Below are 247,026 nucleotides of genomic sequence, written 5' to 3' on the forward strand. Positions count from 1 at the left end.
TGTTTGGAGCAGTGGCTGCTACCTCCGTGCAGAGGTATATATGGACTAGAGATGGCAAGATACCACTTTTTAATGTCCGATACCGATATCATAAATTTGGATATCTGCCGATACCGATATGAATCCGATATGTTGATTACAAAATACGCTATAACTGTTTTTTTTATAAATATCTTGATGCAGTTTGTATAAGTTCATACTCAAGTTTAAAAAAAAAAAAAAAAAAAAAAAAAAAAAACAACAAGAGACTGAAGCTCTTCTGTTATACCTGTATGCAAAAAATACACTCCACCCAAAACATTTTATAGCAACACTGATCAATCTAATAAATTTAAACCTACACCATCTTCCCTATTCTGGTATTTTAAAGAGTACTTACCTACCTAACTAATAGGGTTGCCAACTCCCAGCAAAAATATTAGGGAACCACCCCCCGCCCTTAATCGATGTAATCAACTTTAATTTAATGCAAGTGTAAAACAAATGCACAGAAATCAATTATTTTTCTACAATAATTAAATAGATTCAACATCTTTCTTCAACAGAATTGTAGACTGCACAGATGGTACCTTCCCAAAGGAAAAAGTACTATAGCTTACTAGGGTGTATATTAGACTTATTAGTTACTATATACAATAATGGATTTCTATACATTTAATCAGATGACCACTTTTGTTGTAAGATTCAGATAATTATGTCATTTAAAAACTTTGAATAAATAACAAAGAAAAATATTTCTTTGTGCCCCCCCTTTCCCTGTTAATGCCCAACCTGGCCCCCGACAAAACTTTGCTAGACCCGCCCCTGCACAGTTACCAGCTGTCAGCTATGTAGAAAAGGATCCTGGTGTTATGAACTGTTTCTGAGAGACAAATAACTTCCCTTCAACTCATTCATGTCACCTAAAAGGTAAACCTGTTTCTCCATCACCTGTTCAGCTCTGATGATTCAGTAAGGACATCTCCTGGTTTCATCTTCATGTTTCCCTCTCACCACATATCCAAACGGATATCATGACCAGCAGCTTTTACAGCCTTGGCTCCAGCAAACCTCAGCTGATACTAGAAAGTAATATTAAATGCATTCTAACAACAGCTTATCACGCTTAAACGTGCTGCTGTTGTTTATCCACTGGTCTCCTCTTTCTAGCGCAAAGTGAGCGATAAACAAACAAGAAAGACAGGACTTGCGGCAGAAAAGCCAATCAGCTGATCATTGATCAGTTTCATGTTTGAAGTAATAACAGGAGAGGAAGGGGGAGTGAATGAGAGAAGTAGATGCAACTGCGCAGCAAAGACCGAATAACTCCAGCTTTGTGTCTAATTTTTAATTCTAGCTGAAGTACGGGACAAATCGCTTCCTTTTCACCTCAATATGGAACTCTGATGGCCAGTCCAGCTGTGGCTCAATATATCAGTTGTTAAGCTTAACGTGGAAATACTATGCAAACATTCAGGGATGAACTTACACACTTGCTTTACTTCTCTGGGTTAGTTTTCGCCGAGATGAAATGCCGCGGTTAGGAAGCATGTAGCGAGGCTCCAAATGCTCCAACAGACTGCTGACAGGTCTCGCAGACAAGAGCCGCTCTATCACGTGACACATACTGCGCCAATGCGCCGAGCTGGGTTACGCCAAGTAGTGCATTTTGTGAGGCGATTTTGTGATACTTCGGATCGGATTACATCTTTTATTTCTCTCCGATATCCGATCTAGTAATTTAGGTCAGTATCGGACCAATACCGATGCGTAATATCGGATCGGTCCATCTCTAATATGGACACGTTTATGGAGTCGTTTAGCTTGAATAGAATTGTCTTCCCATATGCTAATCGAGTCCAAAACATCAGTTTTTGTCCATTGACTTGCTCCGTCTCCAGTTTCCGCCCCCATGCTTTCTCGTTTGTCTTCTCCGGCGCTGATAATTGGCTTCTGTCTTGTGTTAGTGACGTAAAAGACGGATTTAATGCAACATGACCATTCAAATAGCAGTCGCTTTCTAAAACATCAGATATGTATCGGATTCAGTACCACTTACGAAAGTGACCTAGGTCAGATTTGAAAATATCGGATTTGTGCTGTTCAAACTGTCATACCATGATCGGATATGGGTCGCATAGGGTCAAAAAAGTCAGATTTGATGCACTTTCGCCTGCAGTGTGAACGTAGCCTAAGAGAAACTGTTTAACTTTAAACACAAAGATAATACGAAATGGTTATAATTGGTTCACAAAAATGGCCTAACTTAATATGAAAGCATGTTTTATTCAGTTTATGATTATTTATTAATGAGTGATAAATTCACTCTCAGAAATAAAGGTGTGTCAGGTGATTTCCAACCACTAGAGAGCTCCAAAACTAACTTACAGTCCTGAAAATTAAAGGAAATACTACTACAGACAACAGAAACTAAGTTCAGAACATTCAAGCACACCAACAAACACAAAACTGACAAAAACTGAACTTACCATTTCAAAGAGAAGGCGAACTAGTTTCTCAGACTCTCCTCTGTACTTAGAGGTCAGAGTTGATGAGGAAACATTGAAGAACGTGGTTCTACATTCGGTAGCGACTGCTTTAGCCAGAAGTGTTTTCCCCGTGCCAGGAGGTCCCACCATAAGCACACCCTAAAGAAGAAAATAACATCTACGTAACAGGACGCATGGGATACAAGTGATGACAAACTTGTGCTTGCATCACTACCTTCCAGGGTCGTCTAATTCCTTTAAAAAACGCTGGCATCCACATCGGCAACACAACTGCTTCTTTCAACAGTTTTTTTGCATCTTCCAAGTCTGCAATGTCATCCCTATAAAAACAGTTTAGACTGATGTCAGATGTAAAAAACTCTCAGGGAGGCTGGTGTTCATGCCAAGAAAGATAGATAAACCTCTACAAGACAAAAAGGCTATTAAGTGAAGCTAAAGCAGACATGCCAAAAATACAGTTTGTCTAATGGAGGAAAGCTCAAAGACTACAGCTTAGTCATTCAAGGCATCTGAAACATTCACCTACCATTTAATATTTGGATTTTGAGATATAATATCCCTCTCCAGAGCTTCCACGAGGTCTTTATCATATCCTGCCCCATCAAACCTCTTTGCTTCTTTCTCCTGGACATCTGATTTATTCTGAGAGGCAGACCATAAATAAGTGTTGTTGTTTTTTTGTTTTTTGTTTTTTTTACATATTTATTTATGCAAGTTTCAAAAAAATTTTTACACATTCATAACAGCGGGACAGAGGAACACAGACAATAAGGACAAAAAAAACAAAACAAACAAACAAAAAAAAAAAAATAACAAAACAAACACGGCCAGCACGTATTAGGAACAGCAGAGAAGAAAAAAGCAAATGGTATACATGTCAAACAACTCAGAATCCAGAGAGTCCAATCCACATTGAAGTTCAAGTCCAGAGATCGTTAGGAGGAGCCGTTTCATAACAGCTATGGGCAACAGCTCAGAATGATAACAGTTAAAACAACATGGTCAGGACCCAGGGCGTGGACTGTCCTTCTTAATGTGGTCTATAAAGGGCCCCCATATCTTCCTGAACTTCTCCATGGAAGCAGACGTAGAAAACCGAATTTCTTCCAGGTATAAACAGGAGACCATCTCCTTGAGCCACCTCTTGAAGCAGGGAGGGGAGGCAGATTTCCACTCACCCAGAATCAGACGTTTCGCAATCACCATACCAAACATAAGGGCCTGTTGCACAACAAAAGGAAGTGCCAAGGAGTTGCTGGAGCAGCCCAGGATCACCATAAGACAGTCAGGATACAGTTGCCTATTGTAAACAATGCTATAGAAACTAAAAATACTAGTCCAAAAGGCAGTAAGCTTAGAACAGGACCAAAAAAGATGGCCAAGAGTACCGTCCACAAGTTTACATCTATCATATTTGGGGGAACGTTAGGAAAAGTATTGTTCAATTTGGTTTTGGAATAGTGCAATCTATGGACTACCTTAAACTGAATTAACTGAAGCCGGGCATTAACAGAGCACAGTTTTATCCGGCTTAACACTTCAGCCCATAAATCGTCAGAGATAACCAAACCAGTGTCCCTTGTCCAAGCCTCTTTAATATGGCAAGAGGGAGTTGCCGAAGAAAAAAGGTTAACAAGCCGGGAGATTAAGTGTTTTGAGGTGGGAGGTTCGTTCATTATATTGTAAAAGACATGCTGTATGGGGATAGTATCTAAATTTGAGAATGCTTGCTTGACATAATTCCTAATTTGTAAGTACCGAAAAAAAAAGACTTGTAGGGAGATTGTACTTTGTCTGAAGTTGAGCAAAAGAGGCAAAATGATTGTCAATATAAAGACCTTTTATAGCAGTTAACCCTTTAACAGGCTATTGTTTGAAAGCAGCATCCATTGTACTAGGCTTAAAGCTAGGATTATGGCACATCGGGGCAAAGGTTGACAATTCCGGGAGGTTCAAGATTCTCTTAATTTGGTTCAATATTTTTAAGGAGTTGCAAAGATTAAAGTCATCACATGTACTATTAATAACCGATTTTGAAAATAAAATAGCTGGTAAGGATGCTCCAGTGTGCTTGATAGCGGTGCTAAGCTCCATTTCGAGCCATTTGGGGCTGGACCCGCATCCCAAAGCATCACCGACTATAGGCAGATTCCAAAAGACCCAGGCTCTGGCATTACAGGCCCAGTAATAATGTTTGAAAACTGGAAGGCCCAGACCACCCGCGTCCATGGGCTTTTGCAATTAATATTTTATTGTATTTTTTAGAACACTACAGTCCACTGTAGAGACAGATTACATCACATAGAAAAAAAGCATCAGCATATCAGCAGAACAGTAGAGAATACAAAACCAAAATGAGGGGGGATGAGCAAAGCAAGAAATAAACAAAAATAAATAAATAAATAAATAAGTAACGGAAAAAAAACCAAAAAAAAAAACCCCCCAAAACAAAAAGAAAGACAGCCACGTCTTCAAGAAACTTAAAGAAGTCCAGACGCTTTTCTTTTTTCTAAGCTCCTTAAACAACCACACACAAAAAATAAAATAATATAATCCCTGAGTGCGCTTCCTCAGAATTCCAGTGTCTGTCCCACTCTAAGTGCTAGTCTGATCCTTTTATTCTGGACAGATATGGATCCCACTTCAGATGGAAACTCTCCACTTTATTCAGAAGCCTGTATGAAAGTTGTTCTAGTGCAGCGAGTCTCCCTAGTTGAATATGCCATACAGAGACAGGTGGGGTGGAAGGGGCCTTCCACTGGGAGATAATGAGTTTATGCCCCAGCATCAATGCAGTCTGTACCCACTCAGCGGCCTTAGGCGGAGCATTTTTAAGGACTGATGGGTCCCCCAAAACAAATAGTCTTGGTGAAAAAGGAATATCCCATCGTATAGTTAATTTGATAAAGTCATGTATCTCAGTCCAAAAGATTTGGGTTTTAGGACACCTCCAAATCATATGGGTCAATGTGCCCACCCCAGTCTGACATCTCCAGCATTCAGGGGACCGTATGAGGTTCGCCCTATACAGTCTGTGTGGCAATCAGTAAATTCGGTGTAGTAATTTGAATTGGATTAGCCTCGTTCTAAGTTCCCTGGACACCTTTTTACTATTCTGCAAAATTGTAGTCCATTCCTGATCCGTAAAAACCACACCAAGGTCAGATTCCCAAGCTAACCGGAGGGCGGGAAGCCCTTTACTCGTGCCCTCAACAAGCATTGAGTAGTATTTAGAGACTTCACGACCTACCCCAAAGATTTTTTTGATGTAGCTGAGATATTCAATAGTAGGAGGTGGTGTGGAGGAGAAACCAAAGGTTTTGAGCAATAAGTGCCGGAGCTGCAAGTGCCTCCAGAACTGACTCTGTGGCAACTGAAACTGTGCTTTAAGGTCATTGAAGGACTTGAGAATTCTCCCCTGATACAGGTCTCCGAGAACAAGTATCCCTCTCTGGACCCACAATCTCCAGAAAAACCGAAATTTATTAATGCAGAGTTTGGGATTGAGCCATATGGAGGCCTCAGTATGAAGGTGGGAATTAAAATTTAACAGCAAGGCCACCTTCTTTCAGACCGTCTGTAGGAATGAAAGAATGGGGTGGGTTTGTATATCTGGTGGGAGCTTGGTGGTTAAAATGTGCATCGGAGGGAGTGGTGAGCACAAAGCACTCTCCAGACTAAACCATGGGGGGGCTCGTTCTGGAGGGAGAGCCCAGCGAACCATGTGTCTCAGGCTGAAAGCATAATGGTAAAACAGTAAATTTGGGACCCCCAGGCCACCCGACTCCACTGGTTGCTGTAGCTTTTTAAGCTTTATTCTAGGGCGCCTGTTATTCCATATGAATTGGTTACATAACCTGTCAAATTGCTGAAAATATTTTGATGGGATTTTTAGCGGGAGTGTTTGTAGTAGGTAATTAAATTTTGGAGCACAATTCATTTTGATGATGTTAACTTTACCCCAAAGGGTGAGAAACAAAGGGGACCATCTAATTATGTCAGTTCTGAACTTGTCCAATAGAGGTTCAAAATTAGCCTGAACTATGTTGTATAACAAACGGGGGAATGTAATGCCCAGGTATTTAATCCCAGTCTGAGGCCAGATGAAATCCCCTGGCTGGAACAGGGTTTTGGGGCAGAAGGCTGTCAGGGGGAGCGCTTCAGACTTTGACCAATTTACTCTATATCCTGATATATTAGAGAACCGGTTAATAATTCTTAAGAGAGCAGGTAGAGAGCGTTCTGGCTGCGATATTAGGACCAGGGCGCCATCAGCATATAGCATCAATTTGTGATTATCATTGTGGACCTGGATACCTGGAAAATCAGGGTCTCTACGTATTGTCGCTGCCAGAGGCTCTAAAGCTAGAGCAAAAAGCAGAGGACTCAGTGGGCAGCCCTGTCTTGTACCTCTGTGGAGGTCGAAGGACTGTGATATAATACGGTTCGTTAGTATTGATGCTCTTGGATTGTTGTAGAGAAGTTTGACCCACCTTATGAATTTTGGGCCAAAGCCAAATGCTTCCATTACAGAAAATAGAAAACGCCACTCTACCCTGTCAAATGCTTTCTCTGCATCTAGGGAGAGGGCTATAGCTGGAGAAAAGTCCCCCGTAGGGGATTTATTCTGGGTTGCCCACATAATATCAATTAGGCGTCTAACATTATCGGCAGAGCTGCGAGTCCGAATAAAACCAACTTGGTCGGGGTGTATTAAGTAAGTCATGACCTTATCTAATCTGGTTGCTAGCACCTTGGCTAAAATTTTGCAATCGCAATTGATCAAGCTTATTGGTCTGTAACTCTTACAGTCAAGTGGGTCTTTCGATTTTTTTTAAGACAAGGGAAATAAGTGCCTCTGACAGTGTTGGTGGCAGGCTGCCCTTATCCAGGGCCTCCTCAAACATTTGAAGGAGTAAAGGGGAGAGCTCCTCTGCAAAGTTCCTGTAAAATTCTGCTGTGAACCCATCCAACCCAGGGGCCTTGTCGATTGGAAGGTTTTTGATTACCTTTAAGATCTCTTCCTTTGAAATTGGGGCGTCCAGGGAGTCCACCTGTGTCTTAGAGAGAGCTGGGAGGTTGAGGGGGGAGAGAAAACTGTTAATTTCCTGAGAGTTTGCTTGTACTTCTGAGGAGTAGAGTTGCATATAGAAATCTCTAAAGGCTTCATTCACTTCAGAGGGTTTTGACACCAGAGTGCCATCCTGTGCTCTAATTGCTGCTATGATAGTCTGAGCTTCTTTTTGTTTAATATATCTTGCAAGCAGTTTGCCAGGTTTATCTCCATCTTCGAAGTATTTCTGCCTAGCCCAAAATAGAGAAAACTCCATTTTCTGAGTCAAAATTGAGTTGAACTCATATTTAAGTCTAATTAGGTGGGTCAGATTTGCTGAGCTCATGTCTGCCTTAAAAGCGGCTTCAGCTATGGCAATCTTCCTCTCCAGGTCTATCTGCTTGGTCAGAGCAGTTCTTTTCTTATGAGGCATGCTGGATTATGAACCCTCTAATAAAAGCTTTCAAAGCTTCCCATGCTACACCTGCACTAGGAGCTGTGGAGAGGTTAATTTCTATATAAGAATTGATCTGCTCACTTAAAGAGTGGAGAAAGTTGGGATCATGTAAAAGGCTTGAGTTTAGCCTCCACCTGGGAGGCTTGAGGGGGTTACCAAATGAGCTCAGATGCAAGAGCACCAAGGCGTGGTCAGAAACGTGTATACTACCAATAGAGCAAGACAATGCTGAGGGCATGATAGAATTTGACACAAGAAAATAATCTATTCTTGAGAGAGTGTTGTGGGGGGCAGAATAAAAGGTGTAGTCTCTTGTGGATGGGTTGAATACTCTCCATATGTCTACCAAACCCAAGGTCCTACACATTTTTTATAGCGACCGAAGCTGATCTAGAGTGTCACTGTGAGGGAGTGCTTCGATCCAGTATATCATCCATGACCAAATTGAAGTCCCCTGCTATCAGGATTGGGTAGTCGCCCATATCACTAATTTTGCATTCCAAGTTTCCAAAAAAGGTGGGGTCGTCAATGTTTGGTGCATAGATATTGCTTAAAATCATCCTATGGCCTTGAATCTCAGCCAAGAGTAGCAATGTCCGCCCATCTTCATCCTTTACCACCCGGGTGCATTTAAACTGTAACCGCTTATGAATTAAAATTGCGACACCCCTACTCTGACTGCTGCCACACGGAAAAAAAAAAAAAAAAAAAAATTACCTGATCCACCCAATCACGGCAAAGTTTATCTGACTCTTGGGGAGACAAGTGAGTCTCTTGAAGAAAGACAATGTCAGCTTTTTTTGATTTGATAAATGTCATGATTTTCTTTTTTTTTTGATTGGATGGTTAAGGCCCTTTACATTCCAGGTCATTAAAGTAAGGGCCCTTTGTTGCTTATTCGCCATCATGCAATATGTATCAGACATATAACAGTGGGGTAACTTATTATTAGAACCAGGAGTTCAGTGCTGAGTGGACAATATTTGGAAGGCTGGCTGTAAGAAAAGTGGGGGGGTTTGGAAGTAAATAAAAATAACAATCGATAAACATTCAAACAGATACTTCTGGGGCAACCGAGAACACTAGTTACCCTCAGGTGGGGTATAAGCCCCAAAAGGTAAAACATAAACTTTATGGTCCGTGACTCTAACCAGTCGAACAGTCATAAACAGGACCCGTCGCCAGCAGCAGCAGCAGCGTATTAAGTCGATGTAATATGAGGAAACCAGTCAATCCGGGACTTAGCTAACTGAACAAACCTCTATGCAGGTTGGTTAGAACTGTCCCCTGACAAACTGAAAAGGGCTTCATAACAACTGAATTACTAAAAGAGGAATTTAATAGTCTTAGTGAGCTTCTCTACCAAGCGGATTGGATCGTATTCTCAAAAGTAGCACAACCGAAAAAGTCAAATCAAACTGCGAAGCCCTATAATATTGAAACTGAACAGTTAGGAGGTGCAAAGTATATCGTGTATGGCATGTTAATTAACGCTAGGGCAAAAAGAGAAAAAACAAAAAAAACAAAAACAAAAGGAAAAGAAAAAGGGTAGTGTTTAAATCCAAGCCCTGATTGTAAATAACTCCCTTAAGGTAAAGACAGAATGTAGTCCTGGGCTTTTTTGGGATCGGTAAACTCACGTCTGCCCTCCGTCATTTTCAGCACCAGCACCGCTGGGTGCTGGTGTAGGGAGAACTTTATCTTCCTTTCGTGCAGCAGCAGTTTACAGGGATTGAATGCCGCTCGTTTGTCCGTGACAAGTTTGGAGAAGTCAGGGAAGATCATAATGCGGTGGCCGTTCCAGCTCAGCTGTCCCAGCCTCCGCGCAGCTTCCACGACCCGTTCCCTGTCCTGGAATCGCAGAAATCGGGCGATGATGACCCTCGGGGGATGACCGTCAGGTTTGCGTCTCACCAGGCTGCGGTGTGCGCGGTCAATCTCCAGCCCGCCCGGGAAGTCGACCTTCAGGAGTTGTGGGATCGTGTTGCGCACGAATGCTAGAGCGTCCGAACCCTCGCAGCCCTCTGGAAAGCCGGCAAAGCGCAGATCGTTTCTCCGTCCTCGGTTTTCGAGGTCGTCTAATTTCTGTCGTAGAGCGTTCACTTCGTCACTAGTAGCAGGAGGATTTTCCTTTAGCACGCTGCTAGCATCCTCAAGGAAATCCAGACGAGACTCAGTGTTGCTTATTCGAGTAGCCATATCCGCTAGCTTAGCCTCCACTGCCCTCGTAGCAGTTTGAATAGCATTCAGCTTGCTCTCTTGTGTCTCGGAGGTTTCCTTAAGTAGCACGTAAATACTTGCAATGTCTTTGGCCATTTGTTCAGTTGTAGCAGTCTGAATAGTATCCGACATTGGAGGTGAGAGCGGGTGCGCCTCGTTAGCTTTCGCCGACGTGTCCTTGCTAGCGCCTTCCTGCCGTCGAAGCTTAAGTTTTTGTTGGTGACTCGGCATTTCTGAGCTTTCACAGAGAGTCTTCAAGCTTCCCACTGTCCTGAGGTGATATTTTGTAAATGTTGTGTAGCGTAACGTTCAAAGTCTAATGCAAATTAGCTGCCACTGCGACGGAGCTTCCCCATTCAAGCTGCCATCTTGACCGCCTACGTCACCGGACTTCCCGTCCGTGGGCTTTTGCAAGTGAGACTTCGAGATGTGGGGGGGCTTGTAGGCCCAAACAAAAGGCATGATAATGGCATCCAATGCTTTGAAAAAGGAAGACCTGAGAAAAATAGGAACGTTCTGGAATAGGTACGTGAATTTAGGGAGCACAACCATTTTGATTATATTGATACGGCCAATCATTGAAAGTGGGAGAAGTTTCCATTTATCTATCATACACTTGAGCTCATCAGTTAGAACCAGACCATAAATAAGTTAATAAAAATAAAATAACTCTTCCCAGTTCCCTGAACGTAACCTTCGAACAAAAAAAACAAAAACTGGAATGACAGGCTAGGTTAGGTAGTGAGTAAACAGACCGCATGTGATAGTGTTTGATCAGCAATACTTTGTGACTTTTTGTTATGTGGTATTATAATAGAGAAGTATTATAATAGAGAAGGCTGTGACTGTGTGCTGCAACTTGAAACAGTCAACATATCGCTCACCTTATCATCCTTTGCTTTGCCAGCAGCCTCCTTTGGTTCCTTCTTTTCTTTGCCCTTGGAAGGTCTGCCTCTGTCGCCGTTGGCCCCTCGGGGCAGGTGCCTCTGCTGGGCCTTCACAGCCACGCTCAGGCGGTTGTTTGCAGGTTTGCTGTCTTTATAGGGGTTGGTAGGACGTCTGACAGGACAGGGAGAGTGTCTGTGAAGAAAACAGGGATAAGACTATCAACTGCAAGCCCTTAATGTCAAGAGGTGTTAAATCATTGAAACATTTACATTCTTTGTGATTCAGCTGTTGCCTTAGTGCTTAGAGCACAAGCCAGACAGAACAGTATGATTGATCGTTTTTCCCCCCTTGAATATTGTTCTAAGATTACTGATCTGACACCACTCTGATTAGACTATCAGCCAATAGCCAACTAAAGAGCTTAATATCATAATCGTTCATTTAAAGCTAGCAATACCAGACCAAACTGCCACAGTACACAGTCAAAAAGCCAAAGGACAAAACAGACTGAGACACTGTCCTGCATTTGAAGTTAATGCTACTTTTTTTTTCTCTAAACAAAAACAAACATTTATTTAACCAGGAAGTAAAACTCTTGAGATCAAGCATCTCTTGTGAGAGTGTCCTCAGTGATGATGATAATAAGCTAGCATGTTTTTTTTTTTGTTTTTTTTTAAATCATCATCATTTGCACTAGCAGCCCAAATTTTCCAGACTCTCAGTCCAATCTGCTTTTCGTTTTGCTTCCCAGCAACCTCTGGGAATGAAAAGTGAGACAAGCCCCTAAATGCCCAAAACAGTCCTATTAAACAGTCAACGTTAAAGTTTTTTGTTGGTTTTTTTTGCACAGACATGTTTACAGACTGTACAAAAACAGATTTGGTCTCTTTGCATAATTTTCCTCTTAAAAACTAAAATCTGTATGGTGGGTGAAATGGTTACAGGCAGCTGTAGCCAAATAAGATGAATAACACAGCGTCCTGTGTGGTATCTGCTATCAAAGAAGTTTGTGCTTCAGTTTTGCTGAGTGAAATTCCAGTATTTTATAAGACGGTACTGATGTGCAGATATCTGTGTTACAAACATACAGTCTGCTAATTAGCAGATAGCAGATAATTTCACCCACCCAGTTCAAGTGAGTTTTATTTATACTGTATACCATCAGTATAAATAAAACTATACAATATTGGAGAAAAAAAAAAAACAAAAAACAAGAATCTGTAAAGTTTCTCAGTCATCGTAATCCAAGGAGCTTGGAAAGAAGGAGTCTGGACTTCTCTAAGCTTCTCAACCGAGAAGCTGATGAGATGAGAGGTGAAACGTCTTCAAGAAACTTAAAGAAGTCCAGACGCTTTTCTTTTTTCTAAGCTCCTTAAACAACCACACAAAAAAAATAAAATAATATAAAATAAAATAAAATAAAAATGGTGGGGTAGAAGAACTTCCTTTTAACAGGAAGAGACCTCTGGCAGAACCAAGCTTAAGGTGGAGTAGCTATCTGCCACAATCTGTTTGTGGCAGATAGGTGCTCTCATCCCAAAACGGAAATTTCTGGCCTTGATAAAAATCAATAAATAAATATATACTATTATATATTTTGAACAACACTAATGTTGTTCAAAATAGATCATGTGGCCAAAAAATGTGTTACAAGCATACAAGCAACATAATTTAAATTATGTTGGGAAACTTAAAAAAATGAAAAGGTGAATTTTTCAAGAAGTGCATCTCTAACAGTTAAAAATACACAGTTTGAGGTTTACCAGCCATCTTTCTGGAGGGCAGAGCAGGAACAAATCAAGCTCACAGAGGTTCACTGATCTCAATCATATGACTACATCAGGACTATTGTTCTTGGCTTATTTAACAATTGCAGTTCAGAAAACTGCAGGATTAAACCAGAAGCACATATTAAGTGTTCACGAAGTATCGGAATTTGTAGCACATGAAATTTCCTAAGCAATGAATAAGCAGAAAATAATACATGTATATAAATAGCCAGTGTAGTACCTCTGTTCCACATGCAAAGGTCTCATTTCAAAATCATCGTGGTTACTGGGTTTAACAGGAGCCGTGTCCAACTGAAAGTTCCCCAGAGTTGACATTATGTCCTGAACTTGTTGATTCTCTTCGATGATTTCCTGCCACAGCTGAGAAACAACCACAGGTGCATACATAAGAAAAATTGGGATTGGCTCCTCATATGATCAGATAAAAGATCAGCACTACATTTACCTGCTGCCACCTCTGCTGGAAACTGCTGTCTCGCACCGTGTACACATATTTTTTGATTTGTTCAAGCAGCCCATGATAGAGAACACTGGCTGAGCTGTAGTTTCCCAGCAAGGCATATTCACGGGCCAGTTTCAGATTCTCACTAATTTCCCGTAGACTCATACCGCTGTGGAAACAGACAACAGGTTCACAAAAACTTATAAAGCTGACTGGTCAAAGTGGGCATGCTGCTGACAGTGAAAGAAGGAGCGTTGAATAACTACAGCGCAGACAGCGATTGAAATTTCAAAAATCTTACCAAAAAAAGAAAAGAAAAAAAAGCTTGCATTCATCTGGTGTAATCAGAACTTTTTCTCTGGAGTTTTTTGAGGAACTATGGTCCTTATGCCCCCCTTATGATGAGATGTCATCATAAGGGGGGCAAGCATGAGCAAGCACTTGGCGACAATGGGAGGTAAAAAGAAACCTCCTGTAGGCCCAAGCAGGGGCAGCATTCTATTGAAAGTAGTTGGGGGTGACGGATAAGGAAGCAAGACAAAAGACACAGTGTGAAAAGGAGCCAGAGATTAATTGAATGCAAACAACAGACAGTGAAAAGAGGCGATAGGTATTCTGTTTTGCTTCAACACAAAAACATGAAGCTACTGTAAAACTAACAAATTGTAAAGATCCACTGGTTTTAGTATTACTGCTTTCTTCTTTACTTTTTGACTTAAATTCTTTTTTTTTCTGGTTTGTTCTTTGTTCTTATACAGATTGAGGTTTGATTTACTCCCTGACAAATACTTTTTTCCCCCCAAAGGGCCAGAAATAACAAGACAGAGTGGAGTAATGTCACACAGACTTATTACCCGAACCACTGTTCATGCGGACTAAAGTGCTCATTTTGAGCTTGGAAAACATGACAGTGACCTTTTTGAAGTGGCAAGTCATAAGGTCTCTATTACGTACTAGAAACATTACAGTTGTTAAACAGATATTTTATATGCATTTGCATTTTTTACTATCCAGATTATCTGAACATAAATACCTAAACTGTAATAGCTGGCATAACCATCTTGGTGCTAGTTCCATTGTCAGATGGCCCGGGCAAAACACCTCTGTTGTATACAATCTATGAAAAATACCCAAGAACATATGTAGTGCCATCTGGACACTGCTTTATATAAGAGTGATACTATATATACGACACGTGCACAGTTTAAGACATGTTTTCACATTCAGCGAAACATACGTAGTTGACAAGTGTGACTAGCACCTCTCAGCTGAACTTGTTTCTCCACAGATTAGACGGAGCCTCGCCCAACTATGTTAAAGGCAAAATGCGACACTCAAGTCCACACGTACAAGATGCTACCGTTTCAAAGATGGGGAGAACAGCTCCTTTGTTCGTAGGAACTTAAATGTTAGGCAAGATAACTAAACTAGTTAACGCTAGTATACGTTTGTACGCGGTAGTGGTGACGTTAACGACAACCGACGCATCCTTAAGTTTGAATTTCAAGCCGGCTGGCTGGTTTCTCTCACTCTGGTTCAAACTGTAAACGCACCGTCTTCGCAAAACTTGATGAACACAGTAGTTGAAACGACACTGAAACAGTTTTTGACACAAACCTGGTGTATGTCGCATTTATGCTCAACTTTTCCTAAATGTGGCCGTGGTTCAGGGAAAGGCTGCTCACAGAATCCATCGGACTGGGAAAATAACTACACGATCTGGGGACATTTGTAGTCCAATTCATGACGGAAGTTTGTCACAGCGCACGTTGCGTGTGCAAACCAGCTAGGGGCGAAAAGTTTTGAACTTCCGTTTTCGACCTTCAAAATAAAAACGTCAAACGTTATATGGACGTAAAAGCACAAAAAAACAAAACGTAGAGCTTCCTAAAAGAAAACCAATAACTTCACTACGACTACTACTCGCAGTGAATTACTTGCCCTAATTCGGTCATCTTAAGTACGGCAAGGTTTGCATAGCTTTTTTTTTTTAAGTTCTTTCTGACGAAAGGCAGCCATCAGTTATCTAGAAGCATAAAACATTTCTGAATATTCCTGCTATATTTTTTAAGTTCACTTTTTAGAGGAGCATGGTGGTGCAGTGGTTGGCACTGTTGCCTCAGGGCAAGAAGGTCCTGGATTTGAATCTGCTAACCTGGAGCTTATCTGTGCAGATGTGAGTACCTGGGCTCTCTCTGTGCATTTCTCTTCTTCCCAAATGATTGTGATTCTAAATTATGAATATGAGTGTGTATAGTTGTATTTCTCTATGTGTTAACCTGGTGACAGACGTGCAACCTGTGCCCTGTTCTTGCCCAATAACACCTGGGTTGGACTCTTACCACCTTGAATTTCATACGCAGAAGAAAAATGGACGGACCTTTTAATAAAGATCTGCATATTTTTGGAGAGGATGTGTACTTACACTATGATAAACTGAACTTTCAGCATTTGTATTACTGATGAAAATGTTGACAGGGAAGATCCAAATACACGTTTGTAGTTAGTAAGAAAAAAGGCACTTTGACTACAACTGAAAAATGAATGAATATTCCTGAATATTACAAGACAAATGGGATCAGCTAAAAACAGCAGGGATCCAGCAAAGAAAAGAAAAATAGGTACACACATACTGAAAAAGAAATTACAATCAATTCACGATTTACAGATCAAAGTTGATCTATGAAGAAACAAAACACATCAATCACACGTAGTTTGTTTTTTATGTGGAGAACGTCATTCACCCTGACTGATTTGGTGGTGGCTCAGCCTCTGGGAAATTTGCACCATAGAGAGCTCAAGGAGCTCAGTGACACCCTAATCCAGATCTGCAAAGAGATCCCCAGGACACCATCCATTGTTACATTAGGAGCATGCTCCAACAACCTCATCCCCAGTGCCACTCATGGGGGAGAGCATGTCATAGTTTGAAACAGTTCTGCAGCATCCATCCTACCTCAGATCCGGGGTCTGTACAAGGAAGAAGGTTCAGCATATCCATGGCACCTTTCAAGCAGCTCATTTGACAAAACTATAATTTTAGAAACCAACATATTATCAGTGCATCTATATCATTGTCTCTATTTTGTCCTTCGACAAAAGGTTTGTATATTCCTGTTTTTTCTTCATGTTCAGCTCTGCTTATTCTCTTTGGACTTGCCCCCAGGCTCCTTATTTTTATTTTTTGGATTATGTGAAAGTGTCGGTAATTTCAGCAATTAAAGGCTCACTTTGAAGTCATCCTTGCGTTTGTGTGTCTGGATTAAACACTCACTCCAACATTAAATATGACACAAATACACATTTTTATTTTTGCTTCTATAATACCTTTTTCATGTTGATCAATATGAATAAAAAAGTAAAAACAAGAACTTGAAAAATAATTGGACCAAGAATAAAAAAAATTACATAATAATTCACTAAGGATTTTTTTTTCCTAGGAAAAAGTTGATTAAAACAAAAATAACTTTTTCAGCTTTACTGAAATACACAGAAGGTCGCTGTCGCTACATGATCCATGTCCATCTGAGGGCAGCATGTTGTTGTGGTGCAGGAGTAAGAGTACCTTGGTGTCCACATGAACAACAGGAAGACCGACACACAGGTTATCTGTTGTGGGACATGCAGTGATCATTTAAATTAGTAAGCCATTTTTAGTTCTGTTTGCTTTGCTAGATAATATTGCTTAAATTTGTTTTTTGGGTTTTTTTTAAACCAGCATTTTTTTTTTTTATACATTTATTTACTTTGATTGAGATTTGCTTGGTCATGTATTATTTGACTAATGTCATATAAGTTGTCTAGCATAATAACGTTGATGTATGACTGTTGAATACGATATAATCCATAACGAGATGAATAAAAGAGATATATTGCTGACTGGGGTAAACAACCATTTATTGAACATGTCAGTGTGGAAACACTGGGTTTTCTCCACACCCTTGCTGGGAAATCAGAAAGCTCGGCTTCATTCATGTGGCACAATGAGGGGGGAGAAAAATCAAAGTAAACTGGGCTTAAACTGAATCTGACATAGCTTAAAAAGATGAAAAAAAAGACAAGTTATCTTCATTGTCCATCTTTTTCTTCCCCTTCAAAACTAAAAATTAATGGAAATGTCTTTAAAGAATTCAAGGTGCCAAAGCTGCTTACACAGCAGCTAATGTTGTCCCACCCCTACACGGATCTTAGATTTGACTTACACCATGAAGGATGTGATAATGCCTGTAAAGGAAAGGCGGGACAATCAAACTTTTAAAAAAATCCATGAAAAAAAAAAAATATATATATATATATATATATATATATATATATATCTCTTCTCTGACAGCATTAAACCAGCGTAGGCAGCCAGATCCAGCTCCCCACATTCCCGTTTTGCAGACTTGTCCCACTCTGAGGACAAAATATTCTCTCAGCAGCACCACCATGTCCTCTGAACTCAGTCCGAGAGCTCCAAAACTTTAGAAAAAAAGAGCATTTTAGTCCGTCTCCATGGCACCACTGTGCGTCTCCTTGGACACCATGAGTCTCATCAGCTTCCCATGGAGCTTTTCAATCTTCTTCACATCCTGGGCCTGGTCTGTCTTGTATTGTAAACACTGTAAAGATGGAGAAGACACCAAATGAAAGCAGTTACAGCATGAAAACTACAGGTTTTTACTGTTTTATAGTAGTGATTAAGGAGTCACCTAAATGATAGGGTTACATTGTTGCCTTCTTTTTGGCGGTGCACACCTCTCACCCAAATTCTTTAAAAGGAGCCACAGGTGACTAAAGACATTATTACTTTTTATTTAAAGAGGCATTTGTAAATCAATAATTGCTTGGTGCAGAATTACATTATTTTGACATGTGCAAACAGCTCTACACTCAATGCCTTTTTTAAATAAATCTTACTACAATTATGTGACAAGAACACAATCAGCATCTTCTTATCTCATGGATGAAATCCAAACTTCACTTTCTTGGACTGTAACTGGTCACAGAAGTCCTTGTTATGCTTTGTAGCCTTGTGTAGCAGCACCACAGCAAGACCTGAGCAAGATCCACCATCAACAACAATATTCCCACACTTTGGAGCTGGGGTTGGGTTTATAACCATGAGATGTGAGCCTTAAGAGAGCTCAGCAACATCCAGGAACACCACACTACCACAACTAATTAAGCCAGCATCAAGTACCCAGGGAAGACCCACACGGACACAAGGAGAACATACAATCTCCACAGAGAATGAACCTACCCAGGATTCAAACCAGGGACCTTTTTGCTGTTAAGTTACAGTGAAAACAACCAATTCAGGTCCCTGGCTGGTCAACCAGTGCAGGCTTGTCTAGCCACTCTCAAGTCATTTGTTTCCACAGGCAATGTTTAAATATGACTCTCAAAACTTTATCTCAAAAAGATAAAAGCCTGAAATTTTCACTCGTTTTTCTTTACACAGAGCTGAAACAGGACCCGTAATTTGTGACTGAAATATCTAAAAACAAATGCCAGTATTGGCTAGTTGAAAATTATAAGCAGTCCTGTAAAGTACCATATCTGAGCAAACATTAATAATAATAAAAATAAATACATAAATAAAAATCTTCATATTGAGAAGTACTTATAACTGAGATAAGATAAGACGTTATTGATCCCATGACAGGGAAATTTTTGCCAGATCATTATTTTGTTAAATATATGCATATTCATTTTTCAAGACCCACATTGTAAGCAGCATTGTCAAGAAGCAGTCTCATATTTCAGATTATGCTATCCATCCATCAATCTATCTATGCGCGCACACACAAACTTTTGCAGTGTTCATTCATGCAGTCAGTATATCAACTGCCTGTGGCAGTTGTGGCATTAAGATTAGGGCTGGGTTATAGTTATACATCAGACTGCAAGTCACGTCATGTCGACATGGCAACTTGGCTTTGCAAGACTATTTATGTGAAATAACTTACTAAGCCATTTTTCGTAACTTTTAATTGCTTTGCTACATTTACTTTTCAAGATCAATTCTACCTACCACTTTGAGACTTATCGCGCTGAAGAAGTCTTATAATTAAGATTACATTTGAAACTCCTACAGGCAAGCAGGGATCAGGAAATCACAAGATAAAAAGTATTCTACATGTTTTATTTTGTATTATTGTGAAATACAGCTGGACACCACTCACAAGCTGTCGCTCACTGGCTTTTGCCAGGTGACATTTGTATTATTAGTGTGTGCTAAAATATGGCACTTTAAGTGCTTAATTGATGGGATTTTATATATAACCATTTAAGCCTTTTTACCCTGATTTTATAAGAATTTATGGATAAATTATTTTAAAACAAAATTAAATCTAAGAACTTTCTTAGCATTTTGACACTGGGATCTGCTCTAAGTATTAGGAAGGTTTGTGAATATAGGGCTAGATGTCAATATTATACACCTGTTTACCCTCCAACCTTCTAAAAATCATAGAAGTTAAGTGAAGAATTTGGGATATCTGGAATATAAAGCAGCCAGACCATTAGACATTGGGTATCACTGTCAAGTAAGGCGAATATTTCTACCATAAAATGAACACGGGAAAAGTACAAAGTACACAAAAATCTAGCACAACACAACACAGGAAGAAGAAAAACAGCTAAAAGGGTGTATCCCCCCCTCCCACTGCTCACAACTTTATTACACAGCAAAACGTAAAAGATTAGAGGGGCTTTATAAAAAAAATTAATAATAATTTTAAAAAAAACTCTCGCAGCTGCTAGCTTACTTAACGCTACACGTTACGATTTAGCCTCACACAAACTAGTGCCAGCAGACTCAGAAAACAAAGAAAAGCGTTTCTTGCTGCTCGTCCAAAAAACAAGTTTTTAGACGTTTCTCAAGATAACCTCTCATATTTCGCTGGCTGGTACAAACAATTCCACGTTTTTCCCTCGGTGTACTTACCACAGCATTGTCAGTCACTTTAATGGACAGGTTTCCGTCGCAGTGTCTGTATTTTAGAACCACTCTGACCTGAAAAAAAATAAAACATAACAAATATGTTGAGAATTTAACATGAAAAAATATCGAACCAACAGTCGGCACAGTCACGTCGCTAGCGTGCCATCTAGCTAACAGGCTATCCAGTATGGTACTTATCAAATAAAGCGTTATTACCTTCATTGGGTCTGTCAGATACAGTTTTTCTGCTGCACGGGCGAACTCCTCCCACGTCTGATAGTAAGGCATTGTTTCCACAAAGCTACGATACTAATAAAAGCAGAAAAAAAGGTTTGAATCGGATGTTCGCGTTTGCTAACTTCGGAACACCACATCAGCAGCAACGTGAGTACAACCAATCAGACAGAAGAGACCACGGCGCCGAACCCATATCCGATGTGCACATTCAAAATAAAAGCACAAGACTTGAACTTACTGAAAAATCACAAAGAAAGTTAAATGAATACCGCAAATCGAGCAGTGCTCCCACGAACTGAAACACTGACTTGAGAAAAATCCTAGACCGGATTAGACCTTTGATCTTTTAGGTCTAAAACTCTGATTGGGACCTGGCATTTCTATTTGTTTGTTTGTTTGTTTGTTTGTCTGAATAAATAAGGCCCTTCAAAAAAAAAAATATGTGCTGTGAACACAGGCCATAGAAAAGAAAAATCCAACGCTGAGGGAAATCAATGTCACTAATGGAGCAGAGAGAAAATAAAATAATGCAGGCTAATAGAAATCATCTAACTCTTGTGTCTTGGAGTGAGTTTAGTCAGAAAGATATGATTATATATTTAATAACAGCACTAGCATTTAAATATTACAAAGTTTTAAAACAGACCTCCCTGAAATTTCATGTAATACAATCAAATAAAATCAGCATACAATTAAATTTTTGAATATATAGATAAATAGATATTTAGAATTCAACAAAGCAAAAGTAAACAGTTACACAGAGTCATATAGAATTGTTTTTAATTTGTTTATTTATTTGTCTATTTATTTAAGACACTGTACACTTTATGGGATGTCATACACTAGTTCAGTAACGTAAATATTGCCTCTCGTTTTTCTGAGCAGTCGGAATGGTTTGTTTTCCTTTTGTTTGCTTTGTTTTGAAATTGTACACAGGCCCAGACCCGGAAATGTTATTGTACGGTAAAGCGTGGGAATGCCTTTATGTCGCCTCCAAGTGGTTGTGGTTAAAGACGACTAAAATAACAATATATATATATATCAAAATTAAAAATCATACAGCCCAAGTATTTAGAATATTGAACGGCGGGAGTAAAGTGCTTAAGTAATAATAATAAAAATAACAATAATATTAAGAAATGAAAAAAATTGAGGACATGTTATAACATGTAAATTTAAAGTAAAAAGTATTATATGTTGAAAATGAGAAATTATTATTATATTTGAAACATATGTGATCATTTTAACCCTCTACTGCATGACTTTTTAATTTTGGGGGAAAAAAATATTTCTCCCTATTTTGGGGGAGCTTTAGGGTCCCTAATAATATATCAATCATAAAATTTGACACCCTGCCCCCCCCCCCCCCCCCCCCCCCAAACAGATATTGGTTTGTTGCTTCAGGGCAACACTGTGCAACAAGGGTAGTAAAATGCCAAGTTATTCTATAATAAGTTGTATTAGTACAACAAGGATGAACAAATAAATAAACAACAAATAAACAATGTAAACATTTCACAAAACAATAAAACACCAAAATACATCCAACATTTGACCCTAACCCCATGCGCGCGCACGCACACACACACACACACACACACACACACACACACACACACACACACACACGTTGTGTTTCCATCACTTTTGGGGACATTACATTAACTTACATTAATTTCCTGGAGACTTATCCTGACTCTACCCATCACAAGTCCCTGCCTGAACCTTACCCTAACCCTGACTCAAGCCTTCACCCTAAAATTGAATGATTTATCTTGCAATTTGTCCCCATAAAGTAGGTGAGACCTCACAATGTGAGTGTGTAAACAAATTTGTGTCCCCACAACAATAAGTAATACATGACCACACACACTGACACCCACACAGCAATAGTGGTATGGCAGGGATCAGGCCCACACAATGTGCTTACACATGGCCCACATACCGCAAAGAATGACGGCCCTTTGGTGGCCCAGACCTGGTTTGCCAGTGGTGGCCCTCACATGGGCCAGCACAAGGCCAGTTTCAGACACCCTGGTCGTCCTGTGCTGGCCCATGTGTGGATTACCTCTGGCAAACCCGATCTGGGCCACCAAAGGGCCATTATTCATTGTGGTATGTGGGCCATCTGTAGGTGGTGTGCAGCCACGGGCCAGTTGTAGACACACTGCTGGCCCTGTGCTGGCCCAGAACAGTTTCAGCTCTGGCCCCAGATGTCAGCATAATGTGTACCTTAATCAAGCCATGCAATAACAACATGTTATGCAAAACAGTGCAAAAGTAACATGCCGAAACTCTGTTCAGACAGTGAATGGACTGATTTTTATATAGCGCTTTTCTACTCTCCCAGATTACTCAAAGTGCCGACTTGATACCAGATCCTGGCCAGACCTGCTTGCTATGTGGGCACTAAGACACACACAGACACAGTTACTTTACCAACTGACCCCTGACCCCTGAGCTCCTAAGTGTCCCTCAAACCTCATTCAGGGATCCACTCCTTTACTTCACTGTCACTCCCTGAAAGCTCACTGTCCTCACTTTCTGAGGACAGAAAGTGCACATTCCCTTGGTTTCCTTGCATGAAAGGTTTTTACATCCATGTCCTGTAATTATGAGTAGATTGTAAAGTAAAAAACATTGACTATGATCATATAAATGCACACAAACACATCTCTACACACATATGCAAATGCATTATATTGCCTGAAAAAAATTGGGCTAACTGCGCAGTGTTGCCTTGAGGCAACGAATGAAAATTAACAGTTTTACTGTATAAATAAATTTTAAAAAGTAGAACAAACAATCAAATATGCTTCTTAACATATTCATGCACATACAAGTATTTTTTAATATACATTTATTTCACTATAAACATGTAAAATAGTGATCTTTATCTTGCCTCCTAATGGAGATGTCTCTCATGTAGTGCAGCTTGCAGAAAGGGGTCTTGCCCCCCCCCCAAATGAAAGTCACACCACCTTCAACTCATCATTTTATTGGAAAGAGATGTGCCTGGTAGCATTATTTGAAAAAAAAAAAAAGTTTTTTTTTTTTGAAGGGCCAGTGTAAGGCATGAAAATGTGGTTTGTTGCCTCAGGGCAACGCTATGCAGTAGAGGGTTAAATGTGGCTGTTAAATTAAAAGAGAAAATCACAATCACAACACAAAGTTTTAAAGAAGTGAGCAATTTCATCCAGAGTGATACATATTAATTAAGAACACAAAGGACAGGAACGGGAAACCAGTACTAAAGTAACACTACTCCTTTTTATCAGTTAAATAGAGTTTCTAAATTATTTACACATGACTGCACTCTGTTTTGATTTAGACATTACACATAATAACACATAAAAAGAGGGTTACACCTTCATACTATTATCACGTAAATGTCAAGGAGTTGGGGTGTGAAGTGAACCCAACTGCAGGAAATAGAATCTCTGTGTCTTTGCAACTAATTTGTTAAGCTTTACTGGTTAAAAAAGCATAGCAGCAGTAAAAATATCTTGTAATTGAAGCAGAGCAAAAAAAACAAAAAACAAAAAAATAAATAAAAAACAAAACCAAAACTGAGGAAACTAAACGGATGCCCAGAGAAACAAACATGAAAAAAGAGACAACTGCACTGAGACAAAGACTGACAAGATGATAAAGTCAAAGTAGTAAATGGACCAAGAATTACAAAATAATGGTTTTCAAATTAACACTATAAAAAACAACCTTAACAGTCACTGTGAATCCTCTGAGGTTGAAGAAACCCCAACTCTTACCCAGGGCTATCACAGTATGTAATTTTTGTTTTTATGAAATTGTTCTCCCAAGTCTTCACAACCAAGGAGCAAAGAAAATAATAATTTTAACTGAAACACATCTAAATCTTCTCACTTTTTTCCTAAAAACTTAGGGTTCCATTTATGACTTGATGTCTTAGAGCAGGGGTGGGGAACTCCAGGTCTCAAGGGACCTCCTGGAGGTTTTAGATATCACCGTGTGTCAACAAACCTGATTTAAATGATTAGTTCATTATGAGGCCTTTGGAGAACTTCAAGACATGTTGAGGAGGTAATTTGGCCATTTAAATCAGCTGTGTTGGATCAAGGACACATGTAAAACCTGCAAGGCACCAGCCCTCGAAGCCTGGAGTTCCCCGCCCCTGTCTTAGAGCTCAGAGGATTAGGACTAATAAATGCCAATGCACCTAAGGTACTAGAAAAATAATTTAGTGAATTAAGTGTGAAGTGTAAAAAAGAAGTACAGTACCCAAATACAAAGAGTGTTTCTGCCATTCTGCCAGTGTTTTTTTTAACACTGGCAGAATGTTGGTAATGCTGTGGAGATCATTTCATGGTCTCCACACTAGATGGCAGACAGAGTTCACCGGCATATTAGTCTGGGATGAACTTTAGAGACCTAATGAGCGCAGAAGAAAACTGATGCAACAAAACTGAGTTCAGATCAGGCTGCTCGCATCAGGATTTGGATGGTGCCCTTTCCCCTTGAGCAGTTTGCAGTGAGAGTACGCTTCATTTGCCTCAGATCTAATGACATTTATTGCTTCATTGTGTTAGATGTCACAATAACAGAGCTGGTGAGGAGTAGGCGTTGTGCTGACGGCTCATTCATCATCGGTTGAGTCAGTCACAGCTCAGTCACTCGAGTGGATGACTTGTATTGATTCCGGATTTTAGGATGGATGGTGTTAGTGTTTCCACACGTACGCACCCATGGGGACTCCATCCTCAAAGAAGAACACAGCGACAGGACCCTTTATGAACAGACTGACAAAACACAGGCTTTTAGCATGAAGAACCTGCATCTCAGAGGCAACATTGCAAACTATAGCTGCCTCTAATGTTGTGGTAAAAGTCTGTTTGTCCTTTCCACTACATACAGTTTGATAATGATATTTCTAGGAAGCTGTTAGATGTCCTAGAAGAGGATAATAGAATGTGTAATCTGTTATGTTTTGGGATTTGCCACCTTCCACTTCCAGTCTACAACAACTACAGAGTCAGGTCTTTCCCTTCGGCTAGTTTAAAACCACAACGATACACAGGAGTGGTTTGTGCACTTCTACACTTGTGCACTTATACAATTCAGGGAGGAGGAGGATCTCCTTCAGCTACATAAAGAAATAGTCCTTTCAGTTTTGTGGACTAACTGATTCAGCCTCACTCTGATAAGCTTCTTTTAGCCCTTTTGTGTATAAGTGACTTACAGGACTTCCCTTGATGATGGACATGTGATGTGTCACACACACATATGGCTGAAATTCAAGCAACCAGTTAAAATAGAAACACACCCTGTGGCTGCAGATCTGTAATGGTGACAACAGGATGACGATTTTGTGTCTCGCTGACTTGCACATTAATAATCGGCAGGGATCAGCAGTCAGCGTTTTTACCACACCAGCATGAACTCCCAAATCAGTCCACTCACACATAAACACACACCCACAGTAGAGAGAGTGACCAGCAGTAAATCACACGGTTTGTGTCAGGCACCACCTGCAGCAGAACATCAGCTGTCCGTGTTTCTGACACCCGTTTGTCTTTGTGGGGAGGGCTACAAGTTGTTTTTGTGTGTGTGTGTACTTGAAAGTAAAATTCTCAAATATATTTTCTCAGTCAAAGACATTAATAAAAATTCCAATCAGAGTAAGGAGGGATTCTTTATGAGACGAAGCCTGTTAAAAGCTTGAGAACCACTGAATCACACTAAAGTCTGAATGTTTCCAGCTTTCCTTTTACAGTGTGTTTAGAAAGCATTTAGATACCCTTCAGTTTTTTCATTTTAATAAGTTACTCAATACCCCATAATGAAACAATGAAAACTACCAAAAATAATTTTTGTAAATGTAGTAAAATCAGAAAAAAAATCCTGAAATATCACATTTACATAGCCTTTGGCAAAAACACTTGTAATTTAGATCAGGTGCCTCACATTTCTCTTGATTATTGCTGAGATGTTTCTACACCTTGATTGATGCGATCTGGAAAGACACACAGCTCTCTATAGAAGGCTTCACAGCTATATATGAGTGGAAAAAACAAGCCCAACAAGCATCCTTCCAAGAGCTGGTCACCCTGCCGAAGTGAGCAGGAGAGGGGGAGGGGCTATAGTGAGAGAGATGACCAAGGACCTAATGATCACTTGGACTAAAGGACAGAAGAAGAACACCACATGGACAACCATCACTGGAGCTCTCCATAGATCTGGGCTTTATGATTAATATGCAATATAGGTCCAGCTGTGAAATAAATGTATTCAGTGAAATGTATAATACACAACCCTGAAATTTAGTGACGGAAACATATAAGTCCAGTACCCATATACAAGCCTCCCCTCAGTGCAAAACACATGAAAGCCTGCCCGGAGTTTAAACCACTCTTAGACTGTGATCAAACATGATTCTGTTGTTTGATGAAACCTTTTGGCCTCAGTTCTAAATATTATGTCTGGAGGAAACCAGGCAGAGCTTATGACCTACTCAATATCATCCCTACAGTGAAGCATGGTGGCATCACACTGTCTGGCTATTTTTCAGCAGAAGGGACTGGAGACTAATTAGGGTTTAGGGAAAGCTGAAAGTAGAAAAGTACAGAGACATCCTCAGTGAAAACCTGTTCCACAGCATTCAGAACCTTACAATTACTTGAAGGTTCACTTTCCAACATGACAATGACAACACAGGAGTGGCTTAGGGACAACTCTATGGATGTCCTAGAGTGGCCCAGTTACTGACCTGAACTCTATTGAACATCTCTGTAGAAACCTGACAATGCCGACATTCATCATCCAACCTGACTGTGGGGATTTAGAAGGATTTAGAGAGGAGAATGGCAAAATTTTTTTCCCTCAGTCCAGGTGTGCAAAGCATGCTGCATCCTAATCAAAAAGACCTGAGGGTGTAATTGCAGCCTAACATGCATCAACTTTGTCATCATGGCTAGATTAATGAGAAAAACTCAGTGAAGCAAGGTTTATTGTCACACAAATTTGACCAAAAAGTATGAATACAATGCAAGAGCTGGCTGGAGGGAATGGGTTCATGGCTCCATGGTAGTCATCTTTAAGAGAGCAAAAGTCACTTAATGCGCAGAACGAGAGTGCCACAGAGACTCTGTGTTTAGAAAAAAACTCAGAGTCATTACATGATGTATAAAGCAGCTGTGGGATGGGGGGGTGATTGCCAGGAAGTTTTTTTGGAAGCTTTTTAGTTTTTCCCCAGGAGAGAGCTGTTCTACCTCCACCCAAGAGTAAAGACTGATGAAGCAAAACACAACAAAACAAACAATAAGAAGAAAAAAAGTTGGGAAATAAATGTATAACGGTTGTTGCTTGCTTGCTTTCCTACTGTTTTCAGTTAGACTGACTAACATAATTACATAATTGAGACATACATGGTTCCTTAAAATTATCAAAGATATGAGTAAAATGTTGTGAATGTGTGTAAATCATAATGAAACCCATTTGAACTATTGTCTATAAGTCCAGAAGTGTGTAAATTAAAATAAAGAACAGGGGAGTATTATTAAAGACATAACCAACTCCTTACAGGAACCAGTCAACGCAGAAACACTGAAAAAGTTATCCACCTCAGTTGTCAAGGGCAACCTGCACGTGAGACGTCTGACAAGCTGCGTAAATTGCTGCATTCAGGTACAGTGCGAAATAACAAACTTATGCCGGGTCGCATGAAAAAAAAAGCAGCAAGCCGGGTGCTGTTGCCTGAGTTATGTTTCGAACTAAATTAGCCTTCTGTTGTGTTTTTCCAAAATATGCTTCATTTTATAAGAGGTACAATACATGAAGAAACCTGAACCAGTCCTAGATTGAAACCCATTAGAGATTTCCACGACAGCAAAGTTGGTGGTAGAACACATAACTTGCAAGTGAAGAAAGGTTATTAAAACGTTATTTTGGGGCAAACCTTTTAAACAGTTTTTATTACATACGTGCTGATGCTAGACAGGCCGATTTTATGTCCATGATGTGACCATTTAAATCAAAGTTCGTTTAGAAAAACTGCCCCAATAAGTGCCTGAAGGAGTTTCAAGATGGTTAGCGAAAGGCAATACTTTTTTGTAGACACACCTGGCGCTGGTAAAATTCATTCATTTGTTTGTTTGTTTGTTTGTTTTTATATTTGTGCATATTTATTCCCCCGAAACTTCAGAGTAGGAGCTTACAGCGGGTCCTTAAACGCAGCACATGTTGCGGCCAGCAGCCAGCGGCAGCAGACCGGTATCCGAGCGGCACAGCGCCGCATCACACAGAACTGAGTGCGTCAGAAACAGCCGAGAAACGCTGCGATTCTCCGCTTTAGTTCCCAGTGACTCAGTGCCAGCAGCGGAGCAGCTATGCTCTAGAACATGTAGGAGTCGACTGTTTCTTTTTAAGCCACCATTTTCTTTTTTATTTTCCTTTTTTGTACTTTTATCGGATAGCCCGCAAACTGTGAAACCTCTTGTCACGCCGTCGTCGGGAGTCCCCATTCATCTTAGGTCGCTTGTATCGTTGAACCGAGCGGCAAACTTTGGTGAAAACTACACAGCAACTCAGCCGTCGTCGTTATTCAAAGGACTCTGTGACATATTTGGCCTGACACCACTTTCACCATGAGGTAAGAAGCCCCTTTCTTCATTCTGAAATATTGTGAGAGGAGTGAGTGTAATTTTTTTTTTTTTTTTGGGGGGGGGGGGGGTGAGATGAAACAATGAAAACTACAAAATAACACCAACTTTGCTTCCATAACGGCTTGTATCGAGTAACCGGTACGTGCCTGCTTGCAGTGCCGTGTTCGCCTTATTAGAGAGTGTCTGTGGTCAGGTTTTATTAACGCCAGCAGGCGCGTTCAGCTGAATCTGAATTTGTGCTGCATTCGTGGACGTGCATGGGTTTGGAATGGCGCTCGCTTATTCCTCCTCCTGCTGCTGCTGCTGCTGCTACTCCCACTCTGCATGAGAGAGGATTATCATTCAGCGCTGCTGCTGATGGGGTAGCATTTATTTGATGCCACATCATGATTGTCACACACGCGCAGAGAAGCACACAGAGAATGGCTGGTAAACAAACGCGAGCTCCATAGACACCCAGTCTGAGCGAGTCTGGTGGCAAATGGCGAAGACATATGATAGCTGCTTAAACACAGAGTGCACTTGTGACATGTGTCATGAACTCAGAGGACACGGGTTTGACAGTGTTCGTGCAGCAGGTTGGATGTACCACCTGACAAAACCATCATAGCTTACGATGTGTGGCTGTTATGTAGCGTGGATGAAGCCTCTGTTTTCCATTAAAACATGATATCTTCTGAAGGGAAAGCCTGTTCTTGCAGATACTTTGAACGGCTGCTTATTCTATGGAGGTCTGTTTGTGTCCAAATTATTTTCAGATATCTATTGTGCAAATTTTATTTACATCCTTTCAATTTTACTTCACTTATGGCAAAACACTTTTTGACAAGCAGGTTGTGCTTGATGGTGTTTCTTTTGACACAAACATGTGTCAGTGCTTGTTTAATGTGGAGGTAAGACCCATCCCACACTGTGTTTGGTGGTGACATAGCAACGTGGGTTTTTGTGTAAGGAAAAAAAGGGGAATGTTGAATGATGTGCAACATGGAAACAGATGGTAAGAAATCTTTTAACCCCATAGAGAAAAAGTTGAATGAATTCTGTTAGTAATGCTGTGATGTGGTGATCACAGGAAGTCAGTGATATTCAGTGACAGCAAAATAATCGCTGACAAGTCTCAAGTTAAATGTTTCTCAACTCCAAGGTGAGCATCTGAAGTGACTAGAAATTACTATTACTTCTGATAGAATCAGACGAAAATGGACTCTAGTTTTGTCTCATTCATTTGGCAATAAAAACACTGCTTATGTTTGGAGAAGGGAGTAACTTGCAACCCAACAATACCATCCCCACAGTGAAACACGGTGGTGGGACTATTATGCTGTAGGGGCACTTCAGTGCATTTGGAACTGGGAGTCTCATCTAGAAGGAAATATGAATAAAGAAGGATATATGAAGATTTTAAAAGAGAACCTCAAGCAGTCAGGAGCAAAAGTGGGTCTACATTATCGCTTTAGTCAGACAAATGACCCAAAACATACGCCACTTCTTGTGAAGAACTACATCCAAAAGAGCAAAGTGAATGCTACTGACTTGAATTCCTTTGAAAAATCTGTAGGATGAACTGAAGACCACGGTCCATGCCTGAAGACCATCAAAGACCAATCGCTAAAGAAGAACAGGCTGAGATCTCCGTAAACGTGTGTGAGACTTGTTGAAAACTACAACAAACAACTGCAGGCTGTTATCCAGCAAAAATGATACACAATTGACCATTAGCATCAGAGGGCCTCAGAAAAAAATAACAATAAAAAATAATTAAAAGTAAAATAATGTAATGTAAGTCATCAAAACTGTGATGTTTGGCAAAGCTGTTAAGATTCCTTACAGTTTAACAGGTTAATAATTGTGTCATCATCCGTAGTGAGTGTACACATGAACAAAATTTCAGCCTCATGTAGAGCTGAGTGTGGGAGTGAAAATGAATGCTGTGTTACTTTACTCTCTCTGGGGGTCATGATGTGCAATGCATTTCTTGTGGCCTTATTTTCCAAGATTCAGTGTAACATTGTTGCACAAGCCTTGAGGTTCCTGAAATGCCTCCTGCATGAGCAGCCACACTGTAATGTTACCACCAAAGTGTCAAGGTCTAGCATTGGCCTTGTTTAGATACATCATGCATGAAAGCATGATGTATCTATGAAAGCTATGTATGTGTATGTATATATGTATGTGTGTATATAGATAGATAGATAGATAGATATTTTCTTCAGTTCATGTAGCGCTGCCATCTCCACAGGAATGTGTCCTGAAGAAGTGTCGGATTTACTTCTACTTCTATTTGACATGGCTAACATAGCACAGCAATGTTTGTCAGACATTTCCTGTTGCATGTTTCATTTGTGATGCTCACATTCATCCAGACAAAGCTCAGTGTCAAAACCGCTTCTGTGGACATTTGAGATCTTGATTTTACTTGGGGGGTGTGTGTGTGTGTGTGTGTGCGCGTGTGTGCAGGAGGCCTGCCTCCTTAAAGAAAGCCCTTAATTGAAGCCAGCTGTTGGAATCTCTCTGTAGGCCAAACTGTGGTTAACAATAGTTTTGGTTGTTTCAAAGAGCCGCATGTTGTGTCCGTGTCCCAGAATGGAAACCGCTAACTTCTCATGTCTCTCATTTTCCCATCCTCTTCCTCATATTTCTTAACAACTCCCTCATTAGTTGTTTTTAGCCTCTTATGAGCCCCTGAGCATGTGTTTTAAAGTACAAGGAGGAACGCTGAAAATGAACATCACCAAACTGCAGATAGCAACAGAGAGGAATAAAGGCTGATGTAATTTTTAACACAAGTTGTTTTCAGAGGCAGAAATCTTGTTTAGAAGGAATGTATTTGTGTGTCTGTATCATAGAACAGGTGTGTGGACGAGTGGCTGCTTGGAGCTGACTCATGCAGGACACTTGTGTTTGGATTTGTTGTTATTGTTTTCTTTTGTCCTTTCCTTCTCCCCCATGTGCCGCATGGCTGTGACCACATGAACACCCCAAAGTTATTATCCCATTGAGTATTCAATACATGCTCCTGGAGGTGAGTATTAGCAAGCCATTTTCAAAATTCCCCCCAGTTTGTTGGAATCATCACAACAAAGAAGGCAGTTTGATTATTTAACTCACAGCTGAGAGAAGGTGACTGGGTGAATGAGTTGAAAAAAATGAAGAGACTAATAGTCATGGAAGAGTTAAGGTAAAAAAAAAACCAAACCAGAGGCCAAGGAGACTTACTGAAAAAACCAAACTACTGACTGTTGATAAAGAAGTAAACACGGCCAAGTCTGGAAATGCAGTAGTGCCTTAAACCTGCATTCTTTCCAACAGCCATCCAGGGGCTGCTCTTGTGGGTGCAAAATGTAGTGAGATTGTGTAAAAGTATGAGTGTGCAGTGTTCTTCGTTTCATTCATCCTTTGCTTTTGATACCAAGGTTTAAAAATGGCTAAACTCAAGTCTTCAGAACATCAGTCCACAAACTGATTATATGGCTTTAGCAATCTTTTATGTAATGATAATAACTCAGACAAAATTAGCTTTTTTGTAATTTGCAGTTTAAAAAAAATGAAGAGGTTATGTGAGTGATTTGGTTTGTCTGTTTGTTAGTAGAATTTCTCAGAAAGGTAGGGAAATGTAATTCTAGTTTAACCATAGGTAAGGTTAGGCCCAGTTTACAAGTGATAAACTTCAGCTGAACGGATTTTGGATTTGGATTCAGGAATTATTTGAAGGATTCTTTACTGTTGCAAAATTGGGCATTTTATGTCAGAACTTAACACTAGGGATGGGTACCGGTGTTCTGACATAAACGGTAGTAACCAGACCGAAAAGCAGCGCACATTTCGGTGCTTTATTTCAGTGCTTTTTTTTTCCTGAGCCAATTCTAGCCAATCATTTTACGTTTCCGAGGATAGTAGGTGGGGCCAGGTACGTACGTTCTTTTAGAGCAGAGCTACAGATTAAAAATGCCCAAGGCGAAGCGGTCAAAAGTCTGGCTGTACTTCACAGCAAAAGATGCAAACTCAGCAGCCTGCAACAAGTGCTTTAAGGTGATACTGTGATACTGTCAAAGGAGGTAACACCTCAAATCTGATGAAACACCTGGCGACGCATAGCGGGTTTTTTTTTTTAAAGCCGAAAAATGCGCCGTGTTTGATAGCTTGCTGCGAGACCTCACACCGTGCACATCTACTGTGGGTGTGGTGCCTGTTATCGGACCCGGAGTTAGCAACATCCCCCAAAAACCCGAAGAGTAGAGTCCTGGCCCCTAGCCCTATCAGCGTAGCAGATATGATGACGGATGATGATGGCAGCAGCAGCCGTTCTCCTCTGCGTGAGTAGCTTCATGTTGTTCGTGTGTAATTAACGTTGAGTAGGCTAACCACATTATTACATTAATGCATGTAAGGTGAACTAGCAAACACTGTCGTAGTTACATGCGGCTGTCTTCTTGTTTGATGTCAGATACTCCCTTCACCCTGGCCAAAAAGGCTAAAATCACCAAAGGAAAAAGTGGAAAACAGTTAAACATGAGAGGTTTTTGGACAAAGTTTGTGTTTTTTCCATTGTTTAAGCACTGCTTCCAGCCAAGAGTGATACCATATATGCCCTATAGCTGCAGAAAAGGCTAACATTGTTTTCTTTTTACAAAAAAAACATCTGAACATGAGAGGTATTTGGACCAATTTTGTGTTCTCCATTCTTTAAGCACCGGTTTGAGCACCGTTTAAGCACCGGCACCGTTTCAAAAGTACCGGTTTGGCACCGGTATCGGATAAAACCTAAACGATACCCATCCCTACTTAACACATTGATATCAAACTGGGTAAAAAATAAACAAAAGGATTGAGAGATGGTATTGATGACATTAAAACGCCTATTGATTGTTTCACATCCATGTGTCTTGCTGGATCCAAGAACTTGGTGTATGACTTCTTAATGAGATGTATGTGTGAATACTGGAAGATGTTTAGCAATATGGCCTCGTCCTGACTCTTAAGCTCAAAGGTACCTGGTCAATGGTCATTCTTAAACCATTAGGAAGAGACTTTATATAATGCTTGTCAGCCTATTCTTCCGTGTTCTGTCAGGGCACACATGCCACTGATGCCAACTTATCTCTGGCTGTTTGATAAGCACTGTAAGGGCGATGGGGGGCTGTGAGGCGTCACGGTAATAGTTCTTGACAACTGCTGAAAGGCCACGTGCTTCTGAGGAACTACAGGTTCACGCCACAGATGAATGGCAGGAGCTGAGGTCAGACTCCATGCAGCTTGGAACATTTTAATGTAAGTGTTGCACCGGAGGAACTGTTTATGAAGGGGAAAAACACCCCCAGTCCCTCATGAGTTTAAGCTGGACCGCAGCCAGCTATGGTATCTAGTCCAAATGAGATATTAATGAGGTCATCCTAAGGCTAATTTGAAAGTGGAATAAATGGAATACACTTTACATTGACTTAAAAGACTGAAGACACAGTCGCTGATTCTGGTCTCTTCTTTGGGTTTATCGTATCTCAGAGAGTGACATAGAGTCAGGGATCCTTTCCTCGTCTTTACAGGTCAGATTAATAGATTTTCTGATAATAATATTACAAGAACTGTGATTTGATTACTGGGACACATAATGGCATCGCTCTCTGTTAATTTCAGTGTAGCAGTCTGCGTCCACAAATCCCAAGGATTCAGCCCCCCGTCTGTGCCCTATTGTAGAAACAAATGTACCCTCTAAAGGAAAGTGAGGAATTGGTAGCAAACTCTGGAGGCACATTTGGCCTTCTTCCCCTCTACTACAGAAGCTGATTGCACCTGGTTTTCAAAGTTGGAATTTTTCAAAGGCCTTGTCCAGACTGGAAGTACAATGTGCCAAAGACTTTTCAGCCTTTTTTTTTTTTTTTTTTTTTTAAATGAACTTTTTGAACAGGCCATTAACTTTATAAATCTTTGGGATTGCTGTTCCTGTATTATGGTTTCCATGTAAATGCAAAGACTGGTCCAAGTTTCCCTCCAGATGCAGAGCTGCTGATGTGACCTTGTGTTATTGTGATGCCTGAATTGTCATATAACCTTAAACATTTCCTATAAAATGTTAGAATTTATTATAAACAGACCAATCAGCTGGAAGAGTGTCAGCTGACTATAAAGCTAAATGCATAATGTTGTCTGTTTATTGATGGGGGTGAACTGAACTATAAAATGTGAAATGGGACAGGAGAATAAAGGTATTGTGCCAGAACAATTTCCTTTTGAAGTTTTTGGGGAAGATTTTGATCTCCTGGCGGCTTGCCATCATCTGTCTCTCATGCTTTCTCTCTCTGCGATTAATTTTTTCCCCCCTTCTCCTCTTTCTGCAGTCGCTGTCAGCCAGTCCATCCTTAATCTCACATTCTCATTTCCCTTCCAATCTGCTCCAAAAAGGCCCACTTTGCAGTCTTCTCTGAGCCAGGATTCCCCCCCCCCCCCCCCCAAGTTTCCATCCATTTGACGTTCCAGACAAGTTTCATCCCTCATGACTGAGGTCTTATGTTTCGGCCGTCTGCTGGATGGCTGTTTACTAAGGTAAAGTCAACCAGAGGAGCAAAGTAATCATACCGTGGATTTGTGGCTGACACAGGGCCAGCTCTCCCAGGATTATTGCTGATTCACTACAGTAGAAGATGTGACATGGAGCTCTTAGTATTAAGTCACCATAGGTAACATATTGCTTTACTTGGATGTATATTAGGGTATTTTTAAGGTCGCGACAGACAGAAAAGACCAATTTGTCTTTACCATAACCACGGCTCGGTGCTGCTTCTGAAAGTTAAGTGCCTTGCTCAAGGGTGTCTCAACAGTAATTTATAAAGAGAGCATTACTCATTCATTTTATTCATACTTTGTCCTTGCTGACCTCGTGATTCAAATCATTGGCCTCCTGCTTAGAAGCTCCCTTCTCTAATCTGTTAGCTACCACCAGCCATCACGTCCTTGGTGTTTTTCTTCTTGCTGAATGATACTTGTATTTAACTCTGTGCCTTTTCCCTGTCTTTTTCTGATGAGTCACTCCATGGACAGTCAGGATATTACAGACCAGACTGAGAAATGATCTCCTTTTTCTCTTCAGTGGTAGTTTGCTGCTTTCATGATTAGTATTTTCAGGGATATTTTGTTCCTTTGAGAAGGGGCAGTAGACAAATAAAGCACTTAAAATGCATTCCTACTGATAAACATTTTAGCAACAGAGACAAAAATAGCAGTCACATACTACCCACAGCTGAGCAGGTAAGAGATCTGGAAACAAAGGCTTCTGCAGGCAACTATTAATAATTCTTCAACAGGTCCACCTACAGAGACCTTGTGACTTCTCCTACCTTTAGATTAGAGCAGTGGTCGGGAACTCCAGGCCTCGAGGGCCAGTTTCCTGCAGATTTTAGATGTGTCCTTGATCCAACACAGCTGATTCAAATAACTAAATTACCTCCTCAACATGTCTTGAAGTTCTCTAGACGCTTCGTAATGAACTGATCATTTGATTCAGTCGTGTTGACCCGGGGTGATAAGTAAAACCTGCAGGACACGGCCCTTGAGTTCCCCACCCCCGGATTAGAGCCTAACCGATAAAGTTTATGTAAAGACTGAAGTGGCTATTTGGTGATTTATAAACCCGATGTTCTACTGCATCCATCTCTCTATAGCTTAAACTTGTTCATTTATTTATTTACTCATTTACAATGGTCTCAGGTCCAGCTGGTTGTTTATGATGTTCCAAATGTGTTTTGCCAACAGAGAAGTTTGAGTGCCCACCGGTTGATAAAACTTGCAACATAACACTTGTAACTTTGCTGAAATGTCTTTCTCCCATGTCCTATTTACTTTTTAACATTTTCTTTTGTCAGCAGTTATAAGTGACAATACTGATAGACTGGCATGTAGCTAATATCAGCTGATAATATACATCCTAAGGAAAGGGCAAAAACAGTGCTGCAAAGTAAGAGCATTTGAGTTGTAAGCGGATCAAAAAATGAGAGCTATATAAGAAAAAAAAATGTGGGACTTGGGTGGATTTTAAACTAACTGATACTTGATATTATGGGGGGTGGCAAAATTAAGATGCATAAAAATATTTTTAAAATTAAGGTTGCCACAATACACACAACAACATCAGTGAAATAAAAAGGAAGAAGTCTAGCTCCTATATTAATGTTAATGTTTTATTTGCTATAGCTGCTCGCTGCTAACTTATTGATAACTTTACACACGGCTATTGTGCCTAGCGGGTAATTGCTAATAGTTAAGCAGCTAATATTAACGTGTGGGCTGGCCAGATTAACATTTTTAACTGCTTAATACGTCACTGCTGTTGAAATGTGAAGCTTTTCTATGGTCTCTTGTTGCCAAGAAGCACTGAATTGGTTTTGGCATCCCATGGGGCCTCAACACTTTAGTATGATACCTGTCTGCTGCTTAACTGCTAATGTCTATAGAAAGAAATGTAATCTTTCAGTGCTTTCCTTTGTGTATTAGTTTGTGGTGCTAAACAAAAGTCGTATTGTTCCTAGGTACCTTCATCACAGGATCTCTCGAGGCCACTAGGTTGAAAACTATATTGGCTGGAAAAAATTGGTGAAATTGAGATTTATTAATGCTTTCCTGAAATATTATGCAAATGCTAAGTTTCTAGCTTTTGAGTGTGAAACACTGGAATTATCTGACATGTTTTTTTGGGGGTTTTTTTGTTTTGTTTTTTTTGTACAATGAATGATACCAGCTTAGTCATAATTAAACCCTGTTTTGACATTTACCAAGAAGCAGTGTTACCCAAAGATAAATGCCGTTTAACATTTAACTGTGAAATTAGTAATGATTTGGTATAAAATACTTTTCTTCTGGTTAAATATGGAACATTTTGCATCCAGAAACTGTATTTCTTTATCTTAAAGATAGCTTTTGTAGCCCCCCCCCCTTGTAATTTTTAAACAAAAATTTTGTGTGTGTTGAAATGTTCTTTTGCCTGGTAAAACATAGGTTTACATTGGCCGTTGTACATCTTTGGTACAGATTGGTGTTGAAAGTGTGGCCCAGCCCTTGCAGAACAGTTTACTGAACATTCAACACAGTACAAAGATGTTTTGGGCATGAAGTTATAGCAGTTGTTTCTTCACATTCACACATTGATTCCTGTTGTATCCTCTTTTTAAAGAAAAAATTTAATTATCTGATAAGAAAAACGTTTTCTTATCACATCTCTGTAATGCTCAGCCTCTTTGTCTCAACAAATGGCAAAGAGCAAACTCCAGCTCCATGTTAAACTGTGTGTGTGTGTGTGTGTGTGTGTGTGTGTGTGTGTGAGTGAGACAGACAAGTTGTGTGTTTACTTTACCATCCTGTGAAATTCGTGAGCTTCTGCCATGGACATCACTTACTGGGGATGGAGAGGTGGAAAGCTGTGAAGCCACTGTCAAGTCTGCACCAACGCAGAGTTGGATCTAAAAAAAAAAAAAAAAAGGGGACTGAGACTATCCCTCCTTGTACTGAATAAGTGTTCTAATGTGGGACAGATGGCTTTCAGAATGACGGTGACAAGTATTTGACAACATTCACCTGTTGTCAAACACATATATATATATAATATGTATACGCACGCACGCACGCGCGCGCACACACTTTTTTCCGCCTTGCTTGAATAGGACTACGTTCAGTTAATTAGCATCAGCAATTATTTCATTTCATCAGAAAGCTTAAGTTCCAGTTTCCATTTAGTTGAGCACTAAATGGTTATGGAGATGGGTGTGAAAGAAACCTTTAGCCAGATAATATACAAGCAGATCTAATAGCAACATTTAATTTAAAATAAAAGTACTGAGAAGATTTTTAAAATAGGAGTTTTGTGGCATACAGTTCAACCATACTTTTGGCATATGTTTCATCAGAGCATGTGAAGTCTTGACTGTGCAGGAGTGTTTGAGATGGTGTTAGTCAACAGTACGTGTCATTGCTCTGGCCAGCTGCATGCCCACGGTGTGCTCAACTGTGTGATTTGCCAGCAGGAGGCCACGCTAGCCTGATGATCCACGACAGCTCATGAATGTGCTTTTCTCCGCTCTGCACTGCCGACCTTTCACATGTCCTCTCACTCTCCTTATTCTGAGATTATACTTATGCCATTTCAGCTCTGCTGGTCGGCATGCAATGAGGAGTGACAGTGATGATGGTAGATGAGGTGAAGCAAATGTGACGCAGAAGCATTTTTGCCCCCGTTGGTTGCTAAGTTTCATTGCTTCACAGTGCAGGATCAGTTGGATGTTTCTGATCATTGTTTGGAGGATTAAAGGTCCTTTTGGACCTTGGAAATAAGTTATACAGGTTAAGCATAATTGTCACTGAGATGTGATGTGTTTATTCTTTAACTGTGTTGTTGCATCTGTTCAAATGATGTTAATATCAGTCCAGTGCTCTTGAAGGTCAGAGTTATGGTGAAAATGGAACAGGACAATTTAACTTAAAGTTAACGGCTGACCTGCTGCCTTTATTTGTAGGAACAGGTTTCCCAATAAGCTGTGCCAGTGAGCCAACATGGACTGTCTGAGGACCTTGTGATCTGCTGATTGAAATCCAACGATCAGTCAGACGTGTACATGTGGTTATAAGCAGCACTGAGGTATAATTTGTCCTGCAGCCAACCTAACGGCTACAACAAAATTAAGTGTTGAATGAGATCAAATTCTTATACAGGGAGTGCAGAATTATTAGGCAAATGAGTATTTTGTCCACATCGTCCTCTTCATGCATGTTGTCTTACTCCAAGCTGTATAGGCTCGAAAGCCTACTACCAATTAAAGCTGTATGCAGCGATATGAGGGCCCTCGCACCCCAGCACGTCGAGCCAAGCCCAACACCTACAACCAGCGCTTCCGATCTGATGTCACATTGAAGGAATTCATGCATTTAACCACCAGCTAACATTTCATGTCATTCAGTCATGATTATAGTCGTCCCACTAGGTGGCGCTCTAACCATTACTGACAAATGGCATAACAAACATTTCCGAGCTCGAGTCTCATCACGCCTGCGACCTTTGGGAGAGATTGGACATTGTGTTTTTGAGTGATAGCAGATTACTGCTTTTTGGCGAGTGATTGAAACTCCACGTGCCACCATGACCACCCCGTTTCCCTGAACGTAAAAAGCTTCGCAATTTAACATCACAAAGGTCTTTAGATTCCACACACTGGAGATTGGGTCAATATGATAAAATCCCTTGGAGGAGTTCGTCAAAGAACGGTGCCTGAAAAGAAGCGAAATTGTCGCCAAAATTACACATTAATTTCAAAATGGCTGACTTCCTGTAGGATTTGGGATATTGCTCCAAGAGACTTTTTTCTACATCTTGATATCTTCCATAAGCTTACCAGGTTTCAGACTCATACATAAAACACAGAGCAGGGGCTGTTGTTTTGAAATTTTGTAGGGGGCGCAGTGGAGCCATTTTGCGCTATTCAATGAAAATGGTAAAATAACAAGAAAGCGCTCATCACATTGGAGGTGTGCGCCAAATTTCAAGACATTTTAAACTTTCCAAGCCCCTCAAAAGCCACTTCATTGTTCATGGTGAACCGCGTGGCCACGAGGGTGCGCCGTTCAGTTTAAAGTCACAATTTCCTCACTGAAGCATCATGAGGGACTGATGGTGATATTCATCGCTTTTGAAGTGGCCACGATGAACCTGTGAAAATCAGTGCAACAAAATATAAGACATAACATTTCCTGTTGCCACTAGGTGGCGCTCTGCGTATTCCTGACAATGGGCACATCAATCTGTTCAGGGCGGGTCTGACATCATCCCTGTAAAGTCTGGTACTGATCAGACTGGATTTCATTGAGTTATACTAATTTGTTTCTGCATGGCGAGACATCAATGTTCGCCATGCTGCTGGGGTCACACCCTTTTGCGAAAAGTCACAGTTTTCACTGTAACCCAAGACCAACTCCCTAAGGCTTTCCTGGAGAAATTTGAGGCTGCAGATGTCACCCATAACAATACTGTACACCAAAGTGTAAAACATGACATTTCCTGTTCCCACTAGGCGGCGCTGTCCCTGGTATCAAATATGGCAGTTGAAATATGTTCAGGGATGGAGCCTTAACATATGTGTGCTCTTTGGTCCAGATCGGAAAATGTATGACAGAATGAGAGGCAATAAGATTTTCATGGCGAGTCATCGAAATTCGCCATGGCGCCACGGCCTCACAGTATCGCGAAAACTCAAAAGCTCCGCAATTTAACATGGCCCAGGTGTGTAGTTGAAACTGACCAAAGATGAAGCTTATACGACCAAATCCTAATGAGGAGTTCGAAAAAGTTCGAGGCATGGAAATGGCAAAATTAGAGCCAAAATGTCACCTTCACTTCCAAATGGCGGACTTCCTGTTGGGTTTAGGACATGGCCATAATAGACTTTTTTGTGCGTCTCCTAACGTTAGATATGGGTGCCAACTTTCATACATGTAGGTCATACCCATCTCGGGGGCTCGCGTTTTTCATTTTTGTAGGTGGCGCTACTGAGCCAATTTTCCCTGGACATGTCTACGGACATTAAAATACGTAAATTTTCACCAGACCTGACGCATGTGCAAAATTTCATGAGTTTTTGAGCATGTTTAGGCCCTCAAAAGGCCGATTCATTTGCCAGAAGAAGAAGAAGAAGGCCTTCGCACTCTCAGTGCTCGGGCCCTAATAATAATAAACGGAGCAGATACAATAGGGCCTTCGCACTCTCAGTGCTCGGGCCCTAATAATAATAAACGGAGCAGATACAATAGGGCCTTCGCACTCTCAGTGCTCGGGCCCTAATTAAGCATATTAGGTGATGTGCATCTCTGTAATGAGAAGGGGTGTGGTCTAATGACATCAACACCCTATATCAGGTGTGCATAATTATTAGGCAACTTCCTTTCCTTTGGCAAAATGGGTCAAAAGAAGGACTTGACAGGCTCAGACAAGTCAAAAATAGTGAGATATCTTGCAGAGGGATGCAGCAGTCTTAAAATTGCAAAGCTTCTGAAGCGTGATCATCAAACAATCAAGCGTTTCATTCAAAATAGTCAACAGGGTCGCAAGAAGCATGTGGAAAAACCAAGGCGCAAAATAACTGCCCATGAACTGAGAAAAGTCAAGCGTGCAGCTGCCAAGATGCCACTTGCCACCAGTTTGGCCATATTTCAGAGCTGCAACATCACTGGAGTGCCCAAAAGCACAAGGTGTGCAATACTCAGAGACATGGCCAAGGTAAGAAAGGCTGAAAGACGACCACCACTGAACAAGACACACAAGCTGAAACGTCAAGACTGGGCCAAGAAATATCTCAAGACTGATTTTTCTAAGGTTTTATGGACTGATGAAATGAGAGTGAGTCTTGATGGGCCAGATGGATGGGCCCGTGGCTGGATTGGTAAAGGGCAGAGAGCTCCAGTCCGACTCAGACGCCAGCAAGGTGGAGGTGGAGTACTGGTTTGGGCTGGTATCATCAAAGATGAGCTTGTGGGGCCTTTTCGGGTTGACAATGGAGTCAAGCTCAACTCCCAGTCCTACTGCCAGTTTCTGGAAGACGCCTTCTTCAAGCAGTGATACAGGAAGAAGTCTGCATCCTTCAAGAAAAACATGATTTTCATGCAGGACAATGCTCCATCACACGCGTCCAAGTACTCCACAGCGTGGCTGGCAAGAAAGGGTATAAAAGAAGAAAAACTAATGACATGGCCTCCTTGTTCACCTGATCTGAACCCCATTGAGAACCTGTGGTCCATCATCAAATGTGAGATTTACAAGGAGGGAAAACAGTACACCTCTCTGAACAGTGTCTGGGAGGCTGTGGTTGCTGCTGCACGCAATGTTGATGGTGAACAGATCAAAACACTGACAGAATCCATGGATGGCAGGCTTTTGAGTGTCCTTGCAAAGAAAGGTGGCTATATTGGTCGCTGATTTGTTTTTGTTTTGTTTTTGAATGTCAGAAATGTATATTTGTGAATGTGGAGATGTTATATTGGTTTCACTGGTAAAAATAAATAATTGAAATGTGTATATATTTGTTTTTTGTTAAGTTGCCTAATAATTATGCGCAGTAATAGTCACCTGCACACACAGATATCCCCCTAAAATAGCTAAAACTAAAAACTACTTCCAAAAACATTCAGCTTTGATATTAATGAGTTTTTTGGGTTTATTGAGAACATGGTTGTTGTTCAATAATAAAATTATTCCTCAAAAATACAACTTGCCTAATAATTCTGCACTCCCTGTATATCACTTTTCTACTCTCCCGGAGTACTCAAAGCGCTCTATACAACATACCACAATTACCCAATCACTCCAGTCTGCATGTCAAAGTGTCTTCCAATTCCCTTCAATTGATCTTATGTCTTTTCACATCTCACACATATTTAACCCTGTTGGTTAAGTTTTGTTGTCTTTGAAGTCTTTCTGTTTATCTCTCGTCCATCCATCCATTATGTTTCTTTCTTTCTTTCTTTCTTTCTTTCTTTCTTTTTTTTTGTTTTTTTTTTTTGTTTTTTTTTTTTTTTTTTTTTTTTATAAAATGTGGGTAGCTTTTTAATCAGATATGCACAGATCTCTACAAATCTCATTCTCTCCATTTGTGTTCTTAAGAGAAATAATTTTTCCACTGTTCTAGTTCTGGGATCTCATCCCAGTAGGAGATGCCATAAACACTTCTCCTAGGAGGCACACTAGTCAGATTCCCCAACCACCTTCGTGGGCTTCTTTTGCTGCAGAGGAACAGCACATCCAGTGAAATGAACAATGTTGCGTGATGTTTTTGAAATTAGTAATACAAAATTGTAAAGCTTTTGATTAGCAAGTAAGGATCAATCAGGTTGTAATTGGATAGCATTGCTTTATTTGTATGGAGTTTTTTTAGGAGCGTGCAGAGACTGTGAAGAAAATAAAGTTGTGTTAGCATGTTGAATTAGTCCAGGTTCAGAACTGACTTACTTATTGTAAAGAACCGAGTGAAACCCCTACTTGCAGGGCTGATACTGCACTATCCCTCCAGCACAACTGATGCTGTAAAGGAGCTGTGGACGTGGCTTGAGGCAGCAGGCTAGCTAGAAATCAATAATAAAACAGCAGTAGTGAATTTCCTTCTTCTCACATTTTCTCTCTGTGTAATTTGGCTGTCCTGACACCATGGAAATCCAGCAGAGTCAGACTGGAAAGAGATTAGAAATGAATGGATGGGTAAACTTGTAATTTTGTTCATTCTTCAGTAAGGAATAAACAAACCAAGGCACACATACTGATGATGGCTGAAGGGATTATTATTACTCCCCTGTGGTTGCTAACTCCTTGAACTCTCTGCTAGGACAGTGTATGGATTTATCATACACACATCTTTTGTGTGATGCTCTGGGGACCTCCTAATGCTCGTGCTTTGTGTGTGTGGAGGGCTGGGGTTCTCCTGGTGACTGTTTTGTGTAACCTGTCTGTGTGTTAATCCTTTTCCTACAGGCAGATTGACTATTTTCAGCAGATAATAGCATGACCTACATGCATAAAAGACCCCATACTCATTGTAGTTATGGTATTTCTTTATATTAAAGTATTAACTCCTCATCAGTCTGTCAGAATCTTTACGGAATTAAAGTTGCTGACAGAATGTTTGTCAGTAAGTCAACTTAAATACTACTCAATGAACTAAGAGCCTCCTCAGCTTCTTTTTAAAGCCAATTGCATACAGAAAAACAGGCCTGGCTTAGAGCTCAGAAAAGGCTCATCTATTGCTATTAATTTTGAGTACTGTTGAAGTTGTTGCTCAACAAAAGTAATGAATTACTTTACTTATTTACTCTTGTAGTTAGCACGACACTAATGGTCTCTTGGATTAGCACAGACTCGGCTTGAACATCACTGTGTGCCTGTAAACTGTGTGTGTATCATTACGTATAAAGATGTTAGCATGATGTTTTCATAGGTTTTTTGGAAAGGTTTGATGTGGCGGATCATTGCACAGTTTGACCTTACTGCTACTTTTTTTTTTTTTTTTTTTTTTTTTTTAATAGCAGTAATCAGCACTCTTAAAATTTGAAGCTCAGTCTAACTGTTGTCCTGTCTCCCACATAAAATGATGTCAAGCATGTGTTGTACATAAAAAGACTTGCTGCACACTGGAATATGCATCCCTTTAAAATTCACTGTTGGTCACATGCAGACACTCCAGGCTCCGGTTGCCTAGGTAACCCTCTAATGTATTTACTACTACTACTTGGCATGCAGCTACAATCAATGATATCGCACACTGACTGGTGGTTTCCTCAATCACTTTGGTGGCAGCGGTTATTTTACCCATCGTTTCATGGAGTCGTAGAATTCCTTTCACTTTATATCACAACTTTAATATTCTCTGTCACTGCAAATCACTTCCACTGTGGACAGCTTTTTCTATCCGCAAATCATGCAGATAATTGAAACATTGGAGTGCAATTAGTCACTAATAACAATCATTCCACTGGGATGATTGTTAGTAACTAATGCTTTATAGCACAGTTGGAGACAAATGTAATATCATGATAGTAGTGCTTTACTTTGTAATTTAGTGATGCACTGGTCCAAAATTTGGACTTGATGTGAGATAATCCCGACCAAAAAGCCTGACTGGTGACAGTGGACTGATTTGTTCAGTTAAACTAAATGTTATTTATATTGTGGAATCTTTCTTGATTGGTTGACATGAAGGGGAAAAAGAAGGGGAAAGAGAGACAGGACATCTCCTTATGCTCTCTCTATTGTTGAAGTACAAGTGGTGGATTGTTGCGAAACTATTTGGAATGCATTACATACTTTAGTTTTTATAAAGTTTAAGATTTTAACTAAAGTTTTAGCTCACTTGTAATTTTCTTATTGCACAAGTAATTATTAAAAGTAATATGTGTCAATACTTCTGTTTAATGTTTGTTGCCTATTATATTAGCTTTTTCAAAATATATAAACTCACATTCCCTTGGACGTGAGTCTTGGATTACTGCCCCCCCCCCCAGCCGGAATGGTTCTGTCATTAGAAGTGGTCGTCCAGGCAACACAAGAATACCGCCAAAATTGACGCTCTTTGTTTGGCCAGTTGTGGCCTCAATACATCTTGAATGAACAGAGAGGGGAAATAATAGTCACAGTTCCATGAAGATGGCGAGAAGGCAAAAGACAGGCGAGGGAGGAGCATAAGAACGTGACTTCTGAAACAGGTCATCCACATCTCAGCTAGGCCTCATTTGGCTTCCATAATGAAATAACCCCAGACAAACCTCTCCATCTTTGTTCCCCTGCACAATGCCTGTGCAGCGGGAGAGAATCATCTGACACATGAACTCCCAGCAGTCAGCTGTGTTCAACAGGCTGTACTGACACACACAGGGATAGTTTATCTGTCTACTGTGCTTCTAAGCGCTGCAATATTAGCCAGCATTATTACGTATTGCATATCTGAGCTCATGAGATGGACAGTGTTCTCCTTTTCTTGCTTTGAAGGTAATTGTTGCCATGACCTAATAGAGATTTATTTGATCTATTTGGCTAGACGTCTGTTGCACCTTCCAGAAAGTCTTAGTGCTACTTTTAAGGACACGTTCTTGGACATGGTCAGGGCTACACTTCTTAGAAAGCAAAGAGATACAAACAACATGTACAAAGGAACTTTTGGAGAGTAGTGGGGCTTTATTACATGTGTACAACACGCATGCATATTTCAAGTAAATAAATGTCCTCAAAGATGAGCATATTAAATGTTAGGCATTTGGGTTGCAGGTTGTTCCTCATGAATTCCTTTCTTTTGTTTTGAAAATCACTACAAAGATGACACAACCTGACTGATTTCATGTACCTCCTGCCACATGACCCACTAAATGTATTAGTGGCTTATGGTTGAACTGACTGGCTCAGGTATAAGTGCGTAACGTTGTATATGTACTTTAATTCACTTTGGGTCCTTTTTGTGTGGTTGTGGTGACAAGCTAATAAAGCTTCTGAATCAGTCTGGGCAATTAATTCAAAATGAATCAAAACCAACACTCAGAATCTCTAACTGACCTGATCTTGTTCATGTAGGTTATTTTATTATTTGTTTTAAAAGGCTGTTAACACTCCCTGAAGTTTGTACCGTTTCCCATTTAAACACAATGTACTGAGTGTATTGTCATTTTACTCTGCGCCTTCCACTCTGACATGGAAGCATCATGGAGGAAAAACATAACACTAAGCCGACTGTGGCTTTGGCAGATTTATGTGCCATCTGCTGGCAGATTGAACAAAGTCAATTTTCACTTATTATACTAATGTTATTAGGAATAACCATGGTCGTGTGCCTTATATTAAATGGAGTTTTTCGCTTGCAATCTTTAAAAGTCATTTTTCTGTCAAAGGGTGTTCATTCTTCCACCAATCAGCTGGTGTTGCTCTCAACGGAGACCCACGTGGTTATAGAGAACACTGTGTGCAGCACAGAGCAATCAACCTGCTGGGATCTTCAAATTCTCCTCCTTGTAGCAGCTACACCTCATCTCTTAAACGAAGCTCTTATTAAAATTGCAGAGGCCTCTGATGTAACTCATTTTCTGCTCGCTGACAGCTCAGTCACACAGCTGCTGTTTGAAAGCAGCCTGCTTATCACCTGTTGACATTTGAGAAGAGACACACAAAGAGTTGGGGTTGTACTTTAACTATTCTAATTACTTTGCATAGTTCAAGACCTTGAGGTTCTATTTTTTTTTTCTTTTTTGTATAGCTGCTTTTTGGGAGGAAGCTGGAACTGGTTATTTTCCTGCACGCTGGTCAGTGTGTCTGGGGCAATGGCTCGAGGATTTCAGACAATGATCTTCACAGTTGACATTAGTCAGATGATACCAGATTACTGCTTTCTCCACTGTTAGAAGTAAGAATTCAGCCACAGGGTTTGGTTGGAATGATTTGTTTTGCTGACTTGTGGCTGGATTTTATGCTCCAGTTTCCATGTTTTAATACGTTAATGTGGTTAATGCACGCATACGTGCATGCTCTTAGTATGAGTGTTTGTTGTTTCTACACACCTTGACTATTGGCCTATTATGTGACAAATCAGCAGGAGGCATGGCTAAGATGACAGTCAGGGGGGATTAGAGGCGTGACACTTGAACTAGACCTCAGTCTGTTTTACCACAGCCGTGTCAGGGGCTATCTGGCCTGCTCTTCTCTGCAAATCCTGACCTGTGCTGTATTTCAAGAAAAACTGTCATTTGATGTCCAACTATCGTGTGTTTTTTACAGTTTCACCCTCCAGTGAACGCAGTGGTCCCTGCATGTGTGTTTTTTTTTTTTGTTTTTTTTTGTTTTTTTTTGTTGTTGTTGTTTTTTTTTTGTTCTGGGTGACTGCGGGGACTTGTCCATGGACCGCCGATGCACCAACTACGCATGTTCCTCGGGCAGTGGACTTGAAGTGGACTGCAAAGTATTATAACAGGAACAGCTACTCTGCTGTCAACATCTGATACTTCTGTTGAGCTCAGAGTTAGCTACAGGGTGTTCAGTTTCAGGGGCACTTCAGTGGGCCCATCATTTCTTCTTTTGTAAGAATTCAGCATCAGCTGAAGGTTGATCTCACACAAGTTCTCCTCCAGCGGCACTGTACACACTAGTGTAGTGAGGTAAATCCAATTTAGATAAGATATGCTCAGCAGTTAAATAGCATTAACAAAGTACAGCTTGAATGACAGATTTCCTTTAACAGTACACTCTGCTAATTGCACATGTCAAAGTGGATTTATTAGCCAGACAGTACTGTTGAGACTGAAACTGTTTATTAATGTCAGGCGGTAGAGGATCTTAGTACAAAAAAAGACCTCTTAAGTGACATAACCAGCATTTTGAGAGTACAAATGTGTAAGACAGAGTGAAATACAAACAATGGAACGTAAATATGGGTGTTTACAGGCAAGGCAGTGATCTAGTGAAAGTACATTAGAGTAACATTCTGAGCTGCTGAGGGACCTTTTTCTTTTGCCTGGCATAGCCAATGGTATTTTTACATAGGCTCTTATCACATTTTCTGTGATAAGAGCATGTAGGAAATAAGATTATGATCCTGACACAGACGGCTATATGCTCGGCCTTACCTTCACTAACTGGAATCATTGAAGTGAACCTCTTCAGCATGTTTGTGCAGTTTGGAGTATTTTTATTGGAATTCTCTGACAAAATGGAGCTTGCTCTGTTTTTTTTTTTTTTTTTTTTTTCTTTCAGGGTTACTTGGCTTAAAACTGCACCCAAAGCAGTAAATGATCTGCTCTGGAATAATATTTGGTACAGGGTTGTAGATTCCCACTCTGCTTTTAGGTTAAATCTGATACTTTTTTTTGTTGTTGTTGTTGTTGCCATGGTTTTTACCCCTCTGCCATAAAAGGGTCATGGGTATTGTCGACACCCCATTGGGCGTGTGGACGTTGTAGACATGCAAGTTTGTGAATGCAACAACTCAAGAACATGGCGATGTAGGAGTTTGATCTTGATACCTTAGGTGCATCTATTATGAGGCTGGAGGGTTGCGCTGATGGCTGCCAGCATTTTTACATACATGTGGAAGACCTGCTGGAGCCCAACCTATAGTAATAGTGGAGCGCTGGAGTATCTCTAGAAGCAGACGGCTCCTCTATTGGTCACAAATTATTTTGGAGCATGTCGGGTTGTGTGTGTTGTTTTTTTTTTTAATTTCATTTATCCTTCCTAGCTGTTAAGGTACTGTTATGCTGGTTAACATTTAGAGTTAGCATTCTTGGTATTACCCAGTATGCCATTAGGTTCTGTATTTTTATAAAAATTGAAGTAATTAGTGCAACAATTGTCTGTTTCTGTGTCATGTTTGCCCTCTTAAATAGATGAGAAAAATACCAAAACAGCTGGAACTGCACAGAATCCTAGTTCCATGTATTGTTTTCCTCTTGTCTGTGATGACATTAACAGATAAATTGCTGCTCAGCTGCTGGTTAATGCTTTTTAAAACATCTCAAATGTTTACTTTTATTATTGGATTTTATACCCAAGGAACCAAATGACCTTAATTAGATGAATGCAGTGGAGTTTTTTTCAGCTTGTTTGCTGGGTCATGCCTGTGCAGATCACATTTCTGCTGCTGCTGTATTATCAGTGTAAGTACTATATCCACACATGTAACCTCAGGCAGCAGATGTCACTGGTAGTAAAAACTAGAAGAGGCTTATGTGGCAGCCTGTAATGCCCCAGCCGTTCTAATGCCCAATACCATACCCTGCCAGCCATCATGTGGTGTGTGTGTGTTTCTGACTCTGTGTGTATTAGGTGTGGAGGCTGGTTGCTGACCCAGTCCAGGCTAGATGCTCTGTTTCCTCTCGCACTCACTGTGGGCCCTTTCTGTGTGTGAAAGTCTGCCAACTGTTAAAACATGTTGCCTTTGTGTGTGGACAACAGCACACGCAAAAAGCTGAAGCACTCGGAGACATCGGGGGATACTGTATGGTGGGATGCTGTGATTGTGGGCGAAGAAAGCTGAGCGTCTTGATAGAAATGTGTGTGAGATGAGTAAAAACAGGTGGCTGCTCTGTTTGTCCATCTGCACCCTCTTCCATAGCAGCTGTCTGTCCTTTCCCCTCACCCACTCTGTGTGTGCATGTGATTTCTACTAGGGTCAGGGGTAGAGCTGGGCGATAAAACGATAACGATATGTATTGTGAAATAACTTTTTCTCGATAGAAAAATTAAACTATTGCGATAGGCCTCATCTCTCTTGTCCTCTTAAAAAAAAAAAAAAAAAAGGAACAGCCAATCCAAATTAAGTAGCGCAGAGCCGAACCAATCACAGCCGCAGCGTCACGTCACGTGACTTGTTACGTACAGCACAAGTGCCAAGGCGCACATGTGTATTTGTTTTTGCAGCCGTGCAGCCCGGGTAATGAAGGAAATGAGTTTGCCGACTAGAGAAAAATCAACCGAGAGCGTGAGCGAAGGTTACCGAAGAAAAAACAGGTGATGGTTCCAATGCCGAAGAGCTTGTCGAACGGAAGGGCCACAGAAGTTCCGTAGTGTGAAGGTATTTCGGCTATTTCAAGTCTGACAAAAAACAGAGTAGCGCGCACTGTAAATTGTGCCGAAAGCAAGTCTGGAAATACAATAAACCGGTGCATGCTCAATCTCTGACTGAAAGCGCTAATTCGTCATTCGGCTTTTGTCAGACTAAAGTAACTGTTAAAACTGTTTGAAAAGCTAAGCTATACAACAAGGAGAGATTGAGAATTTCCTTTTAGTTCTCAGTTTATTTGATATTGACAAAAGTTAGTCAATTTTGTCTGTTCTTCTGTAAAACGACCTAAGATTTATTTTTAGAATTAATATTTTGTTTCTAAGTGTGTCTGTGAAGGTTCTCAGTCATCCAGGTCATCGTAGTCAAAGGAATTTGCAAAGAAAAGCGTCTGGACTTCTTTGAGTTGCTTGAAGACGTTTCACCTCTCATCCGAGAAGCTTCTTCAGTTCTAAGGTCAAATGGCCGAGAGTCCCAGATTTAAACCCAGTGGGAGTATCCCCCCAAAGAGGGACAAAGGACCCCCTGGTGATCCTCTAATCACATGAGCCAAGGTGTGAAAGCGGGTGTGGTACCTAATCAGCCAGGGTTTTGGGTGAGCTCATTGTGAAACCTGGCCCCACCTTGTCATGTGAATTCCTGAGGTCAGATGGCCCAGGATGTGAGTGGGCGTTAAGGCGTCTGGGGAGGGAACTCAAAACTGGATTATAGATGGCAGACAGTTGGTGTCGTAAACCACCGCCTCTGTTCAAAGATGGTCGCTCACAGTGGACATAGATGGCTTCTTTCACTCCTCTTTCAAAGCATCTGTCCTCTCTGTCCAAAATGTGAACATTGGCATCCTCGAAAGAGTGACCTTTGTCCTTAAGATGCAGATGGACTGCTGAGTCTTGTCCTGTGGAGGTGGCTCTTCTATGTTGTGCCATGCGCTTGTGAAGTGGCTGTTTGGTCTCTCCAATGTAGAGGTCTGGGCATTCCTCGCTGCACTGTACAGCATACACCACGTTGTTAAGTCTGTGTTTTGGAGTTTTGTCTTTCAGGTGAACCAGTTTCTGTCTGAGTGTGTTGCTGGGTCTGAAGTACACTGGGATGTCGTGCTTGGAGAAAACTCTCCTGAGTTTCTCTGATACACCGGCTACATAGGGGATGACAACGTTGTTGCGTCTGTCTTTCTTATCCTCCCTCGCTGGTGTCTGATCTTCTTTTCTGTGCCTCTTAGCTGACTTTATGAACGCCCATTTAGGATAACCACATGTTTTGAGTGCTTCCTTTACGTGTGTGTGTTCCTTCTTTTTTCCCCTCAGGCTTAGAGGGAACAAGTTCTAAGTGGAATTGACAATTTAGTAGTCTGTTTTGTTTGTTCTATTTTGAAACTTAAACGCTTTAGCGGCTGCCTTTTGTGTAGTTTGCAATATTTGCCTTTATTTATCTGAAACTGAAGTCTCATGTTCCTTAAGTACATCTACCCTGTTGAACTTATTATGGGAAATAAATATTTTAATTAAAACAAGCTGCTAATTATTTCACATTTTACTTGTGAGCAACGGCACATTTAAATCTTACAAATATAGTTATTTGGCTTATATCGTGATATATATCGTTATCGCCTGAAATGAAAAAAACATATCGTGATATAAGATTTTTTCATATCGCCCAGCTCTAGTCAGGGGTCACAAACTACAGTCTGTACAAGTCAGCCAGTCTTCACTAACACTAATAAATATACTTTCTTTGTTTGCGAGGCTGCTGGTATGAAGTGATGTGGTTTTGTGTTTTAGTGTATATGTGGGCATTTTGATATTGAGAACATATTTGAAGTAGAGCTGCTATGTAGGATTGTAGGGTTTTCATCTTGGTATGTTAGTCAGTTGAAATCAAAAGCTCTAGAGAAATGCTAGTCTGAAGAAGATGATCTTCTGTGTGAAGTTAGACAGGGTAACAGAGTTCAAAGCCCAAAAGATATGGGGAACAAGTCCTGGAAAGAATCGGGTCCGACAGAAGTGTGATTTCTCATAAACACAAAGTGCAGTCAAATGGGTTAAAGATTATGTTGAATCCCCGTTAATATGATTGAAAAAGGGCCCCAGATTTGGACAAATTTAAAGTGAGTGTCAGCCAGGCGAAAACGAACTTCTTCAACATGCAATCACCTCACATGGCCAAACTCTAAACAAGGGATGGTGATTTCCAGGCTCTAAGAAGAAGTCTTTTACCCACAATCATGCCAAACTTTAAGGCTTTCTGAAGAAGATGTCGAAGTGCCAGTGAGGTTAGGGAGCAGCCTATCACTGCAAGTATACTATCTGGCTTTAATGGGATTTAAGTCATAAATCTGGTTATAGATATCTATATAGATATCTATAGATATAACCAGATTTAGATAGGAGTTTCTGGGAAGAGATCTGAGTGTAGGGCAGGATCAAAAAAGGTGGCCAAGGGTTCCTTCCAGTTCTTTGCATTTATCACACAATGATATCACACAAAGTTAAAACACACGCTCATAAAAAGGAAAATATAGATATAGATATCATTCTCAAAAGGTCAACTCCCCTCCATCTCTGTTCATGTAGAAATGACAGAAGTAAGATAATGTGAAAAGATTTTATTATTCAAATATGCTTTGCTTGTGATTGTGTAAACTCTGAATGACGATTCACTCTGATAAACATGAAGCCTTGCCTATGCTTATCAAATGCCTGTGAAGACAAGTTCCTGTGTAAAGAGGAACGGAAAATGCCACTTAAGCAGACGTTTAGTATAGTACGGACAGAATGTTTAGTAAGATATGCATTTGTCAGTTAAGCAATCTATATTCTGAGAACAGGCGGAGACTGCCTCCGTCTGCTGTGTAACCTACATGCCTATATAACCTGCAATAAAGAAGAGTACTGTGTGACTCTCTCTCGAGACGTTCACCCATGTACATGTGATTGATTATATTGTCTCACTGTGTCTCTGTTTTACTTTGGCAGCCTTCTATTTGGGAAAATTTCCCCCGACAGATAACTTTGTCAACTTCCATTTCATCCAATAAAGGTACAGTGTAATTCAACTTGTAGTTGAGAAGGTGATAGATCACATCCCGTGTTACTGGAATACTCAATATTCATTAATCACAATACTCTTGTATTCTGAGTGATGTGGTCTAATAACATTGTATTGTGTATTCCCACCTAACATTTCTGAAAGTGTGTGTTTCTGAGAAATTAATTAAACTGAAAAATGGAACATAGAATATAAAATGGAGTTTCTGGTAAACTGTAGAATGTCAATGAAGGGTTTAGTTTACGAATAATTTTTAAATTTTTTTTTTAATGTCATCTCACTAATGCAGTTTTTTTTTTTTTCAAGAGTAAAGCTGTATTTCTTGTTTAAAAAACACATTTACTCTTTAAATAAATCTGTTTACATGTTTGTGAATGTCCTTAAACTTCCACAAAGTCAGTCTGATAATCTGTGTGTGCATATGAGAGAGAGGGAGAGAGAGAGGGGACCTAAAGCAGTGTCTGTCCTACATCCTACACTGTTGAGCCAAGTCTGCTCTTATCAGCTCAAGATAAAGAGACGCTTCATTCTGACCGCTCATCTTAGCCAGCCTTTTCTCTCTTTTCTCCTTCCATCTTTTCCCTTTGGAAGCTTGCTTTCCCTCCCTTATCCTCTTGATTTTTATCATTTCATTTCATGTTTTTTCTGTTTGTTTTTGTTCAAATGTGAAGGACTTCTGAGTAACTCAGTTTTTTGGGTGTACAGATTCACACAATTTCTATGTTTCTGGTGTTACGGGGGCACAGAGTGATGCAAAGCTTCCATCTAGCTTTCTGTTTGATGCTCTTTGTGGTTTAAGTCTGCTACGTCTGCTTTTTACATGGTGAAAATCATCATTATCAGAATTCTTAAATCTGACAAATGTTTTTCTTTCCTACTGTTATTTCTTTCTCAATGTAACTGTTGGAGCGCATGTTAGAGTGGAATGTGTGTAGGTTTTTTGGGGGCTACAATTTTACAGAGATCCCTTAAACTGTCATGGCCCAGCCTTCTTGTAATATGGCAGTTAGACATGGTATTTACTTCCACAGCTGTCTTTATAAGCATTGCAGTCCACCTTTTCTAAAAGTTATAACTTGTTAGCTAGGTGGAATTAGGGCTGCTCAGTTAATCGAATTTTAATCTAGATTACGATCTGGGCTTTCAACGATCATTAAAAATGACTGAGCCGATTATTAGCACCTCCCTCGTGCTTTACTCTCGCGCTGCTCCGTGTGGCAAATCGAGCGCACCTCTCTGCGTTCCGAACACGCGTCACAACAATTAAGAGGACCCGAGGGAAGCTCGGAAAGCTAAGCAGAAGTTATTTGGAGAGGAGAGGATAATGGCTGCTGAAGAAAGAATGCCGTTGGTTGAAAAGAGAGGTAAAACAACTTCAGTGGTGTGGAAACCAATGTTCCCTCTAAGCTGCACACGTGCGCAATTGCGCACTGCTGGCACGGTCTCTGCGCACAGAAAATCTGCGTTGCGCACAAAAAAAAATAAACTGAATTGAAATTAAAATGAAAACTTTAACACTGCAAAACAGAATTGTTAGTCAGTAAGTGACTGGCTGCTCCTGTATGGGATTAGAACGATGCCACCTTATCCTATAGTCCAGCCAATAATGCGATTCACATTCGTATATACGCAGCCAATCAACGTCGTTGACAGGCTATGACAGCGTCCTTATGTGCCGACACCAGTGTTTTAGCTAGCAAAGCGGCGTGGCTGATGTGCAGTGAAGCCACATTAATGACAACGTGTACAACCATTGGAGATGTGAGCAGGACAGACGGAACAATTGACGGAAAAAGTGTGGACTTTATACCAGTTTTTAAATTGTGTTGATAGGCCACGTAAAACCAGAGTTATGATAAAAATATATGCAATGTTTGATTTTCTTCCTGAATACTATCGTTATTTATGTTTACTGCGGAAGAGACGGTAAAAACGGCGTTTTATAAGGGACACGCTCGAAAGCACTCTCCGCCTGTGAGCAAAACCAAAACCAAACCCCCCCACCCCACCCTTTCCTATTGGTCGAAAAAAGTACCGTGTCGACCAATCAAAAAATGATATGGCAACGTGGCATCTGGTTGTTAAGAAACGGGGGGAAGTTTTAGGAGTGACGGCGGTGTTCTGAGATGTGAGAGATTTGAGACGTTTAGCAAATCTTGTGTAGTTAGTGTGTAGTGTAGTCAATAGTTTTGTTGGTGTGTCAGAACAATGAGGCGACTGCTGAATGTTACAGGTGTTACAGGAGTGATACATCCAGTGGCGTGTCTAGAAAATTTTTGTTGGGGGGGCCAGGTGGGGGCAGAGATTTGGAGAAGGGTGGCAGATGTAATTGGCAGATAATGTTAAAAATCTACCATCCGTTAACCATAATTCAATAACCCTATAAACCTAATAACCGAATGCGCTTTTAACTCTTATTAGAATGAGATTTTAACCACTACAGTGCAAAGTTTTTAGATACTGTGTTGATAAAGTACAAGAGATACAATCAGTGCTTTGTCAGTGTTTATTCAGCATTCAAGGACAGCAATATTTGCATAGTATTTTTACTGACATATAGTGCACATATGTTTTGGGCAAACACATTTTTGAATATTAAAATACGAACATTTTTAACATACAATTGGCAAATTAGCCAGTGCCAATGCAAAACTTTATCTGCCTATTTAAAAAAAAAGAAAAAAAAAAAGACAATCTTCTCACAAACTGGTGTTTGACTTTGAAACAGGAAAAAAGAAGCTCTCTGCTTCTGGTTGTATTTTAGCCTTCTTAAGGAAGAAATTCTCAATATTTTGAGATCTTTTCTATTCTTTTATCTTTACTGGTTGGCCCTGAAGTAATAAAGCAAAACTTATGTCACAAACAACAACTTTCCTGATGACTAGAAGTCAGGGTTGTCAAATTCTGGCCCTCATGGGCCCCTATCCTGCATGTTTTAGATGTTACCTATACCAACATAGCCAATTCAAATCAAATAATCCCCAAACACCTAGTTGTGCACAAGTCTGTAAATGATTCTTTAAATCAGCTGTGTTTAAGTATGGAAACATCTGAAACTGGGAGGACAGGAGCCTTGAGAACCAGAACTGCACATCCCTCCATTGAACATGGCACAGCCATTTCATGGGGTGATTTACACTCTATTCATAACATGGAGCTGGCAGATAGGATAAGTAATGAGAGAAATTAGCTAGACCGCACAGTGTAGTGTAAGTGCTGCCTTTTGGTCAACTTTGGTAATATTGATGTATAAAGAACAACACTGGCTGATGATGAAATACAGTCAGCTGGCATGATGACACTGCCAGTATTAACCTGCAACCAAATCTGCAGCTCCATACAGCAATGTTATGACTTAGATTATATCTTATAACTCATAACTCTTATGCTAGCTCCCCCCAGTAGCCTACTGTCTGAAATATTCGACGGTTGCAATAATTCTTTAAGTGTTATTTTTTCCTTGGTATTGTAATTTCACCGAAGTTTACTAAACTCAACAAACTTAATATTACTTACTGGGACATTTATTCTCTCCTCATTTTCTTTCACCGAAAAATTGTTTTCTGCAGTGCCGTCTTTCGTGCTTCGCTCTCCTTCCTTTGCTAACGTGATGCTCATAGCGCAGAAGCCGATGCTGCATTCACTTACACTCGAATCCCTGAGCTTCACTGTGAAAACATAATCGTACATTTGATATTTGATTGAATTTTACTGTTTTAGCTTCGGGGTGGCACCTGGGGTGGCCAGTCTGGTTGAGGGGGTGGCCTGTGCCCCCCAGGCCACCCCCGCTGGACACGCCACAGGATACATCTCCTGTTGTCAGGCCTGCAGGTATCAGGCTGTTGTTCTCCTTTATCTCATAGTGGACAGAAATTATTTTTTGGAGTGGCACAAATAATTTGTGTGGCATCAGATTTGATGCAGAACAGCTGATTGTTCTGTAAATAGTTTGAAATGTTTATTTAAAAACGCCTTGGCTGCATTAAAAAAAAAAAAATAGCTGCAAAAAACTTTGTTTTCCAAACTGAGTTACTTTTTTGAAGTAGTAACTATATAATTAATTGCCCAGCATTGGTCATTATATACTGTATTTGGCAGACAGAGTTACAGGACTCTCTCCCAGACCACAGACTCATACTCATAATACAAGTCAGAGCTTTATGGGGAAAAAAAGAAAGAAAGTTGTGTTTTCAAAATTGGAGTTCAAGTTATTTTTACTTCCAATAGTGTTAACATACTACACAGGTCATGAACAAGATTTTTTAAATTTTCATTGTAAGTGGGCTAAAGCAGTTAATTAAAAGTAGTCTGACATAAATGTAAATGCTGTATTTGATTATTTTAATAAACCATGTAACTTGGATGGATTAGATGCTGGCGTGACCACAGTGCACACGTCTGATGTCGCTCACAGTGGTCCAAGGGATCGCTCAGGGAGTTTGTGTGTTCGCTCAGACACATGAAAAATTAGAGGGAAGATTGGTGGAAACATTATGGGTTCGCGGAGTCAGACGTGGATCAAATATTGTGCAGTATTTTGAAGTTCACTAAACATAGATGTTTACATTTTTCATTTGTTTTTTAATATTGCAAACATTTGCACTGTAATCAGTATTTGCACACTGTCAAAAAATAATATAAAATAATCTTTAAAGCCGTTATTCAATACATTGTTATTGTTAAATAAATATGGTCAAATAATCGAGATCTCAATTTCAGTGAAAATAATCGTGATTATCATTTTTGCCATAATCGAGCAGCCTTAGGTGGAATTGTTATCATGTTTCTTTAAAAGCCTGTTTTAGGGTTACACCTTGGTTTTAGGATTAGGTCTGTTTGGCAGTGATGCTTGTTGGTGGTTTATGGGAACTCTAGGGCTGTTCGATGTAACGATATATATCGGATGACGATATAAAAACGTCTATCGTTTCATTTTACGCTATCGTTTGTTTCGTGGTGTCGCAAAATAAACTGTTTATGGCAATATTTTTTCATTATTTTGATGGTCACTGTAGTGGCTATATTAATTTCCTAAAGTTCTCTCTTTCTCTTATATTTAATATAACCACACTACAGACGGACAAGCGCTTGTTTTTATGCGTTGTCGTTAGCAACAACGACGGAAAAACCATCTCGTGTCCGCTTGTTTATTTTCCACATAAACCTTTCACAATAAAGCTCAAGATCCTGTTGAGACTTTTCAAAATAAACTGAATCACATGAAAGATGCAGAGTATTTACGGATGAGAAGCAAAAAAGAGCCATCAGGTGCTAAAAAATAAACCTTAGACTCAAACGTTAGAACAGGCTTTTCCCCGCAGCACGCTGTGTAATAAATACTCACAAAGAAAACGGCGGCCGTTACAACCTATGTCTAAAAATGTATCGTTTCATGCATCAGTTAAAACACTCGACTCCAGGTACGCGATGCCCAGCTGGAAACACTTCACGCAAGTAGAGCTGCCCGACATTCACAGAATTTACAGAAAATGTTACATTTTTGTGATTTATATCGTTATCGGATGATAGATGTCTTAATATTGGGATATGAGATTTTGGTCATATCGCACAGCCCTACTATAGCTGTCTACCTTCAGCGTTTTGCTTTTGTGTTTTTGGTTTTGCACTTCATCCACTCTGAGTGAACTCTCTTCACATTTCTGGCCCACTTGAAAAACAATCAGCGTTTGATCGAGTTTGGGGTGAGTGAAAGCTTCTCTCCGTTCGCTCTCTAAAAACAAGTCCATAAGCAGACGGACACAGAACTGTCTGTGCAGCTCCATAAATCATGCTTTAGATGTGATGGTTACATTTCAGGTCAAAACCTTGGGGAATGCATATGTGTATTTATGCCCCTCCCCCTGCACGCACTGAACTAACACAGCAACTTTTAACCAAAATCTGAGAACTACCTGGCACCAGGGTCCCCTGCAATCCAGCCACCAAGTTTGAAGTGAATCAGATGAATGGTGAAGAACAGACAGTGACGTACATCCAGGGTTTTCAGATGAGTAACGTGCACACACTCTGAGCACCAACAGGAGGAAGCATTATCAGTGCTTTAGCAGATCTTTGACAAATAAACAGTTTCCAGCTTGTAAAACACATCAGCTGTTCTGTCTATCACTTCTTTCCCTCTCTAATTCTTATTTTCCTCTTCATTTCTGTGTTGTTCCTCTACCATGTCTTCTTGCTCTTGATCACTTTTCTCAGTTTTCTCTTCATTTCTCACGCCCACACTAACAGATGGGTTGCAGCCATTGTTTCACATGGCAAACTTGGCCAATTTTTCAGGGCTTTGACAGCAGTTACAGTGCGCTCAAATCTGTGAGTGTAGCTGAAAGAAGTTTGCAACTTCCTCGGCCTGGTGTTGGGAGTTATCACAGTGCAGTTCCAACAAACATACAGTCTGCATTGGAGAATTGGGCCTCTCTGGCATTGAGTGAAATCGCTGCAGAGTAAAGAGCACACACTCAGAGACATACGCTTACCAGCGCTGTCTGAATATTAACATGGTTGTCTCACGGTCTTGTCTTTGCATACATTTTGAAAATGATAAACCCAACTGTACAGTTTTCACTGTTCGCATAGAGAAAGCAGCGAGTCTGGGTCCAGTAGAACCAGTGTGCTGAAAGCTGTGGTGGGGAGGACTGACTATAACAAGTGTAGTCACAGACCTGTGTCATATGCTGGTTTTAAAATGAGGAGTTCACAGGAGGCTGCGAGACTTCCATAAATATTTTCACTAACTGAGAAAATGCAGAGCAAAGGGGAAAGTCAGGTGAGAGGAGGGGAGCTGGCAGCTTCATAAGAGCTTGTTTCTTTTGCTGACGTATTGGCAGCGCTCCTGTTGTCTTTGTCAAATTCCTTGCTGAGAGTAAAAAACCTCCTGTGCAAACAGCCGGTCGTATGCTCAAAGGCACTCTTATCTGCTTTTTGCAAAGACTTCCAAGCATAAGCTGTGAAGTTTGAATATTAATCACTTTAATGAAGCACTATAACACCGTGCGATGTACAGATCGAGCCTTTTACTCGGGGCAAGGGTTTGTGCAAAAAATAGTGTCTGCCACTACTGCCGCTGTAATATGTAATGGTGCACGGCAGAGATTACCAATTTGTTTTCACTGTTTGCCGTTACCTAACACAGAGGATTCGGCCTATAAAAGGGCTTTTATTTTGTCCACCAAGTACTTATGTAACCTTCTATTCACTCTAATCCCATCCTGTAAAAAAGCAAACAAAAAAAACAGCTTCTATACGTTTTCTCTCATCATTCATTTAACATGAGAAGGTGGCATTCTGTAAAAAGTGATGTTTAAACTAAATGATTTAATATATTGACTTTCTTTTCCATCTTGCACTGATGTTACCACAGGCTGAGACTTGGCCATCATGTCTTCCTTTGTACAGCCACACACACTGAAAAATACTATGATATCTTTACTTCACTCAGTTTGTCAGATTTGGTGGGGTTCTGGTTTTCAGTTTTGGTTCAGCTTGTTGTTTGTAACTTCACCTGGGGAATACTCTGTGTAGGGGTGAGTGGTAGAAACGGTAGAAACAATATGAATTTGGCCAATGGTAGAGATTTTGACTCTACCACAATAGCGCATGTTGATGGTGTCATCTGCGCCTGTTTTGGTCGAAAGCATCGCAGTGGCTGCAAGCAATATCATCTGCAAATTGTGCCGGGCGACAGTAATAGCGAAGAGATGAAGTATGTTTTGGAATATGAGGAAAGCCAAAAACTGCACTTCCTCCATTTCCGTACCATTGATTCATTAATGAAGAGGGAGCTGAGTGTAAAAGCGAAGCTCTCAATTTACCGGTCGATCTACGTCCCGACCCTCACCTATGGCCACGAGCTGTGGGTAGTGACCGAAAGAACGAGATCGCGGATACAAGCGGCAGAAATGAGCTTCCTCCGAAGGGTGGCTGGCCTCTCCCTTAGAGATAGGGTGAGAAGTTCGGCCATCCGGGAGGGGCTCAGAGTAGAGCCGCTGCTCCTCCACATCGAAAGGAGCCAGCTGAGGTGGTTCGGGCATCTGACAAGGATGCCCCCTGGGCGCCTCCTGGGTGAGGTGTTCCGGGCATGTCCCACCGGGAGGAGGCCCCGGGGCAGACCCAGGATGCGCTGGAGAGATTATATCTCTCGGCTGGCCTGGGAACGCCTTGGTGTTCCCCCGGATGAGCTGGAGGAGGTGGCTGGGGAGAGGGAGGTCTGGGCTTCTCTGCTTAGGCTGCTGCCCCCGCGACCCGACCTTGGATAAAGCGGATGAGGATGGATGGATGATTCATTAATGTTGAGTTCTCTCGCAGCTGCTCTTTTCCCATGTTGTTGCAGTATATTAATGACTAACCTCGTATTGTGGATGGATTATCTCAGTTGTTCTCCTGACTGAAGTTTAGTCCGTTTACAGCATCCTGCCATGTGATTGCATTTGACCCTAACCATCGGGAACCCTCCTGTTAACTTTTATCGAGTGGAAAAAAAGTTAGCATTCATCCTCCAGCGTCACTGTTTATGTTGCACGATCTGATATCGTCGTGTTGGTATTGTTCCCAGATCATCAACTAAATGTTGTTCCAGGATCAACGTTGCAAGTGACCAATGAGAATGTTGTGACGTCATACTTTTGCGACTTCGGGAAAAACTGCCGTAAAACAAAAAAATGTAGTTAAGCTGCGAGAAACCGCCTCTGTCCGCCGATCAACGGACCCTGACCCTAATTCTAACCCTAACCCTAACCCTTTAATAAACGGTAAGCAGAATTGATATTGTCCTTGCAACATTGGAATTTCATAAATGCACGAATGGCTTGGCGCGCAAAAGAATAACGTCACAACAATGTGATTGGTCACTTGCAATGTTGAACCTGGAACAACATTTTCATGATGATCTGGGAACAACACCAACATGACGATATCAAATCATCCGTTTATGTTATGCTAACATAGCTGTGTTGCTAGCGATCACGTAACACATCATTCTATACCAGCTAGTCCAACTTCATTCACCCTAAAAAAGTCAGTGCTGTTTAGTTTTCTGTCTTCATTTATGTTGAAAGTGATAGCAGAGCTGTACATTTTAATTTTTTCAGAAATCTCTCAGTCAGAACATGCTATATCATGTTTAGGTGGAAACTAGCCAGCTAACTTCCTGCTAACTCCATTAAATTTACTAAATTCTGTTTTCATGGATGCCTGGATGTTAAACTTAATTGTTATACCTGGTAAAGCAGCAGTGCAGATCATTTTATTAAAGATGAAAGAATTTAGACAGTTTTTAACTCTCAGTGATGCCACAGTGTTCGTTTGACTTTGGGACCTGAAGCGGACTGAGTTTAGGACCCAGATTACTCCGCGAGGCTCCTGACTGTGGTAGCCATAATGCTCCAACAATCCATCAAGCGGTGCAGCTTTGTAGCATTTTTGGACAGGTTTTTGAGTGCTGTGTACAACATAAAATCGGTTAGAGGTCAGTAAAGACAACCAGAATTCATACATAAGGTGCACCGCATTATAAGGCGCACTGTCGATTTTATTTTTTTTTGGGGGGGGGGGGGGAGAAATTAAAGGATTTTAAGTGCATCTTATAGTGCGGAAAATGCGGTATAGAGAAGAAAAAAATATATATTGTGATATATATCGTTACTGCAAATGCTTCAAATTATACCAAAATATGGATTTTAGTTCATAACGCCCAGCCCTAACTCTATTGTTTCTGGCTCTGATGTAGCTGCTGGAGCTGATAGTGATTCCACCCGACATATCATAGTGTTGTTGTTGTCGTCGGGTTTTTTGTTTGTTCTTTTTTTTAAATTTCTCTTATAGCATCTTCTTTTTCTTATTTTCTTTTTCTTTTTTCCTGATTTCCAGAGCTGATAAGCAATTTCATCAGCTCTGAAAACCTGCCCAGAGAGAAGTGTGGCGTTGAGCTAGGCTGCAGAAATGGTTTAATTTAAAGAATTATTTCTATGGAATTATGGCTATTTCCCTGAGGGCTTTTCACAGCAGCCAAGCACCTTGTTAATAAAACCAAGAACACATCGACCCCCTGTTAAAAGTGGACAATCTAATTCTTTTGAACTGTTGCATTAATTAATAATCGCTGTTGCTGGAGTGTTTTTTTTTTTGTTTTTAAGTTGCAAAGTGAGGATGAAATTAAAGCCAACTCTAATAAAAGGGCGAACACAATAATTAATGGAAGCCTGCATTGCAGTCTTAAACACTGCTAGCAGCTAAAAGCATTAATGTGTAAGTGGTGACACAGCTTCTCTTCCTCTCTGGAGGATGGATTCCTCTTTGCCTCTCCACCATCAATCAGCTTATTAAAAACCTCTCTGCTTTCCATATCAGTCTCTCCATCTTTGTCCCTATATTTTCAGCACTGGATCCAAAGTTCTGGACTCTGATCAGCATTGGTTCTTTCATAACATGTAGTTGGTGACCTGTGAAGGCCCTGATTGGGATGGATCTTTATGCAGTCCTTTTCACATCAGTAGAGCTTTAACAGTTCTGCTTTGTCTCGTAATCCTCAGGAAATTATAAGTAATGATGTGACTACATTGGTACCCATTTTTTGTGGATCTTCAGAAGGAATGGGGAAATTCAACCAATGAGGATACTTTGGAGATGTACTAAGAATGATGGTAGAATGGTAAGTAGTTGGACAGTACATTATGACTACTACTTTGTCTTCTTCAGGGCATCAAATAACCTAAAGAACCCACAACAACGCAAGCATGAATAAGATGGGGTTTCCCCACAGATTCTGTTTATTGTGGAGACTGAAGTCACTGTAGGCTTGGCTTGTTGGCGCTAGGGCTGGGTATCGTCACTGATTTCTAGAATCGATTCAATTCCGATTCACAAGGTCCCGAATCGATTCGATCCACGATTCGATTTGATTCGATTCAATTCGATTTAAACCTGGGAAATTTTGACAGTCAGAAATATTATAATTCAGATCAGTACATTTACATATTTTTGTATCAATAAAAAGGAACCTTTATCAAAGGTGTGAGCGTCACAGCAGATGCCTTTGTGTCAAAGTAGCTGAAGATGAAACACAGGAAAAACATGAATGTGAATATTCCTGGCCTGAGATTTTATAAAAATATTCTGCAGTACATCAAAAACAAAAGAAAACCATTAATCAACATATGAACGTTACCTCTGACGTTACAGCGGTTTTATTAGAGACACGGCTGAGCGTTTTGCATTTTGCATAATTTTAAAAAGTTTAAATTTGTTCAGTATTGAACGGCAGAAATTAGGTTTATGTGAAGCGTAGTTTGGATCTTCTTTTGCTGCTGGTTCGGTCAATATTGTTTGGAGAGAGATCAAACTAACAGCTTTAGAATCGGCGCAAAAAGGGCGTGAACACAAAGAGCGGACCCGCCGACAGATCAGAATCAGCGAGCTGTCGGCTTTCAGCCCCGACCGTGTCCGTGCCGTCAGGTGAGAAAGGCGACGTCTCACTGATCCGCGCTGTGTGTTTACGTCCTTGTGCAGAATCCGTGTTCCTGCTCTCACTTACTGTCTTAGCTGTTTGGTGGTTGTTGAAATTTTGTGAGATTTCACCTGAGATTCTGGCATTTCTGGCAAAATAAATTTATATTAAAAAATCGATTCAGGATTTTAATGAATCGATTTTATGTTATCCAAGCCAGAATCGATTTTAATCGATAAATCAATTATAAAAACCCACCCCTAGTTGACACATGAACCAGTTTTTGCTGCCTAAAGTGGCCTGCCAGTTTAGAAGGACCGCAGCCACCAGCTGCAGTTAGAAAAGGTGGACTTTGAGTTTATTTGAGTATACTGGGTACAAGATCCTTGAGAAGCAGCTGAATGATATCAAGAATCGCCACAACAGCAACGTGATGGAGCCAGACGCTAGTGAAAGAACTTGACAGAAGGATGATGAGCAGTAACTGAACTTTCAAAGTAAGGGCATGAAATGAAAAGATTAAAGTTGGTGTGGGGGGGATGAAAAACTAAAGAGAAACAGTCTACCACTTTGCTCCAAACTACTATATCGATAACTGTGAGGTCAAATTTAGCAGAGACATCAGCAATAGATTGTATATGTAAAAACATACATGGCCTCTGAGAATACACCTACAGCTGGACATGAAGGCTTGAGGTTGTTACATTAATCCTCTATTACAGCAATCCTCTATTGCTGTAATGTTTTCAAGAAGTGGGTCTGACCCAGAAGCTGTGACAAAGCTAGCATGGCCTATAAGCATACCATGCTTTGTCTGTTGTACTATAAGTGAAACTGTAATTAACTAAATGAGCACCATGCTGTATTAAACAAGATGTGAAACTTGCAGTAGAGTTTGTTGACATTGAGCTTATAAACCAAGATTGGTTTGGTTATTTTTCTCCTCCACTTTCATACAGCTGGACTCGACCTCTGCCACCAGCAGACTAGCCCCATTGTTGACCAATAGAAAGAATACAGGTTTGAAGAAAATGGGGCTTTTTTTTTTTTCCTTTTATGTTCAGTTTTAGTGCTCACAACATTTTGTTGTTAGAATCTGACCATCGAGTTGCTGCAAACCCATCAAAGATATCTCCACTTCCATGTTTAGGAGCTTACAATTGTATGTTTAGACTTTCTGTTTCTCATTATCCTACATGTCTGCAGATGCCATCTGCCTGTCACGGGCTTGTAATGGCAGCAGGCTGTGTAACAAAACGCAGACGGCACGCACACTGGCACAGCAAGGAAACGCTCCATGAAAGTCCTAAATACACCAGTAGGGCTCACAAACAGACTCCTGTGCAAGTGGAGTTCCACAGGCTCGCCACAAACTGGAGGCTGAGTTTGAACAAAACCTTTTTCTCTGCTTTTTAACTGGCGAAGAAGAAAGCTTTGAACACTGAACACTTATTTAGGTAAAGGATGCTTGAGGGGAGATTTCAGTGTGTGTGTGAGACTGTGGGTGCATCCCTGCAGTACATCCCCCTCCTTCGGTGAAGCTGAAACTCAGGCTGTGGTGTATCTACTTTTTGAGCAATGTCACATAAGTGACTGTTCTTACTGTGTGGTGTTGAATTTGCTCTGAGAGGATAAAAAAGGTAATTCCTGAATGCAAATAAGATAAAGACAGAGTGCTTCTGTGCAGCCTGTCATGTGCATACTGCCCTCAGCTGATGAATTCAGCACCCGTGAGCCACGGGGTGGCTGAGGTAAAACAGGTTGACTACTGGAAGGTTGCTGGTTTGATACCCTACCTGCTCCAGTCTGCATGCTGACATTGTGTTAACATTTTTCCTTTTCTCGGCTCTAGAAAATAATAAAGGCTCGTTTTATCTTGAAGTTTATTTGTGAGTGCAGCCTGAGATGACTTTGTTTTAGACTCTGAGCATGACTGAGAAGAGGAAGATGGTGCGTGTAATATGCAAATAATGTTCTTTTTAGAAGCACTAATGCAGTTCGATTAGTAAAACTGCTTAATGTCATCAGCACAACAAGATTTAAGCATGCAGTTAATTTACCTTTTACTGTAGGTGAACAATTTACTCCCTCCAACTATTTTCTTGTTCTCCACCAGCTCCTGAGGGAGATATCTTGCTCCGTAGCTGCTAAGAGCTTCACTGTGTTCGGTAGCCTGCTTCCTAACTATGCTGGGTTGGCAGAATCCAGTGGTCTGTTTAAAATGTCTTATGAAACAGTTTGCTGCGAAAGAGTTGAAACCCGCACAAAGAGCTGAAAGAGGCTAAAATGCACATTTTTGCATTCACTTTTTTTTTTTGATTCATTGTTAAATACACAAATCGAAACAGCTTAAAATTAATATTAGGAATGGATTTGGTAATTTCTTTTTTCTCGTTTTCTCGCGATCGTGGCTCAAGAGTTGGGAATTCGCCTTGTAATCGGAAGGTTGCCGGTTCGAGCCCCGGCTCGGACAGTCTCGGTCGTTGTGTCCTTGGGCAAGACATTTCACCCGTTGCCTACTGGTGGTGGTCAGAGGGCCCGGTGGCGCCAGTGTCCGGCAGCCTCGCCTCTGTCAGTGCGCCCCAGGGTGGCTGTGGCTACAACGTAGCTTGCCATCACCAGTGTGTGAATGTGTGCGTGAATGGGTGAATGACTGGATATGTAAAGCGCTTTGGGGTCCTTAGGGACCAGTAAAGGCGCTATATAAATACAGGCCATTTACCATTTTTACCATTTTTTGTCTTAAATTTTACTGCCTAAAACCTTGGTGAGCAAAACATTAACTTATTAACTGACTGTATATTAATGCAATTACAACATTACCACTTTTCCTCTGGTTAAAATCTGTAGCTTGATGGTTGTGAGTGAACAAAGCACACATGCTCAAAAAAGCAGTAAAGGATGATCATAGAAGGCTGAGGAAACGAAGGCAGGCTTTCTGCACCTTTCTTACTTTTTGCCACACTAACGCAGCCTTTTCCTTTGTCTCTACACCATTTCTTTCATTCAGTGTTGTTGTGTCAACAGCTGTGGACCCGTTGGGTCAGACTCAGGTTTCTGCAGCTCTGTCTGCAAGGATCCGCTTTGGGTCATAAAGTTTGTGCCAAACCCTCTAAGTAATATGATTTAGCTTTTCTTTCATGTTTAGCTTCCAGATGGAATCGGAGTCCTTTCACATCATGGAAAAATTAATTATTGCCCCTGTTGTGGAGAGGAAATGTTTGTCTCTTACCATTAGTCTTTTACCCACTCTGTGTTCTTTTGTGTCCACATGTAACCACACTTGCAGTTTGATAGATTCATAGTGCTTACAGTAGCAACAGAGTGTTGCTACCAAACACAGCAAACATTTGCTGCTTTGCCAATTCAGCAGTGTGATGCTGTGATGATCAAGAGTTTTGCTTTTTCATGTACACACTCACCCACATGCCCACATGCATGCTTACACTTTGGTTGTCAGTGTGCTCACACCTTATTATCCTGAATTGGGTGTAATAACTACTGTCGGGGTGTGTGTGTGTGTGTGTGTGTGTGTGTGTGTGTGTGTGTGTGTGTGTGTGTGTGTGTGTGAGAGAGAGAGAGATGTACTTCATAGTAGTTGTAGCAATTATATCTATACCAAAAGTTAAACGGTGACAAATGTTTAATAACCAGATTTTTTTTTTTTTAAACTAGCTCGACCAATCAGCATTAACAAAGTTTAATAATGCTGTTGCTTTCTTATTGCTTTTACAAGCCTTAGTTTCCAACAAGCTAACCCAGCTAAACTGAACAGTTGTTTAGCTTCTTTAGTTCTTGAGTATTGCACAAATTTCAACAGTGTCCAGTCGATCATGTCAAGTTTTACCCTTATTCGAAATGTGTTGATGCATGCTTAATCATCCAGGTAAGGAAATCCCAAAATTTCTACCGCTACATCCAAATGAAGGAAATCAACTTTTTTGGACTTATTCGAAAGGGTGACTGCAAAATTTGTCTGTGATTCTTAGCTACCTCATTTTGTGCTCATTTTGTGAAACCACAAACACTGAACAAAGCCAAAACACAAGTAGCATTGATTTGAAAAAATGTCGCAATGTCTAGGCAGTTAGTCCTAGCCTTTCTGTGTTTACAATGTATCCATCTGCTACTAGCTGAAAATTTGTTGGGGGCCACCGATGTACTCACAAAACAGTTCATGTAGTTGTATTTAATGATGTGAAGGCACTCGTGCACAAAAAGTGTGGAAATATGCAATTTTGAGATGTATCATTACTTTTCAGTTTGGATGACTGAACATCTTATCCTCATCCTGTCTGTAAGACTGAACCCAGGCATGCTCATTTCTGCTAATTGTAGCTGTATCCTTATTCTTTGATCACTACCCAAGCTTAGCTTTCTGTTCAGCGCAACAGACTGCTACGTCATTCACAGCAGATGCTGCACCGATCCATCTGTCAATCTCTTGCTCTACTCTCCCCTCTTTGTTGATCAAGACCCCGAGATACTTACTGCCTTAAGTAGAGGAGTTTAACTCCTTCTCAACCTGGAACTATGTTCTTAAAAGCTAAAAACAAAATGACTTTCAAAGGGCAGCCACTGTAATCAATGGTCTTGTGGCTGGGGAACAGTAAAAATTAATTAGCCAGCTGCTGATGGTTTGGACTGGTGATGATGGTACCATCAAACACAGTTGGTGCCTATTTTCAACAAAAGCAATAAAGATGCTATTGTAGTTAAAATGTAGCCACAGCAAAGAGGGGTCCCATTACAGAGTTGTAGAGCTCAGGTGAAGTGAAAGAAACCTTTTCTTTAGCATTCACAACAACAGTTTACATTATTGTAACCATGATTAAAACGTTTACTAGTAAAAAGCCTGGTCTTTGTCTGCTCACATCACCACCATTTGATACAATACAGCTTGGTTTGCTGCAATCCTCACTGTTGCTATAGGCTGATAGCAGGACTCCTTGGGGTGTACTCAACCAGATGTATTTCAAAGTAAAATGTACAAAGGGCTAGTAAAACTGATTCACTGGCATAAGTGGGCAGTGAGACACTTGATTGCCCCATGCTGTCCCTCTGGCTGTATAGGTACCAAATTGCCTTAGCAACAGGCCTGATACCCAATTCTAAAGCACCCCCACCACCTACCTACCTACCTCTGACCAGTGTAACCATTTGAGCTATATTTAATTGAGGTTTGCTTGTGTTTAAGATGATGACCAAAGCATTGCGTGCTATTGATTGTTAAAAATAGCCAGTATTTATAAAAAATTAGTCAAAGGGATATAACACTTCAATTATATACACTTGCATTTAGATAAACATAAGTGGAAATGAAAGGTGTCTCTTATAAACGCAGCTTTAAATGGAAACCGCTGTAATTTCTCCTACACAACCTTGTACTCACACACTCAGACGCTGACCGGTTGCTTAGTTGGCTCTAATCCTCTAGTTCATCGGCCCTTTCCTCTCCAAGGGAATGAAAAGTACATCACCATAGAGACCACATCAATGGCCCATTAGCATGAGAGGTGAAGAGAGGAGAGCGAGAGAGTTTAGACTGGGAAAAGAGATACCGAAGAAGAAATGGAGGAGAGTGTGTTTAAAAGAGAGGACGGGAAAATGTGGCAGTGGGAAACTTTAAAAGAAATGATACATTGGCTCTTTATCTGTTCAGTCAAGGAGGTTTATTGCTATGGATAATTCTGCTTTCCTAACTATGTCTGCTCTTTCTTTGCTTTAACTGTTTTTTTTTAATATTCAAAACTTACTGGCAGTTTGGATCTCTACTCATAAAATGTACTTATAAGTAAACTTCATTTGGAGTACCTTTGCATCTGATTGCCAAAACACTATTAAAGGTACCTGTGTTTTGTTTTGTTTGTTTGTTTTGTTTTCTTTAAACGTTTTGACTAGACATGAATTAGTCTTATAATATAGCTACATCCATTTCATGTGTCACCACTCTAAAGTGATACTTTATCACAGCAGTTTATATTATAACTGCCTGGGAAATATTTTTCAAGGTTTTTACAATGAACAGCCCAGGCATTGTATACAAACCTCAAAGTTTGTTTCGACTGAACATGTATGCAATTTTTATGCACTTGAGACCCTTATGTCTTGAGATGAGCGAGGCATCTTTACACACACATTGGTTTGGATCGAGTTGCTGCTACTGACGCTGGAACTGTTGAAACTGTGGCCGGTGAGTGTGCTTTTTATAAAACTAGTATTAGACAAAACACATTTATAGATACAAACTGAAAGTATCACACTTCTAACGCACATTAGCTTACTATTTTTACATGTTAATTCATGTTAGATTGTAGGACTGCAAACTGCTGTAGTTTTACAGTTGACTTTTTGGCAGATTGCATTTGACATATTGCTAATTAGTTTGAAGCCAAATCTCAGTAAAAGCAGTCACAGTTGGGACTGAGTCTGCAGAATACAAAAGTGTAATGTTTTTACAGGTAGTCTGTACCTCCTGCGCCCAGAAATAACATTACAGATGACTTGCAACATCATACGGGCCAAACAATGGACCAGTGGATCCTGAGACTACTGCTCTAGAAAACAATAGGGAAAGCTGTTAACGATACTGATGATTAAAGATTTAAACATGAGAATTTCATAACATGACACTCTTTCTTTTGGAGGCCAAACTACTACATTTTATTTTAGGATTTTGTGTATCAGTTGACAAAAGCAGCACTGGCAGTGATTAAGAAGGATTATTTCTTTTAAACTTTTGTTCAACTACATCACAATGAAAAGATATGCTATTTCTATTTGGGTTGTGTGAGATCGACCCCCACCCACCCCTCCTCTCAGATGAGTATTCTGCAGACAGCTCAAGCTATTTAACAGCTGTCATAAAGTACTGTATCAGGGGGTCACAGCAGCAAATATAACTGACTTGCAAGAGCGTGGAAGAGACACTGGATTTAATTGATTTTTGAAGTGTGTGTGTTCTCCATAAGTTTTCTGACCTACATATCCCCATTAGGATCATGGCCATCAGTCACTGATAGACTTATCTCACTCATCCTTGTTTGTCTTCCTAAGGTTAGTATATCCACTATACGTTGATGATAAACAGAATGTTACTGGAGACAAACACAAAGGCTCACAGCTCCTGCATGCTCCCTCTCCCTATTACGTCCATGCTATGTACTTGTGATTCACTTAAATTTGCTCTGTGCTCTATATTAGATGCCATTTGCCAGAACAGATTGTAACAATTCAATACACCGTATTTGTCGGACCATAAGGCACACTGGATTATAAGGCACACTGTAGATGAATGGGTCTGTTTTCATACATAAGGTGCACCGGATTATAAGGCGCATTAAGCAAAACAAAACAGGCAGATAAGTCAAACGTTACTCAACTCATTCTTCTTGCTTCCTCCACTTCCGTACCATTGATTCATTAATGTTGAATTCTCTCGTACCTGCTCTATTCCCATGTTGTTGCATATATTTATGACTAACTAGGGCTGTGATATGACCAAAATCTCATATCCCGATATAAGACATTTATTGTCCCGACAACTACAGGTTGGGCCATTTATATGGATACACCGTAATAAAATGGGAATGGTTGGTGATATTAAAGTCCTGTTTATGGCACATTAGTATATGTGAGGGGGCAAACTCCTCAAGATGGGTGGTGACCATGGTGGCCATTTAGAAGTCGGCCATCTTGAATACAACTTTTGTTTTTTCAATAGGAAGAGGGCCATGTGACACATCAAACTTATTGGTAATGTCACAAGAAAAACAATGGTGTGCTTGGTTTCAATGTAACTTTATTCTTTCATGAGTTATTTACAAGTTTCTCTTTGTTCACAGCCATTGACCTGTCGAAGAGGTTAACACGTGAGGAGCGGATCGAAATTGTATTGATATCTGGTGAATGCAGTAACCGGGTCATTGCAGCAGATTTCAATGCAAGACACCCTACGAGACCACCCATCTCCCATGCTACAGTTAGCGAACTGCTTGCTAAGTTTGGTGAAACTGGTTCAGTGTTGGATTTGCCAAAATGTGGACGCAAGAAAACTGTCACTAATGAAGAAACATCAGTGGCTGTCCTAGCTTCATTCAGCAAGAGCCCACAGCGTAGCACTCGCCGCATGTCACTGGAGAGTGGCATTAGTCGAACATCCCTTCGGCGGATATTAGCTACTCACAAATGGCACCCTTACAAACTCCAGCTACTGCAGCATCTCAACGAGGATGACCCAGATCGGCGCACAGAATTTGCAGAATGGGCAAAACAAAAATTGGAACAGGACCCTCAGTTCACGCAGAAGATTTTGTTCAGTGATGAGGCAAACTTTTATGTGAATGGTGAAGTTAACAAACAAAACCACCGCTATTGGTCTGACACGAACCCACATTGGATGGATCCCTCCAAGACTGTTGGAACAACAAAAGTGATGGTTTGGTGTGGTATATGGGGTACAACGATAGTGGGTCCATTCTTCATCAATGGAAACCTCAAGGCCACTGGATATTTGAAATTGCTACATGATGATGTGTTTCCCTCTTTATGCACTGAAGCTGGCACGTTCCCTGAGTTTTTCCAGCAAGATGATGCACCACCACATTATGGGTGCCAGGTCCGAGCATTCCTAGATGAACAGTTTCCTGGAAAGTGGATTGGTCGTCGTGGGCCAGTTGAATGGCCCCCAAGGTCTCCCGATTTGACCCCTTAGACTTTTATCTTTGGGGTCATTTGAAGGCAATTGTCTATGGTGTGAAGATACGAGATGTGCAGCACCTGAAACTACGGATGAGAGAGAGAGAGATCACAATAATTTTACATTTTATGTAAATTCTGTGAATCTCGGGCAACTCAACTTGCATGAAGTTTTCAGCTGGGCGTCGTGTACCTGGAGTCGAGTGTTTTCACCGATGCCTGAAACGATACATTTTTAGACATAAGTTGTAACGGCCGCCATTTTCTTTGAGCGTTTATTACACTGCGTGCTGCAGGGAAAAGCCTGTTCTAACGTTTGAGTCTTAAGTTTATTTTGAGCACCTGATGGTTTTTTTTGTTTTTTGTTTTTTGTTTTGGCTTCTTATCCGTAAACTCTCTCCATACTCTTTAAAGTGATTCTTGCATAAGTGGTGGAAGAGGTTTGTCGTGTTCGAGTCCGAGGTGGGGACGGGTTTCCTGCATAATTTTCATAGTACAGTTTTCTGGTCCATGTCAGACTTTTCATAACCAAACCATGACCATGCTACAGAGGTAGCCCCTCTTTTCGAAATAAGGTCCTCGATTTGTTTTGACTGGTCCTGTTTGTCATCATTTCAGTTTATTTTGGAAATCTCAACAGGATCTTCAGCTTTATTGTGGGAAAATAAACAAGAAGACAGAGGAGCCACACACTGGGTTTACCATCGTTGTTGCTAACGACAACGCATAAAAACAGTTGCTTGTCCATCCGTAGTGTGGTTATTTTAAATATAAGAGAAAGAGAGAACTTTAAAAAATTAATATAACTACTACAGTGACCATCAAAACGATGAAAAAATATTGCCATAAACAGTTTATTTTGCGACACCACGATCAAATGAGAGCGTAATATGAAATGATAGACGTTTTCATATCGTCATCTGATATGTATGTGTGTGTGTGTGTGTGTGTGTGTGTGTGTGTGTGTGTATATGTTACATTGAACAGCCCTATGACTAACCTCGTATTGTGGATGAATTATCTCAGTTGCTCTCCTGACTGAAGTTTGGTTTACAGCATCCTGCCATGCGATTGCATTTGTCCATAACCAGTGTTGGGTAAGTTACTTTAAATTAGTAACTTAGTTACATTACTAGTTCTCTAAAAAAGTAACTCAGTTACTTCAAGTTACTTTCAGAGTAACTAGTTACTAGGGAAAGTAACTTTGGTTTTACTCAGAATTCTCTTGTTAATGTGTTGCTTCCGTAACTGGATACCCAGCAAGATTGTCAGTCGTCTATCTTGCTTACATGCCACAAGTGCACTGTGCCACCTACCAATAGAAAGGAAAAAATAATGTGCACATTTCCACGAGAGAAATCCCACGCCTGGACCGTCGTTGACCGCCGCCATGATTCTAGCCTGCTTTTTACATCCAACACAAAAACTGCAGTCGTGGTGCTTTTGATTGTACTCAGAACTTGGAAATTCTGCCTTCTGAATAGGGAGATGTAGGTAACACCAGACTGCAGATGAGCTGCATACAGAGCTGGACTGGGACAAAAAAATCGTCCCAGGCATTTTGACTAGAGACCGGCCCACCATTATAGGAAAAATCATAAAGCCTTTGAATGAAAATAAACACTGTTGTGACAGTGATGTACACTGTTCTGATGGTATATATGTATCAGTCTATCAATTGTTTGTTGTAAGACTCAGATAATTTTTTTTTTTTTTTTAAAGCGAGACATTTTAAATGAGAATAATAAAGAAAAGTATTTCCTTGTCCCCCCCCCCTTTCCCTGTTAATGCCCTACCTGCCCCCCTGGCAACACTTTGCTAGATCCACCCCTGCACAGTTACCAGCTGTCAGCTACTTAGAAAAGGATCCTGGTGTTATTTGTCTCTCAGAAACAGTTCATAACTTCCCTTCAACTCATTCATGTCACCTAAAAAGTAAACCTGTTTCTACATCACCTGTTCAGCTCTGATGATTCAGTAAGGACATCTCCTGGTTTCATCTGCATGTTTCCCTCTCACCAGATAACCAAACCGATATGACCAGCAGCTTTACAGCTGTGGCTCCAGCAAACATCAGCTGATACTAGCAATTAATATTAAATAAATTCTAACAACAGCTGATCAAGCTTAAACGTGCTGCTGTTGTTTAACGCGACATCCGCTGGTTTCCTCTTTCTGGCGCAAAGTGGGCGATAAATAAACAAGAGAGAAAAGCCGATCAGCTGATCATTGATCAGTTTCGTGATTGAAGTAGAAACAGGAGAGGAGAGAATGAGAGAAGAAGAGGCAGCTGTGCAGCTTCAGCTTTGTGTCTTTTTCATTGTAGCTGAAGTCCGGGACAAACTGTGTTCCTTTTCACCTCAGTACGAAACGCGTAATATTTTCTCTGAATACCAGACGATTCTGTTTTTTACGAGATGGTTGGCAACTCTAATAATTAACCGTATGAACAAAATAAAGTTCAACACCAGTAACATAGCACCCACCCAGCTGTATAGAAACTCCGTCATGCTAGCTAGCACGCAGTACGAAAATGTCAGCATACCGAAAATAAACTCCACCTAAACTTGGTTTATATCTGACTCCGATAGACTGCAGGTCATAACTACTTACCTGAAGTTCAGTTCACCTGACACGCGGACCGGCGACCGCTTCGGGTCTCTCCTCTTGCCTCCCTTTTCCTTCATCCACCTGCTGGCTTCCACCACTTGCTAATGTTATTGAATCTGTGGAAGCTCCGCGATATCCACCACACGAAGTAACGAGTAACGAGCCTATCTAAATCCCAGTAACGAGTAACGCGTTCCTGGTTTTGGCATAATAACTAGTTACCGTGCTCGTTACCACAATAATAACGTAGTTACTGTAACGCGTTACTTAATAACGCGTTAGTCCCAACATTGTCCATAACCATCGGGAACCCTCCTGTTAACTTTCATCGAGTGAAAAAAGTTGGCGTTCATCCTCCAGCTTCACTGTGTTTATGTTATGCTAACATAGCTGTGTCGCTAGCGATCACGTAGCACATCATTATATACCAGCTAGTCCAACTTCATTCACCCTAAAAAAGTAAGTGCTGTTTAGTTTTCTGTCTTCATTTATGTTGAAAGTGATAGCAGAGCTGTACTTTTTTTATTTTTTTCTGAAATCTCTCAGTCATTGTATATCATGTCTAGGTGGAAACTAGCGAGCTAACTTCCTGCTAACTTCTAACTACGTTAAATTTACTAAATTCTGTTTTCATGGATGCCTGGATGTTAAACTTAATCTTTACACCTGTTAAAGCAGCAACACTGATCATTTTATTAAACATTAAAGAATTTAGACAGTTTTTAACTCTCAGTGATGCCACAGTGTTCGTTTGACTTTGGGACCTGAAGCGGAGTTTTGGACCCAGATTACTCCACGAGGTTCCTGACTACGGTAGCCGTAATGCTCCGACAATCCATCAAGCGGTGCAACTTCATAGCTTACCAAAGTCGTACTAAAACATTTTTTGACAGATTTTTGAGCGCCGTGTACCACATAAAATCGGTTCGAGGTCAGTAAGCACAACCAGAATTCATACATAAGGCGCACCGGATTATAAGGCACACTGCCGACTTTTGTGAAAATTAATAGGTTTTAAGTGCGCCTTATAGTGCGGAAAATACGGTATCATAAAAACATCATCTTTGTCAACTCTTACTTCAGCTCCTAGTGTCAACAATAATGAACACTATCTGACAATAGCAGAGTGGTAGGAGTGCACAAATGTCAGCAAATGACAAAAAGCGGTGTTTCAGATTGAATCTGAAACAGCCTAAGGTTATTCGCCAAGCTGCACTGTTGGATATCAAGCCTCTTGTCCTTAGCAAGCCGTTTTAAAAGACTCGTTTCGCTAATTTTACAAAACAGTAATTGACAGCCAACAATAATGACATGATCTGTTGTCTTAAACCAGTATAGTGTCACATTATACACAGGTTAATATTATGGGTCATGTTAGCTTGAATTTGGGAAGCTAGATGACTAATTTCCACTCATGTGTTTATGGTTGCTGTGTCACATCCAAGTCAAATTATATTGTCATTTTGATATTCCGATATACAACATGTAGCTGGTCTCTAAGTTGTTGCACAAAATAGATGCAATGTAGTACACAGTGCAGAATCCAGTTGTCTGTCTCTTGGTCGATGCTAGCTCCAAAATAGTACAAAATGATCTGCGTGCTAAAACAAGCAATTGAATGCCAACGGCATCTCACTTGGTATCTGTGGGTGTCATTAATATCAATAGTTTTGCAGAACTCTTTGAAAAATGGGTTTAATATTGACCTGATGCACCTTTGAGAATTGTCCATAGAACCTTTGAGGACTGTAGAGTGAAACACTCTGACTGTATGCTTTGTCAGGCAGTGGGAGGTCAAACACAGGACTTCTATTCCTGCAGTTTCATTGATCTAGTAGCTTTTAGATCATTCCTGTACTTAAGTGCAATCAGGCCCCCTACATAGCAGAGTACAGCAATTCAAGGCTGAGAATGTTCACATACTTTCATGCAAATGGCCTTTGAAGGCCTTTACTTTTTAATTTGGGCAACTCTGAGATTTTCGCATTGAGTTTCAAATGTGTATTGTTAAATCGATGAAAGGTTCCAGTTCAATCCTTCAGACTTCCTTCAAACGATCTAGGTTATACAACAATGTCAAATCCTATTGATCTGCCCCTCTTATCCCTGTACAAGAACTCTCTTTGTACATAGAAAAGTCTGAAATATGGAAAAAGTGAAACTTCTGTATACTTTCACATTTGTGCACTTGAGGCAAGTCAGTCTTTAGTGATCTGATTGTTAGAGGGGGCTTTAGATGCTCTAGAGATGATCTAAGATGTATGATCTAAGGCATTAAACCTACTGTGTGATGACTGCTGCAGTGTTTACCTGGGGGAGAAGACAGTTGACTGTTTTTAATTTAGAAATGCTTTATGAGCATATTGCCCCGAGTTCAGTGTTGTGCCAGTGAAAAATGATTAGAGTGGGGAGGGGAGGGGAAAAAACCCGTTTCAACAACCTGAGTATGAACCTGAGCATGCTGGCTCTGTCATGGCTTAATGAAACGCAGGAAGGGGAGAAAACTACTATTAACAGTCGCAGCTGTGCTTTCCCTAATGTGGAATGTCAGTGTGCTGAATGGAGACACAACTGCTGCATTGTTTCACTCTGAGGGGAAGGAAGAACTAGTTTCATGTCGTGTGTTTCTGTGATGCAGCAGAGGCAGAATGTCAGCAGCACCTTTGTAGACCTGAAGTGTGATTTTTGTGTAATTATAAAGCCATTAAAACATAAGCTGCTCTGAGACTGGAATGTCATTTTTTTTTTTTATAGCAGATGGTTTAACTTGTTGAGAGATGTAGAAGGGCACAAATGTCTCTGTTTTGTTTTCACTTTCCCGTCAGACTGTTTAAACTGTAAGCAGAGTGGGAAAACTCCGAAGGACTCTCAGATATCGGCACATAACTGTGGATCATGTCCTTCTGTTTGCAGAACGGCTACTCAACTGGATATCCTAAGAAAATAAATAAAAAGTCTAATCCAATGGATTAATTTCATTTGACATTTAAAAAACATTTTATTTTATTTTTGCCTGGGTTTTTAAAAACCTATATAAGGATGTTAACACTCATTTTCAGGTTCCTTCTTTGTTAATAGATGGTAACACATGTCTTGGAGTTGAACATTGAATTGGGAGACCATTGACAGTCCCCCACATGAGCCAAGGTGATGTGTGCAGGTCACAGTATCTATTTTTGGACTGTAGAAAAAGATTCTTTAACCCCTGACTCATTACACTCCCTACAAGCCCCCACCTAGCTGCTCCACTTTTAGCCCAGGCTCCAGTGAGGTGAGTGAGTCCGGGTGGGTGTATGGGCTGAAATGGGGAGGGGGTTGCTTCCAGCAGGCCTTGTGGTTGGGTAGATGCCCGTACACTCTCACTTTCTCCCTTGTGGAGTCAAGTCAGTCGTGCAGCTGGCCAAAGCAGCTGCTCAGTCAGCAAGCCTGTGGAGAAAGTGGACACTAGACCAAACTTTCCCAGCGACCGATTTTCTTGTACATTTGGTGGAAGTGCCAGATTGAGCGGTTACCAACGCCAGGATGACTCGTGATTCGTAAGTTTCAGCCGGCCATTGCAGTGGAGCCGATTTAGGGGTTAACCATATTAACCATTTTCCATGTCTTTACCTACAGTATTATCTCCAAAGCAGGGTTGGCAAGTATTTGTAGGTTTGTATTCAGTATAGCCTCAGGGATCTTAAAATGTGATTATTGTAGAGCTCAGTCTCTCTGCCAGTCTACCTGTCTGTCTGTACCATTGCTATTTACCATGGACACTCAAAGTTCAGCTGAAACGCTCACTGCAGCTGTTATCAGCATCCACAAATTCATTCATTATTCGGAGGCCCCCCCCCCCGTCTAAAAAAAAAAAAAAAAGCTGCTCTCACCAGTTGAGGAGCTTTCCTTTTTATAGAACTGCAGTGGCTGTTAAACTCGGAGTCCAATCAGAGGGAGTTTGGAGCTCGGTTACAGAATAGGATTCATCTCTTCGTGTGGTGACAGGGTACTTTCCTCCTTTGCTGCTTCTAGAGCTGCTGTTGTATTTCCTAAAGGACTCTAAAAAGCTCTTTGCAGGCTTGTCCTTCTTGGGTTATTGTAAAAAATGTATGGATGTGATGGTGACTCAGGGGGTATTTTATCTCTGTGATGGTGGTTCACCTCCTGTTGGCAAATATCTGCGGTCTCATTAGTGTGAGGACTGCTGATTTGTGCTCTGTGAATCTGCTCGCCACATCATTTTATACCCTTTGTTCCACTGAGCACGTCTCCCTTCATTTTCATTTGGATGCTTGACAGCATCAAAGTGATTTCCAAAATGTGTTTCACTGTAATAAGTGGAAGTAATGTAGCTAAATGAGTGATTTTAAGCTGGTATTTTGTTCAATGTCCCCATATTCATAACCCTGCAAGTTTGACTTGGCATCCATCTGCAGATCACCTGCTGCCCCATTTATTTATTTATTTTTTTCCCCAGAATGGTTCACCCAGCAACAATGACATCATTGTCCAGGCTGGACATCAGAAGCAGTGCAGGTCAAATGACAGCAACACAGAGTTATGCTCCCACCCCACACAGCACCATGCTGTCCTGTTATGTCTGTACTTCAAACATCAGACCTAAATCACTACTGAAGGCAACAAAAGCAAACTGCTTTATCTTGGAATTTTCACAGACCATTAACAGTTTTGCTGTTAAACTCCAGATATTCATGTTGAATGTATTTGCTACTTGATTATAGCAAAAAACATCAGTCATTATAATTTCGGTCAATAGTGTAACCTTGATTATTCAGTAACTTGACAAGCAGCATGCATTTATTTATCTTAAAAATGTCTTCTGATATTTACTTTTTCCTTTGATGTTGATACCTTTTAACTCTTATGCCTAAAATCCGACATGTGCGCCTGGTGCATTCTTACTTATGTGTCTAAGTTTGCAGTGACTCTCTTTATCCTTTGCTATTGCTAAACAGCTTATAATATGCTTGAATGTCACATAGCCATTAGCTGGAGAAGGCTTCGGTCCAATATGTCAGAGTAGATGACAGCAGAATTCAAACAGAGCACTTTTACATGATTCAAAACTGTTGAATGTTGAATCTCTCGAGTAAAACATTGAGTCGAGTAGTGTTTTCTTTTTGAGCCACTTTTATCCTTTTTTTTCTAAAACTGGGGTTTGTGCCATAGGTTGGTGCAGATGAGAATACCAAAATAATAAAAAAGAAAGTGCCCATCCAGCATGCCACCTTCTGCTGAACACTGTCGGTTTCAGGTTTTTCTCTTCGGTCCACTTTCATGTAAAATGATCCATGTGCCTTTCGGTGTACCTGAAAACATCCTGGGAGAGATATGCAAGGACAAAGGCTGCTTTTTCTTCAGCTGTATTCCACTCAGTTTTGCCGTCTGTGCAGTAATGCGAAGCTATCTGTGTACTGCAGGCAGTGTTCTCACACCCTGTGTGTTGTGAGAACAGTGACTATACTCGTATATTGTCAGGGATTAAATGGACTACTGATATCACAGAGTTTGTCTTGTGGACAGACCTTAGCAGTCTTGGCGTACCTGCCTGCCACTTGATCTGCAGCTTATTAGCCATTCATATCCCCTGAGAGACATGCATGTCTGTGTTTCAGCAGCAGGGTGTGTGGTTTTTTTTTTTTGGGTTTTTTTTGTTTGTTTGTTTGTTTTTTGTCATTTGTTTTTTTGTTTTTTTGCTTGATTGGAGGCACTTGCTTTGGCTCGGCACAAGAGGTTTCCAGCATGATCCAGCTTTCTTGTCTTGTCTTCTCTCTTGCTATATTTCTGCCCCTCTCGTCTGTCGTCCTCCCTGATGTTCCTGGGAAACTGTTTGGTTCCACAATAATTCACCTTTCTCTTCACTCATCACTAGTCTTTACAAAGCTGCATCAGTCACTCATGACAATATTATTTGTGACTTTGTCTGTGATAATACAGAAACAAAGACTGTTGGCCAAGCAGAGACTAGCAGCTAGAGCTGGGCAATATAAGATTTTTTCATATCACGATATGTGTTTTTTTTTTTTTTTTTTTTCATTTCAGGCGATAACGATATATACCACGATATAAGCCAAATAACTATAAACTATAAATAAGTAAAATGTGAAATAATCAGCAGCTTGTTTTGATTTAAATATTTATTTCCCATAATAAGTTCAACAGGGTAGATATACTTAAGGAACATGAGACTTTTTCAGATAAATAAAGCAGGGCTCTAGAGTGCGACCAATTTGGTTGCAAATGCGACCAAATTTTTCAGTGGTGTGACTAAAAAGAAATATTTGGTCGCACCGGTGCGACCAAATATTTTCGGGTAACAAAAAAAAAAAAAAAAAAAAATCTCTGCAACTCTCCGTGTGGTCAACAACAGACACACATTATGCCCCTATCGTGGACTAAACCAATCAGAGATAGTCAGGGGCGGGACCTCTCTGATTGGCCGTGGTCCAGTTGAAAGTGCAGGTGGAAGAGAAAAGGTGAGTAGCTTGAATAAAGCGATATCAATTCATTAACGGATTCCACACAAAGATGTAAACACAGAGCGGACCCGACGCATCAGAATCGGCTTTGTCTTTCTCGGCTTTCTCACCCCACGGCCCGAACACAGACACGCTGTCGGAGCTTAGCGATTCTGATGCGTCGGGTCCGCGCTGTGTTTCCGTCTTTTTTAGGCTAGATTCTGAGCTGCTGTCTCAAATCTCTGTTTTCTGCATTATTCATTCGCTTATTACCCACCAGTCTACCGTTGTTTACAGCGCTGTCGGCCGCTGTCTTTTTCTTTTCTTTTTCTTTTTTTCACTTAAATGACCTCTGACAAGAAAGCCTAATTTCTGCTGTTCAATACTGAAGAAATTTAAACTTCTTAAAATTATGCAAAATTGCAGAATATTGCAGAATATTTTTAAGGTTATCTGCTATAAAACGCCAGACCAGGAAAATCTCCTTCATGTTTTTCTGTGTTTTATTCTCAGTTACTTTGACACAAAGGCATCTGCTGTGATGTTCACAATTCTGATGAAGTCTCATGTGTATCAGTACTGATAAATGATCAGAATTATAATATTTCTGACTGTCTGAGGCTAAATTGAATCGAATCAGGACTTTGAGAACCGGAATCGAATGGATTATAGAAATCAGTCATGATACCCAGCCCTAGTGAGCAGCCTAGGCCTGACAGAAGTGGATGTATCTGTGGCTAATAAGAAACGATGAAAAGAACTATTGATAACTTTTGTGTTAAGTTAAGGACTGATCCATCTGAAATTCATAGCCAGCTCTGACACGGTGCCATCAATCTTTGAATGCTGAAAAAACAGCAGTGTATCCAGAAAACACATTATATGCTTCAATAAATGCACTGCCCAAGTGTCCCCTCTCCCCATTGCCTTTCAGCAGCAGGCAACAGCAAACAGGTCGTCAGAGGAGCCAAGATGATGATTAAGTTTAACATTTTCTACAATATTGACAAAGCAATTTAAGCACAAGTTTGTTAGTTAATAATTTAGAAATGAATATTGTCTGTATGGACCCCCCCCCCCAAAGAAAGTGCACATGTAAAACTGCGGTGTTAAGCGATGCGGTTGAAAAATTTGAGTGCGCCTAACTTTTGTGCCAGTACGCCTAAATTTTTAAAGTTAGGCGCACCGGTGCGCCCATGTCAAAAAGTTAGTCTAGAGCCCTGTAAAGGCAAATATTGCAAACTACACAAAAGGCAGCCGCTAAAGCGTTTAAGTTTCAAAATAGAACAAACAAAACAGACTACTAAATTGTCAATTCCACTTAGAAACAAAATATTAACTCTAAAAATAAATCTTAGGTCGTTTTACAGAAGAACAGACAAAATTGACTAACTTTTGTCAATATCAAATAAACTGAGAACTAAAAGGAAATTCTCAATCTCTCCTTGTTGTATAGCTTAGCTTTTCAAACAGTTTTAACAGTTACTTTAGTCTGACAAAAGCCGAATGACGAATTAGCGCTTTCAGTCAGAGATTGAGCATGCACCGGTTTATTGTATTTCCAGACTTGCTTTCGGCACAATTTACAGTGCGCGCTACTCTGTTTTTTGTCAGACTTGAAATAGCCGAAATACCTTCACACTACGGAACTTCTGTGGCCCTTCCGCTCGACAAGCTCTCCGGCATTGGAACCATCATCTGATTTCTCTTCGGTCATCTTCGGTCACGCTCTCGGTTGATTTTTCTCTAGTCGGCACACTCATTTCCTCCATTACCCGGGTGGCACGGCTGGCTGCTTCCCAAACAAATACACATGTGCGCCTTGGCGCTTGTGCTGTACGTAACAAGTCACGTGACGTGACGCTGCGGCTGTGATTGGTTCGGCTCTGCGCTACTTAATTTGGATTGGCTGTTCCTTTTTTTTTTTTTTTTTAAGAGGACAAGAGAGATGAGGCCTATCGCAATAGTTTAATTTTTCTATCGAAAAAAAGTTATTTCGCAATACATATCGTTATCGTTCTATCGCCCAGCTCTACTAGCAGCCATGTAATTTTTAATTTTCTTTGACAGTGTGTACTCAGTTACCGTGACACTCTGATTGTCCCACACACCAAGTCAGCTAAACCTACTAGTTCATGTTAGAGATTTTCTTGGAAAAACAAAACCAACAGTAGTAAAATATTTGATGAACTTCATGTAATCGTCAAAGTTTAAAGTTTGTTGCTTTCAGCTAAAGTTCTTAACTTCAGTGGTTTGTTTCCAAGCCACACCAAATGCTCCTTTTATTTAAACTTTTTCATGAAGTATAACGGGGATGTCTGTCTTTCCGCCTGTTATCCCTCCAGCCATCCCTCTCTCTCTCACTTTGTTTCCAAAGCGTTCAGCCTTAGCTGTCACTGTGATCCACTCATTTCAAATCTATTTTCTAATTTTCCATCCTGCTCTCTCTTAAAGAAAATCTTCCGCTCTGTCACCTTCAGCTTCTCTTGTCTTTTTGTTAGTGCCATCTTTTCCACATAATACATAATACGAGGTCTCACTACCGTAAACTAACTCTACTTCTGTTTTGTCGCTGTTGCACCGGTTTCCCTCTCATTCACACACACGTGTATTCTGTCATGCTTCCACTGACTTTCATTGCTCTTATCTCCAGAGCATACCTCCACCTCTCCAGGCTGTCTTCCACCTGCTCCCTACTCTGTCTGCAGATCAGTGTTGTCGTGAACATAATATTCCATGTAGACTCCTTTCTGACTTTATCTGTTTTGCTGTCCTTCCCCATTGTAAGAAGAAGCTGTTGATTCCTGATGTAATCTCACCCCCCACCCTGAAACCATCTGTCACTCCTGCTGTAGACATTGTCTTCTGTCATCATACATGCCCTGCACCACCTGCACATACTTTTCTGCTACTTCTGACTCATCCACAGTTCCTCTCTTGACACCCTTTCATTGTGTAGTAAACCACTTTTATCCATCTGTAATTACTACAGCTCTGCTGATACAACACACTATAGAGAAGGACTGTGTTAAACAATCTATTGCCCTCTCTCATACACACCTCTGTACCTCCACAGGTATGTTGTCTGTACCACCTGCTTCCAGCCATCATCCTCATCACCACTTCTTTTTTCACCAACTTTCCTTTACTTATGTGCTTGTCAGCACCTTCTCAGCACACTGTCTTCTCTTGTTAGTACATTTCCATCACTTACCTTAATCTGCTGTACATCCTTTCCAGCTCGATCTCTCTCCCTAGCCCCTTACTCCAAATCCTTTTCTCCTTCCTTAATGTTCAGCCTCACATACAACTCACTGTAAGCCTTGTCCTGTGCACTATAACAAGTCCCATTCAGACTACACATACAGCGAATCGTAGAAATGTAGGTATTAGGCTCAGAAGGCCAGTTATACCTCACTAAAAGCATTTGGATTATTCTTTTAGGTGTGACTCCATTAAGTTGAAGCAAGTGTTCATGACTTCATAAGAAAATTCCTGATGTGAACTGGGAGACTGGGGCTGTAGAATGATCCATAAAATATTGTTGTGTTATGGTTAATTTGAAGTTTTACTGTCCAAAATTTTCAGAGTCTCAAATATCCTGCCTTGATCCCTCGGTAATCCCAAAACCGACTTCTTCTAGGAGCTTTAGTCACCAATCAAACTATTCTGAACTTGGCAGTCTACTATGAACGAAATCTCTCCAATACTCCTATAATACTCCTACATATGACAGTTTCAGAAAATTTAGTTCAATTTTATTTATACAGCACCAAATCCCAACAACGGTCGCCTCAAGGTGCTTTATCTTGTAAGGTAGACCCCACAATAATACATAGAGAGAAAAACCCAACAATCATATGACCCCCGTATGAGCAAGCACTTTGGTGACAGTGGGAAGGAAAAACTCCCTTTCAACAGGAAGAAACCTCTAGCAGAACCAGGATCAGTGAGGGGCAGCCATCTGCAACAACCGGTTGGGGAGAGAAAAGGAAGAGGGGACAAAAGACATCCTGTGGAAGAGAGCCAGAGATTAATAAAAGTATGATTCACTGCAGAGGGGTCTATTAACACTCAGGGAGTGAAGAAGAAACACTCAGTGCATCATGGGAATCCCCCAGCAGCCTATACCTATTGCAGTATAACTAAGGGAGGATTTTTTTTTATATATATATATATATATATATATATATATATATATATATATATATATATATATATATAAAAAAATAAAAACTCCCTTTCTTCCTTACTCTCCTCTCCTTTTAGTCAGCTATAGTTTTGTTTTTGTTTTTTTTTTCCCCTCTCTTGCCCGCTGAGGCAAAAGTACTGCTGACCAGCCTGATGATGTCATTCTCGTCCCTCAGTAACACACGGACACACACTCACATTAGGAAGAGGAGGCTGTTTGTTGAGTGTAATTAAAGAGGAGGACTGGCAGTGAATTATTGTCCTCTCAGTGGGACTGGGTCAAAGGCCCACGTAGAGATTGCGCTGATGTGAGTGGGTTTTGATGGAGGGGGAGACAGAGTATAATTAAATACAGATTTTATTCAAATATTTATGTGGGTTTATTTCATCTGTCCTGACAGCTATTGGACTACAAGCAACAAAAGTAAGGATGCACTTATATGTCTGCATCAACATGTCAGCAAAGAGCACAAGGCTTGGAGATGGCAGTTACAATTTTGCAAAGACTCAATGTTCCAAATATTTATTATGTAGACCTCAAACAATTTAGATACCTCTATGCTGAATTGAACCAAAATGAGTGATAAATAAAAACAAAAGCAAAATGAGAGGCTTAGAAAAGTATCTGGTCAGAATGTCATTGTCAGTACTTCCCTACAAACAACCTGCAGGTTTTTAACTAGTTCCTACAGTAAAATCTCTCCTATGTTGTACTTGGGGGAATAAGACTGTTTCAGCACCAACAGGAGAACTGCTACGATTGATACTTTACTTTTGGCCATGTAATCTCCAGATTGGATTCATTTAAATTACAAGTAGAAAGTAAGTACTCATATTTGATTAAAACCTTGCTTTATTTGTCCATATTGAAGAATCAGGCTTAACTCATGTTACTTTCAAAAAATACATTTTCTGGAATGATTGCTGGATCATGTCACAACCTCTAAATATTAATTTCTAACATCAAAAGGAGGAGGACTTCCCTCCAGAGTATAGCTAATGGTTAGAAATAAGTAAAAGCACCATCTAATTCTGTGATTTGACTGATTTGATACTTTTTTTTGTTCTATTTCTTTGTAAAAGCAAAGGTGAATCATGCAGCTTTTGGGGATTTAATACTGGACACTTGCAAACATTAGAGGTCTTAAATGGCAGTAGAAAATGAAATTATCCACTCCTGACTCTTCATTACTCTGCTCTGAGGGAACACTAGCACTAGCTGCTCTGTTAAAATGTGTCACTGTGACCTGTGCCTCGACTCACAGGTGTCTCTACAATGTGTAAAGCTGGTGTGACTGAAACTTCACTTGTACTCTGTTGTGGACACAGACAGCTTAGTAGTCATTCTGGTTATACTACTTGTGCATGAATTACGTTGCCTTGCACACATGTATAGTTGATGCATTGTAATGTAAGCTCTCCAGGAACAAATCCTCAGGGTCATTAAAAAAAACACCCTGGTATTAATGCTTATGTCGGAAAATTTAAAAAGTAAGGATGAAACGGGACAAAAGCACTTCAACGATGTTGTCGTAGTTAATGTTGCATAGTTTGTCCACTAGAGGGCATTCGGTGGTATTTTTTAAACATCTCTACAACAACCAGCTGATACGAGCAGCGTCAGCCAGACTGTAAATGAGTAATTCACGACTTGTTGTATCAGTAATACAAGTTTATTTTTAAACATTGAAATTCTCATATTATCCTGGTACACAGATGAACTACAGCTAACAAATTTTGGGCAAATCTCTTTATGCGTTGTGTGCCTGGTACATCAGCTGGTATAACTGGTATTTTGATATCCCCAAATACTGGATCTCTATCAGCCTTAGAAATCCTGCATCAGCTGGGTTCTGTTAATGACTGCTAAATGTTTGTCTTCATTACTCACTCTTTTTGTATTAAATGTAAGACTTTGTGAAACTGACACTGTGGAAGTTGTCGTGGTGTAGCTATATTTTAGGAGTTTTGTGGTATTCAATCTGTTAACATTGTTCTTCTCAGTGTATACAGTACAATGTGTGCACGTCTCTGTTTTATTTAGCTTTTGAAATAACTGTGTGGGACGTAGCTTGCAGTTCATGAGCTGTGTGTATGTTTGTCTGTGGCATTTGAGCCACCTGTACTCGGCGGCCTCCTGCGGTGACACAACCTGAAATGGCATCAGGCCTCAGGGGAGACGAGACGTGCTGCTCACTTCCATCTTTTTCTTCTCCTTCTCTCTTTCTATTAGTAGAGCTATTTGCAGCGTTTCTTTCTTTTTCAGAACTTAGACTGCTCCTCTTTTCACCTTTTCCCTGGATCCCAGTATTACTCAAGCTTCTATACAAATAGTCTTAAAAGGCACATTATGCTTTTCCATATTTTCTGTCCATTGTTGGCATGGTGCATGCTCATATTAAGATGGCCAAAGTTTCAGCATGTGTACAGGTTGTCCATGTGAGCCAAAAGCTCGAGCTTCAGAGTTGTTGTTTTTTTTAAATTTATTTATTTATTTCTTCTCTACTTCTGGCTGTGATATTATAGAGAGGGATATCCCTACTATGGTCGTCTCAGGCATGCAGCCACAGCTTTGAGAACAGCAGTCCCACCCACCTGCTGCTTAATCTTTCAATTTGTGAGGCAGCGAATCAGAATCGGGTAATGTAAAGGCAGAGGTGCTGCACCAAGATGCAATTTAAGATAAATACACTGGAAAAAGCTGAACTGCCTGTCATTCAAAGCTAATTAATTGGAGTCCATATATAAAACTGCGGCAATGGAAATGAACAGAACAGGTGCCCTAAACAAGGTTTCCACACTTGCTGTACATCTATAAGCCTTTTGGCAACCCCCCTCCACCCCTCCTCCTCCTTTGTGCTGATATGACTGTTGTTTGATGGCGTATCTGTTGTTGTTGCCTACGCTATTCAGTGCTGGGTTTTGCTGCTGTTTTCTGTTCTCTGGAAGTTTTTGTAAACACACAGTTTGGAGTGTTTCTGAACAAAATAACCTGCCCTCTTTTGTAATTCTGAGGGTGTTGTTAATTGCCAAATTACAACCCTGGATGTTTTTCAAAGTCACTACTAGCTGTAGTGATCAGCCAAAGTCACTTATGCATTTCTAACGGGTGTTCAGATAGAAATAACTGATAGCTTATTACAGGTGCCTCACACTGCCCTCTTCCTCCTCCTCACCCCTCCCAAATTGATTGTAATAGCTTGCGATGTGTGAGCGTTGCGTTTTGGCAGCTTTTGACTCTGTGCTTAAGTGGAGTGTGACAAACTACTGCTCTCTGCATAGACCTTTCATTCGTCAAGCCCCGTTTTCCAGGGCACATGCTACCTTTCCCTTTAATAGTTGTCTTACACTGGCAGCTGTACTTTATGGACGAACCAGAAACTTTATGTAATTATATACATCTTCATCTTTTTTTTTTTTTTTTTTTTTTTAAAAAATCTAAAGCTGTATATCGGACTGTACTTTATAAATGAGACAATGACAGCGTATGTTTGCATGCCTGTGTTGTGTTGAAGGCTCAGTTTTTCACAGTGTTGCCTCAGCGTCTGATTTCATGTGGTGAACCAAAGCACATATATGCATCTCCTCCAGCTCTTGTTGTTCCGACCTCCGAGAGTACAGTCTGCCCTTGGAACCCTGTGTATTTTGTGTTTGTGTGTCTGTCTCAGTGTGGTTTTTTTTTTTTGGTTTTTTTTTTGGTTTTTTTTTATGCATTCTGTGTCCTGCCCTGAACGCACATGTCAGGCCTTCTGCGCTGATAGAAATTTGCTGCTTTATTGAGGCTGATTTTATGCCTGTCAAGCCAGCTGTCCAATGGGAAATGATTAAAAAAAAAGTCCTTTATTTTCAGCTCTTGTAGTAATTACATCCACTTTTGAATTAGTTTGTAGCCTTCAGGGTAAAGCATGACTCTAATTTTAACCCTCAAAAAAAGAAAATGTGTTCAACAAGTCGATCGTTTATCACGACGGCTGCACAGGAAGCCACATCTTCAGGACTGGAAAAGGCACTGTTAATCATGTATAGTAGAAATACATTGATGCAGTTGTTTAAAATGGAAAAAAGGCAGCGGTTGTTTTTTGTTTATATTCATTTACAGTCTGTTCCTAGGGAAAATAAAGAATTGTTCCAATAAAGATATGTGTAATGAAAGGCACATATCTATCTTTAAATTGATCAAACTCAATTCTAGACATAAATGCCCCAAATTGATTGGACACTGAAGGTGGTGAAAGGTTCAATTTCCAGCTGTAAACTAGTTGATAAGTTAATTTGGTTGGCATGTTTGTCCGATGGTTAGCACTGTCACTTCACTGCAAAATGATTCTTAGTTCAAAGCTGGGGCTTTTCTGGTAGGAGGTTGTGTGCTGTCTGTATCCCTAATTTGTTTCCTCCGGGTACTTTGTAATCCTCCCACAGTCCAAAGATGTGTACATTAGGCTAGTAGGGGTGTCTAAAATTGGTCGTGGATGTGAAGTAGATAAAATGCTAAAGGTGCTGTGTGAATGTGTGGTTATAATGTGGCTCGTAGTCTAAAGCACTTTGACTACATGCTAAGAATTGAAAATCATTATATAAATGAGTACATTGAATTATGATTTAGTGATGGGTGCACTTCTGTAAAGATAAAAATGAGCTATAGCATAAGGCAAAACAATAGCTTCAGAACAAAAATGAATATAAACAAGTAATTATTTTATCCCAGTCATTCTGTTTTTCTTAATTGCTGAAAGCCAAAATCATAACTGAAATGAAAATCTAGCCTGATGTTTAATTTGGAGGAGGTGGAGCATGGTGATCTGCAAGTTTTCCTCTATGTATGTCTCAGGTGATCAGGGGGTATCTATCCAGAGGGCAGTGCCATGTCTCTTAGTCACATCAGTAATTAATACGTCTCACCTTGATGTCAGCCGGGCACCACGTGACCACAGAAGGACACCAGTTCCCAGACAGATACACTGTGCCCTGTTAGTTCTGTTTTATCAGACATAAAACTGATAAGAAAAGCTTTAAAATGTGAATCTCTTCTTCTGCTCCTTCGCATACTCATAACAAAACAGAGAAAAAAGACTCCCAATTTAACATAAAAGTTGGCATAGCAACCAATACAACCTAGTACGGGCTGCAGAACAGCGAATCGCAGCACAGCAGGAAAGCCCAAATGTTGGCTGAAAATTCCCCCCCCCCCCCCCCCCCCCCCCCAGTATATACAGATTCTACTTCACACGAGCCTTTATAGAAAGCTGTCGCATGTTCCATCCAATATTAGGTTTGATTAGGAGCGCTAATGCATGCCATTATGACTTGTTAAGTAGATTGATAATGTATGTATGTTGATGTTACATTGTTCGGCACAATGCCAGCTGATTATAGCTGAAAGTGAAAGAAAGGATTGTAGCTGTGCAGAAGCAGGCCAGGACACTCAATAAAGAAATGAAGAGCTTTGCGTGGTCGCTGCGAATGTCTGCCTCCTGTGACAGGAGAGAGGGAAATACTCGACTAATCCTTATTCCACTTCCACCATACATCACTACATCTGGCTGCTCACTCTCTTTAGCCTATTTATTTAGGAGAGAGTGAGAGAGCAGAGTTGGGTGGGTGGGTATATGGTGAGAGAGGGAGTGTGTGGATGGTCACAGAGATAAAGTAGAGAGGGAGGGGAGAGGTAGATGAAAGAAGGGGCGATCAAGTGAGAGACAAAAGGTATGAGATAGATGTAGCAGAAGCGGCGAGGGGAAGGAGAGCGACAGATGTAAAGGATACCTCCCTTCATGCCCCAGCCCCCGCTTGCAACCTCCTGAGTTGAGCCGCTGTGAACTGCTGGATCCCGCCGTGTGGATTTCTCCACAGCAGCCTCATCCACAGGCGCGCAGGAGTGGGCTGTGCAGGAGCAGGAGCCTGTTGCCTGGATACCCCTGCTGTCGCCACGACGGCGAAAAGCCAAGACCGAAGCGTGCGCATATTTGCTGGCTGGTGCCGCTGCCATGGGAAAAACACAGCTGGAAAAACACGGCAAGCGACGGTTCCCTCGCTTGCCGACTTGCTGACTGACTTGCTGTCGTCGCATGTACGCATAAGGAAAGAATCGCCCTGAGAAGGGGGCTTTAAAGAGACGGGTGACGGGGGTGGCTGGTACCCTGCTTTGCATGATGAAGAGAACTGTTTGGTAGCAGGGATATTACTTTGGCAAAATTGAAGCAACTGCAACAAGAGCGGGAAAGGGCTGGTAGGGGAGAAGTCACACGTGGGGCTGGCTGGGTTACTTAAGCAGGAAGGCTGTGTGCAACTATGCAGATCCAGTCTTCTGGTCCACAGTCCAAAGCCTCCAGCTTCATCCTCAGTCAGAGATGTGTACTGGCCTCCAAAATGGAAATCCACCGGTACGTATCTGTTGTCACTGACTTATTCCGTGGCAAAGTCCTGCTGCTTTTGTGCTCTTTCTATAGGAACCTTAAACGGAAACTGCTGCTCACTTTTCATCGATGAGAAGAGAAGGCCTAATGCTTCACCAGTGACAATTGTTGTTGATTTGGAGTGCTCTTATCACGTTATCTAGTCAATTTCGGAATTAGGATCATGAACCAAAATCTGACATACTGAACACTTCCGCATGATTACAAATGATCAAATGAAACTTTTAACCCAGATTTATATCTGTTGTAAAACTAGGTGCAGGTAAAGGGGGGCAGTAGTGTTCATTTTCAACTCTAGATTTCTGACTCTCCTCTCTTTGCATGATTCACAGTACAGCGTAATCATTTTTAGCTTACACTGGCCCTTGCAGCCTCTCACTTCATCCATAAGCCACCATCTGTTTAAGCTAGCCGTCTGTTATTATGTGCCCCTCGCTTCCACAAACAGAAACTGAAACTGTTCAGGAATGAATCCTTTGTGTAGACTTCTTTAAAGTTTTAAGAAATGGTTGGCACAGACTGAAGACATGACAAGGACTTTAATTTACACGTCATGTAGAGTATATAGCTACAGTTCTGGTTTTCTGTAACTATGAAGAGAAGATAATTGATTACTATTAGCTTCATTGTGGATGTACTAATGGATGGTAGTGTTGCACGTACCTGTCCCACTAAATAATTGTGATCATTTGTTTTTGCTGCATTCATAATAAATGTGATGCATAGTTTTAAACCCTGAATCGGTGAAAAATAGCGACCTGTGTAAAGTCTGAGGCCGTTCTTTTTTTTCTTTTTTTTTTTAAACCAGCTGTTTAAATCCACATGCAGGAGGTGTGGTTTTGTTTTTTTTGGGCAGTTTCTGTTTTTGAATCTCAGTTTGTCTGAGTGTGTTGGAGTCAACTCTGAGTTGACTGAAGGATTTTCTGTTCTCATGCCTGGGTGCCTTCCTCAACCAATGGTTAGATCCAAGAAGCTACATTGGTGATTTAGCAGATGTAACGTGATGTTAAACATGAAGACTCTGATTATTTATTGATGATGGTTTGCTAAATTGCCAGACAACATTTGAGTTTGGCTTAGTAGCACAATCACATGTTCACTTGGAATTTTTTGTTTTGTTTTGTTTTCAAGGAATGAAATTAAGATTTATTTATTTTAAAGTTGGGAAACAAAATGAATGAATTAAACTGAATGTATCCAAATCACCTAATGGACCAAGGGTTCCAGATATGGACCATATAACTCAACAAACAGGGCTGGGATAATAACCTATAGCTGACCTATAGTGTGTAGTTAGTGTGTAGTGTTGTGGATAGTTTTGTGTTGTGTGTCAGAACAATGAGCCGACTACTGTCTCCAGGTAGAAAACAGGAGTGAAACACCTGCTGCTGTCAGACCTGCAGGTATCAGGCTGTGATGTTCTCCTTTATAGTGGACAGAAATTATTTTTTTTTGGGAGTGGCACAAATAATTTGTGTGGCATGTTATTGAATGCAGAACAGCTGATTGTTATGTAAATAGTTTGAAGTGGTTATTTAAAAAATGGTAAAAGGTAAATGGCTGCAAATAACTTTGTTGTTTGCAAAACCTGTGCATATGATTTTAAAATTGACAATTTATATTTACATTTAAAGTTATGAAATATGATTCAATAAACATGTTTGTGGTTGTTACAGTAAAAAATATAACTTTCTACTCGGATTTAATGTTTTTTGTCTGATTTTAGATCAATTGTGTTAATACAGTATGTCAAAATGAAAACATAACTGTAAATTCAGACACATGAGGTTGTGCTGAAAAGAATTAATTTTTTTAAGTAACGCAATAGTTACTTTTCAAGTAATTAATTACTTTTAGAATCTTGTAAATCAGTTATTAACTCAGTTACTTTTTTGAAGAAGTAACTAGTAACTATAATTAATTACTTTTTCAAAGTAACTTGTCCAACACTGCTTGTGAGTAGCTGACTGGGAGGAGAGCTGATTAAATCCTGGCGCTGTATGTTAATGTTAAAACTAAGCCTGTTTAGAGAGCTTAGCATGATTATTGCAGATGCTGAATTTCTTTAAGTTTCTGTGTTATTTCATGGTCCTCATGAGCATCTTCTGCATTCACATGCCATGTTATTAAGAAATTATAGTGATGTTTTAGTCAGGATCATTTTGCAAAAAATAAGATTGTAAAATATTTCAAATGTAATACTCTGAACTATGGCTCTGTTCTGAGACTTCCAAGTACATACAGAATATGCATGAACAGCAGGAGTCTATGTGGAGGTGACCTGCAGAGTTGCTTTGTAATTTTGGAACCTGCTGAGATTTGCCAATAGGTTTTCTGGAAAGGGATCATATGAGGCATTAAGTCTTAATTGGCAGTGAGATCAGATAATCTGCTGGGATTGAGTTTGAACCTAACTCTGAATTAGACAGATTATACTTGGTTTTGTTTGCTTTGTCACTTCAAAGGAGTCAGACTTTCTTGTATGTTTTCAAGTTGTCTTGAGCACTAGATCTTCAGACTTTCTGACAGTCTTTCAAAGTTTCCAAGGCATAGTGCATAACTGCCTTATGTCCAGCTTCACCTAAACAAAAGGTGCTCTGTGGCTTTTAAACCAGTCCTGTGGGAGTATTTAGCAAAGAAACAGAAGTTTGGAGGTATTTTATGAACTTTGTGAACATTAAACCAGAATTGTGATGTGACTGTTGCTGAACCAGACCTTTGCAGTTTTGCATCTGAAGGCTGCAGTTGTTTATTTCAGTGGTTTAAGAGGAGTGAAAGCGGAGTTCAGTGCAGACCTGCTCTGGCATCAATGGCATCAATGGCCCTGTCCTTGTGTGAATAGAAGTGTGATTTGACCCTTGTAAAATGTGCCAGGCACCCAGTTAGGCCGCAGTCTAAACCCTGGAAACTATCTGTAAAAACCACTAGATATAAGTGATATACAGCGACTTGAACAAACACCTTGGAGACCTCGATATCTGAATTGGGTTATGTTCAATAGTGCATGCTTGAAACAGCCTGTTTTCTGCCAAGTGTAAAATTTCTGTCTCTGTCTCTTTGCTGTGTCCTTACTAATAGGTCAGCCAAATGTGTCTAAGCGTTGTTCTTTGACTGTAATGTAGCCCATTTGAAAAAGTGTGCGGTTTAATTTAAGGAAAGGTCAAAATGGGCTTGTTGAGGGGATGACACTGAAAAGGATGAGCCGCTAATAAAAGATGTGCGTGTTTGTGTGGTGGGATGAGGATTGGTGCCACCTGTGGCTGCAGCCTCTGAGGATCGCGCTCTTCAGTCAGCTAATGGTTTCTGTGAGTGACTTACACAAAGCCTAATTGAATCCAAAAGGATTCAGTGGACCTGGCCCTAGAACTCATTAAACAACGCTGGAACTTGAATAGTCCAGTCAGTGGTTCAGGTAATTAGCAGACGATAATGTTTTACATCTTTCGGTGACTTGGAAATAATTAAGGGAGTGACGACACTAGTGCTATTGTAACATAGCTTTAAAATGGAATAAAAGAAGCGCGAAGGTTTTGTTTTAACAGTCATTAACGGTAACAACATTTTCTGTGATTAGCTGTGTAATGACCATGAGATAAAATGCGTAGGCCTGGTTCTGGAAGGCAGTGCAGGGTGGAACATCTGATAGGTCTTGTGACTTTAAACTGTGTTGGCTAGAAATAAATTTGGATGTTGGAGTTGGATTACTGACATGTTTTGTTATTTAGCCTAGTTGGACATCTTAAACTACTTAAAACAAAGTGTAGCTGCATCAACCTTGTCGAGTCTTCTTTGAGTGTATTAGGTGAATTGTTACAAGTTGACACTGCTGGAAAAGTTTGTACAAGATACTGAACCCTGCATCGAAGTGTGAGTGTGTCTGCAAATGTTAAAAAGCAGTTAGGCATAGATAAAAAGCACTGTTTGATTAGATGACTGAGACATACTCAAAATAGAAAAGTAGTAGCAGAAAGCACTTTATATGTTGCAGTCCATTTACCATTTTACCAAGAAAGCTAAAAATGGAGTTCTAAGAACTACGATAGTACCCAGATGCTGCAGTTTACTCTCAGAAAGGGGCTGGCGCTTGTAACGGCTACTAGAACTATGGAAATATTCTCATGGCGCAAAACCACCTTGCATTAACCATGGGATTTTAAAGCTCTGGCTCATTTGTAGATATTTAAAAATAAGCATTATTTTTGCCTTCCTGGGGTATTTTTCAGTCTTGCTGTTCCTTGAGGAGCTTTTTCTCCATTTTCTCATTGCTAATTTAGAGTAGTAAGCCTTAGAGAAGGGCGATATGGCCAAAAATATTTATCACGATATATATTTGAAAATTTGCGATAACGATATAACTGACAATATAATTGATGCAAGACAAAATACAACTCCACAACTTTACTAGCGCAAAAAAACCCATCCATTTATTTTCACCTAAACAAGCAGCTGTTTTTTATGTGCATTAAAGCTATATAAAAATTTAACAGTACAAATGCAAATTCCTTGCTGAGAGTTTAACCAAAAGGCATTTCCAGTAGAAATGGGCTGACATATCCCGAGCATAACCATGTATAATATCCACTAAAGTTAAAAAGAGGTGCTTTGCAACATGAAACTGCAGTGTGCCAAATAAAAAAAAGTCAAATATGTATTTTTCGGACCATAAGATGCACGGGATTATAAGGCACAAGAAACAAAGCAGTCAGATAAATCAAACTTTATTCAACTCATCCTTCTTGCTTCCTCCACTTCTGTACCATTGATTCAATAATGCTGTATTCTATCACAGCTGCTCTATTCCCATGTTGTTGCAGTACATTAATGACTAACTTCGTATTGTGGATGGATTATCTCAGTTGTTCTCCTGACTGAAGCTTGGTCTGTTTACAGCATCCTGCCATGCGATTGCATTTGTCTCTAACCATCAGGAACCCTCCCGTTAACTTTTATCGAGTGGAAAAAACTTAGCGTTCATCCTCCAGCTTCACTGTTTATGTTATGCTAACATAGCTGTGTCACTAGCGATCACATACCACATCATTATCTACCATCTAGCCCAAATTCAGTAACCCTACAAACGTCACTGCTGTTTAGTTTTCTGTCCTCTTTTATGTTGCAAGTGATAGCAGAGCTGTAAGTTTAAATTTTTTCAGAAATCTCTCAGTCAGAACATGCTATATCATAGCATGTTTTGACCCCTAACCCTTAAGTAACTAGCGAAACTAGCGAGCTAACTTAAGTAACTAGCGAAACTAGCGAGCTAACTTCCTGCTAACTTCTAACTCCGTTAAATGTAATAAATTCTGTTTTCATGGATGCCTGGATGTTAACCTTAATTCTTACACCTGGTAAAGCAGCAATGCGGATCATTTTATTAAAGATGAAAGAATTTAGACAGTTTTTAACTCTCAGTGATGCCGTAGTGTTCGTTTAACTTTGGGACATGAAGCTGACGGAGTTTTGGACCCAGATTACTCCCAGATTTACGAGCACCGTAGTCCGACAAATACGGTAATAAGGACTGCCCGCTTACATGTTGTACCAAAAAAAAAAAAAAAAAAAGTGCTTTGGTGGCTATCTGACAGACAAACACCAAACCAGTTCCACATCACTGAAGTGGCACCATTTTTACAAACCAATTCTGGTTCATCCGTTTCACTCAATGATCCGCTTTCCCCCTTCTTATTCTCCATTGCCGCCCTGCTTTTTCGGCCATGTGCATATGAAAACAAAGGCACTGCGCATGCGCGTTTTACCCATATTCTATCACGATATTTTGTTTTCTTATCGTTGCCTAACATTGTACCGGTATTACCTTGAACGGTATAATATGGCCCAGCCCTAGTAAGCCTGTCATTTTAGTCAGTTTTTCAGCAGTGGGTTTATAAACCCTTTCCAGGATTTACAACATCTATAAATGACGAGTGTAACTCTTTATTGATTCCTGCTCAAATTACTGGCCAGACGCTGACCTTTGCTTGCTCAATTTCTGAATGTTGCTGTGGCTGTTCATATCTGGCTGCAGGGCTAGTGCAGTCTAGCTGACACACACACACACACACACACACACACACACACACACAATTATTGTGGGCTGTACTGGGTTATATATAGCCACTAGTAGTGATGGCTCCTCTGTCACACACCAAGTGTTTTTACAGCTATCATGCCACATGGTGGTCCTCTCCTGATCCATCTCCTTCTTTCCTCATCTGGTAGAGTGGATAACTCACACTTAAGAGCAGAGGGTATTTTCTCATTGCTCTATGATACACTGTGTGTGTGTGTGTGTGTGTGTGTGTGTGTGTGTGTGTGTGCGCGCGCGCACCCATGCTTACTCCACAAATATCAGATCTGTGGGTATTGATTATTCTAATTGATTAACAAGGTTTCACCAGTCGATTTTGGTTTTTCCTCTGAACTCTGACTGATATGATAAGGGGGGCTTCTATGTTGCCATTTAATTTGATGTATTGATTCAAGTTTGAATCTGATTTATGAAACATGCTGAATGGTTTCAGATCACAAGAAAAATGTCATGATGTCATAATATCAGGAGCTGACGTTCTCCTGTTTGGTGTTTCCTGTTTAAAAGGTCAGTGTAATACAAAGTACATCTGATGGATCACCTTTATTGTCTGATATAAGCACAGTTGTTTAGGAGAAGTAAGGTGGACTGAATGTGTGTGAACATCGTCAGTTCCTGCTCTTGTTTGTTTGCAGCTTCATGTCAAACTCTAATTTCTCTCAAATTCCATAATTTTAAGTCTTTGGTGTGAATATGATGTGGAGCAAATCCATTCTGAAAATTCTTTGACTTCTTGTCTAGATTTCGAAATCAAGTGATTTAGATTTTTGGACATATTCAGATACCCCCGAGAGTCTAGAGTCCACTGGGATCTCTTAATTTTCTCTTCCTCTAAAACACTGGTACTGTAACTGCACCCAGTGGTTGAACAGGATCTTTCTCTTGTCTATGGGCCTCAGTCTTCCCTCCCTGTCTGCTCCTGATCACTTCCATATGAGCTAGGAGCTCTCTTCTCCACACTGTAGGCGATGGCTGACTAATAAAATAGAAAAGAGAATGAGAGAGAGAGAGACGAATGAGGAAAGAGGGTTTAGAGGAGGGCAGCAAAAGAGTGAGTTAGTGGGACAGAAAGTTAGAAAGAGAGTTTAAAAACAAAACAAAACAAAAAAACACAGTGAGCTAAAAGTTAGTCCAGGCTGCTGAGTGAAAAGGAAGGATGCAGATGTGGCTGGGATGCTCCCTAGAGCCCCTCTATCCTGAACTCCATCCTTCTGTCTATAGCCAGCTGCACTTCTGCCTTAACAAACCTTCATGGCTTTCCCAATCCCAGTATACCTCTCTTTTATTCTTCCCTTCATGTGCATTTTCACACCGGGGACTCCCGCTGGATTCCACGCCCAAGCTTGGAAAAGCTTTCCCTAACATTCATTTTGGTTCAGCTTGCAAGTTTTGTTTCAGCTTCACAGGATTTATCATCCTCCCCCAGCTTGGAAATGGCTGACTCTGGCTTTTCAGAGCAGAGCCTCAGTTTATTGTCAGCCAAATGGGGCAAACTGTAGACAGCAAGTCAGTTTAAAGAGAGAGGAGGAGGCAGAATGAAGAAATGCCTCTGCTGTGAGTCATGTTAATGAATCTATTCTGAGAACTGTGTGCGTGTGTGTTTGTCAGGGGCACCCTTTTGTTAATTTCTCTTGAAGGCTGATTGAGTCTGAGCAGCTAAGTGTGTAGTCTCAATGATTATACATCTGTTCAGGCCAAAAAATACCACTGAGAGTTTAATGAAATTAACCTCATTGGTGTAACTCGGAAATTAATGAACACTGCAAACAAACAGTCATTGTATATCAACAAGGTATCATTAATGAAGAAATCACAATTTTTATCAGACCAGTGAAGTGGAATGTTCAATAAGAGCAGCTGTATAAAAACTGCAGCCACTGCAAACTTCCACTCTCTATCTCTCACACTGATCAACCATAACACTATGACCACTGATGACCAGTGAAGTGAATAACACTAATCGTCTCTTCATCATGGGACCTGTTAGCGGGTGGGATGTATCAGGGAGCATTTTGTTCTGAAAGTTGATGTGTTAAGTGGAGGAAACATGGACAAACGTAAGGATCGAGCGAATCTGACAATGGCCAGAATGTGATCGGTTGGTGTCTCCTAAACTGCAGCTCTTGTGGGGTGTTCCTAGTCTGCAGGAAACTGTACTCCCTGATGGCTGTGGCCTCTTTCAGCAAGACATTGGCTTTGAGGTGTTGACTTGACCTACAGAAGTAATCTGGTTTAAAATGTAATCAGAGAGGAAACCCCTGTAGTGGCTTATGATGTGTACTGTGAAGAGATCACCAGACTGATACCACAGTAATACTCCACATATGGTGAATCAGAAGGCTCTGTATAGCTGGCACAATGACACAAATTAATTCATCACTCAGCTCCTGGCTTTGTCAGACTGGCAGACGCACTGAATGAGATTTTTAGTTTGGCCATTTTTGTTTTTTTTCTATATTTAGATTAGTCACTCGGCTGCTTACATAACGCTGGCCTATCAGCTGTGGAAAAAGTCGCAGTTTCCAGACATAGTAGTGATGGACTGAGTCAGTAATTTTCAGGTAATCAGAAATTTGACTTGCTCCAGTCTTCAGTACCTTAGTTTAACAACCATGGGTTAGAAAAAGCCAAATCAGTGATTCCATTTTGCATCAAATTTGTGTCTCATTTGTCCTCCTCATTTGTCTTCCACTTCTCTCCTCTGCACTCCTTTGCTCTCTGTAAACCCACAGTACCTCACCCACCCCAATCCTGGCAGGATGTGACATCATGGTGGTGAATACCCTGGAGCTGTTCTGTTCCTCTTTGAAGTCAGAACTGCTCCAAACTCAGAGCTTCATTAACATTAATGAAGGAGATGAAAATATTCTCATTTCATTTCCCATTCTCTCCATTTCTATTTTTGTCAGATCTGCACATTTGTCCTGAGTGAGTGAGTGAGTGAGTTGGCGTGTCACCATTCGCTTTTCCTTTTAAAGGGAAATAGTATCCACATATATGTAAAACTGTTGTTTGTCTGTAAAAGCATTGAGATTTTAGCCTGTAGTTTAGTATTTTATCTAACATGATGAAATGGAAAGGAGCTCATAAAGTAAGCTGTTGAAGTAAGCAGATCTGGTTAATTAGATGGTCATTTAAGCTAATGTAAGCTACTGTTAGCTAATGCTACTTGATATGCTTCATTGCTTCATGGCCCCCATTGTTTCAATGACTATCCCACCCCACACACCTTACACCACCCCTGCCCACACACTTTACCAATCTGAGCCATGGTCTGAGTAACCCCCATCACTGAGGCCACTCACAGATGCTATTCAGACAAACGCTTTTCTTTGCACTACTTCCGAGCACTTTGCAACTCTTTGTTCTCCAATGTATGCCTTTCCCTTATTTTTTTAAATTTGTCCCTCTTGTGTATATATTTTTCCCGTTTGCTATTTATTCTTGCTGTTTACTATTTATATTTTATTCTGGCACAGTTGGTGTGGAGCACCCATAATTTCATTGTACATGTACAATGACAGTACACGGCTATTCTATTTTATTCTATTCTAGTGTGACGTCTGGGGCTTCTTTGCTGCTTCAGGACCTGGACGACTTCCTGTAATTGAATCATGAGCTCTGCTCTCTATCCTGAAGTGATCAGTACTCCTGGAGGCTGGACATTATGAATGTCCAGCCATCAGTAAATGGTTGATTTTAGCCATTTGGTAGGTGGCTGCTGGGTAGCAAGGTGACATTATAATATGCGATATAGATGGGAACCAATGGATCCAACCATTGGACTTAAATGTATCCATGTGCCAAAGTGTGGTTGCTGTTTGGACAAGAAGAAAATTTCGTAAAGCACATTTAACTTAATATAAATCTCAGAAATCTAATCTGTAGCTGCATTTAAGAATTCCTTTTTAGGAAAAAGCATGGCTCTTGCTGCAGTCATGTTGACACAGAGGCACAGAGTGTAGCAGTGTTGTCTCAGTAGAGAGGCAGGCAGAGAGTAGCTGATACATTTAGTGTAAGGGTTAACTTGTAACTTGTAACTTCTTGTAACAGTGACAATAAAAAGCTATTCTATTCTATTCTAACAAGGAGACAAGGAGGGTCAACAGGACTAGATTACACCAGTCAAGTACTTAACCATCAAAGCTTACATTTCACTGTGACTGTCTGAGACATATCACTGAATTAGCTGCAAAGACAAAAGACAATTCACCACTACATAATGTACATACTCATGTACAATCTCAGTTAGGATTGCTTTTAATGTAAATAAGGATGCATTTTACAAGTTCTTCCTCTGATAACTGTCTGCTTTAAAAGAACCACAACTGTCACAGTAATTATCCTACGGAGATTGGACCAATTAGGAAAAAGCAACTGTGTCATGTCTGCTCATCTGTTCTCCACATTTTCTTTCTTTTGGTTCCACATATTCCTTCTCTTTGCTCACATTGGTTGCAAAGAGCACTTGGACCTTCAACACAATCTCTTCTAATCGCACACATGCAAGCTGTACTACATTCACCACACAAAAATGTAATGTTGAGAAATTGCATAGACATGTGCACCCAGTGTGGTGAGAGTTTATGACTTAAAGCGCTGCAGGCTGTGGTCTGCAGTGGTCCTGAGCTTGAATGTATTCCATGCTATGATAATATGTGACATCCTATCTGGCCAAACAAAGTGACCACAGTAACCAAAATATGCACCAATGCTCTCATTATTTTTATTTTTTTTTACTGCTCAGATGTGAGGTTCAGAGTGCCTCCTTTGAATGGCTGCATTCAGCCACTCTCCCAATTCCAAATCCATTGGTACAATTCCAGGAGGTCCTGGGATATGAAGTCATAGTGTTTGGAGAGACCTAATCACTCCTAACTTCCCGTATACGAGTGAGTCTGAATTGGTTTTATATGTAAAGATGATAGTATGCTATAGTCATAAGGTAAATTAAAGCTAAAGCCAAACAGTAATACTGACTAAAACTTGCCTGTTAAATAAAAGCAAGAAGAAAACTGACACAAAGTAACAAAATCTCACTTTGTCACTTCCTGGTACTGGGTTGGACTCCCTTTGCCTTCTGAACTGCCTTAATTTTTCATGGCAAAGATTCAACAAGCTGCTGGACACATTCCTCAGAGATTTTGGTCCATGCTGACACAATACCGTCAAAAGGCTGTTGACTGCACATCTGTGAATTTCCCATTCCACTGCATCCCAAAGGGGCTCTATTGGATGGTGATCTGGTGACTGTGGAGGCAATTAGAGTCCAGTGCACTCATCGTCATGTTCAAGAAACCAGTCTGAGATGATTTGAGCTTTGTGACATGGTGCATTATCCTGCTTGAAGCAGCCATGAGAAGATGGGTACACAGTGGTCATTGGACATGGTTGGCTACAACGCTCAGGTAGGCCGTGGTGTTTAAACGATGTTCAATTGGTATTAAGGTGTGCCAAGACCATATCAACCATTGATACACGTCAGGATGCATCCATGCTTTCATATTATTTACTCCAACTTCTAACTCTACCATCTAAATGTCACAGCAGGACAGGAGACTCGTCAGACTAGGCAACTTTTTTTTTTTTGACTAGTCTGACCCAGCTACCAGAACAACCCAGCTATGCTATCTGTTAGTATAAAGGACTGAAGGTCTAAAGGAAAACTGTTAATTTATCCACTGAACAATTACAATACTGAATACTTGGTTACAGTGCTGCTTCTTTAAAACAAATCTTTGTTTTTAAGAGGAAGTAAATTAGCACATGAGACTGAAAACTTGGTGTTTTCAGAAATTTATCATCCCTCTTTATACATCAGTTTTGCAGTTTTTAGTATGCAAACTTGAAATTTAAAGGCGTGTGTGCGGTCTGAATACTCGTATGCACATAAACCCACCCCTAGTCACTGGTTTATCTTCCAATCCCAGCTAAAATCACTGTAGCTGCTGCTGCTTTGAGCCTCAGAGGAGAAAAGTTAATCGTTCTTACTCCATTTGGCCAGTATAATAGAGATGTAAGGTTGGAGTAATTTGTCCGTAGAATATTGAAAAATCTGCAGTGATCGTGAATGAATGGTTCTGTCTTTATTTCCAGCTCCAGTGTGTTTGAGCTCAGAGCTTTTACCAGTTTGATGTAAGGTGAGGGCTGAGGTGTGAAGTCTCGGTGCATCTTCAGAGAGGTTTGACATTAAATCATATTGTAAGTTCATCAGCTGCTGTGGGGTGTTACCACAGCTCAACCATACTGAAGCACATTTGAGCAGAGGCGTGAAAGTGTTTGTGAGAGCTGGAAATGCGGGGAGCTGTGCATATGGATGCCTGAACCTAGTGTGTGTGTCCTTGTGTGTACTGTGGAGAGGCATGGGTGTATGAACAAGCCCACAATACACACTGGCGATAAATGCTTTGCAGCAGTCTCAGGAAGTTTCTTTTTTAAAAATTCTACAGAATATTGTTTGAAACCTGGAGTGAGATGCATGTGAAGTAGCTCTGGCATATGCAGGAGACTGCTTGCACTCCTGTGTGTCTGTGTATGAACCTTGTTCATGTTCTACATTTCCGAGATGTGTCTTTCTTCTCACTGTAAAGCCTCTATTTTCATGCATTTCTAACACTGACACAGACACTCTGAGGAAGTGGATATGGCCTGTTCTCATCACTTCCTCCCTGACTCTTTTCACTCCTCTTTCACCCTTCCCCAAGCAATTTATGCCTGTCATTTTTACACTTCCTGTCTCTCAAGCTCTCCCTCCGTTTCCCGACTTAACCTCTGCGTTTTTGTCTGCTTGTATTCAGAGTGTAAATTGTCACACAGGTTCATGATATCATAGGCCACCATATTTGGCTGTAGGTGAGAAAACAATGATGATGCCATTATGAGTGTCAGATTGGGTTTGAGACTACAGATATATATGACAAGCCAGTGAGATGGTGTTTTATAGACATAGACATTTATAAGGCAGGGTAGTTAACGTGAAGGCTGCAGGCTTGTGCTGCTTTTAAATTTGACCTTTAAAAAAAAAAGAAGCATGATAAAACAGCTTGTGTGTTTCCGAACTGCATGTATGCAAAATAATCTATAGCAAACCTTGAAAAATAGCAGATACAAAACTACATCCTAGGTCATTAATTACCAGGACATGTCACCACACTATATGGAAGCTTGTATAACAGATTTATTTTTGATGTGCTAAAGGAAAATCATTTTTCCATCTTGCTTGCTGCCTTTGAGAATCAGTATGTTTGATTAAACTGATATTAGACTGCTATGTTTGATTACAGAGGAATATGAACCATGTTAAACACCGATTAAAAAGTAAAGATAAGCTTTATTTGTCGGTTGCAGTTGCCTGCAGCTGAAATGACAGACCTAGTCGACCATACATACAATACATAGAATATACAAACTTACATTGGGGAGACAGGTCAGGCTAGGCAGCAAAAAAAAGGGATGGACAGTGAGATATGTAACACATAGGGGCAATTCAGGAGAAAATGATTACTGAGAAGACACGCGCACAAACACACCAAACTATTAATACAACAAAATTAGTTTAGTTAGGACTGCAAGCACCGTCCATCACCGTATAAAAGTTGGAGCTGAGGTGGGAGCGGGTTGCCAGGCAGCTTGGAGAGGCAGAATCAGTTGTGCACAGACTAAAACTGAAATGACATTCACAATATGAGATGTTGTGTGGAAGTGTACCGGCTGAGCCATCAGCTGATCTGCTAGGATTACAGCTAGGCATGAAGTTGTGGCTTGCCTTAAGATGTTGTTTTTGGAATGATGCATATATGAGGTCAATATGTTTAAAAATTAAATTAAAAATTTTTTTAATGGTGAGCTGTGGAGCCAATGAAACATTCACTAGTTAATTTAATTTTACAGTCTGTGGTGTTGTGTGCTCTGCTCTCAGTTGCTTGCTTTTATACCTGTGGGGTCATCTCTGTATTTGCAGTCCCCAGCACTTGGTCACTTTACAAAGCTTACTTCAAAGAAGACAGGAAGATTGAAAAAGATTGGATTTCTAGAATGGTAGAATAAACTTTTCTATGTCTCTTGTCCCTGCAGTGAACAGAGCATCTGCCAGGCGCGAGCCGCTGTCATGGTGTATGACGATGCCAATAAGAAGTGGGTCCCAGCCGGTGGCTCTACAGGCTTCAGCAGAGTCCACATTTACCACCACACGGGCAACAACGCCTTCCGTGTAGTGGGACGCAAGATCCAAGATCATCAGGTCAGTGGATGAGACGGGGCTGTTACTATCACAGTGTGTATATAGAGATTTGAAAAGGAGAAATGGTCTGTGACCATAAGCATACAGAAACAATGACACAATTATCACATTTGCGTTACTGATACAGTGCTGATATTACATTTTTTGACCTCTGACGGTGTCCTCTGGCAGCAGATCCTTATCAAGACAGAACAGGTCCATCCACTGGACCTGTCCTGCCCTGGGACATTCCAGCGTTTGTAGTATTCATGTGTGCCAGTATTTGTTCGGAACCCTTTTACAAATATACCTTTTAGTTTTGAAGATTGTGGTGCTGTATCGTATCATCTGCGATGATACTAGTACAAATATTTATATATATTACAAAAGAATCACGTTGTGATGTAATTTCTGCAGCAGACTACCAAAAAACTAGATCCTAGCAGGGAAGGTGTGACGCAAAATGTGCAAATGAATGACTCCATCAAGTGTCACTGGAACACTTGATAGTTTGAATCAGTGTGTCACAAAGAGCAAACAATGGATATGAATTACTGATGTGCTTACATGGTGGAAAAATGTGGCTGGTTTAAAAATCTCAACTCAAGATGCAACATCACACGTAGAAATAATTTAAGTTTTATTATGTGATAGTATTTTACAATTACTTTAGTTATTATTAATCAAAAGTGTTAAGCAGTTATTTTGTAGTTTTCCTTAAATTTTCTCAGTGGGGGAAAAAAAACCTGCATCGGTTACTTGTGTGCTCACATTTGACTTATACTTTATAATGCTATCTTTACTGGTCTGTTTAGTTTAATTTTATTTATACAGTGCCAAATCTCAACAACTGCTGTATGAAGTTGCCTTTTATTTTATTGTATGTTGTAGGTAAAGACTAAATAATACATGAAAATCCCAAACATTAACATGAGCCTTATGAATAAGCACACGGTGACAGTAGGAAGGAAAAACTCTTTTAACAGGAAGAAACCTCCTGAAGAACCAGGTTCAGGGAGCAACAGCCACATGCCGTGACCCACTGGGTGTTTCAGATGATTCACACTTGAATGACATGGTTTCTTTATTCAGTGACAACAACAAATGACCTTGAGTTACTTGCGCTTTGCCATAACATTTTTCGACTTTCCACTGAACCTGTATTCTGAGTCTTCAACTTGACTCTCTTGTTCCTCTTTTTTTCTGTGCATGTCAGCACATCGTGCTGCCTGGTAAGCTTTTATTTGTAAGAATAAGTAAGCATCATATATTTATTACAGGAAGCCATGCATGTATGAACACATAATGATTCAGTCCTACACAGCAGAGTCCTGGTGAGGACATTTGAGCAGAAAGAAGCTCAGATTAGCTCAAATGGCTCATAGCTTCAGAGCAATAATCCCGAAGCTGAAAATAATCCTCAGTTTAGATGAAAGCATCCCAATCAGAGCTGAGGCACCATGGGTACAGTTATATGCAAAAGTTGGGGCAAATCTGTGGAATTGTGAAAAGGCAAACATTCCTGCAGGAAATGCAATGCATGAGATGGATGAGCTGAATGTATGAGTTCAGACTTCTGTTTATTTGCGCAAACCTTTGCAAACAGCTGTCTCTGCATGTGCATTCATTGCACATTCGCACTAAATCACACTAAACCTTTGATGTTGGTTATCTTTCTTTTGGAATGCCACAAATTCTGTGTATAAAAACTCGGGCTAGTGAACAGTGCTCATGGCAGCTTCCCATTCCTCCAACCTCCGATCTGGTAACCATTTGGAATTTTAACATATCTAATAAAGCAAATTGGAGCGTTTAGACAGTGGATTTTCATTAATATCATGGACACATGTTTCATATTCATAATACAGACGTACTAAAAATGACTGGCTGGAGTGTGCGCATCCTCAATTATGAGGTCTTTAAAAACATGGACGAGTCAGAGGCTGTGTTTGTGTTGGCGCTTCACACTTGGGCTTCAGCCTGATTTCTCACTGTGTGGCACTGCCTATCTTACCATTTCCTCTATTTGTTTCACTGCCATCCACAACAAAAAAATTGCAGTTACACAGTTCCTCCTCACATTTGCTGCTTGTCATCTTACCCAGTCCATCAACAATACAAAGCAAATATGGGAATCCTTTCCTGCCTGCCAGAGACACATTAGCAAAAACTCAGAAATCGACAACAGACCATTTCCATAGTCAAATAAACATCTGCTCTGGTGCTACACCTTGTTTTTTTCATAAATGAGCAGATTGGTTACAGGTATTAGCACTCATAGAGCTGTTTTTTGACCAGAGCAATATTGTCAATATTGTCTAAGTATTTTGTGATTATTACCTTTAAGCCTAGTGTCAGTATAGTACAGTAATCCTTGATTTAAATCAGGAAGCCACAGAAATCAAAACACACCACCAAACCTTGTGTGATAAGCTGCTGGGTCCCTGTTGGGGAATGTTTTGAATTTATTCTACTTATTAGTTTGGACGTGAGACGGCACAGCGATTATGAGATTAAACCGCATTACACATCTTTTCAGGGTATATCCGCTATATCAGATGAACTATAACAAAATGAAGCATGTGTGCGTGAATTCACTGATAATGCTGATTATGATGCTTCAAATATGAATGCTTTCATTGTTGGGGAAAAAGAGGTTGGACTTTAACAGCAGAGAAGGCAAGTTAGCATGCTAACAATCCAATAAATCTATTGCAAATAATGTATAATAATAAGCCTTAATAGCCTTCTCAAAGGTTTCAGAAGTCTGTTTGGTTCAGAAATCTTAAATACAGTAACTGTAGATAAAAGACGGACATAGCAAAGACACTATGAAGAGGAGGATACATTTTATTTGAAAGCACCTTTCAGAACACTCAAGGACACTGTACACAGAATAATAAAAGCAAGCAGTTTACACAATCATAAAACCATAACACATAAAAACAAATTTTAAATAGCAGAGCTATTATTAGCTATTAAAATAAGCTATTTTGAACAAGTGAGTTTTGAGTCTGGACTTAAAGAGAGAGAAGGAAGTGATATTTCTTAAATCAGGAGGTAGGGAATTCCACAGTCGAGGAGCAGAGCAGCTGAAAGCCCTGCTCCCCATGGTGGCAAGATGGGGAGAGGGGACAGAGAGAGAAAGAGAAGAAGAAGATCGGAGACGCCGAGATGGGATGGTGATCTGAACCAGATCAGAGAGATATGGAGGGGAGAGATGATAAATGTGTACAAGAGTATTTTGAAATTGATGTGATATTTGACCGGGAGTCAGTGAAGCTGCTGCAGGACAGGAGTGATGTGATGGATAGAAGGGGTCCTGGTGATAATACGGGCAGCAGAGTTCTGGACGCGTTGGAGCTTGTGGATGGCCACAGAAGCATAGCTGTTAGGGGGAAAACAGTATTGTAATGTTATTTTAGGATGAAGTTGGAATCATATTGGACTCGTGACTCTTTCTCCTCATGATGACTGAAATTAAAGGTAACTTGGAGAATGCTGCCACCCATTGTGACATCACCACTTGTTTCTCAACTGTGCAAACTGAAGCCATCATATTAAAGTTTTGGCTGCTTTTGAGCCACAAAAGGTCACATTTGGACACTGTTGTATCTATAGACCATATGGTTTATGGTTCATTTATCTGAAAGAATGATCATTCACCATATGTGGTTTTAAAAATTGCCAAGTGTCTGTCTTAAAATGCCAGTATCTGATGGTCAGGCTCCAGTGAATGAAATATTGCTTAAAAAAAAATAATAAAACAACAATAACAACAACAATAACATTAACAACAACAACAACAATAACAATAACAACACTTAATGAATAAAATAGTAGAATCACTCGCTAAAGTCATATCCCTGACTTCAAGTCTAAACAGAATCCTAACTAGAATGTTTTAAAAATACACACACTATCCATATGGACCACATGGATACTTTAGGCTTCAGCTGTATAGGCACTCTGATGATGGAACTGAATATGTTTGTACTGTGATAGGAGCCAATAAACAAGTCAAATGTGAGTAATTTGCCCTTGTTGCTTCAAAAGTTTGTGTTTTTCCTAAAAATACTTTTTGACTTTGCATGTGAGTAGAAAAAGGAAAATGTTCAGAGAGTTCCTTTAGGTTCTAGGGAAAGCGGTTTGGGACCCCTCCCTATTGGTCTTATTTAACTGGGAGTACCTCGAGGCATCCCCATTTGGCTGTGTGCCCCGAACAGTAAAAACCTCAGATGTGAACACTAAAAGTGCCTTAAATTAGACACAGAGTGAGGGGATCATAAAGTCTACTTACGAGGAAGTAAAAGTGACCTTAAACAACATAACAGGCGACAGTGTTACAAGGTTGACATATTGTGTTTTAATTGGAGATATTTTATTTTATTATTATTATGATCCTTCAGACTTGAAGTCATAAACGTCTCCTGTCTTGTCTCTGTTTCCTCTCTCTTCTGATTCACCGATGTCTGCAGGTGGTGATAAACTGTGCCATTCCCAAGGGGCTGAAGTACAACCAGGCCACACAGACCTTCCACCAGTGGCGTGATGCCCGACAAGTCTACGGCCTCAACTTTGGCAGCAAGGAGGATGCAAACGTATTTGCCAGTGCCATGATGCACGCACTGGAGGTGCTTAATTCGCAGGACACAGGTGAGACCTCCTGAGCATGCATGCTTTCTAGCTCCACCACATGATAACTGAATATCTTAATTATGCATGCACAAACTATATAGTGTATCCTGATACAGGATTCACCTATAGCTTGCTGCTGTTATTCCTGAAGATGGGCAAACATGAAGATATATTGGCGTGTGCATGCTGTCGTGATTTGGAGAAAGATTTTGGAGAAAGTCATATTTCTTGTCGTGTTCTCTGTACTGAGAGCCACGCTTCTGCAGATTTGTTTTCATATTGCATTTCATATGTGCATTTCCCTTTCTTAAAGAAATCAGAACAAAGAATAGTAACAGATGTGATGGCATCAGAGCGTCACATGGTCATTGGCAGCCTGCTAAATTAGCTGCTAGCATATCTTTTCTCTTTTGCAGGCTGCATAGGTTTAGCCACCATGATCCTTTTTTTTTTTTTTTTTCATGATTTCAAAATAACACCAGTGATTTGAAATGTTCTGAATATCAGCCCCTCTAATCAGGCTGACCAACAACTGGCCCGTCTCTGTACTGTATAAAAAAGATGGACATTTCCAATTTAGCATTTTGACTGTCGTCCTTAGAGGATATAGGCAGACACTTGTTTTTGAATTACTGTTTTGAAGCCTCAGATGACTTTTTACTTCATTTATTGTTTTGAATCCATGTGTAAAGAAGGAATGATGATCTAACTGGAACTGCACATTCTACTGACTTTCAGTTAATAATTATTACCCAAAGGCCCATAAACCCATTAAAATTTTGACTGAGGTCGTGGCCCAGTAGAGGATTCACAGACTATCGGACTGAAACCACAGATTTTGCGTCTTGGTGGCCATTAAAAACAATGCAGATTTAAGGCACATTGACTTGGCTTCACCTTTTAGACTGGGAAACTATACCCATATATTATACAGCCTGTGCATGTCTGTGTCAGCCAACATTAGCAAGCAGCTTTCAACTCCCCACACTGGGGTTCAATATTTCTGTAATATAACAAATATAACATGTCAAGAGCCCACTCATTTACACTGCCAGTAGTTTCTGTTCATATTAATTCAGTTTCAGAGGTAGCATCCTCTGATTGTATTCATAACATATGTTGAGCCTCCACTAAAACCGAGGCCGCTGATGAATTTTATTTCTTTTAAGCGTCCCAAAGGAGGGATTTTGACACAGATGTTTGAAAAGAAGAACACTAGTTCAGAGCTTGTACCTGTACAGAGCACTGAAGTTGAAAGCACATCCAAGAGGTAATGCTAATGAGGTGGTTTATTTATTTACTTATTTTTTAGCATCGCTGAGCTTGGTTAGCATTTACTTCTCGCAAGAAATTCATTTATCAAACATTTAATATCGACCCCAGATCTGATCAAAACACAGACGGCCTCGTTCACTTCAAGAAACGCCCCATATTCACAGCACGCACATTCACAATGAATCCAATTTCCAGCAAATAGTTGCAGGCTCAAACTTCCATGACCTTGGCTTTCTAAACACACACTCGCTCCATTGACTTCCTGCGTGTCTACATTCGCCCATATGTAGGAAGGGATGGATGTTTCCCTACTTTAGAAACATCTGTTGTATTAAAACACCTCATTTTAATACAAAAAAGATGTTTTAATTGCAGCCTGTTTGTATTTTTGCAATCCCAGCATCCAGATGCTACTCCATGCTCCCTCCTCTCTCCCTAAGTCATGCCTCTCATCACACTCTAATCCCATCCGCTAATTAACCTGATAGAGATGCGCCTCATCAAGCTAATGGGGCTAAGACATGTGTGGTGTGTTTGCGTGAGAGAGACAGAACAGACTTTACAGTGAGAGTGGAGTGACAAGAGGACAAATTTTAACAGAGCTGAAGGGAATTTGTGCCAGGATTTTGTCATCCCAAATACGACCAGAGAAAGGCTAAATGTAACGCTGTGGACAGTTGTGTAGAACTGTGGGAGTCGTGTTTTGTTTTTCCTACAATAGGTGCTGGCATCCAAGTGTTTTAGGATGGTAAAGTAGTGGATGTTTCTTGATGTCTTCTTCTTTTTTTTTTAGCTCTTCAATTTTACATTAACTGTTACATTAAAAAAGTTCTAATACAGTGTCTCTTTGAGAGTTTGACCATGCTTTTGTATCTGTAGTTTACAGTCATATAGTGATTGTGTATATTCAGGGTGGTTGTGCTGAAAAGGGTGACTGTGGGTTGCTGCTTCCTTGAGAAACGCTCATTCAAACTATGAGTGACAGAAGTCATTTATCACAAGAAAGAAAATTAAAGACAAACATAGCTGGACAAGTATATACTATAGTTATCTTGGGGATTACCATTTTGAGTTTTAGAGTGAAACCACTACAGAGGTGCAGAAATGTTGCTGGGATTTGTTTGTATAAGAAGCAGCTGGTTATGGTGTATAATGGTGATACTATTGAGAGGCTTCTGCTCGAATTTTCTGCTCCTGCTCGCTTCAAATATTGAAATTTTTGATCCCCTAAAGTGTCTTATGGTGCTGTAGTATGTCTAAAACTTCTAGAAATCTATTTTAATGCAGTTTAGAAAAAAAACTGTGATAAAATCATAATACTGTGTTACACGGGATCAAAAAGCTTTAAATTGGATGTGCAAGCATCCTTATTTACAGTATCACCATAATGAAGCTCACACCAAACTGTGGACTATAAAAATATAATCTTTGTTTTCTTGTCAGGTTGTATCCACATTAGTTTTAAATGCAGTTGAGTCACCTTAAATCGTATCACAAAGCTGGAATGTTAGCTTGACCATTTAAGTGAAGCAACATGGCTGAAATTAACTAGACTTGTCTGCTGTGTATTTTACCCCCACAAGAGCCTTACGAGAAAACGGCACAGCCAAAGACTTCAGCCTCCAGCGTTTTCCTTTGCTGCTTGCTTTATTCTCTAACATTTTCATTTTCCTTCCCTCGCCTGATTTCCTCTCTGCTCCCTCTCTCTTTCTCATTCCCCTCACATTGCCCCCCCCACCCCCACCCCATGGTGCAGTCAGCTCCGTACAGAAGCCAGAGGGTTTCCTCTTTCACCCCACTGTTTTCCTACTGTATTTCTGTCGTGACAGCTGCACTCAGTGGCGCCTATTCCAGCCACATTTGCCCGTGGACCTGACAGCCCCCTGCGACACACGGGGTTTGCCCTCCGTCACTCACTCAGTGGGTGGATGGGCCCTGGCCTCAGAGTGGGATCACTGATATTACCATGTGCATGCGAGTCATACAGTGGAAGCTTTTAATAATTGTTCTAAATCGCTTTTCTTTGATGTGGCGTACATTATGTGACATACCATGACCACTTTAATAAACAAAGACAAAAAGAACATTTAAAGAATTTAAAGTTTTGACTTGCTTTGCAGCAGTTCTCAAATATAAAGTTGAGATTTACCGTTCAGCAGAATTATAACTAGCTGTCTAAGCTTTTCCCTGAAGTGCTTCACAGTATGTTGGAAACCAGTGACCTGATCCTCTACAGGAACTGCTGAGTAATCAGTGGAGACGTAAATCGTATGGTGCGGCCTTGGCCAGTGAGCACACTTAATTGGAACAAGACACCCTGCAGGATGAGCATAGTGACTGAAGCTAGCTTTTCCAGTCAGACTAATTTGCGCAGCTCGTGGTTTAGTCAGGACCCGTATAGTCAAAAGAAGGCTGTTATTTCCATCTGCACTAATGACGCTGCAGCAGAGATGTCTCTGGTTTAGTTAGTTTGCAAAGTAGCTTGCCGAAGCTGTAACTGCGGGCAGGCTGCATGGGGTTAAAGAACCTAACACTCTATTTGAGGCGTAGAAGGGTATCAGGTAAACTCTGGTGATCTCAACTACTGTTTAGCCAAACAAATTATCGCTGTGCTTAATTTTTGTTTCACGTAAACGAGACTAAGAATTATTCCACCTGATCATTTAATACTTATGATACAAGTTAGGGTGCATAGAACTGAACTTTAGTCCAGACATATTATTTTTTACTTGCATTTAAACTTTGTGTCCCCTTTGCTGCTCCCGAGCGCAATCTGACAAGAGCAGAAAGCAAAAACCACTGAATATTTCAACAAATAGTGTAGCAGACTGTGTATGCAAAGGGAATGAGGACCAAATCATGTTATATGGCACAGATACTGAGTTCATTACTACTTCCATGAGGCATTTGCTGAAGGACCATCTCGTTCTTCTTGGTGCTGCTAGTTTCTTTTTTTTCTTTAGATTGAACTTTTTTCATTCTGGCTCTTAGAAGTTAGAGTTGTCCAGCATCGCTGCTGATACAGAGATCAGTTGACAAGCCAGGATTGTAGGAACAGCATCCCATAAGCACGATCTAAAATACTCCTGTTGAGAAGGCAGGCAGATTAAACACTAGTCATTCCAGTTCAATATGCAAGTTCAATCACATGACACCAGTTTTATCTCCATCACTTTGAGTGCTAGGAACAAAGAGAATAGCTAGTTTAGATACTTTTATTTTAGATGTACTTAATAAAAGATGGGTTCATAACTTGAGAATACTTCTAAAGAAAATGTATCCAAGTGTAAAAAAACTTTAGTAAGAAGCCAGACATATAGAACAAATGAATTGATGATGGGACAACATCATATTACAAGGGCCTCGATTTAGCTATAGCAAGGATTCATGCATTAAACCCTTGATAAATAAGCCCTGACAGCGGATTAAAGTATCTTGGCACATGTGGAAACAATGTGAGGATGACCTCTGCCCTCCATAACTTCACTGATTTATTTCCTTTCCTCTGAGAACCCACAGTGTTTCTAATGAAGAGATGCTCTACAATTACAGCCCATGCTCAATATTATCAGAGATAAAACTGATTTCCTCCTCCCATAAATGCTTCTCCAGATAAGGACACGCTTTGATGTATGTCTTTGAAGTCGAGCTTGACCCGCATAGCCAGAGAAGATTATGATTTCAGCTGTTTCAGAGGATTAAGAGAGAGGAAAGAAATCCGTTTATACATTGCTGCTGTTTGGCCGACAAAGCTGCCCAATAGCATCTCACTTTTAGTTATTTAAGGATTCCCACACATGCAGGTGAGTGAATTATGTGATGTGTGTTTTTATCTGAGGTTAGGAATGTGTGAGTGAGCGATTGAACAAAGCACAGAATAGTTTCCGAGTGAGGGAAATGAATGGATATGGTTCACTGCTGCCATGTGGAAAATGTGCGTTTGTCTACAAGTACTTAAAATAAAGGCAAACACTCATCACTTTGATGATGGGTTGTATACAGTAGGCGTGTGCATTTACTGCGGGTGACCTCTGCAAACACCGCACACTCGACTCGTTCGCCGTCTTACGTCACTGAAACCAGCTCGTCACCTCACTGCTGGATGTTGACTCGGACCAGCTTCTGTTCTAAAAGTGAGCTCACATGTGGATGAGTGAGGGTGCAGACAGCCCACACTTAGTTTATCTGTTATTCCTTTTCTCCTAAAAAGGCCAAAGCAGAGTGGGAAGGAAGGCCAGGATCAGGAGAGGGAGGGATGGGTCACAGACTTACCAACCCTGTGTTGTGGTCTGGCTGGTAATCTGCTTCTGTCAGGTCTGAGCAGAGAATTGCAGACTTAAAGGTGGACCTGAGGTCATAGGTTGATGCATATATACATTTTTTTCTTTTCTTTTTTAAACATAGCCTTGTTAAATAAAGGGTCAGAAAAACGGCGTTGTCCTGACCTGCGTGTCACCACCTGTCTGCTAGGATTTTCCTGCACAAACGTCGCTAGGATGTTGATGCCAGAGGTCAAAGGAGAATGGCCAGACTGTTTTGAGCTGATAGGAGGGCAACAACAACTCAAATAACCATTGTTAAACCCAAAAATAGTAACTCTGAATGCCCAGCATGTTGAACCTGATGGGTGACAGCAGCAGAAGACCACACTGCATGCCACGCTTGTCAGCTAACAGGAAGGGAGGCAACTAAGCACCTAAATTACTTTCCATAATCCACCTCTGGGGTGTGATGGATCAGGAGATGATGACATAGATGTGCAGCTGACAAACAATTGTGTGACTCTGTCATGTCAGTATGGACCAATCTGAAACTCCAAGTCAGGTTTTTACAGTTGTAATATTTGTAGTTGGTCAGTCATATCTCCTGAAAATACCAACATATAAAAAACCATCTATATCTGTATAAGTATCTCGGGGTGGTGTTCGGGGTGGTGTTCACGGGTGACGTGAGAAGGGAGCAGGAGATCAACAGACTGGTCGGTGCTGTGGCTGCAGGGATGCAGAGGCTGTACCGGTCTGTCGTAGTGAAGAGAGAGCTGAGTGTAAAAGTGAAGCTCTCAATTTACTGGGCGATCTACGTCCCTAACATCACTACCATCACCTATGGTCACGAGCTGTGGGTTGTGACCGAAAGAACGAGATCATACAAGTGGCGGAATTGGATGGCTGGCCTGTCCCTTAGCTGAACTCCTCACCCTATCTCTATCTGGGAGGAGCTGAGAGTAGAGCCGCTGTTCCTCCACATCGAAAGGAGTCAGTTGAGGTGGTTCAGGCATCTGACAAGGATGCCTCCTTGGCGCCTCCTGGTCAGGTGTTCCGGGCATGTGTCACCAGGAGGAGGCCCCGAGGCAGACCCAGGAATGCCTTGGTGTTCCTCCGGACAAGCTGGAGGAGGTGGCTGGGGAGAGGGAGGTGTGGGCTTCTCTGCTTAGGCCCCCACGACCTGGCCCCGGATAAGCTGAAGAAGATGGATGGACGGATCAAATATAAATCCTTTCTTTTGAACGTCCTCTCTGTGTCGCTAGTTTCACCTGTGGTGTTTCTCAGGTTGATCTGTGTGTGTACTTTGTCTTCCTGTCAGTCATCAGTTCATTTGAATTTTTTTTTCTTCCCAAAGCCTGGTGTTGCCTTCTTCTGTGGATCCTGGAAATCTGTATGATAAAGCACTACTTACTGGTTTGAATTTCATTTTCATAATTGTTCTGTTTGCTGTCAGCCCATTAAATGCTGACTAGTATGCAGCTGATTGAATATGACAGAAACTGTCACATCGTTTTTCAGCTCTCCTTCCTGCCTTCAAAAGGACTTGTTTTTAATTCTTATTTTTAGGATTATTGACCACTCAAAGCACTTTGCACACACAGATATTATTATAACACTCTTGTCATGTATATGTATTTTTGACTCTTTGTCAGCTGCCAGTTGACCTCTGACCTTGTGACTAGTGATATGCTTCCAACATTGCCTCTTTTCATGGAAGCATGTTTACACCTTAATTGGGGAAAACCCTGAGTTGACACATCCAGTTGCTAACACCTCTGTGTGACTTTGCAGCTTGATAGCTAATGTTAGTTTAGTTTAGTGTCAGGTTTAGTGAAGCCAGATAAAGAAAACATATCTTGGATATGTTCACAGTACAGACGCTGTTCTTCCCCTTTTTGTTTATCCTCTGACTTCTTTTCCTCTATTTTCTAAGTTTAAGGCTTAACTTTGAACTCTGTGTATATCTTCTTTTTTTATTAGAGCATGGATTTTACTTCTACCTTCCTAAAGCTTCTGCCCCTGGCTTGTTCTTTTAACGGAGCATTACCTTGAGTAAATGTACGTTCACCAAATGGAGGAGAGAAAAGCTAGCAGTTATGCAATGAAAGCATTCATGCAGGCTCGCCAAAAGAGTTGTCTAATTCTTTGCTCTTTTTGTCTGGGTAGCCACAGTTGGAGTTGGCAAAAGCTTGTCTCCACAGAGATGTGTGAAAAGTTGCTAAGTGAGGATCATCAATTTATTTTGAGTCCTCACTGTTCCTGCCAGCAGTATAGAGCATGTGCTCTGGATGTTGTGAAACCTTTGTTGGAGAGGAGGGGGTGAAACCTGAGAGCTGGCGGTGAAGAGAAAGGCACATTTCATCCCTCATCCCATAGAAACAGCCTGTATGTCTCTGGACCTCCGGGAGTGGGGGGGGTTGTTTTTGCAGGTCACGGATGAGTGCAATGTGTAAACATTTTGGGGTCCGGCACTCCCCTCAGCAACTATCCATCACACCAGTCTGGCATGCGTTTTTCTTGTTTTAATATGACAGCTTGTGATCATGCTTGCATCAGAAGACCCCCCACCCCTTTCTATTTCTCGATGAGCTCATGGTCTCTGGCATCAAACGCGAGTTTGCAGACGACTGCACAGCTGGACTACAGAAACCGAGGCAAGAGGCAAAAGGAAAGTTGTGTGGAAACAGGACAGAGTAAGTGACAGAGAGAAGAGACAAAGTTTAAAAAGAGAAATACATTGCAGAAGTATCCGCAGACATGCCGGCCGCAGCAAGAGTTCACAGATTCCCCAAGGAGCAGCAGAAGATCAGCCACGCTCAAATCATCCTCAGGAGTGAGTAGTCAGCCTGGCAGGAGTGCTGCACCGGAGCACCGATCTGCTTGGCTGTTTTATGTTGTCTTTCGTGCCTCTGTTTTGTCTTTAGATTATGCATGATGGGGCATAAAAATACAAATGATTTTTTTTTTTATTAATAAAAGAAATTAAAAAAATAAATTTTCGGTTGTTTATCAAGATTAAAAAAAACAACAGCCAAACACTCTGTTTGCTGTTGTTTTAAAGAAGCTGCAAATACTGCTTATATTTCATATGCTTTTTAATAGAACACCTGTTCTGGGCACAAAGAGTTTATCCATCAGTAAACCATCATGTCATTACTGTCGTCAGTTAAATGAACAGTCATACATGAATATATTCCACTGCCGCCTTCTCAGTGTGTCTAAGCATTTTGTCCCACAAGTCTCAGACACATATCAGTCAGAAGTGAGGACTCTGCAGAAACCTGATTGGCTGCAGAGCTCTTCTGTAATTTCATTGGTTAAGCTGTGCTCTAGTTGTCGTGTAGCAACAGTGTCAAAAGGCTGGAGGGAAGATTGACCACAGTTGCCACGGTCTCATGATCTTTGAACGAGAAACAAGTTTAATTGTACATGTGAGCCACAGCACAAGTCCTCCTTTGTGTTTGCCAGCTGGGTGTGATATATGTGAAGATTTGTTTGACAGGCCGTCCAAGCATAAAAATGCAGCTATGAGTATGGAAGTACCAAAAAGCCAGTCCACTGACCGGCTTCCAGAGTTCAGAGTGGGAAGCCAACTAACCTAAGACGACTCTGAACAAACGTTACACGGGACACTTCATGCTCCTCTTCAGCTCCATATTTTCATTTGTTCACTTTGTTATAGAAGCTTCGCATTTGCAACCCCCCTAATCATCCACTGTCTGAAACGAGCTATTTTAGTTCCCTTCCTGTCCCCTCACTTTCTGTTTAACCTGGTGTTAAACAGGAAGTTGGTGGTACTGCGGTGCTCACAGCCCTTTTTCCCATTTTCCTGGTTTTCTATAAAACTGGACTTCTTTTTTCAACAGTACTTGCCCCTTCATTTTTCAGATTTGGAAACTACAGCCTTTTTTTTTTTTTAATATATTCTAAGTTTGCGAAATCTGGTAAAAAAAAATTACCATAAACGGAGGCATCCTAATATGGAATCCTTACAATTTTACCATACTGAGATAGGCTGAATATTACCGTGTAAAACTTTGTAGTGATAATTAGAAACTATAGTTTGGGAAACCAGTTAGTATTGGCCTTTAAACAAGACCAAACATTGCTTACTTTATCTAGAATATAGACCAGTACTTAGAATATGCAACTTTAAGGCATGTATTCTTTTGGGTACAGGCCCAACTCAGTGGGAACAACATAATGAATCTAGAAAGCCCTCACCGAAACCAAACCTTGCTCAACTTTGCCAAAACTCACGAGGAAGTAAACAAAACACTTGAGTTAAAAAGCCAAACAACCACGCTGTAATTATGGCTGTCATCATCTTTCAGCTCAGATGGGCAAAACATCCTCAGACACCACAAGACTTGAGTCACACTAATAAGTTTCCATCTTTTGGTCTCTGGTTAATGGCCAGTTATACTGTGTGCGCCAAATCTCCTGCTCGTCATTGCTTTCCCACAAAGTCATATGTGCTTTAATCTTACAGCATGGAATGTAAAGATTCCTTGCGTTAAGCGAATCTGTGTCATTCAACTGTTACTCATTAATCATGTGCTAAATAAAATTTGTGTGAATCTTTAGGAGCTGGGAGGGTATCAGCAGAGTGGTAGTATAATTAAAGCATCTCCACTGCTGTCTTGTCTTTAAACCTTTCTTAGATTCAAATAGCAAAAATTAGACCAAAGAATGCAAACTTTGTTGCGGTGTCCCAACTCCAAGTCATGGAAAACAAACCCGACGTTCCTGCACACATAAGATGTCGCAGGCTGGAAGAATGCTCTGACATGACGAATTCCAGTTTTCATAGTGAAGACTGTAGGGGGGAAAAAGGTGACTGAAAGCTCCATGTGACTACAGCTACTACTACTTTGTTGCTGTCTGGCAGTGTTTTCCCCTCGCATTCTTGTCCAAACTCTGTCATCCTTTTGTTGTTGTTGCTGCTCCTGCCATTAGCCTGTCGAGCTATAATGAGTCATTCAGTAATATATAATTCATGGCAGTATTGGTTTTGTGTGTGTGAAAGATTCTCGTGGGTAAGGTGGAGGTAGCAGCTTTACAGGAACATCCAAGCCAGCCCTGTTTTCTGCCTTTATCTGTGTGTGGAACTCATTCTGTTCCTTGGATCAGGACCACTGGGTTCTATCCTGCTGTAGATGGGCCATTGCTTTACATCCAAAGAGGCTGGCACAAACAGTTTGCATGTGAGTCTGCAACCAACAAATTAGTTGCATTTAATTAACATTTAGAGGGCAGTGATTGACCAGTTAATAATTTCCTGTGTGATCCAGTTGTTGTTGAATTCATCATCTGGTCCCCTCTAAGTCAAACCCCATGCTTTCCCCTAGTTCCAAGTGTTTACCATAACCCTTCATTCTGCAGGTTGCTGGGCAGATCTGAAACTATATTAAGTACATGTTTGTAGGTTGTGTCACACTGACAGATGATCCCTGTCATTTGACATGGATTCAGAATCATCCCTGCCCTGTCACTCAGATATTCTGACAGGGCACTGGGTTGGAGTTGGATTTCCAGCAGTCATTCGAGGGGTGGTGATGGAAATGTGTAGCTGAGCAGAGGTATGGATATCATTACCCTACTGCCCCTCTAGACATCATGACTCCCACGAGCTCCAAAATAATCCTTTGACACACTCAATGAGTCGGAGATACAGAAACAGATGGAGACGGCTCAGCTCAGCCTGGACCCGCAGCTACTTAAATCTCCTGCACGTCTGACTGTAATAGGATTTATCACTAATTAACATAATAATTAATGTACTCTCTGATTGAGTCAGAGGTCCTGTATTGATGCAAATTATGTGTGAATCTAATGCTGGGTAATTGGGCTAACACCTGTCTTTTTAAATTGTTTTTCTGATTTAAGCAGTAACAGCTTTTAAGCTTGCCCTTGAACAGCAAGGTAAAAAAATGAAGTCAAGAAGAAATTCACAAATTCAGTTTTTAGTTTGTCAATGATTTAACAGGGGTTTCCAGAGGCCCAGATTCTTTCAAATTTGGACACATAAAAAGAATACATGTTAAATCTTTTTAAAAACAGCAGCAACGGAACATCTGGATCAGCCGTTTTCAAAGAAGAGGTTTCACTTTGGTCTCTTAGCTTTACAAAGAGAAGACTTTTCAATCCCAGTAAACAATAGCTTGAAAGTCACTGCTTTTGATGGTGGAGTGTACCTATGAGCTTTTAGGTTCATGCTTAGTGTAATGTCAGGCATCCAATGAGGTTAATCATGGCAAGGTTGCTTTAAAGTAATGAACTAATGGATGAGGTTGACAGAGGTAAATGATTGGACAGGCAGCGGCAGAGCAATTGATGAGAAGAGCTGGAAGCCACGCAGAGAATTTAAAAGTTTATGTGCCAGATGACCCATTTACTTGGCTATCTAATATAATGGTTATTGATGGAGAACCATTTCACCTTCCTTTCCCGAAGACACAGACTTCAGCAGAAAGCATGAGAGGGAGGCGGACGGCACATTCCCGGCTCTGTCACAAATACTTAGGGATTTTCTCGTAACTCTCTCAATCCTCCCTGCATTTAGTCAGTAGGAGAACTGCAGACACCCCCAGAACAAACTGGAGATAAAAAAAAAAAAAAAAATGGATGTAGTGGATGGTGCTTCCACAATATCTTGTGGACCCCACCTTACACCTGCATCCTTTCATGATGGCCGAAGTGGGTGACTTGGGGCTCCAGCAGACACAATGCTTCACTCTGCATACGTATTTGGCTACACAGCTGGACTCAAACGCAGTTCAGTGAACTGTTATTGTCCTATGGGTGGTAAACAGAATTAAGCAAATGCACTGGAAGAGAATTAATGCTCTGAGCTGGACTGGTAAATATGACCAAAATCTGATTTGATTAGAATAATGTACTTCTGTAGATTGGCAGTGTTCTCTCTTACTGCATGGGCTGTAGATGCGGCCACTTTACCCAACAACAGACCTTGGAGGATGACATCATGATCTATATGATGCTGTGAGCTTTCGCTGTGTAAAAAGTTGTCCCTGTAATCCTGCTGTCTGAGCTTTGTGCCAGACGGTCTAAATCAAGCTGGCTGTGGACATTTGTCTTACAGGTTACCTTTGACTGTGTGGTCAAAGGAATTTGCAAAGAAAAGCGTCTGGACTTCTTTAAGTTGCTTGAAGACGTTTCACCTCTCATCCGAGAAGCTTCTTCAGTCTGTCTGCCTTCACACAGACAGACTGTGTGAAGGCAGTTTCAGTTTCAAATTTCATTCGGTTTTCCAGGGCAGCGTGTCTGACTATATCTTAACATGCTGCTTGCTTTGGTTCCCCCTGTGCTAAAAAATGTAGGGCCTCGTGACACCATAAGGCTCTGTGGATCAAAGTGTGTACCAAAGCAGAAGCTCGGAGCTTCATAGATTATTTATAACCCCCGTGTGCTTTTTAGCACGTTGGTGCCTAACGGTTTGACGGATGGACATGTTTATAGAGAAACGCAGTGAATAAATGCTCCTCCACTGCAGACACATACACTACAGAAATACCTTAACCTCTTGGCAGTTGACGGTGTCAGCTCCTCACTTGTATAAACGTGGATGGTTGGCAGGTTTGATGACGGCTTGTTTTTCTGCCAGTTTAAAAAAAACAACAAAAAAAACAATAGCTCAGAGGGTAAAACAAAGTAGAATGACCCCATCTACTCATTTCACTCATCCTGACAGACAATCTGCCTCTTTTGTTTCATGTCACCTTTTTTTCCCTTTACTTTCATTGTGTTTTGTGTCCAGATCATAATAGATAGCTCCGATAACTGATGCTGAGATTTTTTTTTTTTTGATTTTTTTTTTTTTTTTTTTAAAAGAAAGGTAATCACCATATTCATTTTTGATGAGACATGGAGGATCAAGCCAAAGAAGTTTAAGCTGGCTCAACTGGAGCCAGCTTTTTTCTTTTTTTTTTTTTTTTTCTTTTTTAAAGAAACAAACAGTGATCACTTCTAAATGTGTCCAAGTTTTGTTTTTTTTTCTTTTGTTTTTTAATTTAGGTTTATATAGCTGTTCGGTTCAATTCAATTCAAAATGTATTTGTATAGCACATTTAAAAACAACAGAGTTGATCAAAGTGCTTCATAATCGGTTAAAAAAAAAAAGATTATCTGTAATTTATTGTTCGGTTTGGTCAATGAAATAAATTATATTTTATAAATTATAAATGATTTATAAAATATCAGAAAGGCCTGAAATATTGCAATTTAATTCCTGTGAGCTCCTGTGAATTTCGTTACCATGTCATTGATTCTAAAAATAATAAAATAGTTTGTTTCCAGTAATACATCACCTTGGTTTAGTACCAGCTTAATTGTAGACTTGTAGTCCATACTGCACCCCCGTCCTGTGTAAACCCTGACATCCTCAGGTCAGACTGTTGTCAGACTAGAGTTGCATTTCCAGCAAGCATAAAAGCTGTTTTAATCTTGTTTGCACAACTTCTCATCCATCATTCTGAGACTTTGCCTGCGACACAATGGAAGAAAATAGCGGACTTACCTGTCTTTCAGTTACTTGGTTCATAGTAGGGATGCAGCCGTACTGATGCTTGGCTGATACTGTCATTGGTAAATGGTCATTAAATGGCATTCACCAATAGATTTAGTTTCTTTCCTCCCCAGACACAAAGTGTGTGACTAAATAGCAACAAAACATCATAAACAAATGCTTGGGGGGAATATTAATATCATTACTGACTACAAGCCTACTACTTTTAAACATCAATGTTTCTGTCTGTCCAGAACTTCAATATGTACATTTCTAATTATTATTGTTATTTTTATTATGGGCTAACAAAAAATCTTCTAGTATATGGATAGTGGTGTTTGGACAGTATTCAGACTGATGTCCGGGAGAACTGAGACTGATGTTTATTCTACTCCAGGCTCAGACAACAGGCTATGAATACTGTTGTTTATCAATTATAAATATTATTTGGATGGTTTTTAGGGCTTGGGTGTGCACTCAGTGTGCAGGAATTACATTGAGTCACCCTCCCTAAACGGTCGCGGCAGATGGCTGCCCCTCCCTGAGCCTGGTTTCTTCCTGTTAAAAGGGAGTTTTTCCTTCCCACTGTCGCCAGGTGCTTGCTCAAAGGGGGCTTTCTGATTGTTACGCTTTTTTCTGTGGCGAGTCCGTTTACAAATTCAAGGCTGTGATTATTGTTCTGTGGCACTCCAATTTCACAGAAGAATAACACAGTAAGTGTTATTATAATAAAACCCACTCTGTCTGTAGGTCTAGACATTATGTGGAGTTCTAACTTTGGTGAACTAAGCCTTTATGTTTGATGCTATTTCTTGTCATCTGAATGAATAATTTGGGTATTCTACATTTATGTGAAACGACAAACCATGGAGTTTAAGTCCCTCTATCTCCCCATGCACATGCTGGTAATGATATTGAGAGCAGCAGCATGTGTCCTTCTCTGTATCCAGTGCATAAATAATAGATTAAATCCAGGAAGTACAAACCAGTGGACCAACCCATCAGGTAGGGAATCCATCCTACCACATTACGTACACAACGCCCGTTCTATTTCTTTTCCTTTGGCCTCTTTATCTTCCTTTTATGTCCCATCAGTTTCTTTCTACTCACTCTGAATCTCCAGCAGTTTTGCTCTCTCTCACTCCCTCTTATGCTCATCCCTCCCTCCTACTTTCTATCCCTCCCTCTCCTCTTCCTTTTGTTTCCATCAATTCTAATCTGTTGGAGAACTGGCATAAAGAGAAACCACACCCAGCATTCCAGCATCATTTTTAAAGGTGCACCGTCCGGATATCGGGATATCAGGACATCAGACCGCAGTGAATAAAGAACTTGTGCCACTGCTATTTTATTAAAAGGAGTCTTCTTTTGATGGAACTTTGGCTCGTAAGCATCAGTCTGCATTAGAAACCTCCCGCACTGTGGGCACTGCAGAGCTAAGGCACAGGAAATTGACAGAGGAAACTCTGGAGAGCCCAAGCTATGGTTTTATATGTGACGTCCCAGGACTGTACAAGAGAAGCTGGCAGCAGGATGGTAGTGACTCTGAGGACTGGCAACAGTTCAGATGGGGCCTCACATGGACTGTGGCGCTACGTTTGCTGCCAGAGGAGGCCCACACTGACGCTGCCCTCATGTAGGTATACGGGAGTGATGGCCGTCAGTGGCTACTGTATTTGTTGTGTGTATCTGCGGGACATTTCAAGGTTGCTCAAGAAAAGTTACTTATCAGATGTGTGACTATAAGGCAATTATAGATAATCTGTTATCTCCTATAAACTATTATCTCCCTTGTACTCCTGCTGAGATGACACATTGTAAACACTCTTTTAAAAAAAAAAGTGTTTTAGGACTTCTTGGTGATCTGATGATATAATTTATTTATTTATTTTTAATATAAACCTCCTGCTTGTCTTTGGCTTTATTCTTTGCTCTGCCTGTTTTCCCAGCCTTGTGTCAGATAGTGTTTTTGGAAGCAGGCCAAGTCTAAGTGCTGTTGTCTGGGGTCATTGGATCACTTTAGCTCTCTGGAGACAGTCCATTTGACAAGAAGGGAGGCTGTCCGTGTTTCGAGAAAGCACTCCGAGCACCAGCAGGTTTGGCGTTGTGATCCTTCCTTGTGCTAAATAGTTAAATACTAAGATACGGTAATAAAAAGCTTGGTCTAATGAGAAAACGAGGCCTAAATGAGCGTCTGACCCGGTGATTTGATTTAAAGTCATCCCTCCTGAGCAGCTTTCGGGGCTGTTGCCCTGCTAGGCTGCTGTCTGAGTCTTGTCATTAGCACATAAGCTCTATTAGAGCAGACAGTAACACAATTACACCCACAGGCAGTGGAAGATGGAGACAAGAGACCATGTCAGCAGTTGCAGTTGCAGATATAGACTACCTTAATTTGATAGTATTTCAAGACTGGACTAGAAGGAAATCATCAAGATGGTAATAAGATGAGATGATTTGGATGGTCACAGTAGATATATAGCTACATGCAAAGGTGGTTACAAAAAAAGTGCTCTCCATCAGTCTTGTTCAGATTTACTTTGTGATGGGGATAATTAGAACACAGTGTTGTCTTTCAGGGATTAAAGTGTCTCTGAAGTGTTTTTTAAGGCATTGTAATCCACACAGTAACCTGCTCTCTAAAAACTAAGCACATGTTTTCATGTCTTCATGTGTGACTTCAACAAATAAATATTTAGGAGTTGATCTGCATTTCTTGCTCAGGACTAGCAAAGTCACATCTCTCATAAATACAGTGGTCCCTGGCTTTAACGCGGTTCACCTTTCGCAGCCTCGCTGTTTAGTGGATTTTTTTGTGCAATTTTCCATGGTTTGTTTTTGTTTGTTTTGGGGTTTTTTTTACAGCGCATTGTGTTCTGCGTCCTGATTGGCTGTAGACCACTGTCAATCAATCTCGTGTCGTGTCTCCGGTACAGTACAGATTGCGTTCAGCTTGTCAAATTTACACAAATCTTCGATCGCTAGCAGTGTGACTCTGAAGTGCCGTACTGTATGTTTGTAAGTTTTCTCCCCAACAAACACAACAATGTCGACGAAACATTTTGCACAGTCAAAGGCAACCGCGGGTGCCTTTGGTTTCATTCTATAGTGCTGGACTTAATTTTTCTATGAAGGTCTGAACTTTGAGAGTGTTTAAACAAGAGAGAAAACTGTGAAAATGTTCATGCCTGTCTGAGAAAAGTGTATAAAGTGTGTAGTGAGGGGTTTTACAGCCTTAAAACATCTATAATAATTGTAAAAATATTAGGTTGGCTACTTCGCGGATTTCACCTGTCACGGGTTATTTTTGGAACGTAAACGAGGGACCACTGTATACACTAGGATCCAATGCATTTACAGTGAAGCTGCATGCACTTACAGAATAAAAGCACAAAGTTGTACTGTAGTTTCATACAAAATCACAAAAAAACATGAAACCATCCTCGTGAGGCATTAGAAAAGATAAAGATGTTTAAGGACTGGATCATATCTAGGGATTATTTTTACATTTTACATGTATGCATTTAGCTGTTTAAAAAAAGAGGGTTTTTCTAATTGTTAATAATTGTATTTATTTTTGGGTGCTCTGTTAATGTCCCCTGGAAAATACACTTTTTATCAAATATTTATATTTTGTAGACCTGATATATGCTGTCAGTAACTCCCTCATCTGTGGTTTACAGTCAGCACACATCACAGAGGGACCGCACCTTTTTTTTTTAACAGTCCGCTGATTCACAGCTTCCCCCTGAAGGTTTTTGCTGCCTCAGGGTTTCAAAAAAGTAGCTTATATAAATATTGAAACCATGTCTACACATCTAGTTCACCGAAAACACCGACAGACATGCTCTGTTCAGCTGCAAAACTAAGAAGATGTACAGAGAACTTGAAATTTTAAAGCCAAAACCTTTGTCACCTTGAATTCTGCATTTAAACTTTATTCCTCAAAGAGAATGGATGGATGGATGTTCAAAAATTCATGACAGGGTGTGGTAGCATTAGCTAGCTGAGCCAAGGTTAAAGGTTTCTTCTTTTTCTTTGGTAATAAACTGGCACCAGATGAATGCTAAAAACCTTGCATGTGTCACCATGCCAAGTTTTCTTTCAAGCAAATAATTTTTAAATTGGAATCTACATATCTCATTTCCAGTGTTGGGTAAGTTACTTTAAATTAGTAACTTAGTTACATTACTAGTTACTTCTCTAAAAAAGTAACTCAGTTACTTCAAGTTACTCGTTACTTTCAGAGTAACTAGTTACTAGGGAAAGTAACTTTGGTTTTACTCAGAATTCTCTTGTTAATGTGTTGCTTCCGTAACTGGATACCCAGCAAGATTGCCAGTCGTCTAGCTTGCTTACTTGCCACACGTGCACTGTGCCACCTACCAACAGAAAGGAAAAAATAATGCGCACATTTCCACGAGAGAAATCCCACGCCTGGACCGTCGTTGGCCGCCGCCATGATTCTAGCCTGCTTTTTACATCCAACACAAAAACTGCAGTCGTGGTGCTTTTGATTGTACTCAGAACTTGGAAATTCTGCCTTCTGAATAGGAAGATGTAGGTAACACCAGACTGCAGATGAGCTGCATCCAGGGCTGGACTGGGACAAAACAATCGTCCCGGGCATTTTGACTAGAGACCGGCCCACCATTACAGGAAAAATCATAAAGCCTTTGAATGAAAACAAACACTGTTGTGACAGTGATGTACACTGTTCTGATGGTATATATGTATCAATCTATCAATCGTTTGTTGTAAGACTCAGATAATTATTTTTTTAAAAGCGAGACATTTTAAATGAGAATAATAAAGAAAAGTATTTCCTTGTGCCCCCCTTTCCCTGTTAATGCCCTACCTGGCCCCCTGGCAACACTTTGCTAGACCCGCCCCTGCACAGTTACCAGCTGTCAGCTACTTAGAAAAGGATCCTGGTGTTATTTGTCTCTCAGAAACAGTTCATAACTTCCCTTCAACTCATTCATGTCACCTAAAAGGTAAACCTGTTTCTACATCACCTGTTCAGCTCTGATGATTCAGTAAGGACATCTCCTGGTTTCATCTGCATGTTTCCCTCTCACCAGATAACCAAACCGATATCATGACGAGCAGCTTTTACAGCTGTGGCTCCAGCAAACATCAGCTGATACTAGAAATTAATATTAAATAAATTCTAACAACAGCTGATCAAGCTTAAACGTGCTGCTGTTGTTTAACGCGACATCCGCTGGTTTCCTCTTTCTGGCGCAAAGTGGGCGATAAATAAACGAGAGAAAAGCCGATCAGCTGATCATTGATCAGTTTCGTGATTGAAGTAGAAACGGGAGAGAATGAGAGAAGAAGAGGCAGCTGTGCAGCTTCAGCTTTGTGTCTTTTTCATTGTAGCTGAAGTCCGGGACAAACTGTGTTCCTTTTCACCTCAGTACGAAACACGTAATATTTTCTCTGAATACCAGACGATTCTGTTTTTTACTGGACGGTTGGCAACTATAATAATTAACCGTATGAACAAAATAAAGTTCAACATCAGTAACATAGCACCCACCCAGCTGTATAGAAACTCCGTCATGCTAGCTAGCACGCAGTACGAAAATGTCAGCATACCGAAAATAAACTCCACCTAAACTTGGTTTATATCTGACTCAGACTGCAGGTCATAACTTCTTACCTGAAGTTCAGTTCACCTGACACGCGGACCGGCGGCCGCTTCGGGTCTCTCCTCTTGCCTCCCTTTTCCTTCATCCACCTGCTGGCTTCCACCACTTGCTAATGTTATTGAATCTGTGGAAGCTCCGCGATATCCTCTGTCAGTGCGCCCCAGGGCAGCTGTGGCTACTATGTAGCTTACCATCACCAGTGTGTGAATGTGTGTGTGAATGGGTGGATGACTGGATATGTAAAGCGCTTTGGGGTCCTTAGGGACCATAAAAGCGCTATATAAATACAGGCCATTTACACGAAGTAACGAGTAACGAGCCTATCTAAATCCCAGTAACGAGTAACGCGTTCCTGGTTTTGGCATAATAACTAGTTACCGTGCTCGTTACCACAATAATAACGTAGTTACTGTAACGCGTTACTTAATAACGCGTTAGTCCCAACACTGCTCATTTCTAAGTGCGTAAATAAAGACTCAAATCTCTATAATTTATCCAGCTATTGAAATACTGTTATAAAACCAACATTTCCTCACAAATATGAAAGCTAAATTGGAAAATTTGGAAATTTAAAAAATTCAAATGCCTAATGGGATTTAATGAAAAATAAAACTTTATTTGCTTTATATAATTAACTTACAAAAAGGTAACAAAAACAGTGTCGTAAATATCAGATAACTTGAATATATATATCAGTGTTACGTGTTGTGACAGTGCAGGGTTCAAACGAATAACTGAATACATTTGTACTTCCATAGCAAAGGGGTTCCCTGAAGGCAGCAGTTTCCCCCAGATAGACGCGGCTCTCCATCACAACACACAAACTGCACAGGAGCATCTCATGATACTTTGAACCAGAGCCCAAGGCACTGACACATCCTGCACATTTCCCAGATCCCATCCAGTTGAGCACCCCAAATGATTTTGTCCATGCACACAGTCCTCCACTTGGGTGTTTGTGGCAATCCAAGCTTCTACTGCAACACCCTGAGGTATCTTTGGGAGAACACTCACATGAAATTATGTGAATGATCTGAACTGCGTTCCGGGCCATCTCTTGCGGACAGCTTTTTTTTTTTTTTTTTTTTTTTTGCCTCCATTGTCTTTTTTGTGTTTTTTGCTTTCTGTTCTCTGTGTTCTGGAAAATGGAAAAAATGAATCAAGCTGAAGGGTCACAGTTTTAATGCAACATCTAAAAATGGTCCAGAAGTCTATGGTAGATGACCTTGAAGGGGAGATCAGCCATATTTTAATCAAGTAGGTTTTTTGTTTTTTATGTTATGGACCTGTCCTCAAAACTCAGCTAGTATTTACGACTGATAAATGAAGGCCTTAATGGCACCACGCTGACTCATACCTCCCCGTTTAACTGGATAATCTGTATTCCAAGAATTTGGCTATTTCCGCTTGGATACTCTTTTGTCAAGTGGCCTTTTATGGTGATAGAAAACCCTTCACCATTTCTTGCGGATGACCTAAAAGTCTGAAATTGAACAAAAAAGCCGAGATAAGGCAAGTGGAGGAAAAGGAAGTAACATAAAGAGAGCTGTTCCTGTGCTCTGATTGCTTTGACACAGACGTGGCAAACCTCGTATTCTCCCCTTGTGGGAAAAGTAGCTGCTGTCAATACCAATGGTAGTGTTAAGTAGAGACAATGTGTGTGAGTGCGTTGGTATTCAGATGCAGTCATGAGCCTGGCTGCAGCCCAGATTCAGCCCGTTTTATCTTTCTGTCTCGGTCTGTTGATACGGTCAGGACTTGGCTGAATACTAATTACACTCAAATCTGCTCCCTGCTTGGCTCCGTGCAGATCCAGAAGCTTCTCATTGCTCTGTGTGTGTTTTATGAACACAGCACCATTTTGGTCCTTCTGACCAATGCTCATCTTTAGGTAAAAGTTAGCTCATTAGCGAGTGTAAAGTACAGAGAGCTGTCAGTGTTCCACGCATGCAGGATTTGTCTTTCTTTCTGTCTTTCTTTCTTTCTTTCTGTCTGTCTGTCTGTCTGTCTGTCTGTCTTCCTTTCTTCCTTTCTTCCTTCCTATTAAAAAATGTTCTATTTTCTACTCTCAAATCTATATGAAGTCACAGAGAGAGGCCATCATTTGGCCATTTCAGGCACACAGCTATGGCTCTGGGCACAGAAGACCCACCTACTTCCCATTTATAAGGGGCAGCCAATCAGACAAAACCTGCTTGCAATTGCAGATGCTGCATATTGTGTTCACAGCTCCCTGCCTGTGGGGGATGCTGTTCATTTTCTTCTGCATTTTATTAATATTGAAGTTCTCGGTGGCAGACGGCCATTGGTGTTAGACTGGAGATGGGATCTAACAAGACCGGCTTGCTTATTCCAATCAGACCTTGTTCTGTGTTGTTGTTAGAGATGGCACGATACCACTTTTTTATGTCCGATACCGATACCATAAATTTGGATATCTGCCGATACCGATATGAATCCGATATAGTGTGTTTTTTAATCAATAAAACTGTTTTTTTAATATCTTGCTGCATTTTGTATAAGTTCATACTCAAGTTTAAGTAAACAACAACACTAAAGCTATTCTGTTATACCTGTATGTAAAAAAAATACACTGCGCCCAAAATATTTCATAGTTCAGCAATACTGATCAATCTAATAAACTTAAACCTACTCCATCCTCCCTATTCTGGTATTTTAAAGAGTACTTAGCAGAAATATTAAGCAACCTAACTAATAGGGTTGCAAACTCCCAGCAAAAAAAAAAATAGAGAACCACCCCCCACCCTCCACCTCATGATGCTTAATCGATGTAATCAACTTTAATTTGATGCAGTGTGGAAAAAAAAATGCACAGAAATAAATTATTTTTCAAGAATAATTAAATAGACTCAACATCTTTCTTCAACAGAACTGCAGACTGCACAGATGGTACTTTCCCAAAGGAAAAAGTACTATAGCTTACTAGGGTATATTAGACTTAACAGTTACTATATACAGTAATGGACTTCTATACATTTTACATCAGATTAAAACTTTGGGTGTAAGATTCAGATAATTATTTATTAAAAGCTAGACATTTTAAATGAGAATAAGAAAGAAAAGTATGTCTTTGTGCCCCCTTTTCCCTGTTCATGCCCTATCGGCCCCCCTGGCTAAACTTTGCTAGATCCGCCCCTGCACAGTTACCAGCTGTCAGCTACGTAGAAAAGGATCCTGGTGTAGAAAGTAATATTAAATAAATTCTAACAACAGCTTATCAAGGTTAAACGTGCTGCTGTTGTTCAGCCGCTGGTTTCCTCTTTCTGGTGCAAAGTCGACCAAGAACAAAGAAGAGAGACGGACTCGCGACAGAAAAGCCGATCAGCTGATCATTAAGCAGTTTTACGATTGAAGTAGGAGCAGGAAGGTGAGGGAGAAGAGGCAGTCGCTCCATACATCGGTTGTTAAGCTTAACGTGGGAATGCTTTACAAACATTCAGAGATGAACTTACACACTTGCTTTACTTCTCTCTGGGATAACTTCCTCGGAGATGAAATGCTGGTTTGGTAGCGAGGCTACAAATACACACAGCCGCTCTATCACGTGACGCACACTGCTCCGACATGCTATGGTTATGAGCAGAGTTACGCCGTGTCGCAAGTTTTGTGAGGTGTTTTTTTTTTTATATTTAATGGATCGGATTACATTTTTTATTTCTTGCCGATATCCGATCCAGTAATTTAGGTCAGTATCGGACCGATACCGATACGTAATATCGGATCGGTCCATCTCTAGTTGTTGTGTGAACAGATGTTTACTGTCTAGAAGAGATGGATTTTGTACAAATCATAAATATCTTCTTTAAAAAAGAAGTCCTTGTAGTTATAGAGATTTAGCCTTTTTGATTAATAGCTTTCTTTTCTCCTGTTAGGTGCTGATGTTACCCCTCAAACGATGAATAATAATCAAACTGGTCCTTCCTTGTAGGAATCCTTTTGTGATGCTCTATGTTTTCCCCCCAGCCGTGTCGTAATATGGTTGACCCATGGTGCTACACTGATATTGAGTCATTTTAAAATTACTGCAGATCATTTCAAACTGTATTTGTAATGTAACACTACTTCCAAGAATAAAAGCATAATAGGTCACCGTCAGACAGACTTGGCAGATTCTCAGAAAATTGTGTTTGTCTTCAGTTGGGCCCGCATGATTCTGACTAGTTCCTATTGCTTTGTCTATATACAAAACACACACTCTCACACACACCTGCTGCGCCTGCTTGGTTAAAAAAATGGTCGATAAAAGAGAAAGGTAGGTAATATGGTAGCGATTGTTCTATGAATGACTGGAAACTTGTAGTATTTGTGGTACACAGTAATATGGATACATGATGGTTTCTGTTCAGAAGGTTTTGAGCTTTTATAAAAGTGACTGGATGTTCTAAATTCAGCGTTTCTAATGAAACAGGGCTAATTCAGTGATTTCCACCATCTACACTTTGAATTTACTTCATTGCAGACACTCGCATCATTATTTATTACTTTTATTTTAAGCTTAAAGTGCCTGTTATTTTTCACACTGCATCTTTATTGTGGTGATGTTTCTTTTGGAAAAACACAAAAAAAATCTAACTGGACACACTGAAACCTCAAAGCCCCCCTCGGAGTCTGAGGCGCATCTCAGTTAACAAGAGAAGAAAGGGAGAACTGCTCTGCATCCAAATGTTCCTACAGGAAGAGGGTGGGGTGGTGGAATGGCTTGAACCTGGAGTGTAGCAAATATATGTGGAAGCACTGAGTGCTGAGTGTTTTTTGTGTTTGGATCGAATATGAAACGTGAGCGCATTACAGATTCCACAAAGCCTTTTGGTGGTAGTTTTGTTTTTTCCTCCTGGTTCTGCTTTTTCTCTTTCTGTCTCTCAGACCTGGCGCTTCAGTCCAGCTCCAAGTATTTACCTCCCTTTCTTAGCAAATAACAAGTGTCTGCCAGAAATGGCTTTACAGGACATGAAGCCACCAGAGAGCTACAGAAGCCAGATAAACTGCAGATATTTTGCCAGATAAGTTGGTTACTATGGCAACCAGGAGAATCTCCCTGTTTTCACTCTGAACTGTTCTGAGCAGCTCTTTGCACAGGTTACCTTATAAAACCTTGTATTTTGATAGGTCAGATGCTTTGACTGGAACAATGATCATGTGAGCTGAATGTCTAACAGTTGCCGTGTGTGTGTCTGTGTCTCTGTGTGTGTATTGCCCTCTACAGGTCCTACGTTGCCCAGACAGGGCCCCCAGGTTCAGAATGGTCCCACACCGGAGGAGATGGACCTGCAGAGGAGGTAAGGACTACTTTTCATGCTTAAAGTCTGTCATAATGCAGGGTCCAACACTAAGTAATGCATTACATATCATGTATTAAAATAAGTAATACATGATATTAATCACTACCTGGTGAGTACTTCTTCACACTACTTGTTACATTACTTTTGTGTTACACTGTAGCATGGCATGGAATATAATGGCACATAATTACCAGTAATGATATAAACCACTGGTCCCCAACCTCGGTCCGTGAGTCGTTTGGTACCAGGCCACAAGAGTTGAGGCTTGGGTGTAAACTTTATGGTTTTTAGGGTTTTTATCGTGATTTTTTTTTTTATCGTTAACTTGGTTTCCCTGTGTTAAGTCAAATTGTTGAATGTTGTCATTGTGTTTCTTAAATTTGTAAAGTCTTAGTTCAAGCAGTAGGATCAAAGACATTCCTTTGATCCTGACCACCTCTCCAGCCACTCTGTGCTGGGGGAGGTTTTATTGTAGATACATTCTATCTGAAATATCTGTTTCTTGTGTTGTAAGCTTCCTGCTTTTATGATCCTTTTGGTGAGCAGGAGGTCACACAAATGCACCCCAATGACTGACACACACACACACACACACACACACACACACACACACACACACACACACACACACACACACACACACACACACACACACACACAGTGCCTTGTCTTTTGTAACCAAGGGGGTTCTACGGTGGGAGGTCCTTGTGTTGTATTGCGTAAACTGTAACTGTCATGGGAATAAATAGCTGCGAGGAGAGCTGCTCTTTGAAGGATTTGGGCTAGAGACAGGTGAGGAGCATTAAGCTCCACCGCCTGGTTCTGACCAAGCTTCCCTCGTTAGCGAGTAAAAGACCGGTTGAAGATGTTCTGTCTTGTTTTCGTTCTTCATGAGGAATAAATCTCTAAACTAGCAGGGCCTGTGGAAACACAGACTCAACACCCTGGGTCTTTTATCTTGTGTTATGAATAAATCTTCTTTTTTTTGGTACTGGTACTAGTTTTATTTTGTTGTATTTATCCGTGACACCTTAAAGCCAGCCTAGTTCGTGAAAATATTGCCGGACATAAAACTGATACGTGGTGCAAAAACGGTTGGGGACCGCTGATATAAACCTAAAGCTTATATTCCCACATGCTGACACAAGCCCCTGTCCTAATGAGGGTGCACACAGGATCTTTGTCAACACAGTTGTAAACCAGGTCCTGTTCCTGCTGTAGGAACAGGACAGGTAGAAATGGGTGTTACAACACTAACCACTGCTTTTGTTACCTGTTGAAGATCAGGCTTTGGCTGCTTTGCTGTTTCTAACTTTGTGTTAGCATGTTAGCATGCTGTCTGTGCAGATGCTTGTAAAGAGAATTAATGTTGTGTTAGCAAAAGAAGACCGTTGTTTCTGGTCTGACCACACTTTACTGCACCAAACATAATGTCCCTTTCTCCACTCATCACTTTACTGCGTTCCTCCTCCCTGCTCTCTAAATCCAGTAATCAGATTAGTTACTGCTACGTCTTCATTGTTGTTGGCTTTCGGCTGCTCCCTTCAGAGGGAGCCACAGCAGATAATCTGCCTCCATCTCACTGTATCCCAGCAACCCTCTACATGTCCTCCTTCAATACATTCATCGTGTGGTCTTCCTGTTTTCCTCCTGATTGGCAGCTCCATCTGCACCATCCTTTTGCCTAAATTATCCAGACTCCCTCCTCCTGCACATGTCCAAACTAACTAGCCTCTCTCTAACAGTAGCTCCAAGTTTCTGAACCCAATCTGTCCCTCTGACATGCTCATTTCTAATTGTGTCCATCCTGTTCACACTCAGTGAAAATCCTAACATTTACACTTTGCCACTTTTAGTTTTCCTTCTTTCTCTTTGGTAAGGTCTCACTACCATCTGTCACAGATCACCTCTGACACTCATGTCCACACTGCCTGCAGTCTCTTCTTCTCCTCATACTGATCAAACCGTTGTGTCATTACTTTGTTACAGAAGTTATTGAATAATCTGTATGATGGATATTGAAGGACATACCACGCATTTTTATGCACACAGTGGTGATTATTTCATAAGGTAATATTGTAAGGCCCCAGTTAATACCTAGAACGATGATAAAGCAAGGTGGGAATTAGAACAGACCTTATTGTGATTGAGTCACTTCTGTTTGAGTGTGCAATGTGATGGCAAATCCATCACATCCAGGTCCATCTTTTAGATACAGTCTGTGGGAACAGTTTAAAGCCATGGGCCAAATTTAAGTATAAACAAATGGTAAAATAGCAGCTATGCTCAGAGATTGGGCTGTATTATTGTTTTAAAATGAGTAATGGCAGAGAATAACAAAAAATTGTCATCTTTATGTGCTTAGTGACACCAGCAAAGCTCAGCTGTAACATAAGGCCTCCGAATGCTGTGGATATACAGTCTTATGCATGCATACACTCAAACAAAACCTTGTTTTTCTTCTCCATACAAGGCCACTTGTTCTTGAGGTAATATAGAAACCATGGAACAGCTACACACACAGTTACATGGATACACACAGGACTGCATTAATGGAGCACAGCTGTTGGATAAGGTTCAGAACCTGTTCAGCGCTCTCACAGGCAGAGCAATTCTTGAGATGCCTTGGCTGTCTTAATAGTTTTGTCTTAATGTGCCACATGAGTCAACCAACAACACCTTATTACAGCAACTTGGAGTTAACAGTGAAGTGAGAAATAAATAGAGGCATCAAAGGGAAATGTGTAACACTTGAAACATGATCAATCCAGGTGTTCAAGCACATTGCAAATGTGATGATTCTCCAAATCACCAAACTCCAATCCTGGTGAACACTTCAGTATTTTAAAGTATTGTGTACTGTGAGACAGTGAAGGCATTGAATAAATGTGAAGGTTTGGGCTGAACTGGGGTTTTGTTTTGGGGTTTTGTTTTTGTTTGGTTTTTTTTGGGGGGGGGGCATTTTCTAATTTGACTAGAACTGTGTTGCATTTGTGCTTCTGGCATAGACTACTTAGACTGTTTACATGCACCTTTTTAACCGGCTGCCACAGCAAGTCCAGTAATGCTTAAGACAGATATTCCAACATACTGCAAAATCATCTTTGCATTCCTGCAAAATTCAAGGCCCACTTAGACTTGCAGACACATGCAAAATGCAATCATCTATATGGTGTTTTTGACATGCCCACCCACCAAACTTTTTGCCGTAGTGGAAGGAAGCATATTAGATCAATTTTTTTTTAAAACTGGTTTTATTAGCTGTGGTTCCATTTACTTGTTTTAGTTTATCTCATAATTAGAAATAAATGGAAAAGTACAGTGATTTCTGTGAAAGTGGGCCTCGATACTTCTAATTGTGTTGGAGGGGAACTTGAATCTGGCTGCTGGTGTCCCCTCCATTACTTGTTGCTGTTTTTTCCACTTCCCTTTTGCTTTTTCTCTTTTACCATTTTCTCTGCCTGCTGTCATCGATCTCTTCCTTCTTACCTTCCCTTCCATGCTCTTGTTCCCAGTTCCAGTCACGCTCCATACTTAGCAACAGATGACAGACAGGCAGCAAGTAAAGACGTGACTGAGGTCATCTGATGATACAGAGGCTAGTGTCAAGCCCGTGGAAGAGTGTGCAAAGATGTGTGGATCAAGGAGAACATAGGATGAGAAAAGTGAGGGGGGGCAGTGACGGGAGAAGAGGCAATGTGAGGGGAGTAGTGTAAAAATGAAATGCATATTAGTACTAACCTTTCTGCTTTATTAAAAGAAACACAAACTCACTGCAAGCTTTGGACTCTTGGGTTTACAAATATTACTTTTTGATCAACAGATGGCTGTCTTACATCCCCTCATTACACCACTGTCTGTGATCCAGCTGGTTTTGTTGACTGTTTATTTGAACATCTGTGAAACAGTCATCATGGGATTTTAATTTGTAGGATCAGTTTGTAGTGTTTGCTGATCTGACCAAACTGTCCAACACATTAATTCAGTCTTGGCTCTGTATACCTCCACTGTACATCCTGCCTACTGCAGCTAATCACTCGAAACGTTTATGGTTTTCACCTGACTGTAGACACACCCGTAGTTAATCCACGGCAGTCTAAAAGCCAATTTTGAGACTTTTAATTCTAAATTTTCTGAACTTCAGCAGGTAGCTTGTGTTGCTGTGGGATCAACTATGGCTCATATTCATAGCCAAGGCTCTACATCAGGAAGACTAATGTGGTTTCAGACAGTATTTTAGCAATGTTAGAGCGCTAAGGCCACCTAAAATTAGGTAAAATTAGGGACGGGTGGTGTAGTGGTTGGCACTGTCACCGGATATTAATGCCAGAGGATGTTTGCCTGATAAACTGTAGTTATCAAGTTGCAGCGCACTGATGACTGATGACTCTTGCAGCACTTGCGACCACGCTCTATAACTTTACCTGGTCTGTGGTCAGGAGTTGCTGTGTTTCTTAAACATTTCCACTTTGTAATAAAACCACTTACACTTGATTGTAGAAGGGAGGGATTTTTGAGGGAACAAATTTCACAAACAGCCTTGTTTCCTCAGTGGTGTCCTATTTCAATAACGGGCTCGAACTCATTGAGCTCTATACTGTGCATTTGGAAAGTATTCACAACTTTTCACTTCTTCCACATTAGGTCATGTTAAAGTCTTATTTCAAAATGAATTCAATTCATTTTTCACCTCAAAATTCTACACACAATACCCCATAATGACAATGTGAAAAAGGTTTGCTTGAATTTCTTGCAAATTTATTCCAGGCTTAATGTTATTAGCCCGTGCAAGCTAGCGGCATCAGCCTAGGTTGTACAGCCTAGGTTAGCCATGTCTCCTTTGGGATCACAGCAGTCTCTCACCTCGTTTTGTTGTTGAGCATTAAATAGTTCCATTTATTTTACTAGGGACTTACATTTGGGAGCAGAATAGATGGAAGCAGTGTCATCTGCAGGTTAGCCTTAGCACTGCTTACACCTCCTGGGAAACCGCCTCTGCTGCTTCCTTGACTACTGGCTGTAACTTTGATAAGGTGGTCAAGTTCACGACTCAAAAACTGCTCAACATTTAATCCTAGCAGGAAGTTTACTGACATTTTGATGTGGATTAATCACAGAAGTTCTGTTTCTTATTCTACTGGTATACTAACTTGATAGGCCAGCATCTTACAGCATTTTTAAGGAAACACTTCTGGGTCTAGTTCAGGGTCAGATTATGACGAAGAAGAGCTAGCATAGCATCAGACTATGGCTAAAGTATTAGCTGAAGAGAGAGCGCTAGAGTCTTTCACCACCTTCAATCTTTAATCTTTCACTTCCTGTTTTGTAATTTATTACAAAACAGGAAGAAAAAAAAGTGAAATTATTGGGAGGCACTCAAACATAAAATAAAACCTGGAGAAATAAATCCACTCGTAAGTTTCACTGAGATTTATTTTATGTTGTCTTATAAGTTGTCTTTGACACCTTTGTCTCATCCAGCCTGTTTCATGTCTGTTATGAATAATTGCAGACACTATCATCAAAGGAGCTAATATTTAATTTCAGTTTGCTCTCTGCTGTTCATCAGGAATCATTCAGCTTTGTGCTGTGTGAATGATGGAGAGAGGGAGTGAATAAAGAAATTGAAAGTGTGGATATACAGAGATTGTCTTCCCCCCTCTCCAAATTCCTCTCTGCCTCGTTTTGAGATCCACCTCGTTCCTCAGTTAACCACACATGTTCATTCAGACTCATTCCACACTCATCAGTGTGGCTTCATCTTGCTCACTTGTGGGTCCTCTGCTCTGTGTGAGAAGCAAACACTGAGATCCTTCTACTGTGGAAAGGCCAGAATATCCAAACATCTCTGTGATGGGATTTTCCGCTGAGTCACATTGATAGGAGGGGAAAATGATGCACGTTTCCCTGTGTTTGTTGTTTTTTTCCCCCCTCTTAGTATTCCTGCTTTTCATGAATACATAGATGAAGGCAAGCAAGCAGACAATGCCACTTCAGGAGTGAGTGATTTGTTGCATGTATTCATTCATTCTGCAGCTAAGGGAAAAAGTGAAGCTGAACCACCTGTTCAGAAATGCAGGGTACTACCCTCAGATTAAAAAGACACGAACTGGAAATAATAGGCTGTGTTATAAATAGCCGTGTGCTGTGTGGGAGCGAGCGAGTGTGTCGGGGAAGAGAGCGAAAGAGGAAATGTGTTGCATCGCCTTGAATGAAAGCGAGGATGGAGGTATGGGAGAGGATAAAGATGCATGTGTGTTTCTGCTCAGGTTCTGTTAGCTGTTAGCGAAAGAGCTTGAAGGTAAGACCACAGCAGCTGCTGATGGAAACGAATGCTCTCATAAACCTGTGCTGATATCCGCAGATATTCTCAAATGACAGTGCTGGATATTAATCCACACTCTTTGCATACAAGCACACACACACAAAACTCTAAGATGGATTGCTTTGATAGCAGGGTTGGGGTCTTTTGTCAGTGGGTCAAATGACACATGGAGTGTGTGTATGTGTATATTGCACATTTAGACTAGATTCTTCATAGAGTAGGTCCATATGGTCCATCTGGGCTCCTGTTCATTCAGACAACACTTCCTTGTCCTGTGAGCCAATCAAGCGAGCCACTGACTCCAGCTGGCCAGCAGATTTTGCCAGACTTGAGTGTCCCAGGAGTTTCAGCGCAGTTGTCACTTGTGGCAAAACGGCAAAGCCAGATTGTGACATAATTTTCAGCTCGATGTTTAAACACCCGAAACGCCTTAAACTCACAGATTGAAATATTCATACAATATTTTAGTATGAAGGGCTGTACAGAGAAATATTTCCAGGGTCATTGAGTGTTACAGCCAGTGGATAAAATCACTCATCATTCAGGATGAAGTAAAACAAAAATAAATCGACTGAAACGGGCGGTGTTCTTCTGCTCGGACAGATTGCGCTGACGTTACACAGATGTGGTTAAGGTTCTCTTTACAGATAATTCAGTGTTTAAAGAACACCGACATTTTTCTGTTAATTCGCTCTCTCAGTTTAACTTGATTTAGTTATTCTGTATCTGATTAAAGCTGACAGAATGTGAGCTTCTTTGTTTTCCAGTATTCTGGGACGTAATGAAGCATCTCCCTCTCTGGATAACCACTATAGTCAATAATAAAAACATGACATGGTTTAACAAGAATATAGAAGTGGCAGGAGAAGCCCTTATTCTGTTGGCTTCTTCTCCTCACTTTGTTAAAGTGGACCTATTATGCTGTAAAAATGGGAGCTTGTGGCCCTAAATGCTGCTTCAGAAAGTGTCACTCTGAGCGATCTTTTGTCATGCTGTGTCGCAGATTGCTGTCATTAATTACTAAGGTATTCGGTTAATAGTCACTCAGTTACTGTGCGTTAGAGCTTGCTGGAAATACAGAAACGGTGTGTAATGATTGTGTGATGGGTTGGCGTGGAAGAGCCTCCAGGCTGCGACTGCTGTAGGGACTCCTGTCCAAAACTGATGAAGCTGAACATAAGATAAGATAAGATAAGATAAGATAAAACTTTATTAATCCCACCCTTTTGGGTGGATTCCTCTGGGAAATTTGGTTTCCAAAAGCACAGCACCGACAGAAGTTACAGAGGGTGAGCAGAATATTATATATACACACATATATAAATACAGAGACATATATAAGTAAAGTATACGAAGGGGATAAATAGAATAAATAGGAATAAGAATACAAGTGAATTGCACATTTCAAGTATTGAAGTCTATTGCACCGTTGACTATTAACAAAAAGTATTGCACAAAAAGTATTGCACAGTGAAGTGAAGAGGCACTACAGCTTAGTTGTTCCCCCCTCCTTTGTCCTCCTGTTTCCCCTCCCTCTCCCCTCCAGAGACGAGTTGAACAGTCTGATGGCGTGTGGGACAAAAGAGTTTTTAAGTCTGCTGGTTCTTGTCTTTGGGAGAAGCAACCTGTCACTGAACAGACTCTTCTGGTTGTTTATGGCCGTGTGCAGAGGATGCCCAGCATTGTCCATAATGTCCAGCAGTTTTTTTTAGTGTCCTTTCTTCTTTGAGTTCCTGTTTCTCTTTCTTCTTTATACTTTATTATTGTGTGGATGCCCTCAAAGGCATCCACACTATTGAGTTCCTTTTTCTCTTTATTCTTTATTATTGTGTGGATGCCTTTGAGGGCATCCACACTATTGAGTTCCTGTTTCTCTTTATTCTTTATACTTTATTCTTCAAGTTGCTCCGTTCTTTGCCGCTTAACTACTTCAACAATTTTTGTGCAATTTTCACCATTCAAATTTCACAAGATTCTGCTATTTCTGCTCATTCCTGCTATATCTTTTTGTACTTTTAACTATTATACTTTTTAAAATATTAAGCTTTTTATGCAATATTTTTGCCCATTGAAATGAATGGAACACATTGTCAATGTGATCACTTGTTTCTGCTCGCCGGGCTGAGCTGTGTTTTATCTCAGTGAGATGAGCAGCCGTTCTCAGACTGGGAGGCCCGGGTTCAAATCCTGCTTATGGCAACATTTCTTTCAGTTAACAATGAAACTTTTTTAACTCTTTTCAACACAAATTTCAGCTTTTTCACCCCTTTTCACCAGAATTTTCAGTTTTTTCACCACTTTTCAACACAAATCCCAGCTTTTTCTGCTGTCTTCAGCAAAAACCTCTTTTCAGCAGAAATCTGCTCATTCACCTCTTTTCAACAGAAATTCTGCTGATTGAACTTTTCAGCAGAATTTTCAGAATTTTCACCTCTTTTCACCCCAATTTCTGCTTATTCACCTCTTCTGCTAAATCATAGTATTTTGCCAAATCGTGGTTTTTGTGCCAAATCATAACATTTGTGTTATGTTATAGTATTACTACTAAGTGGAGGAATTTCTGTCATGTCACAGTATATGTGCTGATTACAGTATTTCTGCTAAGTCATAGTATTTCTACTATATTATATTTTCTTTCTAAATATAGCATTTCTGCTATATAATTGTATTTCTGCTATGTTGTAATATTTGTGCTAATCCAGAGTATTTGTGCTGAAACATAGTATTTCTGCCAAATGATAGTATTTCTGTCAAATTACAGTATATGTGCTATGTTGTACTATTTTTCTAAATCATAGTGTTTCTGAAATGTTTAAGTATTTTTGGCTAAATATATTTTTTCTGTTATCTTATACTATTTCTCCTAAATTCTTGTATTTTTGAGAAGTTATCATGTTTCTGGTAAGTTACAATATTTCTGCTAAGTTCTGCTATGCTATTGCATTTCTGCCAAGTATTATGTTTCCTCTAAGATATTGCAGTTCTAAGTTATTACATTTAAGCAAAGTTCTTTTGCTTCTGCAAAGTTTTTACAATTTCTGCAACTTTTCAGCTTTTTCAGCTAGTTTTAGCAGACAGCTTAAGCTTTAAAGCATCCACACAGCATTTTCGCAGGAAATGCAAATTTTTCTAGTTCTAGTTGCTTCCGTACGTTTTTTGGCACTTAACTACTCCCTCAGTTTTTATCCGATTTTCGCCATTCAAACTTTAAAAAATTCTGCTCTTTCTGCTTATGCCGGCTATATCTTTTGGTTCTCATAACTTCTATACTTTTTGAGATATTGAATTTTTTATGCAATATTTTTTGCCCATTTCTTCCACATTATCAGTGGCGTCACTGATTTTCCTTGCCGGGTTGACCTGTGTTTTAGCTCAGTGAGATGAGCATCCGTTCTCAGACTGGGAGGCCTGGGTTCAAATCCCGCTTATGGCAACATTTCTTTCAGTGCACAATTATACTGTTTTAACTCTTTTCAACACAAATTTCACATTCTTCATCCCTTTTCACCAGAATTCTCAGTTTTTTCACAACTTTTCAGCACAAATCCCAACTTTTTCAGCTGTTTTCAGCAAAAACCTCTTTTCAGCAGAATTCTGAAGAGTTCTGCAGAAAGGCAACATTTTTTTTTTTCACCACTTTTCAGCAACAATTTCTGTCTTTACCCCTTTCAGTAGAATTTTTGGCTTTTCACCACTTTTCAGCAAAACAATTCTGCTTCTTCACCTGTTTTCAGCAGAATTTTCAGTTTCTTCACTGCCATATAACTTTTTATATTTCGCAGGAAATGCAAATTTTTCTGTTTGTGTGGATGCCCTCAAAGGGTTTCCACACTATTGAGTTCCTGTTTCTCTTTATTCTTTATCTTTATTAAGTGTGCCTATGCCAAGAGGCACACTTATTACTATTCCTCGGATTTATTATTCTTATTATTGTGTGGATGCCCTGAAAGGCATCCACACTATTGTTTTCCTGTTTCTCTTTATTCTTTATTGTGTGGATGCCCTCAAAGGGCTTCCACACTATTGTTTTCCTGTTTCTCTTTATTCTTTATCTTTATACTTTATTCTTCTAGTTGCTCCGTATTTCGCCGTTTAACTACTCCCTCAGTTTTCAGCCGATTTTCTCCGTTCAAACTCTAAACTGTTCTGCTCTTTCTGCTAACGACTGCTATGACTTTTGGTGTTTATTACTATTATACTTTTTAAAATATTACACTTTTTTCCTTTAATTTGTCCCATTGAAATGAATGGAAAACTTCCACAATTCTGCTGAAACTTGCTTGTTTTTGAAACTTAACTACTTCCTCATACTTTCACCCAGAAACTCCATTCAAACTTTAAAATGTTCTCAACTTATTGGGCTATTCCTGTGTGATTCAGCTTTTTCAGATCTTCTACCGTTTTAATCTTATCCCTCTTTAAGTTTTCAGTTGCAAAATTGTGATTTTTCAGAAAATGCATGCGTTGCTATGGTTGCTATGCAATTAACTCAGAGTGAGTGCTGGTCCTTTCTGAATTTTCTCTTCATGTCTAAACAACTTCTTGCTACTCGCTCAATTTCCACTCAACCCCCACAAATTATACATCAAAACGTAGGTATTCTTGCTGGCGTTCAGAAAATGTTACTATCATTGTTGTGGGACTTATAGATTTTTTGCAAATTTCCTCAGAGTAACATAAAGTCTGAAAACTCTCCATAGAAACTCAATGGGGAGTTTCTTCAAAATCAGCACTGGAATTCTCTAATGAGAGGCATTTTCAAATCGTCATATCTCCTTAACGAAACAAAGTTGAGACATGAGGCTTGTGCCAATATATCTTCAGACATCCCTGATGCTCACAATTCAAGAATTTTTAGCTCACCTATTACCGTTTGGCCATGAATTACACTTGTTTGAGGGTAGGAAATTTGTCCCTCTCTGATTTCTTCAGATTTCAAACTCTGGAAATGAGGCACTTTTTTCTCTTGTCATATCTTTTTGATGGATTTCAACAGAGACCTGAAAATTTCCATGACTGTTCACCAAAGCCTGCTGTTTCTTACGGTGAAAGAATGATTTTGATGCTCCAAATAGATTTAGAGTTACAAAACGTTGTTTGAGGGCAAGTCAAGGCAGTTTTGCTTTGCCTCTACTCAGTTACAGTGTATTACAAGTCATATATCTTCAATAATTTATATTTTATCTCTGAATTATGAAGACCTGCAGATTCCCCCATCTCTTCTGAACAAAATGGTGTCAGAATGACCATTCTAGCCCCTACGGTTAGGAAATTATGGCCATTTGTTCGAGGGGAATCCTGAATGTGAGAATCACACTGCAGAAAACTTATACCTCTCTCTGTGTCTGTGTGTGTAAGGGCTGATTATAGCAGGTGCAGCTAATTTAACTGACCTAGATATACCAAGCCCAGACTCTTAACAGCCACTGTTCCCTTCAGGCTCTGTGTATGTGTATGTTTGTGTGTCTGTATCAATATTTCTCCCATGTTAAAGTATTACTCCTCCATAATAGTATTTCTGTTAAATCAAAGTACTTCTACTACATCTTAGTACTTCTGTTCAATCATAGTATTTCTGCTAAATCATAGTATTTGTGCCAAAGTATAGTATTTCCACAAAATAACAGTATTTCTGCTATGTTATATTATTACTGCTCATAGTATTTCTGCCAAATCTTGGTATTTCTTCCAAATCATAATATAACTGAAAAATGAAGGTTTTTGAGCCAAATCATAGTGTTTGTGCTAAATCCTAGTAATTCTGCTCAATCATAGAATTTCTGCTAAGTCAAAGTATTTCATGTCAATCATAATATTTATACCAAGTCCCAGTGTTTCTGCCAAATCATAAATCATAAATAATTTTAACAAAGCAAAGTTAAGACAAGAGGCTTGTGCCGATTCATGTGTCCTCCTGTCAGTTTTCAAACTCTGAAAATAAAGCCGTTTCTTCTCTCGTCATATCTCCGCAACGGAGGTACAAAGAGCTATGGAAATCGCAGTCAAAGTACACCAAAGTCCGCTGATTCACCCAGTAAAAGAATTATGCTTCTATCCCACCTAGTTTTTGAGTTACACAACGTTTTGTAACTCCAAAAATGGTGTATTTCGCCTCTCACCGCGATGTATTTCTGACTGCTCATCAATCTTTTTTCCAGCCGGCTGCCCCCTTTCCCAGTGGCGCAATTGGTAATGACACGGGTCTGCAGCTCAAAGGTCGTGGGTTCAATCCCACCTTGTTCAACATTTTTTTTTTCACTACAAATTTATACACTATCACAGACCTGTAATTTATATTGCTAATTTATTACAATTCTGCAAAATTTTAGGATTTTAGTAGCTTTTTTGGACCTGAGATTTTTGTTAACGCTCTATGGCAGAAATACATACAAGTACACAGCCTGATGAAGCAGACAGAAGCAGTACCTCTGATTGCAGAAAGTATTACTCCTCCATAATACTATTTCTGTTAAATCAAAGTACTTCTACTATATCTTAGTACTTCTGCTCAATCATAGTATTTCTGCTAAATCATAGTATTTTTGCCAAATCATGGTTTTTTTGCCAAAACATAACATTTCTGTTATGTTATAGTATTACTAATAAGTGGAGGAATTTCTGTCATGTTATAGTATATGTGCTGAATATAGTATATCTGCCAAATCATAGTATTTATCCCGAATCATAGTATTTATGCCAAATTACAGTATTTCTGCTAAAAAGCAGAAATAGTACCTTTGACAGAAATTTCTGCTAAAAAGATATTAGTTATATTAAAAAATAGTATTTCTGCTAAATCATAGTATTTGTACCCAATCATAGTATTTCTGCCATATCATCGTACTTTTGCCAAATCATGGTATTTGTGCCAAATTAGAGTATTTGTGCCCAATTAAAAATTCTGTTATGTTATAGTATTAACTACTTAGTCGTAGAATTTCTGTTATGTTATAGTATATCTGCTGAATATAGTATATGTGCCAAATCATACTATTTATAGCAAATCATAGTATTTGTGCCTCAACATAGTATTTCTGCCCAGTTGTAGTAATTGTGCAAATACATAGAATGTCTGCAAAATCACAGTATATCTGTTATGTTATAGTATTACTACTAAGGCATAGCATTTCTACCAAATCATAGTATTCCTTCAAAATCATGGTATTACTGCAATTTCATAGTATTTGAGCGAAATCGTAGTATTTGTGAAAAAACATACTATGTCTGCTAAATCACAGTATATCTGTTATGTTTAAGTATTACTACTAAGTCACAGTATTTCTGCCAATTCGTAGTATTTGTACTAAATCATACTACTCGTGCCAAATCATAGTATTCAAATCAAAATATAGTATTTGTACCAAAGCATTGTATTTGTACGAAGTACAGTATTTCTGCCAAATCATAGAATTACTGCAATTTCATAGTATTTTGAGGAATCCCTTTTGTTATAGTATTACTTCTAAGTCATAGTATTTCTGCTTTGTCATAGTATTTGTACTGAAACATAGTATTTCTGCCAAATCATAGTATTACTGCTATTTCATATTATTTGAGTGAAATTAGTGTTTCTGCAAAGACATTGTATTTCTGCAAAATCATAGTATTTCTCTCATGTTAAAGTACTCAATTATAGTATTTGTGCCAAAGTTTAGTATTTCTGCCAAATCATATTATCTCTGCTAAATCATAGTGTCTGCCAAATCATAGTATTTGTGCCAAATTATGGGATTTTGCCAAAACATGGTACTTGTGCCAAATTATAGTATTTGTGCCCAATTAATATTTCTGTTATGTTATAGTATTACTACTAAGTCGTAGAATTTCTGTTATGTTCTGCCAAATCATAGTATTACGGCTATTTCAAAGTATTTGAGTGAAATTACAGTGTTTCTGCAAAAACATTGTATTTCTGCTAAATCATAGTATTTCTGTTATCTTAAAGTACTTGCACTCAATTATAGTATTTGTACCAAAGTTTAGTATTTCTGCCAAATCATATTATCTCTGCTAAATCATAGTGTCTGCCAAATCATAATATTTGTGCCTAAGCACAGCATTTGTACCAAAACATAGTATTGCTGCTATATCATAGTATTTGAGCCAAATCATAGTATATGTCCTAAAACATAGTATTTCTGCCAAATCATAGTATTTGTCCTAAAGCATAGTATTTCAACAAAATCACAGTATTTCTGCTATGTTATAGTATTTGTGCTTGTAGAAAAACCTGTGTTAGTGTGAGCTACATTACCCAGCAGCCTCTGAGCAGTGAGGGGGTTCACGGGACTTCTGAGCTAGATGGTCTTCCTTTGTTCCTGGGCTAATGATTGAGGAGAGAGCTGCTGGGAAGGGGAGCAAATAGCCCATCCTGTATTTGTTGGGGATGGTGTGTGTCACATAAACGTGAGTTAATGTTCCATGCTTAAGATGTTTACCCTGCTACTTGTGTGTATTGGTTTTAGTTACCTTAAGCCTATGTGCTAGTTAGCGATAGCTATGGCAGCACAGTTATTTGATTGTTTTGGGCTTGTTCCTGCTTTGTTTGTTCCCCCTGCAAATTTATGTGAATTTGTACACTGTAATATCGCTGTATTACGTAGTGGCTAAGTAGGAGGCTGACTGTTACTAAGTGCATCAGTGTACATAGGTCATCTCTTGTGTTGGAGTGCCCTCTTGTGGCGCCTTTTGGGTAGTGCCTTAGTAAACGTGAACACTACAAAGAAGTGGTATCAGACTGGTTTGTAGTGGAGGAATTTGTTGCCAGTTTCTTTCATCTTTAATCCGTATTCATGTTGTAATGTAGTAACTTTTGTGGCACAAATACCACAATATGGCAGAAATACCATGTTTTGGCACAAATACTTTGATTTGGTATACTTTAGCTTCTCCACCCCTTTTCAGCAAAATTTTCATTTTTTTCCACCCCTTTTCAGCACAAATTCCAGCTTTTTTTGGCGGTTTTCAGAAAAAAAAACTCTTTTCAGCAGAAACTCTGCTGATTCACCTCTTTTCAGCACAACGTTCTGCTTCTTTGCCTCTTTTCTGCAGAAATTCTGCTGATTCACCTCTTTTCTGCAAAATTTTCATCCTTTTTGCCTCTTATCAGCACAGTTCTCAGCAGCTTCTGATAATTTCAGCACAATTGTCAGTCTATCTACCTCTTCTTTGTGAGAATGAGTTTGGCTCAGTGAGATGAGTAGCTGCCTTGAGACCAGGAGGTTCGAGGGGAATCCTGAATGTGAATGTGAGAAATACACTGCAGAAAACTTATACCTCTCTCTGTGTCTGCGTGTGTAAGGGCTGATTACAGCAGGTGCAGCTAATTTAACTGACCTAGATATACCAAGCCCAGACTCTTAACAGCCTCTGTTCCCTTTAGGCTCTGTGTATGTGTATGTGTATGTGTTTCTGTGTCTGTATCAATATTTCTCCCATGTTAAAGTATTACTCCTCCATAATAGTATTTCTGTTAAATCAAAGTACTTCTACTACATCTTAGTACTTCTGCTCAATCGTAGTATTTCTGCTAAATCATAGTATTTTTGCCAAATCATGGTATTTGTGCCAAAGCATAGTATTTCCACAAAATAACAGTATTTCTGCTATGTTATATTATTACTGCTCATAGTATTTCTGCCAAATCACAATATAACTGCAAAATAAAGGTTTTTGAGCCAAATCATAGTGTTTGTACTAAATCCTAGTAATTCTGCTCAATGATAGAACTTCTGCTATGCTGTAGTGCTTTTTGCTAGATTATAGGATTTCTGCTAAGTCAAAGTATTTCATGTAAATCATAGTATTTCTACCAAGTCCCAGTGTTTCTGCCAAATCATAAATAATTTTAACAAAGCAAAGTTAAGATGAGAGGCTTGTGCCAATTCATCTTCAGACACTGCTGACACTCATGGTTGGAGCAGTTTTTACAGTCATCTTACTGTTGAGCAATGAATTACGTTTGTTTGAGGGGTGGAAATCTGTCCTCCTCTCACTTTTCAAACTCTGAAAATGAAGCCGTTTCTTCTCTCGTCATATCTCCGCGTCGGAGGTACAAAGAGCAATAAAAATCGCAGTCAAAGTACACCAAAGTCCGCTGATTCACCCAGTACAAGAATGATGCTTCTATTCCACCTAGTGTTTGAGTTACACGACGTTTTGTAACTCTAAAAATCGGCGTTTTACGCCTCTCACCGCGATCTAAACCTGACAGCTCATCTCCCTGTTTTTGAGCCGCCACCGCTCTCTTTCCCAGTGGCGCAGTTGGTAATGACACCGGACGGCAGCCCAGAGATCGCGGGTTCAATTCAACCTTGGTCAACATTTTTTTTCCCTACAAATTAATACACTATCACAGACCAGTAATTCATATTAATCATTTATTACAATTCTGCAAACTTTTATGATTTTAGCAGCTTTTCTAATATGGACCTCAGATTCTTGTTAACACTCCATGGCACAAATACTGTTCCCTTTAGGCTCTGTGTATGTGTGTGTGTATCAATATTTCTCCCATTTTAAAGTATTACTCCTCCATAATTGTATTTCTGTTAAATCAAAGTACTTTTACTACATCTTAGTACTTCTGCTCAATCATAGTATTTCTGCTAAATCATCGTTTTTGTGTCAAATCATAACATTTGTGTTATGTTATAGTATTACTACTAAGTGGAGGAATTTCTGTCATGTTATAGTATATGTGCTGATTATAGTATATCTGCCAAATCATAGTATTTTTCCCGAATCATAGTATTTATGCCAAATTACAGTATTTCTGCTAAAAAGCAGAAATAGTACCTTTTAGTAGAAATTTCTGTCAAAAGATATTAGTTATGTTAAAACATAGCATTTCTACCAAATCATAGTATTCCTTCAAAATCATAGTATTACTGCAATTTCATAGTTTTTGAGAGAAATCGTAGTATTTGTGCAAAAACATACTATGTCTGCAAAATCATCATATATCTGTGATGTTATAGTATTACTACTAAGCCATAGTATTTCTGCAAAATCATAGTATTTTTGCAGAAACATTGTACTTTTGGTAAATCATAGTATTTCTACTAAATAATAGTATTTCTGCCAAATCATAGTGTTTGTTTGAAATCATAGCATTCGAACTAAATCATAGAATCATAGTATTTGTGCCAAAACATTGTATTTGTACAAAGTCACTATGATTTAGAAGAAATATTATATTTCAATCAAATCTCAGGAGTTGTGCTAAAATGCAGTATTATTGCCAAATCATAGTATTTCTACCCAAACATCAGTTCAACTTATTTAACTCTTATTTAACTCTTCTCAACAGCCCAACACCTCTTCTTCACCTCGTTTCAGCAGAAGGCCAAATTCTGCTTATTCACCTCTTCTGCAAAATTTTCAGCCTTTTCACCTCTTATCAGCACAAATATCAGCTTTTTTCAGAAAAAACCTCTTTTGAGCAGAAATTCTGCTGATTCATCTCTTTCTAGCGCAAGTTTTTGCTTCTTTACCTCTTTTCAGCAGCTTCTGCTCATTTCAGCGAAATTGTCAGTCTCTCCATCTATTCTTTGTCAGAATGAGTTTGGCTCAGTGAGCTGAGTGGCCGCCTTGATACCAGGAGGGCCAGGTTCGAATCCTGCTCAGGGCAAAGGTTTTCTTTCCACCACTTTTCAGCAAAAATTTCTCCATCTTTACCCCTTTCAGTAGAATTTTTGGCTTTTCATCACTTTTCAGCAAAAATTATCTGCTGATTCACCTGTTTTCAGCAGAATTTTCAGTTTCTTCACTTTTTGCAAGTTTTCATCTTTTTCAGCTTTTTCAGCAGGCAACTTCAGCGTTAAGGCATCCACACAGCATTTTCGCAGGAAATGCAAATTTTTCTAGTTGTGTGGATGCCCTTAAAGGGCTTCCACACTATTGAGTTCCTGTTTCTCTTTATTGTGTGGATGCCCTCAAAGGGCTTCCACACTATTGTTTTCCTGTTTCTCTTTATTCTTTATCTTTATTATTCTTCTAGTTGCTCCGTTCTTTGCCGATTAACTACTCCCTCAGTATTCAGCCGATTTTCACCGTTCAAACTCTAAAAAATTCTGCTCTTTCTGCTAACGACTGCTATGACTTTTGGTGCTCATAACGTCTATACTTTTTGAGATATTGAATATTTTTTGCAATATTTTTGCCCATTGAAATGAATGGAACACATTATCAATGTGGTCACTTATTTCTGCTCGCCGGGCTGAGCTGTGTTTTAGCTCAGTGAGATGAGCAGCCGTTCTAAGACTGGGAGGCCCGGGTTCAAATCCCACTTATGGCAACAATTTATTCAGTTCACAGTTAAACTTTTTTTTAACTGTTTTCAACACAAATTTGAGCATCTTCACCCCCTTTCAGCAAAATTTTCAGTTTTTTCTGCTGTTTTCAGAACAAAAATCCTCTTTTCAGCAGAAATTCTGCTCATTCACCTCTTTTCAGCACAATGTTCTGCTTCTTTCTGTCTTTTCTGCAGAAATACTGCTCGTTCTTCACCCCTTTTCAGCAGAATTGTGAGTTTTTTCACCCCTTTTCAGCACAAATCCCATCTTTTTCAGGTGATTTCAGCAGAAAGCTCTTTTCAGCAGAAATTCTGCTGATTCACCTCTTTTCAGTGCATCTTTCTTTCCCTCTTTTCAGCCGAAATTCTGCTGATTCACCTCTTTTCTGCAAAATTTTCAGTCTTTTCTCCTCTTATCAGCAAAATTCTCAGCAGCTTCTGCTCATTTTAGCAGAATTGTCCGTCTCTCCACCTCTTCTTTTTGAGAGTGACTTTGGCTCAGTGAGATGACTAGCTTCTTTGAGACTAGGAGGGCCAGGTTCGAATCCTGCTCATGGCAACATTTTCTTTCTTTTTTTTTTTTTAAACAAAAGTACACACCCTGATGAAGCGGACAGAGGCAATACCTCTGATTGGTGGACTGAAATTGAGCATAACCAGGTTGTTCTGCCTCTTTTCAGTAGAAAGTTTAGCGTTTTCACCTCTTATCAGCACAAATCTGCTGTTTCACCTCTACTGCAAAATTTTCAGCCTTTTCACCTCTTATCAGCACAATTCTCAGCAGCTTCTGCTAATTTCAGCATAATTGTGAGTCTGTCCACCTCTTCTTTGTGAGAATGAGTTTGGCTCAGTGAGATGAGTAGATGTCCAGGAGGGCCAGGTTTGAATCCTGCTCAGAGTGACATTTTCTTTTTCACCACCGTACAACTTTTTGCAACTTTTCATCTTTTTCAGCTTTTCAGCAGGCAGCTTCAGCGTTAAGGCATCCACACAGCATTTTCGCAGGAAATGCAAATTTTTTTCTAGTTGTGTGGATGCCTCATGGCATCCACACTATTGTTTTCCTGTTTCTCTTTATTCTTTATCTTTATTATTCCTCTAGTTGCTCCGTTCTTTGCCGATTAACTACCCCCTCAGTTTTCAGCCGATTTTCTCCGTTCAAACTCTAAACTGTTCTGCTCTTTCTGCTAATGACTGCTATGACTTTTGGTGTTTATTACTGTTATACTTTTTAAAATATTACACTTTTTTCCTTTAATTTGTCCCATTGAAATGAATGGGAAACTTCCACAATTCTGTGCAATTAACTCAGAGTGAGCACTGGTCCTTTCTGAAACTTCTCTTCATGTCCGAACAACTTCTTGCTGCTCACTCAATTTTTACTCAACCCCCATAAACTATACATCAAAACGTAGGTATTTTTGCTGGCTTTCAGACAATGTTACTATCTTTATTGTGAGATTTACCGTTTTTTCGCAATTTGCCTCGAAGTGACACAAGGTCTCAATACTCCCCATTCAAAGTCTATGGGGAGGTTTTGAAATTCAGAGCTGAAATTCTGTAACGGGAGGCATTTTCAAATCGCCATATCTCCTTAACAAAGCAAAGTTAGGACATGAGGCTTGTGCCAATATATCTTCAGACACTGCTGACACTCACAGTGGAAGCAGTTTTTACAATTATCTTACCGTTAAGAGATGAATTACGTTTGTTTGAGGGGTGGAAATCTGTCCTCCTCTCAGTCTTCAAACTCTGGAAATGAAGCCGTTTCTTCTCTCGTCATATCTCCGCGACAGAGGTACAAAGAGCTATGAAAATCGCAGTCAAAATACACCAAAGTCCGCTGATTCACCCAGTACAAGAATTATGCTGCTAGCCCTCCTAGTGTTTGAGTTACACGACGTTTTGTAACTCCAAAAAACGGCGTTTTTCGCCTCTCACCGCGATCTATTTTCTGACTGCCCAAGTATCTGTCTTTCAGACCGCCGCCCCCTTTCCAGGTGGCGCAATCAGTAATGACACGGCTCTGCAGCTCAAAGGTCGTGGGTTCAATCCCACCTTGGTCCACGTTTTTTTTTTCACTACAAATTTATACACTATCACAGACCTGTAATTTATATTGCTAATTTATTACAATTCTGCAAAGTTTTATGATTTTAGCAGCTTTTCTAATATGGACCTCAGATTCTTGTTAACGCTCCATGGCAGAAACAAGTACACAGCCTGATGAAGCAGACAGAGGCAGTACCTCTGACTGGTGAATTTGAGCAGAACCAGGTTGTTCTTTCATTTCATTTCATTTCTTTATTTATTTCACACATGGTTCAACAGTGTTTCTTTTTCTACATACAGAACCTTCTGCCTCTTTTCAGCAGAAATTCTGCTCATTCACCTCATCTCTTGTGTTGGAGTGCCCTCTTGTGGCGCCTTTTGGGTAGTGCCTTAGTAAACATGAACACTGCAAAGAAGTGGTATCAGACTGGTTTGTAGTGGAGGAATTTGTTGCCAGTTTCTTTCATCTTTAATTTTCATCTTTAAAAAATTCTGCTCTTTCTGCTAATGTTTGCTATGACTTTTGGTGCTCATAACTTCTATACTTTTTGAGATATTGAATTTTTTTTGCAACATTTTTTGCCCGTTTTTGCACATTATCACTGGGGTCACTAGTTTTCCTTGCCCGGTTGAGCCGTGTTTTAGCTCAGTGAGATGAGCAGCCGTTCTCAGACTGGGAGGCCCGGGTTCAAATCTCGCTTATGGCAACATTTCTTTCAGTTAACAGTTAAACTTTTTTAACTCTTTTCAACACAAATTTCAGCTTTTCCCCCTCTTTTCTGCAAAATTTTCAGCCTTTTCTCCTCTTATCAGCACAATTCTCAGCAGCTTCTGCTCATTTCAGCAGAGTTGTCCATCTCTCCACCTCTTCTTGGTCAGAGTGAGTTTAGCTCAGTGAGATGAGTAGCTGCCATAGGAACCAGGAGGGCCAGGTTCAAATCCTGCTCAGGGCAATGTGTTTTTTTTTCACCACCATACAACTTTTTGCAACTTTTCATCTTTTTCAGCTTTTCAGCAGACAGCTTCAGCGTTAAGGCATCCACACAGCATTTTCGCAGGAAATGCAAATTTTTCTAGTTATTCTTCAAGTTGCTTCCGTACGTTTTTTGCCGCTTAACTACTCCTTCAGTTTTCAGCCAATTTTCTCAGTTCAAACTTTAAAAACTTCTGCTCTTTCTGCTAATGTTTGCTATGACTTTTGGTGCTCATAACTTCTATACTTTTTGAGATATTGAATTTTTTTTGCAATATTTTTTGCCCATTTTTGCACATTATCAGTGGCCTCACTAGTTTTCCTTGCCCGGTTGAGCCGTGTTTTAGCTCAGTGAGATAAGCAGCCGTTCTCAGACTGGGAGACCCGGGTTCAAATCCCGCTTATGGCAACATTTCTTTCAGTTAACAGTTAAACTTTTTAAACTCAATTTCAGCTTTTTCACCCCTTTTCAGCAAAATTTTCAGTTTTTTTTTACCACTTTTCAGCACAAATCCCAGCTTTTTCAGCTATTTTCAGCAAAAACAGCTTTTCAGCAGAATTCTGAAAAGAGTTTTGCAGAACTCTTTTCAGCAGAAATTCTGCTGATTGAACTCTTTTCAGCAGAATTTTCACCTCTTTTCAGCCCAAATTCTGCTTATTCACCTCTTCTGCAAAATTTTCAGCCTTTTCACCTCTTATTAGCACAAGTCTCAGCTGTTTTCAGGAAAAACTGTTTTGAGCAGAAATTCTGCTGATTCATCTCTTTTCAGCGCAACTTTCTGCTTCTTTGCCTCTTTTCAGCAGAAATTCTGCTGATTCACCTCTTTTCTGCAAAATTTTCAGCCTTTTCTCCTCTTATCAGCACGATTCTCAGCAGCTTCTGCTCATTTCAGCAGAGTTGGCCGTCTCTCCACCTCTTCTTGGTCAGAGTGAGTTTAGCTCAGTGAGATGAGTAGCTGCCTTGAGACCAGGAGGGCCAGGTTCGAATCCTGCTCAGGACAATTTTTGTTTTTTTTCACCACCATACAACTTTTTGCAACTTTTCATCTTTTTCAGTTTTTGAGCAGACAGCTTCAGCAATAAGGCATCCACACAGCATTTTCGCAGGAAATGCAAATTTTTCTAGTTATTCTTGGGACTTCCGTACGTTCCGTACGAGAGTCCCAGATTTAAACCCAGTGGGAGTATCCCCCCAAGGAGGGACAAAGGACCCCCTGGTGATCCTCTAATCACATGCGCCAAGGTGTGAAAGCGGGTGTGGGACCTAATCAGCCAAGGTTTCGGGTGAGCTCATTGTGAAACCTGGCCCCACCTTGTCATGTGAATTCCTGAGGTCAGATGACCCAGGATGTGAGTGGGCGTTAAGTCGTCTGGGGAGGGAACTCAAAACTGGGTTATAGATGGCAGACAGTTGGTGTCGTAAACCACCGCCTCTGTTCAAAGATGGTCGCTCACAGTGGACATAGATGGCTTCTTTCACTCCTCTTTCAAACCATCTGTCCTCTCTGTCCAATATGTGAACATTAGCATCCTCGAAAGAGTGACCTTTATCCTTAAGATGCAGATGGACTGCTGAGTCTTGTCCTGTGGAGGTGGCTCTTCTATGTTGTGCCATGCGCTTGTGAAGTGGCTGGGACTCTCGGCCATTTGACCTTAGAACTGAAGAAGCTTCTCGGGTGAGAGGTGAAACGTCTTCAAGCAACTTAAAGAAGTCCAGACACTTTTCTTTGCAAACTCCTTTGACTACGATGACCTGGATGAGTGAGAACCTTCACAGACATACTTCCTCACACTTTCACCTAGAAACTCCATTCAAACTTTAAAATGTTCTCAGATTATTGGGCTATTCCTGTGTGATTCAGCTTTTTCAGATCTTCTACCGTTTTAATTTTATACCTCTTTAAGTTTTCAGTTCCAAAATTGTGATTTTTCAGAAAATAAATGCGTTGCTATGGTTGCTATGCAATTAACTCAGAGTGTGCACTTGTCCTTTCTGAATTTTCTCTTCATGTCCGAACAACTTCTTGCTACTCGCTCAATTTCCACTCAACCCCCACAAATTATACATCAAAACGTAGGAATTTTTGCTGGCTTTCAGACAATGTCACTATCTTTATTGTGAGATTTACCGTTTTTTCGCAATTTGCCTCGAAGTGACACAAGGTCTCAATACTCCCCATTCAAAGTCTATGGGGAGGTTTTGAAATTCAGAGCTGAAATTCTGTAACGGGAGGCATTTTCAAATCGCCATATCTCTTTAACAAAGCAAAGTTAGGACATGAGGCTTGTGCCAATATATCTTCAGACACTGCTGACACTCACAGTGGAAGCAGTTTTTACAATTATCTTACCGTTGAGCAATGAATTACGTTTGTTTGAGGGGTGGAAATCTGTCCTCCTCTCAGTTTTCACACTCCGAAAATGAAGCCGTTTCTTCTCTCGTCATATCTCCGCGACGGAGGTACAAAGAGCTACGAAAATCGCAGTCAAAATACACCAAAGTCCGCTGATTCACCCAGTACAAGAATTATGCTGCTAGCCCTCCTAGTTTTTGAGTTACACGATGTTTTGTAACTCCAAAAAAACGGCGTTTTTCGCCTCTCACCGCGATCTATTTTTTGACTGGTCATGTCTGTGTTTTTGAGCTGCCCGCCCCCTTCCCAGGTGGCGCAATCAGTAATGACACGGCTCTGCAGCTCAAAGGTCGTGGGTTCAATCCCACCTTGGTCCACATGTTTTTTTGTTTTTTTCACTACAAATTTATACACTATCACAGACCTGTAATTTATATTGCTAATTTATTACAATTCTGCAAAGTTTTATGATTTCAGCAGCTTTTCTAATATGGACCTCAGATTCTTGTTAACACTCCATGGCAGAAACAAGTACATAGCCTGATGAAGCAGACAGAGGCAGTACCTCTGATTGGTGAATTTGAGCAGAACCAGGTTGTTCTTTCATTTCATTTCTTTATTTATTTCACACATGGTTCAACAGTGTTTCTTTTTCTACATACAGAACCTTCTGCCTCTTTTCAGCAGAAATTCTGCTCATTCACCTCTTTTCAGCGCAACGTTCTGCTTCTTTGCCTCTGTTCTGCAGAAATTCTGCTGATTCACCTCTTTTCTGCAAAATTTTCAGCCTTTTCACCTCTTATCAGCACAATTCTCAGCAGCTTCTGCTAATTTCAGCAAAATTGTCAGTCTGTCCACCTCTTCTTTGTGAGAGTGAATTTGGCTCAGTGAGATGAGTAGCTGCCTTGAGCCCAGGAGGGCCAGGTTCGAATCCTGCTCAGGGCGGCATTTTTTTTTTTTCCACCACCATATAACTTTTTGCAACTTTTCATCGTTTTCAGCTTTTCAGCAGACAGCTTCAGCATTAAGGCATCCACACAGCATTTTCACAGGAAATGCAAATTTTTCTAGTTCTTCATCTGCAAGTTGCTTCCGTACGTTTTTCGGCACTTAACTACTCCCTCAGTTTTCAGCCGATTTTCACCGTTCAAACTCTAAACTGTTCTGCTCTTTCTGCTAATTCCAGCTATGACTTTTGGTATTTATTACTATTATACTTTTTAAAATATTACACTTTTTTCCTTTAATTTGTCCCATTGAAATGAATGGAAAACTTCCACAATTCTGCTAAAACTTGCTTGTTTTTGAAACTTAACTACTTTCTTATACTTTCACCTAGGAACTCCATTCAAACTTTAAAATGTTCTCAAATTATTGGACTATTCCTGTATGATTCAGCTTTTTCAGATCTTCTACCGTTTTAATCTTATCCCTCTTTAAGTTTTGAGTTGCAAAATTGTGATTTTTCAGAAAATACATGCGTTGTTATGGTTGCTATGCAATTAACTCAGAGTGTGCACTTGTCCTTTCTGAATTTTCTCTTCATGTCTGAACAACTTCTTGCTACTCGCTCAATTTCCACTCAACCCCCACAAATTATACATCAAAACGTAGGTATTTTTGCTGGCTTTCAGGAAATGTCACTATCATTGTTGTGGGACTTATACATTTTTTGCAAATCTCCTCAGAGTAACATGAAGTTTGAAAACTCTCCATAGAAACTCAATGGAGAGTTTGTTCAAAATCAGCGCTGGAATTCTCTAATGAGAGGCATTTTCAAATCGTCATATCTCCTTAACGAAACAAAGTTGAGACATGAGGCTTGTGCCAATATATCTTCAGGCATCCCTGATGCTCACAATTCAAGAATTATTTCCTCACCTATTACCATTTGGCCATGAATTACACTTGTTTGAGGGTAGGAAATTTGTACCTCGCTCAGATTTCTTCAGATTTCAAACTCTGGAAATGAGGCACTTTTTTCTCTCGTCATATCTTTTTGATGGATTTCAACAGAGACCTGAAAATTTCCATGACTGTTCACCAAAGCCTGCTGTTTCTTACGGTGAAAGAATGATTTTGATGCTCCATATAGATTTAGAGTTACAAAACGTTGTTTGGGGGCAAGTCAAGGCAGTTTTGCTTTGCCTCTACTCAGTTACAGTGTATTACAAGTCATATATCTTCAATTGTTTATATTTTATCTCTGAATTATGAAGACCTGCAGATTCCCCCATCTCTTCTGAACAAAACGGTGTCAGAATGAGCGTTCTATCCCCTACGGTTAGGAAATTATGGCCATTTGTTCGAGGGGAATCCTGAATGTGAGAAATACACTGAAGAAAACCCATAGTTCTCTCTATGTCTGTGTGTGTGTGTAAGTGCTGATTACAGCAGGTGCAGCCAATTTAGCTGACCTAGATATACCAAGCCCAGACTCTTAACAGCCCCTGTACACTTTACTCTCTGTGTATGTGTGTGTGTGTGTGTGTGTGTGTATCAATATTTCTCCCATGTTAAAGTATTACTCCTCCATAATAGTATTTGTGCTAAATCAAAGTACTTCTACTACATCTTAGTACTTCTGCTCAATCACAGTATTTCTGCTAAATCATAGTATTTTTGAAAAATCATGGTATTTGTGCAAAATCATGGTTTTGGGGCCAAACCAATAATATTTATTTCATGTTATGAGATTACTACTAAGTGGAGGAATGTCTGTTATGTTATAGTATATTTGCTGAATATAGTATATCTGCCAAATCATAGTATTTATCCCAAATCATAGTATTTATGCAAAATTACAGTATTTCTGCTAAAACTCTAAAATAGTACCTTTTAGCAGAAATTTCTGTCAAAAGATATTATTTATATTAAAACATAGTATTTCTGCTAAATCATACTATTTGTGCCAAATCATAGTATTTGTACTAAGTCATAGTACTTGTGCCAAATCATAGTATTTGTACCCAATCATAGTATTTCTGCCATATCATCGTATTTGTGCCAAATCATGGTATTTTTTTGCCAAATCATGGTATTTGTGCCCAATTAAAATTTCTGTTACGTTATAGTATTACTACTAAGGCATAGTATTTCTACCTAATCATAGTATTCCTTCAAAATCATAGTATTACTGCAATTTTGTAGTATTTGAGCAAAATCGTAGTATATGTGCAAAAACATACTATGTCTGCTAAATCACAGCATATCTGTTATGTTATTGTATTACTACAAAGGCATAGTATTTCTGCCAATAAGAGTATTTGTACTAAATCATAGTACTTGTGCCAAATCATAGTATTCCTTCAAAATCATAGTATTACTGCAATTTCATAGTATTTGAGCGAAATCGTGTTATTCGTGCAAAAACATATTGTCTGTTAAATCACAGTATATGTGTTATGTTATAGTATTACTACTAAGGCATAGTATTTCTACCAAATCATAGTATTCCTTCAAAACCATAGTATTACTGCAATTTCATAGTATTTGAGCGAAATCGTAGCATATGTGCAAAAACATACTATGTCTGCAACATTACAGTATATCTGTTATGTTATAGTATTACTAAGTCACAGTATTTCTGCCAATTCGTAGTATTTGTACTACATCATACTACTCGTGCCAAATCATAGTATTTGTTGCAAATCATAGTATTCAAATCAAAATATAGTATTTGTACCAAAGCATTGTATTTGTGCGAAGTACAGTATTTCTGCCAAATCATAGAATTACTGCAATTTCATAGTATTTTGAGGAATCCCTTTTGTTATAGTATTACTTCTAAGTCATAGTATTTGTACTGAAACATAGTATTTCTGCCAAATTATAGTATTACTGCTATTTCATAGTATTTGAGTGAAATTACAGTGTTTCTGCAAAAACATTGTGTTTGTTTGTTTGTTTGTTTGTTTGTATCCAATTTAATCCAATTTAAATCATGCTTTTTATTTGTTTTTGTTTTTAATGTCTCTGTAAAGCACTTTGAATCACCTTGTTGTTGAATTGTGCTATATAAATAAACTTGCCTTGCCTTGCCTTCTGCTAAATCATAGTATTTCTCTCATCTTAAAGTACTCAATTATAGTATTTGTGCCAAAGTTTAGTATTTCTGCCAAATCATATTATCTCTGCTAAATCATAGTGTCTGCCAAATCATAGTATTTGTGCCAAATTATGGGATTTTGCCAAAACATGGTACTTGTGCCAAATTATAGTTTTTGTGCCCAATTAATATTTCTGTTATGTTATCGTATTACTACTAAGTCGTAGAATTTCTGTTATGTTCTGCCAAATCATAGTATTACGGCTATTTCAAAGTATTTGAGTGAAATTACAGTGTTTCTGCAAAAACATTGTATTTCTGCTAAATCATAGTATTTCTGTTATCTTAAAGTACTTGCACTCAATTATAGTATTTGTGCCAAAGTTTAGTATTTCTGCCAAATCATATTATCTCTGCTAAATCATAGTGTCTGACAAATCATAATATTTGTGCCTAAGCGCAGCATTTGTACCAAAACATAGTATTGCTGCTATATCATAGTATATGTCCTAAAACATAGTATTATCCAATTAACCTATCCCCTCAAACTGCATGTCTTTGGACGGTGGGAGGAAGCCGGAGTAGCCGGAGGGAACCCACGCAAACCCGGGGAGAACATGCAAACTCCACACAGAAAGACCCCGGCCTGATGGTGGAATTGAACTCAGGACCTTCTTGCTGTGCAGCAACAGTGCTAACCACCGTGCCACCGTGCTGCATATTGGGGTCTTCATGGCTTCTAAGCCAAACAATCATCCATGTCATATATCTCTAAAAATGTATATTTTTATTTTAAAAAGACAACACTTGAAGAAGATTCCCCCATCTCTTCTGAACAAAACGGTATAAGAATGACCGCTCTAGCCCCTACGGTTAGGAAATTATGGTCATTTGTTTGAGGGGAATCCTCAATATGAGAAATAGACAGCAAAAACCGGTCTGTCTCTCTATTCCTGCGTGTGTGTAAGGGTGCACCTGTTTTGGCGGGAAAAATACACAGCCTCTCTGATTGGTGGATTCAAATTGAGCAGCTCCAGAATTTTTGACCCACCTAGAAACATAGAGGAAACACTGTTTGTTCACTTGCTGCTTGTGTGTGTGTGTGTGTGTGTGTGTGTGTGTGTGTGTGTGTGTGTTTAGTGAGAGACAGAGAACCCTACCCTTTTTTGGCAGCATCTCATTGTAGGATTTCACTTGAATATAGTTACACCAGTTTGACTGGATTAGATCCTGTGTGTGTGTGTGTGTGTGTGTGTGTGTGTGTGTGTGTGTGTGTGTCCCTCTGTGCATTTGTGTTTCAATATGTGTCCATATTTGTAACTCTGTAAGTTATTACTATTCTGCTAAATTATAGTATTTCTGCTAAATCATACTATTTCTACTATTTTATAGGATTTGTGGTAAATATAGTATTTCTGCGTAATTATAGTATTTCTATCAAATCATAGTATTACTGCTAAAACATATTATTTCTCCCAAATCTTGATAGTTCTGCTATATTATTATACTTGTAATTAAGTATAGTATTTGTGCCAAAGCATAGTATTTCTGCCAAATCTTAGTATTATTACTAAATCAAAGTATTTGAGCAACATCATAGTATTTGAGCATATTCATTCTATTTGTGCCATAGCATAGTATTTTGCTAAATCACATCATTTCTGCTATGTTGTACTATTTGTCCTAAATCACAGTATTTCTGCAATGTTTTTTAGTTAAATAAAGTATCTCTGTAATCTTATACCATGTTTGCTAAATTCCTGTATTTCTGAGAAGTTATCATGTTTCTGCTAAGTTACAATATTTCTGCTATGTTATTGTATTTCTGCCAAGTAATGTTTTCTTTACTTTATTGCAGTTCTGCTAAGTAATTACATTTTTGCTAAGTTCTTGTGCTTCTGCAAAGTTATTACAAATTTCTGCAACTTTTCAGCTTTTTCAGCTAGTTTCAGCAGACAGTTTCAGCTTTAAAGCATCCACACAGCATTTTCGCAGGAAATGCAAATTTTTCTAGTTTATTTAGTTTTAGTTCATTAGGAGTAGTTTTTATGTTTTTTTTTTAATAGGACTTCTTGCCTAACTAAAAATATTAACTCCTTTTGCGAACATTTGCAGTTCTTTGATCCTTACAGCCTGACTGCAGATCCTGTTCTATAGCTGTTTGCATTGTGCTTGTGCAGCTCTCTCCCTCTGCGTTTCATGCCTCTCAGTTTTGACTGTAGGCCTTTTGATGTTTTCAATATCATCCCAAATCCTTTCCGACTTCCTGAGTATCTCAAAGTTTTTGCAAAGACGAAAGGAACGTGTGTGCATATGCATGTACGTGCATGCCGAGATTCAGGCCGTGCCACCGCCCACACTTGCATAGCAACGGTTTCCCAGCAACGCTTGTCACGAGGCGAGTGAGACACCAGTTAAACGGTGCAGGAGGCTTTTCACAGCTTTGAATCCTGTGACGTTTCCCTGCGAGGCATAGAGGGATGCGGAGGGAAGAGGAGCTCGTTTTTTGATTCACCCACTGGAGACAGGAAATAAGACAGGACTGTACAGAAAGGGGAATTTAATGTGGTAGTTGTCACATCGGTTTCCTGGAAGTGACGACATACTCTGCTTTATTAAACACTGTCAGTTCCAGAATGGAATTCCATAAAAGATTTCTGGAAAAGACAACAGAATACTGAAATCCGTCTCCTAGACAGAAAACTATGTAAAAACTTTGGAAAGATTTTTTTGAGCCACACAAAGTATATAAACTGCTATTCCCCAACAGCCACTTTAAGCTTGCTCCAAAATCACATCAGTCCTGATAGACTCCATGTGTAAAATGCCCAACTTCAGTCATGACCATAACTTGTTTAGTCTGGTAAATAAAAGAGTTAAAGTTATTTGGGGTGTAAATCACCCATTTAAATTTCATTAGAACTGTGTGTGGCTGTTTTGACTGGCAGGTAATGCCTGTTATCCTCACCACAACCAATCAGAGGCACAGAACTGAACCTGTCACTGTGTGTGTGCTGTTTGGATGGTTTTAATGGAATTCCATCCATCCATCCATTCTCTTCTGCTTATGAGGAGGAGATTTCACACATTAGAATATGAGCTGAATGGATGTGCTTTTTGATACATTTTGTGAAACTGTTTATTTGAATATAGTTGAGTGGAGCAATTACAGATTTTATGGAATGACAACTAAAGCGGAAACGGAAGTTATTTTTTTCTAAAGCAAAATTTTACATTTGCAAATGTGAAATGAAAACTGACTGAGATTCACTGGCTGCTTTATATTCTGGATTTATTTCCATTAACAGACACTGACTGTGTCTCAACAGAGTAAAAGGAATTTTACTATGCTCATTTCTCCGTCCATAAAAGTGTGTGTGACGAAGCAGTTTCCTCATGTTGTTCTTAATGAAAGCATTTGAGTGTGCTTGAAGTTCCGGCTGTGGGAGAAGCTGCTCTCACTGAACAGGAATGTGCTTATTATTATCACATGACATCAGCTGAAAGGCTACACTGTGTCATAACCTCAAAGGTGTCCCTCTGACAGACTACAGGCACTCTGCTCCCTCCTCCCCGTACACAGATACAAGAGAACACACATTTAACCACATTCACACTCTTCACGACCACGTCTCTCCAGATGGGATATTTTAAGTGGGTGTGCTCACTGTGTAGGAATGTCATGATCTCCCTCTTAGAAGAATGCTGTGTGCGTGTGTTACGTTCATAAATTTTAGCATTTGTGTATACGTTTGTCCAGCAGCTGGCACACTACTACTTATCGCACTTAGACAAAAGGATGGCCCTGCATTGAAACCTGTATGTTCAGGCTGGAAACCTGACACATCCAAGTCATGATTCCCATGTCCTTTTCTGGGCAAAAAGTTGCACCAGTCAAGAGCATGAAAATCCTCTGAGCGTGAAGACATTCATCAACACCAGCAGAGCCATTTAACTACAACAAAACAAACTCCAACCTCAACAGCAGAGCTGAGGTTGCCTCCTCGCTCTAATTAGAACTGATTCAGCAAGTACACCTCCGTCACCAGAGGGAGAGCACACAAGACAAATTACACTATCTCTAGGAGTTCATGTTTCTTTGTCAGAATGTACCCCTACAACAAAAGTCCCTGTGGGAACACAGTTCTGTAGCATAGATGTTACTAGTCTGCTTTTATTTTCTGTCATATATACAGCACTGTGCAAAAGTCTTGAGCCACCCTTCACACCCTTCAATGGCAAAGTGTAGTTAAAAATGTGCAAAAATACAACTGTAAGCACAGCAGCCACACCCACCTGCAGTTCAAACCTTCTGTTTGTAGGAGCAGTTAATCAGAATTTCAGAGAGGGATTTGAAATTCAACCAGCTAAATCAGGATTTGTCTAGACTGTGAATTATGGCAAGCTATTCTCTACTATCCCAGACTAAAAATATAGAGCTCGAAATGAGCTTAAGAAGTTTTAAAAGAGGCTGAAAGGTAAAAAGTTGGCTATGAATATTCTTACTTCTAACCTGGAACTTGTCACTTAATAAAGATAACCTTTATTATGCTGCACATTGTCCCCGACAGTTGGCATACCACTTTTTTTAACCACTGTGCTTGGATTCAGTGATTGGTTGGTGTAAATGTTCTTACACTCCATTTGCTGTAATTTAACTAATATCTAATATAAAACATATAGATTTTGAGGTATAGTTCTGTATGATGTAATTTACAATTTTAGATGCAATTCTGACAGAAATAGAGTGAAATAATACACAAAACAACTTCATCTTAAATAACTTGTGGTTGTTAGTAATAACACGTGATATGAGCAGTGTTTTTGGGAGAACCATTGTAAATCTAATTCTTAGCAATTGAACACAGTAGTTACCAGTTACCAGTGGATAAGGGCTCCAAGGACCCACTACAGAAGGTCCTTGAACTGTTATAATCAGTCCTGCTAGTGGGTTGCATCACTGCCAGGCTGTTCATGTTCTGACCATCCGGCAGTGTTTTGGTTTAATCTCTAGGACCAGATGGAATTAAATCTTGCAAACTATTAAATTGTCATGAAGCTTTAGGAGTGACCTGTAGGTGTTTTCATGTGTACCCAGGGTCTGCCACAAACATCTCAACAGCAGCTGACTGGAGCAGTCATCCTTTTCACAGAGGATTATTTCTACACTTTCCCTGTCTGAGTAATAAAGCACATATGAATTTAGAACACAGAAAGGCTTTAGGATAACTTCCAACATTGCTGGTAGACAAATTGCACCAGGTGCCTACATCCCTGCTAACATTTTGTTGCTAGCACTTTGACCATCATCACACTGAAAATTGCAAAATGAATGAAAAACGTGGACCTCTTCCTGATACGCCTGATGAAACTTTTTTTTACTGCCGTCAGCCATGACATCACGAGTTATTTTTAATCCCAAAGATGTTCTGATGCTGTTGCAGCACTGAGGATCCCACAGGGACTAATTTGCCATCAGAGTGTAGATTATTGTAGATCTGGAAAGCCTCCAGAGAAGACTGTGAAATCCTCAGAGACATGGCTCTGCTGCACTTCCATTGGCCATGAATCCAGGCTTGCCCCTTTTTTTCTTTAATTACATCAATCCACAACTGAGACACCGTGAGAACTGGGACGGTTTGTGTGTGAGTGACAGGCAGAGAGGGAGTTAAGGAGGGAGCAGCCTTCCATGGGCTCGCTTTCTTCCACCTTTTCCTTCCATCATTCTTTTCTCTCCATCTTTCCATCCTCTGGTGTTTTCTGTCTCTCTGCTAGTGGAAAATGGGAGAAACCCATATTTCATTCATACCACTGCTGAAGGAAGAGATTTTTCTTTGATCTTCTCACCTCTTTGCTCTTTTACTGGTCAGGCTAATCCCAGTAAGCTGTCGAAGAGTTCTGCAGGCACATCACAGCCAAACTGAGACTGAGTACTACTTGAGGTCTGAATCAGTCATAATGAAGCCAAACACTGAAATAATTCACCTGTTAACTCTTCTCTGTATAATAGATAACGGCTGTCTGGATTAAGCTTCTAAATTACCAGCAATAAAACTGAGCGTGCAGCATTAGTTCTGCAAAGTTGAGCTCAGTTGACTTTGCAGCTAGTAATGCAGTCAGTTGCCTCATATAGGTTGGTGGTGGTTCGGGATGTAAAGCAGGTTATGTAAGGGTCGAGTCCTTAAGTTTGCATGTCTGTGTTACCAGGAGAGATACTAATTGTTCCCAATGCATCTGGGTGTGTGTGGGCGTGCCTGTGAGTACATAAGATGTGGTGAAAGTACATAACATAAAGCTCTGCGTCACCATATTTGGGAGAATGTAACTTCTACTTTAAAAGCTAGTACTGGGATGGAAGCCCTTGTGACTTAACAACTGATTCAGTATTTGATGCCATAGATTCAAGAAGGTGATGGGACCTGACTTTATGGCATCACACAATTGCTGCTAATTTGTCAGCTGCACATCAGTGAGTCTTGAGTGTGAGACATGCTTCTACATACCTTGGATGAAAAGTGGTTATTTCAGTTACCGTTGCTTTCTTATTAGCTCAGAGTACTCTGGCTTTTCTCTTTGTTGAACAGTTGAACAGATATATTTAACAAAGTGACCAGTGAGTGTGTGAGCACAGAAGAGTGGTTAAGTCCCAGAAGAGAGCTGTCCTGTCACATTTAAATTACTTTCAGTTGTCTTTTGACTGTAGTGATCCCAGGTAAGCTTCCAGTGTGAACAGTTGTTAATCTAATTCTGTCTATCATATTATGTAGAAGGTGAATCTGGTCTCATTTTATACCTTACCTGGGAAGCTGTGCAGAATTCAAAATGTACAGTTTAAAAATAAAAGGGTAAATGTAGGATTTGAAACAGGTGTTAGGTCTGTCATCCTTTCCTTGTTATTGTAACTGCTTGCCTTGGCTTGGAAGTGAGCAATCAAAATATCTGCTACTGTGTGAGAACCCACAAATCCAAACCTTCCTCCCTCTGTGTGTGTGTGTGTGTGTGTGTGTGTTAGTGCATTAGGCCGAGTGCAGTTTGTGTGTGTGTGTGTTCCTGTCTAGCTATCTTTGTGAGGACCGAAATCTGCATTCTACTATACTTGTGAGAACCAGCAGTCACTTGTGAGGACACACAACCCGGTCCTCACATTTTTGAAGGCATTTAAAGGCATTTTTGAGGCTCAAAATGGGGTTTTAGTGTCAGGGTTACAATTAGGTTATGGTTAGGTTTAGGGTAAGGGTTAGGGTTAGGCATTCATTTTTAATGGTTAGGGGCTAGGGAAACCATTATGTCAATGACGGTCCTCACTAAGATAGCTGAACGGGGTTGTGTGTGTGTGTGTGTGTGTGTGTGTGTGTGTGTGAGAACTGGGGGAAAGAACAAGAGTTAAAATGTGAGGCAGAGAGCAGGTGCAAACAGCGGGAGGGTGTAATCTGTCAGGTTCACACACAGAAATCTTTCATTTAATTGGAAAGCCTCGACTGTGTTGTCATAGCCTGATTTACGGGGTCATAAATTATATTGGTTGCAAATAAGTGAGCATTACATTCATAAATTACACAACCAAGAAGAGAGATGGTGGGAAATTAAGTTAAATGCCAAAAGGCACTCCCTCTCCCTCTCTCACACACACACACACACACACACACACACACACACACACCCCAAATGAGATGCTGTCAGGTCGCTTGCCCTCACTCATCCTGTTCTTCTGAAAGCTGACTCACAGCTAAAAGTCAATCATCAGCACAAATGCTGCTTAATGCAAACTCCCTTTGCTTCCATCTGCCGGAGGGATACACACACACACACACACACACACACAGTCACACACACACAGTCACACACTGTATTTATTTGTACCCAAAAGTCTATCAGAGTGCTGCATGGCTCTGGTAGATGATTTCATATGTATTCAATGGAGCAGGGATCTGTCCTATGAAGCTAGTTCAACATGGCCATTATCTGGCTTCACTATAAAAACTATAATCTGAAAAAGCTGAGCACATGATACAGACTGAACGTGTGTGCGGTGTGAGTGTGTGTGTGTGTGCTGGTAAAAGCACACTATAGGGTGTAAAAACTGCTGTATGATTGTTTGGTCAGTAAGACTGGAAAAGCACTGCATAGCTTGTAGAATTGTATTTATTTAAATTTCACTATTTAAAGTCTATTTAAAGGGAGAAAAGCATGCTGTGTATGGTTGCAGAATTCTCGCTCTTATTAGTCAGTAATTACAATGAAATTAGATGTTAAGGAGCTCCTCCTTTCAGCGTGTAGCTGTGTCCTTTCAGCTGCAATCTCATTGGTGTGAAACGGTGTTGAGACAGTGTCTTTTTACTTGCTGAGCTCCATAGGCTTTTCCTGGAGTGGACATTATGTTTCGGAGAAGTGCACTGGGGGGTGGGGCTATGTGTTGATCTCTTATCTTGAGCATAACCTGCTCTAGAGAAGAGCAAGTCTTCAAACACGCAATCCATATGGCTCAATTGTGACCGCGAGGCAGTCCACTAACACCTGTAGCATCGGCCCAAAAAGGGCATTACAAATAAAAATATGTAGCACCACAGAGCGCTGAGGGGCAGATGTTTTTGTAGACCAACCTGGTCTACAAATATGGGCTTTTTCCATAGGGTTCTGGATACTGGAGACCATGAGCTCCCCTCCATTTAACAGTTTGGTGTTCTTCTTTTCGTTGTCACTTTTCTAACCTGTAACTATTGTGCTTTTTAAAACCTTTTAAAGCAATATTAGCTTACTCCCCCAGTAAGCTCTGCTACACAGCATACTGGGTCTGTGCTCACATCCTCATGGAGTCATAGTAGCCCAGTGGACAAAGCACAAGTAGAAAATCTGATGGTTGAAATCAGAGAAAAGGTCTCAAAATGTCTTCTTTTTCTTATCAGTTCACTGTGTTTTTGTTTTTTTGTTTTTGTTTTTTGTATAATTATAGTGCACCATTTAAATATTGTTTGGTCTTACCTTCTAGTTAAGGTTCTAAAAAGGTGTTAAAGTATTAGGTTTTTTTTTTTCAAACTAGGTCATGATAGTTTTTCTTATTAATGTGTTCTTTTTTTATATTCTTGTAAACTGAATGGTTTACTTGCAGCGATCTTTGCACAGAATCTCAGCTATAGCAAATGAAAAATGGCCTCCTTTATGTTGCACTTGATTTCATTTCCACATGCAGGCACACAGAAGTGCTCACACTGACACACAGTGTTTAAACGGTTCATTTCTTGTTTCCCTCTTCTTCTGCTGTTGCCTTCTGCTGACACCTAGTGGCTAAACATGAGTCTGCAACCACGTTCTGTGCTGAACACAGTATTGGGGTCACATTTTAAGATTTTAGGTCAGGGGAAAAAAGCCACAGTGAGAGTTTTGATATTTCTGTGTCTCTGACAGGCACGCCTGGCTCTGTGCAGCAGGCTTTCACATCAGGCAGTCAGTGTGTGCGTTTTTAATGCGGACAGATTTTAACGAAGTTGGCTGAAGTTGCGTAACAGCATGGTTATTGCACCGAGGAAATTTTGTTATCATATGACATTGTTATGTAATGATGTGAGTAATTGCCCGCTGGTCACCAGGGTCAATATGTGCATCGAACTCATTCATAGCATTTACACTTATTACTCTTTTATCCTGTTTTGTTTTTTGTTTTTAAACCCATCTTCGCAGTTAACTGTTCATTGTAAATAGAACAGCACACATTATTTGATTGTAGACTCAAAGAGTCTCAAATTAATTTTTTAATTTTTTTTGGAGATTATTTATTTGGAGAAATTTGACAACAGAAGCAATTGAAATATGATTTTCTTTTCTTTTCTTTTTCTTTTAAAAAAAAATTGCGTCATTTTCCTGCATCTCTTTTGCTCCTCCAGGCAGCTTCAGGAGGCACAGAGACAGAAGGAGATGGAGAGGGAGCGCCAGGAGCGAGAACGTCAGGAGAGAGAGCGTCAGGAGCGGGAGCGCCAAGAGAGGGAGCGCCTGGAGCGAGAGATGCTGGAGCGTCAGGAGCGCGAACGTCAGGAACGGGAGCGTCAGGAGAGGGAGGCGCAGGCAGAGAAAGAGCGACTGGAGCGGGAGCAGCAGGAGCGTGCCGAGCGTGAACTGATGGAAAGGGAGAAAGCAGAGAGAGAGCGGCTGGAGAAGGAGCAGCAGGAGCAGTTGGACAGAGAGCAGCAGGACTGGGAGAGAGGGAGACGCATCTCCAACGCTGGTGAGTAATCCACTTTGTGTTTTCTGCTGCTGCACACACTTGTTTCATTTTACTAATGTTACTACTACAATATTACTAATGTGACTGTTTTCTGTCCAAAGGAGCAGTTTGTTTCAGGTAGGGCTGCTCGATTATGGCAAAAAATGATAATCACGATTATTTTCACTGAAATTGAGATCTCGATTATTTGACCATATTCATTTAACAATAACAATGTATTGAATAATGGCTTTAAAGATTGTCAAAAAATAATATAAAATAGTGTGCAAATACTGATTACAGTGCAAATGTTTGCAATATAAAAAACAAATGAAAAATGTAAACATCTATGTTTAGTGAACTTCAAAGTACTGCACAATATTTGATCCACGTCTGACTCCGCGAACCCATAATGTTTCCACCAATGTTCCCTCTAATTTTTCATGTGTCTGAGCGAACACACAAACTCCCTGAGCGATCCCTTGGACCACTGTGAGCGACATCAGACGTGTGCACTGTGGTCACGCCAGCATCTAATCCATCCAAGTTACATGGTTTATTAAAATAATCAAATTACAGCATTTACATTTATGTTAGACTACTTTTAATTAACTGCTTTAGCCCACTTACAATGAAAATTTAAAAAATCTTGTTCATGACCTGTGTAGTATGTTAACACTATTGGAAGTAAAAATAACTTGAACTCCAATTTTGAAAACACAACTTTCTTTCTTTTCTTTTTTTTTTTCCATAAAGCTCTGACTTGTATTATGAGTATGAGTCTGTGGTCTGGGAGAGAGTCTTCTAACTCTGTCTGCCAAATACAGTATATAATGACCAATGCTGGGCAATTAATTATATAGTTACTACTTCAAAAAAGTAACTCAGTTTGGCAAACAACAAAGTTTTTTGCAGCTATTTATTTTTTTTAATGCAGCCAAGGCGTTTTTAAATAAACATTTCAAACTATTTACAGAACAATCAGCTGTTCTGCATCAAATCTGATGCCACACAAATTATTTGTGCCACTCCAAAAAATAATTTCTGTCCACTATGAGATAAAGGAGAACAACAGCCTGATACCTGCAGGCCTGACAACAGGAGATGTATCACTCCTGTAACACCTGTAACATTCAGCAGTCGCCTCATTGTTCTGACACACCAACAAAACTATTGACTACACTACACACTAACTACACAAGATTTGTGCTAAACGTCTCAAATCTCTCACATCTCAGAACACCGCCGTCACTCCTAAAACTTCCCCCCGTTTCTTAACAACTAGATGCCACGTTGCAATATAATTTTTTGATTGGTCGACACGGTACTTTTTTCGACCAATAGGAAAGGGTGGGGGGTTTTTTGGTTTTGTTTTTGCTCACAGGCGGAGACTGCTTTCGAGCGTTTTCCTTATAAAACGCCGTTTTTACCGTTTCTTCCCGCAGTAAATATAAATAACGATAGTATTCAGGAAGAAAACCAAACATTGCATATATTTTTATCATAACTCTGGTTTTACGTGGCCTATCAACACAATTTAAAAACTGGTATAAAGTCCACACTTTTTCCGTCAATTGTTCCGTCTGTCCTGCTCACATCTCCAATGGTTGTACACGTTGTCATTAATGTGGCTTCACTGCACATCAGCCACGCCGCTTTGCTAGCTAAAACACCGGTGTCGGCACATAAGGACGCTGTCATAGCCTGTCAACGACGTTGATTGGCTGCGTATATACGAATGTGAATCGCATTATTGGCTGGACTATAGGATAAGGTGGCATCGTTCTAATCCCATACAGGAGCAGCCAGTCACTTACTGATAACACTGCAAAACAGAATTGTTAAAGTTTTAATTTTAATTTCAATTCAGGTTAGACTTTTTTTGTGCGCAACGCAGATTTTCTGTGCGCAGAGACCGTGCCAGCAGTGCGCAATTACGCACGTGCGCAGCTTAGAGGGAACATTGGTTTCCACACCACTGAAGTCGTTTTACCTCTCTTTTCAACCTACGGCATTCTTTCTTCAGCAGCCATTATCCTCTCCTCTCCAAATAACTTCTGCTTAGCTTTCCGAGCTTCCCTCGGGTCCTCTTAATTGTTGTGACGCGTGTTCGGAACGCAGAGAGGTGCGCTCGATTTGCCACACGGAGCAGCGCGAGAGTAAAGCACGAGGGAGGTGCTAATAATCGGCTCAGTCATTTTTAATGATCGTTGAAAACCCAGATCGTAATCTAGATTAAAATTCGATTAATTGAGCAGCCCTAGTTTCAGGCTCACAGTAAATATAGAATAATCGATGACAAACGTCATCTTTTAGTAAGCTCTCCAAAGTACATTTTAAAATGGTCATTTTTGTTATTTGAACATTTAGTGAAGTTTTTGTGTCAGTTTCATACAGTGTCATTATTGTGTCAATATTTAACAATTTATTATACGCGTGGTGGTTTTCAGTTGGTATAAAACAAAATTCACTAAAAATGGTACATGATCTGAATGATGATGTGATATTTAGACTTGTTATACTTTAACCACAATGCATATTTTTGTTTAGGTTTTTTTTTTTTTTTAATCCATCCATCCCAATTAAAAAAAAAACTCAGTTTTCCAGCAGCAAGCAGTGCCTACTTTTGCATTGCATTGTGGGTGAATCAAGTCCATTAGCAGTGCACTCAAACATCCAAGTCTTCTTTGCATTCATGGTGACTTTTTGAATGAGGCTTCATTAATATACTTCCATGGTGTGAACACACTGCACACTCTAAACCTGCTGAGGATGGGAGCGCAGTTTGGGAAATGGTGGTCCTGACATACACAAACACTTTATTTAGATCATCCGAAAAATACCTGCGTTTCCAGGTTATTGCTAAAAAGTTTTTGCTCATAGTTGACCTATTCTGCTCGTCTGAGCTCCATATTTTTAATCTTGGACTCCACTAGAGCAATTTTGTATGATTCACAGTTCAGTATACTCGTTCCACATCTACAGGTTCACTAGGGTTCGCTCAGGTCTGAGTGACGTAAATTTTGTCATCCACTAAGAGTGTGCATTACAACAGGTGGTGTCTCAGCTGTGTCTGTGTCCACAGCAGAGTATTATAAAACAGTAATCCCTTTTAACTCCTTTCTGTCCATTTAAGAGAGTCTCCTTCTGATTGGCAAACAAAATTTGAGCCATAGTTGGGAGGAGCTTCTGTGCTCACAGGAAGCATTGTGTGTTTGAGATGACCATGTTGGGATGCCTACTCGCATTGATGTCATAAAGCGTCAAGGCTAGAAACATCAGTCTGAAGCCTGAGCACTTGGCTCACAAGGAATTTGCACAAATATGCTGACCTCATTACTGGACCCTTTTGCTATGTTTAATATGAACATCCACTACTGGAACAGTACGCATATGACTGAAAGTAAGGAAAAGCAGAATTGGTCCATTTCTCAGAAGTAGCAGTTGACAAGTTTCCAGTAGAAACGCTCTGATGGTCCAAAACAGGTTACTAGATGCAGTACTTGAAATACAGGAAATGTATTGAAGAATGAAGAGAAGCGTTCTGTTTTAACATTTTCATCTAATCTCATTGGTGCTGAGTTACAGTAATCTCATCTGCCAGGCGCTGTGAACAGATTGCTGAGGCATCGGGAAGACAGAGTCCATCCACATGAATGCAACAGTTAGCGTGTTATGTTAGAAAGTGTGCTGCCAGCTCATACACAAATTAAAATTCTACAGATTATAAACTCTGAGACTTATCTTCATCAGCGAAGCAGGAAAATAATTTTGAACAAACACATCACCTCAGTCAAGCATAGAAAATGAGTGCAAATATTTGCAGTCAAGTGTAATTACTGCTTAAATTGAGCAGCAGGTAGGTAGACGCATGCTAGTGTTGTGTGTGTTCTAAACTGGAGCTGCTTGGTTGTTAGATAAGAATGAAATTTCCTATAATCCAACTCTGGGTCAGTGGGGAAGGCTGTGTTGGATGGCATGCTTCAGTGCCACGCTTGGCCAATTACCATATGCATGCATAAGCACACACACAGAGGCAAGCAGCGTTCAGTGGCCTGACTCAGAGCCTAAAAATACATCATCATGTAGAATGCTGGTGAAACCCTCCTGGGGTTGGATGTTTGTGTTGGTGTGTGTGTGTACGTGCATGTAAAAGCCCTACATGTCATGCAGAATAACACTAAGAAACAGGGTGCAGTGATTGCTGTTTACAAAATCTGAAGTACCACTGCAGTGACTGTGAGGAAGCTGCTAGGATGCTATCTCACAATCAAATCAGAATCTAACAAGAACTTGGGCTGATTATGCGATTGTAGCTGTAACTTGTGTGATTGCTGTGCTGTATGATTTTTCAAAATTCTTCTTTTTAGAAACAAGTTTGCCAATTTATGAGATGGTGGTAGAACCATATTTTTCCAGCAAAAAAGAGTTAGTTTCATGTAAGAAATCACCAGTTTAAAAAAAACATGTCCCAGTAAGAAATTAAATTAAACGTAATATAAAATCTATAGTATTTACAGTAACTCCCTATAAAATATAGTCATGTGAAAATGGGCTCACAGAACTTTTAGGCAGTGGACCTGGGTGTCTTGTGAGAGGCAATGACAGATTTAATTAGGTGTCCCTTCACGTTTTGAAAGATGAATTCTGTTTCAGTCGAGCCCTTCATCTCACAGTCACACCACTCCTTGCTCCAACTCTACATCCACATATACCTCTTTGCAGAATTAAAGATTCTGCAACCCTGACCCTGCTGAGACTTAGCAGTGTTGGGCTTCGTGGCTCTCCCCCTATTCGAACCTCTGCAGGAGGTAGATTTAAAACATCTGTTTGAAAACAATGTTGCTGCTAGCTTTAGCCTCATTTTTTTTGCTATATCTAGGGTTCAAGTTGCCAAGCAGCTGTTGAAAAGGTCAAGCAGAGATGGTGCTAATATGAACATCTAACATCTGCAATAAAAACGATCACTAAATTATCTTTTGTCAATATTCCCTTCCACAGTATTACTTTGAGGAAAAACCTAAAATCCACTCGCAAGACTTGGGAAAAAAGGTGTGGAATTGCAGCACGTGTAAAATGAAGTAGAGCAGAAGGTGATCTAAGGATTACACCATCCACACACATTGAAAACATATGGCAGGCACAGAGAATACCGTCTAGGCTATGCTAAGCACTAGAGGTGCAAAATCAAAGTAATTAGACAGGGCCGGACTAAGCTAAGATGCATAATGAACAAGAGAGGGAATTTAATGTGAATTCATTGCATACTGTTTATTTTAGACGTGAAGATATGCTTCTACACCCCAGTAAACCAATGAGGTGTGATCAAAAAGTTCAAAATATTTAAAAACATTTAAAAATCAAAAACCTTACTTGATTTAAATGTGTCTGATGTTCCATTCATAATAGGTTTTTTTTTATTGCTGCAATTTTTATATCGGTCTATAGTAGGCCCATTGAGTCCTGCCTTTTGCCTCTGCAAAGCTGGGATGTGTTTCGTTTTTCGTTTTTCTGGTGCTTGTTCTCTCAACAACATAAATGAATGTTGGTGAGAAAAAATAAACTAAGCATACTTGTGGTCTGGTTCTTCACCAAAATGTTATATTTTCTTAACTTTCCATAGTAAAAGAAGTAAAAGCGGCCTCAGGCTCAATTTGACTCTTGTTTTCTTTACATTTTAATATATTAAAACATAAGTTTTAAAAAAACATTGTATACCAATTACAATATGGGCATCCCATCTACTAGTAAAGACTGATTTGGACATATAAGCTATGCATCTGTATACTACAAACTGGAAGATCTCCAGGCCAAGGAATTGGGTACTGAATGTTGTCTTTCAAATGAGAAAGATGGGTCTGTTATTATGTATTGCAGGTATGATGATACTGCATACTCATTACAATCGTTAAACTATCAACAGCGCAGCCTGACTCTTCCTAAAATGTGCAAGGTGCATGTGTGAAAGCAGCTTTACAGATTGAAGTATCAGGATTTACAGAACTATCACACTGCTCCAAAGTACAATTATCCATATAACTTTCATCACCTCATCCCGGACAAGCCCCCAGTTTTAATCTTTAATCTTATTAATGTTGTTGTATTCATGCATGATTATTGCAATTACATTTGAGGAAATTTTCATTTTCTCATGTCTAGAATTAATTTATCTGGACCTGTTTGTGCTGCTGTTGAATAGTTTTTATGACATTGGTATGTTGGTCTATACTTTGATATCTCACATAACGAATCCAGAGTGAGATGAGTGGTAAGCTGTCATTTGATGGTCGTCCCTCAGTATGTTCATTCTTTCCCTCTTCTTTCAGTGAGCAGAAGTCTGAAAGCTTTCTATCTCTTGCTGTGTCCTCAGTGCTAACACCTGTTCACTAACACAGTAGTATCACCTCAGCCTAAGAACATACACACAAGCTGGAGGAAAACTTTAGTTTAGCTCTGTGCTGGTTTTTCCTGCTTCATCTGCCCCCTTCTCTTTTTTCCTCCCTCCCTTCTTCCGTCTATCTTTCCTGACCTGCTGTCTTTCCCTTCTGTGTGCACGACGGCTGCTTCCTTCCTGCCTTCTTTCCTTCCTTCTGTCCGCTTCTGTCCTGTCTTGTCCTCAACCTCGGTTTTGTCCAATTCGCGCGTCCAGCTTTTGAAAGCACGCTGTGCACCCCCAAACCTCAGGAGTACGGCAGGACCCCCTCCACGCCCATATCTCCATCCACGCCCACTTACCCATCTCCTGGGACCCAGTCGCCATCCTCCACTACAACACCCCCAACACCCCCAACCCCCCCGCTCAGGCACTCGGCCTCCCGGTTTGCCACCTCACTCGGTTCTGCCTTCCATCCTGTCCTGCCTCACTACGCCACAGTTCCACGGCGACAGCAGGCATTTCCCCAAGCCCCACCGCCTGCCCCTGCTCCTGCCCCTGCTCCAACTCCTCCTCCACCCAAGTCTGTGGTGTGGTCAGCGTGCAATTTTACTCCATTGCCCCCCTCACCTCCAGTCATGATAAGCAGCCCCCCAGGGAAGGCCACCGGTCCAAGGCCACTGATCCCGATTGCCGCACCATCCCCTCTCACCCAAAAGCCTCCCTCACCATCCCCCAACGGGCCACCCATGTTTCCCGCACCTTCTCCTGTGACTATCCCACACGGCCACCCCCCCCTCAGCATTACCTGCCCAACACCACCTCCCCCACCTACTCCACCCCCTCTCCCCTCACCCATAGCTCCCCTCCGTCTTCCTCCTCCGTCTTGTCTCCCCCTCCTCATCCCAGGCTCCTGGTGTGCCCTCTCCCTCCACAGCGCCCCCTGCTGCTGCAGCTGCTGCTGCCACCTCTGCCTCTGCTGAACACCTCTCCCTCCCTGTGGGCCTGGGTCTGTCGGGGCCAGGGGAGCTGGACACAGCCGCAGGCTCAGAGCCCCAGTCGGCTCAGGGGGATTCCTCCTGTCAGCCCCAGCCCCAGGGTAAGGCCTCCAGTCTGGATTCTGCTCTCTCTTTCTCACTGCTTTTCTCCCCTCTGTCTTTCATTGCTTGCAACTCACACTCTAACAGGGGTTGGTTGTTACATTGTCACTGACCTGGCCACAACACAAAGTAAGTCCTGTGACACAGACCAATCTAAGAGTTTTCTTTAGAAAAATTGTGCCTTTCCTGGTTGCTGTAACTCAACTCAGTCTGGTTACAATTTCTAATATTAAAATATTCACTATGGTAACTTTTGTGGGATCTCAATGTGTAACAGCTATTGTTTTCCAACTTGTCTAGCTTCTTTGTCAGTCTCATAAAGCCTGTGTATGTCCTCGTGCTGGCTGGCTGTTCATTGGATATGAAATGTTTTGTCGTTCAGCATGGCATGTCTGTGTCTTTGACACACCTGCGTAAAACTCCTGCTTTCTTCATCTCTTGCCTGATTTGTTTTTCTTCATTCTCAGACAAGCTTCACACACATTTGACCTTTCACTCTCCATAATTTGATTTTTTACTTTGGGTCTAAAAGCCCATTTCTAAGCAGGCACAGCTGGAAGCTCACTCAAGACTTGATCAGTGGAACATTGACTGTGCTGTTCAAATTTTATCCACATGAACTTGTTCTGTAATATTAGGAATGCACCAAAGATTAAGAATGAAGCTAAAACTGTCATTGATTTAGAGGGTAATATCAAAAAGTCTAAAGAAAAGAAAAACTGGTGTCACTTTGAAATTTAACTGTTAGCGTCCTCTTAACTATGTTAGCTGTCCCACTAGTGATAGCCGTGCTCCCTCTGACACAAGGTGCAGTAAACACAGAACCTTTGATATACCTGATCTAATTTTTCTGAGACAGGCTCTGATTGGTGCACCTGTAAGGAATATGCTTAAAAGTAAAAATGGGCAAAGGAGCTGATTTGTTCTCAGAGTAAAGTAACAACAAATATTTCAGAGTTCATCACAGTGATTGGCCGAAAGAGGCTGGATTACTTGTATCATACCATAGGTTCCGCACAAACTATCCCACATGAAGCAAACATCTGTTTGTTTGAGGCTCATTTATGAATTAATGCTTCTTCCCAAGTTCCTTTTCACAATTGTCTTTTGGTTATTATGCATTGGTGTGTACATGCATGCTTGTATGTGTGTCATTGCACCAAAATGTTTGTTTAATTGAATGCTTAGTATGGTTTGCATGTCTTAGTTCTGTTTATTGGAATGTTAAATGGTCCATATTGGGTTTTCAGTAAACCATGAAAAGCAATTGTGATGTCTGACTTCCCCCTTTGGCACGCTGCCTTCCTTTAAACGCAAATCCACTCATTAATTCCACATTTTAATAAAACAAATTTGCTCTAGTATGATATGGCATGCCATCATACCTTTTATATGTTGTGTTGAATTTGAAAATTAAATCCACCTTTACGGCACAGCAGATTCAGTGGCAGTATGTGGCTGAACGAAGATTTATTTTGGCTGACACATTTAGTGCTGGCAGAGTTTGGCAGATAAAGCCGAGAGAGAATAATGAAAAGTAGGGACGCACTGGCAACAAATCCTGCAGTTTGGTTCCAGTAATGCTGTTCACATTAATAAGTGATCTGAAAACCTGTGGCTAACACGTAGCCAGCAGGGTCAAAATGAAATATGACAGCTAAATGTCAGCCACAGTTATACAAACATAAGTCAGTATCATGTTGAAGAAAATAGAGCTACTTTGCTTATTTGTTTTGTTTTTTTGTTTTTTTTTCCTCAAAAGTGAAATCTGTCATTGCTGGTGAGAAATCAGATCCTCTGAACATAGAATAAAACTTAGTGGGGTAGTTCAGTCTACATGGATTAATCCTAATACATTTTCAATACATTTTCTCATCATTTAACAGTCAACTTAACTATCCAGTGTCAGATTAAAGACAAAATGAAAATAGGGTTTTTCCTCCTGTTTTTTCGTGCCCTCCCCAAAGAGCTTTTGCCCTTCCCCCTTTCAAAAAACAAAAAGGAATTTGAAGTGCTTAAGCATAAAACAGAATCAACAGGAAAAGTAAGACTTCTGTTGAGGTAACACAGAATCATTGCTTTAGCAATATGGAATGTAATCATGCTATTTTGTATGGTCCCACCCCAGAGATCCATCTAACCGCTGGAGTGTGATCAGTTTCATCATCATCAACCTGCGGACGGCAACATTCTGCTGTCCGCAGGTTTATGTCTGGAATTGTTCTGAAAAATGTCTTTCTGTCTTCACCCATCCCCCACTGCTCCTTATTCCACCCCTCTCCCCAACAGACGTGGGACAGACTCCAGGGTTGACCACCCCACCCCTCCCCCACCTCCACCTCTGCCACCCGGCTCCACTGTGACCTCTGCGGCTGCTACCCCGGCCGTCACCCCCACGACCCCCGGCGGCCACCCTCCACCCCGCCACCTCCTCCACTCCCTCCGACACTGACTCCAGGCGGGACGCCACCTCCTCCACCGGGTCCCCCTCCCCCTCCCGGAGCCCCACCACCACCCCCAGCACCACCTCTTCCCACTGGACTGTTCTCTCCAGCAGAGGACCGCCCTCTCTCAGGCCTGGCTGCTGCCCTCGCTGGAGCCAAGTTGCGCAAAGTGCCAAGGGTGAGCGATGATTTGTTAATGGACCAATGGAACGCTCGACTAACACATCTTCATATGTGAACCATTTAGGATACAGTGTATAAGTATTAGGAAGGCAACTGGTTGCATATGCATACACTTAGTTCTGTCACCCCCAATCATCATACACGATCTCACAGTCACTAAAACATTATGCAAACACACCATATTCACGCATGATCTCTCTCTCTCTCGCACACACACACAGTCACCATCTGTCACATCTCATTAGGGCTCACAGGAGGATTTCATGTAATGCTCACTGTCTGCCAATGACTACATGGCTACTTATGGCTAAAATATGAATCGTACTTCTTCTTCAAAAAAAAAAGCTTTTCTGATATAAAATGAGTATTAAAAAACATTAATTCTTTTTCATTATACTATTTATTTCCCAAACACTGTAAATACCTTCTCTGTTTATGAAGAACACAAATGTGTTTTTGCTTGTGGCCCTTCAGAGTGATGATGCAGGGGCAGCTCTGGCAGCAGCCATGATGGGGGCCACAGGGGCTAAATCAGAGGCCAGAGGTAACGGGCCCCTTCCTGGAGGAGGAGGAGGGCTTATGGAGGAGATGAGCGCCCTATTGGCCAGGAGGTACACTCGCATGATATTATCATCCAAAACCAGATTTGTCTATTCACCATGCAAATTTTGTCCTAATTTCTGAAAATAGGCAATTAGTGGTTTTAAATTTGGAAATGAGACTTGATATCAGTCAGTGTTTAAGCCCTCCTCACTGTGCCTGGGCTTTTTACATCTTACAGGAGAAGAATTGCGGAGAAGGGCTCGTCACCTGAACCTGACCAGAGATCGGTAAGTAACATCAGAACCATCGTCTAAGCCCCTGTCATGCTGTACTCCTGTGTTTGACTGTGTTTCAAAATGTCATTATTGCTATCGTCAGACGATAGCTCCTCAGTGTGCTTTGGTTATTTCACAGTCATTTCACTCTTTGATCACTGAGTACTTTCAATATGAAAGTCTGTATGCCTTTAGAGGATGTCATGTTCTACATACCTGTCTGTTGCTATTGACATATGTCATAAAGTTTCTAGTACTTACCTAAATTGCAGAAAATAAACTGTTTTGAGTTGTGGTAATATTAATAAAGATATAAACCAGTCACTATTTAAATAGAATTCAACCATGTTAAGTGCTATCTGTTGAACATTTTCCATACTTTTTTCTATTCTTAGAGTATTATATTAATTACTTATACATGATTCTATGGAGAAAACAAAATCTAGCCTTTTAGGGGTTTTTTTGTTTGTTTGTTTCTTGTTTTGTTTTTTGTTTTGTTTTTTGTTTTTAAAGCTTTGGTCATGGTTCTGCAAAGCTTAATAAGGGCAGTGGAAGTAGGGAGGCCAATATGAATGTTTTGTACACAGGTATTTAAAGGCATTTAAGAGTTAACTTCTTGCTTATAATTACAAATCATCTAGTGCTTTCTACCTGCATATAGCAACAGCCACGTTCCATCTTTCCCAACTTGTGCCTCTAGATATGTGGTCATTTTTTAAGGGAGTGTTGTTTTGTCAGTTGACAACATTTAATTTCTGCACACTGGTATTTTGTCTTGATCTCAAAGGTTTTTGGTTTAATATAAAAGGAAGAATTCAGTTCAATTCAGTTTTATTTATACAGCACCAAATCACAACAACAGTTGCCTCAATGCGCTTTATATTGTAAGGTAGACCCTACAATAATACATACAGAGAAAAACCCAATAATCATATGACACCCTATGAGCAAGCACTTTGGCGACAGTGGGAAGGAAAAACTCCCTTTTAACAGGAAGACATCTCCAGCAGAGCCAGGCTCAGGGAGGGGCGGCTATCTGCCACGACTGGTTGGGGTAAGAGAAGGAAGATAGGATAAAGTTCTGAGTCTCTGTGTTGGTCTTACAGATGAAACTTGTTTAAAAGATGTCTGTGATTCTGTGTAGACACTCATCACAAGACCCGTTCTTGATCCTTGTGACTCATTAAACCCTGTTTCTGTGTGCCCAATAGGAGGAGGGTGAGATAAATACGACCCCTAAAGTGTCAGCTTGTAGCACACCAGGTGAGTGTTAAATGAAGACAACAGCATTAGCAGCTAACAAGCATCTTCCTGAAACTGGTGACAAGGTTTACAGCTAGCTTTAATCTAGTTAGGTTATAGACATACTGATCTTTATGTCGGTTCATGTTTGGTTTCAGTATTTCTTATATTTTGTTTTATGTTTACCAGACATGCCCAGGAAGCCATGGGAAAGAACAAACACCATGAATGGTAGCAAATCTCCAGTTATTGGAAGGTACAGTGTCTTCCTACGTCTCCATTTGAAGTGTTTGTTTATTACAAGTACATTTATGTTCTAAATTAAATTTTTGTTTATTAAGTTTACCCAGGATATGAATGCTGATCATTTCCTAACTGAATGGCAGTGTGACACAGCTAAACATGATTTCCTAGCGTCTAAAACTATACGAGGATATATTGAAGCATTAGCATCAACTAGCTTTAGCATGATGCACTGCTGGGGCCGTTTAGTGCTGGCTAACACCACTAAAGCTTATCCTGGCCTTTATGTGCAGATTCATAAGACCACCAGCGTGTGTGTGAGAATGAACGGGTGAGAATGTAATGGCATCCTTACCACACATTTTCACATACAGTAGTGACCCAAATAATAAAAATGGTGTACATCCATAACCAGATGAAGGTGTGTGGTGGACGAATTAGTCAACCTTTAACCATGCAAGACCATATTTTATGTATCAAAAAATATACTTCATCTATGTTAGCAGGCATGCTAGCATTAACTAATATTAGCCTGAACAACGACAGCTATGAATCAGATTCGATCCAAAAAAAGATCAAACTCAGAACTTTTCACCCAGAGGCGGTCCCACATGTTTCTGGGGGTTTTTTGTTTTGTTTTTTAAAAAATATACAGGGTGGGCCATTTATATGGATACACCGTAATAAAATGGGAATGGTTGGTGATATTAAAGTCCTGTTTGTGATATTAAAGTCTCTTCTCCCACTCTTCACACACTGATAGCAACACCGCAGGAGAAATGCCAGCACAGGCATCCAGTATCCGTAGTTTCAGGTGCTGCACATCTCGTATCTTCACACCATAGACAATTGCCTTCAGATGACTCCAAAGATAAAAGTCTAAGGGGTCAGATCGGGAGACCTTGGGGGCCATTCAACTGGCCCACGACGACCAATCCACTTTCCAGGAAACTGTTCATCTAGGAATACTCGGACCTGGCACCCATAATGTGGTGGTGCACCATCTTGCTGGAAAAACTCAGGGAACGTGCCAGCTTCAGTGCATAAAGAGGGAAACACATCATCATGTAGCAATTTCAAATATCCAGTGGCCTTGAGGTTTCCATTGATGAAGAATGGACCCACTATCGTTGTACCCCATATACCACACCAAACCATCACTTTTGTTGTTCCAACAGTCTTGGAGGGATCCATCCAATGTGGGTTAGTGTCAGACCAATAGCGGTGGTTTTGTTTGTTAACTTCACCATTCACATAAAAGTTTGCCTCATCACTGAACAAAATCTTCTGCGTGAACTGAGGGTCCTGTTCCAATTTTTGTTTTGCCCATTCTGCAAATTCTGTGCGCCGATCTGGGTCATCCTCGTTGAGATGCTGCAGTAGCTGGAGTTTGTAAGGGTGCCATTTGTGAGTCGCTAATATCCGCCGAAGGGATGTTCGACTAATGCCACTCTCCAGTTACATGCGGCGAGTGCTACGCTGTGGGCTCTTGCTGAATGAAGCTAGGACAGCCACTGATGTTTCTTCGTTAGTGACAGTTTTCTTGCGTCCACATTTTGGCAAATCCAACACTGAACCAGTTTCACCAAACTTAGCAAGCAGTTTGCTAACTGTAGCATGGGAGATGGGTGGTCTCGTAGGGTGTCTTGCATTGAAATCTGCTGCAATGACCCGGACTGCATTCACCAGATATCAACACAATTTCGGTCCGCTCCTCACGTGTTAACCTCTTCGACAGGTCAATGGCTATGAACAAAGAGAAACTTGTAAATAACTCATGAAAGAATAAAGTTACATTGAAACCAAGCACACCATTGTTTTTCTTGTGACATTACCAATAAGTTTGATGTGTCACATGGCCCTCTTCCTATTGAAAAAACAAAAGTTGTATTCAAGATGGCCGACTTCTAAATGGCCACCATGGTCACCACCCATCTTGAGGAGTTTGCCCCCTCACATATACTAATGTGCCACAAACAGGACTTTAATATCACCAACCATTCCCATTTTATTACGGTGTATCCATATAAATGGCCCACCCTGTACTTAATCACTGAATTATAGTACATTTTAATTTCCTTTCGACAGAAATGAGAAGCTGTTTCAGACTTTTTCCACAACAGCAGAAAGCAGTTGAAATGAGTGACATCACCACATGTAACATATAAGATATCATCTATATTGTATAAACAGTTTTGGGGCCCAGTATTGAACCTTGTGGAACTCCACAAGAGGCTTTAAGTAAACATGACCTATATCAGGATTTTACCAGGTATTTTCTTACATCTATACAACCACTTATTAATCTCCAAAAGTTGAATCTGTTCATCTGGACGTAGCGTTTTGTGGGAGAAACGTTTCGTCACTCATCCAAGTGACTTCTTCAGTCTCAGCTGACTGCAGGTTTCCCCAAACCTTATAAACAGTACATCTGCATAATGACTGAAACCAGCCCACTGAAGGAACAATGGGCTGTGAGGTCAGTTCCTTAATCATAATTATGCAAATTCCCATGACCATTGATCAACAATCACTGACCAAAACCCACTGATCAAAGAACACTGATCAATGGCCATGAGTACCATTCACAGAGAGTTGGGGAATGGCTGCAATCACAGGATTGTAAGATAGCGAAAGATCCCCAACTCTCTGTGAATGGTACTCATGGCCATTGATCAGTGTTCTTTGATCAGTGGGTTTTGGTCAGTGATTGTTGATCAATGGTCATGGGAATTTGCATAATTATGATTAAGGAACTGACCTCACAGCCCATTGTTCCTTCAGTGGGCTGGTTTCAGTCATTATGCAAATGTACTGTTTATAAGGTTTGGGGAAACCTGCAGTCAGCTGAGACTGAAGAAGTCACTTGGATGAGTGACGAAACGTTTCTCCCACAAAACGCTACGTCCAGATGAACAGATTCAACTTTTGGAGATTTACTTTCCTGGATGATTGAGAATGCATCAAGACGTTTTAAACCACTTATTAACAGAAACCTTCCCAATAGGCTGGCGTTTTGCAGTACATATATAGGTTTTACACTGTAATTTGTAAAGTCAGTGTTTCTGCTGCTCACACAGACGAGAGTCTCCGTGGAGAAATCCCATGGGAGCAGATTCCTCCAACAGGTAGAGAGAAAAAGCCTTGAAAAGTTTGAGAGAACCTTTTTTCTTCAAATCAAACTTCCTTTAAAGTTGAGGTTTGCTGTGACGATTTGGTTGGAGAGGAGTTCTTTCGAAGTGCTTGGATGTTTGAACTGAATCGTGTGCCGCCTTGTGTTCTTTACTACATTTATCAGGCTTGTAGGGGGCCGGGCCTGCTCGTCTGTTGTTTGATACGTGCCATTTGGTCCAGTGTGGTGTGTTCTAAATCAGTGTGTGTCTGGATGATGGGTTTCTAATATAATCTAGTCATTCTGTTTGCATGCTGTGTGCCTGCTGCACTCAGAACTTAATTTATTTTAAATGGGGAAATCCATATGTGTGCGTCACATACTGTACACCCACCCTATCATACAGACCAACACAAAAATGTGTGTCCACCCAGTGTAGAGTAGACTTGGCAGAGTATTATCTTTGAAGAGCCAGAACAGTTCCAGCAGGCTCTGCCAGATAAGAGTGTGTGTGTGTGTGTGTGTGTGTGTGTGTGTGTGTGTGTGTGTTCTTGTCTAGCTATCTTTGTGAGGACCGAAATCTGCATTCTACTATACTTGTGAGAACCAGCAGTCACTTGTGAGGACACACAACCCGGTCCTCACGTTTTTGAAGGCATTTAAAGCCATTTTTGAGGCTCAAAACGTGGTTTTAGTGTCAGGGTTACAATTAGGTTATGGTTAAGTTTAGGGTTAGGGTTAGGCATTCATTTTTAAGGGTTAGGGTAAGGGGCTAGGGAAACCATTATGTCAATGAGGGTCCTCACTAAGATAGCTGAGCGGGGTGGGGGGGCGTGTGTGTGTGTGTGTGTGTGTGTGTGTACACACACAAGAGAGAAGACCAGATGGGTGTTTTTGATTCCAGCTTAATAAAATTGGCTTTCATATGCAGCCCACAGAGAGCTGAGCTGAGCAGACTGTCACTTGTCAGACCCTGTAGTGTTGCACGCATTGGAGCTTTTTGTTGATCTGACCAGAAAAACGTTGACTTTTTACTGTAATCATAAATGGACTGGTTCTTATATAGCGCTACTCTGAGCACTCAAAGCACTTCATACAACTCATTCATTCATCCAATCGCACCCATTCACACAAGCACTTTTTCTAAGCTGTTAAGAGCAACATGGGGTTAGTATCTTGCCCATTTGGCAAGCACTGGGATCGAACCACCAACCTTCCAGTTAGTAGCTGACCTGCTCTACTACCTGAGCTACAGCCACCCCTGTACTACTTTTTATATTTTGTATTACTGTGCGATGGGCAGCATTTGGGCAGGTAAATCACAATATACACATACACCAAATCATACGCAAAACACTAATTTGTTTCCTTTAATATTTCTTTAATTATTGTGTAAATGTTGTATAATGTGTGCTCACTGATTTATCTTCCTCAGTCTGTTTCTTACCTCCACTATTTCTTTTGTTCTGAGACCAGCATGAAAAGGAACACAAACACACCACAAACTCAGTTTCCTGAATTTTTCCCAGTCCCAGAGCTACCTAATGACCTGCTGTTTAGGTCACTTCCTTTTCCTTCACTTCTCATTCCTGTCACGTGTCCTATCTTGAAAGTAACTGGCTGCTCTGAATGTTTTTTGTCCCTCACATGGTGTATGGGGCAATACCAGCCTTCTCTTGATTACTGGTATCCTCCTCCTTCCTTTAAGTGTGTGTGTGTGTGTGTGTGTGTGTGGGGGGGGGGGGGGTCCTCCTTAAAAACACAGGGGCAGTAGAGTGTATTTGCACTGTTAGGAATGTGGTCTGATCTCTGTCTAGACCAGGGGTCAGCAACCCGCGGCTCTTTAGTCCTTATAGTGCGGCTCCGCGTGGTTTGGGAAAATAAATTAGAAGTATTTAGCTGAAGTGCATTTTATTTGTGTTTACTTATTTTATTTTATTTTTTTTTTAAACTTGTAGTTCTATATTGGAAGATTGTTGTGATTTTGAAATATGAAAATAAAATTATATTTTATTATTTTTTTCATCGCTCAAAATAAGCGTCACACTCGGGGAAGCCGGTGTACCCGCCGAAACGCCGTGCATTTATCGAGACTTTCAACCCCAGATAGGCCAATTATGGATCTTCGGATCCACATTATGTCAGCAGCTGTTCTCAACCGTGAACTATGTTAAAAACAAACACCGCTCACGCCTCACAGATGACAGCTTACAGTCCTGCGTAAAGATGAAAGCCCCGATTTGCAGACGCTGTGAGCAGAGGTTCGGGACCAGAAGTCTCATTGTAAACATATCACGGCAGACCCGACAATGTTTGCATGGACATGCTTTTCAGCATCTCTTTATTGACCACTTTTCACATACGGTTGCTGTACGCATACAGCTGGTTGTAGCTTTTCAGCTCACAGCCCGACATATACCAACAACAGCAGAGAGAGCACAGACTTTAAGGTGGCGAGGCGTGATTGCTGGTGCCGCTCAGGTGTGTCTGACTCCCATTCAGCGGCACTGCAGACCACGCCCCGCCACACACATTAACAAGGTAAAATAGATATTTAGGCAGAATTTTGCAAATATCTATTTTTTTAGCGGCATAGTGCTTTTTTTCCAATTACTTTTTAAAAGGGTGGCAGCTCACAACAGTTTTTGTTTGCTACATGGATCATTTTAGTTCAGCTGGGTGTCTTTCCTTTTGTTATATTTCTTTAAGAGTTCAAAATGTGTTAATTACATAAATAAAATGTAATTTTCTCTGTAGCACTTCATGGATTTTATAAGCAACACACCTTAGTTGCTCTGTGGATTCTTTTAAAAAGCAGTTAAAAACTTTTCTGTTCAAACAAGCCTATTGTTGAACTACGTATTTTATATTCTTTACATTATTTACATTTGATCTTTTACATTGTGTATAATGTCTATTGATTGTATTGTTTATTTTAATATTTGTGTACAGCACTTTGTGACTGCCTGTCTGTGAAAAGCGCTTAATAAATAAACTTTACTTACTTACTTTAGTTGTTCACACAAAGCACAAAGGTAAAAAAACAATATATACAGTGTTATCTTCATTTTAAATGCCAAAAAGTATTTGCGGCTCCCAGTGTTTTCTTTTGCGTGGAAACTGGGTCCAAGTGGCTCTTTGGGTGTTAAAGGTTGCAGACCCCTGGTCTAGACAAACAGATTGCTTTCAATATTTCCAGAGCTGTGGGAAAAGTAAGGGAACGTCTTCTGGAAGCAATAACCTTTTTATAAGTTTTTCAGTTCTCCACAGTGAATTTTATACTATTATTCTTCCAGAGAAGCTTCAGCTCAGTCACATTCTTGGGATATCTGGTATGAGTGACTATGTCACGCCCTTAACTCTCCTAGACATCAGCTGACAGAGGAACATGTGAGAAGACAAATATCCAGTGGACCCAGTATTTAACCTGCCAGCTTCTTAGTACCGAGTCTGTGTCATATCAGAACGTGCCAGTGCATTAATAAGGAATTTAATATTTTGGTGTATTCATAGTATGGATATTGGACTATCCATACTGCATAGTCTAATATCCAGTTTCCATATAATTATAGTATATTTCATGAACTGGATCTGCCCCCTCTTTATTTCAGTTTGATAGGTGGCTGAGAACTGTGTGTTTGCTTTTCTGTGTATTCCCTTGCATGTCTCTGTGTACAGTATCCAGTGTTTGTGCATGCATCAACCAGGATTTGGCTGCTAACTGTGTTTGTGTGCATTTTATATCGGACTAAGACAAAAGAGAAAATGCTCAGTGTGTGCAGTCCAGCATACTAACAAATCTCCTGCCTGTGATGACAGACACATTTGATTGGAGAGTTTATTATCATGTAAATGATGTCAAATATTACATCAGATTTGTGTTTATTTGTTATCATCTCAACTATTTATGGTTCCTCCTCGGGATAAAATAGATTCAAATACAGTTTGAGACGTATTTATTCGACTGCTGTTTTCTCTCATCATGTAATTTACTCAAGTTGCTTTACAAGCATCCAAACAAAAGTAAGCATTCTTGTAGGAGGGCAGATTGTGTGGTTTCAATGATTTTACTGAGCTCTAAACCTCCATTTATTACTCATAAATCACATAGCAGCTGGTGTTGCTTTATGATCTTACAAGTAGTTTTTGTGCTCTTTGTCTTTTCTCATAGACCTAAATCCACTCCTACACCTACTGCATCCTTAAGTGCCAATGGTGTGCCAACAGAAGCTGTTGACTATGATAGATTGAAACAGGTAAGTAGACATTTTTAGACATAGATTTTATTTCTGTATATTCCCTTTGATACTGTGATTGTGGTTTTCAGGTTTTTGCAGTATATGGTGACTGAATTTCTTTTCCTTGTGACCCAAAAGTCGCCCGACAATATCAATATTGCTCCACAAAGTTGTCATATTAAAGCAAGTCAGCTGTATAGTGCTGTTGTTAAAGTAAAGTAAAATAGAACTTGGAACTGGAGCTTCTATTGACCTTGGCATTTTCATTGGTCTGTGTTTCTTCATTATTTATGCAGCCCTGTTAGTAGTTCAGTGTGTGGTAGTGTGGGTGTGTGCAGTCCTGTTAGAAGGCAGCTCCTCCCTCTAACCTTGTGAATGAGCCTCTTAGATAAGTAAAGAGTCTGTCAGAGTTCTGCATATCTGTCACTACAACTGGCCACAGACGTGACAGTCCACAGACCCACTCACCACACTCACTGTCTCACTGAGTAAGCCTGGGTTGAAGTTATAGGTCAAACTTAAGGCTCATCATTTTAGTATGCCTTACATGCTCTGTTTGTCACTTTGTTTGCATCTTGGTGTCATTAAGTAAGTCTTTATCCCTAATCCCGCAGAGATTACCTAAAAAGGGATTAGCTACTTTGTAAAGTTGAGATGGGAGCTTCTTTTACCAGTTGCCAGGATGCGTACCCACAGTAAAAGAAGGAAACGGGGGGCCAAAATGAACAATTGCACAAGACGAGCTCGTCCCTGAGGTCTAATGACATTTTTCATGTTTATATGAAAATGTGACTTTGTTCTTTTTTTGTTTTTAAGGACATTCTTGATGAGATGAGGAAGGAACTGTCAAAACTAAAAGAAGAGCTCATTGATGGTAATTATCACCACTTTAGTCATCCTACAGAAAGACCAGCAAGGCTTTGTAGTGAGTCCATACTAAACATGACAGTGCAGTAACCCATCCTTCTACTGGCCATTGTATGAATTACTTCATTTATTCAAGGGTAGCCTGTTTTATGTTTAAATGCTGGTTGAAAACAGGAAGTGAAAAACCTGCCTACAAACCCTGTTCTTAGAAACGTGCAGTCACATCTTTAAATGTGAGATTGTGCCTTATGTTTGTAAGATGAAGCCATAATCTAATTGTTCACATGCAGTTTGTTGTTTTGCAGCAGTAGCAAGGATTTGTAGGTGCCTGCCACACAACACGAACATGCTTTATGACATATAAAGCCACAAACTAACCAAACTCCAAGGGTTCCTTTAGAAATTGTCCAAAAGGTCTGTTTGTTTTTAAAAATGCATCTGTCATGTAACGAAAGGATTCTAGTCAGACTGTTATGAAGCATACCTGCAGAAGGATAAAGATGATTTCTGATGCTGATATTTCATTGATACTGCCATCAACAAGTTTTATATCTGTAAAATTCCTACATTAGTCACTCCCAGAACCATTGCGACCATAGGTGCATATAAAAGGTGGATGCTAACCCCAGGAGGTTTAACCCCCTGGTTTCTGAACACTGTGCTTTTAATTTTTTTTTATTTTTATTTTGTGAGAGCCAGAAGTGATCATATTTTGACAAGAAGGGCTAACTTGTCCATTAAGCAAGTTAGCAAGCTAGCAAGTTTGGTTAGCAGTGCTTTGCAGTGCATCTAGTGGTGATGTAAGGATATAGATATCTGCTTGTTAGTTCTAATTGACTGACAACTAAAATACTATAATTTCATTCACCACGACTGGAGCATCTTCTTCTTGGGTGTGTACCTTCAAAGGAGCTCATACTTTTTTAATTCTGTTGGCATTGCTATAATAGGTGCCAACAGCACAAACACGGTGGCTCATAACTCTTGGCTCCAATGCTTTCACTTCTACAAAGATTCACCTTAAGTTGGGTATTTTAACATGGGGAAACTGAATCACCCTTGAAGCCAGCCTTGAGTGAGTTTTACAGGAACTGCAGTTGTTGGCTTCGTTTATTGTGATCCAAGTTAAGAATGTGGCTGTGTCTTTGTTCTGTGTTTTCAGCAATCCGGGAGGAGCTGGGTAGGTCCAGCACAGCATAGAGGAATCGGACCTCCCCGTTCAGAAACACCCACGAGAACCGACAGACAACCACGGTCAACTTAAAGACATGACAATATAACAACGGAAAACAACAAAAAACGGTGGCGATTATGACAAATATCATTTTACCACACAGAGAGGACATTATCTGGTGCGGAGCAGTGTCAGACAGGCTGGTGGTGGTAGGAGACTTGTAGCCTTTGATAGCTGTGACTCACAGAATCCATTCTACAAAGCCTCGTATTCCCACTGCCCCATCTCACAACCCCCTCTCTCCCCTCGCCTTCCTGCTGAGGGCATCCTGGAGGACAGAGGAGCGAAAGTCTTTATGCAAAGATGGCTCCTCTCTGTTTGTCCTCCTTTAAGAAGAAAATAAATCCAATAGAGAACTCTTCTGTGATACTGTATTAACCACAAGTTGCTCACTATGAAAAGTTTTATCAAGAGTGTGCAGAGAGCCGAAGGATGGAAACTTAAAAACTTTTCTCCCATAATGCCATAGGGGTAGCGTGTGTTTGTGTATGAAGGACTGACAGTCTCTGGTGGAGGCTATAACTGCAGGACACTGTAAAGCTCGTCTTCCTCAAATACTATTTTAACCTGAACATATACAAAAGAGAGAAAAAGTTAGACAAAAAAAAATAAAATCTCTCCACCAACGTCTGTTTCAGTGTGGATCTACGGCCATATGAGTAGCTCAATAATCCAGTCTTTATACAGGATGCTCCCTGGCCCGTCTCTTCATCTGTGAAGTCATCATCAGAGGCGTTGTTTCCCTCCCAAAGTGAGAGTTTTTGTCATTTTTCTGTCGTCGAGCGGCAGGTGGATGAGACACTGAGGGGTGTAGCTGCCTGTAGCTCTCTACCAAACTTTACCTGTTGAACAGAAGTGCTGATTCACCCGCCATGCACCTCGACCAGACGTATAGATAGGTGTTCCCTTTCCTTTGATTTAACAAGTCTCTATCATCCATCCTTCTCAGTCTGTTGTGGGGTTTTTTGTTTTAGCATGTTTGTTTTCTTAGTACGGCGAAGGTCACAGGTCTGCCACGAATTTGCATTACCCGTCACAAGTTTTAATACAAGCAATAAGTGTAGCATCTCTTTTTACAGCCCTGCTCCTAAACGCCACCAAACATTTCAGTGTCTTTTTTGTTTTGCGGGGGGGGCCCTTCTGTGCCCCTGTTGGATGTTACTGTGTCACCACCACCTTTCTGTAAAGCTGAAGGAAAAGATTGAATAACAGCGCAACACTGTAAGACATCATTTCTATATCACAGCACACTCGGAATTTTTCTTCTATAAATCCTAGGATACTGTATCTGTAGCCACATTGGAGGTGAACTTTATTATTAGTTTTTTGGTTTTTTGTTGGGGTTTTTTGGAGGGGGGATGTTCTGTTTTCATTTTAAAACATTTATAAAATTAAACTTTTTTTCAAAAGGTGCACCAGACAACCCAAAAATCTAAGAGATTGTGTCCATGCAAGGACATGAATGTGCCATTCATTCTTTCACCAGTGCTTACTGTGTCATTTTTTTTCTTTGCCGTTTTCTCCTGCTGCTGTCAAATCCTTAAAATGACAAGCTGTATTTACCCCTGTCATGCTATGATATAAGATAAGAGAACTGTCACTTTCAGCATGTCTTTAACTTCAGTGCTTAAAGTACAATCAGTATAAGAGAGAGATGTTTGGAGCTGAGAGACTGATGTTCCAACAAAGCTTCAAGATACAACACAATAGGTTGAGGCAATGGATCTGTGGTATGGTTCTGTACTCTTGTTGTCTGAATGAGATCCTGAAGAGTGGCCATCTCCAAAACGTAATCGAGTTTCTTGGCTAGCTAACAGCCACAGTGTGCTCTGCAGGAGCCGATTGAAGCATTCAAGAGGGGGTGATGTTTTAACGTGAGTGTCTGTAGTGTATATTGCAAGCATCAGACTGGGATCTTAAAAAGCAGCAGCATACCATCTCCACAGGTCACTCCTAGGTAGCAATCCCAAACACGTTTCAGGTTTTGTCTCTCTGGACTCCAACTCTCACTTGTGACGTTTTGTGTTGCCCACATGATCTTGGATGCAGTGTGTTGCTTGGGATGTTTCGAATACATTCTAAAAACGCCTGAGCAAACAAGCTTGTGCAGCCTGTAATTTAACATCAAATGGAAAAGCTGATAATTGCACTGAGTAATCACTGTTTTACTTAAAGGTTAGTGACAGCTAATGCTAGCTGCTTGACAGGGCTCTATCAGCCTCCCTCAGACACCTGTCACATTTCCAACATTCTCACCTGTTTTTCACTTTGAATAGGGTAACATCAAGTGCTCAGCTGGCTTGGTGATTCTTTGCTAGTTGTGTGTTGTTGAGAGGGCTGCTAAAACTTGTTAGCGCCTGCCAGCCATATTGTGCACATGTTTCAGTGCTGCTGGTAGCAAGCAAAATGATGTAAATATCCCAAAAGAGCAGCAGACCAGTGAAACATGCTGTTTGGGATCAAAGTGAAGCGATTGATCATTTCTGTAGAAGTTAACTCCATTAGCCTCGGTGAGGCAGTATTCATATGTGGAGGTTGCTTTAGTGCCAGACGGTGGCTGTTCCTGACCTTTGGGGGCATATCTTTGCAGACACTACCGTCATATTGACAACAACTAGTCACTCACAAGGCAGGCTAACACAGCTTAACTAAACTAGCTATCTGTGTGCAACTTTGCAAATATGCAGATTGCACAAGCAACCCTTTTTTTCATGAGAGTTTCATTGCCTAGCAGGTGATGTCATTGGCTGGCACATGAAAAGTTAATTGCTAGTGAAGCCTTAAGTTTCGATGAACCAGCTACCTGCATGATGAACCTAAGGAGCACACTTCCAACATTGTAATGCCAGATTTGCTTTGTAGTGCAGGCTGAGATGACCATGAGGACCTGATTATGAATTCATGAGGAAGAATTTTGAAATTTCTACCAGACCAAAGAAACCATTACACCATTGTCAAAATTCTAATGGTACATCTATAAACTGTGTGTAAAATATGTGGCCATGCCCCCTTTAGAAGAATCTTTGGGTTAACTGGCAAATTATTTTTGTTGTTGTCATCACCACAGTTTTTATACTACTTAACCCAACAGATGGCTTGATAATCATGTCTTTCAGTGGCTGTTGGCGCCTCTGGTGGATCTCATTCTACACAACTGTTTAAGGGCTTTGATGTTATAGCTTTGCTACATAAGATCAGGCATCACACATTGAGAAATGTCATTTTCCTCTTCAGTTACTGTCATCAGTTTGAGATTGGTTTGAAAATACTGTGAACACAATACGAAAGCAGTTTCAGTTCATGTGTGGACATGGTGTGATCCATGGAGGAATGTTTTTTTGGAGACAGTTTAGGTTTATCCACTTAAAAAAAAGGCTGTTTCATCAACTCATTTACCAAGAGTGTTTACACAGCATTGATTGCACTTTAAGACAAAAAACACACACACACACACACACACACACAGCAATCCACCGTGACAGCTGTCGCTCAGAGCCTCTGTCACCAACATTGTGGCTCTCTCACCAAAGGATTTTAACCCTGATGGTCTCCTGCTAAACATTATCAATCTCAGAAAAGTCGCCTTTTTATTTTAGGTTTTAATGATTTTGTCAAAAGCAGAAAGATGTCACAATTTAAGTGGAAATGTTTTGATCAAGAAGTTTCTCTTTTGTGGAGCTGTGTGGTTTGTGCCTTGTTCCGAAGTTGCATTTAATATGTCAAAGATTTAAAGTTGACTAGTAATAATATCTATGGGACTGTCATTATGATCATCTGCAGTTTCTTTGTTCATCATGTTAAAGCTGATTTTAAAGGGGGAGTTTCAATCACTTTGGTACTGTTCCCTCCAAGAAAACATCTTTGCACCAAGTGTTTTTCTGTTTGCTTTCAACATAACTCATGACTTCTTTCCATGCAGCTGTGAAGCTGCTTTCTCTTACAGCTCAGAAGTACAATCAAACTTTGATACACAAGGCCTACGAGGGTTCAAAGATGATCTTCAGTGTGTGTGATTTAGTTTTTTGTAAACCTGAAGCCCTGTTTGGAAGTCCCAATGAGTCTGGCTGCAGTGTTCTGTGTTCCCTCATGCCATTTTAAATGTCACAGAAACTCTTTTTGTTCAGCAGCGTAGCTTTCTTTACATGCTTGGAAATCTCTGATTGGAAAAAAAAAAAAGTTTTGGTTTTGGCTGTGAGGTCTGCTCAATGATGGAAACACTTTGTAAATCCAGCTGAGTGAATGGAAGTTGTGAATTTGCGGGAATAATGGCAGAGATGACTGACTGAAGTAAGTTTTGTAGAGGGTTTTCCAGACGTATTCTTTTATCATCTGAAATGTACCATACTGTTCTCATGTCTAGTCTTTTCTTACATGCTAACATATTGTTTTTGTTTGAGCAAATGAAATAAAAATTGCAATACAATACTAGATCTGGTTTCTTTTTAAATAATCACTTCAACTATTTTTCACTGTTTTATGGGAACATTTAAGTTAATGCTCTAATGGGTCAACTTCAAGTCAAGATTATTTTTCCATAATGGTCAGTATAAACTGCTGGTGATGCCAGAAACTCGCTGGCAAATTATCATTGTAACCCATGATACCAGGACCGGTATCTGCTCCTTTTTGCATGGAGGAACACAGTGAGCACTGCCACAGCTACAAAATGACCTTCAGCAGGACACTGGTGTGAACGTGTCCCACCAAACAATCCGGAACAGACTTCATGTGGGTGGCCTGAGTCAGCACACCTTTGAAAACACTTTTTATCAGTTTGGTCTTGTGATCCTGTACATGCACTGAAATAAAAGTTACTTAAAATTATTTTAGAATAATCGCCCAAATAAATGCTTTTTATTCTACAAAGACTTTGGCTGAAACGGCTCGTTTGACAGAGAGGAATAAAGTACCAAAGCCCAGTTTATGATAAAACAACAACTTATACAAAACTAATCTTAATGCAGTTCAACAATGGAAACATGGAACTGTAAATGAGCAGACTGCAACTACTTGGTCAGAAATCAGCATTCGATCTCCTTGTAGGACTTTTTCTCCTCCCAGATCTGTCGCTGCACGCCGTTTCACAGCCTGTCAAGTGACAAAATGTCTGACTGCTCCACGTCGTCTCACGTGCACACTGAGCAGATGTGAACAGGAAGAGGGGAAACTAACTAAAAATGAGCTCACTTTTCGAAAGCTTGCATGTTGTCCGCATTTTCTTCCTTGTAGTGCCACTGACATATGTGAGCTCAATCAAACTACTGCTGTGTGAAAGGATGGCCAAAGGAATCTTAAGACTAAAAGTTTAACCTAACACTGCAAGTTGTGGTTTTTCTCGTGTCAAAGGAAAATGTTTACAATTAAACACTTTTCAACACATTAAACACTTCACATCTTTGTTTTTTAAGTGCGAAATCAAGTTTTTGGGATCGTTGTTGGTTACTTGCAGAGGCGTCTAATTATCGGAGTTCATCTTGATTATGGTATTTGTTGTGAGTTTAATAACTTCATATATTTTCTGGGTTACACCATGAGTCCTGGTTTAGAGAATAAACCTCTTTTATTGGTTCCTGTGCAGCTTCACCTTACAACATACACAGCCACGCTTCCTGTGGGTGGAGCGTACAGAGCTCTATGCCAGTGCATCTGCAGTTCATTTGAGGTTTGCTTTGACTTGCAGCCACAGAGGAGCTGTGCTGTGGCGAAAGCTGCACTAAGACAGGAAAACACCCCGAGCTGCAGAGATGAGGACGAGGAAGATGAGACGACACCGATGCTGTGACTCGATTGGCGAGTTTGAATTTTCGAAATCAAGCCCTCTTCCTCTTATTGTCTTAATGAGCTTTAGCTTTGAGCGGCAGGTGCCAATAATGTGTCAACTGTCAGGTTCCCCCATGCAAATAAGTCACGCTCTTCTGCTGTCAGACGCCATTTCTGCTTTACTTCACTACCATTGTTTGGGGCAATCTTCCTCAGCACACATACATGCAACGGTGAAATACTCAGTCCAGCATACTGTAATCAACTCTCTTTAATCTGGCAGATATTCAAACAGGTGCAAGAAATTCACTTTAAACTGGACAGGCTGTTTTAAATGTCTGAAACCATTTCTTTAAAAGAGAGGCATACATGAAATTGTACATAAAACAGTTTTCACTCCATTTTTGTCAGCTCGTTCCGTAAGACCTATCAGGGGGTTTATTCCCCATGTTAAAATAGGTCTTTAGTCAGTGACTACACATTTGATAAGGATGACTTTTTGCTTATGCTTGACTTAAATAAACCTTACTTATTATAAGTAATTTTCCATTGGAGACAGGTCCAAACCTTTTTGAAGGGGTACCAAAATGAATTGGTATCTTTATGATGAGAAAGCAAATGCATTATGACTCACAGATTTAAGGATTTCCTGTTGCTGCATCATTACAGCAAAAAAGAAGTTGATGACAGAAAACTGTTAACACTGCTAAATAGTGATGCAATTTTCGTGTAAATTTAAATGCAAACATTTTGTAATGCATCATGATAAACTCTGCATTAAAATCAATGTCACACAGGTGACTTATGTGAAAGCATTTGTCTCCAGAGCCTTTGCCTTGTCCAGGCAAAGTAAGAATTAAGTGAATGATTCCCATTCGTTTTTACCGCATTTTTTTTGTTACTGCAATCAGCTAAAGCAGGCTGTATTAACAAAAATAGTACCAACTATTAAGTATTAACGTTTATATTATTACTATTTTTATTCCAACATTGTTAGTCTCATAATAATAATAATTATCATTATGCCCTCCAGAATGTTCGCGTTTATGAAGCAAAAAGTAGTCCTATTATACATACACAGTTTAATTTGGGATATTGTTGTCAATACCGCTGTTTTGTCTGACAGTAATTTGATACCGGTAAACAAAGTAGTCGTGACTCTCTCAAAGCCAATCCCAACACAGTTAAAATCCACAGATAGCCAATGAAATCGCAGAGTCGTTTGAAATGAACGCTGTACTAACCAATCGAAAGCCTTCGCGCCTTCGAAGTCACTGGTGGGTTTTGCCCGAAGAGGGAGGGAGAACGAGTTCTACGTCAAACGTTAGCAAAGTTCGTTTTTAAAAATATTAAGCTTGATTTATTAATTCGTCGTCGTGATCGGGATATTTTAGCAGTTGTACTTACTGGAATTATTCGCACAATATTAAGGTAAGTCCGTCTTCCAATTGCATGTGTTGGCAATGCAAAAAGCAACTACTCTTTACGTTTCTCTTTGTTGGGAAACTGGGGCTTAGCCGAAGCTAACTCAAGCTGGTCGTATAACAGCGTTGTAGGCTTTGGCTAATTTCTGAAAGGTTATCTTGTTTCTGTTGGTTGAAGTGAAAACAACAACAACAACAAAAAAAATTAGTTGGACGAATTTGTTTTAACGTGTGGTGGTAACCTTGCTCTTCGATAGGTCAAGTTTTTATTAGAGTTTGTCGGTTTTGGTAAGCGGAACTGCGAGTTTAACTACCCACCTCTGTTCGGGCTACTCGCCAACAAGCAGATTAACGATAGGCAGTTCAGAAATTAGACGGTGCCCGCTAGTGAAAGAGAGTCTTTAATGGATCGTAACGCGAACGTTTAACTCAGTCGTAATTTCAGCTGCCTGTGTGTCCTTTTTATAAAGGGTTTGTTGCGTTATCGTCAGCGAGTTTAGCTTTGCCGAACTTATTCATACGTGCCCACGCATTGTTTCTATGGCGGGTGCTTTTGCTTTCTTCGCCAACAGTATTTGAATGCATGACGTTTTCCCTCCTTTCCTTTTCTGTCGCTTGTAGTTGCATCCGCGCTGTCTCGAAGCTAACTAAGCTAGCGTATTTCGTTAAAGAAACAGCTCCTGCACTTTGGCAATAACCATTATGTTATCCGAGGGTACGTGAAAAGTGTCGCTTACCCCGCTAGCCCAAGCGCAAAAACTGCAGTAAAAGCGCCGCTTTGACAAGTACTTCCAGTTATTCACATGTATGTCATATCTCACATACACATATGTATATAATTGTATAATGCATATATTTGAACGCAGTGAAAAAGGAGGAAAATGCATACAAAAGTGCGCCGTTTTTAACATTTGAAGCCACATGAGTGTGATCGTGATACGGTTTATACTCAGTATTTTTTATTTTATTTTTTTTACCAGTATAGGACTGTGTGAACTACAGTATATCTAAACACTGCAGTAACCTGACATTTGATGGCGCCTTAATAGTCCGAGTGAAGTTTGTGCTGCTGTGGGTTATCTGCCTTTCCTTTTATGTGGACCAAAATAAAACAATTCGGTTTGTCCTACTCCAGAGATGCTCGAGTACATACTGTTTGTCCTTTTAGATGACTTATCTAACTTTTTGGTGTGAGTTTGCCTCGTATGTTACATTTCAAATGGACTGCGTACCAGGTGGGGCAGTTTTCAGCACAAAGCTGAGGGGTGGATAGGGTGGCTGCCTGTCTTCTATTTTAAACCCCACCCACGTTATAGCCATATCCTTTCATCAGCCCAAAGGGGGGATCTGATGGGGAACTCTCCTCAGTCAGGAGACACCACATATCCCATATGGAAGCCTGCACGCGAGCCAGGAAAGCAGCATTGGGACATACTTTGGGTGTGTCCTGTTGTGAGATGGGGTGTTTGCACCGATGCTGTGGGTTTTTGTGTTTTTCCAAGATTGGATCAGTTAGCAGTGGAAATTTATCAGTCTTCCTCCTTTTCTGTTATAACGGTGGTGATTGGACAGTTGGAGGCTTTGTAAGTTAGTGGAGTTACTGTGTGATTATAAAGGCAAACAAGAGATTAATTGTCAAGTTGAAGAAAAAGTCTTTCATTGATGGGTACACCATGCTTAATTTCTGACGTTTGATGGTAGAAAGCACAACTTTAAAAGAGTTATTATATTTTGATATTTTATATTTTAATTTTCATTTCACTATAGTTTGACTTTTTGCTTTCAGTTAGATTCCTGGTGAATGTACTTGTTTCAAGTTAGTTTGTAATATTTGCAAAGGTTTTAATTCAGTCTTTATTAGTCTCACTTTTTAGTTTCAGATTCTAAGATCTAGGACATTCAGAACAATACAATAATATACCAATAGAGAAGCACATCCTACCTGCCATTTACTGGAGTATGGAATTTTAATTAGCATCACTGCTGACATCGGCTGTCATTGGGGTATTTTGTTTGAAACTGTTATCAGAACAGATCGGGATTAGAGCTTGAAACCAAAACTCTTCTTGAATGCTGTAAAGTCTTGCATTCCTGTCATGTAGTTGTTAAAGTGCTAATCTATCATTCTGTTGTAGAAATATATGTAATTTTCAACATTTCAGTACTAGACTATTGTCAAGCAAATGGTTAATGAGAAAGGGAAACCAGGATTTTAAAAAAAAAAGAAGTTTTTATTTATTTGCAATTGTAAAATATCTTGACTTCTAACAAAGGAAAATAACCAGGACTTTTTCCCTCCTTCCCTGAAGGGGTTTAATCGACCATCAAAATGCAGAGACTTCTGTTAATTAAGGTTATACTGGTGTGGGTTTTTTTGCTTACCTACATGAGTGGGCGAATGACACGCAGTAAGTGGCCCAGGGCAGGCTAGGATTTACCAGCCTAACCAGGTGAACTATAGTTGTGCCTCACTGAATGCTGTTTAAATTATAAATATAGCTGGAAATTTAAAACACTTTATTTCCATAAAATAAGTATTTAAACATTAGAAGTCACAGAGTTAAACTGCATTCTGATAATTTGCCCAAAGAGGTTATCATCAAAGGTAAACCAGTGAATACATGTTCAGGTCAAAAGTAGTAAATTCACTCATGAATACAGAGACAGTTGGTGTAAAATTCCTTGCCTGTTGCTGTGACTTGAATGGAGCGACTCACTAGGACAGACAGCTCTGGATAAACCTCACAGGGACAGACTTGTCAGCAATTCTGCAGTAGTGTGTTGGTTTTCTAGACACTGAGCCTCCCAGGTCACTGATGTTCTATAATGCTGACTTTGCCTGGCCCTCCTCTTTGTGTCCAGTGATGAGCACTCCTGTAGGATTTTGCCGTTCCGTAGTGTTAGTTAATACACGTTGTCAATTGTGAAATTGTAAACTGAATATCTATAACATCACTGGGTGGATAAATAGAGACACAGCTGAAATTCAAATAAAAATAAAAAAGACAGAAATGGTCTCTAATCATCATTTAAATTTACAGTATGGTTTATCACTTCTCATCTCTTTATAGGATAGGGTTACATTATGTAGCCGAGGAATCGCTTTCACAGGAAACAAGCTTGACAGTTGGTTGCCAAAAATGGCATTTAACCTCTGTATATGAGGATGACCTCAGAAAGCTGCTGCACCACCCCCGTTCTGCCAAGTTGGTTTCACACATCTGCCTCTGCCCCCCCCCCCCCAAAAAAAAAAAATCTGAAGTGAAGACAGAGTGGACTTTTTGTATTGCTGTGTAGTTTGAGGGTTTCCCCCTGGGGTTTTAGCCTTAACTGTGGATGTAGCCTTGTATTATGATGTCCTCAGGTTAGATATGTTTTGCCTTAATTCTTTTGAAGCATAAATCTTTGATGAGTGGCCACAGCAGGCTAGTTATCTCTGGTCAGGTTGTAGTTAGTGGAATTTTATTTTTCCTCCTCTAATTAAGTTCCTGTTTAGACTCACAGCTCTAAGCAACATGTTCTCCATGTTTGGTTTAAATATTTTCTCAATACAATTGCACTGTGCAGTTACATTATGAATTATATTTCCTGCAGTACTTTGCAAACATAGGCTGTATATAAAAGATGGTCTAAGCTTCTGGTGCAGAAAAGCCTCAAACCTGGATTCTTTGTAAATCCAGCAGGGGGCAGTGACTCTGTCTGGGCGAGAGAAGGAAATCAGTGGTTTTACAGAAGTTTGCTGTCACTTCAGTAGACACTTTAGTGCTGCGTTTATGGTTTTAAATGCTAGTTACAGGATTCATTGAATATATCAATTATTATATCAATTAATTATGTGAAAATATTCTGCTTCATAACAGGACCTCACTAACATGATGCTGCTGCTGCTGCTTCATTCTATGTTTGCAAAGTACATTCTGTTCAAGTTTTTGAGACCGTCGTCATACTGTGGTGCATCAGAGCAACTTAAGATGACTAGCGATATTTAAGATAAGTCACTACAGATTTATTGCCCGGCCACTGTTGCACTTTATCAAAAGTTCAAAGTTGCTGCCAAAGCTGTCTTAGTGAAAGTGAAAGCATGCTGTGCTTCAGTGGTACGAAAGGAGACAGAAGGGGCCGCCTGCAGTGATGAGGCCATTGTTTCAAATGATTGAGCCTTACTGTAAATACCAGTGGCAGGTTTAAATTGATTATTATTTAACAAGTTAGTCCTCCTCTGCTTTTCCTGATAGCTTGTGTCAGTCTGGTCGAGTCTCTTTGCCCCTCTTTCTTGTCCTCACTGTTTCACTTTCAGCCACTTTCTCCGCTGCTTGTTGTATTTCCTTCTGTACTGAACTCTTGCTCTGTTCTGATTCACTCCTTGTCAGGTCACTGAAGATGCCTACTGTGAAGTACCAGAAAGGGGACACTGTGATGGGCCGCTGGCCCGGCAGCAGCCTGTACTATCAGGTCAAGGTGCTGGGCTTTGATTCCAAAAGCCAGCTCTACACTGTCATCTACAAAGATGGTACAGAGCTGGAGCTCAAGGAGCAAGACATTAAGGTAGGACCAGAGTCACATGCTCTTGTGAACTGCAGCTGACTCTTCACTCGGTTTCACTGAGTGCTTTATTGTGAATTTATGTTATTTAAAAAAAAAAAAAAATTCAACGTTGAAGTCAGATCTGCACATTAACCACTGTGGGTGTAGGTTCAAACCATGAAGTGCTGATGCTTTAAATTGGTTATATTTTTGTTCTAAAGGAAAAATAAGAGAGAACTCAGACTGGATTGTTAATCAGTGATGTTACTGGTATGTAGTTATTAAGTCATGTAAAAGGGATCAATGTAGCTGTAATGTCTATAGCACTCTACTAATAGTTAAGGTGTAGAACTGTCACTGTCATGGGTATGGTCAGGAATATATTTCAACTGTAAGATGATGCTCTGTGAAAATTCAGCCTTAGTTTTTAATCTTTATCATTTAAAAAAAAATGTTGCAAACGTATAGCAGTCCCCATTCAGTTTTTTTCTCCCGCCGATTGTTCTTTTCCCTCAGAGTGTCAGTGGTTTCCAGACCCGCTCCCGTTCTCGCTCTCGTTCCCGCTCACCAGGCCGCCGTCGCAGCCGTTCACGCTCCCCGGCAAGGACCACACGTCGCTCGTCAGCTCGTACAGCGGCAGCCGTTGCTGCTACAGCAATCACAGAGAGTACACCGTCTTCTCGCAGGGATACCAGGCTGAAGGATACAGTGGAAGTGAGGCTCAGCCCTATGGTAAGTGCTTATGCTGCCTTGTCGTTGTCTGATTATAGAACATTGGTGATTGTCAAAAACATGATAAGGAGAAGCTGAAGAATGCCAGCAGAAAGCGTCTAAATGCAGGTAACTGTTATAATGAAGACATTATACTACATATAGAGAGTCTCTTCTTTAGTTACCTGACTATATCAGTGTCATATAGTCCCTTCTGTCTGTTCCACCTGTTCGCCTGACTACCATGGGACTCAGAGCCTTTAGTTGTTCTGCCTTGAGACTTTAGAATACACTTCCACCAGATTTCTGGACTAAACTCCCTCTCTCTACTTTTAAATCACATCTTAAAACCCATCTATTTAGAATTGCATACACTTCATCATGCCTCAGTCTTAGTCTGTTTTTACTTTAATTAGCTTTTATAGTTGTTTTTATTGTCTTTACCTTATGTTTTTAATTATTTTGTATTAATGTAAGGTGACCTTGAAGGTCTTGAAAGGCGCCTATAAATAAAATGTATCATTATTATTATTATATCAATCATTTGACTGCAATGCCATTTGCCAGTGAGTTGCTTAGACAGACATAGTCTTGTCAAAGTCACCCTTCATAAAACTTAACACCCATCAAACGATGTAATCAGTCAGAAATGTGTCCCCTTGGAATTGGAAATTGAAGAATTAAGAAGCAGAAAGCTAAGGACGCACCAAGTACTTCGTGAGACGCTTGCAACGATAAGAGTGAACTGTGAACTAGATCAGCGGTCCCCAACCTTTTTTGCGCCATGGACCAGTTTATGCCCGACAATATTTTCACGGACTGGCCTTTAAGGTGTCGCGGATAAATACAACAAAATAAAACTAGTACCGGTACCAAAAAAAAGAAGATTTATTCATAACACACGTGAAAAGACCCAGGAAAACCGAGTTAACGATAAAAACGATAACAAAATAACGCTGAAAACCGATTAAAAACTCTGAAAACCATTCATTTCACACCTGAGCCTCAACTCGCACGGCCCGGTACCAAACGACTCACGGACCGGTACCGGTCCAAGGCCCAGGGGTTGGGGACCGCTGAACTAGATGACAGTCCTCTCCACCCTCAGAGCAGCACTTTTCTAGATTTCTTTCATAAGGTCCTGGACCAATGAGTTCGTTCTTTTTTCTTTTTTTTCTTTTTTTCTCTTTTTTTTTTATAGTGGTTGTGTGCTTAATGAAGTTCTGCTATTTCACCTTGCCACATGAGTATATTATTTCACTTGTATGATGAAATAAATGATTTATTCATTTATATATTTCTTTTTTGTGGAGAGTGCTCCTTAGTTTGCCATAGCATGAGATTGTAGTGTGTACTGTGAATTCTTCTTGTGCATACAAAGGATGTGCAAAACTAGATGTGTAAACATTGCTGCCATTGCTAATGGCAGACAGATAAACACATTCTTTGTTTATTAATGTACAACATAATTTTCCAGTTCAAAGACATGCCACATGTAGCTGTATGCTGATTTTAGAAAACAGATTTGGGCAAATTATGCACCAGGGTGCGAAATACTAGAATGGAAATTCAGGTGCCACACATTTTAGTGACACTTAAAACATGATTTGGTTAACAAGGAATGTGATGTCTGGATTAATGCAAATGTTTGGGTTTTTTCTCCTCGTTTATACAACTGTAAATTTGTTGCCAGGAACATCCCTACCCAAAATACATTAAAAAAAAAAAAGTGTGTGCCATTAACTGTGAAATAGCCCACAGCTTTCTGGCAAGATCCAATCCATTATCAAATGTCCTAATTCATCAGTACCTTGTCCTTGTGGGGAAATTGTGAGTCATTCATTCTGGGGTTGACCATAACACAATCACAGTCCCTGTGTATGTTCCTCACATTGTTTTTTGTTTTGTTTTTGTCTCTGTCATTTCAATCAATCACCCTCCACTGTTTGCTGAGCAGGAACAGACAAAGGCAGCAGAGAACAGTAGCAACAATAAGCATGAAAAGAAAGAGGAGAATAACACTGCTAGCAAAGTGATTGAGGTGAGTTTTGTCTTGCAATTTAAAAAAAAAACAAAAAAAAAAACGTGTGAAAACTTTTATTTAAAAAGGTTCAGATGTCTCAAAATAAATGGCTCATAGAAGAACATTTGTGCAGACCACTCCAAGTGAAAAGGTTTTAAACAGGGATTAAAAAACAAAACTAAAAGGCTCTGAGGTAAGTTGCAGCTGATGGAATGTCATGATGCATGCACGTCGGGGGCCCATGTGTGTTTTCTAACTGAGGGGGGCTCCTCTCACAAGACTGTACTTCATTTAACCAGTCACATGTTGCACTAGCATGTGCTGCCTCTTTACTGTGCCTGTTTCTGACAGTCTGAAGTCCTGTGTGTAGTAATCCGTGCTGCATTTAAGTTAAGATATAAAACTTTTCCCTCTTTGACTTCTGAAAGTTTATTTGTTGTTTTTTGCCAAAAAAAGATGTTCTTTTCATAGCAGCAAACGGCAATGATCTTTATTGCCGTGGCTCTGTCACTGCGCCCCAGGGCGGCTGTGGCTACAATGTAGCTTGCTATCACCAGTGTGTGAATGTGTGTGTGAATGGGTGGATGACTGAACGTGTAAAGCGCTTTGGGGTCCGTAGGGACTAAGTAAAGCGCTATACAAATACAGGCCATTTACCATTTATTGGGCTAAGATACTTAATGTCCTAATTATTTCATTCATGTATTTTGTCAGTGTAGGTAGGAGTGTAGGCTTGCAGGTGTAGGCAAGTTTGTGTTGTGATATTTCGATACTAGTAACTGTTTCTTGTTCTATCTTGTTTCCTCTTTATGAGATGCAAATAGTTGGATTGCATTATCCTACTGATCGGCTGAAATTGTTATGCTTTTGCAATTCTAAATAACCCAAAATCTTATTCCAGAAGTCTGAAGCTAAGGTGGAGGCAGAGTCTGAGAAAAACCAAGGTCCTTATAATCTACGCCGTAGGAAGGCTGACGGAGATGCCAAACCAGCTGAAGCCAAACCAGATCAGCCAGAAAAAAAGGCTAAGGAGGCTGCAGCACCGTCCACTATCCCCTCCGCCCCACTCGACTTTGGAGGAAAGATAGGTAGGAGGCAGGAAATGCAGTTTCATGCCACAACCTCACTGCTGTGAGCTTGTACAGAACTCGTTGTATTTGTAATCAGTCAGTTAATTTTTTGTGTGTCTATCTATCGGAGCATGGTGGTAGAGATGCTGAGGGAAAGCTGAACCTGACCAAACTGATATTGTTAATATTCCTGCTGTTTCTTCTCTTGCCTACAGGAGCGTACTTCTGGCTGCTCTTCTTGCCAGCCTGGGTTCTCTTTGTAATACTTCAAGGCAACCTAGCGGACCCCAGTCTGATCAATGCCCCCCCTCCTCTGCCTCCACTTGACACCTTCTGGGATGCCCAGGCTCTTGGCTTTGTCATCCTCTGGATCTTGTTTCAGGCACTGCTTTACATCCTGCCAGTTGGAAAAGTGAGTGAGACGATCTGGAATTTGTAAATACAAAGATAAATTTGTGAGAAGTGTAGTCATGCACGAATGGGGTTTGGGTTCCCTCCTCCTGTGTAATACCAGCACAGGCAGACTAATAAAATGCTGGCTAACTCTCTTTATGAACAAGAGTGGGAAACATCCACCTGAGCTGGATTGTTTGTTTGTGTGTTTGTTTGTTTGTTTGTTTGTTCTGGCATTAGCCAGAAATTGGATTAAAGGTCAGGAGTGACCCTTACAGAGTTGTTTCACAGAACATAGGGAAGCTCTTGGGTTTTTTTTCCATCCATCAAGGAGTGTGCTGCTTTGCATCCTACACTAACTGTGCTTACTCTCTCCTCACTGAGTGGCTAAATCACATCCACATGATATATTCCTTTAAACAGCTTTTCAGTCTAAAAAGCACTTTGTCAGAATCTACATCCTTAGGTGATGTTTGGCTTTCAACTTCAATCTCTCATTCTTCTTCCAAGTTGCTCCACTAAAGTGCTGCTGGTGTTTGTCTCTTTTTCTCTAGCTGAGTGACGGCATGCCACTGAGGTCTGGAATGAGGCTGAAGTACAGAACCAATGGTGAGTCTGTGTGAAGCAACTCCCAATAAGAACATAGTACTAAGTCACGTCCCTGACGATCACTCATTTGTAACTGTAGCTTCATCTGGACCGATAAATGTCTCTGTCCTTTTTGTTTTTGTTTTGTTTTTTTGGTGCACTATTTACAGCAACTACTAAAGTCATTTATTTGTGTCATGATATTTATTATTATTCTTATTATTATTATTCTAGTTGTGGTGTTCAGTATATTTTTTTTCATCCTCTGTGTGTACCTCCAGGTTTTTTTGCCATAGTGGTGAGTGCTATAGTGGTGGCAGTAGCAGTACACCAGGGCGCTGATCTCACCTACATCCACAGCCACTTCCTGCAGCTGGCGACTGCCACCTTCATCATCTCTGTCCTGCTCAGCATCTACCTGTATGTCCGCTCTCGCTATGGTGCCTCAGAAGAGCTGGCACTGGGGGGAAACTCAGGTAAGAAACTTGCGTACATTCTGTTGTGCCCCTTCATCTGTTTAATTTGCCAGTTTATGTAAATCGGCAGATTTTGAGTTTGCTTCTGTCTTTTCTCCAGGCAATGTGGTTTATGACTTTTTTAAAGGACGTGAACTTAATCCCCGCATCAAAAACTTTGATCTGAAATTCTTCTGTGAGATGCGCCCTGGACTCATTGGCTGGGTGGGTTGTCTTTGTTTCATTAGTTTTGCTTCATCTGTTTAAAAGGAGTCTGAAGCACACATTGCGCTCTCTGCTGGCCATCCAGGGAAATAATTTTTAAATTTAAGTAATCTGATATGAACTAAAAGAGTTCCTTGTGTCTGTCTGCTGCTGTGGGTTAAATTAGACCATCAGTTTAGATTTGATTTGAAGAAGAAAGACATTCCTTCTATATAGAGCCGAATATCTTTGAATCTTTTAAATGTAATTTTTTTTTTTTAAGTTTAGGTTAGGATGGTTAGGGAAAGTGATAGAAATGTACTACTGACTAAGGAAAGTGTGTTAAGAAGATGGAATGAGTCCTTTTGAGGAGTTCATGAATAAAGAAAATGAGACATAAGAGGACCGATAAAGGACAGTTAGTGAATGAGGAAGTGAGGGCAGCTATAAAGAGCACGAGGAGTGGAAAGATCGTTAATCTTGATGACACTTATGGAGGTATGAGGTGAGATGGGTAGGGAGAGACAGAGCAGTGGACTTTTGTGGTTTCTCACATGAAATCATGGCACGTGACTCAAAGTTGTTGGGCGTGTTAGATGTGTAGCAACCACTGGTTGGTAGGAAAACTGGTATTATATTGTATCTCAGGTGTATCCCTGACTGGTCACACCTGTGTGAATAGGGCCTTATTCATGTCATCCTTTGTTACATGTCCAAAATGGCAGACAAGTTAATGTCACTTGGTTGGTGGTCATGTGTCTATAAAACCTTGATAGTTTAAAGTATGTTGCTTTGATGCTGCCTCTGCATTAGGTTTTCCCCCACACTTTGACATTTTTTGCTTTCTTCACAAATGGCAGTTCTGCGTTACAGGTGATCAGGAATCTTTCCTAATAATTTTAGTTCTGTGTGTTTTATGCGTTCAGTGTTTGATCAACTTTGCCATGGCGTTGGCTGAGATGAAGAAGCACAATCTCGATGCTCCATCATATGCCATGATCCTAGTGAACCTGTTCCAGCTGCTCTATGTGGTGGACGGCCTCTGGAATGAGGTAAGCTCAGCAGAGTATTTTTCTATGCCAATTTTACATGAAGTAACTGGTCAGGTTCACAGGTTGTAAACTTGCTAGTCTATCTGTTGTTCAGACCAAATGAATGATGGATTAATGTGTTTGTTTCCCAGGAGGCTATTCTGACCACCATGGACTTGATGCATGATGGTTTTGGCTTCATGTTGGCTTTTGGTGATCTGGTGTGGGTTCCTTTTACGTACACCTTGCAAGCGTATTACCTGGTCCTCCATCCCAACGCCCTGAGCCTGCCAGCAGTCACAGCCATCATCACACTCAAATGTGAGGCAGAACATGAAACTGAATTCACTCACCCTCTTCATATGTTTTTGATATTTTGCTGAGTCATTCTGGTGTTTGATGTGTCCTTTCTCACTCTGTATTTCAGTGATTGGGTTCTATATCTTCAGAAAATCCAACTCTGAGAAGAATGCCTTCAGGAGAAACCCATCCGACCCTAAACTGTCCCGTAAGTTCTCCTGTGGGCTTATCCCAAATTAAGTCTTGGTTATGCAACAGGCTCATTTTTCTTTTCCTGATGAACATTCTTTATTGGCCTCTGAGGTAATAGTACTGAGATTAAATAGTCCACTAAATACACATTTTTTATTAACCCCTCAGCTGTTGAAGGCTGATGGGGTTCTATTGCCGACATGGTACCCAGTCCTTTTTTTCATTCAGTTTACTGAATGAATACTCAATACTCATCAGTCTAAACAGCAATCTGATGCAATGTTAGAATGGCCTAAATCTTAATTATCAACATTACATAAATAGAAAATGAAACACAAATGAGTTATTGCATGTTTCTCGGGAACATGTTGGTGCTCTTCAGTCATCTTTTTATTCTTGTCTCTCCAGATTTGAAAACGATCCCTACAGCTACAGGTAAAAGTCTGCTGGTCTCTGGCTGGTGGGGAGTGGTCCGCCACCCTAACTATTTGGGAGACCTCATCATGGCTCTGGCCTGGTCCCTACCCTGTGGTGAGTTTGCTTGGCATTTACAGTTAATGTAATAAAGAATGTAGGATGCTAAATGCAAAACAAGTCGAGGAGCAGGACAGGCAGAGGAGTTTGTAGCAGCACAGAGCACCCTATTATTTTTAAGTTCATGTTATTTTTATATAGCACCAAATCAAAACAAGTCGTCTTAAGGTGCTTTATATTGTAAGGTAAAGACCCAACAATAAAACAGAAAACGCCAACAATCAGTCAGCCCCCCTGTGAGCCAGCACTTTGGTGACAATAGGAAGGAAGCAGTCCCTTTTAACAGGAAGAAACCTCCTGCAGAACCAGGCCCAGAGTAGAGCAGGGCGATATGACCAAAAATATTTATCACGATATACATTTGAAAATTTGCGATAACGGTATAACTGACGATATAATTGACACTAGACAAAATACTTTACAACTCCACAACTTTATTAGTGCAAAAAACCCATCAATGTATTTTCACTTAAACAAGCAGCTGTTTTTTATGTGCATTAAAGTTATATAAAAATGTAACAGTGCAAATTCCTTGCGGACAGTTTAACCAAAAGGCATTTCCAGTGGAAATTGTCCGACATATCCTCAGCATAACCATGTATAATATCCACAAAACTTAAAAAGAGGTTATACACACACAATATGGTAATATTATGTTGAAGCACAGTACGTATCACTCCGCGAGGCTCCTGCCTACGATAGCCGTAATGCTCCGAGTCCGACAATCCATCAAGCGGTGTGGGTTGGTAGCTTAGCAAAGTCGTACTAAAACATTTGACAGATTTTCGAGCGCCGTGTACCACATAAAATTGTTTCGAGGTCAGTAAACACAACCAGAATTCATACATAAGGCACACAGGATTATAAAGGGCACTGTCAATTTGCAGAAAAATCAAAGGATTGATTTTAAGTGTGCCGTATTTTCCAAACAACACGGTAATAACGACGGCCCGCTAGCATGCTCTACCAAAAATAGTGCTTTGTTGTGTATCTAATGGACGAAAGCTAAACCAGTTCCACACCACTGAAGTTGCAGCATTTTTACAAACCAATTCTGGTTCATCCGTTTCATTTAACGATCCACTTTCGCTCTTCTCATTCTGCTTCGCCGCCATGTGCGTATGTAAACCTAGGCACTGCGCATGCGTGTTTTACCCACATTCTATCGCGATATTTCATTTTCCTATCATTGCCCAAAATTACACCGGTATTACCGTGAACGGTATGATATAGCCCAGCCCTAGCCCAGAGAGGGGCGACCATTGTGTGGGTATGATCGGTAAACTGATGGTAAACTGCAGCTCCTTCACATAGTGGGCTGTCAGTAAATTTGATTACATATTTGTTTTGCAACAATCCCACTAATAATTTTTAAGTGGGAAAACAAAGCAGCTCCACTGCCATCCATTTTTACTTCCTGCACCACAGAGTTCAAAGCTTTACCCATGTATCTGGTAGCTCTGTCAGTGTTTTTTCTCTTGAAGAAGACTTCATTTTTTCATGAACCCACTCGTGACATCAAATATCTATTCAGTAGTTTTAAAATTCTGTGTTTATTATTTATTTCAGTTGTTCATTTTATGATGTGTACAAAAGGAAAATCTCATGTTGAAATTAATGTACCCATGTAAGTAGTTCAGCCTCTCATTGTGTTGGTTTGCCCTCTGGTGAACATAATGTGATGTTTGGTACTAGTTTGAATCCTCACAGGGAGCTAACTAAAACTAAACTAAACAGCATATTGCCATGGTCTAATCTGGTTTAAAGACTCAATTCTGCTCCAAAAGTTTTATAACTTTTCCTGGAAGTTGTAGTTAATCTGTGAATGTTTCCATTAGGGCTGCTCAATTAATCGAATTTTAATCTAGATTACGATCTGGGCTTTCAACAATCATTAAAAATGACTGAGGCGATTATTAGCACCTCTCTCGCGCTGCTCCGTGTGGCAAATTGAGCGCACCTCTCTGCATTTCGAACACGCGTCACAACAATTAAGAGGACCCGAGGGAAGCTCGGAAAGCTAAGCAGAAGTTATTTGTAGAGGAGAGGATAATGGCTGCTGAAGAAAGAATGCCGTTGGTTGAAAAGAGAGGTAAAACGACTTCAGTGGTGTGGAAACATTATGGGTTCGCGGAGTCAGACGTGGATCAAATATTGCGCAGTATTTTCAAGTTCACTAAACATAGATGTTTACATTTTTCATTTATTTTTTATATTGCAAACATTTCCACTGTAATCAGTATTTGCACACTATTTAATATTATTTTTTGACAATCTTTGAAGCCATTATTCAATACATTGTTATTGTTAAATAAATATGGTCAAATAATCGAGATCTCAATTTCAGTGAAAATAATCGTGATTATCATTTTTGCCATAATCGAGCAGCCCTAGTTTCCATTTGTCATGAGTGTCTCTCTGATGTTTCTGATATTAACTTGGAAAAAAATGTTCTGGAGTACAGTCGGGCTAAAGCGATGTGGGCCTTGTTTTTTTCCCTGCAGGTTTCAGCCACCTCCTGCCGTGGTACTACATGATCTACTTCATCATCCTGCTCGTACACCGAGACTCACGTGACATGAGCGATTGCAGGAGGAAGTATGGCTCGGCGTGGGACGAGTACTGCAGAACTGTCCGCTACCGGATCATCCCCCGCGTCTACTGAGGAAATCGACCCTGGACACTCAGAGCTGAGGACATTATTTTTGTCTGTTTTCAAACCAGTATAAACAGCTGTGTGAAGGCTCCCAAAATATGAATGACCGATTTGACCTTTTGTACTTTTGATTGCTTAATTCTGAACTGAAGGAGCACTGAATTTTTTGGTGATCATGATATTATGGACTTCTTGAAAATTGCCTTTTTTATAATTAAAAAAAATTAAAATGTATACATAAAAGTTTACAAAATGAGGGGAAAAAATGAAACACCTCTGCTAGGAATGTCTTGTTAGGATGTATATTTTTGTATATACATATTTTGTTTTTATACTTAAAGAATAACACACCACACGCTTATGTTTTTGGTACATGTTACCGTGCCCCAATTCTAAAAATATTACAGCATCAGCTTGGCTAATATGGATGATTTTGTAAGTATGGCTTCCTGTTAGGAATTCTGTGGCTTATGCATATTGTGAAGGATGGGATGGAAAAATGCTACCCTCTCTGATAAGCTGTACAGTGGAACTATGACTCGGTGTTTCTTCTCAGGACCAGGGATGTTGTCAGAAAGTCAGATTAGAAAAGTTTTGTCTTAATTTTGATGTGAATACTTTTATAGAGAGATCTAGTTTTGATTTGAAATTGTAAAAATGATATTAGAGGCTTTGGGGAAAATGCACTAATGTGTTAAAGCATTTTTTTTTTCTTTCTTTTTGCGTGATCACTTCCAAAGTGTTTAAATTTGGCTTTGCTACCTCAGATTCACTCACTGTCCACTTCTTCCTCCTTGGTGCTCTCTGGGAGGCAGTGTGTGTAATTATGAGTGTAATGTCACAGCTACATGACATAAACTTGTGAATATGTAATTTTCTAATATGAACATGTGGCAAGTCTCCACATCACAGGTGATGGAACTTTGTGTTTTTTTTCACCTCCCCACATATTCCACAGTTATTTCTAGATGTTTTCCTCATCGTGTTCTGGGTGATGATTTCCCTGCAGTGTCACATCAATTTGGTGTTTTTATCTTTTCAAGCTTTAACTTGCCAGGTCAGCTGACAGTGGCCATTTAGTGAAGTTTATACTGTGACAACATGAGGAGCAGTCGACTGTGTAGGCATTTGTAACCTGTGCATTTTCAAATCCAAATTAAGTATTTTTATGCCCGTGCAACTGTAGGCAATAATACAAGTAGCAAGATAACTCCATTAGGTAGCTTTTTTTTTTTAATGCTGTTCTGACTGAATACCATGTAAATATTTTTTTTAAATCATGTTTTAATTAAAGTAAGTAAAAGTAGTAATGCCAGTAATGTTTCTCATTAGATATTTAATGTTGCTTTTTAATTTTGACCACTGTAGATGTTTCCACACTTAGATCTGCCATGGTTCTAGACAAAATTCAGAATTGATTAAAGCATTTTAGAAAGGTGTTTATACTCTTCACCTGATAAGAGAGGGGAAAACAATTAAGTCTGATCCTTGAGATGTTGACCATTCTCTTTGCTCCAGCACCCATTGTGGTAACACAAAACTTGTTTGCTTTGACTGTGACTGGTGAGCAATACTTTGGATGTATTTTGATATATGACAGCAATAAATAAGGATATTAACTAGTCCAGGAGGCTGCCTATCAGTTCTGTGACAGCAACTGGACAAAGCTAACCTGTACAAATGTTGCAGCATGAAATAAAGAATTACAGTATTTCATTTTCCCGTCTGTATTTATTTAATTTGAAAAGGGGGCATCTGCAATATTAACAGAAATGTTGGTGGCTGGCTTTAATGAAGGTGTGAGACATGAGTGTCTCTCTCCCAGAGCACACTGGACAGGAAGGTGTTTCAGCCTTGCTCCACATCTGGAGGTTTGTATGGCTGGGTGAGAAGTCACATACAGCTTGAATTAGACATTTGATGTCCTAGGGCTCTGCTCATCAGATATCTGTCCAAGTGACCCTTCATTTTATTGGATTCTCCCATTTAATCCAAGTTCCCTGCTGCCTCATGCCTGCCATCTTCTGGGGAAGAGATGAGAAAAGATGAGAGCCCTAGAACTTGTATAGAGGCACCGGCGGGCTCGACAATCCTGATCACAGAGAAGTGTTGCCTTGAATTGAATTAAAATGTCATTTAATGTCCGTTTTGAAAGCACAGCCTATTCCTGTTGTGCACATTGTTTCAGTTGACTATAATAACCCCGGATTCCATTTTCCCCTGCTTTTTATTTCCCAACCAATTTAAAAACTTTTTTTTCATAAAATACTACAACCCCCATGATCCCTTTCTGATATCCCCACATGCATTTGGTTTCCAGGACAAAAGTCAGTTCTTGCCTGTTCCAGGGGCGGGAAGGAAACGCTGGTTTCACAGTGGAGCAGAAAAGCGCCGCCAGCAGCAAGCAGCCTTCTGGACCGGACCTTTAATAATAAAACTGCGAAGAGCTGTGTTACTTTTCTGACTGCTGAAACAATCTGAAAGGTGCGTTTACGGCCACCTCGCATAGCTCCGGGAAAGAGCTCGATGTGATTAACTTTGACATAAATAGTGCGTAGGAAAGCTCCCACTGTGTCGTCGTCAGTTTTTGTTAGTGACTTATAGCTTTATGATAATACCTGTGAGAAAAATATCAATATCATATATAAACAAGTCCTATCTTTTTTTTTTTTGTTTATCTATTTTTTAAAAAAAATAAATATTATTAATAGTCATCTGTGTTCGTAGCTTGACCACACTGTGGCATTTTTGGACAGATTGTTCGAGAAAACAGACCTATTTTATTTGACTAAAGGGGCTAACAGCCACCGGGGCGCCGAACTTTATACAGTGTATCCTCTTTGAATAAATGCACACGCAAACACGGTGTCAGTCCAGACTTTTCCACCGGTGGATTGCAGTCTGACCCCGTGTTAGCTGCCTCTGATGTGTCCGGTTCGCTGCTCGGTTATCGTGGATTAATACACTGTGTGAGTGTGCGCGTGCACGATCGTGAACAGCTTTGTCATACTGCTCTGTGACTGAGGCGTTGCTCGGTCTTGCTGTCTAATTCTATTAACTCCAAAACACAAGCATACAACACGACACTGACACTTTGTGTGCTCGACGTTTTTTCCCCTAAACTCGTGGCCATGACAACTGACTCAAGTTAAAGTCTGTCCGATCTATGGAGGACTGCTATCCTCATCAGAACTGGTCTCATTAGAAGGGCGGCTGTCATGCAGCCATTCTTAAGGAAAGGAAAAGGGGAGAAAAGGCTGAGGGATGCTAATTTACACAAGAATAAATCAACGCACCCATTTCCATTTTCCTTGAAAAATATAAGGATCCAAGGAGTGGCACAGTGGTGTATTCTGTTAGAGTATAAATGAACGTGGCCAAAGTTTTAAATAATGGGATCAGCCTTGGTGCAGGTAATCCTTATTAACCAAAGTTCAGAATTCACTAATTCAGCAGTGACTGAACCTTCAAAATAAGAGTAAGGGGATTGTGCAGAAGTAAATCGATCACATTTTTATCGTGGATGGATGCAAACTTGTTCTTTTTTTAAAATTTATCTATTTTTGGAGAAAGTGACAAAACACAGGCACAGCATAGCACAGTCTATAGATGACAGATTCATGGCCCCTGTGTACCTTATGATCTCTGGGTGTAGATGTTGTTTCATTTTTTTTCCTCTGTCCTGTCTGTCATTCATTCTTGCAGACTCGTCTCATCATGTTCACAGAGGTCCTACTTGCTCTGGTGATTGGTGGACTGATCTACTTCCTGGTTCAGAGGAGTAAGAATCAAGTCCTAACAACAGAGGATGGCTGGTGGGGTTCTGGAGCACCCTGTGATGCTGGGGAGGATGACACCATCCGCTCCTTCAGGGTAACCACCAGCGATCAAGAGCTGGAGGTTAGTTTCCCTCTCATTTGGTCCCACAGGATAGATGGTGCATTTACTGCTGAGAAATTCCACCTCACACACATAGACTTGTACATCTTCTCTTATTTCCTGTCAGGACCTCTACAGGAGGATTGATCTGACTCGTCCTTTTCCCTCGCTGGAAGACAGCCAGTTTAATTATGGCTTCAACTCGCAGTACCTGCAGAAGGTGGTCTCTTACTGGAGAAATGAGTTTGACTGGAGGAAGCAGGTCGACAAGCTCAACCTGTACCCTCACTTCAAAACCAAGATTGAGGGTGAGGCTCAGCTGGCACGTTCATGAAGAAGAATGCTATTGGTTGTCTCTAACCTGTTAAAAATCTGTCCAGGCATTGATATCCATTACCTGCATGTGAAACCCAAAAAGGTGCCAGAAGGGACGAGTGCTGTTCCACTGATTATGGTCCATGGCTGGCCTGGCTCCTTCTATGAGTTCTATGGATTGATCCCTTTGCTCACAGACCCGTCAAACCCACACGACCTTGTGTTTGAGGTGGTGTGTCCCTCCATTCCAGGGTATGGCTTCTCTGAAGCACCAAATAAGAAAGGTGAGCCTGGGGATTTCTTTACTTTGGCTAGATTATCCCATCATCACTGTAAGGCTTGTCACAGTATCACTAGACTCTTTTATCATGGTCAAAGACTTTAAAATAACCATAATTGCTAAAGGGGAAATAAAAAAAACTACGCTGCACCCAACTTGTTAATAAAAGTTGGGTGCAGTGTAGTTTTTTGGTGATTAGTAAACCCTAATCCTAAGCAGTCACAAAGTGTACAAAGGATATTAAATACACAAAACAGCGTAAATCCAGGTTGACCCTAATAAGCTAAGTAAGAAAGAAGGGGACCTTCCTCATCTTCCTATCCCAGCTACCATTACCCTGGAGAGGTCGCACAGAGAAAAAATCAGAAATCAGGCACTTTTTCATATGTGCACACATCCACTTTTTATAAATGAGCAACATGATTAGCTGCTTCTCAACTGTGTCTCTCAACTGTAGTGGTTGGACTGCAGATGGTGGCAGCAGTACTCGGCAGGTTTAGTGTAGCGCCACATGAACTTCTTGCAGAGCTAAATTGGAGTTGCCCTTTAGCTCACAGCTGAGCTCCAGATGTTAAGATGATAAAGTTGCAGTTGGTCTGACTGTAAGGATGAGATCCTCTCTGGAGAAGCAGCTGATTTATATAAGTTATCACAATTAGATCAGAGAGACCTGGTCAGTAAGCCAGCTGGTAGAGAAAACATAGGATGGTCAGTGGTTAGCAGCACTAAAATAAATGTTGGAATTTACTGTTAGTAAAGTCAGTGTGTAGGAAACGCAAGGATGCTGCGTTTTCTAACTCTGTCTCCATGTAAACAGGTTTTAATTCGGTCTGTGCGGCTCGTATCTTCCACAAACTGATGAAGCGTCTGGGTTTCCAGCAGTACTACGCTCACGGTGGAGACTGGGGCTGGCTGGTCACCACCAACATGGCTCAGCTGGAACCCAAGTATGTGACACAAGAACTGCACCAAATGTACTGGGTATAAATGACGTCTTATTTAGAAATATTACACCAAATTCTGAGCATGTCGATATTTTTCTGTAGTATACTTGTTCAAAGAACAGTAGACCTCTGTGAGGCATGCAAACATTTTTGTATTTCTGGACATCTTTTTTGTAAGCAGTTTTTTTTCTTCACCCCCAGAACTGTCAAAGGCTTGCATTTGAACTTTGCCCCGCCCTCCAAGCCAGGGCTGTCCATGGCTTTGTCCATGATGCTTGGCCGGCACTTCCCTAAGTTGTTTGGCTTCACTGACTTTGATATTCAGCGATTATTTCCCTGCATGGAGAAACTGGTGGTAGAATCCATTAAAGAGACTGGCTACATGCACATCCAGGCCACCAAGCCTGACACTGTGGGTAAGAACTTGGAGAACATGGTTTCAAGCAGCATAACCCAGGTCAAGTCTGACTGGGGACCTTGGTTGCCTTTCCCTGTATTTAATATAATTGTAATCTCCCTTCAAATTATTCTATTTGCTCAAGATTCCTAAAAATATTTTGTGCACATTGAATTATATTTTACTTTCTTACTTTCCTTGAGGTCGAGGGCTGAATGACTCTCCAGTGGGTCTAGCTGCCTACATTCTGGAGAAGTTCTCTACGTGGACGAGCCATGATTTCAGGAACCTGGACGATGGAGGACTCACACGGTGAATACAACAGAATATTAGAATATGTCCCACTAATATTAGTGGAACCCCACCCCAACCAGTGGGAACAGATGGCTGCCCCTCACTGAGCCTGGTTGTGCTGGAGTTTTCTTCCTGTTAAAAGGGAGCTTTTCCTTCCCAGTGTTGCCAAAGTGCTTGCTCATAGGGGGTCATCTGATTGTTGGGTTTTTCTCTCTATGTATTATTGTAGGGTCTACCTTACAAAATAAAGCACCTTGAGGCGACTGGTGTTGTGATTTGGTGCTGTATGAATAAAACTGAATCGAAGGTGATAAGAAGTTGTGAATTTGAGTAGTAGCATGTGTATTAGCAGTGTTGTCTATTCTGAAATAGGCTTGTTTCCTTAGTTTTTCAGTCATCAGTAGTCTTATAACATGTATTACAGGAAGTTCTCTCTGGATGACCTGCTGACAAACATCATGATCTATTGGACCTCTGGCTGCATTATCTCCTCCATGAGGTTCTACAAGGAAAACTTTGGCCAAGGTCTTGATGCTCCACATGCAAAGTGAGTGAGAACAAATGCTCATTCTCTCATAGCTGTTATTAATACCAAATTCCCATAAAGCACATCAGCAACATCTTATTAGTTGAAAGGTGTTTGTTGTTAACAGTCTTCAACAGCTCTGTGCCACCCAGCTTTGTCATTTAAAAACCTAATTTTGAAATATTCAGAATGACTTGTTTAATAAAATGTAATGCTGATTCACAACTGTCACCTTCTCCTCCCAGGATACCAGTCTTTGTCCCCACGGGCTTCGCCTGTTTCCCCAACGAGTTGATGCACACGCCCAAGCTGTGGGTCAAACAGAAATACCGTAAACTTGTGACCTTTACTCCCATGGACCGCGGTGGTCATTTTGCTGCTATGGAAGAGCCCCAGCTGATGGCAGAGGACATCCAGAAGTTCACAAAGATTGTGGAAGGGAAGGTGAAAGAGTAGAGGGTGGACTAACAAATACAGATATATGAACAGACATCACCTGGGACAAAGTTCTGAGCAGTAAGTGGACATAGACTCTGATTCTAGATGAAGTAAGCTTTGTATTTCTTATCTGCAGTGGATTCTGTAAGATATCATAGCTCTCTAAGTGGCACTATGATAAAGTCATATGCAGTGTTAATGGTGAAATAAAGAGTGGTGACTGTAATTGAAAGTCTGTTGAGAGGTTGGGTTACTATGAAAATATAAAAATTACAGCTTGTTTTCAATCTACTGTTTAGAATTTGAGGCTACACCTTTCATTCTTAAACTTGCAGTTTATTTTTATGAAATTTATGTAAAAGTTGGACGTAGTCTCTGGTGAAAACTGGAGCTTAAACCAGCATTCTTGCTAAAGGCCAGCAGGGGTTGGCAAATCTGATTAGAGAAATGATCCTGTTTGTATAGTAGTCTATGGAACAACCGCACAGCTCCTCACTTGATCTGAGCCCTCAGTAAAAACTTTACTGATGGGCTTTTGATGTCAACTGATGGTTTCATGTCTTGTTAAATATAAAATGATACCATCTTTGCATTCTTTTTGATCTACTTGGAGTAAAGTAGGTAACAAAACAAGGTAAAGTCGCACAGCTGCAGTTATGATTGTGCAGTCTCTCAGTTTCTCAGTCAGATTTACCCTCCCCCATGATGTCTGGTTTCAAAACATCAAGATGGCAATAGTTACGAGGTTGAAGTCAAGGTTTAAAATAGCTACAAAGTAGTGGGTGATGTCACAGTGGTTGGATCCATCTTTTATGTCTGTGAAGGTTCTCAGTCGTCCAGGTCATCGTAGTCTAAGGAGCTTGGAAAGAAAAGCGTCTGGACTCCATCTTTTATGTTCAGTCTATTTTAAAAAACACAACCTTTCTGGAAGTTCCCGCTCCATGAATCCAGGGGTCCGTTCACTAGTTTCTAACTTCCTTACAGCATCTCTCAGCCTCGTAGTTGTGAGAACAGTTTCTAAGCAGCTGCAGATGGGAGGTTAGGGGGCACATGGCGGGATTGTGTTGACAGCATAAACAAGGTGCCAGGCATTCCTCTGACTGATAGCATGAAACCTCTCCACTTAAGCCACAACAATAATAACATTTGATTGCCTTAAAGCTTCAGGTTATGTTTTAATTTTTTTTTTCAGAGTAATTTAAAACTAACTTGGAAGTTGAAAAGCTTTGAAGTCAGACGTCTGTTGAAACATTCCACAACTTCTTATGCAGATGATCCTTTACTGCCTTGGAGTTACTTGCCAGGGTCTGTAACGTGCATCAGATTTACATCTTGTGTCAGTTAGCTTTTGATTGGCTGCAGTTTACCCCGCCTTGATGTTGGTGCAAGTTAATTTAAAATATATATTTTACTATCATGACTAGAAATTCCTCATTCGAGGCCTAACAATACAGTGACAGTGCTGCAAAACAAGTTAAATCACAATCAGAGCTGATGATGTCTCTTTAAGAGTTTACTTGTGTATCTGCTGTTGCCTTTAAAAGTCATTAAAGATTTCAAATTCAGAACTGTAAGCTGCAATTTTGTGTATATTGCCTTTCCAAAATCACCAGACTGACCTCTGGCTCCATTTTAAACCCAATAAAACTGACGCTTCTTTAAATCTCTGTATTTCAGTTTCAGTTTTTGACACTCTGACACAGCTCCGCTGCTAAAGACTCGTTTTGAGAAGTATGTGTAAACTTTACTGTGTGTTTGCACGTTTCTGACGTTTCTTCTGTGTAGAAATGTAAGAAAGCCACAGATCCAAACTGGTTCCCACTCATTTTGCAGTTGGATTCTGTAATTCAGACGATGTTTAAAATGTCCCACATGTCTACACAGTCTAGACGTGTGATAATTCAAGTTGTGATTTGAAATGGTAGCTAATGGGAGTGTTGTTACATTACCACTTTGTCCAAAATTAACTTTATTGTAATTGTGCATAAGATTTTATTACTTTGTTACAAGTTGGAGTGCCTTTGAAAAGCTGTTATTCGTGGCGGTCTTTGGTTAAGATGTGAAGCCTGAAAACTGCAACCTGGGATCAAATATTTGAAATTTTGCAAACAAACTCAAAAGGTATGACTCTAGATATAAGACTAAATTATATATTTAGTTGTCAACAATGGAATACAAGTAGCCTAGATTGTTTTTTTGTTTTATTCCAAATCTGTGCTTTTTGGCTAAAGCTGAGCTTCATTGTTTGTTGTAATTATAATTGTGTTCTTCAGTAAGCAACCCAAGTCCAAATGTCTTTGGCTCTAGTGGAATTTTTTATTCATAAGTCACTCTGACCTCTGCAGAAAATATTTTAATCTTTCTGTCCTGCCAAACGGTGTTCCTCCAGACTCTTTGCATGAGTTTGTGTGTCCGGTATATTTCTTTGTATTAAAACGTTTTATCGTAGTTATAGTGTGTTTGTTTGAGGCCTGTATTCACCAGCTTGAGTGAGTTTCAGCAGAAAGAAACTTTTCATTCCCATCACATCGATTTTTAATGTAAACTCTGATCAGATTAAGTAATTCTTATGTAATCCGCTTTCCTAAACAGTCTTTTGTGTTTGTGGGATCTAATAAGTGAATTATGCGGATGTGCTTGTCCAGCTTTGCGTTATTAAAAAGCTTATCCGGTTCTGAGTTTCAGTAATCCAGATAAGGGCTAAAATGCTCCACATGCCTGCTGTGTCTGTTCTTGCTAACCTGCTTGGGTGACCTTTGCTGCGTGTCACGTGCTTCTCTGTGAGAATAAAACCTTTGAGGCAGATTTTGATTTCAGGCTCAGTTCTCCGTTTCATACATGGAACAGGAAGCTGAGCCTCACTGCTAGGGTTGCCCAAGATTTTGGATTTGACAGCTCTGACTAGCTTGCTAATCCTAAACACTTGCTGGTGTGATGTACAGCATTAGCTTGCCACAAAATCAGATTCATGACTGTTCAAGTCAAAAGTGCTCCAAGGCCATAAATGTCTTCAGACTGTCCAAAATGTATTTCTCACTGCTCGGTAACATCCAATGTCGCGCTGCCCCAGAATTCTGTTTCCACTGCGGTCCAGCTGTTAGCACAGCTTTGAGGTTCCCAAGGCCCCCACAGTGCCCTGGCTCAGGACACCCTCCCAGAGCAATACTCCCCCAGGCCTGACTGCCTGCCTGCAACTCTTGGCAACCAAGCAGCCAGGGGGAGGATCAGGATGACCGTGCGGCTGAGATAAGGACCACATGAAGTTCCCCGCATTACCTCACCCGATAAGGAAACGAGCAGAGATTCACAGAAAGCCAGAGAGAGAGGGATAGAGACAGAGACGGTCAGACTTGGGAGGATGTCTCTGGGTGGACGGTGATGTGCAGAGAAGCAGCCATTGTTTAAGGGTCTGGGTGGAACGGGGGTCCCACAGAAGTCTCATGAACTCTCCAGAGGAGCTTGGAGCTGCCCGCAGCAGGAAATCATCTCATAAATGGCTTCATGAGATCAGATGAGCATTTCTGCTGTTCTTCACTCAACTAGTCACATCTCATATCAAGATTTGACTTCAAAAATGTGCTCACACTAGATGAAGGGATGACCTCAGATTCTGTTCTCTTTTGGGTCCAGCAAAGTACCTAGGAAAAGAAAGTATCTCTCACAGCAATCTCCAGTACTGGAAAATAAAGCTTCATCCGTCCAATGAAAACACACTGACTGTAATTTAATTTCTCGAGACTTGAAGGGAATCTACTGCAGCACTTTGGCGGCGCTCATGGCAGCGAATCCTCTGGAAGGTCTCATGTCGGTTGCAGAAAACCACCGGCTGGTTTCTGGCTGCGCAGCCGAGCCGCAGAGCCGGCAGCCTCTTTCGTCCCAGAGCCCAGCCTCCCCGCACGGACACAAGCTGAGCAGCGTACGCAGCAGTCGGGAGTCCAAGAAGTGGGTGAGTTTGAAATAATGCTCCAGGTTTTTTTCCTATTCTCAAACTCAAACATGACCCTGATTTTGCAGACAAATTATGCAATGCAGTGATTGATTCCAGCAGCTGGTGGGAGACTGCAAAACCTTTCTTACATGATATGAAGAATTTCATGAGAACATCTAAAATATTTGTGTTTATTTAAAGTAGCCAAATATAGTCAGTAATTTTCTCAGCTGTGGCACAGACTCATACAGTGTGTGGAGGATCTTCTATCTTCCGAGGTCTGGTTCAATCAGTTTGTATTAACCATAGTGACATCGAAACGTTGAGAAACCCAGATTATTATAGAAGGGCGCTTGGAGAACAAACAAAGTAGTTGCTGTGTCACCTTGTTGACTTACATGCGAGCGGCAGCGATCATGTGTGGATGTGTGCTGATGAAATGTTTGTGAGCAGACTGCTTGGGTCTGTCCTGCAGGTTGACCTGTTTTCTTTTCCATTAATGCAGAACTTAAAGAGAGAGCAGCAGTGTTTCGTACACTGTCAGAGCAGCTTCATGAATATTCTCTTTATTTTCTCTACTACCTGAAAGCACCAATAATGCAGTCACAAAATCGAAACGCTTTTATTTCTTTTCGTAATATTTGATAATCAGTTTGCAGAAATGTCAGGTTCTCGGCATGCTCTTTGCAGCAGGTACAATCAGTGTGCGGGTCCAGGTCAAACCCCGGTTCTGGTTGTGGGTCCGCAGTCCTGAACAGGGCGCTGAGGGCTCAGCACTCCCCGGAAAACGCAGCCCGAGAGAGGAGCAGAGTACGCAACCTGCGGCAGGCCTTTCACACTCTGCAGGTACAAAACACACACACTTGCCTCAGAGCTGTTACGTTACACTGCACTCTCAGTAGTTCTGCTGTACGCCCATCTTTGGTGACGGCTGAAAAAGAGGCCGTTACAGCTGCTTCTCCCTTCTTTGCAGGCAGCTCTACCTTCAGTCCCACCTGACACCAAGCTCTCCAAGTTGGATGTTCTGGTTCTGGCTACTAACTACATAGCTCACCTGACAGAGACCCTAGACCAAGGAGGGACGCTAACTGAGCACACGCTGCCCTCAAGGCCGGGTGGATACTTGCATCCTGTTAAGGTTAGGAAGTGACGGCTCACTGCCTTCCATGCTATGCTCATTATTGTCTTACATATATTATACAACTTGAAATACTACTTGATAATTGGCCATCACTAGTCAATAATCTGTTCATTGTGCCTACGCAAAATACCTTTAGCTACAGTCAAGTAAAAAAGGTTTTCACAGGATTCTCTGCAGTTCCTAGATGCACCTTTAGCGCTTGCATGTGAACTAAAGGGGTGCTGACACTCGATGGACTTGATTGACAGAGCATCATTAGTGTGAGTGCACCTGTGTAAAAGCAGATGTTTTGGCAGTTTACTGGTCTGGAAAATTCAGGTGTTTGTTAACACAGTGCCATGAAGTAAGAGCTATACCTCAGAATCTCCAGGCATCAGTTAGCATGTTAAATGTTAACGTTGGTCTCAGTTAGACTGAACAAGTGTGGCTTGTTCACACGTTGAGTGTAATGAGCTGGTTCAAACGCATTTTGCAGAATGTGTAGCTGTTCTTACATTTATCCAGAGTCACGCTGGACGTCTGATCACAGACTTAATCTGTGTTTCTTCTCAGAAATGGCCCATGCGTTCTCTGCTCTACTGTGGGAGTGTGGGAGAGCTGCTGTCAGCCAGTCAGATGACTCCACCTGGACAGGACAGGACACACCCACTGAGTCCTACCTTAGAAGGAGACGATGAGTGAAAGCCTGTTTTACGCTGTTTTATATCTTTAATCGTAACCAGCTATCTGTAGCAAAGGAGACATCAAAAGACACTCATGTGCAGAGATGGGCAAATTTCAAAGGATGTGGTGCACCGCTGCTGACGTGTGCTTAAAGATGAACAAGGCAGACATTTTTATGTTACATTTAAACAAAGATGTTTTTGTCAAATTACTTTTTTTAATCTAAATGTGGAAGTTAAATGAACTTTAATGAACCTGCAGCTAAGTTTTTACTTTCTGGTGTTGGATTTCTTTCTTTTAAATTAAATTTGTGGTCATGTGTCTTAAACAGAAAATAAAATGTGTTTGTGGAAAAAAATCATATTTTCCCTGTAAGGAAGAGTCACCTGTTTGCTTTTTCCTTTTTTTTTAAATAAAGTATAAGTTTGTGAGGTTTTCCTACTTTATTATTTGAATGAGTATGTGGGGGGGAATGAAAAGGATGAGCAGTGAGGGAGGGATTGTTGTGGGAACACAGCATCTGTCTGATCACTGAGTGTTCATTACAGCGGTGCCACAGAATGTAACCTAACGGCTCACACAGGTTCATTAATGTGTAGAGTCCTATACAACTCATCCCATCCATGCTCGACCTACCCCAAATGATCTCCTTGTAACATAAAAACACAGAGATTGTAATTATCAGAAATGACTCCAGAATAGCTCTGTGCTGTTTTTGAGCCTGTAGAGTTACTGAGCAGTAAAGTGAACATCACTGAAAATGTCCAGAGTGCCACCAGACCCCCACCAGCAGCTTGTTCACCGACCTTCCATCCCTCAACTTTTAAGTTTTAAGAGTTTTTTAGACTGCAGTAATCGATAATGATGGAAAAGGATCCAGGTTGAATTTAAGTGAAATAAAGTTCTATTTATTATCTGTTTTTGCTACAAAAATCACATGAATTCACTTTTATTTCTCCCCACCTCTATCCACCTGCCCCACCAGTGAGGCCCACCCACAGTCTGACCGACACTTTGTACAATACTGCAAAGACAAATCCAACAGTCCTCTGTTCATGAAATGTGAGGAAATGTGACAACTACCAATTACAGTTTCAAATATAAATAAGTTGTTTCTGGGAAGCTCCTATTTGGAGACTTTAGCAACTGGTGATCTGTCCAGGTTCATGCACAGCTGGACTTACTTCAAACTAAATCATTCCAGTCTGTTGTAAGCAGTGACCAGTGCACTGGGGTCATCATACAGTTAAAAAAGACGTTTGGTAAGAGAGAAGCAGATGTTGTATATCACACTTTTATCTGTTTGCCTTGAACCACCAAACCCCCCAAAACAAAAGCAGCTAAAAGAAAAAAGAAGGTGAAATTTCAGAGTTGTTTATGGATGTTTTGGATCTTTTACTCTGGAGATTCAGCACACTCTGTGTGCAATTATAATAACTTCATTTCTGACTAAAACCCAATTGTATGATCTCTAAAGACGTCCTCCTTTAAAAAGCAACCTCCCCTGACATTAGTGTGCTGTGATTGAACAACGCTTTGAGATAAAAACGCTCCCCACTTTTTTCCCACTCAAGTCATATTTCACTGACTCTCATATTTGTGCTGAATGATTACGATGTTGTTTTAAAAATAAGAACCTGAACCAGTAAGTCACGTGGATATGTTTGTCGGGTGTAGTACAGATGGGAGACAAGACTAACTGGAAGCGTCTCCCCCTTGAACAAAATGGGCTCAGCTCCACAAGCAACAGCCCTACGTTCAAGGCTACTTCTATAAATCTGTCTGGGGTTGGGGGGGGGAGGGGTTCTCCTCGATTTCCCATGTGTAGCGATGACTAATTTGGAGCTGCCGCATTCTGACTACTACAGCAGAGGTTACAGAGGGGCAAGCTGGACTATTTGGTAAAGTAACAACAACGTGAGTCTGTGAGTGTGCAAAAAAATCAAAAAACAAACTCAAACCCTTGAAATGTTTTATTTAAGTTAATCTGGAAACAGTGAATAATGACACGCTCATGCTGTTGTAGGAAAGTTTTTCTATCAACCGACATCAACACTTCCTTTTCTTCTTGAAGGACATGGACCACAGCGCTGAAAATGTCAAAAGTCCAATTTTATATGTTTTTTTTTTTTAAACCCACTGTTAACTTGTTTGATGCATGATGTAGTTTATTTAATTTTTTTGTAAAAAATAAATAAAGGCTAGAGTTTTTAGCCTTTATTGCTGCAGGATAATAGAAAGAAGAGCATGAGCTCGAAGGAAGACTGGGGGAAGAGACACAGCAAGTGAGCCTCTGCATTAGCCTTACAACCTGTGGCTCAACCCAGTGAGTTGAACCAAGACCTCCACAATGTCATTTCTACCTAGAGATGGACCGATCCGATATTACGTATCGGTATCGGTCCGATACTGACCTAAATTACTGAATCGGATATCAAATAAAAAATGTAATCGATCCATTAAATATCAAAAAAGCACCTCACAAAACTTGCGACATAACGTAACTCTGCTCATAACCGTAGCATGTCGGAGCAGTGTGCTCACGTGATAGAGCGGCTGTGTGTATTTGTAGCCACTACCAAACCAGCATTTCATTTCCGAGGAAGTTATCCCAGAGAGAAGTAAAGCAAGTGTGTAAGTTCATCTCTGAATGTTTGTAAAGCGTTCCCATGTTAAGCTTAACAACCGATATATGGAGTGACTGCCTCTCTCTCTCCCTCACCTTCCTGCTGCTACTTCCATCGTGAAACTGCTTAATGATCAGCTGATCGGCTTTTCTGTCGCGAGTCCATCTCTCTTCTTTGTTTTTGGCCCACTTTGCACCAGAAAGAGGAAACCAGCGGCTGAACAGCAGCAGCACGTTTAAGCTTGATAAGATGTTGTTAGAATTTATTTAATATTACTTTCTACACCAGGATCCTTTTCTACGTAGCTGACGGCTGGTAACTGTGCAGGGGCGGATCTAGCAAAGTTTAGCCAGGGGGGCCGATAGGGCATGAACAGGGAAAAGGGGGCACAAAGACATACTTTTCTTTCTTATTCTCATTTAAAATATCTAGCCAAAGTTTTAATCTGATGTAAAATGTATAGAAGTCCATTACTGTATATAGTAACTGTTAAGTCTAATATACCCTAGTAAGCTATAGTACTTTTTCCTTTGGGAAAGTACCATCTGTGCAGTCTGCAATTCTGTTGAAGAAAGATGTTGAATCTATTTAATTATTCTTGAAAAATAATTTATTTCTGTGCATTTTTTTTCCCACACTGCATCAAATTAAAGTTGATTACGTCGATTAAGCATCATGAGGTGGAGGGTGGGGGGTGGTTCCCTATTTTTTTTTTGCTGGGAGTTTGCAACCCTATTAGTTAGGTTGCTTAATATTTCTGCTAAGTACTCTTTAAAATACCAGAATAGGGAGGATGGAGTAGGTTTAAGTTTATTAGATTGATCAGTATTGCTGAACTATGAAATATTTTGGGCGCAGTGTATTTTTTACATACAGGTATAACAGAATATCTTTAGTGTTATTGTTTATTTAAACTTGAGTATGAACTTATACAAAATGCAGCAAGATATTTAAAAAAACGTTTTATTGATTAAAAAACACACTATATCGGATTCATATCGGTATCGGCAGATATTCAAATTTGTGATATCGGTATCGGACATAAAAAAGTGGTATCGTGCCATCTCTATTTCTACCTGAACTTCTTCAACTACTTTCAGGATTTTCACTTCCACTGACCACATCCAAAGTGACACAACAACATATATCAGTGCTTGCACTTAAATGTCCTCTTTTTCAGAACTTATATCTTAACCACTGCTTCATTCAATTCAGTTCAGTTTTATTTATACAGCGCCAACAACAGTTGCCTCAAGGCACTTTACACTGTAAGGTAGACCCTACAATAATACATAGAGAGAAAAACCCAACAATCGCTTGACTCCCTACGAGCAAGCACATTGGTGACAGTGGGGAGGAAAAACTCCCTTTTAACAATAAGAATTCTCCGACAGAACCAGGCTCAGGGAGGGGCGGCCATCTGCGGTGACCGGTTCATAACTTCTAACGTTTCCTAAATGCATTCTGTTCTAGTTGTTGTTACTCCACCGGGATGGAGGCGTTGTGTTCTAGGCTTGCCTGTCCATAAATATCTTGAGAGAAGTTCTTCACAAAAGTTAAGGGGAAATGTACCAGTTTACCACCCTTTCTTTTACCAAGTTTGGACAAATGTTTGGACATGTAGGAAATAACTTGCTGTAGTTTTGTAAAAAAAAGTTTTGTAATATGTGCAGAAGACTATTTGGCATTATCCCTCAGAAATAAGCAAGGCCTTCCCTGAAAAGGCAGCATTTCATTATTACTGAGGCCTTCACAGATGAGAAAGTTACCAGAACCATATGCATTAATAACCCCCATAAAACCATAGGCTTTGAACTGTGCCCTGGTAACGAGCTGGGTGGTCTCTCTCCCCTCTAGCCCAAAGGACATGCCCATTATTTCCAAAGGTGAATTCAGAGTGTGGCTGGTTAGCCCAGAGGACAGTTTTCCCCACATCTCTTCAGTCCATTCATCCCTGACTTTGGACATTTTGCAGTGTGTACAGGAAATTGGCTCTGTAATTTGATTCTTTTTTAAACTACGTGCTGTAGATGATGGAGTCCACACATTGTTTGCTACATTATTTTAAAAAAAGGTGAGATGTTCCAACTGCTATCTTATTTTTTTGCCATCTCTGTCTGACCATTTTTAAAATGTGTTGCTGTTATCAATATCAGAATGAGTGTCAAACTGATAATTAGATTTTTTGGTTTTACAATATTTTCTCTTAAGTATGGATGGACGGGGCTAAAATAATTTTATTGGATTCTGTTCATTTATTATGTATGAGTTTAGATAGCATCCCAGCTCTTCTGATGTTGGTTTTACCATAGGTGTACTTACAGTAATACATACAGTGCATCAGAACGCCTACACTTGATGGAACAACTCCATGTACAGGCCAGTGAGAGCCCTTAAAGTACACTCTTTATGTGTATGTGTATGTGTGTGTGTGTGTGTGTTTGTCCAAGCTTCCATCTAAAGACAGCTATTTATGCCATTGGAAGAGCTTCAACAAAGTGTGTATCCAAAGTGTCTGCCCCCTCACTGCCTCATGCTGGGAGATAATAGACATATTTTTACTATCTTGTGCTCATTATGGCCGGTACATGCTGATTACAGGCTCGATTTATGAAGCTCTGAGGCCACACTCCCCTTTGCTTTGGCCGGACCTCTGCTGGAACTGTATGGAAGTCCAGGGAGATCACAATGAGCAGGAGGAGGAAGAAGATGAGTGGAGAGGAGTAGAAATGATGGAGTAGAAGGGAGGGTAGAGGAGAAAAGTGTGAGAGCAGAGAGAACGGGATAAAAGATAAATACAGAACGAGAACAAAGGACAGGAGAAGAGAGCGAAAAAATGGACAGGAAATAATAAGACAGGGAGATTTGGGGGGGTGTGGTAGTAAAAGAAAAGCGGGATGGTCTCCTATTATTCTTTTTTGCTTCGGCGTCTGCTCCTGCATCACATTTGATCAGTCTCAGATAACATAATGCTCAACTCAAAGTTATACTTACAACTGAGCATAAGTGAATTATCACCAAGCTAAACTTGTAGGATTAATCCCGGATTTAATAATTAACAGGACATCTTTCATTCTCTTTAATTTTATATTTAACTGTGCTTTTAACTTCCACAGAGTTTTTCCCTATGTGTGGATGGTTGTCAGTCCACTGTTTACCTCAGCTGTCAATGCCGGATGAGAAAGATCCACGTCTATGTAGTCTGGAAGAGGCTGGAAAACTTTTGTGAAAGATGTCCGACACGTCAGTAAGTCAGAAAAGCTCACTTCTGAACAGTGACAGCGATCCTGAGGTGATCTCCAAAAGCCGATTCTGTTCATCTGGACGTAGCGTTTTCAGTGGGAGAAATGTTTCGACACTCATCCAAGTGACTTCTTCAGTCTCAGCTAACTGCAGGTTTTCCCAATCTTATTTGCATAATAATAATGATACCAGCCACTGAAGGAACAATGGGCTGCGAGGTCAGTTCCTTCAACATGATTATGCAAATTCTCATGACCATTGATCAACAACCACTAGTTTGTCATAATAAGAAGCCAAAAAACTACAACATGGTTATAGCTGCAGAAATGTAGAGAGAGGTGCTCAAAATTTACTGAAAGAGGAGAGTCTGTCACAAAGTACACAAACAAAGTATCTCGTATTCGTTCCAGATGTAATGTATTTGCATATTTGCAAGGTCATTAAGCCAGAGCTTTAAAGGGGTTGCATCTCTCTTCTTCCAGTGAGTGAGAATAAGTTTCTTTGCAAAGAATTTGAGACACTGAATAAAAGATGTCAACTCAATATTTTGTAACCTTGGGACAAAAAAAAAACTGTGGCAACATATCTTCAGTTAGGGAGGATTTCTGGCAGATAGGTTAAATAAAATATACCCTGAAGGTCTCTTCTTTCTCTTGAAAAGTGTAGACGATGTAAAGCTTTAAACTGAATCAAGCAGTGTCTTGCATTGTAGGAGCATTTATGGATATTCTGCAAAACTTCCTTTTGAATGTCTGTGGTTGTGATACCTAATTCTTCTTCCCATTTAGATTTCCCAATGTTATAAATGTTAATACACCTTTTTGTAGCATAGTGTCTGGACTGAACTGCTTGTGAACAGGCAGTGTGAACATACATTGTTGATTAAATAAAAGCATGCCATTTGTCATATAAATTGTGTCTGGCTCTTCTTGTGGTTCCTGTGGCCATTAAAGAACATGAATTTGCCATCTCTGGAGTAAATGGATGCCTGCAGACTGGAGTAGACAGGGGTCAAACCACCAACCTTCCAATTAGTAGGTGACCTGCGCTACAGCCACCCATAAGCTTATAGCACCTGTTATTCCAAAGCGGTCTCTCATTCAAGTACTAACCAGGCCTGACCCTGCTTAGAATAGAATAGAATAGAATTCAACTTTATTGTCATTGCACATGCACAGGTACAGGGCAACGAAATGCAGTTTGCATCCATCCAGAAGTGCTTTAGCCATGATATAGATATATTACAATATATATTAGCAATAATATAGATATGTAAGTATATTACAGAAATGGGTCTATTATGGTATGTTATAATGTACACGGTATGAAGTATGTTATGAATATTCTATAACTATAAGTATGTACAGGCTGTAGTGAGTACAAGCTATGTACAGGCTATGAACAGGATATAAATATGAAAAAAACTATACAGAAATATGAGATATACAGTTATACAGAAATGTGAACTATGCAAGTTATAAACAGTTGTAGGATTAAAAATTATTGTATGTACAGAATGATTATTTACACAGAACTATACAGTAGTGCAGTTAGATAAGTGAGATATGTGGATAGTTTCTACAGAGGCTATATAAAGTGCTAGTGGTTGTGAGTGGTGGTTCAGTCCATGTTATTATTGTGTGTTTGAGGGTACGGTTGTCCATCTTCTGAGATGAGATGAAATGGGGGCGTGCTCAGGGTGGTATGGCTGAAAACTGGCACATCACATTTGGTCCACACAGACATCCTGGATGAACTTGACTACCTGTGCATCCTTTGCAGGTTTCAGGTATCGCCTCATACTGCCAGTAGTGACACTGACCATAGCCAAATGCAAAACTAGTGAAAACCACCTGTCCTCTACCTGTAAAACACTTCCTGTTTTGGGGGTTGTGTCCTTGTTGCCCCTCTAGTGCACCTGTTTTTCATTTCATTAACACTGATTAACAACCCCTCTGATACTTTTCAATTCAATTCAATTTTATTTGTATAGCCCCAGATCACAACAACAGTCACCTCAAGGCGCTTTATATTGTGAAGCAGTATTATGGTATATATCATACAATAATCGATACAGAGAAAAACCCAACAATCATATGACCCCAAGTACTAACCAGGCCTGAGCAAGCACTTTGACGACAGTGGGAAGGAAAAACTCCCTTTTAACAGGAAGAAACCTCCGACAGAACCAGACTCAGGGAGGGGCGGCCATCAGTAAGATCATAATTCACGTCGGCAGTAATGACACCCGGTTACGCCAATCGGAGGTCACTAAAATTAAAATTGAATCGGTGTGTAACTTTGCCAAAACAATGTCGGACTCTGTAGTTTTCTCTGGTCCCCTCCCCAATCAGACCAGGAGTGACATGTTTAGCCGCATGTTCTCCTTAAATTGCTGTCTGTCTGAGTGGTGTCCCAGAAACGATGTGGGCTTCATAGATAATTGGCAAACCTTCTGGAGGAAACCTGGTCTTGTTAGGAGGGACGGCATCCATCCCACTTTGGATGGAGCAGCTCTCATTTCTAGAAATATGGACCAATTTATTAAATCCCCCAAAATATGACTATCCAGAGTTGGGACCAGGAAACAGAGTTGCAGTCTTACACGCCTCTCTGCAGCTTCTCTCCTCCTGCTACCCCCCAAAAACCCATCTCCATTGAGACTGTGTCAGCTCCCAAAAAGACAAAAAACAAACCAAAAACCAGCAATAAAAAACTTAAACATAAAAAATCACAAAGAAAGAACAATACAGTATCCACATCTGAACCAAAGAGTAAAACAGTGAAATGTGGATTATTAAATATTAGGTCTCTCTCCTCCAAGTCTCTGTTAGTACATGACTTAATAATTGATCAACAAATCGATTTACTCTGCCTTACAGAAACCTGGTTGCAGCAGGATGAGTATGTTAGTTTAAATGAATCAACACCCCCGAGTCATTCTAACTACCAGAAATCTCGAAGCACAGGCCGAGGGGGCGGTGTGGCAGCAATTTTTCACACCAGTCTATTAATTAACGAAAGACCAAGACAGACTTTTAATTCATTTGAAAGCCTGATGCTTAGCCTTGTCCAACCCAGCTGTAAAACTCAGAAACCAGTCTTACTTGTTATTATCTATCATCCACCTGGGCCTTACACAGAGTTTCTGTCTGATTTCTCAGACTTTTTATCTGATTTAGTGCTCAGCTCAGATAAAATAATTATTGTGGGTTATTTTAACATCGATGTAGATGCTAAAAATGACAGCCTCAGCATCGCATTTAATCTGTTATCAGACTCAATTGGCTTCTCTCAAAATGTAAAAGAACCCACCCACCACTTTAATCACACTCTAGATCTTGTTTTAACATATGGCATAGAAACTGAACATTTAACAGTGTTTCCTGAAAACCCTCTGCTGTCTGATCATTTCCTGATAACATTTACATTTACAATAATTGATTACACAGCAGTGGGGAGTAGACTTTATCAAAGTAGATGTCTTTCTGAAAGTGCTGTAACTAAGTTTAAGAATATAATCCACCCACTGTTATCATCTTCAATGCCCTGTACCAACATAGAGCAGAGCAGCTATCTGAACGCTACTCCAACAGAGGTCGATTATCTTGTTAATAATTTTACCTCCTCACTACATACGACTCTGGATACTGTAGCTCCTGTGAAAACTAAGGGCTCAAATCCGAAGTACCTGACTCCGTGGTATAATTCTCAAACACGTACTATGGGCTCAAAATGTGGTCATAAATATTTTGTACTTGTAAATCAGTTTTGTACTTGTAAATCAGGATTTGTATGTGTAAAAAGAATTTGTGTGTGTGTAAAAAAGATTTGTATGTGTAAAAAGAATTTGTGCGTGCTAAAAAAGATTTGTATGTGTAAAAAAGATTTGTGTGTGTGTAAAAAAGATTTGTATGTGTAAAAAAGATATGTGTGTGGACTTAGCCAAAAAAAACCCTGCAAGTCACAAGTACGAATTTTGACCCTATTTTTCTTCCTGTCATCTGATTGGTCAATGTCATGTCAATCACAAATGTAACAATCCAATCAGAGAACAGATGGGACGCTGTTACATGCATTTGAATGGAGTTCTCGCCTGAAACACATTATGGGTTTTCATTTTGTGAATAACTTGAAAATCTTAGCTCAAACAGCTGCAAAACCCATTTCCCCAGCATGGAAATGCTGAATTCTATAAGGCCAAGCCTGAAATATGTGTGTCCGAGTCTTCTATCAAAAGTTACAGCTGTCTTTATGGACTTGGTGAAAATCGCTTTATTTCAGCGAGACAGTGCGTTTCTCGCTGTTACATGCATTTGAATGGAGTTCTCGCCTGAAACACATTATGGGTTTTCATTTTGTGAATAACTTGAAAATCTTAGCTCAAACAGCTGCAAAACCTATTTCCCCAGCATGGAAATGCTGAATTCTATAAGGCCAAGCCTGAAATATGTGTGTCCGAGTCTTCTATCAAAAGTTACAGCTGTCTTTATGGACTTGGTGAAAATCGCTTTATTTCGGCGAGACAGTGCGTTTCTGGCTGTTACATGCATTTGAATGGAGTTCTCGCCTGAAACACATTATGGGTTTTCATTTTGTGAATAACTTGAAAGTCTTAGCTCAAACAGCTGCAAAACCTATTTCCCCAGGATGGAAATGCTGAATTCTATAAGGCCAAGCCTGAAATATGTGTGTCCGAGTCTTCTATCAAAAGTTACAGCTGTCTTTATGGACTTGGTGAAAATCGCTTTATTTCGGCGAGACAGTGCGTTTCTCGCTGTTACATGCATTTGAATGGAGTTCTCGCCTGAAACACATTATGGGTTTTCATTTTGTGAATAACTTGAAAATCTTAGCTCAAACAGCTGCAAAACCTGTTTCCCCAGCATGGAAATGCTGAATTCTATAAGGCCAAGCCTGAAATATGTGTGTCCGAGTCTTCTATCAAAAGTTACAGCTGTCTTTATGGACTTGGTGAAAATCGCTTTATTTCGGCGAGACAGTGCGTTTCTGGCTGTTACATGCATTTGAATGGAGTTCTCGCCTGAAACACATTATGGGTTTTCATTTTGTGAATAACTTGAAAATCTTAGCTCAAACAGCTGCAAAACCTATTTCCCCAGCATGGAAATGCTGAATTCTATAAGGCCAAGCCTGAAATATGTGTGTCCGAGTCTCTATCAAAAGTTACAGCTGTCTTTATGGACTTGGTGAAAATCGCTTATTTCGGCAAGACAGTGCGTTTCTGGCTATTACATGCATTTGAATGGAGTTCTCGCCTGAAACACATTATGGGTTTTCATTTTGTGAATAACTTGAAAATCTTAGCTCAAACAGCTGCAAAACCTATTTCCCCAGCATGGAAATGCTGAATTCTATAAGGCCAAGCCTGAAATATGTGTGTCCGAGTCTCCTATCAAAAGTTACAGCTGTCTTTATGGACTTGGTGAAAATCGCCTTATTTCGGCGAGACAGTGCGTTTCTCGCCTGAAACACATTATGGGTTTTCATTTTGTGAATAACTTGAAAATCTTAGCTCAAACAGCTGCAAAACCTATTTGCCCAGCATGGAAATGCTGAATTCTATAAGGCCAAGCCTGAAATATGTGTGTCCGAGTCTCCTATCAAAAGTTACAGCTGTCTTTATGGACTTGGTGAAAATCGCCTTATTTCGGCGAGACAGTGAAACACATTATGGGTTTTCATTTTGTGAATAACTTGAAAATCTTAGCTCAAACAGCTGCAAAACCTATTTCCCCAGCATGGAAATGCTGAATTCTATAAGGCCAAGCCTGAAATATGTGTGTCCGAGTCTCCTATCAAAAGTTACAGCTGTCTTTATGGACTTGGTGAAAATCGCCTTATTTCGGCGAGACAGTGCGTTTCTCGCCTGAAACACATTATGGGTTTTCATTTTGTGAATAACTTGAAAATCTTAGCTCAAACAGCTGCAAAACCTATTAATTCAGCATGGAAATGCTGAATTCTATAAGGCCAAGCCTGAAATATGTGTGTCCGAGTCTCCTATCAAACGTTACAGCTGTCTTTATGGACTTGGTGAAAATCGCCTTATTTCGGCGAGACAGTGCGTTTCTCGCCTGAAACACATTATGGGTTTTCATTTTGTGAATAACTTGAAAATCTTAGCTCAAACAGCTGCAAAACCTATTTCCCCAGCATGGAAATGCTGAATTCTATAAGGCCAAGCCTGAAATATGTGTGTCCGAGTCTCCTATCAAAAGTTACAGCTGTCTTTATGGACTTGGTGAAAATCGCCTTATTCGGCGAGACAGTGCGTTTCTCGCCTGAAACACATTATGGGTTTTCATTTTGTGAATAACTTGAAAATCTTAGCTCAAACAGCTGCAAAACCAATTAATTCAGCATGGAAATGCTGAATTCTATAAGGCCAAGCCTGAAATATGTGTGTCCGAGTCTCCTATCAAAAGTTACAGCTGTCTTTATGGACTTGGTGAAAATCGCCTTATTTCGGCGAGACAGTGCGTTTCTCGCCTGAAACACATTATGGGTTTTCATTTTGTGAATAACTTGAAAATCTTAGCTCAAACAGCTGCAAAACCCATTTCCCCAGCATGGAAATGCTGAATTCTATAAGGCCAAGCCTGAAATATGTGTGTCCGAGTCTCCTATCAAAGTTACAGCTGTCTTTATGGACTTGGTGAAAATCGCCTTATTTGGCGAGACAGTGCGTTTCTCGCCTGAAACACATTATGGGTTTTCATTTGTGAATAACTTGAAAATCTTAGCTCAAACAGCTGCAAAACCCATTAATTCAGCATGGAAATGCTGAATTCTATAAGGCCAAGCCTGAAATATGTGTGTCCGAGTCTCCTATCAAAAGTTACAGCTGTCTTTATGGACTTGGTGAAAATCGCCTTATTTCGGCGAGACAGTGCGTTTCTCGCCTGAAACACATTATGGGTTTTCATTTTGTGAATAACTTGAAAATCTTAGCTCAAACAGCTGCAAAACCCATTTCCCCAGCATGGAAATGCTGAATTCTATAAGGCCAAGCCTGAAATATGTGTGTCCGAGTCTCCTATCAAAAGTTACAGCTGTCTTATGGACTTGGTGAAAATCGCCTTATTTCGGCGAGACAGTGCGTTTCTCGCCTGAAACACATTATGGGTTTTCATTTTGTGAATAACTTGAAAATCTTAGCTCAAACAGCTGCAAAACCATTAATTCAGCATGGAAATGCTGAATTCTATAAGGCCAAGCCTGAAATATGTGTGTCCGAGTCTCCTATCAAAGTTACAGCTGTCTTTATGGACTTGGTGAAAATCGCCTATTTCAGCGAGACAGTGCGTTTCTCGCCTGAAACACATTATGGGTTTTCATTTTGTGAATAACTTGAAAATCTTAGCTCAAACAGCTGCAAAACCCATTAATTCAGCATGGAAATGCTGAATTCTATAAGGCCAAGCCTGAAATATGTGTGTCCGAGTCTCCTATCAAAGTTAAGCTGTCTTTATGGACTTGGTGAAAATCGCCTTATTTCGGCGAGACAGTGCGTTTCTCGCCTGAAACACATTATGGGTTACATCTGTGATTAACTTGAAAATCTTAGCTCAACAGCTGCAAATGCTGAATTCCCAGCATGGAAATGCTGAATTCTATAAGGCCAAGCCTGAAATATGTGTGTCCGAGTCTCCTATCAAAAGTTACAGCTGTCTTTATGGACTTGGTGAAAATCGCCTTATTTCGGCGAGACAGTGAAACACATTATGGGTTTTCATTTTGTGAATAACTTGAAAATCTTAGCTCAAACAGCTGCAAAACCTATTTCCCCAGCATGGAAATGCTGAATTCTATAAGGCCAAGCCTGAAATATGTGTGTCCGAGTCTCCTATCAAAAGTTACAGCTGCTTTATGGACTTGGTGAAAATCGCCTTATTTCGGCGAGACAGTGCGTTTCTCGCCTGAAACACATTATGGGTTTTCATTTTGTGAATAACTTGAAAATCTTAGCTCAAACAGCTGCAAAACCTATTATCAGCATGGAAATGCTGAATTCTATAAGGCCAAGCCTGAAATATGTGTGTCCGAGTCTCCTATCAAACGTTACAGCTGTCTTTATGGACTTGGTGAAAATCGCCTTATTTCGTGAGACAGTGCGTTTCTCGCCTGAAACACATTATGGGTTTTCATTTTGTGAATAACTTGAAAATCTTAGCTCAAACAGCTGCAAAACCTATTTCCCCAGCATGGAAATGCTGAATTCTATAAGGCAAGCCTGAAATATGTGTGTCCGAGTCTCCTATCAAAAGTTACAGCTGTCTTTATGGACTTGGTGAAAATCGCCTTATTTCGGCGAGACAGTGCGTTTCTCGCCTGAAAATGGTT

The 247,026-nt window shown here is 40.3% G+C and overlaps 6 protein-coding genes and 1 long non-coding RNA gene across 12 annotated transcripts in view; 5 read left to right on the forward strand and 2 right to left on the reverse strand.

Moving 5' to 3' along the window:
• The window catches only part of katna1 (katanin p60 (ATPase containing) subunit A 1), a 24,605-nt gene extending 9,470 nt beyond the window's left edge, over window positions 1-15,135 (reverse strand). The window contains exons 1-7 of the mRNA XM_003452991.5: window positions 14,957-15,135; window positions 13,343-13,508; window positions 13,118-13,257; window positions 11,104-11,299; window positions 3,016-3,131; window positions 2,704-2,809; window positions 2,469-2,627 (exon numbers count right to left, since the gene is read on the reverse strand). Of these exons, the coding sequence (XP_003453039.1) occupies window positions 2,469-2,627; window positions 2,704-2,809; window positions 3,016-3,131; window positions 11,104-11,299; window positions 13,118-13,257; window positions 13,343-13,504 (879 nt within the window). The 5' untranslated portion in view covers window positions 13,505-13,508; window positions 14,957-15,135. The remainder of the gene's footprint in view (window positions 1-2,468; window positions 2,628-2,703; window positions 2,810-3,015; window positions 3,132-11,103; window positions 11,300-13,117; window positions 13,258-13,342; window positions 13,509-14,956) is intronic.
• A 2,080-nt stretch (window positions 15,136-17,215) lies between these two features.
• On the reverse strand, window positions 17,216-20,699 carry srp9 (signal recognition particle 9). The gene is made up of 3 exons (XM_003452993.5): window positions 20,484-20,699; window positions 20,271-20,339; window positions 17,216-17,940 (listed from the first exon to the last, which is right to left on the reverse strand). The coding sequence occupies exons 1-3, from the start codon at window positions 20,553-20,555 to the stop codon at window positions 17,821-17,823; spliced, it is 261 nt and encodes an 86-aa protein (XP_003453041.1). The 5' UTR covers window positions 20,556-20,699; the 3' UTR covers window positions 17,216-17,820.
• An 8,005-nt stretch (window positions 20,700-28,704) lies between these two features.
• Window positions 28,705-35,410, forward strand: LOC109194827 (uncharacterized). 5 transcript variants are annotated; one of them, XR_003214279.1, is made up of 5 exons: window positions 28,705-29,130; window positions 30,702-30,783; window positions 32,128-32,165; window positions 34,643-34,683; window positions 34,775-35,410. It is a non-coding gene; the product is annotated as an uncharacterized LOC109194827 (long non-coding RNA). The 5 variants fall into 5 exon arrangements; XR_003214281.1 differs by having other exon boundaries at window positions 34,780-35,410; XR_003214280.1 differs by lacking the exon at window positions 34,643-34,683.
• Window positions 35,411-93,251: 57,841 nt separating this feature from the next.
• Window positions 93,252-202,547, forward strand: enah (ENAH actin regulator). The gene is given in 16 exon segments (XM_019345712.2): window positions 93,252-94,022; window positions 108,217-108,382; window positions 112,840-113,017; window positions 137,948-138,020; window positions 175,949-176,286; window positions 182,915-183,528; window positions 183,530-183,737; window positions 186,039-186,145; window positions 186,148-186,360; window positions 186,840-186,976; window positions 187,147-187,195; window positions 188,395-188,446; window positions 188,615-188,681; window positions 195,952-196,036; window positions 196,835-196,892; window positions 198,048-202,547. Coding segments are annotated over 16 exon segments (2,475 nt in total). The 5' UTR covers window positions 93,252-93,930; the 3' UTR covers window positions 198,086-202,547.
• A 2,596-nt stretch (window positions 202,548-205,143) lies between these two features.
• lbr (lamin B receptor) lies at window positions 205,144-221,700 on the forward strand. The gene is made up of 14 exons (XM_003453026.4): window positions 205,144-205,310; window positions 209,674-209,848; window positions 210,344-210,559; window positions 212,496-212,579; window positions 213,463-213,649; window positions 213,847-214,043; window positions 214,579-214,633; window positions 214,894-215,088; window positions 215,189-215,292; window positions 216,198-216,323; window positions 216,455-216,623; window positions 216,730-216,810; window positions 217,203-217,325; window positions 219,833-221,700. Exons 2-14 carry the CDS (start codon window positions 209,684-209,686, stop codon window positions 219,991-219,993), a joined length of 1,863 nt encoding a protein of 620 aa, XP_003453074.1. The 5' UTR covers window positions 205,144-205,310; window positions 209,674-209,683; the 3' UTR covers window positions 219,994-221,700.
• A 607-nt stretch (window positions 221,701-222,307) lies between these two features.
• Window positions 222,308-228,506, forward strand: ephx1 (epoxide hydrolase 1, microsomal (xenobiotic)). The gene is made up of 9 exons (XM_003452994.5): window positions 222,308-222,468; window positions 223,690-223,884; window positions 223,991-224,171; window positions 224,244-224,462; window positions 225,276-225,405; window positions 225,604-225,818; window positions 226,003-226,111; window positions 226,518-226,640; window positions 226,865-228,506. Exons 2-9 carry the CDS (start codon window positions 223,702-223,704, stop codon window positions 227,073-227,075), a joined length of 1,371 nt encoding a protein of 456 aa, XP_003453042.1. The 5' UTR covers window positions 222,308-222,468; window positions 223,690-223,701; the 3' UTR covers window positions 227,076-228,506.
• A 347-nt stretch (window positions 228,507-228,853) lies between these two features.
• On the forward strand, window positions 228,854-233,227 carry tcf23 (transcription factor 23). 2 transcript variants are annotated; one of them, XM_005457938.3, is made up of 4 exons: window positions 228,854-231,003; window positions 231,676-231,831; window positions 231,959-232,123; window positions 232,679-233,227. In XM_005457938.3, the coding sequence occupies exons 1-4, from the start codon at window positions 230,833-230,835 to the stop codon at window positions 232,805-232,807; spliced, it is 621 nt and encodes a 206-aa protein (XP_005457995.1). In that variant the 5' UTR covers window positions 228,854-230,832; the 3' UTR covers window positions 232,808-233,227. The 2 variants fall into 2 exon arrangements, with proteins under 2 accessions (XP_005457995.1, XP_003453075.1); XM_003453027.4 differs by having other exon boundaries at window positions 231,679-231,831.
• Window positions 233,228-247,026: the final 13,799 nt, after the last annotated feature.

The sequence above is a fragment of the Oreochromis niloticus genome, linkage group LG15 (assembly GCF_001858045.2).
Source record: "Oreochromis niloticus isolate F11D_XX linkage group LG15, O_niloticus_UMD_NMBU, whole genome shotgun sequence".
NCBI classification, from domain to species: domain Eukaryota; kingdom Metazoa; phylum Chordata; class Actinopteri; order Cichliformes; family Cichlidae; genus Oreochromis; species Oreochromis niloticus.

What these genes read in the sequence shown, in the direction of transcription:
- ephx1 (XM_003452994.5), top strand. Translation starts at nt 223,702, where the DNA reads ATGTTCACAGAGGTCCTACTTGCTCTGGTGATTGGTGGACTGATCTAC. An exon ending in ATGGCTCAGCTGGAACCCAA is followed by an intron (nt 225,406 to 225,603) that starts GTATGTGACACA and finishes CTTCACCCCCAG; the next exon opens with AACTGTCAAAGGCTTGCATT. An exon ending in CACCAAGCCTGACACTGTGG is followed by an intron (nt 225,819 to 226,002) that starts GTAAGAACTTGG and finishes ACTTTCCTTGAG; the next exon opens with GTCGAGGGCTGAATGACTCT.
- srp9 (XM_003452993.5), bottom strand. Translation starts at nt 20,555, where the DNA reads ATGCCTTACTATCAGACGTGGGAGGAGTTCGCCCGTGCAGCAGAAAAA. An exon ending in ATCTGACAGACCCAATGAAG is followed by an intron (nt 20,340 to 20,483) that starts GTAATAACGCTT and finishes ATTTTTTTTCAG; the next exon opens with GTCAGAGTGGTTCTAAAATA. An exon ending in AAGTGACTGACAATGCTGTG is followed by an intron (nt 17,941 to 20,270) that starts GTAAGTACACCG and finishes CCATCTTTACAG; the next exon opens with TGTTTACAATACAAGACAGA.
- lbr (XM_003453026.4), top strand. Translation starts at nt 209,684, where the DNA reads ATGCCTACTGTGAAGTACCAGAAAGGGGACACTGTGATGGGCCGCTGG. An exon ending in CTGCTAGCAAAGTGATTGAG is followed by an intron (nt 212,580 to 213,462) that starts GTGAGTTTTGTC and finishes ATCTTATTCCAG; the next exon opens with AAGTCTGAAGCTAAGGTGGA. An exon ending in GGCACTGGGGGGAAACTCAG is followed by an intron (nt 215,089 to 215,188) that starts GTAAGAAACTTG and finishes TCTTTTCTCCAG; the next exon opens with GCAATGTGGTTTATGACTTT.
- tcf23 (XM_005457938.3), top strand. Translation starts at nt 230,833, where the DNA reads ATGGCAGCGAATCCTCTGGAAGGTCTCATGTCGGTTGCAGAAAACCAC. An exon ending in AGGCCTTTCACACTCTGCAG is followed by an intron (nt 231,832 to 231,958) that starts GTACAAAACACA and finishes CCTTCTTTGCAG; the next exon opens with GCAGCTCTACCTTCAGTCCC. An exon ending in GATACTTGCATCCTGTTAAG is followed by an intron (nt 232,124 to 232,678) that starts GTTAGGAAGTGA and finishes GTTTCTTCTCAG; the next exon opens with AAATGGCCCATGCGTTCTCT.